The sequence below is a fragment of the Delphinus delphis genome, chromosome 20 (assembly GCF_949987515.2).
Source record: "Delphinus delphis chromosome 20, mDelDel1.2, whole genome shotgun sequence".
NCBI lineage: Eukaryota > Metazoa > Chordata > Mammalia > Artiodactyla > Delphinidae > Delphinus > Delphinus delphis.
The window spans coordinates 5,797,711-6,039,032 of NC_082702.1; the positions used below are offsets into that span (position 1 = coordinate 5,797,711).

At 45.3% G+C, this 241,322-nt stretch overlaps 9 protein-coding genes, 1 long non-coding RNA gene and 1 other non-coding gene across 21 annotated transcripts; 8 read left to right on the forward strand and 3 right to left on the reverse strand.

The window, feature by feature from the left end:
* Nucleotides 1-9,292: 9,292 nt before the first annotated feature.
* LOC132416395 (zinc finger protein 84-like) lies at nucleotides 9,293-12,768 on the forward strand. The gene is made up of 3 exons (XM_059999759.2): nucleotides 9,293-9,443; nucleotides 9,729-9,821; nucleotides 10,526-12,768. The coding sequence occupies exons 1-3, from the start codon at nucleotides 9,293-9,295 to the stop codon at nucleotides 12,169-12,171; spliced, it is 1,890 nt and encodes a 629-aa protein (XP_059855742.2). The 3' UTR covers nucleotides 12,172-12,768.
* Nucleotides 12,769-19,834: 7,066 nt separating this feature from the next.
* Nucleotides 19,835-84,216, forward strand: LOC132416449 (zinc finger protein 649-like). 5 transcript variants are annotated; one of them, XM_059999824.2, is made up of 6 exons: nucleotides 46,230-46,301; nucleotides 53,624-53,970; nucleotides 56,915-57,041; nucleotides 57,774-57,869; nucleotides 73,083-73,255; nucleotides 74,364-74,463. In XM_059999824.2, exons 2-5 carry the CDS (start codon nucleotides 53,956-53,958, stop codon nucleotides 73,238-73,240), a joined length of 396 nt encoding a protein of 131 aa, XP_059855807.1. In that variant the 5' UTR covers nucleotides 46,230-46,301; nucleotides 53,624-53,955; the 3' UTR covers nucleotides 73,241-73,255; nucleotides 74,364-74,463. The 5 variants fall into 5 exon arrangements, with proteins under 5 accessions (XP_059855721.1, XP_059855723.1, XP_059855808.1 ...); XM_059999738.1 differs by lacking the exons at nucleotides 46,230-46,301; nucleotides 53,624-53,970; nucleotides 56,915-57,041; ... (1 more) ...; nucleotides 73,083-73,255; nucleotides 74,364-74,463 and adding exons at nucleotides 19,835-19,925; nucleotides 28,568-28,766; nucleotides 30,991-31,141; nucleotides 31,418-31,513; nucleotides 36,266-40,471; XM_059999825.1 differs by lacking the exons at nucleotides 46,230-46,301; nucleotides 73,083-73,255; nucleotides 74,364-74,463 and adding exons at nucleotides 44,923-45,027; nucleotides 83,127-84,216.
* Nucleotides 44,991-106,797, forward strand: LOC132416378 (zinc finger protein 268-like). Of its 3 annotated transcripts, XM_059999731.1 has the most exons (6): nucleotides 44,991-45,027; nucleotides 46,212-46,301; nucleotides 100,075-100,247; nucleotides 101,888-102,014; nucleotides 102,307-102,408; nucleotides 103,350-106,797. In XM_059999731.1, exons 3-6 carry the CDS (start codon nucleotides 100,233-100,235, stop codon nucleotides 105,098-105,100), a joined length of 1,995 nt encoding a protein of 664 aa, XP_059855714.1. In that variant the 5' UTR covers nucleotides 44,991-45,027; nucleotides 46,212-46,301; nucleotides 100,075-100,232; the 3' UTR covers nucleotides 105,101-106,797. The 3 variants fall into 3 exon arrangements, with proteins under 3 accessions (XP_059855714.1, XP_059855715.1, XP_059855716.1); XM_059999732.1 differs by lacking the exons at nucleotides 44,991-45,027; nucleotides 46,212-46,301 and adding an exon at nucleotides 92,648-92,769; XM_059999733.1 differs by lacking the exons at nucleotides 44,991-45,027; nucleotides 46,212-46,301; nucleotides 100,075-100,247 and having other exon boundaries at nucleotides 101,928-102,014; nucleotides 102,263-102,408.
* On the forward strand, nucleotides 74,423-75,994 carry LOC132416877 (zinc finger protein 84-like). The gene is made up of 2 exons (XM_069540250.1): nucleotides 74,423-75,263; nucleotides 75,519-75,994. The coding sequence occupies exons 1-2, from the start codon at nucleotides 74,423-74,425 to the stop codon at nucleotides 75,992-75,994; spliced, it is 1,317 nt and encodes a 438-aa protein (XP_069396351.1).
* Nucleotides 106,798-126,784: 19,987 nt separating the features above from the next.
* HAS1 (hyaluronan synthase 1) lies at nucleotides 126,785-132,837 on the forward strand. The gene is made up of 4 exons (XM_059999773.1): nucleotides 126,785-127,411; nucleotides 128,803-129,028; nucleotides 129,636-129,768; nucleotides 131,944-132,837. Exons 1-4 carry the CDS (start codon nucleotides 126,800-126,802, stop codon nucleotides 132,617-132,619), a joined length of 1,647 nt encoding a protein of 548 aa, XP_059855756.1. The 5' UTR covers nucleotides 126,785-126,799; the 3' UTR covers nucleotides 132,620-132,837.
* A 3,777-nt stretch (nucleotides 132,838-136,614) lies between these two features.
* Nucleotides 136,615-146,558, reverse strand: SPACA6 (sperm acrosome associated 6). Its single transcript, XM_060000613.2, has 9 exons — nucleotides 146,345-146,558; nucleotides 145,508-145,585; nucleotides 139,282-139,350; nucleotides 138,540-138,563; nucleotides 138,095-138,172; nucleotides 137,855-137,964; nucleotides 137,270-137,426; nucleotides 136,974-137,184; nucleotides 136,615-136,675 (listed from the first exon to the last, which is right to left on the reverse strand). Exons 1-9 carry the CDS (start codon nucleotides 146,556-146,558, stop codon nucleotides 136,642-136,644), a joined length of 975 nt encoding a protein of 324 aa, XP_059856596.2. The 3' UTR covers nucleotides 136,615-136,641.
* A 23,001-nt stretch (nucleotides 146,559-169,559) lies between these two features.
* Nucleotides 169,560-169,632, forward strand: TRNAW-CCA (transfer RNA tryptophan (anticodon CCA)). The gene has a single exon. It is a non-coding gene; the product is annotated as a tRNA-Trp (tRNA).
* A 4,405-nt stretch (nucleotides 169,633-174,037) lies between these two features.
* LOC132416389 (sialic acid-binding Ig-like lectin 5) lies at nucleotides 174,038-189,027 on the forward strand. Of its 2 annotated transcripts, XM_059999747.1 has the most exons (9): nucleotides 174,038-174,115; nucleotides 174,193-174,573; nucleotides 174,797-175,075; nucleotides 175,350-175,397; nucleotides 176,106-176,360; nucleotides 176,443-176,727; nucleotides 176,952-177,051; nucleotides 177,895-177,976; nucleotides 188,520-189,027. In XM_059999747.1, exons 1-9 carry the CDS (start codon nucleotides 174,079-174,081, stop codon nucleotides 188,709-188,711), a joined length of 1,659 nt encoding a protein of 552 aa, XP_059855730.1. In that variant the 5' UTR covers nucleotides 174,038-174,078; the 3' UTR covers nucleotides 188,712-189,027. The 2 variants fall into 2 exon arrangements, with proteins under 2 accessions (XP_059855730.1, XP_059855731.1); XM_059999748.1 differs by lacking the exon at nucleotides 176,443-176,727.
* Nucleotides 189,028-194,319: 5,292 nt separating this feature from the next.
* CTU1 (cytosolic thiouridylase subunit 1) lies at nucleotides 194,320-198,815 on the reverse strand. 2 transcript variants are annotated; one of them, XM_059999775.1, is made up of 3 exons: nucleotides 198,780-198,815; nucleotides 196,841-197,384; nucleotides 194,320-195,406 (listed from the first exon to the last, which is right to left on the reverse strand). In XM_059999775.1, exons 2-3 carry the CDS (start codon nucleotides 197,346-197,348, stop codon nucleotides 194,871-194,873), a joined length of 1,044 nt encoding a protein of 347 aa, XP_059855758.1. In that variant the 5' UTR covers nucleotides 197,349-197,384; nucleotides 198,780-198,815; the 3' UTR covers nucleotides 194,320-194,870. The 2 variants fall into 2 exon arrangements, with proteins under 2 accessions (XP_059855758.1, XP_059855757.1); XM_059999774.1 differs by lacking the exon at nucleotides 198,780-198,815 and adding an exon at nucleotides 198,400-198,469.
* Nucleotides 195,350-198,833, forward strand: LOC132416462 (uncharacterized). The gene is made up of 3 exons (XR_009517599.1): nucleotides 195,350-195,427; nucleotides 197,986-198,074; nucleotides 198,731-198,833. It is a non-coding gene; the product is annotated as an uncharacterized lncRNA (long non-coding RNA).
* A 16,695-nt stretch (nucleotides 198,834-215,528) lies between these two features.
* ZNF175 (zinc finger protein 175) lies at nucleotides 215,529-227,414 on the reverse strand. Of its 3 annotated transcripts, none has more exons than XM_059999721.1 (5): nucleotides 227,273-227,414; nucleotides 224,862-225,123; nucleotides 221,866-221,992; nucleotides 221,507-221,602; nucleotides 215,529-217,918 (listed from the first exon to the last, which is right to left on the reverse strand). In XM_059999721.1, the coding sequence occupies exons 2-5, from the start codon at nucleotides 225,009-225,011 to the stop codon at nucleotides 216,090-216,092; spliced, it is 2,202 nt and encodes a 733-aa protein (XP_059855704.1). In that variant the 5' UTR covers nucleotides 225,012-225,123; nucleotides 227,273-227,414; the 3' UTR covers nucleotides 215,529-216,089. The 3 variants fall into 3 exon arrangements, with proteins under 3 accessions (XP_059855704.1, XP_059855703.1, XP_059855705.1); XM_059999720.1 differs by having other exon boundaries at nucleotides 224,862-225,457; XM_059999722.1 differs by having other exon boundaries at nucleotides 227,215-227,291.
* Nucleotides 227,415-241,322: the final 13,908 nt, after the last annotated feature.

A 241,322-nucleotide genomic window follows, 5' to 3' on the forward strand; every position in this document is an offset into this window, starting at 1 on the left:
AACTCCAGGGAGAAAAAAAAGTTGTACAAGAAAGGAAAAGTAATCATAGTATACTAGTGGCTGAACTCTATGTAGTATTTACATAGTCATCATAATGTAAACACTAAATCTGATCCAACCATAACTAAGATATAACTCTATTGGAAGAATGGGAAAAAGGAAATGCTTGTGTGAAAAGGGTTGTTTCTGTTTGCAGGGAGAGGTGTTTGAAGCATCCTGCAGGACACCACGGACGGTACCCCCAAATGAAAACTCCATTAGCATCACGTGAAAATTAATAAACGGAAACCTCATTTAAAATGGAGTTGGTAGGATGAACTCCACCAAACTTTTGTTGTGAGAAGTACCCTAGGGTAGAAGAAACAGTTTTCCTTTAGTTGGTATTCCTTTTGTGCAGCTACTTTGGAAAACAGTCTTACAGTTCCCCAAACAGTAAACATATTTACCATATGATCCAGCAATTTCACTCCAGGTTTATATCCAAGAGAAATAAAAGCACATGTCCACACAGAAACTTGTACACAAATGTTTACAGCAGCATTATTTATAATAGCCAAAAGTGGAAACAACTCAAATATCCATCAACCGATGAAGGGAAAAATAAAACATGCTGCATCCATACAACAGAATATTATTCAGATATAAAAAGGAATGAAGTACAGAAACATGCTACAACATGGATGAACATTGAAAGCATTATGCTAAGTGAAAGAAGCCAGTTACAGAGACTAAATATTATATGGCTGAACTTATGTCCAGAATAGGTAAATCTATAGAGACAGAAAGTAAATTAGTGGTTGCTTAGACATGGGGAGAATGGACGTTGAATTGATAGTTATAAATATCCACAATATGATTAAGAAAAAGATAACCAACCTAAAACAGAAAAAATAATACCAGTAAATAAACAATTAATAAAATAAAATAATATTTTTAGTCGTCCTTAGGTTGGGTAAAATTAAAAGGTTGATGAGGTGGTTAGAAAATAGGCACTCTGATAGAATTAGCCCTTTTCCCCATATATAAAATGAGGGTAATATTTATGTCCACCATCAATGGCTTTCAGAATGTTAAGCAAGATAATGCAATTATTATGCATGAATATGTCCCCTATTCAAAAAAAATGTGTATACACTTAATAAAAACTAGCTATTACTTTTCAGTTGGAGTTCTTGGAAGAAGCTGGATAGCAGCCAGTAAAGTGTATTCACTAACAAAACATGTTTGGACAACAATCTGGAAAAATCTATCCAATTAAAAATTGTCCTTCTCTTTGACTCAACAATTCCAATTCTATTAATTTCTTCATGAGAAAAATTATATGAAAACATTTGAATTGACAGAAAGCCTGCACAGAAATTTCTACCAACAATTTCTGGTCTTCCACCAGAAATTTCACCACCTTCCACCTCAGTCAGAAACATAACCCCTCCCTCACTATTAGCTCCACCCTCTCTACAGCCCTCTCACCTTTCACTCTGGAGGTGTCACCAAACTTCCACCACCAATTTTGGCTGAAGAAGATCTTTTCCTTCAACTAAATTTGTTTACTCTGTGCCCACAGTGAGGCATGCTACCTTCCTCTACCACCTTGGCTTCTCCAGACCCTAAACCTTTCTTCAGAAGCATTCCTGCAAGTCGCTCAACCTGCTCCCAACTCCCTAAAGGAAGACTCCTTTTCCCTTACGGATTTGAGCACCTTTTTCAGCATGGCTGCGCCCGCTCTGATGTTATGTAGCTTCGTAAGGTACCAGTTGCAAAGCGGAGGCAGACATCTTTGGGCTTGGGGCACCTTACCGGGAAGAGACCTGAATCCGGTGGAGATGGGCTAGAGCATGCGTATTACCCTTTGCGACTCTAGCGATTGACATAACGCAGGCAAGTTTTGTGGGGCAGGAAAAGTGGTTGTACGGCTGGTTTTCCAAGATGGCGGGTCCCACATAAATCAGCTAACAGGGCGCCGCCATACTCTGTCATAGTGTCTTTGTCTAAAAGAGGCGAAAGTTAAACGGCCTCTTGGCCGGTGGAAGGACGCCCCGGAGTGATGGTTGGCAGCCTGCAGATCCGGGTGCTACAGAGGATAAACTTGACCTGCGAGGTGGAACAGCCGGGTTTGTGAATCTGAAGAAAGTAATGGACTGTCCCTATTTGTACCCACCCAGCTGGCGCGCGAAGGATCTCTTAAGGGGTCTCAGTTTCGCGTTCTGGGAGCAGAATCAGGTTGAGCTTTGCGGAGGTAGGGGAGGGATACGGGGAGTCTGTGGGAGGAGCAAGACCTTGTAGGGCAGGGGATGCATTCCGTTATTGAGGGAGTAGGATGGTAGGAAATGGGGCAGCCCTGGGGATGCTCAGGGTATTGGAGTAGCATGCAGAAAGATTGGGATGGCTTGGGGTTAGCATGTATAGGAGAGGTCAGTGACTGGGCGGTCTTGGAGGCAAATCAGTGTTTGGCATGATTTAGGGTGTGGGCTAGTGATTAGGATGCATTTAGGGGACAAGTCTGTGATCGGGACATCTTTCGGGGAAAGGTTGATTGGGGGTGAATGACTGGTCAGTGATCGGGTATCCCTTGAAGGAAGTCAGGATTGGGGTGTCTTTGAGGGTGTGTCAGAGCCTGAAAAGGTCTTCTGGGGGAAGATCAGTTCTTAGGACAGCCTTAGAGGGATGTCAGCGATTGGAGCATCCCAGGAGGGTCAGTGACTGGGGAATCCTTGGTACATAAGTCAGTGATTGGGACGTCTTTGGGAAGGTTCACTAATGGGAGTGTCCATGAAGGGAAGTCAGTGATTGAGACATACTTGGTTGGCAGTTCAACGTGTTTGATGTCCTTTGCTTAGTGAGTGTTGTGATGTACTTAGGGGAGGGGGTCGGTGATTGGGGTATCCTTCCCCAAATCACCCCAAGGCCAGTGAATGGGGTGGCCTTTTGGGGAGGTTAGTGCTTGGGGCAGCTTTGTTTCTTGTCTTTGAGGGTCTCCAGTGGTCACTGAGAGTCATGGGGATCTGGGTGTTTGGGTCTGGATAGGCTAATGATAATCTGTTAGAAGTCATGAACTGTGAAGTAGCCATGTGGCCCATATTTTGGGTATGATGTAGTTAGGCATTGTTACCTGAGAGATTTATGGGAGCTGGAGCTTGAGCAGTCTCTGCATTTTAGACGGCTTTGGGGGTTTTAAAGCCCATTGACTTCTCATAGACTACATTAGTGCCTTCTTCAAAACCTGCTTTCCAACATCCTCTGTCCCCTAAATCAAGCGTCTCTAACCCCCGGGGCCGCACAGCAGGAGATGAGCAGCGGGCAAGCAAGCGAAGCTTCATCGGCCGCTCCCCATCGCTCACATTACCGCCTGAACCACACCCCCCTTCCGTGGAAAAATTGTCTTCCAGGAAACCGGTCCCTCGTGCCAAAAAGGTTGGGGACCGCTGCTCTAAATCACCTCCTCCTCTCACTGTCTCCACGGTGCTTTGTAATGACCAAGATCTAAATAAAATCTAAGGTAAAATGCTTTTACGAAAGATGTGGTATCTGGCCCTCTAGTTTTCAAATTTACCGCATATGTCTCTGGGATCCTCCCTTTTTGGACCTTCTGATGCATGAGAGGACATTCCCACATCCAAAATCTTGATAGCCAGAAATACACGTTGTTAAAATTTTGATATGTTTCCTTTTCCAAACTTTTCTGTTACTCATTTTATTACAAAGATGAGATAACACTGCATAAATGGCTTATAACTTGTCTTTTTAAAGAAACTTAACCTTCAAAAAAGAAAGTTAACCTTAAACGATAAAATTGTTCCAGATTACTGACTTTTGGTACAAAGTCTTATTGATAGCTGCACAGCATTCTATAATGTGGATCTCGTTGCAATACTGACTGAAGTTATATTAAATCTTTGCAATAATTTGGATAGACATGACTTTAAAATATTCATATAGATCTGGACATTGCTCGTTAAGTTTATTCCTAGATCTTATCTATATTTGCTGCCGTTACAAATAGCTTCTCTTTCCCTTTAACTTTTTTTTTTTTAATATTTATTTATTTACTTGGCTGTGCCAGGTCTTAGCTGCGGCGTGCGGGATCTTCATTTTGGCATGCGGGATCTTTTTAAGTTGCGGCATGCAGGCTCTTAGTTGCAACATGCAGGATCTAGTTCCCTCACCAGAGATTGAACCCGGTCCCCCTGCATTGGGAGCGCGGAGTCTTAACCGCTGGATCACCAGGTTCCTTGAACTTTGAATTACTTTTATTTTATAGGTATAAAAGTAGATGATTAAAAAAATTTTTTTTCATTTCCTTACTGAACTCTTATTATTACTAATGTGTTTAAAGTGATTCTTGTAGGTTTTCCAGGTAAGCAGTCAGCTGCAGTTCAGTTTAACTCCGAGAAAAGAATAGGGACTTTGGATTTCGGCAGACCTAGGTTTTTCTCCATATTCTGCTACTTACTATGTGAACTTGGGCATTTCTCAACCTGTGATTCTTTTCCCATTTGTTTAAAAAAAATCTCAGTACTAACTACTCATATAGTTAGAGTACCTAGCACATAGTAAGTACCCAAGACACGTTTTTAGCAAGCAGTATTCCAGTATATACATACCATTTCTCTGGATTTTAGGCTTTTAAATTTTTCTTCTTTTTTCAAATTTCTTTATATAATGGTCCTTCTCTAAATGTAGATCTAGTTTTGAATAATTTTAGCACAATTACATAATTTAATGAAGATAGCTTTGTTGTTGATGTTTCTTTATTATAAAATAGTTGTTTGTTGTAAAATAAACCATCAAGTAATACATGGTACTTTTTTTCTTTATCACATTAACCAACCACCTGAAGAAAACATAATTAAATTTTAGATTTTTATATGTGTGTATATCTAAAATACATACACACATACAAACAAGGACGCACACAACTCAGAAAAATATTATGCTCCCAGTTATAGTTTATTACAGCAGTGAATTTCTGTAATCCCCCAGGTCTTGGCTTCCTGGGATGAAGTAGTTCCAATGAAGGAAGGAACTGAAGGTACCAAGATCAACATTACATCCTTTGCCAGAGACTCTGTACTGGAGCTTCAGGGAAGAAACCAAAATCAACAATAGAGCAGGTATTAGAGTTGCTGGTTGTTCCTAAGGGCTCCAGAAAATGTCCAAGTCCCAGGTGAGTTGGGTTTTTTGGTATATTTATTTTCCATTTGGCTTTCTAGTGGATTTTAGGAGGTTAAATACATATATTTAAAATACATGTTTATTGAATATTTACGAAGACTACACTATACCAGATCAGCATGAAAAGATAAGTGTCAGAATTCAGGAAAAAGGACTGAGACAAAAGATCAACTTCACAGTAAGGACACAATGAGAATATGTAAGTCGTATGTTTATACAAATTGTTTAAAGTTAACACATAGATTATAGCCTGTGAGCTCTAAATATTTAATAAAATTAAGCACAAACTTGTCTCTAGCATCCCCTGTTCCAGTTATCTATTGCTGCCTAACAAGCCACCCCAAAGTCTAGTGGTAAACGTTTATTTTGATCATCCTCATGGATTCAGTGGGTCAGAAAGTGAGACAGGACCCTATGGTGATGGCTTTATGTTTTTGGGTTACAAAGACCATCCTCAGGTTCAGTGATTTACAAGAAGAACTCAACAGTACTCAGCAATGCAGTTATAATCACAGTTATGGATTATTACAACAAAAGGATACAGATTAAAATCAGCAAAAGAGGAAGATGCACAAGGCCAGGTCCAGGAGACACCAGGCAGAAGCTTCCAGTTGTTCCCTCTCAGATGGAGTCATGTGGACATTGTTTTATTTTCCCAGCAATGATTTGTAACAACACATATTGGGTATTGCTAATTAGTGTCTAGGCTTTTTATATGAGGTTGATTACATAGGCAATGGCTGACCTTAGTGTCCAGCCCTTTCAGAAGTCAAGTTGCTACAGTGTGGCCCAAGACCTCCACCATAAATCACATTGATAACAATAGACTATTTGGTGTGGCCCAATGCTCCTGTGTAAACAAAGATATTTCAAGGGCTTAGAGGTTACTTCCCATAAACTGGCAAGAGCCAGACCTTTCTTTGGCATGTGCAGGATATGGACAATACAGACTTTCTGTGCTAATCCTTTACTGTACAGCTTGTCTTACACACCATGGTGTCTGGAACTTCAGCTGGGAAGACTCAAATAGTTGGAGACTGGAATCATCTGGAGGCTTCTTCATTCCCATGTCTGTTTTTCAGGATCACTTGACTCAAAAGCTAGGCTTAGCTGAGGTTTTTGACCAGAGCACTTATGCATGGCCTCTCCATGTAGCTTGGACTTCTCACAGTATGATGCTGTATCCTGCGAGAAACAGACTGAAGCTACACTGCCTTTTCTGCCTTACCCTTGGAAGTTAGCATTTTCATTTTGTTACACTCTATTGGTTAAGAGCAAGTCACTAAGACCAGCTAGATTCAAGGGGAAGGGAATAGGGTCCACCTCTTGATGGGGAGTGGAAGAAGGTTTGCAGAAGGTTTTTTGGAATGGGAGATAAACTATTGTGGTCTTCTTTGGGAAATATAATTTACCACATGGTCATAATGAAAAAATTGTTGGTGATTTTTTTGCCTTAAGGAGAAATCTCTTCTAGGAAAGTGAAATAGTTCATGTCCCTTAAGTAGGAAGAAATTTCTTTGATGGGTTATTATTTTGATAATATGGTGCTCAGTGCCTTCAGTGCAAGCCACTGATAAAGTGGTAAGTTTCGTTTGGTTATTTCTCAGCAGTCCTCAGATAAGCCAGTGGTGTCCTGCCAAAGCCAAAATCAGAGTGATCAGAGTGCTTCAGGGTTTCAAAACAGAGTAGCCCAAATCCATGGCCTCCTGGTGGCCTGGGGTGAAACCTAGATTATCAAGAAGAATGGATGGATTCTGTGACTATCAAATGGTGTTCCACTAACAGTCCTCAAAATTCAGTTTTTTATTTAAATCAGTGGTTCCCATCTGGGGATAATTTTGTCCCCCCAGGGCACATTTGAGAATATCTGGAGACATTTTTGATTGTCATGACTGCGGAGGGATATTAATGGGATCTAGTAGATAGAGGCCAGGGACACTGCTAAACATCCTACAATGCACAAAGCCTCCAAAAAAAAAAAAAAGTCTCCATAACAGAGAATTATCCAACCCCTAAATGTCAATACTGCCAAGGTTAAGAAATCCCAGTCTATATTAATTAACAAACAGTTCCAAGTTACCTTTACTAGCAAAGTCTTAGAATATTCCCATCATGATCTCTTCACACCCAAAAATGTAGTGTAAACTCTCAGTTCATAGTTAATACTTAACCTCTTTCTTTTAAAAATATCCAATATTAGTGAAGCTTAAAATATTCTCAGTGTCAAAGTTTCAAATAGTCTAGAAGTTTGTAGAGCTAAACCCTTATGTCTTCCATCAGTCCTTTTTCTCTACCACCAAGATAAATAATCCAAAAAAGTTTATGTGTATTATTCTGACTTCCCATGTCACTAGTTACATATGTAAATGTGAATTCATATGAATTTGAGTTGAGGTCCCTGGCTCACCCTCAAGCTCAATGATTCTCTAGAAGAACTCACTGGACTCAAGAAAGCAGTTATACTCACAGTTATGGATTATTAAAGTGAAAAGATGCAAATTAAAATCAGCAAAGGCAAAAGATACACAGAGGCAGGAGCTTCCAGGTTTGGAATTTTTAAAAAACGATACAAATGAACTTACTTACAAAACAGAAAGACTCACAGACATAGAAAACAAATTTAGTGTTACCAAAGGGGAAAAGGCGGGGGGCAGGGATAAATTAGGAGTTTGGGGTTAAAATATACACACTACTATATAGAAAATAGATAACCAACAAGGACCTACTGTATACCACAGAGAACTATATTCAATATCTTGTAATAACCTATAATGGAAAAGAATCTAAAAAAGAATATATATATATATATATGTACACACATACATATATATTTTTTTTGTTTTGTTTTATTTTGTTTTGTTTTTTGCTGTACACGGGCCTCTCACTGTTGTGGCCTCTCCCGTTGTGGAGCACAGGCTCTGGACGTGCAGGCTCAGCAGCCATGGCTTACGGGCCCAGCTGCTCCGCGGCATGTGGGATCTTCCCGGACCGGGGCACGAACCCATATCCCCTGCATCGGCAGGCGGACTCTCAACCACTGCGCCACCAGGGAAGCCCTACATATATATTTTTAACTGACTTACTTTGCTGTACACCTGAAACTGACACAACACTGTAAATCAACTATATATCAAAACACAAAAAACAAAGAACACTGATATAGTGTAGCCCAAGACCTCAGGAATATAAAAACATTCATCAGGCTGGATATTTCAGGGGTTCAAAGTTATCTCCCAGGAGCAAATCAAGGACAGGCCTTTCTTTGGAATGTACAGGGTTTGGGCAACCCAGGTCTGCTTTACTACAGAGTACCTAAATATACACATTGTCATAATTAATGTTAGAGTTTATATACTTTCTTTTAACATATATACACTTAACCACTTATTTGGAAGTCTCTCCATTATCAGTGTATAACTAACAAATAATAATAAGTGAAAATGTTTTGAGTACACCACCTGCTCTAAATTCAGTCATTTAATTTCACAACTGAGGAGGAAACGTATTTTCAGTGTTTTGAATGCTCATGGTTACACTGTGCTATCATTCATATTACTTCTTTCTGGAATGCCATGCCACCTCTTCCCTCTGCAATTCACCATAAAACATAGACTTGATCTCATAAGAATTAGTTCCAGATTCACCTCTGTGAAGTTTACCCTTTACAATTTTTCTCCTCCCCATTGATGCCCACAGGGTATATATTTATGTATACTTACTTGACATGTATAAATCTATTGTTCTCTTGTGCACTTACATCTCTCTCTTTGCAAGCTAGTGTGTTCCTTCAGGGTAGAAGTGAGGCTTATTTACAAAGGAATGCTTGATATATTGTCTGACATATAGGTGCATACACACAGGTTGTGTGGGTTCCTAGATTAAAGGACTTAAGCATGTTCTCTATTCTACTCCTTTTTTTGTGAATGGATGAACATGTGAGTCAGTGAATGATTGGATGGAAGCACAAAGATAGGATATTTTAAGTAAAAAAAATTGGTTTTCCTACAAAGTATAATGCAAAACTAGTTACATAGAAAGAAGTCAAATAGCTTACCATGGGAAAAGTAATAAGAATTTCCTATTTATCTTCCTAGTATGAACCAATGATGATCCCTTTAGGATGAATAGGAGTGTTCTATTACAGGGCTCACTATCATTCAAGGATGTGGCTGTGGTTTTCACCTGGGAGGAGTGGCAGCTACTGGACCATGTTCAGAAGAACCTGTATCAAGATGTGATGTTGGAAAATTATATCAACTTGGTATCAGTGGGTAAGAAGAGCGTTCCCTGGGTAATATAGGCAACGGATTGCCTTTTCTTTCTCAGGGATGAAAGGGGTGGAGGCTTACAACTGCCTTACTTTTTTAGAATTGAGTTTCATACATCATAGATTTCAGTACCCTGTGGCCTCTAACAGTATTTTTCTCTCACTTCCAAAGCAAAAGTCCTTTACTTGGCTGAGGTGCAATTTGTTCAGCCCCTTAAATGTAACCTTTTCTAGTTTACAGAGGGCTTGTATTTGGGTCCATGGGCCCTCTGTAATTCCCCTTGAGTAGGGTATCAAGTTACCAAAACAGATGCATTCTACCGATTGGAACAAGAAACACCATGGATAATAGAGGAAGAAAGCCAGAGTCAGATTCACCCAGGTGAGTGAAAAAATAGCTCTGTGGGATAAAAGGAAGTTAAAATCCTAGTTGGCCAGAAAGAGGGATGTACCTCTGAAATGTCTGGAGAAATATTGAAATTTTTAAGCTTTGAATGTGACTCAGAACAGCTGGCGTGAGCTCCCATATACATTAATATTGACTCCACTTTTTTTTTTTTTTTTGGCTGCACTGTGCAGCTTACGGGATCTTGGTTCCCTGACCAGAGATCAAACCCAGGCCCTCGGCAGTGAAAACGCCATGACTCCATTTTCTAATCTCTCTGTATTAGGTCTCTTTTGCCTGGTTTTAAAAAGCACATTTCCTTATTTTAGATATTTTGATCAGATCCTTCTCTAGTCCATCTTGGAACTTGCTCTCCTAAATAATCTTTCTCCTTGTTATCCTCAGTTTACCTGCCTTCTCCTTGTCTCTACCTCCCTAATCCATGGTTATAGCTCTCTTTTCTTATACACTCAAGCATTCATAAATTCTCCCTTCTTCCCATTCTGTGTATCTCTCATGCCTCTTGTAGTTTATTCCTTCTTTTTTTTTCCTTTTTCATTTTCTTTATCTCCTTTCACTTATAAATGTCACAGACTTTAGGTATATACCCACAGTCTCCTTTCCTCTTCTCTCTTTGGCCTTTGCTGAGATTCTACTCCTTCTATTACATGGTCATTATGGATTCATTGGTCTGTTTCTAGAAGACACATGGCAAGTTGATAATCATAGAGACTGGCACAAAGGAAGCCATGGCAACCTGGAAACTATGGAGAGTTACCACAAAGATAATGCATTTGGAAAAATATCTTCTCTGAGCTTAAACCTTGATATCTCCTTAGCACAAAGATCTCATACACTTGACATGCTTGGGAAACATCTGAAACCTAATCTAGAGTGTATTACTCAGAATAAAAGCTATGCAAGAAATGAAGTTGAATTTATTCAATATGACAAATTATTTCTTTACACTAAGCATGAGAAAATTCATACTGGACAAAAATACAATGAATATAATCAACATATGAAAGTTTTCAGCCATAAGTCACAGCTTATTAAATACTGGAAAACTCAAACAGCAAAGAAACACTATAACTGCAGTGACTGTGGGAAAGCCTTTTCTCAGAAGTCGGACCTCATTAAGCATCAAAGAACACACACAGGAGAGAAATCCTTTGGATGCAGTAGATGTCAGAAAGCCTTCAGGCGGAAGTCCCATCTCATTTTACACCAGAGAACCCATACAGGAGAGAAACCCTATGAGTGCAACAAATGCGGGAAAGCCTTTACTGTTAAGTCATGCCTTAATAAACATCAGAGAACTCACACAAGAGAGAAATGGTTTGAGTGTCATGTATGTCAGAAAGGCTTCAGCGATAAGTCACAACTCACTTTACATCAAAGAACTCACATAGAAGAGAAACCCTACAGATGTGAAGAATGTCAGAAAAGCTTCAGCAATAAGTCACAGCTCATTATTCATCAGCGATCTCACACAGGAGAGAAACCTTATGGTTGCAGTGAGTGTGGGAAAACATTTCCCCTTAAGTTTAGCCTCATTTTACATCAAAAAACACATACAGGGGAAAAACCTTATGGATGCAGTGAATGTGGGAAAGCCTTCATCCAGAGATCTGAGCTCATTAGACATCAGAGAACTCACACAGGAGAGAAACCATATAATTGCAGTGACTGTGGAAAAGGCTTTAGTGTAAAGTCACTCCTCAATACTCACTTGAGAACTCACACAGGAGAGAAGCCCTACGGATGCAGTGAATGTGGAAAAACATTCTCCATCAAATTTAGTCTCATCCTACACCAAAGAACTCATACAGGTGAGAAACCCTATGAATGCAGTCAGTGTCAGAAAGCTTTCACCCAAAAGTCACATCTCACTATTCATCAGAGGTCTCACACCGGAGAGAAACCTTATGAGTGCAGTGAATGCCACAAAGCTTTCAGCCGGAAGTCATATCTCCTTATTCATCAGAGAATTCACTCAGGAGAGAAACCTTATGAATGCCATGAATGTGGGAAAGCTTTCTGTCACAAGTTTAGCCTCATCATTCATAAGAGAATCCATACAGGAGAGAAACCCTATGGATGCAGTGAATGTGGGAAAACTTTCCCTATCAAGTTTAGCCTCGTTTTACATCAGAAAACACATACAGGAGAAAAACTTCACGAATGCAGCGAATGTCAGAAATCTTTTGCCCAGAGGTCACATCTTATTATACATCAAAGAACTCACACGGGTGAGAAACCTTATGGATGCAGTGAGTGTTGGAAAACTTTCTCCCACAAGTTCAGCCTCATTTTACATCAGAAAACTCATAGAGAGAAATTGTGAAGAAATATCCAAACGATATCCAGAAGTTGTCATTGAAAGGAAATAGCTCCTTACACTCCAGAGTTTACATAGGAGTGAAACCTTAAGACTGCAGCAGATGTGGACCTGTTTTCTTTTCAGAATCACAACTTATTACTTATCAGAGAGCGGTACTGCATAGAATGCCAGACAGGAGGAAATACCTTTCCCGATGAATGTCAATTGAATGTAGCCCAGAGAGAATAAATAGGAACTTCTGCATATGTTTTAATCGTGGGGATGTTGTTGCTATGAAATTCAGCTACACTGGTATCAGAGAATTGACATTCAGGGGGAAAGTCTATGCTTTAAAGAATCTTGGAATCATGCTTTCATGGGTATCATTTTATGAGGGAATTAATTTTCTGTAACTGTGACATAATAAACAGCACTATAGAAAGTATTAAATATGTAAATAAATACAGTAGTCAGAAAACAAAGCAAAAGTTATATCAGAACCATGTGAGAATATGTGTTTTGTACCTATTTTTATTATAAAATGATTGTTTGTATTTGGGAATTGCGTGTGTTAGCCTAACAGTTGTGACTTCCTAGTCCATGTGCTTAAATGTCATAAAACTTTACCATAGAATATCTGCACTGAGTCTTTGTATCATTACAATGCTACATAAATTGTAACTGAACTACATGGTTCATTATTTTAGTAAAAACTCTTAAGGGCTTCCCTGGTGGTGCAGTGGTTAAGAATCCACCTGCCAATGCAAGGGACATGGGTTCAAGCCCTGGGCCGGGAAGATCCCACATGCCGTGGAGCAACTAAGCCTGTGCGCCACAACTCCTGAGCCTGAGCTCTAGAGCCCACAAGCCAGAACTACTGAGCCCATGTGCCACAACTACTGAAGCCTGCGCACCTAGAGCCCGTGCTCCGCAACAAGAGAACCACTGTAATGAGAAGCCTGCGCACCTCAACGGCCCCTGCTCGCCCCAACTAGAGAAAGCCTGCATGCAGCAACAAAACCCCAACTCAGCCAAAAAAAAAAAAAAATCTTAACACTGAATATCTCATCTCCTCTACCATGCCCCACTGTATGCTGGTATTAGTAAGTGGGCCTGGAAATTTTTGAGTCTCTCTTGAGTGAAACTTTCTTTCATCGATTCTAAGATGCAAAATTTTTCCCACATATTCATAACTCTGAAGTTAAAATACAGCATACAGTTGATGGCTTGACGTATTTATTTATTGGAAGTTAACAACATTTTTAATTTTACTGCTGCTTTTTCTATTATAAACTACATCAAGGTGTGAATGGGGCTGAGGCCGCAACATTAATTTTTTTTTTTTTTTACAATTACATTATTTTATTTAGGTTTCTTTAAGGAATTTTTGTATATTTTACACATCTTAAATTTTATAGCATATATATAGGAACATATTTATAGAAATATATAGAAATAGAAAATACTTAACCTGGAGGGACAATTCTGAAACACCAGATCCTAAATGATACAAGGCCATTTGTGGACAAAAGTCTCACCTGCTATTTTTCTGGTTACCAATTCTGATGTGTTGCAGAGTGGGAGGAGGTTTCCCTATGCCACTAAGAAATTCTTAGACCCTGGCTGTCCTACGATTCAAATCAATTCTGACCTATCTACCCAGAGATAGCATAAGATTCCATAGGTTAAGGGTTCAGTCTTATATGGCTGTCTTCCTCTCCACTTCAGAGGATAGCAAGTCCAGATTGTCCCCTGTGCTCCTCACCAACAGGCTACAAATTGGAGGTTCCGATGACTCCCTCCACAGATTCAATAATTTGCTAGAGAGGCTCACAGAACCCACAGAAACATTTTACTTACTGGATTACTGGTCTATTATAAAAGGGTATAACTCAGGAACAGCCAGATACAAGAGAGGCATAGGACAAAGTATGGGGAAAGGGTGCAGAGCTTCCATGCTCTGCCTAAAATGTGACTCTTCCTGAACCTCCACATGATCACCAAACCAGAAGCTCTCCAAATCCCATTCATTTGGAGGCTTTGTTACATAGGCATGATTGATTAAATCATTGGCCATTGGCTATTTTTTTTACAGTGTGATATCAACATGTTTATCTGAAAAATAAATAAGTGTACATATAATATATAAATTCATACAATCTGAGTAACTACTGCAGAATATTTTTGTCATTGTAGTTGAACCATCAGAAGATACTGCTATGAAAAACTTTAACTCCAAACCATATTTTTGACAGTGTAATTATCCACAGTTTTGTACATTTTAGAGTTCACTATGTTTAATGGCAACTAAGCTGAAAAAATATGCTAATTTTTCCTTCTTATCACCATCATGTGCAAATTACACATATTCTTGATGAACGCAAGTGTTACTAAATTCTGCATGTAAATGATATTTAAGTTTTGATGGTTTCACTGATTCTTTTGCCAGTATACCTCCACAAATTACATACCGCATACCCAGAACCCACAAAATTCAAAATTTCTAGAATCCAATAAAGATTACCAAGCCTACAAAAAACAGGAAACTATGATCTAAACTGAGGAGAAAAATCTATCAGAGTTGACACAAATGTTAGCATTAGTAGACAAGGACATTAAAAGAGTTATAACTGTAATCCATAAATTTTAAAAGTTAAGTAGAAACATAGAAGATATTTTTAAAAACCCAAACTGAATTTCTTTTTTTTCTCCACAACTCACACACACACACACACTGTATTTTATTTTTACAAGAGATAAATAAACTGACGCCAAGCATTGTAAATGGATGACCACAACAAAAGCAACAATGATTGCAATTATCAAACACGAAACACACTCATACTATGTCATAATATTGACATTCAGTCCAGTAATCCTCCACTGTAACAGCCCCTCTACTTTGCAGTGAAAATTGATTTGTATATTTTTTCCCTCTGAGTCTTTGTGGGATTTTTTTTTTATTCAAACAGTAAGTCACGAAAATTATAATCACCTTCATCAGTTCACTCAGTCCCATGTAATTAATTATTTTTCATCTTGATCTTTTGTTAGCATTTTTATGAATTCATCAGTTTTCCATTAGAGTTCTGAAAATGCTTATTCATTCAGTTCAGCAGTATAGTCAGTTACCAGAAACCTGTACTTGTCAGAGTGTTTTCCATGAATTCCTTGAAGATGAAACCCCTTTATAGGAACATTTTTGTGAAAGCATCAGAGTACACCCAGAACTGTTTGTAAATGACAAAAGACTTAAAAATGACCATGGTTAAAGATTTGATGAAGGACTTCCCTGGTGGCGCAGTGGTTAAGAGTCCACCTGACGATGCAGGGGATGCGGGTTCGTGCCCCAGTCCAGGAAGATCCCACATGCCGCGGAGTGGCTGGGCCCGTGAGCCATGGCCACTGAGCCTGCGCGTCCTCCACAATGGGAGAGGCCACAACAGTGAGAGGCCCGCGTACCACAAAAAAAAAAAAAAAAAAAGATTTGATGAAAGTTCATGATCATGCAACTGACAAGGAAATTTAGTTATTTCTGAGATATACATTTTAAAGTAATAACTAGAATTGTGACTTATAACATTATACCAGAACATATAAGATTTTTAGAAATTTCATGTAATGTCTGAAACATTTATATTAACATATTTCCACACAAATAACCCAAAGAAAGTTTAGTGTTAGTTGCTTTTCTTTTTTGTTTGTTTGTTATTTTATACTGCAGATTCTTATTAGTCATCAATTTTATACACATCAGTACATACATGGGCTTGACATATTTAAATGGAGAACTTGAACTTGGTACATAAAATAGTAGTGTATCATACAACCGAAGTTATCTTAGATTGGATGAAATACAGCAGAAGTCAACATCTTTATAATTTTCTTTCTTCTAAACCAGCCACATATTTAGGGTTTGAAGATGATGACTGTTCACAGGTTTTATACCCCATTTGAGTTCTAAACAGTTTGAGCGAAAGTCCCCGGTATCAGAAGATAAAATTAAATATTAGCTTGAGTCCTGGTATTGCTTGATTGGATAATGTGTTTTGTTCCTATGGTCAAATAAAATGGTCTCCTATTTCCCCCATATTGCACAAGATGTACTTCCTTTTGAAAGAGCATAAGCCAAACTTTAGATATGTTTTTATTAATCCCTTTCTAGAATGTAACTGCAAAGTCTCAAATTCTTTTCTGAGATGGGGATTAAACTCAAGTTACAATGAGCTTGACTTTAACTTTACAAGATTTGGTTTCCTTTTCAAGCATAACATTTTACTTTAAAATAAAACACAGACATCAACAACAGTAAGAGCAAGCTGCAGACTGGAAGCATATATCGCAACACTTAACTGAAAAAGACGAAAACTTAGACTGTAAAAAGAGCTCTTATGAATCTGGGGATGCAGAAGAATTAGGATCACTAAGACAAAGTCTCAACATCCAGTTTGACAAGGGTTAAGTTGTAATCCACTGCAGTTGCTGATCAACAGTGCACTCTGAGAGGAATTTAAATAGAAAACAGAATGAGGCACTCTGGGCTTAGAATGTACATGAATAGGCAAGCCCCATAGGTAATTAGATGAATATCTCAGGAAGAATTTTAATGACACTGGATTCTCACATCTTCTCATACAGAGATAAGCCCTAAAAAGATTAACTTGAGACATGTTTTTCTTTATGATTAGCAATAAATCTTTTACCAAGATGTATGCCTGACTGCATGTAGTTCCTAGCCAAAACTCATATATAGAAGGGCTTCTCCCCTACCTCTTCAGAGCGATTTCCTCAGAGCTAATGTCACCACAAAACTGGGTTCATCTCTTGGTGACTGCCGAGCCAACAGGCACAACCAAGCCAAAGATGGGGAGAAGGAAGGATTTATTACTTGTAGTAAGAAGAACACCATGGATATTTTCCAAAGCAGTGTCTCCCCGGAACAGCAAAACTGGGGAAGTTCTAAGCTAAGGGTACATGCATATTCAAGAAGGGGCTTGAGCAGAGGAGAATTCAGCATAAAACTGGGGCAAAAGTTGACAGTGTCCAAACTTTAGTTGACTGAAGTCAGAAGAGTCAAGATCATCATTCTCTCCTCTACCTAAGTGAGGGCCTTAGTTCCTGTGCAACTCAAAGATACATTATTATGTATATCCCTTGAGGAGGAACTAGAACTCTGCTTTATCACTGCACTATTGTTTGACTGCCTTTCCTCTGTTCCAGCATTCCTTTGTTCCCTTAAGATCATTGATTATTGAGACCTGTTCAAGGGCAAGAATTATGGCTAGGCTTAGATGACAAAATGGCTTAGGCCAAAATGGGTCCTCTCATGTCAAGAAAGCCATTCCTGGTTCTCTGTCTCCAAGGACCCCCTAACCTATACGCTATACGAACTGAGTGGCTGCCTCCCAGGCTATGATCCTCAGTAAGAACCTGAATAAAACTTACAACTCACAACTCTTACGTTGTGTGTCTTTAAGTCAACAAATCAATAAGAAAATGACAACAGAGTAAAAATCAATAGGCAAATATCCATGGAAGAGGTGATTCTGAATAGCCAATTAACAGGAAAAGACACTAAACTTCACTTTTAACTGGAAGCAGGCCAATTTGTGGAGGGTCAGTTCTCAGATTTTATTTCTTTCAACTTAAAAAAAAATTATAGCAAGTCTTACCTGATAGGATAGTTTTAATAGCTTTGGGGGACATATCTGTAAAGTTACCGTTGACCGACTTATATGTCTTAAAAGTTTGTAAGGAATACTTGATTTGTCTCTGCCTTAGTGAAACAGGAAGGAAGGGGGCAGGGCACAGCCATTGAAAGACTGACATAGCCATTGACGATATGATATAAACTGGTTAGAACTTGCTAGGCCCAAGATTTGACTTCCCATAGACCTTGAACCTCATTATACACTCACTGTAATACATTAACATGCTAAATGACACACCCACCAGTGCCATGACAGTTCCAAGCCTGAACAAGAAGGACCAAAAAGTGGGTGGTGGCCCAATTCCTGAAAATTCCTGCCCTTTCCCCCAAACAGCTGCAATAATCCTCCCACTTGTTAGCCTATGAAGTTACTCGGGCAGCTCTCACCTTCTGCCTATGGAATGTGTACTTCTCCGTATAAGCTAGCTTTCACTTTATTATTGCTCGCTCTTGAATTCTTTCCTGCAAGAAGCCAAGGAGTCTCTTGAGACCTGGGATGTGACCATTCTCTTGCTCCCCCCTTCTCCGGCAACAATAGCTCACTGCTGCTATAGCTGGAAGGAGCTTGGACTAAGATGCAGAGATAGCGTAAGGGGTGAACAGAGAGAAGGGGCTGGACATAAAAAAGTGACAAAGCAGAACACAGATGCTCCAGAATCGTCTCCCAATAATCTCAGATACAAGCAGAGGTGCTAAGACCTTGATGACATAGTCCCAGAAAGAATGGTTGTGTGTAATTTTGAAACCTAGCAGAACTCTGTGGGTCCTCCCGGGTATAAAAGCCTTTCTGTGTCCCCCCTTTCTTGTTCGTAGGAAAAAGTCTTCAGCCTCCTAGACATTCCATGAGTTCCAAAGGGCACATTCAAATAGCTTCTAATTAGGGAAGTAAGGAACGCAGTAACAAAGGAAAAACAGTCAAGAAACAATAGTGCCGCGGTAAAGCAGGGTTCTGGTTCCTCCTCAAGGGATACACATAACAATATACCTTTGAGTTCTGTAGCAACTAAGGCCCCCACCCAAGCAGAGGATGGTAACTTCAGGCTGAGCAAGATTCCTGGACACCGCCCTATTACCTCACCACCAATCAGAAGAAAGTCACATATCCTGCAGCCCTCACCCCAAATTTTACCTTTAAAAACTCTTCCCCCCAAACCATCAGGGAGCTCGGGTTTTTTAAGCACGAGCCACGTATTCTCCGTTCTTGGCCCTGCAATAAACCTCTCTCTGCTCCAAAGTCCAACATTTGGGTTTGCTTAGCACACGAATTTGTGTTCAACAGCAATTTCTTCAAAAAATATTGGCACTGCATTGCTGATGCTCTGACAGCATCACAGTAACTTTTGTATCCACTTAATTCATAGACCACAATTTCAAATTTCAACACTTGGTGTTTTCCGAACTGGCCTGAAACAAAAGACAACCTCGACAATGAATTCACACTTTGACCCGCACTCACCTGCTAAGTCTAACCTCACAAGCTGAGATGCAGGGACTTGTCATGGGCCCTTCTATTACCCAAGCTTGGCGGGCCATCCTCCTGTTCACTTTGGGGGGAGAGGGGGAGTGTTCTCCGCTGTACGGACACCTGAAATTCCTCTGACATGGCCGCGCTCATTGGGCGTTTCTTTCTTGACCGCTGAAGTGGGCGGCGCCCGCGCCATGTTTGCCTTGTATAAGCTCGAGCCTTTGAAACTATGTAGCTTGTGCAGTGTTGTTCGCAACTCTTCCAGCCTCGCCACACAGGGGGTGAAGTATCAGGTGAGGGAACAGTTCAGGGGCCTTTTACTGGTCTCGAGCCATACGGATTAGTGGCGCAGAAACAGCTATCTCTGTTCTGAATGATAAATACTCAAAGATGGCTGCCCCCAGGGAGGCGAGGCGCAGAGGGCGCAGACACATTACCCTCTAAGAAGCAGCCGGAAGTCCAATTGTCCGTGCTGCGTAGGAAAGTTTCAGTCCCTCATCGGCCGCCGTAGTCCGGTGCCGAAGCTGGCTTTAGAGAACCCGAAATGAGAGGATTCACAAGTGTAGCCGCTAGGAGATCGGAGTGGGATCAAGAGGAAATCAGGTCAGTGTGTGACTCTCTCCGTGGGATAGGTTAAGGGGTGAGAGAGGATCTGTGGGCGTCCGTGTAGGTAGGAGCCGCAGAGTCCGCGGGGAGAGCTGGTGGTCTGGCACCATCGGTCTGAAGTTGGGATGCCTTTGCTGTCGGGCATGGGGGAGCTCTCGTGGTCGTGCATTAAAGGTCCATAGAAATCAAGGACTCAGAGTCCTGAGGTCAGAGTTTGGGGTCTTTGCAGTTCACTTTGTTAGTAGGGCTCAGTCATTGGGAACGGGAGGGGGGTTGGTATTTGTCAATGTAAGTGGTGTTTGAATTAATTTGGCGCTCAGTGACGGAGTAGCCAGGGGTGAGATAGACCAGATGAACGCTACAATTCCCTTCAGTCCTTGAAGCCCACTTTCCTCTCCAAGGACTGCTTTGGAAGTCTCCTTAGGGTGCTACATCACCTTCTCCTTTCGTCCCCACGGATACGAAATTTAGGGAGATCAAGCATTAAGCAAATCTAAAGTGGTAAACTTTCTAAGATGAGGTTTCTTTCCTCCTTACTGAGAGTTTACTTGAATATTTCTTTTCAGATTCTTTTTTTTTTTTTTTTTTTTTTTTGCGGTACGCGGGCCCATCACTGCTGTGACCTCTCCCGTTGCGGAGCACAGGCCCAGTGGCCATGGCTGGGCATGTGGGATCTTCCCGGACCGGCTGGGCATGTGGGATCTTCCCGGACCGGGGCACGAACCCGTGTCCCCTGCATCGGCAGGTGGACCCTCAACCACTGCGCCACCAGGGAAGCCCTTCAGATTCTTTTTGACACCAGTAAAATAACCCTTCTGGTCCGTCAAATTCTGTTTCCCAACTTTTATTCAAATGTTAGTATATTTCAATTTTTGTCTTGTTATTTTCTCTTAATTTTCATAATTCAGATAAACTATGGAAACAGGTGTAATTTGCCTCTTTTTAAAAAGTTAATTTCATATTTTAAACATTTCCATAATACAAATTCTCTTAGTTATTACTTTTAGGATTACATTAGGATTTGGTATTTACCCGAGGGTTTGTTTCCCTGACCCACATCTCCTTCTTGGTTTTTTGCCTTTGTTGCAATTGAAATTAGGGTCTTTTTTTTTTCTTCTAATTTTTATCTCCTTTCAATTTCTTTAACATAGTAAAACAATTTAAAAATATATTATTAAATACTTTCTTTTTTGGTTACTACACTGAAATTTTATGATTACTAATAGCTTTTTCCAACTCAACAGTTCATTATGAAATTAAGAACTTAACATTTTATTATGAAAAATTCCAAACATAGCAAAGTTGAATGAATTTTACAGTGCACATGTACTATACCCACCACTTAGATTGTACCATTAACATTTTACTATATTTGCTCTGTCAGTTATCTATCCATCCCTCCATTCATTAATTCATCTTGTTTTTCTTTTTTTTTTTTTTGATTACTTTTATTTATTTATTTTTCTGGCCTCGCCGGGCGGCATGCGGGATCTTAGTTCCCGGACCAGGGATGGAACCTGTGCCCCCTTCAGTGGAAGCTCGAAGTCTTCCCCACTGGACCACCAGGGAAGTCCCTCTTTCTTTTTTAAAAAAAATTTTGGTGCATTTCAAAGTAAACTGCAGACATCAGTATACTTTCCCCTAAATACTTAAGCATTTCTATCAACTACAGTTCTTCCAATAGCTTAATTAATTCCTTTATATTTTCCAAGTGAATGATGATCTGAGCATTTCCAAATAATATTATCCCAGTGACAAATGTATGGATTTGCGAATGAAATGAATCTGGCTTTTAAAAATCTGGATTCTTGCTCTTACTGATGACTTGGGTGAATAACTGTGATAGTGTGATTTTCAATAAGAAATATTTCGTCTTGGTCCCGTTTCTGGCACAGAGCTCCTAAAACCTTTGGACTTTTCAAAGTTTTGAGAGTGATTTTGGTGTCTCTTGTTATGTTAATGGAGTGACTTTTGGAATGCACCTAAGGATGGGGCTAGTTGTCTGTACTGCCAACCATGTGATTAGAGGGTCGGAACTTTCAGTCCCACTCCCTGACTTCTTGGGAGGAGAAACGGCTGGAGATTGAATCAACCACCAATGGCCAGCCAGTTACTCAATCATGCCTATATAATGAAGCCTCTTTAAAAACCTAAAAGGAAGGGATTCAGAGAGCTTCCGGTTGGTGAACTCGTGGGGGTACTGGGAGAGTGGCTTTCCTGGAGAGGGCATGGAAACTCCATACCCTTTCCTCATGCCTTCCCCACTGCATCTCTTCCATCCTGTTGTTCCTGAGTTATATTCTTTTATAATAAACCAGTAATCTAGTATGTAAAGTATTTGAGTTCTTGAGCCACTCTAGAAAATTAATTGAACCTGAGGAGAAGATCTTGGGAACCTGTGATTTATAGCCAGTTGGTCAGAAGTACAGGTAATAATCTGGACTTGAGAATGGCATCTTATGTGATGGTGGGTGGGTGAAGGGGGGGTGGGAGGGCAGTCTTGTGTGACTGAACCCTTAACCTGTGGGATCTGATGCTGTCTCTGGGCAGATAGTGTCAGAACTGAACTGAAGTAGGATGCCCAGCTGGTGTCAGGAGAATTGCTTCGTTGTATGGGGGGGCCCCCCTTCCCTCCACCACAATTTGGAATCAGGTCCAGAACACTTATTTAGTTACTGAACCTGAGTCTTGTTCTTCATTTGTGCAAATAAAAGTTTAGTCCCTCTCTCAAGTTTGCTGAGAATTAAGGGAATTAAAATATATAAAATTGTGACGGTTAGTGACACATACATGGTAGAAATAAACAGCTGCTATTTTTCTGTGTTTGTACTTTCATACTTTGTAAAATTTATCACTCATGTCATTTACTCATTTTTTTGTAATGAAAACTTAAAAGACGATAAACTTACAGTAATAATTAGGCAACAATAATTTTATATTCTATTACACATATTTTACATACTTGTGAAAAGATAATTAAGAAAATAAAATGACCTATCTAATAATATCTAGGTATAATCACATTAACTTTTTGGTATCGGTATTTTTTGGTATGTCTGTATAAATATATGCACACAAAAATGTCACCTGCCATTCCAGTAAACAAGGAATGTTGCCCGCCATCAGCCACTGCATCAGCACGCCCCCACCCCAACCATGGTGCACCCAGAAGGGAATTCAGGATGGGGAAAAACAGGATACTGGCCCTAGATTGTTAAGATGCATATCTAAGGAATAATTTCAACGAGCCCAGACTCTTGCATCTTCCCATACATAGAAAACCACTAAAATCATTAACTTGAGATACGGTTTTTTTGTGATTAGCAGTTATCTTTTCACATTCAGCTACATATTTCTTTTTCAGCAAAAACTTATGTATATGTCCTGGGTCCTCCTTACCTTACCTCAGCAGTTCCTCAGCTACTGAGAGGTTGCCTCCCAGGCTGTAGTCCCTGTAAGGTCTTTGAATAACACATAACTCTCAACTTTTAGGTTGTGCGTTTTTCTTCAGACATGTTTTACACATTTTGTATTATGGCAGAAAAACATTTATGCTACATATAACTTTGAGTTACATATTTTTTCACTACATATAGAATGTTTTAAATAGCTGCACAGTATTCCATTGAAAGTTTATACTAATCAGTTAATCCTCTATCACTGCATCTATATAATACTTTATGTATACATAAAGTATTTATGTATAAATATATAAATATAAATATATTATGTATACATTTATGTATATATATACACACATTTATAGGAATATGTATCTTTGCATGCTTATGCCATTATTTCCTTTGCAGAAATTTCTAGAAGTAAAAGTTTTCATTACCAATGATAACTATTTTGAAATTTTCAGTATACAGTGTTAAAATATTCCACTAAAATGTTCCGCCATGTAACAGACATCAATTTTCTTTTATATAATTCTATCAATTTCTTTTTGTGGTAAAACACACTTAAGATTTATCATTTTAACCATTTTAAAGTGTATAGTTCAGTGACATTAAGTACAGTCACAACATTGTACAAACATCATCACTATCTAGTTGTAGAACTGTTTTATCATCCCAGATGGAAACTATGCATCCATTAAGTACTCACTTCCCATTCCTGTCTCCCCCGCCAGTTCCTGGCAAGCACTAAATGCCTTTTTGTCTCTATAGATTTGCCTATTCTGGACATTTCATATTAATGGAATCATATAATATGTCGCCTGTTACTTCTGACTTCTTTCATGTAACATACTGTTTTCAAGGTTCATGTTGTAGCTCCTTTGAGTACTTTATTCCTTTTTATGGCTAATATTTTACTTTATGGATTTTGTTTATTCATTCATCTGTTGATAGACACCCCATTTTGTTTATTCATTCATCTGTTGATAGACATTTGGGTTGTTTCCACCTTTTGGCTATCATGAGTAGAGCAGCTCCGAAATTTGAGTACAAGTTTTAATACCTGTTTTCAGTTCTACTGGGCATATACCTAACAGCAGAATTGCTAAGTCAATAGTAATTCTGTATTTAACTTTTTGGGTAACTGCCAAACCGTACTCCACAGAGGCTGCACCACTTTACATTGCCTCCAGCAATGTATGAGGAATCTAATTCTCCATATCCTTGCTAACACTTATTATTTTATTTATTTTTATGGCCATGCTTTTGGTTATGAAGTGGTAAAGTGGTATCTCATTGTGGTTTTGATTTCTATTTCCCTAATGGCAAATGATGTGCCATCTTTATACGTTCTTTGGAGAAATGTCTATTCAAGTCTCTTTGTCCACTGTTTAAATTGTCTTTTTGTTATTGAATTGTAATTGTTCTTTATATATTCTGCTCACTAGACCCTTAATCAGTTATATTATTTGCAAATATTTTCTCCCATTCTGTGGGTTTCCTTTTCACTCTCTTGGTAGCATCTTATACAGACTACTTTTAAATTTTGATGAAGTCTAGGCGCTTCCCTGGTGGTGCAGTGGTTAAGAATCCGCCTGCCAATGCAGGGGACATGGGTTTCAGCCCTGGTCCGGGAAGATCCCATATGCCGCGGAGCGGCTGGGCCCGTGTGCCACAACTACTGAGCCTGCGCTCTAAGGCTGCGAGCCACAACTACTGAAGCCTGCGCACCTAGAGCCCGTGCTCCCCAACAAGAGAAGCCAGCGCAGTGAGAAGCCTGTGCACCAAAACAGAGTATCCCCCACTCGCCACAACTAGAGAAAGCCCACATGCAGCAACGAAGACCCAATGCAGCCAAAAATAAATAAATAAAATAAATTTAAAAAGATTTTTTTGACGAAGTCTTATTTTGTCTTGTTCTTTGTATTTTTTGGTGTCATATCTAAGGCTCTGTTGCCCAAATTTGAGGTCAGGTCGATTTATGCCTAGGTTTTCATCTAAGAGTTTAATAGTTTTACCTCCTACGTTTTTCTTTTGGCACTTTGACTTAAGAAGGCGCTGCCTTTTTTTTTCTTTCTTTTCTTTTTATCAATTTATTTATTTATTTTTGGCTTTCTTTAGTTGGGGCGAGAGGAGGCTACTCTTCATTGCAGTGTGTGGGCTTCTCATTGCAGTGGCTTCTCTTGTTGTGGAACACAGGCTCTAGGTGCGTGGGCTTCAGTAGTTGTGGCATGCAGGCTCAGTAGTTGTGGCATGTGGGCTCTAGACGGCAGGCTCAGTAGTTGTGGTGCGTGGGCTTAGTTGCTCTGTGGCATGTGGAATCTTCCCGGACCAGGGCTCAAACCTGTGTCCCCTGCATTGACAAGTGGATTCTTAACCACTGCACCACCAGGGAAGTCCCAGGAACGCACTGCCTTCTGATCTCTGTGGTTTCTGATAGAAATCAGCTGTTCATCTTATTTCATATCCATTGCACATGACAGTTGGTTCTTGCTGCTTTGAAGATTCTCTATCTTTGGCTTTTGATAGTTTGAACTTTATGTGTCTCACTGTAGAACTCTTTGAGTTTAAAAAAGAAAAGAAAGTGATTTTAAGTTCTTTGCATATTGGCTCCGTTTGGGGCAATCCTTCAAACTTAGCCAGGCCATTTATAACAGTGGCTTAGGCTTCTTTTCCTGCTTCTGCTGAGCCTGAGTACCAGACAGAGGTGAAAGCTCATGTTCTTCTCTGTGTGTCTGTTGTATGCAGGCCTCTTGTGTCAGTCCTTTAGGGAACCCACAAATAGGTCAAAACAAACAATTCCTTGGGGACAAGATTTACTTTGCTCCCTACAGGTCCAGGTATCCATCCACACCACAAATACAGGCTGCCGCTCTGCCACAATGGCTGTGGGGGCAAGGCTAATTTAGAATGCCATAAAAAGTCTCCTGTTTTAGAGACCTTTCTCCTGGTCACGTGTTCACTTTGTTTCTGTAAACCATTGACTGTCTTCCAGAGTTCCAGTAAGGTTGATTCTGACAGTTTTTGTCAGTTTTTTTAGTGCTCCTGAGGAATCCCCTGGAGGTATCTACTCCACCATTTTTGCTAATGTCACTCTACGAAGTTGTCAATTTTTACATATAGATTGTATAACTGGTCAGTTAACTTAATACTCTTATTTTTGGTGTTCACTAAAGTTGACCTCCATCTTTTGTTAGTAACTTTTTTTTTTAATGTTAGTAATTCTTACTTGATTCTTTTATCAGACTGCATTGGGAGTGTTTCCAGAACAGTGGCGAAAAATAATGGTATTGTTGCACTAGCACGTGCGTGCATGCGCAAACACACGCACACACACACACACAAACCCACCCGTCTTTTTAATGAGTGCTTTTATCTCTGGCTTTCAGCTGGACATATGTGGGATTTATTCAGTTTTGTTTTTTTATTATGGTTCTTTTTCTTTTTGAAAGATATACAGATACAACTTAAGTCATATCATTTTCTATTTCTCCCCTTCTCTTCCCATGGATAACTGCTATCTTGTTATATATTATGCATATTTTCATACTTTTACTAGATGTGTATGTATCCACAAACAACACATACTCTTGTTTTGTGTTTTAGAAACAGATGGAGATGGTAGTATATATTTAAAAAAAAAACTTATAGGTCGTGTTTTGTTTTTTCATGCTAAGGCAGTAATGAATTCCTGACATACCCAGGGCTCATATTTGAAATAGATGTTGGATTTTTTTTTTTTTTTTTTTTTTTGCTGTACATGGGCCTCTCACTCTTGTGGCCTCTCCCGTTGTGCAGCACAGGCTCCGGACGCACAGGCTCAGCGGCCATGGCTCACGGACCTAGCCGCTCCATGGCATGTGGGATCCTCCCAGACTGGGGCATGAACCCATGTCCCCTGCATTGGCAGGTGGACTCTCAAGCACTGCACCACCAGGGAAGCCCTAGATGTTGGATTTTTATGAAATATTTTTCTCAGCATCGATTTTGGCAATCATGTGACTTTTCTAATCTATTAATATATTGTAGCAGACACCCTCGGTTCCTTGCTGTGCAGAATTGACGTAGCTGACCTGAGACTGTTCTCCTTGGAAAGGCCTGCTGACAAGATGCCTTCCGCTGGCATCTGGGAACTTAGATTTTGGGAGGGTTCCCACTCTTCCCTATCGAGAGTGGCTCACTGTGCCAAGACTCTTCTTTCAAACAATATGGTTTGTCTTGAACACGTGTTTTCCTCTGGGATTCTGGAATTTTGGTATGTACTAGGATATGTACTAGGAATAGCCCCCCCATAAAAGCCATGGACACTGAGTCTCTAATAGGCTAACACATTTCACATGAGTTATTACAACTTGTTGCTGGGGAAGTGAGCATATCCTCTGTGACTTCATGGAGACAGGACTCTTGGAAACTTGTGCCTCGTTTTCCCCCAGACTTTGCCACACCTTTTCCCTTTGCTGATTTTGCCTTGTATACTTTCATGGTAATAAATCAGTTATGTGCTAAATCTTGGGAGTCCTAAGGAATCACTGAATCTGGGCGTCATCTTAGGGACCTCCAGCACACCTGCGAAACGTCCATTCACTTCCTTCTCCTTTTCTGCCAGATTCTCCAGACATTCCTTGGCTTGTGGCAGCATAACTGATGTCTGCCTCTGTCTTCACATGGTCTCATCTTCCCTGTGTGTTTCTTCTCAGTGTGTCTGGTATAAGGACACTCATTGGATTTTAGGGCCTACCTGGATAATCCTGGATGTTCTCATCTTGAGATCCCTATAATTACATCTGCAAAGACCCTTTTACCAAATCAGATCACATTCACATGTTCATGGGGTTACAATGTGAACATATCTTTGGGGGGGGGTGGCACCATTCAACCCACTACAAAGGAGTATGTGGACACGTGATTTTAAGGGGAAAAAATGTCCAGAGCCTCACTTCTATATGTCTTCTTTCCCAAAACTGATCTGTGTGGGAAGTCTTCTGCCATTCTTCTGCCAGGCTTTGTGCTGTGCTGGTTTTCCTTTTCCATATTCCCTTTCTCATTCATGCTACTTATACTTCACAGAAGGCATACCGCTCTCCATTTAGATTGTTATGTTTTACTGCCTCAGGGGCATCAAATAAAGGGACAGTTAGAAGCACTGGCCTTGACTTAAGGTGGGTGAACAACAGCAGTGACAGCATCTGGGCCCAGAGGGAATATATCACCCAAATGAACTTACTCTTCACTCCACAGGTCCTGGCTTCGAGGAGCAAGAGAAATCAAGTAAAGGATGAGGAGGAGGTTCCTGGAGTTGCATATGGTCATTTCGTGGGACATCCGTTACCTGAGACTGAGATTTTGGAACAGAAACTTAGGGCAGATCCAGAAGAGACTAAAAACAACATCCTAGTTACTTGGCATTTCCCAAAACAAGAAAATGATGAAGGCTCAGGTGACTTTTGGTTTGTTTTATTCTTGATTCCCTCATGGATTTCCAGAAGGCTGGAAAAAAAAAGCAGTCCAATTAAATGAAAAGTATTAATTGGGAAAAAATGGGCTCTGGGGAGAAATAAACTACCTTCAAAATCATGATGAAGTAGAATCAGGTATATATTGATCGTAGATTTCGTACTACATGACCAATGTTGGTATATAATGTATGACTCTGCAGGTCCCTCCTGGTTACATAAACCATCAACTTGCATGTAATCTGTCAGCCACTGCAACCAGAGAATCATGATAAGTTATTTGATATGCATTGAATCTGAGGAGAAGGCAGATAATTTCCTCAGGAGATGTCACTATTTCATGGTACTTAAGTCTTGGGAAATTTCTTTGATGGTTTCTTTCTAGAGGTGATAACATTCATTGTGTTCATAGCATTCTTCTAATATTGATAGATATACAAGCAGGTTGTGTATGGCTGTTTCTTATATGATTATTCTGAGTCCTCTGCTGGACTAGACCAAGTAGAATTCAGTGCACACAGTTTTTCAAAAGACCACAGCTTGGTGACTTATATACCCACACTTGTTTTGGGCTGGTTTTATCCTTGAATAAAACCTAAAGTGCCCAGGAAAATGTAAGGTTTGCACAGTTATCAAAGGACATCTGTGAACAGGTTGTAGAATGGGTGTTTCAGTACAGATTTGGCCACAGGGAGTTATAAATTCTTGTTTGGTAATGGCTTGGGTTTTTGAGATCCACAGTTTGCTTTAGAACTTTACCTTATCTCAGAAAATACAGAGCCCTTCCATGTGTTCAAAATCTAGTTATTACTGTACTTTTCATGCCCAAAAAAGTTAAATATTTTGTGTAGATAGGAAAGAGCTAGATGTTGTTATATTTAATTGGAATAAAATTAGTGAACTATATTGAAAAGAAGAACTCATCTAAATATTGAAACTAGCAAAATAATAATCATCAAATTGATGTTTGGTCAGTTTAAAGCAATTACATCTAATCGTGGTACTGCTACTGTGCCATTCAACGAAGTACCAGTATTTTTGTGTGTGATGACGGTTATTATGTATTGACACTAAATTTAAATTCCCAAGTTGATAGAGCTATTAAAAATGAAATAATTGATCAAGTAATAAGGAAAATTTAACCAGAAAAAGTTCAATTGCTTATAAAATTTTGATAAATGAAAGAGAATACGCCCCCAAGAATCTAGTTGTTACCTCCCACCTCCTTATTGCCTTTATTTTATTTATTTATTTAATTGCCTTTATTTTAATTAAACAAATGACTCGTTGTGGTATAATTTTATATATATAGTCTTTGTCTCTGGTTCCTGCCACAGAGTTCCTAAAACCTTTGGAATTTCCTCAGAGATAGGAGTGTCTTTTTTTATCCATAACAAGCCCCTTTGAGCCATATGTGTGCTAATTAGGTGACTCAGGATGGGCCCCTAGAGAGCTTCAGGGTGGGAGCTAATCCCCAGAAAGACCAAGCCTTGATTGGAACTTCTGGCTCTACCCTCTGATCTCAGTAGACAGGAGAGGGGCTGGAGATTGAGCTCTATCACTTGTAGGCAGTGGTTTAATCAGTCATGCCTATGTAATGGAACGTCCATAAAAATCCCAATGGGGTTCAGAGAGCTTCCAAGTAGGCAAACAGTCCACTTTCTGGGATGGTGACTTACCCCAACTCAACAGGGACAGAGGCCCTTGCACTCAGGACCATTTTAGATTTGGCTCTATGAGCCTCTTCATGTGACCATTCATTTGTGTCCTTCATAATAAACTATAAGAGTAAGCATAATAATTTCCTGAGTTCTGTGAGTGGTTCTAACAAATTATCAAACCTTAGCAGGGAATTTATGAGAACCCCCGAATTTGTAGCTAAGTTGGACACAAGTGCAGGGAACCTGGAATCTGGGACTTTGGACTGGTGGCTGAAGTGAAGGCAGTCTTGTGGGACTGAGCTCTTTAGCCTGTGGGGCCTGATGGTAACTCTGAGTTGTTAGTGTCAGATTAGGATTGAATTCAAAGACCAAATGTTAGGACAAAAGATGCTCCTAGTGCTTTTATCACCTAGGAGACTACAAGGGTTTTAGGAGTGTTAAGCCGGCAACCAGGGACATAGAACATTATATATATTTTCTATTATTTCACACCTTCCATTTCAATAATGAGAGAAACACTCTTATCACATGGACTGTGTTGTTACAGGGCACATGGACTGTGTTGTTACAGGGATCGCTGACACTGAAGGATGTGGCCGTGGACTTCACATGGGAGGAGTGGCAGCTCCTGGACCCTGATCAGAAGGACCTGTACAGGGACGTGATGCTGGAGAACTATAGCAACCTGGTGTCCGTAGGTGAGGACGGCTCCCCTGTGTCCCTTGGACGGTGACTTTTCTTTCTTCACCTTCTGAAAGAGTTGTTGTGTCTGTGGTGCTCTGAAGTGGAAGATTTTCAGTCTCTTCCCCCCCCGGCCCCAGATGAGAAGGTATAATCTCTCCGCGTTTTAGAGACAAGCCTTTAATTTCCAAACATGCAGATCGTGCAGTCCCTAAAGTGTACCATTCTCATAGCATCACAGATCCCTAGTGCCACTTGATGAGCCTAAGTCTTCTGTTATTTCCCACGAACAGGGTATCAAATTAACAAACCTGATATACTCTCCAAGTTGGAACAAGGAGAACCACCATGGACCTTAGAAGATGAAGTTCACAGTCACCCCCATCCAGGTAAGTGAGACAGAACCAGCAAGAGGGGGAAGGCTGTGGAAATCACTTTCTAGTCCTTTAGAGAAGGCATCCCAGTGGTGAGGGTGTCTGAGGATACAGAAACAGCCTCCATGTATCCCTTTCCTCATATGAGAGCTCTTTGTCTGTGCAAGAACTTAGAGGAAAGTATACCACTTTATCTCATCTTGGAATGAATCCCTGTTTATTTCTTCTTAGATGTCAACTTTCCCCCTCCTAGGATTATTCTTGCTTGGTTTTTCAAATCCTCCCATTCTTCACTTGTTAGAGTATGATTTTATGTTCCTTTCACATCTCTTGGTATGAAATTCCTCCTTCCGTGTCTCTCTTCTCAGACAAAACTTTGAATTCATCATTGTCTTCTGACTCATACACCTTTCTGCTCCATTGTGAAATATTTATTTCCCTTTACGACATCCAACTGCACCTCAGGTGCCTTACTCTTGTAGTAATGTGGTCTCTTAATGTGTATTCATCTGCTTGCTTGACTTTTCTTTTTACCCCCTCTGAGATTCTTCAAAGGTTCTGTTGTCATCCCTCTGCTCTGTCTCATAGGCTATAAAACCTTACTTTATTCAAATGTGTTAAGCTTTTTGTGGAGACTTGCAATTGACATGTCCCTTAACACTGTCTAATATACCTGCTGGTACCATATATTTTAACCTGTCTCCATGGCAATTCCCAATGAGTTCACTCTTTTTGTGTGAGAAACTAGAACCATCTTCCCTCCCAGAAAATCCCTTTCCAACATCCTTTTTAAAATTGAGATTCTCTTGTACTTCTGTACATCTTAAATCCTGGCATTACCTTGAATCTTCTCTACCCTCTGGGCTCCTGTATTTAATGCCTCTGCTGTTCCTGTTCTTTGTGTAATTAGGAAAGACGTTTCTAAAATTTCTCATTCTCATTTCCTAGCCTAAACGAAATCATAAAACCTCATGCCCACCTTACTGTAGTTCCTTTTTATATTTGTTAATTAATCATTCTCTTAGTTAAACTTTAGATGTTGCTGGATTCTTTTCCCTAAAGCTATCTTTTTCCTCCTCATAGTCTGATGGCATTAAGTCCCAGTTGACCATATTACTATGACATAGAAATTTCTCTTCTATCAAACACCTAAGTCCCCACTCTCAAAGAGGAGGCAGAAATTTAACAAAAAGAGAGTTTCAGTTTTATAAGATGAAAAGATTTAATGGAGAGAGATAGTGGTGATGGTTATACACCATTGTGAATGCATTTTAATACACTGAACTGTACACTCAGAAATGATTAAGATGGTAAATTTTGTGTTATGTGTAATTTATCACAATAAAAATAAATGGGAAAAAATTCACAGATACTATGTCTGGTGGTGAAAACGACTGTAAACACCAAACCATCAGCATGGAAAATGACTAGAGATGAGGTCAATGGGGTCATAACTGGGGGTTTGCAATAGGTCATTTGGTCACATAGGGCCTTGTCATCCATTTCAAACACTTGATTTTCCTCCTAATGAGAAAACCTTTAGAAGGATTAGGGTACAGCAGTGATGGGATATAATTTATGTTTTAGAGGTATCACCTTGGCTATCAGTAGAAAATAGACTGGAATAGGCAGGTGTTGAAGCAGAAAACCAGATGTGAGACCTGGTTGTTGGTGACTTCAACCCAGCTTGAGGATGGTATGAGAAGATTCTGGAACAATAAAGACTGAATTTGCCACTTAAGTAGGTATGGGGTATGTTTGTTTCCTAGGTAACAAATTACCACAAACTGTGTGACTTGAAACAACAGAAATGTATTCTCACGGTTTTAGATGCTAGAATTTGAAAATCAAGGTATTGGTAGAGCCATGCTCCCTTTCAAAGATCTAGGAATGAATCCTTTCTTGTCTATTCCTCGCTTCTGGTAGTGGCCAGAAATCTTTGATGTTCCTTAGATTGTAGACACATCATTCCAGTCTTTGCCTCTGTTATTACATGACCTTCTCCCTGTATGTCTCTGTGTCTGTAGCCAAATCTCTGTCTCCTTAGAAGGACCCCAGTCATTGGATTAGGGTTCACTCCAATCCATTTTGACCTGGTCTTAACTTGATCACATATGCAAAGATGCTGATTCCAAATAGGGTCACATTCATAGCTACTAGGGGTTAGGGTTTAAACATGTCTTTGGGGGACATATTCAACCCACAATATGGAGTGTGAGAGGGGAAAAAAACAGACGGAAGATGATGCTAAGTATCTTTGATAGAAGAGACTAAATTTAGTGGGAAACAAAGAAATGTCTTTCAGAGCAAAGATTTTATGAGCAAAGCTAAAACAAATCTTCATGTAATATTTACAAATTAAGCTTTTTAACATGTGAAATGTTTCTGCTATCATTGAAGGCTGTACAAAATTCAAGTAAATGGTAAATATAGAGACTATTTCAGAAATTTAGAAGAAAAGTAGCCTAAAGTGGTATAGAGAGAATGAAGAGTGATAGTATCATAAAGTATCTTAGGTGAGAGAAATAGCTCAGTTTTGAATTAAGATGACAAGGAAACATGGCAAGAAACTGGAAATGTGCAAGGCCATGTGGGGACTGTCAAAAGATTGGCCTGAAACCAGCCATGTGGAGACCAATGTTTGAAAGTATTTGTTGGGGAGCTAGTGGAGTGGAAACTTAGATAAACTGGGTACATCATGGTAATGTAAACTTTTATCACCAGGCTTACTGTTGTGACTTTTATGTGTTAATAATAAAGGAGGCATGGTGGAGGTTAGGTTTTGTCTATTCTAACTCTAGATAGTCTTATTTTTAACCTCAGTGGCAGCATTATAGAAATAATAAGGTATAGCCAGATGTTCTAAGAAAAACTAAAGATAAAATTGTCACATCTTGATTCAGGAGGAAGGTGGTCCTATAAGACCCTTTAATTAATGCCAGCAGAGACATTACTGTATGATTAAGGAAGAAGACGCTATTGTTGGCAAGTTGAGAGATTAGTATATCAGGGACAATGAAATGGGAAAAATTCCACCATGACATCCATACAGGTACAGAATAGTGAAGAAGGTGAGCATTCCCATGTCTGGTGCAGCAGATCTGCTTCTAAAAAAGACTGTGCCCCATTAACCTGTTGTGAAAGTCCATCAGGATCATCATGTCCCTTTCTGTGGGAACGTATGAGAATGTGTCACAGCTCCATGCAAGGTTAGAATGTGAGATTGGTGCTTTGGGAAAGTGAATTTGATGATGGTCCACCTAATGAAGAAGAATGGCAAGTTTTATCAACAGGATGAGCACCCAAGAGTCTGTTAGAATTTTCTTGAAATCATGACCTCTATGTCCAACATTCTGAGTTGCCTCTTTGATGTATATGTTCTAACACCCACGTCTTCTTTCTCTACCAGCATGGTTATGTTAGGGTCTCTTCACAGGGCTCTAGGAATCCCAAAACTCTATGTTGACTGACTAAAGCTTTCGTCTGTGCCTTCATCTTTTTTCAGTCTTCATGTTTCTCAGAAAGTGATCTCATACAATACTCTGACCTTAAATAATATATATTTCTTTGTTTTGGTTTTTTTTTTGTTTTTTTTTTTTTTTGGCTGCGCCGTGCAGCTTGCAGGATCTTAATTCCCCAACCAGGATTGAACCTGGGCCCATGGCAGTGAAAGTGCCGAGTCCTAATCACTGGACTGCCAGGGAAGTCCCCTTAAATAATATTTACATACTGATGTTTCCACATTGCTATTTTCAGTCAAGACCTTACTCAAGTCTTATCATCTGACTGGCTTTTCCGTGTCTGTGCTTGGATATTATCTCAAAAATGATATGTTTCAAAATGTACTTGGTTTCCCTCACATTCTGAACTTGGTTTCCCTCACATTCTGAAGTTCGGCGATATTCCTCATCTTGTTAAAAGGCACTACCCAACTACCCAATGGGTCAAGCCAAATACTCAGGCGTGCACTTTGATTCCCTCTTTTGTTACCTCTCCTCACATCAAATCCATTAGTGAGTCTTGTTTATCCTTCCTTCCAAATAAATCCTGATATCTTCCACTTCTTATTTCCTTTGCTTCTTCAAACCACTGTCACACTTGGAACTGCCTACTTTATTCCTTATCTTATTTGTTTATTGTTTCCCTTTCCACCCATAGAATATGGCTTCAGTGAAAGTAAAGAATTTTTACCCTGACGGCTGTTACCTTTTGGGTTGTTTGGTGTTTTATATTACTGTGTTTTTAACAATTTCCAAGAGACAGGAGTTAGTGTTTAATGGATACAGAGTTTTTCAGTTGGGGAAGATGAAAAAGAACTAGAGATGAATGGTCGTGATGGTTGTACAACAATGTGATGGTACTTAATGCCACATAAATATACACTTAAAAATGGTAAAATTTATCTTATATATATTTAACAACAATTGTGAAAAGTTTTTTTTTTAAAAAAAGATAAGGTACTTTTATACTTGGGATTTCTTTTATATTTGATATCATAGGTTTTCCATTAAAGAGCCAACTCACTCCAAGGTATTTTTTTTAAGTGTTTATTGAATTTGTTGCAATATTGCTTCTGTTTTATGTTTTGGTTTTATGGCCATGAGGCATGCGGGATCCCAGCTCCCCAAAAAGGCACCGAACCTGCACCCTCTGCATTGGAAGGTGAAGTCTTAACCACTGGACCACCAGGGAAGTCCCCCAAGGTATTTTTGAAGCAGTTTTATTCCATGTGATACTCATGGAAGGGTTAATTGTTCTCTTTCCTAGAAATTGATAAAGTGGATGATCATATGCAGCCACACTGGCAAAACCAAAGTATACTGAAGATGTTGGAACAGTGTTATGAACAGAATGCATTTGAGAATATTATTTATCAGAGCAAAAGTTGTTTTCCTTTGAGGCCAAATCATGATGTATTTGATTTACATGGGAAAACTATGAAATCATATTTAGATTTAATCAACCTGAGTACAAGCTGCAAAAAAATAGAGTCTGCTGAGTTTAATGGAGATGGGAGATCCTTTCTCCATGTTGATCATGAGCAAACTCATACTGAAATTAAACATCGGGACATACACAAAATAGAGAACACCCACGAATGTACTGAATGTGGGAAAGCCTTCCTCAAGAAGTCTTGGCTCAATGAACATAAGAGAATTCATACAGGAAAGAAACCCCACAGATGTAGTGTCTGTGGGAAAACCTTCTCCAAGAAGTTCAAGCTCACTGAACATCAGCGAACTCACAAAGGAGAGAAACCCCATGAGTGCCGTGAATGTGGAAAAGCCTTCCTCAGGAAATTTCAGCTTACTGAACATCAGAAGACTCATACAGGAAATAAACCCCATGTATGCAGTGTATGTGCGAAAGCATTCTACAGAAAGTTCAAGCTAACTGAACACCAGAGAACTCATACAGGAGAGAAACCCTATGAATGTCCTGAATGTGGCAAAGCCTTCTTTAGGAAGGCAGAGCTCGTTATACATCAGAGAAACAAAAGAGGAGAAAAACCCCATGTATGCAATGAGTGTGGGAAAGGTTTCTCCAGAAAATCACAGCTCATTCTGCACCAGAAAATTCATACAGGAGAGAAATCTTATATATGCAATGAATGTGGAAAAGGTTTCATACAGAAGGGCAATCTTATTATACATCAACGAACTCACACTGGAGAGAAACCCTATGGATGCACTGAATGTGGTAAGGCCTTCAGCCAGAAGGCATGCCTCATAGCACATCAGCGATTTCATACAGGAAAGACTCCCTTTGTATGTACTGACTGTGGAAAATCTTGTTCACAGAAATCAGGACTCATTAAACATCAGAGAATTCACACAGGAGAGAAACCCTATGCATGCAGTGACTGTGGGAAAGCCTTCACTACAAAGACAATGCTCATTGTCCATCAAAGAACTCACACGGGAGAGAGGCCCTATGGATGCAATGAGTGTGGGAAAGCTTTCTCCCACATGTCATGCTTGGTTAAACATAAGAGGACACACACAAGAGAGAAACAAGTAGATTCAGTGAAGGTGGAATATCCTTCCACAAAGGGTCACAGCTTATTAGATACTAGTGAACTCATGCAGGGGGAAAACACTGTTAATATGGTGACTGTGCAGATGCCTTCTGCAACCCCTCAGACATCATTAAACATCAGTGGGCTCCTAGCAGATAGGAATGTAGTCCTTATGGAACAGCCAGAGGCCAGAGGTGCACCCTCAGGAGATAACAGAGAGTTTGTGCAGGAGAGAAACTTCATGAATGCAATGAATGTGGTTATGCCTTCAGTGGTCAATTATATCTTATTTTATGTCACAAAAAACACATAGGAAAAAACTGGTACATTCTATTTGGAAAAGCCTTGAGCAATAATGTATAGCTGATTATATGGTTATGTATAAAAAGCAAACCTATGAAGGCAGAGGTTAGGAAAGCTGTGTTTTGGAAGACAGATCCTATTATCAGTGATTACCAAGGTCATCAGTGAGCTTATAGTGTGTAAAAATATGAGAGTGGTAAAGTCCTTCCCTCAATAGGTGTCATTACATACTGGAGAGAAATTTGGAAGGCAGTGAATGTGGCAGGGTTTTCTGCCCCATCCATTAGCTGATGAAATCATATACAAATAAAACACTGTGAACACACTAATTGTTGAATATCTTACTAAAGTTCTTGTGAAGCAAAGCCTGTGAAAATGAGAAACATTCGAGAGCTTTATGTACCAATTCCCACTTCATAATACATTACACAATATACCTGATGTATATTTTTGGACAGGAAACCTTGAACAATATTCCTAGTTACTATGCTTATGATTCCATAATTTTAAGGAGAAAGACAGTCTACCCCACATCACTGGTTAAGGTTATCATGTTATACTCATTTCTCCTAATTGTGGATTCTTTTTCTTTTTTTAAAAAAAAAATACCTTCAACGCCCACCCAATATATGATTAGCTGCTGCATTTCTTAGGCTCTAAATTTATTTAAATATTATTTCAGACAACTGAATTCCCTCACAACAGAAATGAATGTTAAATTCATAAATATAACTTAATGTCCTTGAATGAGCTTAAGTTCAATTTATAAATAAGACTAAGCATTATACCATAAAGGTCACTATAAATGTGATTTTTAAAATTTTCTGGACTTGAAAAGGTAGTGAAATCAGGTTTGCAAAATGAACTGAAAGCCCAAGGACAATTAGTAATTTAAACCTATAAATTAACTAACAAAATACATTCCAACATAACTCTTGGTAGTTTTCCTGAAAACATGAAAATAAAATGGGCAATTTGAACACAAATTAAGATGACTCTTCTTGCTTCCATCCTAGCTCTCTTCTCTGACTATCCAAATTATTCTCAGAATCCTGGGAATATGAAAATCTAAACTGGATAACTATTCAGCTGCATTCTTCCCTCTGGAGATAGCTCCCTGCCCAACCCTTCCCTTTGCCTCATTGATGGAATGGATATAGATGTCAGGAAGAATGTTGGGGTGGTTCCATTTCCTCTCAACTAAGGGACTCTCGAGTCTTACATGTTTGAGTGTCACATGAGGAAGAGAAAAGTAGATCATAATAGAATCAACTGTGACCTGGTATCATACTTCACAGAGCTGGATCGACTGAATCAGATTGGGAATAGGTCAAGGAGCTCTGGAAGTGTGGGCTCAATCTGGTTCTAGACTGGAATACTATAAGCCTTTAACCAATCTGGCAAATACTTTCAGAATCTCTATAATTACTGAGCTGTAGCCAGGAGTAATGTCAGTAGGGACTGGCATAAAACTGATGTAGCATTAAGGTTCAGACCAAGTCTACTGCTGGAAAACTGGGATTTGAGGAAGAGCATGAGGTCAGGTCCCTTAGGGAGAAGCTAGGAGTGGAGGCATGTAAGTAGATGAGGTATCTTAATGGCATTGTAAATGATTTTTAAAAAACACATGATGTAAAAACTTAGAATTACTTGAAGAGAACATCTCAATTGTTTTCTTAAGGATTTTAATGTGGAATATATGAGGATCTTAGATCATGTATAAACATTGCTATATCAGTTTCAATACAAAGCAGAAATATAACAAATATCAAATATCATCTTCCTGAGTTTGTGCTCAAATATAAGGTCTTGAATGTAAGTTATAGTCTGTAAAATTTAGACTGTAAGCTTCATGAAGAAGTAACAAGTACTTCTACTGTTTAGGGACCTTCTGTTAACCCCTATATTACCAGATGTCTAGAATGTCTGACAGAGTAGGCACTCATTGTTAATTGGCTGAGTCTCATCCAATAAGCAATCTGGTCTTGCTCAACTGAGATCTAAAGTAGGATCAGAAAGGACCAAACTGTTTCCAAGTACCTTTAATGTATCTCAAAACAAACCTCAAGAATATTTATAGGAGTGCAAACATATTAATTAACAATGTTTGTCATCCAACCAAAAATTACCAAGCATGCACAAAAGCCAGAAAGTGTGACCAATATTGAGAAAAACCAATCAGAAGTGACCGGAAACTGACGATGCTAGATTGAGCAAACAAGGACAGTATGATAACTGTATAAAAATTTATAACTGTATTCCATTGGATCAAAAAGTCAGAGAAGTGATTAACATGTTAATTATAACAATGTGTAATGGGGTTTAAAAACATTTTATATGTTACATGTTCATATTTTATAAGCCCTCCCATAATATTGTTTCTTCATTCACTATCTTGAGAAGAGAGTGGAGGGCAGTTTGAGAGATTTCCACCTGGTGTTCCTCACAATGATACCTCTTACCCCATTGACTGAGAACTCAAGGCTTTTCTCTTTTTAATAAAAGCTTTTATTAGCTTTTGTTCTCTTTGTACGTGAGTTTCTTTTGCCTTGTCATCAACTTCACTGGTCTTTTCTTTTGCATACCCTAATAGGTTAAAAAACTGCTCATGCTTTTTAAGACCCCCCCAGCACAGCCCCTTGTATCATTTTGGATAGTTTCTATTGCTGTGTCTTCAAGTTAACTAATCTTTTCTTATGCCATGTCTAATTGCCATTAATTCCATCAGTGTACGTTTTCTTTCAAATTGTAGTTTTTAATCTCTAGAAATTTGACTTGGGACTTTCTTTTTATATCTTTCACATCTCTATTTAACATGGTTTACTTTTAACCTATTCGTCACTTAATATTTAAAGTGGTTTTCTAGAAGGTAACATATAGTTAGGCCTTGCTTTTTTATCGAGTTGACAATATGTCTTTTTATTGGGGTGTTTAAATCATTTATGTTTAATGTGAGAATGTAGTTAGGTTGAGACTAAAAATGTACAATTTGCTATTCATCCCACCTATTTTTTTTTTAATTTATATTTTTGGCTTGTGCTGGGTCTTCGTTGCTGTGTGTGGGCTTCCTCTAGTTGCAGCAAGCGGGGGCTACTCTTTGTTGTGGTGCACAGGCTTCTCATTATGGTGGCCTCTCCTGTTGCAGAGCACAGGCTCCTGGCACACAGGCCTCAGTAGTTGTGAAACGCAGGCTCAGTAGCTGTGGTGCACGGGCTTAGTTGCTCCGCAGCATGTGGGATCTTCCTGGGCCAGGGCTCAAACCCGTGTACCCTGCATTGGCAGGCAGATTCTTAACCACTGTGCTACCAGGGAAGCCCCCATCTATTCTTTGCTCCCCTTTTCCTACCATCTTTTGGAGTAACTGAGTATGTCTTATGATTATTTATCTTCTTTGTTGGCTTATTTTATTTATTTATTTATTTATCTATTTATTTATTTATTTATGGCTGCACCATGCACGGCTTGTGGGATCTTAGTTTCCCGACCAGAGATTGAACCCTGGGCCCCCAGCAGTGGAAGCACGGAGTCTAACTGCTAGACCACCAGGGAATTCCCCATAATTTTGTTATTTAAGTGGTTCCTTTAGTTTACAGCATGTATCATTAACTTGTCAGTATGAGTATTATTATATATACCTCTTCGTGTATAGTGACAGAATCTTATAATAGTATACTTCCATTTTCTGTAGCCAGATTAGCTTCATTGAAGAGACTGTCTTCTGGATGCTTCTGGGTTATGTATTTAGGGGATGGGTAAGCTGGTTTTACATGATAAATCTACATTAGCATTCCTAACTCCATATACTTTTGGATACTTTACAGAATATGGAACAAGGAATTTCTGGCATTTAAACTTTAATGTAGTTCACCTTTAAGTCAAGTTTCAGTCAACCAACCAAGCAAACTGTTAGAGCCATTCTCACTGAGCTCACACATAAAAGCCAGAATCAATTCATAGTAAGCCCATATTAAATTTGCTTGATCCAAAATCATATTCCTTCCACCATGACCCCACAAATGTTTCCCAGGTTTCTACTGAACACATTAAGCAACATTTTAAAAAGATAAATACTTCATGACTACATTGGGTTTATCCAAAGAATGCAAAGTCGGTTAAAAGTTGTCTAATTTTATAAACAATGTAATTCACCACTGTATTAGACTGCTCTTGTTGTCATAACAAAATACCAGAGTAGGTGGCTTAAACAACAGAAATTAATTTTCTCATAGTTCCAGAGGCTAGAAGTCCAAGATCTAGGTTCCAGCAGATATAGTTTCTGGTGAGACACTGCTTTCTGGTTTCTCTTCTTATAAATAAGGACACTAAACTTCCTGGAGCCCCACACTTACAACCTCATTTAACCTTAATTACTTACCTTAGGAGCCACATCTCTGATTAAAGCCACACTGGGTCTTAGGGCTTCAATATGTGAATCTGAGGAGACACAAACATTCAGTCCATAATATTCCTCCACTGGTCCTGTCCCCTCCATTTCATGTCCCTCTTGCATGCAAAATACATACATTCCATCCCAACAGCCCCAAAAGTCTTAACTCATTCCAACGTTAACTCTAAAATCTATATCCAGGCCTTCTCTGGTGGCGCAGTGGTCGAAATCTGCCTGCCAGTGCAGGGGACATGGGTTCGATCCCTGGGATGGGAAGATCCCACATGCCGTGGAGCAACTAAGCCCATCAGCGCAACTACTGAAGCCGTGCGCCTAGAGCCCATGCTCTGCAACAAAAGAAACCACAGCAATGAGAAACCCATGCACTGCAACAAAGAGTAGCCCCCAGTCGCCACAACTAGAGAAAGCCCACACAGCAACGAAAACCCAATGCAGCCAAAATAAAATAAAATACAATGTTAAAAAAAAAAAAAGTCTATATCCGAAGTCTCATCTAAGTCAGATATGTGTAAGACTTGAGGTACAATTCACCGTGAGGCAAAACTCCTCTCCAGCTTTGGACCCCTGAAAACAGGTAAGTTATGTGCTTCCAAAATACAATGGTGGGACAGAGGTGGGATAGATATTCCCATTCTAAGAGAGATAAATAGTAAGGAAAAAAGGGGTGACATGTCCCACGCAAATCCAAAACCTAGAGAAAAAAATTCCATTAGATCTTAAGGCTTCAGACTAAAGTCTTTTGTTCAATGCTCTACCCTCCAGGAATTTTAGGTCACAGTTGTAGGTGGGAATCATAACACTCGCTACAATGAGGAAATAAAACCAAGTAACTTTACTTTTCCATTCTGCACACCAGTAGTGAGACAGGCTGGAATCTGGGACACTTTGCTGCAGTGCTTGCACCTGGACAAAAGTCTCCTCCCGCAACAGAATACAATGAAACTACAATAGAAGGGACTAAAAATAACTGCTGTGCATACACAGTTGGGGCCAATTATGAACAAGATACAAGACCAAAATCCAACTGCCACTTCTGAGGTACTGAGAGCAAAAGCCAGGGTCCTGTGCTTAATCCCTGCACACAGCCCTACAGGGGATGGGCAGACTACCTAAACCACCCTCCTGCCCCACCCCTAGACCTGCGCCCTACCCTCATCCCATTTAAGGGACCAACTCCCCACCCCCCTACCCCCAGCAAGAAAGGGAACCTGTTACTTGTTTTCTCTCTCTCCTGCTGCAGCACCAGTCACAATAAAGCCTTGCCTGAGTTTCTTATCTGGCCTGTTACCAATTTCTATTGATTAAAGAGTCCAAGAACCCTGGTCTGTAACAGTACAATGTACAGCTCCACGAAAAAAAAAGTGTTATTTTTGTCTGCTTTTATACCTTTCATATTTCCAGCACCCAGACCTCTGTTTGCCACACAGTACGCATTTTATAAACATCTGCTGGGTCAATAAATGAATGATTAACCTCTTTACTTCGAAGGTTCTCTGAGCCAGGTTGTACAATTATAGGGAGTGGGGGTTAATCAGTTGGGCTGCAATACTTAACAGAATCACTTCCCTTTGTCAGAGCTTTTTTTAAAAAAAATAAATTTATTTATTTAATTTTATTTTTGGCTGCATTGTATCTTCGTTGCTGCGCGCAGGTTTTTTCTAATTGCGGCGGGGGGGGGTACTATTCGTTGCGGTGCGGGGGCTTCTCTTGCTGCAAAGCACGGGCTCTAGGTGCCCAGGCTTCAGTAGTTGTGCCACACGGGCTCAGCAGTTGTGGCTGCCGGGCGCAGGCTCAGTAGTTGTGGCACACTGGCTTAGCTGCTCTGCGGCATGTGGGTTCTTCCTGGACCAGGGCTCGAACCGGTGTCCCCTGCATTGGCAGGTGGATTCTTAACCACTGCGCCATCAGGGAAGTCCCTTTCTCAGAACTTTTGCTTTAAAGTATTTCCCATCTTTGTGGAAGCCATGGCTCTTCCCACCGTGGTTGGGGGAACCACGCTTCTTCGCAGCCTCAGCCCCTTTTGCCAGCCCCTGATGCCGTGTTCCCCATTTCCCTCCACACCAGTCAGAACAAGAGCTGTATAATCCTGCGCTTTACCCACTCTCAGACCAATGCCCTCCTCAGCGGTTCTCTAAACCCTACAATGGCCTTAAATGCAGCTTCCTCCAACACCCCCTCCACCCAGCATTCCACTAGCCGGTTCTCCTTCAATTGTTGCTAGGCTTGGCTTGAGTCCCTCCCCCCGCCCCTAAATTTCTTTGAGATGGTTGTGCTTGTTAGCTTCTCTTTATCCTTTAAATAAAAGTGCCTTCATGTCCGCGACCATCTCTGCGCTCCCTGCAGAGATCCGGGCAGGCTTGACTTTCTGAGAAGCTAAGCTTTTGTGCAGCGCCCCTGGCGAATGCTGCAAAGTCGGGGCCCAACGGATCAAGTGACCTGGAAAGGGGGTGAAATAGGTCGTTTTCAACTGCTTCTCACCGTTTTTGACCTTCCCGCGGAATGCAGGAAAAGGAAGACCTCCCCCGTCGTTCGGCAGTGCGTGGGAAGATGGCGGCTCCCGGTAAAGACCCTCGAAACCGGCGCGGAAATATTGCGTCATAGAAGGACCAGGAGGAGCCAGATTCCGGGGGGGTCTCTGGAACTGCGGTTTTTGGACCTCGTCGGCCACCATCCTTTCAGCTTCAGAGGGTCGTGTCCGCCGCGTGGGTTGGTCGCCGGGCTGCAGACATTGAGGCAAAGTGTTTAGAACAGCGGTAGCGTGATTTGCCTCCAACGGTGAAGACGGGGTTCATCCATCAGGTCAGTGTCCGGTTCTGGGCGTGTCTCGGGGCCAGGGAGAGCGCGTTGGGGTGTTTTGCTGTTTTTGTTCCAAACGACGTAGAGGTCGGTCTCGGGGGGAAGCGAGTGGTGATCCTCGCTGGGGTGTTGTGTGTTAGCGGATCAGTCGGGGAATCCGTGTTGAGAGTTCCCCATGGAAAGGGAGGTCACGGGGTTCCGTGTTGCGACGAGAACTTAGGAGGTTCTTTGGAGAGTAGCGTTTGGGGTGGCTGAGCTTGGGGGGATTGGGAGTCGTATCTGTGTTGGGGACAGCGTTTGGGGAGCTTATCGCATATTTAATTTAGAAATGGGGTTTCTGGTCTTCTTGCGTCCATGTTTACTGTATATTCCTATTGAAAATAGGTTTTCGGGTTCATCCCGACCCAAGTAATGACATTCTCATCCTCCTAAATACGCCTCCAGAAAACAACTCTTGTTTAAATTTAGTATATCTCATTTTTAGCGTTGGGATCAGCTGTGTAGGTATTGGTATAATTTTATATATTTTTATCTAACTTCCTGTCATAACCATTTCCATATTACAAACTCTTTGGACGTTTTCTTCTTTCTTTTCTTTTGAAAAAACTGTTCCAGGGCTTCCCTGGTGGCGCAGTGGTTGAGAGTCCGCCTGCCGATTCAGGGGACACGGGTTCGTGCCCCGGTCCGGGAGGATCCCACGTGCTCACGAGCGGCTGGGCTCTTGAGCCATGGCCGCTGAGCCTGCGCGTCCGGAGCTTGTGCTCCGCAACGGGAGAGGCCACAACAGTGAGAGGCCCACGTACCGCAAAAACAAAAACAAAAACTGTTCCAGTTATGTTCCATCACCTGGGTGTTTTGGTTGAGGTAGAACTGATGTAGATCTAGGTACTACCCTTTCAGGAACACGTGATGGATTTCCTCTAACTCAAGTTTTTTTGTTTTTTCTTTGACCAGCTGTGATTTTTTTTGTATGTGTCTTGGACATGTTTTATTATGTTTATTTGTAAGTAGTTTACACTTTTGTTGTAACTGTAAATGGTGTCATTTTTTCCCCGTATGACCCCGCTCCCTCTTTTTTGTTTCTTTTATGTAATCTACAAAAAATTAAAAAGATATGCTGATTTTGTCACCTGATTCCACTCATGTTGTTACTGAGAGCTTCAAATTGATTACTTCATCTTTTCTAGTTGAGCATTTTTGTCATCTGCAAATAATGTTGGCCAGGTAGAAAGTGATGGGACTGGAGTAAGAAGAACCTGCTTCTGCCTCTGACCTGGGTAGGTTAATCACTGAGTTAAGCTTCATCTGTTGTGAAGAAAGTTGTCATGGTTCCCACTTCATAGCTGTTAGAAAGATTAAATGAGCAAAAGTTCTTTAAGTACAAAGTGTAGTGCCTGGCACATGGTATAGTCTGGATACATAAATGGTACCTGCACTTTATCAAGTTATTATTCTTTCTCCAGGGCTTCCCCACCCCCAGCTTTATTGAGATGTAATTGACATAAAACATTCTATAAGTTTAAAGGTGTACAACGTGTTGATTTGATACACTTATATATTGCAAAACAAACCACCATAAGTTAGCTAACATCTGCATCATGTCACATAATTAGCATTTCTTTTTCGTGGTGAGAACATTAAGGATCTACTTTTTTTAAAAACAACTTTCAAGTATATAATACAGTATTATTAACTGTAATCACTATGCTGTATATTAGATTCTCCTCAAAGGCTTTTTAATTTTATTTTCATTCATAATTTCTTTCTCTTTAAAATTTTCTTTGATTTATGTTGCTAGATTTCCCAATATCTTATATTCCTAGAAGAAACCGTACTTGTTCATAATGATTTGTTTTTTTAACATGGGGCTGGATTCTATTTGTTAATATTTTATTTAATATTTTTGCATCTAGAAATAAAAAGATGTTTTGGATTTGCTTCAAAAATAATGTGTGTGGTGGGAAATAATCCAGTGGTTGTGGGGAAGTGAGTGGTGGTGTAGATAAAAAGAATTAGATTTGAGTTGATAATTATTGAAGTCACATGATGGATGCGTGGAGTTTGATTATACTGTTCTTTGTTTGGTTTCTTTTTTTGTATATGACGTTTAATTATACTGTTCCATCTTTTGCTTGAAATTTAAAAAAAATTTTGTGAAAATTTATAGGTGAAACTGATCTGTACTTTCCTTTAAAAGTTTTTTTCAAGTATAATGAGAAAAATTAAAGAATAGAATATTACAGCACCTTAGAAGCCCCCACCTCATCCTTATCTCCTCCCTCCTCTCCAGAGGCAATTATTATCCTAAAAACATCATATTAAATAGCCTGATTGTTAACTTTATATGAGTAGAATCATACAGTACATGTTCTTTTGTGTCTGGCTTCCTTTGTTCAGTATTTTGTTGTGAAATTCATCTAAGTTATTGCATATAGCAGTAGATTGTTTCTTTCTATTGCTGTATAGTATTCCGTTCTATGACTATACCCCAGTTTATTTATCCACTCTGCTATTCATAGACATTTGGCTTGTTACTGGCTCGTGGCTATTATGAATAATGCTTATGTGAACATTTTTGTACATGTATTTTGGTGCTGTTGGATATGTACTTAGTAGAATTCCTGAAGTATAAGGTATGCTAGATACAAGGAGAAATGACAAATGCTCAGTCGTAACAGGTACATATTAATATACCTGTCTCAGTAACAGAGACCAAGGAGACAAAAATCCAGAAGGCTATAGATTAATGGGCCAGCAAACTTTCTCTGTAAGACAGTAAATATTTTAAGCTCTACAAGCCCAGTGATCTCTGTCTGTACCTATGCAACTCCGCCACCATAACATGAAAGGAGCTTTTGAGAATACATAAAAAAATGGGTGTGCCTGTGTTCTAAGAAAACATTATTTACAAAAACAGGTCACCAGCCCACCAGTGCTGACCCCTAAAAGATTAGAATAACGTGATTAAAAAACTGACCAATATAAAACTCTCCACTCAACAGTTTTTCTCAAACGCACATAGAACATTTCTAAAAAGTTACTGTATGGTGGGCCATAAAGCAAGTCTAAACAAATTTCAAAGGATTGAAATCATACAGAATATTTTCTTTAACTGCAGTGGAATTAAGCTCTAAAGCAATACCAAAACAACACCTAGAATTTCCCCATTTGTTTGGCAAGTATGCCATAACCCATCTAAATCATCCACGAATCAAAAATAATTACAGTGGAAATGTCTGAAATTGCATTTTTAAAATTGAGATATAGTTGAGTGAATTGCATTTTAATAATAATTCTACATGTCAGTTCTTGTTGAATTCAACTAAAGGAGTCAGTGGAGGGAATTTATAGCCTCAAATACATATGTTAGAAAAGAAGGAAGGATGAAAATCAATGAATAAACATCTATCTCTATAGGTCTCTTTCTTCTAATCTATCAATTAGTATTTTGAAATGCCTGCTTCATACAATTAGTTGAGAAACTTTTCATCGTTTTCTGTGATGTGTGAGAGTTTACATAATATTGGCATCATGTGTACTGTACAGATTAGGTAGAACTCATAAAGCCCTAATGACTTTTTTCTTCTTTTTTTCATGGAAACTCACAGTAGAGAGAATAGTATAATATGTACCCATCACTCGGCTTCAGCGTGGCCAATCATGCTCATCTGTGCTGCCACCACTTTTGTTTTTCCTTTGGAGCGTTTCCTAGCAAATCCAAGGTTTCATGTCCTTAAACTTGTAAATCTTCCAGTATGCATCTCTAACTTGTAAGGTCATTAAAAAATTTTATAACCAGAGGTTGTTTTTAAATGTATCAAAGTTAATAACAATTCTTTTATTTCATCAAATATCCAGTCCATATTCAGTGTTTTTATGATCATCTCAAAGTTGTCATTTAACATTGGATTATTTGCATCATGATCCAAGTAATGTACGTGTGTTACGTTTGCTTCTTATATCTCTTAGGTCCCTTTTATTTTATCTTATTTTATTTTAAACTTACTTTATTGAAGTATAGTTGATTTACAACGTTGTGTTAATTTCTGCTGTCTAGCAAAGTGATTCAGTTATATGTATATATATTCTTTTTCATGTTCCTTTCCATTATGTTTTATTACAGGATATTGAATACAGTTCCCTGTGCTATACAGTAGGAGCTTGTTGTTTATCCATTAGATCCCTTTTATTCTATAACAGTCCCTCTTCCATTTTTTATTTTGTCCTCATGTCTCAATATGTTGTGCTAAGAAGCATACAGCATCATTAATGAAGGATTCTTGCCTAAAAAGTTAAATATAGAAATAATCAAACCTCTAATTTAACTACCCAGTTTATAGGAAAAATTGAGAGTAGGGGAGGTGAGGAAGGATAAGGAAGCAATCAGCCAAATCCAAAGGGTAGTATATCCTATGGGACAAATGACTTGTTCCCTTCTGCCTTCCCTCCATTCCTTCCAAAGCATATATGGTTATTGATTTATAATGACTTGGCAACATCTTTACTTTTATTTCAAGTGGGGATGTTTTTAATTTAAAATTTTTAAATTTAAATTTTTTATTTCAATTTAAAATATTTTGTGCTCATTGAAAAAGATGTAAAATTCACATCCTAATCTATTGGACCAACCATAATAATTTTTTATATAATTTTTAAAATTTTATTTATTTATTTTTGACTGCGTTGGGTCTTTGTTGCTGCGCGCGGGCTTTCTCTAGTTGTGGCGAACGGGAGCTACTCTTCATTGCGGTGCGCAGGCTTCTCGTTTGATGGCTTCTCTTGTTGTGGAGCATGGGCTCTAGGCTTGTGGGCTTCAGAAGTTGTGGTGCACGGGCTCAGTAGTCGTAGCATGCGGGCTCTAGAGCACAGGCTCAGTAGTTGTGGCACACGGGCTTAGTTGCTCCGTGGCATGTGGGATCTTCCCGGACCAGGGATCAAACCCATGTCCCCTGCATTGGCAGGCGGATTCTTAACCACTGAGCCACCAGGGCAGCCCCTACCATAATAATTTTAACATTATTATATTTCCTTTTGTGAAATACAGAATCATATGATACATAATGGGTAGAAATGTGCTTTGTTCACTGAGTTGTATATTATGGACATTTTTAATTTCGGGAAGTATGTTAAAATTTTAAATTATTACAGAGTTTTCCATTAGTTGGATTGTAACTATTCATTCAATTAATCGTCTCTCAGTGGACCTTACATATGTTTTGCGAACCTTACATATATGTTTGCTCACTTTGCCACTGTTTTCTTTGCATAAATTCCCCAAAACTGAATGTTGGATCAGAAGCGATTTTATTTTGAAAATGTTCAGTATATAATGTGGGAATATCCCCCAGTAATATTCTATCATATAATACTTACAGTATTTATCTAAAGGAGTGTTATCATTTTTCATGTCAGTTTCAAGCACTAACTAAACTCTTATTTTTTATTACTGTCCATTTCAATTACTTGGGTTTTCTGGGTCTATAGTAATATTGTGCAGAAGGTTATGTAACTCTTGTTTTCTACTATTAACAATTGCTATTTGATTCTTTTTTCTAATTGCATTTGGAAGCATGGTCGGACCAGTGATGAATGAAAACAGTGATTCTTGCACCCCCTCTGAGGAATGCTTACAAAGTGTCACTGGCTCTCAGTTGAGCATATAAAGTGTTTAATGTTTGCTTTGTTTTTGTTTTGCTTTAAATCTTTTTCCTTTTTTCTTCTTTAAGTTTGGAAAGAAATAAAGCGTTACATGTACGATTAAAATGTCAACTACAGGTCCCAACTCCATTCCTTTCTCTTCCTCCCTAGATGTAACCACTAACTTGGAATTTTACATTATGATTATTTTTGGACTTTTAAGTGTGTGTGTATATACAAACAATATATAATATTTTTGTGTGTTTTACAAGTTTACATAAGTTATGTTATACTTTATATATCCTTTTACCAGAGATTTTGTTCATTATTGTTTTTTTTTATCAGTGAGTTGGTTTTTTTTTTTCACAGTGTTACTGACACCAAATGTGCCTGACTTTTCCCCCACACCGGCCAGTTCTCCAACTCCCTGGATGTCCTACTGGGTGTCCTACAGTTCACCTCAGTTCTGGCACTACCAGGATTCAGCAGAGACCTCCTCCGCCACAGGTTAAGGGTTCAGTCCCACACGACCGCCCCCACTTCAGATGTCAGTTGCAAGTCCCAGGGTGCCACCAGTAATTCTGGCCAGCTGGCTATAAGTTGGAGGTTTCCATGCCTCCCGCTCCAGTTCAGTAATTTACCAGAACAGCTCACAGAACTCAGGAAGACACTTTACTATTACCAGTTAAGGATATTACCAGATAAAGGATACAGAAGAACAGCCAGATGAAGAGGTACACAGGGCAAGGTCCAGATGAGTCCTGATCATAGGAGCTTCTGGCTCCATGGACTTGGGTTGACCACCCTCCAGGCACCTCAGAATGTTCAGCACTGCAGAAGCTCTCCAAACCCTGTGGTTTAAGAATTTTAATGGAGGTTCCATTACATAGGCGTGCTTGATTAAATCATTGGTCATTGACTGTTAGGCTCGATCTCCAGTCCCTCTCCCTTCCCCAGAGGGCCAGTGATGGGGCTCAATATTTCAACCCTTTAATCATGCCTTGGTCATTCTGGGCGCCAGCCACTATAATCTCATTAGCATACAAAAGATATTCTTGTAACTGCAGAGATTCCAAGGGTTTTAGGACCTGTGTGCCAGGAACCCAGGACAAAGGCCGGCTATATTTCCCCAGGCTATCTATTGGACCCCAGCGAGTCTAAGGAAAGTAGCCACTCCATTCCAAGCCTATTATGGGTTTGTAGCAAAAGCAGTACCAAATTTAATGAACTGTTTTTTTCAATACCATTTAGACTTCTTCCCCCTAACGTATTATTTATTGGCTACTCTTGGCTGCCAACCTGACATCCCTGCCCTCTTTGTTAAGAAAATGCCTATTTTATTTCAGTAACCATCCACCTGGGAACTTGACCTTAACCTCAGTTTGGTAGGAAATGCAGATTAGTCTTACCAATGGGGGTAGTTCCATTGCTATTCTCAGTTTCACTGATGTGTTCCAGGCATGAGCATTTGGTGCAGCTCTGATCTGCTGGGTGTGAGGGAAAGTCAGGCAAGGAGCTTCTGGGAATCGTTGGGTCCTTCATCCTCCCACAGTAGAGATCTCAGTTCCAACCCATTCCAGCCTAACCACCTCTTCCTACCTCTCTCCTATCCATAAGGAGTTCTGCACTTGAGATGTGTACCATCTCTTTTTGGGCTGCACTGCAGGGACGCTAGACTGAAGGGCTGGGGCTGGGACAGAGTGGTCTCAGGATTGGAGATGGGGGTGGTGTGCATGTTCACCAGTATGTTTACCAGTAATTGGTCAGAGAATGGGCAGAGACGTGCTCTCTGGATGTGGAGGATTCAGGAGAGCTCAAGAGAGTCTTTAAGAATAATTTGCTGCCTCATGGGATGGAAGCAAAATTCAAATTGACCTTATGGTGTTCGTGTCCTCAGAGTGTGAGTTTCTTTTGTTTTCTTTCTTTTTTTTTTTTTCCTGCATGTGGGACTTAGTTCCCCAACCAAGGATTGAACCAGAGGCACGGATGGGGCTTCCTTTGCATTCCTTGTGTGGAGGGAGCTGTCTGGATGTGCACAGGGAATATGACAAGAGCTGATTCCAAAGGCCCTGTTTTTGCAACTGTGACTGTATGGCCCCCTCACAGTATGATACACCAGGGAAGTTTAGTTCTTAAAGTGCCTGAGAAAGAGAACAAGTTTGTATTGTGAGGCTGTTGGAAGAGGGAAGTGTCATAATGGAGAGGCGCAGATATGAACGCAGATTCCCACATTGCTCCTGAGGAAGGGTGTTAACTTGGGCAACACGCTTCACCTGACCAAGCTTCAACTTACTGGTGTTTAAAATTGGAGATAATAATGAAGACCTTACAGAACAGTGTTGAGGATTACATAAGATACGGCTTGTGATCTGTTAAGTACATTGATCTTTAAACTGGGATAATTGCCTCAGTACAGTAAACAGAAAATTTAGATGTATGTGGGCTCAGGTGGTTTTAAGTCAGTTTCCAGAGCCACCTTTTTTTAAAATTTTTTTTTGAAGTATAGTTGTTTTACAATATTGTGTTAATTTCAGCTGTACAGCAAAGTGATCCAGCCATACATATATATACATTCCATTTTTTTGTATTCTTTTCCAGTATGGTTTATCATAGGATATTGAATATATTTCCCTGTGCTATACAGTAGGACCTTGTTGTTTATAGAGCCACCATTTTTGTACTTTATCTTTTCTGAAATGGACCTATATGACAAGACCATGAGCTGGTTTTTGTTTCCCATCTCCTCTTCCACATTCACTCTCTTCCAACTTTACAAAAATAAAAGGCATTCCTCTCGCCCATTCCATATCTTCCTGTGAGGCACAGCCCCATGATGTAAAAGCTTTCAGAAGGTTAAAGAGACATGAAATATTGGGGCCTTCTCTTAGTGTGAGTCCACATAGCAAGGGAGAGAGAGCTGTGGTCCCAGGCTCAATCATTGAATTTGCTCTTGAGTTCACAGGTTCTAGTAATAGAAGAAGAAGAAGGAATATTTCACTAATAGAAGAAGAAGAAGGTTCCAGGCTTGGGAGATCATCATTTCTGGCAGCAGCCTGACCTGAGATCTCTGACCACAACTTCCAGGCAGGCCCACAGAGACAGAAGACAGAACACCAGAACACACCCTAGAGTTACATGCCTTTTTTTTTTTTTTTGGCCGAGCCGCTCGGCTTGTGGGATCTTAGTTCCCCGACAAGGGATTGAACTCACACCCTCGGCAGTGAAAACGCAAGAGTCCTAACCCCTGGACTGCCGGGGAATTCCCGACACACCCTTTCTTAAGAACTGGAGAAGATGATCAATGTCCAGGTGAGGTTTGTTTTATTGATTTTTATCCTTTGTTTCCCGGTGGACTTGTAGATGCCTCTAAAAAAGTCTGGTGAAATGAGAACAGTATATGTTGATAAAAATCAGGATCTGTTGGAAAATAAATTTAGCCTGTAATCTTAAAATCAAGGCAAGTTCAGAAGCAAGATATGAGGGCTCTAGGTTTGTACAAAGTCCTTAATGTTGGAGCATAGGTAGGTGACTGTGTAAGACCCTCGGGTTGCCTTAGTTTTGAACTTGAGTCTACTTTTCTTGGCAGCCATTATAACAGGAAAAATGTGAAACGTTACATGATTTGCATTGTCTGTGAGGAGAAGGCACACCAGTTCTTTAGGGGAAGTACACATTTCACCACTCTTCAATCTTTTTTTTTTTAATAAATAAATTTATTTATTTATTTATTTTTGGCTGCATTGGGTCTTTGTTGCTACGCACAGGCTTTCTCCAGTTGCAGCGAGCGGGGTCTACTCTTCATTGTGGTGCGTGGGCTTCTCATTGTGGTGGCTTCTCGTTGCAGAGCACGGGCTCTAGGTGTGTGGGTTTCAGTAGTTGTGGCATGTGGGCTCAGTAGTTGTGGCTCATGTGCTATAGAGCGCAGGCTCAGTAGTTGTGATGCACAGGCTTATTTGCTCCATGGCATGTGGGATCTTCCCAGACCAGGGATCAAACCTGTGTCCCCTGCATTGACAGACGGATTCTTAACCACTGCACCACCAGCGAAGTCCGCTCTTCAATCTTAAGAAATTTCTTTTGCTAGCTCTTCAGAGACGTTTTGTGATAGACAGAATTCTCATTATCAGTTTTGTAATAAAGGCCTAAGATGTTTCCTCTGGCTTTTTCTTAATCGTGCTCCTCGGACTAGGCATGCCAGAGCAGAATTGAATTGGACAAAATTCTTCTAAAGCAATGTGCCTTGACAATAGAGCCTTCTAATAGTCTGGCTTTACCCAGGAATAAAGCCTGGATTATCCAATAGAATTAATGGGCTGCTTGGCCTTTGAGTTGTCCTCCATGAAGAAGAATTCTCTCAACCAGATTTTTGTTATTGATTTGGCAGGAGACAGCTGACAGTTCCATTCTTTGCGAGCAGCTTGGTGTAACAGATATTGACAAAAATTCTCCCTTTATTTCTTCTTAACCCTAGGTTCAAAAAATGAAGTCAGAGTCAATTATTCTTGGTTTGGTCTTTGTATTTTAATTATTCAAATGATACATGGCTACATTTGCATGCAAGAGATTCAAGCACACAGAGGTACCTGCACCAAAAGAGAATATCCCGTTTTACCTTTTCTTGCCAAACTCCCAACCCAAAGGTTAACAAATATTAATAGTTTGGGTCTCCCACCAGTGTCTTTCTATAATTGATGTGTGGTAAAATATATCTATATTTACATTTACATTAATAGAAGAAGAAGAAGGAACATTTCAGTAATAGAAGAAGGTTCCAGGCTTGGGAGATCATCATTTCTGGCAGCAGCCTGAAATGTGTCTTTATACATATATAGCTGAATATATTATTAAGATTTTTCACATGTCTGGGATCATACTGTATATACTATTTGGGGACTTGATTTTTTTCATTGAAGGTCATTGATACCAGTATATTTAAAACTACCTCATTGAGGACTTACCTGGTGGCACAGTGGTTAAGAATCCACCTGCCAGTGGAGGGGAGACGGGTTTGATCCCTGGTCCGGGAAGATCCCACATGCTGCAGAGCAGCTAAGCCCGTGTGCCACAACTACTGAGCCCACGTGCCACAACTACTGAAGCCTGCATGCCTACAGCCCGTGCTCCACAACAAGAGAAGCAACTGCAATGTGAAGCACGTGCACCACAGCGAAGAGTAGCCCCCACTCACCACAACTAGAGAAAGCCTGCGTGCAGCAATGAAGGCACAACAAGCCAAAAATGAATAAATTGAATAAATAAATTAAAAAATAAAAATGAAAAATAAGTCTACCTCATTGATTTTCATGTTTGCATAGTATTTCATAGCATGGAGGTATAGCGTACCCTGTCTGCCTCTGATGGATATCTAAATTATTGATAGATTTTTCATACTTATAAACAAAGACATTCTTACTGCACAGTGTTTTTTATTTCTATGAAAATATTATTTTAGTACTTTTTTAGGCTGGAAAGGACTAACTTGTAGAATTCCATGGGGCAGTGGTTTGAATGTTTGTGTTCCCCCCAAAATCATATGTTGAAATCTTAAACCCCCAAAGATGATGGTATTAGGAGGTGGCACCTTTGGGAGGTGTGTAGGTTATGAGGGTGAGGCCTTCACGAATGGGATTAGTGTCCTTATAAGAGAATGCACAGAGATCCCTCGCCCTTCCATGTGAGAACACAGTGAGAAGGTGCCCACTACAAACCAGGAAGCAGGCCCTCACCAGAATGCAGCCATGCATTCACCTTGATCTAGAACTTCCCAGCCTCCATCACTGTGAGAAATACATATTTTTTAATATTTATTTATTATTTATTTGGCTGAGCTGGGTCTTAGTTGCAGCATGTGGGATCCTCGTTGCCATGTGCAGGATCTTCAGTGCGGCCTGCGGGAGCTGTAGTTGCAGCATGCGGGATCTTTAGGTGTGGCATGTGGGCTCTTAGTTGAGGCATGCAGGATCTAGTTCCCTGACCATGAATCAAACCCAGGCCCCCTGCATTGGGAGCGTGGAGTCTCAACCACTGGACTACCAGGGAAGTCCCAATAAATTTGTTTTTATAAGCTACCCAGTCTGTGGTATTTTGTTATAGCAGCTCAGGCGGACTAAGACACATGGTCTATGGTATGTGAAATAGTCACAGTCACAATGCACATAATTTATCATGGGGAAGATGAGCAGAACGTGTTCCTGTCCCTATTTTCCACATCATATTATTCCACCTCGGATTGCACTGGAATTTGTTATTACAGGCATCTTTGTCATTTGAGGACGTGGCTGTGCATTTCACCTGGGAAGAGTGGCAGTTACTGGACCCATCTCAGAAGGACCTGTACAGAAATGTCATGTGGGAGAACTACTGCAACCTAGTGTCAGTAGGTAAGGGCAGTGTATGGTCAGGCCGCCCAAGATGGCTGTTCTCTTGCTCTCTGTCCATCCCCTGCTTGACCAGTGCCTGCTTCTCCTGAACTCACGTGACTGACCTTCATGCATCCTTGCTCCAGGCCCCAGCTGCTGATCTCTCTAGCTTTAGATCAGAACATCTCTACTCTGATAGGCTATCATAGGGGTGGTGAGGAACCTGCCCTTCTGCTGGTTTCCCTGGTAACCAATGAGCCAAACTGACGTCAATTTCCCCTATAACTGGTAACACTCCCCCACTCCCCACCCCCAGCGAAGACTGCCGCCACGTCCTGCCCGCCATCTACCGCACACGGTGGGGTGTCACTCCAGGACCTTGCTTCAGACACATAAGCTCCCCCATCCATGAAACCATTGATGTCTCTGTCGGTGACTCCAGGCTCTTTCTTCAGTTTTGAAGCTGGGCAAGTACGGTCTTGTAGGCCTGCAGGGTGCAGCCCAACAGGCAGCATCATAGTCAGTTGCCTTTTCTTTCTCATTTAGTGAAATCTGTAGGGTTCCTGGAATATTTCATGGTTTGGACTAAAGCATCATATGTTCTAGAGTGTATTCTTTCCCTTTCCAAGTTAAAGGTTTTTACTTTACCAAAGTATGAAGGGTGCGGTCCTTGAAATAGAACTGTCTCCAGTTTTCTAGTTTCCCCAGGCTCAAATGCTTGGTGCCAAGCGTTCCGTGATTTCCTATTTACAGGATATCAGACTCCCAAACCAGATTCACTCTTCCAGTTGGAACAAGGAGAACCCCCATGGACGGTAGAGGGAGCAGGCCAGAGTCAAACTTGTCCAGGTGAGTGAGTGGCAACCAAGAAGATGGGGAGAAACGACATGGAAATTCCAGTTGGTCAGTGAAGGGTTGATACTTCTGAAGTGCTGTCTAGAGAACTTTCCTTACACCAGTTGGTGGCCCATAAGCCTAACACCTTTCTGCATGTTCTTTTTTTATTTGGCCATGCTGCACAGCATGTGGGATCTTAGTTCCCCTCCCAGGGTTCTAGCCCGTGCCCCCTGCAGTGGAAGCTTGGAGTCTCAACCACTGGAACGCCAGGGAAGTCCTGCATGTTCTTTGTCAGGGCTGTTCTTCTTTGCCTGCCACTAAAGGATGATGTCTTCTTTTTTTTCAGCTTTCTGGATCTGACTGCAGTTTGTCTCATCCAGGACCTTGAGGTCTTAACCTGATTCCATTCCTCCCAGCATGCCCCCTCATGCCGCCTCCTTTTCTTTGTCTGCAGGGGCCTCACTTCCTGTTCTTCACCTTGCCTGCTATGAGATACATCTCACTACCTGTTCACATTGCTTTGCACTTAGCGCTGCTCCCTACCTCTGCAATATCCCCATCCCTTTTGAAAAGGCTGATTAATATCCTTCCGTGACAATCCACCTCAGCTTCATTCATCTGAAAACCACACACCCCTCGTATCCCAGGGCACCTCTGTCTACTAATTCACCCTCTGCTTCCCAAGTTTTCAGATTCTGTTTTTTTTAGTTTTTTTTTAATCTTCTGTTAAAAGTTTAATTCATTCTTAAGGCCTAAGATTTCTGTTCTCTGCTGGAGAGTCCCACATTGACTCCTGCTAATATATGACCTGCACTCTAATCATCTGTGTGTTGCCAGGCACCAGGGCCTCTGCCCTATGATGTTCTACTTCCTGTATGTGAAACCAGAACCCTCCTTTCTCCCAGATAATGTCTTCATCATCAGAGTGTGTATTCGTATATACGGAAGATTTAACCTCTCTGCACTCTAACAGGTATTCCCACCTCTCTTTCTATAGTCTGATCTGCCCTCTCATTCTATATTTTGCCTGCACCCAAGATATCCGTCCTGTGAAATCCTTTTTCCTTCACCTTCAGGAATGAGATCATTTTTCCTCCTGGTGAATCCTTTTCCTCCATGTGCATTTTATTTAGGTTCTCCCGTACTGCTCTACACGCTGGTGCCCGGTCACCTTTGAGTTGCCTTGAGTCTTTCCTATTTACTCTGCTCTATGTTTCTGAAGGTCTCTGCTGTTCCTATTGAATTTTGTTTTCAAAATGCATTTTGGAAATTCCACCCTCTCAGGTCCCCTGATGGCCATGATGATATAGACTTGCTTTGTTCCAATTCCTACATATATAGGTTGATTTCAGTTTTTCTTTTAGCTCCCTTTGAGGTTCTGGTTGTATTTCTCTGTGGATAGGGGGCATGAAAGCAGTGGGACTTGATGAGAAAACATGAAGAGTGAGAGTTGGTTGAGAAAACAAGAGGTCCACATTTATTTTTTAAAGTTGAGAAGACAAGAACCCAGCCAAATAAAAAGAAAAGCATTGGGCTGTGGTAGAAACAGGGTCAGAAGATGTCCTGGAAACAAGTGACAAAATTACTCCAAAGAGGAGGAAGTGATCTATTTTACTGAATGCCACAGATTATGTCAAATAACCCGAAGACTGGCATCTACGCATTTGATTATATTGCATTTTTACATCCAGATGCCGCCTTCTTTCACTCTGAGTTCTCTTTTTCTGTCCGTGAAGTTCAAGTGCACACTCAAAACTCCCTCTTTCCTGACTTCTTATATGTTTTCATATCTACACCGCACTAACTCAGTCCTGATCGTATATTTTATTGTATTGTTTTACTGGTTGGTATGAGGCTTTTTCCATATAGAGGAAAGGGTCTGTATCTTATTCTTCCTTACTTAGCGTAACCACAGAATAATTCACTGACAGTATCACTTGCATCCATTTATCACATCTTTCATGAAAGCAGGTTTGGTGGTCCCCCACCCTGCCCCTGGGTGCATGGCTTGCCAGATCTTAGGTCCCCAACCAAGGGTTGAACCTGCACCCTGGGCAGTGAAAGCGTGGAGTCCTAACCACTGGACCACCAGGGAATCCCCAAAACAGGTTTGGTTTTGTTGCATTTTGGTTTTAATTTTGCTTTTCATCAGGGATGTGTGTGAACTATGTGGGAGCCTTTTCCAACTACAGGCTCTGTCTCTTGAGATTCGGCTTCTGGTTTGCTAGGTGTGGGGAGTGACCAGAGCCTATGAGGTATTTGAAAGGCTTGCCAGACAATTCTGCTTTGATCCCTGTCATTGAAGAACCACAATTCTAATGTGCTCTGAGGGAGATGCAGATGAAATAAAAAACAAGTGTAAAAATCTGTTGGAAAGGGTTGATGTAGGTGCATAAAATTCTAAAATTTTTAGCATTTTATTATGAGGTATAGACAAGGATTGATTTACAAAATCAGAGAAAACTGAGCTTTGATAAAGTGTTGTTGAGAGGATAAAGTGTGCTTCTTTTTGAAAGCATAATAAAATAATTTCTGCAAGAAAGAGAGCTGGGTTTTAAGTAAAAATGTTGACAGAAGGCCTTGTCGGTCAGTAATAATGTAAAAAGAAGACTTTGGAGATGGAAATGAGGAAAGCAGTGTGGGAGATTCTTAATAGATTGGCCTATAGGAGACTGTCTGCAAAGAAATGGCTGATTACTCTGGGTTTTATGTTAATATTTGGCTTAGAAAGTGTGATTTTGGTTTTGTCTTGTCTTTTTTGGCTAGTTCTAGAGAGTCTTTCTTGATAGCTGGGTGGTAAAATTGTAACAATGGGAAAATATAGCTTGGAGTTCTAGGATGAGTGGAAGGTAAGGACGATGAATATTTTCTTCATCCTGGATGGGAATGATTCTTCAGAATCTCTTCATTGGCGGGTGTCAGAGATGATGTAGGAACAGAGATCAAGGAAGAATCTGGCATTAGTGGAAAGTAGAAAATTTGGAGATGAGTATATTAAACATATTATAATGGCAAATATAGGATATGATGGTCTATACCTGTGCTGTCCAGTGTGTTGGGCACTGGCCACATGTGGGCTACTTAAATTTAACATTTAATTAAATTTAATTAACATTCAGTAAAATTACAAATTTATTTCTGTAGTCAACTCTAGCCACATTCAAGTGCTCAACAGCCATACATGGCTAGTGGCTACCATATTGGAAAACACAGATACAGAATATTTCCATCACTGCAGAAATTTTTATGGAGCAGCTCTATATACAGTTACATTATGATTGAAGAAGGTGGTATTTCCACCAGTCAGTACATGGGATGTGGGTAGATGGCCCAAGGACTTATTTTTAAATTTCAGATGGTTATATGTGTGTCTGGATATATTAGATCATGTGAGGTGGTATCATACCTAATAGAAAATTGGAGTATTATCTACAATATTCCTATTAAATAAGTGATTGGTATCTTAGAAAAGTTTCATTTTGGTGTGCAGTCAGAATGAGAGGGGAACGATTTAGTAACAAGGCGATTATTGAATATTTTACCTCAGTACTCTTGGAATCACACTCTGTAGGTCCTACTTTCTGATTTTCCAGTTGTAACCCTTTGTTACTAAAACCCATGTTGCTTATTTGTTTGATCAGCATAGATACGGTTTGATGTCTCTGGATGGACTTTTCATGTTCTCTGCGTATTCCTCTCCCCAAACTCTAAAACTAGGAATGCCCTTGTCCTGGGCCCTCCCCTTTCTCTACTCGTTCTTCTTAAATTATCTCATTTAGTTTCGTGCAGTCCAGATATTTAAATAATATTTGTATACTCATGACTTAAAATTCTTATCTTAAGTCTAAAACTTTCTACACACTCATAGATCCAGCCAAGTACATCATATTTTCTCTTGAGTGTGTATTAGTCATCTCAAACCTGATGTGTACCTCAAAATGGAGCACTTGATATCCCACAGATGCCTAACCTATGTCTTTATTCTTCCTCGTCTTATTAAATGACACCAGCTCCTAAACAGATGCTTCAGCCGCATCTTGAGGCCCTGTCCTTGATTCTTCCCTTTTCTACCTCCAGAGTTCATTGTGATGGTGAGTCTTAGCTTTCCTTCCTCTATACTTATCTTTTCCTCTTCCATCATGCATAATTTGTTTTTGTACATTTTTTCATCTCCTTGATAGTCATCCATGCTGAGGCTACTGTTATCTCTTGCTGGAACTCTACCATAGCCTCCTGTGTGTTTTCTCAACAATTTTATTTCTCCAATTCATTCTTCCTATGAGTCATGTGACCTTTTGGAAATATCAATTCAAAACCTGTTGTACTTCTGTCAAAAATTTTTTGGTTGCTTCCTGCTATTGTTCTTAGCATAAATCCAATTTTTAACAGTTTACAAGATCTATACACTCTCAATTCTACAGACCTTTCCAAACTTATCTATTTCTACTTCCCTCAAGCTCAGGATAGTCCAAGTATGCCAGCCTCCCTTATGTTTCTCTATCATGCCTAAGTTTTTTTTTTTGCCTTTGGGTTTTTGCATTGCCTGTTTCCTCTTGGAATAGTCTTCATGTAGTTATTTGCATAACATTGCTCATTCTAGTCCTGTGATGTCAGCTTAACTTTTTTTTCTCTCGAGGATGACTACTTTGTCTAAGATTGACCTTCCACTACTCTATCACCTCCTTCATACCATTTTTCATGTTCTATAATTTTCTTACTACTTTGATTACCTCATGATTCTTGCTCTCTTTCTCTTTTGTTACTAGAATGACAGCTCCATGGAGACAGAATATATTAGTCAAACTGTAGTAACATACTAATTCTAATATTCTAATATATTATTCTAATATTCTAGTATATTCCCAAACACCAACCCATTCAGTGTTTGTTGGATGGATGGATCCATCCCTTCCATCTTCTTTTTTTGTATTCCAGTCACAGTGTGGTTCTATTTCTACTTCTGTCCCCATTTTGCGAGGTTCTATTTGGAAAGCAGCCCACATTATATTTATTCATTGTAGACTGCCCAACTTTGTTTCTAAAATAGCTGTTTTTCCTTTTACTGTTTTATAATATTGTCTCTTTTTTAAAAATATTTATTTATGGGCTTCCCTGGTGGTGCAGTGGTTGAGAGTCCGCCTGCCGATGCAGGGGACACAGGTTCATGCTCTGGTCCAGGAAGATCCCACATGCCGTGGAGCGGCTGGGCCCGTGAGCCATGGCCGCTGAGCCTGTGTGTCCAGAGCCTGTGTTCCACAACGGGAGAGCCCACAACAGTGAGAGGCCCGCAGACCACACACACACACACACACACACAATATATATATATGTGTGTGTATATATATATATATATATATATGTTTATTTAGTTAGTTAGTTAGTTAGTTATGCCAGATCTTAGATGCAACAGGCGGGTTCCTTAGTTGCAGCTCACCAGCTCCTTAGTTGCAGCATGCAATATTGTCATTTTTCACAGAGCATAGGATACATTTCCATAGTGGACATTTCTCTTAGACTGGGATCTTATCAGAGCTAGCCCAAACCATGGCATTTTTGTACCTTTTTTTACCCCCTAAAATTATCATGGATGTTTTCATTGTTCTTTTTCCTAGAAGAAGTATGGGAGATTCACCCTATACAATGGCACACAGAAAACCAAAACGGGATTAAAACTTTGGAAAGATGTCAGCAAAGTTATGCACTTGGAAATAATTTCGATTTATGCAAAAGTCTTGTTCCTTTAACACAAAGTTACAATAATTTTGGCCCACATTGTAAAAGTTTGAAATCACCTTTAGGTTTTGTTATTGAGAATAGAAGATATGCAGGAAAGGATTCTGATGAGTTCAGTGGATATGGGAAATCATCTCTCTACCTCCAGCATAATAGAACTCTTACCAGAATTAAATACCATGGCTGTGTGAAACCCAGTAGCACTAAGTCACAGCTCGATGACCATCAAAAAATTTATCCAGGAAAGAAACCACATATATGCAGTGAGTGCGGGAAAGCCTTCTCCAGGAAGGCAGAGCTCGTTAGACATCAGAGAACTGAAAGAGGAGAGAAACCCCATGGATGCAATGAATGTGGGAAAAAATTCTTGAGGAAGATTCAGCTCACTGAACATCAGAGAACTCATACAGGAGAGAAACCCCATGAATGTAATGAATGTGAGAAAGCCTTTTCCAGGAAGTCACAGCTCATGGTCCATCAGCGAACTCATACAGGAGAGAAACCCTACGGATGCAGTGAATGTGGAAAAGCCTTCAGCCGGAAGTGCCGTCTCAACAGACATCAGCGCTCTCATACTGGAGAGAAATTATACGGTTGCAATGTGTGTGGGAAAGCCTTTTCCCAGAAGTCATACGCCGTTGCACATCAGAGACTTCACACAGGAGAGAAGCCTTACGAATGCAGGGAATGTGGAAAAACGTTCTTTTTTAAGTCAGACCTTACCAAGCATCAGAGAATTCATACAGGAGAGAAACCATATGAATGCAGTGATTGTGGAAAAGCCTTCAGAAGCAAGTCAGAGCTCATTCAGCACCAGCGGACTCACACCGGAGAGAGACCATATGCCTGCAGTGAATGTGGCAAAGCCTTTGCCCACATGTCAGTCCTCACCAAACATAAGAAAACTCATAAAAGAAAGAAAGCTGTGGATTCCCCAAAGCTGGAGAAATCTTCCTCAGTGAGTCATAGCTCTTTATTCATAAGTGAACTCATACAGGAGCAAAACCCTATGAATGCAGTGCCTGTGGAAATGTCTTTTACGGGAACCCAGCCCTTATTAAACATCAGCGAGTTCCTAGGGGACAGAAATGTAGTGATTGTGGACCAGCCTTTTTCAAGAAGTCAAGCCTCAGTAGAAAATCGGGAATTTACACAGGGATTAAGCCTTGCAAATACAGTGAATGTGACAACCCCTTCAGTAATAAATTATGTCTTATATGTTACAGATATTGTGTAGGAAAAAAAAAATCCTCAGATACCTGAGATGGGAAAAAGTCTTGAGCAAGAATCCTCCCACATTCATTATGTGTCAGAGCTTGCTTAGGACAGAAATGCTGTGGATGGGGTGGTTGTGGAGAACACCTCTGTGAGAAGTTAGGCTTAGTAAATATCAGTGAGATCACATTGGGCAGAAATGCAGCTCTTGTGGGGAAGTCTTTTCCTAGAGGTGATATTGCAGTTGATATCAAAGAATTCCCACAGGACCAAAACCTTAGAGTGTGATGGTTTTTTATGATAAATTGTACCTTATCACTTGTCAGAGGAGCATAGAAAGAAAACTCTAGAGGCACTGAAAGTGGAAGACATGTTTAGTAAAATGTGGGAGCACTCATAGAGAAGAAAAATCCCCCAAAGGCAATAAAAAATGGAAATTCTGTCACCAAACTAAGTCATGTATCACAGTTTTACCTCGGAAAGTGGGAAAGACTTTTGTAAATAAAGGAAATCTTCTTGAACACCAGGAATTGCATTGTGCGGTGAAAACCTAAGAATATAATGAATGTAGAAGGACAGCTATATTAGTTTCTTATGGCTGCTGTAACCAGTTGTCACAAACTCAGCGTCTCATAACAGCACAATTTATTATCCTGGAGCTCTGAAGTCCAGAATGCATCTCTGGGCCAAAAGCAAGGTTGTTCACAGGGTTGTATTTCTTCTTGGAGGCTCTAGAGGAGAATCTGTTTCTTTGCTTTTCCAGCTTCTAGAAGCTGCCCAAATTCCATGGCTTGCGGCCCCTTTCCTTCCTCAGAGCCAGCAATGGCTGGTCAACTCTTTCATCCCTCCAACACTCATTCTTCTGTCTCCTCCTTCCACGTTTAAGGATGCTTGTGATTACATTGGGCCCACCCAGATAATCCAGGATAATCTCCTATCTTAAAGTCAGCTAATTAGCAGCTTTAACTCCATCTACTACCTTGTGTCCCCTTTGCCTTATAATATAACATGTTCACAGGTCCTAGACATAAGGATGTAGACATCTTTGGGAGGCCATCATTCTACCTACCAGAGGCCACCCTTTGGTGCCCAGTGATTCGTGTTTATCCTGCATGCAAATGGATTCATCCTATCCCAGCATCTCCAGATGTCTCAGCCCATTACAGGACCAACCCAGAATCCAAAACCTAACCTAAAACTGATCAGCTCAGGAGTGCCAAATTTCATCTTCTAAATCTAGTGTTGATAGGCTCTGGGTACAATCCATTCTGAGGTTTCTCTATGTGAACCTTTAAAACTCTAGAAACAATTTATATGGTCCTAAAATAACTTAATTCCATCTTCTACCTTAATTCCCCTTTACCATGCAATGTAACATATTTACAGTTTCTAGGAATTAGGACATGAACACCTGTGGGATTTACCATTATTTTGCCTACCACAAAAACATTAGGTTTCAGAGAATTTACACTTTGATAAATTCCTACCTAGCCCTTAAGTAAATTTGGAAAAACATGTTTCCAGAGAAATAATTATCTAAAGTAATTATGATCTAAGTACATTAACATTTTTTCTTTAATCATAGAATCTTACACTGATTGTTAGATGTGAACACCGTGGAATATTCTTGAAATGTATAAATCAAATTCTCAGCACTGGAAAAGAACTCTTAAATGTCCTAAAGGAATATGAGATTTATGCTGCTAGAAATACTACCAAACATACGTTTGTATCTATTCTGAAATTGCACAAATTAATATATCCACATATATCATAGTGAACCTAAATCCTGACCAGTATTTTTCACAGCCAACTCCAACAACACCTTTTTCTTCAACAGTATGATGTATATATCGTCCCACCTTAAATAACAAGAAAAGACAAAATACGTGAATGGACTTCTTCAGATGTTGGATAATAGGGAGCTCAGAACAGCTATCTCTGAGAGAAAGAAAACAAATGAAGTAAGCCTTATGATTGCCCCCCAGCCTACTGCCTGGAGAGAGTTTCCATTCTACAGCATAGGGAGGAGGAGCCCCAAAAGATCTGTCTCCTTGAATTGAGACAGAGTTTAGAGTTAGTGGAATTCAGTGTGGCTGAAATCAATCCATGGGGCAGATGACAGGAGAGGAGAGAGCTGTGCCCAGAGAGTGAGAGAGTTCCAGAGTTCTAGCAGTCCTACAAGAGATACTGTGAAAGCTATAATAATTATATATGCTAAAGGCACTTGGTAATTATGAATTTAGTCATAGTCTAATGAGTCAAAATCATTTGTTTTAAACTAAATACCATATTCAGTTCATTCTAGTCCTTTTTTTTTTTTTTTTTTTTTTTGTGGTACACGGGCCTCTCACTGTTGTGGACTCTCCCGTTGTGGACCACAGGCTCCGGACGCGCAGGCTCAGCAGCTATGGCTCACGGGCCCAGCCGCTCCATGGCATGTGGGATCTTCCCAGACTGGGGCACAAGCCCATGTCCCCTGCATCGGCAGGCGGACTCTCAACCACTGCACCATCAGGGAAGCCCTCGTTCTAGTCCTTTTTGTGTTCGTTCATAGGCCAGGCTAATTGCCAATAATGAGATTAGAAGCACGGCTATGGTGAGTATTGTTTTTAGGTTATTTGTTTGAGTAGCTCAGGGGAGGGGCAGTAGGAGGGCAATTTCTCGGTCAGAATTCTAGAGTTCCTCCACAAGTTTTTAAGTTGTAATCGGCACATATATGTGAAGAAACTCCCTAGGCTGGAGAAAGAACCACTGGAAATGAACAGGCCGAACCATCCTTGGAGCTTGCACAAAGTTGGGAATAATTTGTGTTTCCACCAACTGGAATGGAAACACCTCCTTTTAACATTTGGAGACTCACAGTGGAACTTCAGAAGAGCATTGTCTCAGTGGGTGGCTCAAATTGGATCTAGAGTAAAGGCTCCTCTGAACTCTCTTACCAAAGCATAATGCAAACCACTAAAAAAATAAACTGTTTCTAAGTAATTTACTGCTTCTCAGGACAAAGCCCAATAGTATTCAAAAGGAATAGGAAGCAGTCCATCAACCAGTAATGTAAAATTCACAAAGTCTGAAATCTAATTAGAACCTACTCTGGTATGCCAAGAAGCAGGAAAATAGCACCCACAAACCTGAAGGAAAGTTGATAGAAAGAGACCCAGAAAAAAAAAGGAAAAAAATTTAAAGAAAAAAACCAAAAAATTTAAAATCAATAAAAAATGAAAAAATAAAAAAAATTTTAAAAGAGGAATAAAGTATAAATAAGAAACAAATGAGACCCAGAAATGACACGGGTGATAGAATTAGCAGAAAATGATGTTAAAACAGCTATTATAAATATTACATATGCTCAAGAAGGTTGCATCAAGTGGATTATAGAAATTATAATTCACTGGGATTCTGCAGGTCTTTTGGTAGTGAATTCTCTCAGATTTTGTTTATTTTAAAATGTCTTTATTTCACAATCATTTTTAGATAATATTTTCCCTGGAGATAGAATTCTAAATTGACAATGCTTCTCTATCATTTAAAAAGTGTGAATCTAGTACCTTCTGGCCTCCCAGAATTGTTTCTGGTTAGAAGTCAACAATCATTCATATTACTCTTTCCTTGTATCTAATGTGTCTTTTTTTTCTCTAGCTGTTTTCAAGATTTACTTTTTGTCTTTGGTTTTCAGCAATTTCACTATGATGTGTGTAAATATGATTTGTCATTAAAAAATAGAAACCAAGTTGTCCTTGTAATGCCTTTAGGAATTGTAGTGTTGATTAGTTTTTCACCACTTTGTTTTAATTTGTCTTCTCTCTTTTTTCTTAATCAGTCTTGCTATGGATGTACCAAATTTAGTAACCTTATATAGCAGTTTAAGTTTTTTTATTCTACTTAAGGTTCAAGCTGTTTTTTTTCCCCCAGCCTTGTAAAGTGAGAATTAGATTATTGATTTTACACCTTTCCCTTTTTTCTAATACGAGCAATTAAAGTGATAAACTTTGCCTACAGCCAGTGGTAGGCTACATTTATGTTACATAAGATCTTACCAGTATAACTGACAAGCACACACAGAATGATGTTTTTAAAGTGGACCATGGTTGCAAGAATTGGTAAAGATCTGTCTTGCCCGCTAATAACCCAATATTGTCAATATTTCCCTGCCTAGTTAGTGTTTTTTGCATCTTGTTTATGAAATCTTTGCATATCTCATGATAGTCATGTAAATTTTCCCCTAGAAATTTAAATATTTTACTATTTATATTTAGATCTGTGATCCATTTTGAATTTATTTTTCCCTGTGTGTGAGGCATGGGATGAAAGTTCCTTCTTTTTCTCTCCATATTGTTATCCAGTTGAACTAGTACAGTTTATTGAAAAGACTGTTCTTTATTCCCACTGAATTACATTGGCATTGTGTCATAAACTAGATGGTAGTGTATACTGAATCTTTTTCCAGGATCTTTGTATTTTGTTCCATTCTTGTATTTACTATCCTTGTACTAATAATACAACACTGTCTAATTACAGTAGGTTTTTACTGAAATAAGTCCCTGAAATCTGGTAGTGTTATGGCCTCCAGTTTTTTTCTTCTTCAAGGTTGCCCTGGCTATTCAAGTCTTTTGTACATCCATTTAAATTTTAGAACTCACCTCCATTATTTCTCACCCTCTCTTTCATATACTTTATCTCTTTGCATTCTTTATTCGAGTATACTAATTCTTCAGCCGTATCTATATGGCTATTAGTTTGTCAATTGGTCTCTAATTTTAGTTACCGTATCCAGTTGATTCTTGTTATTCACTGTACTTACATTCTATAAAATCACTGTGAACACTGAATTAGCAAATATTGAACATTGCTCCTAGGGGGATTATGGACTAGGTTTCTGCAAGCCGCTGGTTACATTTGTGTCAGTCAATCAATGGATAACCTTGTTTTATGTGTGTTTCTGCTTAAAGACACCTTATTTAATATGTATCATTCATTTATTAACATTAAACTCACTATAACTCTTGCCTGAACAAAGCTTATCTAACATATTTGCTCAATAAGGTACATCACTGCCTTCTTGCACTTAAAAACACTAGACAGTACTTGAGAACTGTGCTTGGGGGCCATTTTAAACAACAAAATTACCAAAAAAAAACGTTTAAAAATGTGAAAAACGTGACACTAAGTAGACAACGAAAAGGACACTTGTTTACAATAGCAGAGCTGAAATAAGAAGGCAGAACATCATCTTGTTCAGACTTAAATGGGAACATACACATTGGACAACTCAAATTATTCATTGCTCAAACTATTCTATGCATGTCTGCAAATGTTCATGAAAGTGCCATGATTATTGATTTTGAGTCAGAAAGAAATTTTAGCAGGTAGGTGAATTCACAATAAATCCACGAATAATGAGGATCAACTATTTTATTTTTAAATTTTTCTGCTGGTTTATATATATCTAAATGGTCATTTTAATAATATCTTATTCCTTCCCCATATTTTAGATATCTTATTTCTCAATATATTAAAGCTTTATATTAAACATTCATGGGCTTCCCTGGTGGCGCAGTGGTTGAGAGTCTGCCTGCTGATGCAGGGGACACGGGTTTGTGCCCCAGTCTGGGAGGATCCCACGTGCCGCGGAATGGCTGGGCCCGTGAGCCATGGCCGCTGAGCCTGTGCGTCCGGAGCCTGTGCTCCGCAGCAGGAGAGGCCACAACAGTGAGAGGCCCGTGTACCACTAAATAAATAAATAAATATTCATAATATTCTGAGCTGATAATTCCTGCATGTGTAGTCATTTCATACCTGATTCTATTGTTCTATCTGTTGAAAAGTGTTCAGGATAAAAGCTCCTTGAGGACAGATTTTTGCTGTGTTTATATGAGCACTTAGTTCTTCTCCACCTTTTAAATATATGTTAAAAATATTTTACAGAGATTACTGTTTTAGGGATATTTTACCTGCAGGATATAGTGAATATGCCTTTCAAAAACTGATTTACTGGATTAGTTGATAATTAAGTGTTCAATTGCAAGATAGATAAAATGGCATTTTACTTCTTTCCATAATGACTGGTGAGAACTATGACACAGAGATATAGCCTTTGTAACTTACGGTGAAAACAGCCAGAACATATACCTGTAGGTCTTTTTCTCATCAGTAATTGTCACCACACATTGGAAGAAGAATGTGTAATAACTACAGGAATTAATATCATTTGAGTATATTTCTGTGGACTTTACCTGGGAGGAGTGATAGCTACTAGGTTCTGCTCAGAAGAACCTGTACCAGGATGTGTTGTTGGAGAATTCTAGTAACCTGTGACACTAGTTAAAGATGATTGCCCTATCATTTGGAGCACACAGCCAATAATAGCCCTTCCTTTTTCAGTTGCCCTAGATTTCAAAGGGCCTCAAGATACTGAATTTGAGTTTATAGACAATAGATGCTCAGACCCTCTTCTGTTCCCAGTTGGAAATTAACGTGTTTTCACCTTCATTAGATTTTTAATATGCCAAGGTCAAAGTGCGTCCATTCCTGAAACATTCTGTACTCTTCCTAGACGTCCCCCACCAAGTCCAATTGTAAGTGTCCAAGTCTTTGTCATTGCCCATGAACAGGCTATCAGGCTACCAAAGCACATATAATCCTTAATTTCAAACCTGGAAAAGAGCCATGGAGAGTAGAAGATGAAATGCAGTGTCAGTACTTTTCAAGTGAGTGAGCAACTGAGAGAGCAGCAAGATGGGAGACCTTGAAAGTAAAGTGCTTAGACATGAAGTGTTGACCCTTCCATATGTGTTTAACAAGGCTAAAACTCTGAAGGTCATTACAAATACCTAAATCATTGGCAAGGCTCTCTTGCTTGCTGTTTCAAGGAAGATGTGCCTCTTTTTCTCTCTTTTGGTTTGTTTCAGTGTTCAGTAGAACATTATTTTCTTTGCAGCATCCAGACTTCCTCCTTTTCTTCTGCTTCCTCTTTGGCAATGTCAGTTCCTGTTTTCTCCACATCTCTTGTTTTCACTTCTTTTACCTGGTCAAATGTAACAATTCTTCCAGTTAATACAGCAACACCTTTTATCCTGGGGTAAGGAGATTTGGTCCACTGTGCAGGTGGCTTTCTGTGGGCCATGTGAGAATGTATCAGAGCAAGCTAGAAGGTGGGAATGTTGACCACAGTGGTGGTCTCTAAGTATGATATTGAATCTTTGGGAAGGTTCATTGGCTATTGCTTTCAGAATTAATTAGAGAAGAAAGAATCAGTAGGATAGGATAACTACACTTGAGGTGAGAAGCTGAGGGTCCTTTATTTTAACCTGCTTCCCCCAGATATTTTTTCAAGACTTTAGTTGGCATCTTTCCTTTGTAGTCATTGGTTGTGTCTGATGGATGGACTTTCTCCATGCTCTGGGCATCTTCTAAAGTCTTCAGAGTTGGAAAGCATAAAGCCTCATCTTTGTCTATTTCTATTATTTGTTAGCAGTGTAATTTCATTAAATTTCATGGCCTAACAATACTATTTATATGCTGATGACCCCCAAATTTCTGTCTACAGGCCAAACCTTCCCTTATCCTCATATAGTCACCTGGATACTTCCTTTCTGCACTTGGAGACCTAATATCTATCTCAAATTCATGTCACTTTTTGTTCCTCTTTTCACTCACACCACAAATTTAATCCATTACCAAGTCTGACCTTCCTGTCTCCTTATTATATCCTGAGGGCCTCCACTCTTTCCTGTAACTATTGTTTTCACTCAAGCCTCAATATCCAGTATTTTTTGCCAAAATTTTTATAGTTTACTTGAAGATACTCTCACTTCTTTAATCTTATTTCTCTCTATTCTCCACGTAATAACCAGATGATTTTTTAAATTTTACTATTTTTATTTATTTATAAATAGTAAGTAAGGAAAGTCAGTGTTTCGGGCTACTCTCCCCCAAAGGTCATGAACATAAACTTCAGAAACATCTGGATTTTTAAAGACATAAGGTTTTGACAGTTACTTGGAAAGAAAAAAAGGGGTATGGGAAGATAAACCATCATACAGAAAGAACAGTCTTCAAATGGAAGGGTAGAGAGAAATATCTAACGTATAATCTAAGAAAAATGCTATATGACATAGCAGATCATTACCAATTTTCACAACCACAGTCCACAAACCTAAAAAAGTATTTATGTCACAAGATTTAAAACCTTGTGATACAGATACGCAAAGGATGACTTTTTTTTTTTTTTTTGCGGTACACGGGCCTCTCACTGTTGTGGCCTCTCCCGTTAAGGAGCACAGGCTCCGGACGCGCAGGCTCAGCGGCCATGGCTCACGGGTCCAGCCACTCCGCGGCATGTGGGATCTTCCCGAACTGGGGCACGAACCCGTGTCCCCTGCATCAGCAGGTGGACTCTCAACCACTGCACCACCATGGAAGCCCAAGGATGACATTTTTTTTAAAAGGTGAATTTTAATTTTATTTATTTATTTATTTTGGCTGCATTGGTTCTTTGTTGCTGTGCACAGGCTTTCTCTAGTTACGGTGAGCGAGGCCTATGGGCTTCTCATTGTTGTGGCTTCTCTTGTTGTGGAGAACAGGCTCTAGGTGTGCAGGCTTCAGTAGTTGTGGCTCACAGGCTTAGTTGCTCGCCACATGTGGGATCTTCCTGGATCAGTGATCGAACCCGTGTCCCCTGCATTGGCAGGTAGATTCTTAACCACTGCACCACCAAGGAAGTCCAGGATGGATGACATTTTTAAAGTGAAAACTAGTACATCTGTCTCCTACTATTACCTTGAATGGCATCCTGTTACTATTAGTATAATATCCAAATTCCTTCCAGGGTCCTCCTATACGTGAGCATTTCCTGACTACTGACTATATTTTTGTTTACTTCTTTGTATAAAAATATTTGAAGTATAACATAGTTAATTTTTACAATCAGCACACTGTATAATGAGCATTTAGATCAAGAATACCAGAGTACTGTGCCGGATGCCATTGTGTGAATATAAAATAATTTATTCATTCTGCATTCAGGCCTTTATGAGTAACCCTTCTATATAGTTTTATGTAAATGTCTTCCTTTATTTTTTTTTGAAAATATTTATTTCTAAATGGTTTAGACTTAATGTGAAATCCCAAGATTATACACAAATTTTATGCACATTGTTTTTGCAGATATCCTTAAGTGGTAATTTAACCACATTTGCTTTATCATAGTCTATCTATCTGTCATTACACACACACACACACACACACACACACACACAGAGGTACATATTGTTTTCCTGAACTCTTTACCCCTAAATACCTAAGTGTGTATTTCCTAGAAACAAGGTCATTTTAAAAACATAAACAATACAGTTATCAAAATCAGAATATTAATATTGTTACAGAACTATTATCCAATCTACAGAGTTTATTCAGATTCTACTGATTGTCTCACTAATATTTTTTATAGTAAATGATAAAAAAAAACCTTCTTTTGCTGTCTTGCTCATTCTTCCGTGGGTACTCTGGCTTTAATCTAGATGTCAGAGCTTGCTAATTATGACTCAACTTCTTTAGGCAAGAAACTATATGGATGCAACAAAAGTGCAGTGAATACTTGTAAACCACTCATGACCATGCCTTGGAGAACTCATGCAGGAAAGAAACCCCATGAACGCTGTGATTGTAAGAGAGCCTTTCCCAGTAAGTTAAAGCTAATCACTCATCAGGAAACTCACACAGGAGAGAAAACATATGGATGCAATCAACGTCAGAAAGTCTTCATTACAAAGTCAGTGCTCACCTATCATCAGAAGACCCATCACAGAGAAGGGAAATCCTATGGATGCAGCAAATGTGGGAAAACTTTCCCTTGGAAGTCAAAACAACTCACTTTACATCAGAGGACTCATTCAGGAGAGAGACCTTTCAGATGCAGAGTATGTGATAAAGCCTTCATGGTTAGGACACATCTCACTGTACATCAGAGAACTCACACAGGAGAGAAACAATATGAATGCTCAGATTGTGAGAAAGACTTCTCAAAAAAGGCTCAGCTCCTGATTCATCAGCGAATTCACACAGGAGAGAGACCATTTGGATGTAGTCAATGTCAGAAATCTTTCATTACAAAGTCAGCACTAATCTATCATCAGAAAACCCGTCACAGAGAAGGGAAATCCTATGGATGCAACAAATGTGGGAAAGCTTTTCCTTGGAGGTCAAAACTCATTTTACATCAGAGGACTCATTCAGGAGAGAGACCTTTCAGATGCAGAGTATGTGATAAAGCCTTCATGGTTAGGACACATCTCACTGTACATCAGAGAACTCACACAGGAGAGAAACCATATGAATGCTCAGATTGTGAGAAAGCCTTCTCAAAAAAGGCTCAGCTCCTGATTCATCAGCGAATTCACACAGGAGAGAGACCATATGGATGCAGTGAATGTCCACAAGCCTTCATCCAGAAGTCAGATCTCAGTAATCATAAGAAAACTCATCATGCAGTAGGGAAATCCCATGAATGCAGTGAATGTGGGAAGGTTTTGTCCTCTAAGTCAACTCTCATTATACATCGGAGAAGCCATACAGGTGAGAAACCCTTCAAATGCAGTGCATGTGATAAAGCCTTCACATCAAAGGCACACCTCATTGTACATGAGAGAATTCATACAGGAGAGAGACCGTATGAATGCGTAAATTGTGAGAAAGCCTTCTCCACTAAGGCACATCTCATGATTCATCAGCGAATTCACACAGGAGAGAGGCCTTATGGATGTAATGAATGTCAACAAGCTTTCATCCAGAAGTCAGGTCTCACTAACCATCTACAAAATTGTCATTCTGGGGTAAAGTCGTATGGATGCAGTGAATGTGGGAAGGTTCTGTCCTGTAAGTCAACTCTCATTATACATCGGAGAACCCATACAGGTGAGAAACCATTCAAATGTAGTGTATGTGACAAAGCTTTCGCAGCTAAATCCTATCTTACTGTACATCAGAGAATTCATACAGGAGAGAGACCATATGAATGCTGCAATTGTAAGAAAACGTTTGCTACTTTGTCAACTCTCATTGGTCACCGGAGAACTCACACAGGAGAGAGACCCTATAGGTGCAATGAATGTCAGAAAGCCTTCTTTCGGAAATCAGCCCTGGCTAATCATCAGCAAACTCAGCATAGAGGAAAATCCTCTATGCAATGACTGTGGGAATGTGAGAAATCTCTTTTGATTAATCTTATCTACTCAGAGAACTCATACAGAATAGAAATGCCTATGAACGCTCTGATTATATAGACCCTTTTGGAACTCCTGTAGGAAAGAAACCTTATATATGGAATGAAAGTTGTACATCTTCCACCTGAAGACATCTCCTCATTATACCATAGGGAATCTCACCAAAAAAGAAACATTATAAAGGCAGCAATTGTCAAAAGACTTTATTTGAAAGCCACAGCCTATGCATTTAGGAGGTAAAAACCTATGGATGCAGGGAAAGTGGGAAATTATTCTTTTTCAAGTCATATTTGTTAGACATTATGGTATTCATTCAGGAGAGGGACCCTACAGTTGCAGTGAATGCAGCCAAGCTAAGAAAAATTACATCTCATTGTACATAAAAATAGAAATTTCAGGAATGTTGTGATAATGACAGTATTCCCTAGAAACGCAAAACTCTTTGAACATCTTGTACAGGAGAGAGATCCTGTAGGTGCAGTGAATGTGGTAGTCTTAATGCATATCTTCCGATAATGCATGTCTTCCTTACATCAACAAACCCAGATAGGAGGAAAGCCTTGTTAATGTAGTACATCCTTCATATAGATGTCAAAGCTCGCTAATCATCCACAGATTCATATAAGAGATAAATCTTTTTGAAACAAGGAATGTGGAAAGCTTTTGAAAGTGACATATTAAACACCAGTTACTTAATTCAGGAGAGAGTCCAGTGGATATAGTTAAAGTCTGCCTTTCGCCACAAAAGGGTGCGAATTGCAGTGATTGTCAAAATGCTTTGTTTACAATTCAGAGCTCCTTAATTGCCCACTAACTCATATAGCAGAAAGACTCCATTCTCAGGGGGATAATTTCTAGATTCAATGAAGTTATAAAATCCTTAAGGAATGATATTTCTATACTACTCCAGTAAACTTCTACTTCAGTAAACTCATACATTACAGAAAAACTGTGATTATAGTCACTGAAAATGCTTCCTATGGAGGATTGGCTATCATTAAGCACCATGAGCTCTTGAAAACAGAAACAATTTGCTCCACACAGAGACTTTATGAATGTGGCAAAAGCATCAGTGATAAATTATATTTTATTTTTGCATTTCATGGTTTTATTTCTTCACATCTGACTGTATCTTAAACTGTGATGCATGTTATAGTTGATGGAATGTCATCATTTCATTGTTAGGGCTTTTCTACATTTGGTGGCATTCTAGATTTGAGTAATTAAGTAAAATCTGGAAACTATAGAATGAAATAATTTTCTAAGGGTTTAATATAATTGTTTTAGAAAGGATTCCAGAGAATATTCTACTACAAATATTAGGTATTTTCACTGCAAATACAATGCTGTTTGAATATAAAAAAAAAAAAACAGAACATAAGGATCAGTTGGATTTCCACCAAGGTTTGTAAGAGTTATGTTGTAGACTATATACTACATAAAATGGGCTTTATGTATCTAATTTTATTTTTATTTTTGGAATTACATGAAGAATGTAATTTTTAGAGTTTAATAAATTTCCAGCATAGGCATAGAATGTTGAGTAATATAATCTAATATAAATAGAAATGTTCTATTTCCTTATAAATCAAAATTTAATATGTAATTTGACTCATTAATAAGTCTAAAGAATTACATCCCATAAGTTTGTTGTCCTTATTTTTACTGTCTTTTTTAGTATTTCTGCCAACTGTGATGATACATCACTTCTTAAAGCCTACATTTTTCTAGAGCCTTATTTTTGAAATATCCAAAGATGATAAAAGATGTACATAAAATACTAAAAAACAAGCAGCACATGAGACTGAAGGAGGGAAGAAGACAGGGTTATGTGTGGTGAGTTCAAGTGCATTGTATTTCCACTGCTGTGTCAAACAGGAACTTTGGAATCATTATTATAACATGTCCTTGGGCACTACAAACATTTCCTTTCCTCTTAGCATTTCCTAAAATGCCTGGTATTATTCTAATATTAAGAATAATTGCAGAAATTGGAACTCTTGCACATTGCTGGCATATAAAATGGTTCCATTGCTATGGAAAAAAAAGTTGGTGGTCTCTCTAAAAAGTTAAATATAGAATTACTATATGACCCAGGAATTCCACTCTTGGGTATATACCCAATGAAATTGAAAACAGGTACTTAAATACTTGCATAACGTTATTCATAGCAGCACTATTCACAATAGCCAGAAGGTGGAAACAACTCAGATGCCCAGCAGTGGGTTATTGGAAAAACAAAATGTGGTATGTGTATATACATGTACCTATACATACACATATATGTATAATGGAATATTAATCACCTATACAAGTGAAGTATCGATATACATTATAACATGAATAAGCCTCAAAAACAGTACACTGAGTGAAAGAAGCCAGACACAAGAGATCACATATTGTATTTCTATTTATATGAAATGTGCAGAATAGGTAAATCTATAGAGACATAAAGCAAATTGGTGGTTACCAGGACCTGGGGGGAAGGAAAAATTGAGACTGAATGATTAATGGATATGTAGTTTTCTTTTAGAATAATGAAAATGTTTTGAAACTAGATAGAGGTGGTGGTTGCATAACATTGTCAATAGAGTAAGTGGTCACAGAATTGTATACTTTGAAATGGTTAATTTTATATTTTGTGAATTTTTACATCAATAAAAGTATATTTGAAAAGAGTAACATTGCAAGAAACTTTGCACTCAAAATGCAGATAAAAATCAAGTTGCTTACAAAAAAAAAACCTGCTCAGCAAAACCGGTGTAAATATATCTTTTTTTTTTTTGCGGTACGCGGACCTCTCACTGCTGTGGCCTCTCCCATTGCGGAGCACAGGCTCCAGACGCGCAGGCTCAGCGGCCATGCCTCAAGGGTACAGCCGCTCCGCGGCATGTGGGATCTTCCCTGACCGGGGCACGAACCCGTGTCCCCTGCATTGGCAGGCAGACTCTCAACCACTGCGCCACCAGGGAAGCCCAAATATATCTTCTTTAACTTAATAGATATTAGCTACCAGAACTTTGTAGCTAACATCATATTTAATGATGAAAGTTTGAAGACGTTCCCTAGTTGTTCACCATTGAGGTACAAGTCTGCTGCCTCTATTCCTGCTTAACACTCTGCTGGAGGTCTTAACCAGCACAGCATGACAGTAATAACAACTAAAGCGTTTAAAATAGGAAACAAACTTGTCATTATTTGCAGATGATGTGATTGCCTATGTGGAAAGAGGAGAACCCACAGACAACCATGTAAAATAATGAGAGTCCACCGTATAGCACAGGGAACTATATTCAATATCCTGTCATAAACCATAATGGAAAAGAACATAAAAAAAGAATGTGTATATATATGTATGTATGTAGATATATATATGTGTATATATATATATATATATATATAAAACTGAATCAATTTGCTGTACAGCAGAAATTAAGTCAACATTGTAAATCAACTATACTTCAAGAAAAAAAAATAAAAGGAATCTAGTAGAATTCTCTAGATGCTTGCTTGCAACTTCAGGCACTAGCGATAATCAGAACACTTTTGAAAAGTTCTCTATTCACAATAAAAATTATGAGAGAATTTGAAAGATTTATATCACTTTATTGAAAGACCTTTAAGATGACCAAAATAAAGGAAGTAGATTGTCTATTAAATGAGAAGGCTCAGTATAACAAAGATAATGGTTCGCCTCCAATAAATAAGTCTTTTAAGTACCAAGATGCAAATAAACATTGTTGAACATCCAAGAACATGCATGAACTTTTTTTTTTTTTTTTTTTTTTTTTTGCGGTATGCAGGCCTCTCACTGTTGTGGCCTCCCCTGTTGCGGAGCACAGGCTCCGGACGCGTAGGCCCAGCGGCCATGGCTCGGGCCCAGCCACTCCACGGCATGTTGGATCTTCCCGGACCGGGGCACGAACCCGTGTCCCCTGCATCGGCAGGCGGACTCTCAACCACTGCGCCACCAGGGAACCCCTCTTTTTTTTTTTTTTAACAAAAGGTTCAGAGCCAGCATGACTAAGCACAGGCAACAGAGCACAAAAGTTAAAGTAAAAAACAGATGTAATATGGAGTCAGTTATTCTTCCCTATTATAACACTGAAGCTCAGAGTCCAGTATGAACATGACAGATCTCATCCCCATGACCCTGGGGGTGGGTTTGGGGCAGGAATTGGAGATGAGGATCCACTTTGCTGTCTCAGCACAGCGCTGAGTGCCCTGTCTATCCCACGCTCCCTCACACACACACAGTTCACAGCAGTGGACTCAGGAAAGTTTCCCCCTCAGCTGCACCTGCTCTTAATTAATTCTGTCTTAATCCCCAGGACCTGCAGATGCTGGCTTGGGACTAACGTTTACCGCTTCTTTGCAGATACACCACAATCCCTTTGCAGATAATGTCGGTGCCTCACAGGTGACAGGGTAATTGCAGAGATTTGGGGGGAGATGGACTCGTGATCTCAAGACACATAACCGCTTTGGCTTACATGGCACGTATTTACTGACGGCCACAGTCCTGCTGCCCGTTTCCAAAGCAGAGATAAACCCTGGTGAGTGTTTGCTTATGGCTCGGACTTGAACAAGGTTTGGGAGACAGTGCCTAAGAGGAGAGAGCAGCTGAGGAACTGGACAGGACAGAGGTTTCCCCTTGGGTCTCAGGACAGTTTTGTCTCAGCTGGACTCTTTCCTGGACTGAGAGAGGGATGGGGAAGGTGTAACACCGGAGACCACACAGCAGCAGTAGATGGTTGTGGGTACTCCGCTGGAAGGGGAATGGACATTGCTGAGGCTGAGTCCAGCCTGAGGATAAGGGTTGCTTTTCTTCCTACTGCTCTTTCCCTTTAAGATTGGAGACTAGGTTTTCCATCAACTCAAACCACTGAGAACTAGACTCAGAGTTGAGAAATTTTGATGTCTAGAGTTCAGGGTTAATGTTCAGACTGTTCAGCTGTGGTCCCTGTTCTCTGCACACACATTTGCACTCAGACTCACACTGCTCCACTATTGCCCTCACAGACAGATTCCAGAATCTGGACGGACCTGGAGAAACGCATGGGCATGGGACGTAGAGGGGTTACAATATTGTATGCTTTTCTTTGTCACTGAAAGGCACAGTTTAAAAGCAATCCTGCATAAGAGTCCAGCCTCTGGAGGCCAGAGCGGCTTATCTTCAATTCCTGGCTCTGCCTCCTACAGTCTGGGGGATTGGGAGCTCCTGAGTCTCAGCTTCCCAACCTGTGAGCCAGGAATAGGAACAGTGTCACTCTGAATACTGAATAGAGTGAATGAACATTAAAGAGGGTGATATGCCGGCCCACAGCAAGTCTCTAGCAAATGGTAGTCATGACGGTCTCTCCCGCATGATTCTAGAGCCAGTATTTTGCAGCCAGACACACAGCTGGTCACACTGTCATCAAACTTCACCCTATCTCTCTGTAATTCTATATTGATTCCCCAATTCCATCTTGTGTTGTTTGGACATTTTGTGGGAAGAATCTGAATGACTCTTCTCTCTGTGTGTTTGTGTGTGTGTGTGTGTGAGAGAGAGACAGAGAGAGAGACTGTATCTAGACCACACCCACATTTACCAGTATACCAGTGAATTAATCCCAAGAAAACTTATGAATAATGAGACATTACATCCAAACATTATCTCTTATTCAGCAAAGAAGGCTATCGAAGATGTACTTAGGAATTTCTTCTCAGCAAAGATTTCCATAGCAGAGGATAACCCCTTTAAATAGATCCGTGTTTTTCTTTTTTTGCTTTGGCTTTGTGATGCAGTGCCCCTTAAACCTTAAAAGGGGGAAAAATCTGCTTTCTCTCTTTTTTTAATTTTATTCAACATAGTTTTGGAAGTTTTAGCCACAGCAATCAGAGAAGAAAAAGAAATAAAAGGAATCCAAATCGGAAAAGAAGAAGTAAAGCTGCCACTGTTTGCAGATGACATGATACTATACATAGAGAATCCTAAAGATGCTACTAGAAAACTACCAGCGCTAATCAATGGATTTGGTAAAGTAGCAGGATACAAAATTAATGCACAGAAATCTCTTGCATTCCTATTTATTGTAGGTGATTTACAATGTTGTGTTAATTTCTGCTGTACAGCAAAGTTATTCAGTTATACATATACATATATATACACATATGTGTGTGTGTATATATATACATATATGTATACATTCTTTTTCATATTCTTTTCCATTATGGTTTATCACAGGATATTGAACATAGTTCCCTGTGCTATACAGTAGGATTTTGTTGTTTATCAAAAATCTGCTTTCTTAAAATTGGCTAGTAGGATTTGAATTATCCACTGACTGACTTTGAATTAGAAACTTCCATACTGAGTCACCTTTAATCTAGTAACAAAAGAGAAACCAGTCTGATTTAAATTTATTTTAAAACTAATACTCAGACAGTATTTACATACCTTGGGTCAGATCAGACCTAGCCTGCCATTTACTGGAATTTAGTGACCTTGAGAAAGTTAAAAAAAATCTCTCTGCCTCATTTTCCATCCATGTAATATAGAACAAGAATATTCTTTTACACTGAGCATTCAGTATTAACTTATATGAAGGGCCTGTTCGTAGCCCTACATGCGAAAGCTCATCAATAAATTGTATCTCCTGGTATTTTCTCTGAACAGACTGTGAGCCGCTTACTGGAAAATGGATTAGAAATACAGAAATGGGTAGCTCTGTTCTAATTTCACCCCTTTATCTGTGTTTCTATCTTCCTAATCACTTCCACTTGTCATATCTGTCTTTATACTTCCCCCTTATGTGAATAAGTCTCTTCCAAATCCAACCTGCCTTTTCTTTTATTGTCTTCAAGTCAGTCTCCTTGAAGATACAGGGTTTGTTTCCAGCACTCTGGCAGCCGGGAACTCTCTCAAACATCACTGCCCCCAGCTCCAAGTAGCAAGTCTGACTGTGCCTGACTCACCAGTTCTTGATCTGTTCTTTACAATTCCATTTTCATTTTCATATTTATTTCTGCCTGATGCTTGCCTCTACGGCACTTGCAGTACTCAAGGTTTTCCCACTTGTCCCTGCTGTCAATTTTTTTTTTTTTCCATAAAGAGAAACCCATGAAGCACCAAGCACCAGGTGGAAAAAGCAAACTCAGCAGACATCTTGAGTCCTATTGCAGAAACTTTTCATCTATAGCAAACTAAGCCCATGCACCACAACTACTGAGCCTGCACTCTAGAGCCCAGGAGCCACAACTACTGAGCCCGTACGCCTAGAGCAACAAGAGAAGCCACCGCAATGAGAAGCCCGCGCACCACAATGAAGAGTAGCTCCCGCCAGCCGCAACTAAAGAAAGCCTGTGCACGGCAACGAAGACCCAATGCAACCTCAATAAATAAATAAAATTTAAAAACTGTGAGAGCAGTGCCTGGCGCAGGGTCAATACTCAGTACATTGTCACTCTTTGTATGCTTATTTTTCTGGTCTCACAAAACGTGGATTACAGTGCACATTTCATCGTGAGCCTAGAGCAGGGCTGGGATATGGTAGGATATGATGTATCAGGCCCACGTGTCATTTTAAGAGTTAATTTGGAAGGAAACACTAATTCACCCAGGCCTGATTTGATCCATAACAAGGCTGTCATTCTCTATCATGTTTTAGAGCCTTTGACCCTGGCAGGACCCCTCATTACTGGAGTAAACGAGGGTGGTCATGTTGACTAAGGTCAGTGGGGAGGGAACTGTGGAGGAGCTCAGCAGTACTGTCTTTAGGTCTCTTTTGGAGCCAACATTGTTACTTTATATGTAGAAAAGTCTCCTCAGGACAGACATGCAAGTGGGTCCTGTTACAATTTGTGCTGAAGGAGAAACATTAGAAAAAAGACATAAATAGATCACAAAAGGCAGAGATATGGTGGCAATCAAACTGATTTGTACGTAGATCTAATATAATAGTCCCAGACTCTAACCCAGATCTTCAACCTTTGTTCTTCAGGCCCAGCTGCTTTTGGGGACACACTTTCTCCTTAGTATGTGGAGTCCCTCATGATATTCAAACAAAACTATCATTTTTTATTGTTGTAAGAGCTTAGTCTTATATATAACTTTCTTTGTTCCCTGGTATACCGTATTGACATTAAAATGGAAAAAGCAGAATCCTGGAGAAATTTGCTGCTTATTAACTATTTTTGAAAACCATTCTTGTTTGTTGGTAAAGATGGTATTAAATTCATCTATTGGGTTATTTTAAATCCTTTGTGTGTGTGTGTGTGTGTATTTTAACTAGGAAAAAAATGTCAAAAAGTCAGTCATATACCTTGCCTCCTATGGGGCCATGAGTAACTGTGATGCCTCCAGAAATGTGATGGACGGCCACATGGGAGAGTGGTTGAGCATGGTTCCGATGAAATTCAATTATTACTATCGTTTCACAAAAATTTGCTGACCATGTCCTGCGGGCCACATAGTCCGCTGAGTGCTGGCTGGGTAGAGGTACCAGGACAAACATGCCTCCTGCTGATACTAAATTTAAGCTCAAGGGGTGAAATGCAAATTAAGTACAAAATCTTAGGTAAATAGCAGAAAGAGACCTGGATGAAAGCTAAAGAATTTTTGCTCTAAGAGAAAATAACTGGTGGTACCTAATTTAGAATGAAGGATTAGAGGTGGCCTCTCAGATAGAGTGATGTTCGCTGAGACCAAAATAATGACTATGCCGGTATATACAGTAGATTGTGGGAAATGCTGCAGGCAGAAAGAAGAGAATGTCAGATGTCTCTGATGTAGGAATGAGCCTGAAAACTCAAGTCATCAAAAAGACACCTGTGTAACTGAAGTGTCCTGGGTGAGGAGAGGAACAGTGGAAGATAAAGCTGGGACAGGATGAAGGATTTTGTCTTTTATCCTAAATAGACTGGGAAGTCTGTCAAAGCTTATCGAGGGGAGTGATGTGATACAAACCAGGTTTGAAATGTACCAGTCTGCCTGCTTTGGAGAATGCATGGGAGGGAAGCAAGGGTGCAGTCAGGTTTAAATGGGAGAAAAGATTCAACATCGTCACTAGTTGCTGATAACAGCCTTGCCGGACAGTCCGAGAGAATCAATGGAAAGAATATGAATAGCAATGGGATTGTTCTGTTAGAGGGATAAGAGATGATAATCAATAACTTTCTTGTACACAAGCAAGAAAAATTAGAAAATAAGAAGCAAATCAGGGCTTCCCTGGTGGCGCAGTGGTTGAAAGTCCGCTTGCCGATGCAGAGGACACGGGTTCGTGCCCCGGTCCGGGAAGATCCCACATGCTGCGGAGAGGCTAGGCCCGTGAGCCATGGCCGCTGAGCCTGCGCGTCCGGAGCCTGTACTCCGCAATGGGAGAGGCCACAGCAGTGAGAGGCCCGCATACCGCAAAAAAGAAAAAGAAGCAAATCAATATGCAGCCTCCCCCCCAAAAAAACAGGTTAAGAAGAAAAGTGCAAGCTGAAAATAAGTAAAAATCATTGCCTTAAAAGCAGTAAAGAAGGGGAAATAATTAAGAAATATATCTCACAATATTATATGGATGTTAGTTGCTCTGTCTTTATCTGTGAATCTAGAGAAATTTCAACCAAAACTTAAACTGATCCTATAATTCATTTAGAGGAGAAAATCACAAATAATTTGAAAAGAAAACAATACTTAAAAGAGACCTGCCAGGTATGCCTGTCCTAGGTCAGTTATGGTAGTAATTAAAAGTGCCATTTTAAGTTCTTTCTGCTTCTTTTTTTTTGAGGGGAATATTTGTTTTACTACATAAATGTTTGGTATTTTCTGTTCAGGTTTGTTTTGTTTTTAATTTTATTTATTTATTTTTGGCTGTGTTGGGTCTTTGTTGCTGTGCGTGGGCTTTCTGTAGTTGCGGCGAGCAGGGGCTACTCTTAGTTGCAGTACGTGGGCTTCTCATTGTGGTGGTTTCTCTTATTGTGGAGCACAGGCTCTAGGCGCATGGGCTTCAGTAGTTGTGGCATGCAGGTTCAGTAGTTGTGGCTCGTGGGCTCTAGAGCACAGGCTCAGCAGTTGTGGCACTCGGGCTTAGTTGCTGCACAGCATGTGGAATCTTTCCGCACAAGGGCTCGAACCCGTGTCTCCTGCATTAGCAGGCGGATTCTTAACTACTGAGCCACCAGAGAAGTCCCCTCTTCAGTTTTAATTTTCTTCTTATATCAACATTTAGGATATAAATTTACCTCTAAGAGTAGCTCTAATAGAAATTCTAAGACTTAGAATATTTTCTGTATCATTTAACTTTAAGCACTTTTTAAAATCCTTTTTATTTAGAAGTTGCAGAGAAGTTCCCCAGGCCTTCTGGGATCGCCCCCGCCTCTGTGCAGTTTTGGTGTCAGGGGTTTGGGAAGAATTCATATTTAGATTTGAGTGTTTATTCCTTCTTCAATTCTCTCACTTCCAGGATTTCCCCTATAAATTTCCAGGTTTTTAAAAAAATCCCTGGGAATTCCTGGTAGTCCAGTGGTTAGGACTCTGCACTTTCACTGCTGGGGGTGAGAGTTCAATCCCTGGTGGGGAAACTAAGACCCTCAAGCTGCTGGGTGCGGCCAAAAAAAAAAAAAGAAAAAAGTCCCTAAGTTCTGTTCTCTGGCACTTTGAGATGGTAAGGCCTGCTATTTTCCATTGCCATTGACGTAGGTTCCACTGTCATCAATATAGGTTCTGCTACCCTAGCTTCAGACCATAAATCCTTGTGGTTGCACTTTATCAAGTACATGTAAACTGTCCTTCAACTTCTGTATGTTGGGGGATGCTTTCTGGTTCCTCTAAATAGTTGTTTTTGAATATTTTATCCGTTTTTTATAATTCTTTATCTGTGGGAAAATCCATTTATTTGTTTTATACTTTAAAAATATTTTCTCACAGGTACTTTCCACTCTATTTTCCTCCCCATCGTTCTTCTCTCTTTCAAGTGGTTCATTTCTATTGATCTCTTTCCAAGTCCAATGACTCTTCTGTCATATTCAGTGATTTTTAAATTTTGGATGTTTGGAATTTTCATTTGGTTCCTTATATAGTTACTATTTTTCTTTATTCCCTCGATCATAGTTATAAAATCTGCTTTAAAATCATTGTTTGCCAATTCCAACATCTGAGGTATCTTGGGTTTAGTCTCCATTGATGATTTTTTGTCTTGAGTTTGGGTTACATTTTCTTGTTTCTTTGTATGTTTAGTAATTTTGGATTGTATACTGATACATCGTAGAGGTTGAATTTTGGTTGTGTTTCCCCAAAGAGTATAGATTGTTTTTTCTTCAACAGACAATTTGCCTAAACTTAAACTCCATATTCTGAAATCTCAGTTATTTTAGGCTATGGGGGACTGCTTGGTATCTACCCCATGCATGCACATTCAGGGTCAGCCAGAGTCTTAAGATAGATGTTGTATCTAAAATTTGTGGTACTGCCTTTGTGGCTCTCTTTTTTTTCAGATTTCCTTTGCAGCCTCTGTGGTTATCCTGAACTTTGTCCTTTGGTTCTTTAGACCAATAGGGCTATGGGGTGCTGTTGTTCACTCTTTAATGAACTAACTCTGTAGGTGGTCATTAAAAAAAATGGCCACTGAACTTCCCTGGTGGTGCAGTAGTTAAGAATCCACCTGTCAATGCAGGGGACACAGGTTCAATCCCTGGTCTGGGAAGATCCCACATGCTGCGGAGCAACTAAACCCGTGCATCACAACTACTGAGCCTGCGCTCTAGAGCCTGCGAGCCACAAATACTGAAGCCCGCTCACTCTAGGGCCTGCATGCTGCAACTACTGAAGCCCCCGTGCCTAGAGCCCGTGCTCTGCAACAAGAGAAGCCACCGCAATGAGAAGCCTGCTCGCCACAACTAGAGAAAGCCCGTGCGCAGCAACAAAGACCCAAAGCAGCCAAAAAAAAAAAAAAAAAAAAATGGCTGCACCATGCAGCATACAGAATATTAATTTCCCAACCAGGGATCAAACCCTTGCCCCCTGCAGTGGAAGTATGGAGTCTTAACCACTGAACCGCCAGGGAAGTCCCCCCAAAAAATGTATATGTATATATTTTTGTGTGTATATATATGTATATACACATTCACACAAGGATATATGGATGTCCAGCACGTGACAGACATACACCCAAGATACTGATGATGGAAAGATTTGGACGACACTGACTAAGCCATGTGGAGGCTTCCAGCTTCACTCAGAAGGCAGACAAACAATCAAATAAATACAATAGTGCATAAGTGTTAGTGTTATCTTGATGCTTTGTGATTGTTTTTCCTTTGAAGTCATTGATGGAAGGACGGAAGTGAAGTTGGACAGAAATCATTTTGGGATATATCATAAGTTTAATGGTCTATTAGGGCAATTATTAAATCGGATGCAATATTGTATATTGATAAGCAGTGCTGGCTTTGTGTGCCAACAATAATTATAACTCACGGGAAGCAGCTTATTATAAGATTTAGGGTATTTACCTATAAAATTAATAAATTGTATCTTATTAGATTATTGTGCAAAACTAAATGGTGAGGAGGCAGGACTTCCAAAATAGCAGAGGACCTGTGTAAACCCACTGTTTCATGAAAGCAACATAAATACTGGAAAAATGCAGCTCTATGTACAGTAGCCAAGACACGGAAGTAACCTAAGTGTCCATCGACAGATGAATAGATAAAGAAGATGTGGCACATATATACAATGGAATATTACTCAGCCATAAAAAGAAACGAAATTGAGTTATTTGTAGTGAGGTGGATGGACCTAGATTCTGTCATACAGAGTGAAGTAAGTCAGAAAGACAAAAACAAATACCGTCTGCTAATGCTAACGCATATATATGAAATCTAAAAAATACGGTTCTGATGAACCTAGTGGCAGGGCAGGAATAAAGACACAGACATAGAGAACGGACTCGCGGACACAGAGGGGGAAGGGGAAGCTGGGACGAAGTGAGAGGGTATCATGGACGTATATACGCTACCAAACGTAAAATGGATGGCTACTGGGAAGCAGCTGCATAGCACAGGGAGATCAGCTCGGTGCTTTGTGACCACCTAGAGGGGTGGGAGGGAGACGCAAGAGGGAGGAGATATGGGGACATATGTATATGTATAGCTGATTCACTTTGTTGCACAGCAGAAACTAACACAACACTGTAAAGCAATTATACTCCAATAAAGATATTTTTAAAAATTAAAAAATTCTGGAAAAATGATTAAAGTCAACTTTATTACGACTCTAGAAATTAACCAAAGGCGTACAAACAACCTGAAGAGCATTTTTAGTCAAGAAAAAATTTTGAACCTCAGTAAAAACAGTGGGGTTTGTGGAGTTCTAACCTTGTTTACTCCCATCCCCCCTCCGCAGTTCTGTACTAGCTTTAGAAAAACAGCAACCTCACAGCTACAGTAGCCATGAAAACCATTTGGCAAAAAACAGTCTCAATTGTTTAACACTGTGGTAGCTTAAGGCCGCAAAACCAGTTGGGGAAAACATTAGCTTGGCCAAAAATTTTAAAAGGAATGTCAAGAATGAGATACTCACAAGGAGCTGTTAAGCACTATGACACATTCCTGAGGATCTAAAAGGCTACACACCTACACAGGGATATGTACATGCCCAGAAAAGACCTGAAGGTCACTGATAATTCACCTCTGGCTGACCTTGAAATCCTGCAGCAGGAAGAGAAGGCTAGGGCAGACTTGTAAACTGCCTAAGCATCGAAGTAGTAGTAGAGGGAGGGGTTGGGGAATACATTAGGAGTATGGGACTAACAGATATACATGACCATATAGAAAGTAGATAAACACAAGGATTTACTGTAGAGCACAGGGAACTATATTCCATCTCTTGTAATAACATAATGGAAAAGAATCTGAAGCTGTACACCTGACACTAACACAATATTGTAAATCAACAATAGTTAAAATTTTAAAAATAATAAAAAAGGGCTTCCCTGGTGGCACAGTGGTTGGGAGTCCGCCTGCTGATGCAGGGGACACGGGTTCGTGCCTCGGTCCGGGAAGATCCCACATGCCGCGGAGCGGCTGGGCCCGTGAGCCGTGGCCTCTGAGCCTGCGCGTCCAGAGCCTGTGCTCCGCAACGGGAGAGGCCACAGCAGTGAGAGGCCAGCGTACCGCAAAAAAAAAAAAAATAATAATAATAATATAATAAAAAATAAAGTAGTGGAGCATTAAGGCACAAACTACCCTTGGCAAAAGGTGAAGAACTCACTGACTCAGGACAACTAAGGACGCTAACCAGGCAGAGACTTCAGTGACTGCACCCTGCAAGGGAAACAGACCAGGAATGTCACTGAACTAACTGCAACAACAGTAGCAGCAATAGCAACGAATTCTGAGGAGAAGGGGCATCTGATACCGAAAGTAACAACACTGTATTTTCTAAAACGTCTAGCTTCGGCAAAAAAGTGATACACAAAGAACAGGAAAGTACGGCCTTTACACAGGAGAAAAAGCAATCCATAGACACTATCTGAGGGGTCTCATATGTCATTACTACACGAAGACATTAAATCAGCTATTATAAATATGTTTGAGGACCTAAAAGAAACCATCTCTGAAGAACTGAAGGGAAGTATGACACTTCCAACTTCTGTGGAAGTTGACAAGTTGAGGTAAAATTTTATGGGAAAATATAAAGGGCCAAGAAAACAAGGACACTCTTGTAGAAAAAGAATACAGTAGGCGGCCTTGCTTTATCAGACCTAAGACTTAGAAATGATCCCGTAGCTAAATCAGAGTAGTATTGGCCCAGGAATAAACGAGAGAGCAATGGAACAGAACAACGTCCTAAATCAGGGCCATACAGATATGGACGCTTGATTTATGATGGAGACGAAACTGCCGAACAGTGCAGAAGAGCCTCACTTTAAATAAAGCTGCTGGGACAATTATCTATACAGAGGAAAAAAGAAAGCTGATCCCTGTATCACAGTATTCACAAAAACAAATGACTGGGCGGGTTGTGACTATTCAAGATACACAGAATCCTTCTTGAATGTATTTGTTACTGAGTGCAAGTGCATGTGCCCCATGCACAGTGAGGCGAAACAATACCAAAACGTCGGAGTTTGGAGCAGAGAAAGGTTTATCGCAGGGCCGTGCAAAGAGACCGGTGGTTCATGCCATAAAAACCCTGAACTCCCAGAAAGCTTTCAGCAAAGCCCCTTTACAGGAAAGGTGAGGGAGGGGTGTGGTTAGTTTTTGCACACTTCTTGCTGTCAGATCCCTTGTTCTTGAGGTCAGGTCACGACGTTCCTGGAAACCTCCACCAAAACAAATGTTATTCTCTGTTCTGACAAGAAAGGGCAAGGTCCCGAGGCTCAGCTTTCAGAAGTCCAGGCCCCGGCTAAGAGGAGGGTTTCCCTGCGCAGGCCGGTTGCCCTGCCCAGGAGCGTTGGTCCAGCACCCAGACTAGACGCTCCCGCCAGTGCCCAGGCCTGGCTGAAGACGTGGATCTCAGCTGGCGGTGCCCTCAGGGCCAGGTCTCCAGACCCTGCCCAGCTGTCATCACTGAGGGAGCCGGGTGTCCAGGCCCCAGTCAGGCTCCTCTGGCAGCGCAAACAGGGGCAGGGTCCTGCAGACTTCGACCCATGGAGACCACTGCCGCCATTAGGTCCCAGAGGCAGGGATGGGGGAGAGGTTCCCGTCTGTTTCAAGGCCCGGGCCCAGCCAGTGGGCGGCAGTGGCGAGGGCTCTCCAGCTCTGCAGCACACAGTCCTCAGACTGTCCCCAGGACCCCCACCTCACCCGCCAGGCCCAAGGCCAGGGGTCCTCGAGGGTCCCTCGAAAGAGGTCCCCATCTGCCTCTCACCGCACTCTCTTCCGGGTGGTCCACTGCGAGAGAGCGGGACCTCTAACCCTGGAGCTAAGTGCTGCGCGCCCGCTCCGCCTCTATTACAGAGTCACCTTGTACCGTGAGACAGAAGTGATACTCTTTTGGCGGGGATTGTGGTCGCCAGTGTCTACTCCACAAAACATATCTGCCCCGGTCCTCACCCCCTCACGGTCTCGCCTCACGAAGTACATCCACGAGTGCTCTCCTCGTAACACCTCTGCTCCTTCAGCTACAGCTACAGCCTCCTAATCCCCATTCTCTCCAACGTTTAACCGGCATCCTGTCTGCAAACGCTCCCCATTTCTCTGTCCCGAAGCCCCAACTTTCCCAACACGGCCACGTCTTTCCTGCGGCATAAAAAGGGATCCGAAAGAGAGTGGGCGCGGCCATTCTGCTTAGGCCTGGCCTGTGACTGGTTTACCTCCCGGGTCAGGTCGGAAGACTGTAGGCGAGAGTGCTGAAACGCTACTGAAGATGTAGCTGAGCAGCTGCAAAGATGGAACAGCCCAGGATGAAAAATCTTGGAGACACCGGTTGAATTTCCGCCTCTCCGTACTGGTCGGCAGGACGGTCCAAAATGGCGGCGCACTATCCAATATGGCCGCTCCCAACATAATGTAACGCCATGGGCGCGGCCATATTGCACGGCACTAATTCCTCCAGGCATCAGAACCCATCGCTCACTTCCAAAGTGGCCTTGAATGTGAGTGTTTAACAGGGGCCCGCCACTCACGTCAGCGGAAACGGAAGTGGCGTCCAAAGCTTGGCTTCCCCCAGCGTACTGTCAGAGAATTGGCATTTGAGGCAACGTGAGATTTCTGCGAGCGGATTTAAGAATCCCCCCTGGTGGGAATTCTGACTTGAGATGTGGTTTGTGGTGCGTACTCGTGGAGGATTGTTGTTGAAGGCGGCCTCGGAGTTTTGGGGGCGTTGTGGGTAGTTTGGGCCAGCATCAGTGTTGAGGAGTGGGTTGAGGAAGTAACGAGAGACCATTGCCGTTGACAATGACAGGTCGGCGCCGGATCGCTGCCCCCCGCCCCCGCCCCAGGCGGTGGAAAGAGGAGGTGGAAGAACCAGTGATCAAAGGGGTCCATCTGGATAGGTTGGTGAGGATAGGGCTTGGGGGTTAGTCACCTGCGATTCCTGTGGTTGGAGTTTGAGCTTCGGAGGGGCCAGTGGGTGAAAAATAGATGTCTGGGGAGCTGTGAATGGGTGCGACAGCGAAGTGCAGGTTGGGGAGCTGTGTGGGTATCCTTAGGAGAGGTTGAGGGGGGTTGGGACATTAAAAGGCCTCAGGTGGACAGACATTTGGGTGTGTGCTGAGCATTGGGGTATTATATTTCCCAACGTTTTATACTGGAGAATTTCAAGCATACAGAAAAGTCGAAAGAATAGCCAAATGTTCTGCTGTATTCCTGCCATCTAGATCCATGAACTGTTAAAATCGTGCCCATGAATACTTAAGAGTTTACGTGTGCTTGTACGCACTTGAAATCAAGTTAATCCTAGCTTTTTATGTCAGTTCTGCCACTTGTTTCTGTGATTCTGGATAAAGTACCAAGTTCTATAAGTCTCAGTTTTCCCATTCAAACAAATTGATTTCTACCTCACCAGTTCTCATGAAGGCCCTTGTCTTCATGACCTCATCTAACGCTAATTACCTCCCAAAGACCCCATTTACAAATACCATCACATTGAAGCTTCAGCGTATGAATTTGAGGGACACAAATATTAAGTCCCTATAACAAGTAGGTATTTGACAGAAGGTAGCTATTATTATTCAAATGTATACCTTTCTAATGGGATTTTTTTCTACTCAAAACAATACTTTCAACTTATTTTTATTAAGTTAGAATAATAAAAAAATCATCTTCCTATGTGACTTTATATATGATATTAAATGGAGATCTCTAAGTTTTTAAAATCAGAATATCATTGTATGTTTATTATCAGTAAAAAGCAGGAAATAAAAATCACCCTCGGAGAATTCCCTGGCCCCGGGTTTGATCTCTGGTCAGGGAAATAAGATCCCACAAGCCCCAGAGAGTGGTAAAAAAAAAAAAAATTAACCCCCGATTTACTATCTGTAAACTACCTGTAATGTTTTGAAATGTATTTTTAACTGAATTATATATTACGGATATTTTTCTGTTTTTAATTTATAAAAGTAGGTCAAATTAAATGCATATTTCAGAGGCTTCTGATTTAGTTTTACCAAACTTCCCCAATAGCTTTCTATTCTATAATGCTTCTACACACAGTGTGCCAGATTTTTCTACATCTTTAGCAACAATGGGCATGTCATCCTTCTATTCTTTTCTAATATGATAGCCCAATTTAGAAATTTGATTACCTTGGCTTTTCTTTATAATTTTGTTTAATGAATGTCATGTTTGATCATTGGAAAATGGGAAAGTCCTCCATCCTTGTTCCATCTTCTGAGTCCCACCTAACCATCCCAAGCTTTGGAACCACTATTCACAAATTAGAATGCATTATTCCCTTGACTTTTATAGTTTTATCATATGTATATGGATACCTTAAAAGTGCACTCTAGTTTTTCTTGGTTGTAAGTTTTATAATAAGGATATTATTATGTGGTCTTCTGAAGCTTGCTTTTCTTTTCTTTTCTTTTTTTTAAATTAATTTATTTATTTTGGGCTGTGTTGGGTCTTCGTTGCTGCATGCAGGCTTGCTTTAGTTGCGGGGAGCGGGGGCTACTGTTCGTTTTGGTGCACGGGCTTCTCATCGCGGTGGTTTCTCTTGTTGCTCTAGGCACGCGGGATCCAGTAATTGTGGCACGCGGGCTCAGTAGTTGTGGTTCGCAGGCTCTAGAGCGCAGGCTCAGTAGTTGCGGCGCATGGGCTTAGTTGCTCCGTGGCATGTGGGATCTTCCCGGACCAGGGCTTGAACCCGTGTCCCCTGCATTGGCAGGCGGATTCCTAACCACTGCGCCACCAGGGAAGTCCTGAAGCTTGCTAGTCTTGACTTACTACGTATGTGTGATTTATCCATGTTGGAGGTAGGTTTGTTTCATTAATATGCATTCCATTGCATAAATACAACATAACTCATACATCCATTCCCCCTTTGTTGGACATTTGTATTGTTTCTGGGTTTCAGCTACTGCAAGTAGTGAAGTTCCGAACATTCTTATGTCTCCCAGTTGATGTGAGAATTTGTCTAATCTAGGGTGTATACCTAGAAATGAAATTTCTAATACAAAGTAGATGAATTTTTACCTAGAAGGGAAAGTCAAATTGCTTTTGTACCACCTTACTCTCTCATCAGCAATGTATAAAAGTGCCTTTTGATCCATAGGCTTTCCAATACTTAGTATTTTCATTCTTGCTTTTTGACCATCTTTTGAGTATAAGAGACATCTATCTCATTGTGGTCTCCATATGCACTGTTCTTGTCACTAACATGGTTGGTCATCTTTTTTATATGTTCACTGGCCAATTTTAAACCTGAGAGGTTTGTCTCTTCCTAACTCATATTTAGAAACTCATATTTAGTCCCATATATAGAATGCTAGTCTTTTGCTGGTTATTTTGTAATAAACAATTGGCAGTCCTTTGTCTCCTGTTCCTGGGAGGTAGCCTCTAGTTTGTTGGAATATCCTGAATGATAGAGATGACTGCATTATTCGTGGTGGGTCCTGATAGTTTGTGCTAATGAGGCAACTCATGGTGAGTCTGTAGTTTATGCTGGTGAGATGATTCAGGTTGGAACTGTTTATGCCAGAAAGACCAACCAGGTGATATCAGCCCAACCTCCAGGAGGGTAGAGGTGCTGGAGGTTGAGTTCCATGGCCAATGATTAGATCCATCATGCGTATTTCATGAAACTCTAATACAAACTGTAAACACTGAAGCTCAGGTGAGTTTCTGTGGTTGGCGATACCCTGCATGTTGTCACACATAGATATGCTGGATGAGCAACGTGTCCTGACTCCAAGAGGAAAGGACAGTGGAAGCTTCTGGTTTGGGACCCTCCTAGACCTCACCCTATTGTGTCTCTCCATTTGACTGGTTATAATTTGTATTCTTTTGGTGTAATAAAACTTTATTCTTGTACATTTCCCCCTCAGGTACCTTATACGTTTTGTTGGTATTGTGAATAGTGTTTTTTCCTTATAAATCTTACTGTTGTTTGAATTGAAATTGCAGTTAATGTTTATGTTGATCTTAAAGCATTTGCATAGCGACAGTCTTGCTTCTTCTTTTCCATTCCTTCATTCCTTCCATTTATTTTCCCCAGTTTACATTTAGCCAAAATGTGATACATTTTTGGCTAAATGTTCTGAGAATGGCTATCCTTGTCATGTCCCTGAGTTTAAAGAAATGCCGTGGATTTTTTTTTTTTTTTTGTAGATACTCTTTATCAAGTTAACAGATTTCTTGTCTCTTTCTAGTTTAATAACATTTTTAAAAATTGTGAGTAGCTATGGTATCTCATTACATGTCTTTTCTTTATCTATTGAGATAACGAAATAGTTCTTACTACACTATTGCATTCCTGGAATAAAGTTATCTGTGCATTGTATAATTCTTCCTATGTTCAGTTTTCTTAGTATTCTTCCTCTCTATCAGTGAACATGGTTTCCTCATCTTTTAAATATTTAGGATTTTTATACTAAGTTCATAAATGAGATTGGCCTCATTTCTTTGGCCACAAATTTCTTTCACATATTGTCCTTGAAATCTAGACCTGTTTTCTTCAGTTCTCTGTCCGCCTAAGACACAGTGTTGCATTGTCCTTCGGAGTTCTCAGCAATGTGATACTGAGAGTAAGTTGCATTAATATATTTCTAGGGTGTCCTGGCACCTCTAAGTTATTCTCAGTGTTAGAATTAATTTTTCATCACCAGAGTTAATTCTTTAACAGTCAGCACTGATTAGAGTTGCCAAGAGATCCAGCCGGGGTTTTGAGTGAAGATGAAGTCTCAAAAAGAAACATGAATTTGAGATTTCAGTTGAGACTCCATTGCAGACTTTAAGGTCATGGATTTTGTCTTCAGATGCAGACAGCCTGTATTTGTTTTGCTTTCTGTAGGCAAGAGGTTAGTTTAACTGAGGTATAATTTATATACAATATAGAGATTATCATACTAAGTGAAGGAAGCCAGACAGAAAAAAGACAAATATCATATGATATTGCTTATATGTGGAAGCTAAAAAAAAAAAAAAAAAGATACAAATGAACTTATATACAAAACAGAAATAGACCCATAGACGTAGAAAACAAACTTATGGTTACCAAAGGGGAACAGGGAATAAACTAGGAGTTTGGGATTAACATATACATACTACTATATATAAAATAGTTAACCAACAAAGACCTACTGTATAGCACAGGAAACTATACTCAATATTTTGTAATAACCTATAAGGGAAAATAACCCATAAGTTATATATATAACTGAATCACTTTGCTGTACACCTGAAACTTACACAACATTGTAAATCAACTACACTTTAATTTTAAAAACTTACATACAGTACATACATTCGCCAGTTCTTCAGGTATAATTTGATGAGTTTCACAAAGGTATACCGTCCTTTAACCATCACTCGAATCAATGTATAGAACTTTCCCATCACCCCCAAAAGTCCCTTTGTGCCTCTTTTCATTGAGACCATACCCCCATCCCCTGTTCCCTCACAATCGCATGCTTTCCATAGTTATATATGTTCTAATACTTCATACAAATTGAATGATCCAGTAAGAGGTTATTGATGTCTGACTTCTTTCACTTAAAATAATGCTTTTGAGAGTCATCCATGATGTTGCATGTATCATTAGTTCATTCCTTTCTGTCACTGAGTAATATTCAGTGGTACAAATACGCCACAATATTATCTGTTCCCCACTTGATGGATGTTTTGGATTTGGGGGAGTAGGTTTTGGATGTTTTGAATGAAGCTGTAATGTACATTGATGTACAAGTCAAAGTGGTTGTACCATTTTGTCATTTTATATTTTTACCAGCAATGCAAGACAGGTTTTTCTTTACATCCTTGTCAGTACTTGGTATATTCAGTCTTTTAAATTATAGCAATTCTACCAGGTTTATAGGAATATTTTATCTAGGTTTTAATTTGCTTTTATTGTGCAATTTAAAGCAACTTTTTTTTTTTCCGATATGTGCGTCTGTCACTGTTGTGGCCTCTCCCGTTGCGGAGCACAGGCTCCGGACGCACAGGCTCAGCGGCCATGGCTCACGGGCCCAGCCGCTCCGCGGCATGTGGGATCTTCCTGGACCAGGGCACGAACCCGTGTCCCCTGCAATGGCAGGCGGACTCTCAACCACTGCGCCACCAGGGAAGCCCAAAGCAACTTTTCATATGCTTATTTGCCATCTCTTTTTTTTTTTTTGATGAAGTGTCTGTTTGAAACTTCTGTTCCTTTTTATTGGATTGTCTCTTCTTTTATTAAGTTGGAAAAGTTCTTCATATTTTTTAAACAGAAGTCTTTTAGTCAGGTACATACTTTGTTAATATTTTCCTCTAGCCTGTGGCTTGATCCTTCTTCATTTTTTAGCAGTGTCTTTTGAATATCACAAATTTTTAGTATTGAAGAAGTCCAATTTATCAACTTTTTCTTTTATCATGCATTTTGTGCCCTGATTAAGAAATCTTTGGGGCTTCCCTGGTGGCGCAGTGGTTGAGGGTCCGCCTGCCGATGCAGGGGACACGGGTTCGTGCCCCGGTCCGGGAAGATCCCACATGCCGTGGAGCGGCTGGGCCCGTAAGCCATGGCTGGGCCTGCGCGTCCGGAGCCTGTGCTCCGCAACGGGAGAGGCCACAATGGTGAGAGGCCCGCGTACCGCAACAAAAAAAAAAAAAAAGAAAAAAGAAATCTTTGCCTCACTTAAAATTTTTCTATGCTTTCTTCCAGAAGTTTTATAGTTTTAACCCTTACATTTATAATCCATTTTGAGTTAATTTTGGTTTGAGGCAAACATGAATATCCTATTTGTTTCAACGGCACTTGTTAAATAATTTATTATTATTTTTCTCATCATGCTCATGCTTTTCTCTTGTGGAATATATACATATTCCATATTATACATGTATATATGTGTGTGTTTGTGTGTGTGTGTGTATAATTTTAAAGAAATGTACTAGTCTGCCCATTCGATCCCTTTTGTCACTTTGGCCTGTCTCTCTAGCTTGAATTTTCCCCTGGCTTTGGGTCATATTTTTTTGCTTCTTTGCATGTCTGGTAATTTTCGATGGGATGTCAGATATTGTCAGTTTGATATTGTTGTTTACAGGATTTTCTTTTATTCCTTTAACTACTTTTGAGGTTTGCTCTGGCATGTAGTCAAGTTGCTTTGAAAAGGTTTGTTTCTTCGGAGGCTTTCTTTTCAACTTTTGTAGGTGGGGCCGAAACAGTCTTTTGTCTGTGATTACTCTGTACCTATTACTGGGGCAGTACCCTTCTGAGGCCTCTGTTTGAAGTCCTGGTGGAAGGTCTTTCTACCCTGGCTAGTGGGAATGCTAAGTATTCCTGATCTTGTGTGAGCTCCAGGAATTGTTCCACCTCCTCCTTTCCAGGGGCCTTGGTAATTTCCAATCCTTAGCCAGGGACTCAGAGGAACCCTCTGCATATCTACAGAGTGACTTTTCTCTTTTTTTTCTGAGGTACTGCCTGGCAAACTCTAGCCACCTTTGCTTCTCAGACTTGAAATTCTGTATCATTAGCTCAGCAAGACTGCTGGACGGTTTTGGGGTTCCTTCTCCCTGTGCTCTGGATTGGAAAGTCTCTCCAGGCAGTGAGCTGCAGCACAGAATTCTTACCTTGTTTATTTTCCTTTTCTCTGACTTCTGGGTCTTAAAATAGTTGTTCTTGATATTCTTCCTACTTTTTGTGTTGTTTGGCTAAGATGAAAGGATAATTCTGGTAGTTCTCCTTAGACTCAGGGGATTTATTGATTCTGGGGGTTTGTGTTTTAGTCCTTTCTCCGCCAGTTACTAGCTGTTGGGTTTTAGCTAGGTGCTTAACCTTTCCTCTGCTAGTTTTCTCTAAAATGGAATAATTATCATCTGTACATTATAGGGTTGTTGTGAGGGTTAAGTGAGAAAAGAACATACTTGAAACAGTTCCTTGCACGTATTGGAACTTGCTTTTATCATTACTTCCATACTAAACAAATCTTTTCTCGAATCCATAGATGCCGGCTTCCTAGAATAAGGCCACTCCTGTAAAGGAAAAAAGTAAGTCTCAAGCCCAGAAATTCATCCTTGCTAAGGATACCCTTGATGAGACACCATTACCAGGATTTCAGGACAGATCCTAAATGTGGTGGCCACTTCCTAAAAGCTGTTAAAAATGACCAAGTCCCAGGTGAGCTGTTTGGTTTTTTTCCCAGTTCGTTTTGCATTTTTGATTTTTGGAGTTTTATTAAAATGTATCCAATCAAAGAGAACAATATATATAGATACATTGTGGCTAGGAGGGACGTGCTTAGATTGGGAGATAGAATAACTGATCCAGAATAGCTAATCAGGAAGGGAAACTCATCTGCATGTCATAGGGTCCTGCAAGGTGCTGATAATTAGAACATTGTCACATAAGCAGCAGGATCCAGAAGCGGGTTGCCTACATTTCTCTGTTAATACTGGAAACCATCACAAAAGATAAAAATGTGTTGCAAGATTTCCTTTGTATTTAAGAAGGAAGCACATGAATTCAGTAAAGATTTCCTGGACATTTAAGTGTGAAGATGAGTCTTCCTGTTACTTTGTTTTCTCATCCAGACAGTGGACCCAGTGAAAAGTTATCTTCCTAAGGAAATGTGGGAGGTATAACAGGCACAGATAGAAAACTTCAAAAATCCCTTACCTATTAAAAAAAGATAATAGTAGTGCTTACATAAAGGTTACTGTGCAGATCATCGTGTTACTGTGTGTAAGGTGCTTAGAACGATACATAGCACGCAGTGAAAGCTTTGTGTTTGCTTTCTTTTGAGTATTGTGATTTACTACGTAGTCCAATCTCTAATAGGCAGTTCTGAGCGTAGCATACTTTTGTATATGAAAAACACTGCAGTGGCTACCAGGTGTCGGCAGGACATGTGCATTCTTGCTCCAAGACGTGTTCCTGCCTGTCACCTGGGCATCTGTCCCTTTCAGGCTCTTCTTCTGTCCCTTTGAACTATATGCAGTTCTTTGAACTCAAATAGATCAGAAGGCATTTGATGGCAGGACCATGCTCTATTTCCTTTTTTTTTTTTGAGGTACGTGGGCCTCTCACTGTTGTGGCCTCTCCCGCTGCGGAGCACAGGATCTGGACGCGCAGGCCCAGCGGCCATGGCTCACGGGCCCAGCCGCTCCGCGGCACGTGGGATCCTCCCAGACCGGGGCACGAACCCGTGTCCCCTGCATCGGCAGGCGGACCCACAACCACTGCGCCACCAGGGAAGCCCTCTATTTCCTTTTTTAATCTAAAATGTATATATAGTAAGTAACATTAAATGCTTGTAAGGTGGGTTGCAGATTGTCTTTAGGTAGTTTAAAGTTTCAGTGACATTTTACACTGGGTAAGTGAGTGAGTGAAGAAGTGAATGAAGAATGCACAAAGAAAGGAGAGCTTTAATGAATTTAGCCCACAGAATGTCAATCAAAACTAGGTAGAGGGCTTCCCTGGTAGCGCAATGGTTGAGGGTCCACCTGCCGGTGCAGGGGACACGGGTTCGTGCCCTGGTCCGGGAAGATCCCACATGCTGCGGAGCGGCTGGGCCCGTGAGCCATGGCCGCTGAGCCTGTGCGTCCGGAGCCTGTGCTCCACAACGGGAGAGGCCACAACAGTGAGAGGCCCGCGTACCGCAAAAAAAAAAAAAAAAAAAAAAAAAAAAAAAAAAATCTAGGTACAGAATGATATATGTTTATAAATTTTCATAGTAAAAATAGAATAATATCCTATAGATCATTACTATTTTATTCCATTATATTAACTCCAGATTTAAAAGGATTATGTTACAACAGGGCTTATTGTCATTCAATGATGTGGCTGTGGATTTCACCTGGGAAGAGTGGCAGCTGCTAGACATTGTTCAGAAGAACCTCTACCGGGATGTGATGTTGGAAAATTATAGCAACCTAATGTCATTGGGTAAAGACAACTTTCCTAAATATCTCAGCGTAAGCCCATTTATTGCCTGTCTTTTTTCCATTGCTACAATTTATGCATACTCTGATATCGTCAATGATTTTGGACTTGGACTAGTATAGGTAGGTAACAGAGCTTATTTTATTTAATATCATACAGTGACTGTACTTAATTTCATTTTCCAAGTAAAAAGTTTCAATTTTGCTGAGATTTAAACTATACATTCCCTGAAACAGAACTTTTCCTCACAGGACCCAATACTGCTCAGATTCTCTGTGATTACCCCCCTGGTCAGGTTATCAAGTTACGAAGCCAGAACCAGTGATGCACTTGGAGAAAGAAGAAGAAAAAGAAAAAGCAGTAGTAGAGAGGGAATTCCCAAGTCAGTGTGGCCCAGGTGAGTGAAACCAATGCAGTGGGAGTTCGTGGAAGCAAAGTAACAGTTGGTCATTGTTGGCTTGGGAACTTTGTTATTTTAATATATTTTTTTAATTGAAGTATATTTAATTTACAATGTTATGTTAGTTTCAGATGTACAGCAGAGTGATTCGGTTATATGCATATATATACTTTTTCAGATTCTTTTCCATTATAGGTTTTTACAAGATATTGAATATAGATCCCTGTGCTATACAGTAGGTCCTTGTTGTTTGTGTATTTTATATATAGTAGTATGTATCTGTTAATCCCAAACTCCTAATTTATCCCTCCCCCCATTTTAATATTTTTTTCTTATAGTCTCTGAACCTTTAGAAGTGACTCTGAATGAAAAGAAGTCTTCAGTATGAATGTTGCCTGCTTCTCTTACTACCCTTCCATATATGACTCTCTTTTGCTAGCCACCTAGGAGGAGACTTACCTCCTTGTATCTACCCTGGGTCAGATCTTTGCCTAGTTCATTTGGTCTTTCCTTTTTTGTTTAGTTGTTCTTTTACTGTAGCTCATTAGACACAACCAACCTCTTTTACCTTTTATCCATATTCATATACCTCTTCTATTTTGCTTTCAAATATTCATAGATTTGTTCCAATGTTTGATGACACCCATGTCCTTCAGTTCATTACTTATTACTGTTTCTTTTATTGGGTGCCTCAGACTTAACGTTGTGCACCTGCTGTATCACTTTCTCCATCTCTTTGGATATTGACTTGAGATTTCATCCCTCTCCATTTCATGATAATGGTAGTATTCATTGATTTTTTTTCCCAGAAGTAATGTGGCAAGTTTATGATTGGCATTGGGAAGATAACGGGAAGGGTGGACCTGTGGAGAGAGATCATGAAAACAATGCATTGGGAAAAATATTTCCTTTGAGCAAAAACTTTGTTTCATTTACAGAAAGACCCCATAAATGTGTCTCAAGAGGAATCAGTTTGAAACAAAATTCAGACCCAAGTTTTCAGAGTAAAAGCTATGCAGAAATGAACTCTGATGAGTTAAATGGTTATGGGAAGTCATTTTTCTGTACTCTACATGAAACCTCCCACCCTCGAGCCCAGTACTATGAACATAATTTATGTGTGAGGTCTTTCAGTACAGTAACAAATCTTAAAAGACATCACAGAATTCACACAGAAGGGAAACCTTACGAATGCAGTGAATGTCCCAGATCCTTCAGGTATAAGTCAAAGCTCATAATACACCAGAGAACCCATACGGGAGAGAAGCCATACAGATGCAGTGAATGTCAGAAAGGTTTCAGTACAAAATGTCATCTCACTCTGCACCAGAGAACTCATACAGGAGAGAAACCGTATGAATGTATCGAGTGTCAGAAATCCTTTAGAACAAAATATCATCTCATTCTACACCATAGGACTCATACAGGAGAGAAACCCTGTGAATGCAAAGAATGTGGAAAAGCTTACAGGGAAAAGACGAAGCTCAGATTACATTACAGAACACATACAGGAGAGAAACCTTTTGAGTGTAGTGATTGTGGGAAAGGTTTTATGCAAAAGTCAAACCTGATTATCCATCAAAGAATCCATACAGGAGAGAAACCCTATGGATGTAAAGAATGTGGAAAGACCTTCTGTAGTAAGTCTCAGCTTGTTGTTCACCAGCGAAATCATACAGGAGAAAAATCCTATGAATGCAGGGAATGTGGAAAAGCCTTCGATAAAAACTTGCACCTCATAACACATCAGAAAATTCATATCAGAGAGAAACAATATGAATGCAGTGAATGTGGAAAAGCTTTTGTACACACATCACAGCTCATTCTACATCAGAGAACTCATATAGCAAGAACACCTTATGAATGCGAGGGATGCGGGAAAGCCTTTAATAAAAAGTCACACTTCATAACCCATCAGAGAATTCATACGGGAGAGAAACCTTATGAATGCAGTGAATGTGGGAAGGCTTTTATAGACAAGTCACAGCTTATTGTTCATAGAAGAACTCATACGGGAGAGAAACCTTATGAATGCAAGGAATGCGGGAAAGCCTTTAATAAAAAGTCATCTCTCATAACACATCAGAGAATTCATACGGGAGAGAAACCTTATGAATGCAGTGAATGTGGAAAAGCTTTTATAGACAAGTCCCATCTCATTGTCCATCAGAGAACTCATACAGGAGAGAGACCCTATGAATGCAGTGAATGTGGAAAAGCTTTCATACGAAAGGCAATGCTCATTGTCCATCAGAGGACACATACAGGAGAGAAACCCTTTGTATGCCTTGAATGCCAGAAAGCCTTTAGCAGTATGGCAATGCTCAGTAGACATCAGTTGATTCATACAGGAGAGAAACCCCATGGATGCAGTGAATGTGGGAAGGCTTTCCGCCAAAAAAGCCATCTTATTATCCATCAACGATGCCATACTGGAGAGAAACCCTATGGATGCATTCCATGCGGTCAAATCTTCAACCAGAAGTCGCAGCTCATTAGACATCAGAGACATCACACAGGAGAGAAACCATATCAGTGCACTCAATGTGGGAAAGACTTTTTTGAGAAATCATACCTCAGTGTCCATCAGAGAAGTCATGCAGGGCAGAAACCTTATCAATGTGGTGAGTGTGGGAAAACTTACTCTGTCAAGTTCTTTCTCACTTCACATGAGGAAATTCATACATGAAAACAATCCCAGAAACACAGCACTGGGAAGACTTTAGTGAGATGCCAGATCTCCCTGAATATAAGAAAATTCACACGAGAGTCACCCTATGAATGCAGGGAAAGTTAAGGTACTTTTCCATTAATTTTGGCCTTTGTAAGTTTCAAAACTTACCCAGAAGAGAAATCTTTTAAATGCAGTGAATATAGGAAAATTATCTACTACCAATGTAGCCTCATATTTCATGAGAAAAAAGGCAGTATGAATGAAAAGTTGAAATCTCTTCTTGACAAGAGATCCCATTATACATCACACAAAATGAAACCGTTGGGTACAACAAATATTTTTGATAGGCTATCATAGAGTAGTTAGTTTTCACTGTGGAAAAAAATCTCACAAATATTGTGAATTCTTGAATAGCTTCCAAACAAATGAGTTTTCATACCAAGGAATACAGATGGCTGAAGACTTGTGATAAGGGATGCCTCTGGCATGAAGTCCAAACTTATCATGCATCAGATAATATTTTTTAAGGAGAATTAGTAGAGTGTAATGGTGGGAAAGTTTATTTACATATAAACAACTTTATAATAAAAATTTTGATCATCGCAATACCATGTATTTATAGAAAATGTAACACAAAGTAGTCAGTTAGGAAGAGCAGATAACTTTAGCATGCCAAAGGACACTTTGTTTCATGTTTGAATATATTGTATAGTCAAAGAAGTAAATTAAGAAAGGTCCCAGATGTATGTATTTGCTTTGTGTCTGAGTATTTTTGTAGAACATGTATATGATGATTTTCAAATTTCATAAGGTAATGAAAGTTGTGTACCACGAAATTCTTGTTCCAGTTTGTATGTCTAATATCTACCAAAAATGCCAACATAGTGAAATATATAAATCACAAGGGAAATAATTCAGCTTAACACTAAACAATACTATAACACCATTTACACCTTTTTGGGTTTTGTTTCACTGTTACTGGTATTGTAAATGAATCTGGTACTTTTCAGCCCTTAGGAATGATACATTTTTTTAAAACAAATTATCTTCTGGTTGTCACTCAAAAAACAAAACCCAAAAAGAGCCCCATTACAAATATTGAGGTTTAAGAGTGGTAAGTAATCACAACTCTTCTGTCCCCAAATGAGTTCTGAAAAACTGGAAGCAGCTGCTATTTTCAAATAAATGAAGATTAAAATGTCACTTGTCTTGGTGGTTGTGCTGAAATGGGGAATGAATGTGGCTTAGACTTATAGCCAGACGTGCTTGCCACGGCTTTCCTCCACGAAAACCTAGTTTGTTTGTTCCTAGAGCTGCTGTAACAAAGTATACTATTAACTGAATGGGTTAAAACAGCAGAAATTTACTACTGTCTCAGTTCTGGAGGCCAGAAGTCCAAAGTCAGGGTGTCATCAGGGCCATGCTCCCTCTGAAACCTGTTGAAGATTCCTTCCTTGCCTCTTCCTAGCTCCTGGTGATTTATGGGCAACTATTGGCTTTCCTTAGTCTGCAGCTGTATAACTCCAACCTCTGTCTTTGTCATCACATGGCATGCTCCCTGTGTGCCTCTGTGTCTCCACGTGGCCAACTTCTAAGAACACCAGTTATTGGATTTGGAGCCCACCCTACTCCAGGAGGAGCTCATCTCAACTAAACTCCATCTATAACAACTCAATTTTCTGAGGTACTGGAAGTTAGGACTTCAACATACTTCTTTTCGGTTGGGGGGAGTGGATACACGATTCATCCAAAACTCCTAGTACAATTGACCCTTGATCATTGCAGGGGTTAGGGGCGCTGCCTATGCAGTTGGGAATCGTTATATAACTTTTCACTCCCCCAAAACTTAACTACTAATAGCTTTCTATTGATTGGAAGCCTTACCAATAACAAACAGTCGATTAACACATATTTTATATGTTATATGTACTATATACTGTATTCTTACAATGAAGCTAGAGAAAAGAAAATGTAATTGAGAAAGTCATATAAGGGGGAATTCTCTGGCGGTCCAGTGGTTAGGACTCGGTGCTTTCATTGCCGTGGGCCCAGGTTCAGTCCCTGGTCAGGGAACTAAGATCCTGCAAGCCACACAGCACGGCCAAAAAGAAAAGGCATAAGGAAGAGAACATACGTTTAAAGTACTGCACTGTATTTATCAATACCATAAGTTTACATCATCTGTTTACAAGCTGAATCATCTGTCAGTATCTACATCAATATTATATGATACAAAACACTGTAGATGTTATATGTATTACTAACACTAAGCATCAAAAATGAAAAAGTAATGTGAAAAAAATCATTTATTTACAAGTATAACAACCCATACATTGATAATGACGAAGCAGCAATAATACTTTATCGTCTTGGGCACACTCTGTTGTTCAACTGTGTTTTTCCCTCACCTGTTATTTATCCTAGTGTTCATAGGCACACTTTTTTTTTTTTTTTTTTTTTTGGTGGGGCATATATCTAGGAGTGGATTTGTTGGGCCATAGAGTGATTTTTAAGACTTTAAAGTGGAAAATGTAAAAATATGCAAGAGTAGAAAGCTTCAAAAATTTTAAACCTTTTGTTGATTTCACTGATTGCCTTTCCTCCCCCTCCCCAGGAATATTTTTAATCAAATGTCATATAGTATAATTTCCTCCTTAAATACTTTAATATGTATCTGTAACAGATAAGGATTTTAAAAAGACTATAGTCACCATTATACTCAACAAAATAGACAGTATTTCTTGAATATATTCGGGTTCTCCAGTAGTGTGTGTGTGTGTGTGTGATTTATTATAAGGTATTGGCTCACATGATTATGGAAGCTGAGAGTTTGGAGGTGGAAAGGGTGAGGAAGACTTCTTTCTGAGAGATTAGTAATTCTGTTAACTGTTCCTGAGAAACTCACCTCATCAAAAGAACAAAATATTGACAGCTTAACTTGCCCACATCTGCCAATTCAAGACCAGAGTAGCCCCAGAGGGCCTTGAACAAGATATTGGGGACAACAGCCTTTCTGTCAAAGTTTATTTTGCTTGAAGAAGACCATTTGTTCTTGGGTGTGGGCTATAAAGATGTTTCTGTGTTTGCGAGATCTACCATTAATTCTTATTCTATTGTAAAGAGAACATTTATTCAACTGCTAATAATCGGAGGAATCTTGTTGCATATTACAATTACCAGGGAGTTTTGTGAATATGTCCAGGTTCCTGGGACTTCCTTGGTGGCGCAGTGGTTAAGAATCCGCCTGCCAATGCAGGGGACACGGGTTCGAGCCCTGGTCTGGGAAGATCCCACATGCCACGGAGCAACTAAGCCCGTGAGCCACAACTACTGAGCCTGTGCTCTAGAGCCTGCGAGCCACAACTACTGAGCCCGTGTGCCACAACTACTGAAGCCCGGGCGCCAAGAGCTCGTGCTCCGCAACAAGAGAAGCCACCGCAATGAGAAGCCCGTGCACCACAGCGAAGAGTAGCCCCCGCTCGCCACAACTAGCGAAAGCCCACCTACAGCAATGAAGATCCAACATAGCCAAAAATAAAATAAATTTAAAAGAAAAATACAGGACTTCCCTGGTGGCGCAGTGGTTAAAAATCCTGCCAATGCAGGGGACACAGGTTCAAGACCTGGTCTGGGAAGATCCCACTTGCCGCGGAGCAACTAAGCCTGTGTGCCACAACTACTGGGCCTGCACTCTAAAGCCCGCGAGCCACAGCTATTGAAGCCTGTGCACCTAGAGCCCGTGCTCCGCAACAAGAGAAGCCACCGCAATAAGCCCGCTCACCGCAGCGAAGAGTAGCCCCCCCCCCCCCCCGCTCGCCTCAACTAGAGAAAAAGCCCTCGCGCAGCAACGAAGACCCAACGCAGCCAAAAATAAATAAATTTATTTAAAAAAAACCAAACAGGTTCCTGCATTAAGCACCAGACTTTATTAATCAGATGCCTTGATGCTGCAGTGACCTAACCCATATTTTATTTTATTTTTAATTGTTTAATTTAATTTCTTTTATTGGAGGATAGTTGATTTACAATATTATGGTCTAACCCATATTTTTAAAAAAATACCTCCCCAAGCGATTCTGTTGGAACAGTATCAGTTGTAGATGCAACATTTGGGAAACAGTTATCTAGATGGTATTTGGAGCTGGGAGGGGCATGAGATGGGAATGTGAGGGGAAAAACACAGTTGAGCAATCCGCAGCGTCCCAAGATTATGAAACATTTACACAGATTTTCTTTTATCTTGTAGCAGTGGTAACTCTTAGGGTGGGATGAAATACAGGAGAGATCTCCAGTCTCTGAAATGTACGTTGTGGAATGAAGGGGACTTCCTGGATTAAAAACAAAACAAAAAGTTTCCTTGGATAAAAACAGCAAGGTCCTACTGGGACACACAGGGAACTGTATTCAATATTCTGTGATTAAACCATAAAGGAAAAGAAAAAAAAGTTCCTCATTCAGATGGTCTTAGAAATTCGCTCTAGAAGCTCCCAGGGAAAATAATCTAACTCTCCCAAAAGTCCTCTCCCAATGAGGGTCAGAGAGCTGAGGAGGAGGCGACTCCCATTTCCTTGCTTTCTGTTTTAGGCAGCCGCGAGGTGGAGCTCGCTTTCATTAGTTTTTCATTAGCAGTTGGGACAAACTGAACGATACCAAAGCCAGTCATGCCAGGATTGTTTACTGCTGCTGCTTTTTGACCCCTCAGCTCTGTCCTAATTATGTACTGATGCGATACAACCAGTTGCCTCTCATTGCTTAGAATTTACTCGCATCTAGCTGGAAGGATGGCTGCCAAAAGCATTGTTTTAGGCGGATGAATTTCCACTCACTTCTGGCCATGAAGGAGAGGGGTGAATATCGAGTAGGAAGCAGGCAGTTTCTACCACATCCTACTCATTTGTCTACACAACATCCCTGTATACTCTTCTCCCCAAACAGAACTAGCCCTATCCTTCCCAAGGGAGACAGCTCCAAAGTTTTATTTTGGAGTTTAGACTCAATCAGGTCTAGAAATATTTGTGGCGAGCAGTCCATAAACTTTAAAAGACTCCTCAGCGACCCAATATACAATAGTGCAATGAGAATGGGCATCCACAATGAAAACTTCCAGTGAAGAACAGAAAACTGGGGAGGTTATAGCAGACACTATTCTATTGCAACCAAGGCCAATGGGCAGGAATAGTAAGAGTTCTCTGTCCAGGCAGTCAATTTGTAAGCACTCGTTCTCCTATCTAGAGGATGTACACCATCCTTCATGACTCCTGGCTTTGCCCTCTTGTCTTTATTAGTTGTTCCTTATTTTCTATGGTCACATTTTAGTTGGGCATTGAAGACTATTCATTTCTTGGGAATTAAAAAGCATTTCTAGGAGTCAAGAATGCAAATGAGATGGGTAAACTTCTTTGCATTAAAAATGCAAAAACCTTAGGGGTGACATGAGGGGAAGGGAGAAAAAAGGATGACTGAGTAAAAACAGTGGAGTGGGTAAAGGATAACAAGACTAGCTAATATTCATTTTGAGTTCTGTCTTTCGCCAACTCATCAGGAGTGTGTTATATGATGACGGGCAATTTGTGAGTGATTATTTGCAGAAAGCAAGGGAAAGGCTGAGTGCTATTGTAAACTGATTTATTTCAAAACAAAGTCATCAGGCAACAAGGGTACTTTACCTGAAGCCGAGATTTAAAACCAGAAGTGTTCATAAAAAGGTAAAGCACGTGGAAATTTGTATTTTGCTTCTTTAAAACTTTTTATTTTATTATATTTTTATTTTTGGCCGCACCACGCAGCATGTGAGATCTTAGTTCCTGGACCAGGGATCAGACCCACACCCCCTGCAATGCAAGTGCAGAGTCTTAACCACTGGACTGCCAGGGAGGTCCCTGGGAATTTGTAAAAATTGGTTGCCAAGGGGAGGGGTTTGGGGCGGGGGAGGGAAAGATTGGGAGCTTGGGGTTAGCAGATGCAAACTAGTATATATGGAATGGATAAACCACAAGGTCCTACTGTATAGCACAGGGAACTATATTCAATATCCTGTGATAAACCAGAATGGAAAAGAATATGAAAAAGAATATATGTATGTATAACTGAGTCACTTTCGTGTACAGCAGAAATTAACACAACATTGTAAATCAACTATACTTTAATAAAAAAGTAAAATAAAATAAATGTGGTTTTGATGATATATTATTCAGACATTATTTAGACTAACCTAGTACTAACCTAACCCAACTCCAGAATGCTTGTAAAGTAAACCATAAATGCTGTCTTGGTTTAAGCCATTGTTAGGTGTAATTGTAAATTGCAAATTACTGATAATTGAAAGCACCCTAATTGATCCAAGACCTTGGGAATAATGTTTTTAGGAGGACTGTCCTTACCTCTGTCTCTATTTTCCCATATTCCCCCATATCACCGTGATACCCTTGGATGATACTTTCTTAAAATTTCAGAAAGACTGCCATGTCTTTAGTCTAGAAGCCTACTAATGAGCTTCCACAGGAGCAGGGGATTATGGCATTAATCTTGGTAGTGGTGAGTGCATGGGGACTTTTCTGTCTTGTCCCACTGTCAGCTTCTCCGCCTCCCACCTGTGAGAGCACTCTGTGTTTCTGGTTCTTGTCTCTCTCATCTTCATCTCTGCCTTTCATTATTATCTCTGATTCTTCTCACCTCAGTCCTTGCCTCTCTCTTTATCCCAATTCCTTGAGAGAGAAGGGACCTGGCTACCCAGATTCTTTGACTCTTGATGTTGAGAGGGTTGAATTCTGCATCCCACGGAGGATGGAGCTTGAGAAAAAGAGTCAGGTGTTTGAGTCTCTAAAAGGACCCAGTCTACTCCCCAAATGCTCTTAAAACAAGTACCGTATTGGTGTATTCTCGGGCCCATTGAGAAGCAGAAAGAGCCCTAGTTTTCTCTTACCCAGCTGGTTTCAGTTCCCTTTCCCTGTTCCTTTGGTGTATCATTTTTTTTGGAGGGTGGGGGTTCACCACGCATGGCTTGCAGGATCTTTCCCAACCAGGGATTTATCGAACCTGGGGCCCCTGCTGTGAAAGCGCTGAGTCCTAACCATTGGACCAACAGGGAATTCCCTGGTGTATCTTGTATGAAGACTTTTAGAACCAGAGTCACACTCCTCAGGAGACCAGGGCTTAGAACTTTCCAGAGCAAGGACCACAGTTGGTGCGAAGTCCAGGTGAAAAAACATATCCCTGGGGGCTGTGGAGCTAGACAAGGGCACGCTCAGTAGAATGGTGGGGACAAAAGACTCTTTGGAGAGAGTCATAGACAACTATGAGGTGAAGAAATGAATACTGCAAACATACACAACTCTTTTGGGATGTTTGGCTGTGGAGAAGGAGAGCCAAGGAACTGGTTGGAAACTAAGGAAGAATGTGGAGTGGAAGGGTAAACTTAAAAAGAAAAAAAAAAGAGGTTCTAGACCTTATTGGGTGCTGTTGGGAATGATGGAAGGGAAGGGAAAGATTTGATGCTGCAGGAGAGAGAGCAGATAAGTGAGGGAGGGAAGTTCTTGAGAAAATGAGATGAGTGGGATTCAGAGGACAAGTAGGACAGGTCTTGGGCAGGGATACTTGTTTTCTGATCGCGGAGGTGAAGACAGAGAACAGTGGTGCAGTGGTGCAGGTGCATCTTGTTTCTCCATTCATCCACTGATGGACCTTTGGTTGTTTCCACCTTCTGGCTATTGTGAGGAGTGATACTATGAACATCTGTGCACACGTTTTCGTTGGAGTGCCTGTTTTTTCTATGCACCGTTTGCCCAGTATGTCCTCTTGGAGGACAAGAAATTTATCTTCTTCAGCTAAGTAACCTGCCTGGGAGGTGTCTTGCCTATTAGCAATTGTGGGAGCTTCTGTGATACTGTAATGACAGTAAGGAATATATATTTGGTCCTCATCCCTGTTCCTGGCACAGAGCTCCCCAAGCCCTTGGAATTCCCCGTGAGGAGAGCCATAAAGGTGCCTTTTGTTATGTTAATGAGGAGGCTTCTGAAGATCACCTAAGGATGGGGGGATGGTCACCAGAGGAACCAACCGTATGAGTAGAGGGTTGGAACTTTCAGCCCCACCCCTGGACCTATGAGTGGCTGGAGAATGAGTTCCATCAGTCCCCATCAATGGCCAATGATTTAATCAATCTTGCCTACGTAATAAAGCCTCCATAAAAACTCAAAAGGACAGGGTTTGGAGAGCTTCCAGGTTGGGGAAAAGCCAGAAGGCTTCCACGTGCCACCATGGCGAGCCCTAAACTCCACGGGTACTGTTAAAAAGGAGACACTTGGGGCTTCCCTGGTGGCACAGTGGTTAAGAATCCGCTTGCCAGTGCAGGGGACACGGGTTCGAGCCCTGGTCGGGGAAGATCCCACATGCCACGGAGCAACTAAGCCCGTTGCCACAACTACTGAGCCCGCGTGCCACAACTACTGAAGCCCGTGAGCCTAGAGCCTGTGCTCCACAACAAGAGAAGCCACCGCACCCCAACGAAGAGTAGCCCCTGCTCGCCGCAAGTAAAGAAAGCCCGCGCACAGCAACGAAGACCCAACACAGCCAAAATAAATAAATTAAATAAATAAATTTAGTAAAGAAAAAGAAAGGAGACAGCTGGCCCCAAATGGAGTCACTTGTGCCAGCAAACCAAGACTTAATACCTAACCTAACTGCAGTTTCAACCCTCCCCCCACCCCCTCCCCTCCCCACCCCCTTCCCCCACCCCCTCCCCCTCCACCCCCTCCCCTCCCCCACCCCCTCCCCCCCTTCCCACAGAAATGTGACCTTTAACCAGCCAACCTGGAATTTCCTGCCTAGTACCAGGAGGTAATCCACTTTCTTTCCCCTTACGGGAGGTGACCTTGCCTGAAACAATGCATTCGCTGTTAATAATCCCCCCCTTCCACCCCTACCTCTACCTTTACAAACCTTTCCTTTTCTTCAGCTCAATGAAGTTCCTTCCCATTTGTTCGATGGGATGCTGCCTGGTTCATGAATTGTTCAATAAAGCCAATTTGATCTTTAAATTACTCAGTTGAATTTTTGTTGTTTAACAGTACGGAAGATCCTTTGTTCAGGACCTCGCCCTATGTGTCTCTCGCTGTTGATTCATAGCCTTTAATATCCTTTGTAATAACCCAGTAATGCAGTGAGTAAATGGGTTTCCTGAGTTCTGTGAGCCACTCTAGCAAATTAATCACACCCGAAAAGGGGATGTCACAGGAACCTCTGATTTATAGTTGGTCAGTCAGAAGCCCAGATGACAACCTGGACTTGTGATTGGCACCTGAGTTGGAGGAGAGAGCAGTCTTGTGGGACTGAGCCCTTAACCTGTGGGATCTGATGTGATCTCTGGGTAGAGTGTCAGAATTGAATTGCAGTGATTGCCCAAAACTTGGCCTCTGTGCACGGGTGCCGAATTGAATCTTGGAGACAAAGTTTTGGGTGAAGTAGAAAAGGATAGCTTGGGACTTCCTTGGTGGTGCAGTGGTTAAGACTCTGCACTTCCAGTGCAGGGGGCACAGGTCTGATCCCTGGTCGGGGAAGTTCTGCATGCCACAGGGTGTGGCCAAAAAAAAAAAAAACTATTTTAAAAGAAAAAGAACAGCTTTATTGCTTTGCCAGGCAAAGGGGGACACAGTGGGCTTGTGCCCTGAAAAACTATGGGACCCAACCTGGGGGGATTTGGGGAGGAGTTTTATAGCAATGGTTCAAGGGCGGGGTTGCTGATAAAAATCAGACTCCACTCATTTAATCTGGACTCAGGAACTCAGGGAAGGTCACGGAGGAGGCTGGAGTCTATTCCCTACAAACAAGAAACGGGGTACACAGAAAGGCGTCCATGTCCAGGAGCCCCACAGGGTCCTGCTCGGTTTCACTAGGACACCCAGCTGGTGTTGGAGAATTGCTTGATTTGGGAAGAAATCCATATATTGGAATTAGGATCAGAATCAGACCATCACACCTCCCAAAAGCCCCTTCCCACTTTCTTCCTCGTTGACAAAACTCTTTTTCACGGCAGCCATGCATCCCTCCCAGAGTCTAAATCTCCAGTGGAGGAACTAGATTATACATTTAATTTAATTTTAATCCATTTACATCTAATAGCTGCATGTAGCTAGTGGCCACGGGCTTGGCCAGTGTGACTGACGGCTGCCCGCTCTCCTCTCCCATCACATCTGAGCTGATTAAGGCTGTTCTGGGTCCAGTTTGCCTGTGTGTTCCGGCCAGAGAGCTGGCTCACAGGCCCCAGGGAACATGAAGGAATAAGCATCCTCACACTCTCCTGTTTGTCTTCGTATTCCCAGTTTTCTCTCTGCTTTCGACAACTGTGTTTGTGGTATAGCCATTAACATTTCATGATCACCTTTAAAACCTCCAAGAGGGACATCCTGGTGGTCCAGTGATTAGGACTCCTAGCTTCCACTGCACGGGGTGCAGGTTTGACCCCTGGTCGGGGAACTAAGGTCCTACATTGTGTGTGGTGTGACCAAAAAAAAAAAAAAAAAAAAAATCAGGGGTCAGCAATTTTTAAAAAAACAAACAAAAACCTCCAAGAGACCTGTATGTCCTCAGCCCAGAAGTGCAGAGGGTCACAGGGCATCAGGAACATGGAGGTAAGTGAATTGGATGTTTAAATTCCGAGGAGGTTCCAGCGCACCCCCAAAAGGCATTAACACAGGCATTGTGGCAGCATATCCTTAGCTGTTTGGAAACCAGGAGTGATCCCTCCCAGATCCTGTTACTCAGGCAGCCCCAGATCTACCTCCCCTTCTGGTCCCTCAGCTCTGCTCCTTCGGAAGTCGCTAAAGCTTGGGAAACTTTGCCCAGGTCAGAAAATAATCCATGAGGGGTAAAGAACTGAGAACTTCAGCTCTCAGGTGACTAAGAGGGAGTCCAGGGGACACAGACTCCCAGCACTGAGGGCTTCCTCTCTTTGAGCCTCTGTCTTCTCACTTGTAAATTGGGTCTATTAACAATCCTTCCTGTGCAAGATTGTCCACACAACACAACGAAAAGAGACATTGTGTATTCGCGCCACAAAATGCTCTTCTATGGGAATGAGAAGGAACAAATCATAACATGCACAACTGTGGCTGAATCTCATGGACATAACATAGAGGGAAAGAAGCCAGGCACAAAAGAGGACGCACTGTCTGATTCCATTTACGTGACATGGAGTGAGGACGCTGTTTATCCCCAAGTGTGTGTGTAGGATGTCTGGAAGGGGGCAGTGGGGACATTCTGCTTCTTGATCTGGGTGCTTGTTATTCAGGTGTCTTAACATTGTGAATAATGATTGGTGGGACATTTATGATATGTGCAATGGTTTGGGTGTATATTACATTCCAGTGAAAATTTTACTGAGAGAGAAAAAGGAGGGAGGGAGAGTGAGAGGTGAGCGATGGAGAGACAAGAGAAGGAGGGAGGGAGAGGAGATGGAGGGAAGGAGAAAGGAAGAGAGAGAAAAAAAGGGAGGAGAGATCAGAGGGATGGAGAAACAAGGAAGGCAGGAAGGAACACTTTCCTGGAACAGCGAAGGTAAAGAAAGGGTGCGTCCTAGAATCTTCTGCAGCTGAACGGATGACGTGGGGTGAGCTGATACAGGGTTCAGTAGTGTCAGTGGAAATCATTTCTTATCCTTCCGCCCCCCAGCCCCGTCCCCACCTCTGGAGGCTGGGAGAAACAGCAGCACCACAGACAGAAATAGCCTGGTTCCAAGCACAGTCGTCAGTGACCTGAAGCAGCTGGACAGCGCCTGAGCCAGAGAGGCCACCATTGACAAGTGCCCTCTGTGGTCAATACTGTTTCCGTGGGCTGGAGCTGGCCTCGGTCTCCCAAGCCTCAGAGTAGCCAGGGCCCATGATTCCTGGGACCCTGACATGATGGAAGCCCCACGCCTGTCCCACCCAACCCCAACCCGTGTATCAGAGGGTGTTGAGACGGCTCGTGCTAGCTCACAGAAATCTGTTAACATTTCAGGATTTTTTTTTTTGTTTATTGAAGGATAGTTGATTATAATACTTGCCTCAAATGGTTTTCAAGGGAGTTAATTAAGAGTAGGCATGAAATAGGAGCCTGGTGGGGGGGGGAATGTCACTTCAGGACCATTGGGAGATTTTTGTTTTTTTGGCCGTGCCACATGGGGCTTGTGGGATCTCAGTTCCCTGACCAGGGATTGAACCCAGGCCAAGGCAGTGAAAGTTGGAATCCTAACCATTAGGCCACCAGGGAACTCCGGGGGGCATATGTTTAAGTCATTTGCGGGGTCCTGAGCTCACTGAGTCAGAATATATGGGAGTGGGACCCAGAAATCTCTATTTTTAGCAAATGCACACAGCTGATTCAGATGCACTGGTGCCCCCAGACCCTTTCGCAGGAGGCTTGGATAGGTGATAAGAGCAGATGGTGGAGGAGGTCTCTGGCTGTGTGCCCTTGGGCACCTTCCCTCAATGGGTCTGGTCCCCAGGTCAGAGCTGAGGTCGCCGGGGAAGGTCAAGGATCCCCCCGTTGCCGCCTGAGTCAGTCATACAGACCCTCAGCTGCTGCTGGTTCAGGAACAGCTAAAACTCACCTCAAATTCCAGTGTGCTGGACAGACCCTCTCACTTAACCTGAAGGACTACCCTGTGAGGGCCAATTTGAGATGTTCCCATTTTACAGATGAGGAAACAGAGGCTCAGGGGAATCAATAACACGCAAGTAACCGGCTCCTACCTGGGGGCCCCAGCCCATCCCTCCGGCCCCCCATCATCCTCTCCTCCATCTTCTGACTCAGACTGTTGCGTTTCTCCCACGAGAGGCTATTCAGGCCCTGGTCTGTTGTGGAGGCGGACCCAGGACTCAACGTGGACAACGGGAACTTTGGGAAGGGAGACGGGGGTAGGGGTACAGAGCCAAAGCCATATATGCAAGAGTAACATGGGCCTCGAAAATTTTTCTGTCAGAGCTCTGAAGGTGATGGACCCAAGGGTCCAGGGCCCAGGCATCTTCTACAACACCCAGGGGTACAGGTGCCCAGCCCCTCCCCCCTCAGACCCAGGGGTCCAGCCCCCAGCCCCTCCCCCTTCAGACCCAGGGGTCCAGCCCCCAGCCTCCTCTTTCCCCAGTGACCTACTTACCTGGCTCTGCTGACTCCATGCTGTATCACTCTGGCCAGGAAACAGCTCTTCCCAGGCCTCAGTTTCCCTCTTTGGAAAACGAGACTCCTCTCTTGCTTCCCTGGCAGAAGATAGAGCTGCTGGAAGGAAGTCCTTCTCTGGCCCTTTCTGTCTCTGTTCCCCTCTGGGGAGAAGGGTAGGAGCAGAGAGGAAGCAGGGTGGCGGTGTTTTCAGCTGGAGGGATGGGGTTACAGCCAGACAGGGCTGTCCCTCTCCTCCTGGCCTTGAAGGTCCCCCAGCTTCTTCCCAGAGGCAGGTGGATGTACAGTCACCACCTCCCTCCCTCCCACCCAGAATTTCGGCAGAAGTTGGAGACCTAGGTGTTTCCCAGAACATGGGTGTTTGGGAGGAATGGCCCTGTGTAACCAGCTGCAGCCTGTCCAGGGCTTTGCCAAGAATGCTGGGACACAAGCCCTGGAATTCCTGGAAGTCCAGAGGCAATCTGCTTCCAGATTTGGGATCTTTACTCTTCCTGGGAAGCCTTACCTAGGGTCCCACGTCCCTGGGAACTCCCCATCCTATCCCTCTCAGCTGCTGGGTAGTCGGCGGGGGAGGGGGGTAGAATCCCAGCTCTGGTCTTTCTCCCTCCCCCCGCCCCCCCCCCCCCCCCCCCCGCTTCCCATCCTCCCCTCTCTCTCCTTCCCCCTTCCTCCTTCCCTCCCCTCCCCCCTTTTCCTCCTCTTCTTCCTCTTTCCTGTCTCCATCGACCGTTCTGACTCTCCATCCCAATCTCACTCATTCATTCACCACGTATCTATTGAGCACCTACTGTGTACCAGGCACGGGTCCAGACCCCAAGGAAACAGAGTCACCAACAGCACAGGCAAAGGCTGCTGCCTGTGTGGTGCTTGCATTCTAACAAGGGAGACACATATTATACAACGAGAATCAACAGGCAAGTTATACTTTATGTAGGAAGGTGACCAATGCTGTGGGGAAAAAACAATTAGAGGGTAGAGAGGGTCAGGAGTCCCAGGGTGGGGCCGGTTTCCATATTAAGCACGGTGGTCAGGTAAGCCAGCCTCCCTCTTTCCTCCCCCCCTCCCTCCCATCTTCCCTCCTCCCTCCCCCCCTCCCCCCCTCCCTTCTCCCCACCTCCTCCCCCTCTTCTTTTCTCCTCTGACTCTCAGTGTCTAGATTCTCCCAAAGCACTTCCCTCCCCCTCAGGACACCTTGCAGAGAAATCATACCCCTGGACTCAGGCATTTAACAGAACACAGACTTCTTCAAGTTGCTTCCCTAGAATCCTCACCCTCCCTAGCTCCAAAAGGAGGCAAAGGCAGTCAGAAGTAGCTCAGACGAAAGGCTCAGTGGGTCTGCCCCCCACATCTGCTGCCCACCTCCCTGTCTCCTCCATCCTCAGGGTTTCCTCTCCGGCCTTTGTTCTCCCTCACTCTGCGGGTCCCTGAGCACTCCGCCGGTCCCACCGCTGTTGCCTGCACCCAAGCTCACACTCTGCTCTCTTTCTCCCAGAGAAGACCCTGGTATGAACCCGACACCCACACACCCGGGCCAAAAGCTCCTAGCCTCTCCACTCTGTGTGTCCCTCACAGGCACCCAGAGCTGACCCTGTCTCTCCCCTGCTCCCAGACCTCCCATGGCTCCCCAGCACCCAGGACAAAGTCCCAGCCGCTGAATCTGGCATTCAAAACCCTGCGTGGGGTGGACCCTGCAATGCACCCACCCCTGTGCGTCACCCTTTCAGCCTCCACAACATCAACTCCCAGGTACTTTCCGGACTGTCTAGGACATTCCTTGTCTTGGATGCCCTTCATGTTCTACCTTTCAACCCCCAGCCCCACCGCCGCCGTCCTTACCCTGACTAACTTCTCAACATTCAGGGCTCTCCTCCTCCAGGATATCACCTTCTCCAGGAAGCCCTCCCTGACTCTCCTGCTGGGTTCTTGCGTCCTTGTCCTCGAACTGGTCTGTGATCCTCTGTTTACACAGCTGTCTCCTCCACCAGACTGGCATCTCCTCAAGGGCAGGGCCCGGGTCTGAGTCATTTCTGTGTGCCCAGCATCGCCCAGCTGAGAGCTTGGCCCACGAGGGGCACAGGAGATGTCCCTATAGGGAACAAATGTTCCTTCCCTTGCCTTTTCTCCATTTCGGCCTTATTATCTCCCCACTTTCGCTCTTTGGTCCTGTGTTCTGTAAACCACAGCCTGAGGTTTTGCGATGTTGATGGAAGTCTTGGGACGGCCACTGTGGACCCAGGGTAGGGATCTGAGATCAGCCACCATTGGAGTGGAGGATTCTGGGAGAGATGGCTGTTAGTGAGGGGAGCAGGGGGTGGCCCCGCCGCTACCAGTCCCTGCCTCCTGTGGGAGTGCCCACTTGGTCTGTCCTTGTCTTTCAGCTCTTGTCGTGGCTGCTCCCAGCCTTGGTCATCTCTCCCTGCAAGGAATTCTGGGAGAATGGACTTCTGGGTCTGAGGGAGGAGAGGTTAGGTTTTTGAACTCCTGGTCTGAGGGGGGAGGGGCTGGGGGCCTGGACTCCTGGATCTGAGTGGGGAGGGGCCGGGGGTCTGGACTCCTGGGTCTGAGGGGGGAGGGGCTGGGGGCCTGGATCCTGGGTCTGAGGGGGGAGGGGCTGGGGGCCTGGATCCTGGGTCTGAGGGAGGAGGGGCCGGGTTCTGGATCCTGGGTCTGAAGGGGGAGGGGCTGGGGGCCTGGGTCTTGGGTCTGAGGGAGGAGGGGCTGGGGGCCTGGACCCCTGCGTCTGAGGGAGGAAAGGCTGGGGGCTTGGACTCCTGGATCCTGGTGGAAGAAACTATTGGGGTTTAAAGTCCTGGTTCCTCCTCCCTCATCCACACTCCGGTTTTGGAAACATTTGGTTTTATACAGCTGCTCCACCCAGGCAGGGTGGGGTGGAGGGCTGGGCAGCCAACTGCCCGGCTTCTGAGTGGAGCTCGGGCTGCCACCCCCCCCATCCTGGGGTAGAGGAATCACCTTCCCCTCCTACTCTGGGCTGGGCTCCCACTGGAGGACCCATCATCCTGACATAGCCAGACACCAGGCGGTGGCCTAGGCTCCCGGCAACGGCGTCAGAGACTCAGAAATGGCCGGCCCTGCCCTGGCGAGGTGGGCGGGGTGCCCCTGACTGGGGCCCTGAACTAGCCTTCTTCTCCCTGACAGCCAGGTTCAGGCAGAGACCCAACCTGGTGTGGGCGCAGCACACCCTGCCTGTCCTGGGAAACCCAGGGAGTGAGGACTTGGCATCTTGCAGGGGAAAAGCTCCAGAACAGGCTGGAAGAGATAAAGCAGCAGGGAGACATGAGGACTTAGAGACAGAAAAACAGAGAGAAACAGTATGAGAGGGAGAGAGAGAGAGTCAGAGAGAGAGAAACACACACAGAGATAGAGCATCAGAGATACACTTGAGATGCAGAGAGACCGAGGTAGGAGAGAGATTGAGAGAGACAGACAGACAGATGCAGAGAAAGGAGAATCAGGCGGCCACTGAGAGATCAGGGAGAAACAGAGAAACAGAACCTGGGAGACAGGGAAAAATAAAAAGCTAAGGATACAGATAGAAACAGAAAGAAGGAGATAGAAGTATACAAAGAGAGACACAGGCAGAGAAACACAGAGGAAGGAAGAGAGAAAAGAGAGAAAAAGGATGAAAAAGTCAGAGAGAGAAAGAAAGAGGGACACAGAACAAGAAAGTCAGGAGATGGAGAGTCAGAAATTTAGAGACAGACACAAACCCGGAAGGAAGCAGTTAGAAATGGAAGCCAAGGAGAGAGACTGGAACACAGAGAGAAAGAACCAGACAGGGAGATGGACAGAGAAACGAAGCCAGGGAGACAGAGACAAAATGATAGACTCAGAGAAAGACAGAGACAAAGAGAGAGGAGATGGTCAGGTACAGAAATACATAATCAGAGTCACAGACACAGGGAGAGAGACAGACGTTATCAGTTCATACTAAGAGGAGCAGAGAGAAAGAACTAGATACAGAGATTTTTTTTTTTCTTTAAATCCTGAAAAGAAGGGCATGGAAACAATGACATTTATCACTGAGTCTTCTAGCCCTGAGGAGCTGGGGACTCAGACACCCCAGCACCCCTGTCTCTTTGGTCTCTGAGCGAGTCCACTTCTTTTGCTCTGACTCAGTTTCCCAGGCTCCCTGGGGGCAGCTGACCAACAACTCTGAGTTTACCCTGGAGGCTCTGAGGAGACAAATCCCAATGTCCCAGACCCTGGCACCTATGCACGCGCTCGTGCCACGGGCGCGCGCACACACACACACACACACACACAAGCACACGCACGTGGACCCGAATCAATTAGGCACTGAACGTTCAGACGTTCACTCACAGCTCCAGTTCCAGACAGAAGGCCTCCCAGGCCAGCGCACATGCAGTCACACCCGCAAGCACTCACGTGTGTGCATCTGATTGCATCTGCCAGTGGCCGCCACCAGTCCCCGGGGAACCCAATCCCAGACGGATTCTGAGGATCCGACGGGAGGGGCAGTGTGTGCGGAGATTGAGGTGGAGGAGAAGGGGGGAGGCGAGGAGGTCTGGGAGAGGGGGAAAGAGAGAGCCACGCGGGAGAGAGGAGGAAAGAGAGGTCGTGAGAGTAAGAGGGAGGTGGGGAGAAAGAAAGTGATGGAGAGAAATCCAGAAGTGGAGGGAGGGACGAGAGCAGAGAGAGAGGAGAAGAAATCGAGGGGAGAGACGGGGAAAGGAGGGGGTGCGATGGGGGGGCTCAGCGGGAGAGAGAAGGGCGGCGAGGATGGGGGCGCTGGGAAGGGAGGCCTGGCGCGGCGCGGGTGGTAGCGGGAAGCGGGTGGGGCTGCCTGACTCTCCGCCGTGACCTCAGGGCCCCTGGCCCAGCTCAGCCCTGACGTCAGCCCCTCCTCCCGCCCCCGCCCGCGCTTCTCTTCAAATCACCCCCCAGCTCTCGGGCAGCAGAGAGACTCGGGGAGCAGCCATCAGGAGAGGAGAGAGGCCCGCCGGACCCACAGCGATGAGACAGGTGTGTGTGTGAGTGCGTGTGTGTGTGTGTGTGACTGCGGCTGTGCGGGGGGGACCACCAGCACGTGTGTGACCACGTGTGTGCGAGGAACCGCCAGTGCTGGGGAGCTCGCGTGTGCTCCTGTGCCGGACAGCGACCCTGTGAGTGTGTACCATCCCGCCTGCACGCGTGTCAGATGTGGCCTGGCGGTGTCGACCTGGCTATGAATCCGTGTACGTCTGTGTGCCCAGGAAAGGGAGAGGAGAGCTGTCTTTGCTTGACACGGGGCTCTGGGTTTTACTTTCAGGTGTTCAGTAAATATGAAGTTGAACCAAATGAAATCGCCAATCTCCGGTCTCCTTTGACTGGTGAAAATAGCAATTTCATATGGTTCAGTCTCAACGGTTACTATTTTTTTCTGAAACTTGCATCTGCCCCATTGCTCCAGACCCACGGGTGGGTGTCTGTGTGTTGGTCGCCGCCTGGGCATCTCTTCCTGGTGTTTTTCCTTCCTGCTGAAGGGCATGTGTCCTGGAGTTCACCTGTGTGGCTGTCAGTGGTGGTGGAGGGGGGCTGATGTCCGTTAGTTTCAGGATCACTAAATTCTAAGGGCAGGTGTCTGGAGTCATCTTTCAGAACATGAGTGTTTTCCTATGGGGGCACGCTCTGTGTGTCTCTCATCGTGTGTGAGTATACGTGTGGAGTTGTGCGTCCATAGCCGACGCGTGTTATCATGACTGTTGTTGGGTTTAGAACGCTCCAGATACCCAGCCATCTCGCTGATCCCCAGCATGAATTGGGCCACCCCCAGAAACTCAGGCAGAGACAGAGAAGGAGGATTCCAGAAGAAATAATACTTGCTAATACTGGCCGGTTACTAGAACCAGGCTCAAAGCTGTACCTTAGCTCTGCCCTAGAGAGAAACATAATATAAGCCACATACATAATTTAAAATTTTCTAGTAACCACACTAAAAAGGGAAAAAGAAACAGGTGTAATTAATTTTAATAATAACATTTTCTTTAACCCAAGCTATCAGGAGTCGGCAAACTTTTTCAGTACCAGGCCAGACAGTCAATATTTGGGGTTTTGAGGGCCATACCATTGAGTATTGTAACTACTCCACTTTGGCGTAGTGAGAAATCAAGCTTGTACAATATGTAATCAGATGAGCGTCGTGTGCCAATAATAGGACGTAAGGACGCTGACATTTGAATTTCATATAATTCTCTTTATTTCTTTGTTTTTATGGAAGTATAGTTGATTGACAATGTCCTCTTAGTTTCAGGTGTACAGCAATGTAATTCAGTTATATATTTATTCAGATTCTTTTCCCACATAGGTTATTACAAAATATTGAGTACATACTTCCCTGTGCTATACAGGAGGTCCTTGTTGTTTATTTTACACGTAATAGTGTGTATATTCATAAAATCTTCATGTGCCACAAAGTATTTTTCTTCTTTTCACTTTTTTCAACCTTCTAAAACCATAAAAACTAATCTTAGCTTGCGGGGCCGTAGTGAAAAAGGAGGCCGTAGTACGCCGACCCTCACTATATATCAAAAATATTATCATTTCCGTATGTAATCAATGCAAAAACATGAATGGGATACTTTACTTTCTTTTTTTCCCCACATTCAGGCTTCACAGTCCAGATGTGTGGCACACGTCATGCAGATGCTATATTTTCCCCACATTCAGGCTTCATAGTCCAGATGTGTGGCACACCCCATGCAGATGCTATATTTTCTCCACATTCAGGCTTCACAGTCCAGATGTGTGGCACACGTCATGCAGATGCTATATTTTCCCCACATTCAGGCTTCACAGTCCAGATGTGTGGCACACCTCATGCAGATGCTATATTTTCTCCACATTCAGGCTTCATAGTCCAGATGTGTGGCACACGTCATGCAGATGCTATATTTTCACTGGAGATGCCTGATCTGTATTTTTAGATTTCGTAAAATTTAGTTGAAAGAGAAGCTTCACAGCCCCTCCTTGTTCCAAACAGGCATAAAAGCTTTCCAGTAACTGAATTAAGGACCATTACCTAAATTTAAACACGTAAATCGAATACAATTAAAAATTCAGTTCCTCAGTGGCGCTGGTTACATTTCAAGTGTCCTGTAGCCACGTGTGGCTGGTGGGTCCCTTATGAGACAGTGCAGCTCTACAGCTTAGTGATTCATTTAACTCATCATAAGCCCAAGAGATGGGAACCGGTGACAGAGGAGGCGGTTTAACGTAGAGGACGGTGGAGCCTAGCGACCTTGGACGAGAGAATACACCTCCTGGTGCCTCAGTTTCCTTACTTGTAACAGGAGGGGGTAACAGTACCTACCTCCCATGGGGCAGTGTTTGGCACAGGGAAGGGGCTAAACCCCCATTTTACAGATGAGAAAACAGAGGCACCTCTTCCCCTTTGATTCTGAGCTGTTCCAGCCACATGTACTGGACACCTGGCCCTGCCAGCCACTCCTCCTGGCTAATCAATCCTCAGTTTTGCCATCTGTATAGTGGCAGCAGGAAACACTCTCTGTGCCCCGGGGCGCTCCTGAGGAGTAAAGCCAGTATATAAGGTTGTGGTTTAGTGATTGGATTCTTAGGGTTCAAATCTTGGCTTCTCTGACAGACTTGTGGTTGCCAAGGGGGAGGAGGGAAGGATTGGGAGTTTGGGATTAGCAGATGCAAACTATTCTATATAGAATGGATAAACAACAAGGTCCTCCTGTATAGCACAGGGAACTATATTCAATATCCTGTGGTAAATTATAATGGAAAAGCATATGAAAAAGAATATAGACGTTTAACTGAATCACTGCTGTACAGCAGAAATTAACACAACACTGTAAGTCAACTATACGGCAATAACAATTTTTTTAAATGCAACAAACAAAAAACTTGGCTTCTCTGCTTTCCAGGCAGACCTTGGGCAGGTTGCTGCATCTCTGTGTGACTCAGTTGCCTCATCTGTAAAATGGGGATGGTAATAATTGTACCTACCTTACAGGGCTGTTGCGAGGATTCAGATAAGTTAGTTCCTATAAAAGGTTTAGAGCACTGCCTGGCGCATAGCACATTGCATTCTCTTCTTTTAGATGTATATTAGTATTACTAGCATTAACACTAAGAAACCTTTATAAGATGAACCATTATTTTCTGTGCCACTAAGAAGGAGGCGGGAAACCTTTGTTAATTAAACTGTGACACTCCACTGAGTGTAATCTTCGTGGATTTAAAAGCTGTTAAAAATGTGAAAAAAATGTATTAGAATCAACAGAAGCAGGCATTCAGCCTCGATAACTGTTTGCCACATTTATTTTCGTTAATGAAAATAACTTTGCAGTACCCAGGGGATTTTCTTTACGAAAAGGGTATGTTATCACTGGCCTGGAAACAAAACCCAGGGAGGGGGTTCTTTCCCCTTGGAGGCATTTCAGGACCCTCTTCCCCTTCCTATCCCCTCTCTCCGCCCCCTGGCAGGACGTGCCCAAGCCCAGCCCTGCAGCCCGCCACTGCTCCGGCCTGGCCCGGAGGGTGCTGACCATCGCCTTCGCGCTGCTCATCCTGGGCCTCATGACCTGGGCTTACGCCGCCAGCGTGCCGCTGGCCTCGGATCGCTACGGCCTCCTGGCCTTCGGCCTCTACGGGGCCTTCCTCTCGGTGCACCTGGTAGCGCAGAGCCTCTTCGCGTACCTGGAGCACCGGCGGGTGGCGGCGGCGGCGCGGCGGGCGGCGGCGCGGGGCCCTCCGGACGCTGCCACGGCGCGCAGCGTGGCGCTGACCATCTCCGCATACCAGGAGGACCCCGCGTACCTGCGCCAGTGCCTGGTGTCCGCGCGCGCCCTCGTGTACCCGCGTGCGCGGCTGCACATCCTCATGGTGGTGGACGGCAACCGCGCCGAGGACCTCTACATGGTCGACATGTTCCGCGAGGTCTTCGCCGACGAGGACCCCGCCACCTACGTGTGGGACAGCAACTACCACCAGCCGTGGGAACCTGCGGCGGCGGGCGCGGCGGGCGAGGGCGCCTACCGGGAGGTGGAGGCCGAGGATCCCGGGCGGCTGGCGGTGGAGGCGCTGGTGAGGACGCGCAGGTGCGTGTGCGTGGCGCAGCGCTGGGGCGGCAAGCGCGAGGTCATGTACACCGCCTTCAAGGCGCTCGGCGACTCGGTGGACTACGTGCAGGTGAGTGGAAGGCACCCGCACCGCATCGTGGCCCTAACACCCCGAATCCCACTTCCCTCGGACCCTTCATTCAATTTAGAGATTAGAATGAACCTCTTCTTTCCTTCCTTTATTCATTCACCCATTCAGTGGAGAGATTCTTTCCTTCGCTCAATCATTCATACGACCATTTATCCACCTATCCAATAGGGAGGTCACTCATTCATTTTATTCATTCATGTATCCATTCAACGAAGAGATTTCTTCCTTCTTTCTCTCGTGTCTTCATTCATTCATCCGTTTGATGCAGAGACTTTCCTTAACTCACTCATTCACTCATCCATCCATTTATCCATCCATTCAACATAAAGATTCATTCATCCATTCTATATAGAATGTCTCCCTCCCTCTTTCCCTTCCTTCTTTCATTGTAGTCCTTTTTTTCTTCACTCATTCATTCATCTAATCAGCCAATATAGAGGTCATTCATTCCTTTATTTATTCACTCATTCAATGCAGAGATTCCATTTTTTCTTCATCTAATGTAGAAATTCTTTCTTTTACTCATTGATTCATGCATCCATCTGTCCATCCAATATGGCGATCATTTATTCATTCACTTATCCATTAAATGTAGAGATTGGTTCATTCTGTTTCTTCCCTTCTTCATTCATTCAGTGTTGAGATTCTCTTGTTCATTTACCCATCCATTTACCTATCTATTCAATATAGAGATTTATTTGTTCATTTTGTCGTTCATTCATCCATTCAATGTAGTGGTTCATTCATTAATGCACTGCCTTATTTTTTTTTAATTGCCGCATAACAAATTTCCACACATGTGGCAGCTTGAAACAAAACACATTTATTATCTCAGAGTTTCCATGGGTTAGGGGTCTGGGCAAAGCTTAACTGGATCCTCTGTCCATGGTATCATCAGGCTGCAGTCATGACGTCAGCTGGAGCTGGGTTTTATCTAGTGCTCAGGGACCTCTTCCAAGCTCATGTGTTTGTTGGCAGAATTTGTTTCTTTGCCATCATAGAACTCATGGCAGCTTGCCTCATCAAGACCAGGAAGAGAAGGACTTCCCTGGTGGCGCAGTGGTTGGGAGTCCGCCTGCCGAGGCAGGGGACGCGGGTTCGTGCCCCGGTCCGGGAAGATCCCACATGCCGCGGAGCGCTGGGCCCGTGAGCCATGGCCGCCGAGCCTGCGCGTCCGGAGCCTGTGCTCCGCAACGGGAGAGGCCACAACAGTGAGAGGCCCGACTACCGCAAAAAAAAAAAAAAAGAAAGAAAGTGACTAAAACATTCAAAGTTGTGTTCAGAGTGGCTGCAGAGGTCCCAGCTGCTCCCCTTCCCTTGGTGCTCTCCCCTCAATTACCAACCTGACCCTGGTCCCTCCCACCTGACAGGTCTGTGACTCAGACACCAGGCTGGACCCTGTGGCACTGCTGGAGCTGGTGCAGGTGCTGGACGAGGACCCCTGGGTAGGGGCCGTTGGGGGCGACGTGCGGATCCTTAACCCTCTGGACTCCTGGGTCAGCTTCCTAAGCAGCCTGCGGTACTGGGTGGCCTTCAACGTGGAGCGCGCTTGTCAGAGCTACTTCCACTGCGTGTCCTGCATCAGTGGTCCCCTAGGTGAGCAGGGGTAGGGCTTGGGAGGGCCATGGATGGGGCAGAGAGGGAAGGGAGAAGGGGAGCCAGAATGGATTGAAGACGTGATTGAGACTGGGGACAAAGATGGGGCTGGGGCAGGAACTGGGGATAAGGATAAGATTGGAAGTTGGAGGTGGGGATGGTTTTTGGTGTCGGGAATGGGCTGGAGAAAGGGTATGGTTGGGGATTGGGATTGGGGCAGGGGGAGGGTTTGGGGAAGGGGAAGAGATGGGTTTGGAGTCAAGGACAGTGTTGGTGCTAGGTTTAGGGTTGGAGATGGGTTTTTGGATGAGGACGGGTAGCGGATGGGGCTGAGAATGGATGTGAGATTGAGGATGGGTTTGCAGTCAAAGTGGGTGTGGGTCAGCAACAGGACTGGGGCAAGTTTGGGATGGGTGTGGGGGTGAGGAAGGATTTGAGGTTGAGAACAGGACTGGGGCTGGAGTTGTCACTGGAGACAGGTTGAGAATAGCATTAAGATGGTTACGGATGGGGTTGGGATTGGAGACGAGTTGGTTTGGAGCTAGGGCTGGGGATGGTGTTGGCAACAGCAGAGGCCGATGCTCCTGTACTCCCCTTCCCCACCTAGGCCTATATAGGAACAACCTCCTGCAGCAGTTCCTTGAGGCCTGGTACAACCAGAAGTTCCTGGGCACCCACTGCACCTTTGGGGATGACCGTCACCTCACCAACCGCATGCTCAGCATGGGCTATGCCACCAAGTAAGCTGAGGGGACAGGGTGTTTGAGTGTGTGCAGAGGCCAGTGAGTATCCACACGTGTGTGTGCGTGTGCGTGTGCTGGAAACTCTCCAAACCTAAAGTGCATTTCAAGTGAGCTTTTAGGGGAGAGGAAAAGAAGCCCTATGGAGCACAAGTGGCATTTGTGTTGAATCAGGGAGCAACACCCAGTGAGACATTAGGGGAGAGTGGAAGATACCATAGGGGCATTTGCATTGAACCATGTGACCCAGCGGACTCTTCTAAGCAGGGCAAGGTGAGGGTAGGGATTCCGCCTAGAAGGTACAACCTCAGATGTGGCAAGATGGCTCTACCGCAGAGAGCACAGATTACCCCAATCTGTGGGGAGAGAAAGAGATCAACGGAGTGGGATCTCACTAGTGAGAGAGTGAGAAGATTCAAGTGGGAGAGGAGGGGAGTGCCTCAGCTCTAGTAAGTGCTTCAGGAAGAAGAGATGTGATTCAATGAGGCTCATGGGGTGCATGGGCTAGACCAGTGAAGTTCAGGGGAAAGGGATTTCTATGAAGTTCGACTCAGTGACAGCACCAGAGACAACTCGGGGTATACCGAGGGAACCCGGGCATTCATTCGCTTGACAAATATTCTTTAAGTGCTGCCAATGTTTTCAGCTCTGGGGATGCAGCAGCAAACAAAAGAGATGCAAATTCATGCTTACGTTGATTGGGGAGACAGACAATAAATAAAATATGTAAGTAGAACATATAGTGTATTAGATAACGATCATGCGAAGGTGACACATAAAGCCAGGAAGTTTCCAGATAGGGAGTGAAATGTTAAATTAGGGTAAGATAAGGATGGGCGGGAAATAGTGCAGCAAGGGAGAGAGTGTCAGGAGAGGACAGAGAGTCCACGCGGGTGGGGTTGGAGGTGTCCGCGCATGAAAGGCTTGTGCGCCACAGTAAGAACTGTGAACTAAGATGAGGGAGCCACGAGGAGGGGGTTTGAGCAGAGGGGCGGCATGTTGTTCTAACAGGATCCCTCCAGCTGTACAGACTGCAGGGAGGAAGAGGATTAGCAGGGAGGCCGCTGAGGATGCCAAGTGACACAGGGGAAGGAGACTGGACACTGTCAAACAGTGCCCGCGGGGATAGACTAGTGCCCGCGGGGATAGACCCTCCTAACAAACTGACTGCTGGAGGCCACCTAAGGTGATGCTCCGTACAAGCGATTCTAGCTTTGCGTGGGCTGGGCTGGAAACCGGGGAGGGATTGATTAGTAATGTCTGGCAGAGCCACTGGAAGGGAGCTTAATGGTTCCATTGAGAAGCTCTAACGCATGGGTTACCCTGGGTAGGAACCATGCCCGGCTTGTTCCTCACCATGGTGCCTGCCAAGAATAGTATTCGTAACAGATTAGTGATAGCATTAGTAATACCGCAGTGATATTAGTAATGCCAGTGGTTACATTAGTCGTAATAAAAATAGTAGTAGTCGTTATCATCTATTGAGCAAGTACTATGTACTGGTCCTAAGCACTTAGCGTTTAATCCTCATCTATTAGGTAGGAACCGTTATTGACCCCATTTTACATAGGAGAATGAGACAGGCTGGGACCTGGGACCTGGGGCCCTTTACTGCAGCGCTTGCGCCTAAACAAACCTCTCCTCCAGCAACAAAATACAAAGAAACTATAAGAGACTAAAAATAACTGCACACATATGCAGTTGGGGCAAATTATGAACAAGAAGATACAAAAAGGCCCAAACTCAACCGCCACTTCTGAGGTGTGGGGAGCAAAAGCAGGGTCCTGCGCATGCGCACGATCCCCGTCCAGGGCACCACCAAGGGGGTGGGCGGACCACCTAAGCTACACCCTCCAGCCCACCCACAGATCCGCCCCGACCTTCACCCCATGGAAGGGACCAGCTCGTCCCCGTGTCCCCTCCCCCTTCCCCCAGCGAGCCAGGGAACCTGTTACTTGCAGCAGGAGTCCCAGTAAAGCCTTACTGGAATTTCTCCTTTGGCCTTTTATCAATTTCTATTGATTAAAGAGTCCAAGGACGTAGGTGGGCATCAAGAACCCCGAGGCCCACAGAGGTCGAGAAAACTTGCCCCCTGGCCATCTCTGGCTCCCGCTCTCCGTCCGGGGGCCCCAAGGAGGGCCGCGCTGACGGCCCTGCCTCCTCCCACCCGTCCAGGTACACCTCGCGGTCCCGCTGCTACTCGGAGACGCCCTCATCCTTCCTGCGCTGGCTGAGCCAGCAGACGCGCTGGTCCAAGTCGTACTTCCGCGAGTGGCTGTACAACGCGCTCTGGTGGCACCGGCACCACGCGTGGATGACCTACGAGGCGGTGGTCTCGGGCCTCTTCCCCTTCTTCGTGGCGGCCACGGTGCTCCGGCTCTTCTACGCGGGCCGCCCGTGGGCGCTGCTCTGGGTGCTGCTGTGCGTGCAGGGCGTGGCGCTGGCCAAGGCGGCCTTCGCGGCCTGGCTGCGCGGCTGCCTGCGGATGCTCCTGCTCTCGCTCTACGCGCCCCTCTACATGGGCGGCCTCCTGCCCGCCAAGTTCCTGGCGCTGGCGACCATGAACCAGAGCGGCTGGGGCACGTCCGGCCGCCGCCAGCTGGCCGCCAACTACGTCCCGGTGCTGCCGCTGGCCCTCTGGGCGCTGCTGCTGCTCGGGGGGCTGGTCCGCAGCGTGGTGCGCGAGGCCCGGGCCGACTGGAGCGGGCCCTCCCGCGCGGCCGAGGCCCGCCACCTGGCCGCGGGGGCCGGCGCCTACGTGGGCTACTGGGCCATCATGCTGACCTTCTACTGGGTGTGGGTGCGGAGGCTCTGCCGGAGGCGAGCGGGGGGCTACCGCGTCCAGGTGTGAGTCCAGGTGCGCGGGGCGCCCGCTCAGGGGGGTCCGGGGGCGGCCAGAGGAGACCTACCAGGGTCCCCGGAACCACGAACTTGCCGGGTGACCCTCTGGGCCTCAGTTGCCCTCCTCTGTAAAGTGAGGGGCTCGACCCAAGACTCTTCAGCCTGGACTCTTTGGGGGCTGGTAATTCTGAGTCTCTTGGGAGGGGTATTTATTGAACAGGGTGTGGGTTTTTAGGGGCGGGGGGGAAAGGGGCCCCCACATGCTGTCCTGGGGCCCCCGATTTCTCCCTGTTCTTATTTAACCCCCATTTGTACTGTGTGATTAGGATATAATAATTTTATTTATTTTCTTCCGAGCCTACCTCCTCCGTTCGTCTTCTTTTTCTTTATTTTTTTTGAGAATTAAGGGGGCTGAATGGTTGAGAACTGGGAACTCGTGGCTCCATCTGGGGTGCCAGCTGTTTGACACTAGACAGGATACCCTCCTTCCTCGGAGCCTGGACTCCCTCTTTGGAACATAGTGATAGGAGTCCCATGGATCAGGGTTGTTTTGAGGGTGGAATTTCTCAACTCTTCATTCAGATACTTACAGAGGACCTACTATGTTGTACCCGACACTATCATCTCATTTCATTCATTCTTTGATTCAATCGGCCACAAAAACATTTATCAATCTCCTATTGAATTCCACACACTTTGCCAGGTTTGCAAATACAGAAGCAATTAAGAGGCAGAATTTGCCTTCCAGGAGCTCCTAGTCAATTAAGCAAAGAGACTGTGATCCCTAGTTAAGGATACCCAGACACATGCCTCTATGACTTCTGTTGTCACAGAGGTGGGACGATTTAAATTATGAAAACTATTAAAGATTAGAAATTCAGTTCCTCAGTTGCACTGGCCACAATTCTGGTGCTTCACGGCCACATGTGGCTGGTGGCTGCCATACTGGACAGGGCAGGTCTAGAACGTTTCCATCAGGGCAGAGAGTTCTACTAGACATTGCTGCTGTCCTGACCATTGATCCTGACCCTCGTCTTTTCTTTCATATCCGACACGCTGATCCGTCAGCAGATCCCACTGGTTCTACCTACATGACAGATCTAGGACCACCGCTCCTCACCTTCACTGTCACTGCTTTGTCCCCGAGCTGCATCTCTTCCCTGGATTAAAGTTGCTACCTCATGCCTGGCCTACCACCTAACAGTGACCTCTGCTTCCACCCTTGCCCCCTGCGGTCTGTTAGCCATGCAGGAGCTATGTAAGTCAAATCAAATCATGACATTCCTGGGCTCAAAAACCACCATGATCTCATATGGAGGAAAATCAAGAGCTTAGGGTGGCCAAGGTCCTGCATGAACTGGCCCCCCCGTGTTCTCTCTGACCTCACTGCATGCTCATTTCCTAAAGCCCTGCTCCCAGTGGATTGAACTCCTGGCTGTCCTTGCACACACCAGGCACACCCCTGCCCCAGGGCCTTCGCTCCTGCTGTTTCTTTTACCTGGAGCGCTCTTAACACATATATTCACATGGCTCATACCTCATCCCCTTCAAGCCTTTATTTTAGGGGCACCTTCTTGGGTGGGGCCTTCTCCAAAGATCCTATTGCTACCCTCCTCCCCCTAACATCCCCGTTTCCCTGCTTTATTTTCTCCATCACGTATATTATCATATGCCTTGGTGCACATTTCTACATAATTTTCTTGTTTATTTTTTGACCATCGATGAGAATCTAAACTCCATGAGGGTGCAGATTTTTTTTAAATTAAAGTACAGCTGATGTACAATATTATATAATTTTCAGGCATACAACAGATTCAATAATTTATAGATTATACTCCATTTAAAGTTATTATAAAATATTGGCTATATTCCTTGTGCCGTACATTATATCATTGTAGCGTATTTATTTTATACATAATAGTTTATATCTCTTAATCCCCTCCGCCTATCTTGAGGGTGCAGGTTTTTGTCTGTTCTGATTTCTTCATTGCTGTGTCTACAGTGCCTTGGAAATGCCTGGCACATAGTAAACGCTCAGTAAATATTTGCTGATTGAATGAATCATTGAAGGGGAACACATCGGTGAATAAGAATATAAAGGAGCTTACCTTTTAAGTGGGGAAGACACAAAACCAAATTAAAAAATAAATTTACATTAGGTCTGAACACGTATAATACACAAGCTAAAATAGGGGGATGTTGGGAACTCCCTGGAGATCCAGTGGTTAGGGCTCAGTGCTTTCATTGTTGAGGGCCCGGGTTCGATCCCTGGTCAGGAACCAAGACCCACCAAACCTCATGGCACAGCCAAAAAAAATAAAAAAAATAAAAAATAAAATAAAATAGGGGGATGTCATGTGGGAGGAGGGGAGTCGTCAGAGGTGACATTTGAGCTGGGACCTGTGCAATGAGAGGGAGGTGGCTTTGTGAGGTTCAGAGTAAAGTCATTTCAAGTAGGAAGAACAGCATGTGCAAAGGCCCAGGGACAGAACTGAACTTTGCGTGTTCAAGGGACAAAAAAAAAAAAGGCCAGTGGGGCTAGAGAGTAAAGAGGGGGAGGAGAGGGAGGTGGAGTCAGGCACATAAACACAGTGTCCGCCCACACAGCCTTGTCCTGGAGATTAAATGGGTCAATGCATGTAAAGGCCATTCAGGGGAAATCATAACTGAGTTAACTGGACAAAAAAGGGAACATTATTCTAGGCAGAAACTAGTATGGACCCGGGTCCTGGAGAGAATGAGAAGAATCGTGATGAATACAACGCATGAGCAAAGGCCAGAGGAACTGCAAGATAGAAAGATCAAGGGGGAAGAGTGGGGTGGGACAAAGTTAACCAGAACCTTGGGGGCCTTTGGAGGCCTTCGCAAGGAACTGGATTTTGTTCCAACAGCAATGGGGAGCCACTGAAGGGTTCTGAGCAGAGGAGTGACCTGATCTGACAAACTTCAAAATACACTCTAGAGATTGGGATCACATACACACACTACTATATATAAAATAGGTAACTAATAAGGAGCTACTGTACAGCACAGGGAGCTCTACTCAACGCTCTGTAATGACCTGTATGGGAAAAGAATCTAAAAAGGAGTAGATATATGTATAACTGATTCACTTTGCTGTACAGTAGGAACACAGTATTGTAAATCAACTACAGTCTAATAAAAATTAAAAAAAATAAAACCTTAGGGCTTCCCTGGTGGCGCAGTGGTTGAGAGTCCGCCTGTCGATGCAGGGGACGCGGGTTCGTGTCCCGGTCCGGGAAGATCCCACATGCCGCGGAGTGGCTGGGCCCGTGAGCCATGGCCGCTGAGCCTGTGCGTCCGGAGCATGTGCTCCGCAACGGGAGAGGCCACAACAGTGAGAGGCCCGCGTACCGCAAAAATAAATAAATAAATAAATAAATAAATAAATAAATAAAACCTTAGCCAAAGTAGCAAAAAAAAAAAAAAAAAAATCACTGGCTGCTTTGTGGAGAATGCACTGCACTGGCACAGGCTGAGCAGAGCCAGGGAGGCCGGTGGGGACTGGCTGCTGGAGTGATCCACACAAGAGACGGTGGCAGACCACAGAGAGGGAGCATCTCCATGAGATATTTAGGAATTGAAAAGGCTGAGATTTGGAACTAGATTGGAAGTGGAGGAGGAATTAAACGCAACTTCGGTTTCTGGTTGAGCAGCTGGGTGGATGATGGTGCCCTTTATGAGAGCAAGAAAGTCTGGGGGGAGGAACAGGCTTTCAGGGCGATGTCAAGGACTCTTTAAGGGTGACTGCTGCAGGCGGAAATGTCCAGGATGCTGCCAGAAATCCGGGGAGGGGTCTGGGCTTGCACCTAACGCCTCATTACAGGACCCTGCACTGCGACAGCTGCGCCTATTACCGTCGTTATGGGGGCATGGGCACCTGGACATCTTTGGGGTGTGCCGCTCTTCCTCCTAAGTTAGTAGTGACCACCTTCGAAGATGAAAGAATCTAGAGAGCTGAAATAGATTCTTTATTTTAGGGATGGAAATAGGATAAAAAAGATACCTTTGTTAGTCGCCGCTGCAGTACCATCGAAAAAACATCCTGGGGAAAAAAGGAGATGTTCGTGTGTGTGTGTGTGGGAGAGGCTGGGGACCAGAAATCTGGGTCCTGGAGCCTAGGTCCCAAAGGTGGTGATAGGGCTTGGACTCTTAGATCTGAGAAAATAGGGGTTGGGGGTTATGACTCCTGGTCTGAGGAAGGACGGGGTGGGGGCCTGGACTCCTAAGAGGGTCTGGCGACTCAGACTTCTGGATCTGAGGGAGGAGGGGCTGGGGACCCAGACTCTTGGGTCTGGGAACGGAGAGCCAGATGCTGGGATTCTGGGGTCCCAGGGACTCACCACGCCAGCACGGTCGCACTGGCTGAGGCTAAGGCCACAGCGGCCGCGAGCAGGCACTGATTGCCCGGCGTTAGAGCCTCGGGCCTGGCCAGCAGCTCGCCCAGGCTGGGCGTCCAGGGTTCGATCATCTCCCCCTCCCGTGGCGTCCAGCGCAACACTTCCCGAAAAGAGACCTGGAGCTCAGTCTCCCCGCGCGGTGGCGGACCTGTCACTGCGGGGACGCGCACGTCAGCTGGGCACGAGCCCCACCCCTCACGTAGCCCCGCCCCTGCCGCGCAGCTCCGCCCCGCCCGCACCGTTCAGAAAGAAGTAAAGCCGCGCCAGGGGCCGCTGGTCGTGTGTGATCACGCAAGAGAAGGTGCCGCGGTGCGTGGGCTGCACCGGCCGGATCCGAGCCAGGTATCCTCGGGCCCTTGGTATCTCTCGGAAGTAGGACAGGTCCTGAGTCCGGAGCTGCGGGACGCTTGGGCTGGAGCGGCGAGAGGAGGAGGGCCCCCAGCCCCGAGCCCAGAAGAGATTCTCTCCGCCCCGACTCGCCAAACCACAACGTAAAGCCCCGCCCCCGAGCTAGACCACGACTTTCTGAGCCCTGGCCCCACCCTCAGCTCTTATTCGCCGATCTTTCACGCATAGTCCCGCCTCCTAAGTCTTGACTCCGCCTCTTGGGCCTAGTATTTGCTCTCCCGCCGAAAACTACGGATAACCCACCCCTGAGCTCTGGTTCTGCATTGTGAGCTTGCCCCTTACCCTTAAATGCCGAGACCCTCCCCTTGCACGAAGTCTGAATCTAGACCGAGTCCCACCCTCTGCATCCTGACTCCCCATCCTCTAGTAAAGCATAACCCGCCTCCTGTCTTCATGCTGGACCCTCCCCGACTCACACCTCCTCCTGCGAACTTCCAGGAATAGGTGATCTCTTCCTTAGGCAGCTGGAAGTTCACAGTGCAAAAGAACATAGCCTGATGACCCCGAGTCACCGTCAAGTCCTGAACTGAAGACAAGTCCTCATCACCGCCTCGGCCCGCCCACGTCCGGCCCCGCCCCCAGACCACGCCTCCTCCGCACTCAGCTCCCTCTTCCAGTTTTTCAGGTTTCTTGCCCTTCAACGCCACGCCCCTCACCTGGGCAGTCTAACGGGAGGTCGCAGACCGTAGAGTAGCATCCTCGGCAGCGGAAACGCCGGGCGACCTCCTGGAGTCCTATGGGACGGGAACGCTGGATCTGGACTCCACCTGCCTCCCCTAGTCCGGATCCCTTCGGCCACCTTAAGGTCTATTTAACCTCCTTGGATTCTACCTGCCAGACAGAATCTGGGCCCCGCCTTCCCTGTGCTCATTGGCCAGCTCTCACCACGCTCCAGCCTCTAGGATCCCTATTGGTTTGCTTTGGTTTTCGGACCCGCCTTTTATGAGGTTTGTGAACAATACCTGGTTTACTTACTTTTCCCCGGGGCTCGTATTGGCCCCCTTCGGATCAGAGGCCCACCCGTCCTCTCCCATTTGTCCCAGGTTTCGACCCCTACCACCCCGCTTCCCCGCAATTCTGAGCTCTGAATGATGTGCTTACCGCAGGGACGGATGCAGGCCTGGACTGCGGAGAGAAAGCAAGTGTTACTACCCTGGAAGTCGCGGCAGGTGCCCACCTGAAGTTCCCCTAGAGGAAACGTTTCTGGGCCGGATGCATTCCTCCAAGAGGACAGAGCCAGGCCTGACGCGGTCCACCTAGGGGGCGGGGCCAAGCCTGCAGCATTCCACCTGTAGGCGGGGCCAGGCCTGCAGCATTCCACTAAGAGGTCAGGCACAGGCCTGCTGCTAGCGTCTAAGACGGGGTGGGGGGAAAAGGGCGGCAGGCCTGCTGCTCTCACCAAGGAAGCAGGGCCAGTTCCGGTGTATTCCGTCAAACGGGGCAGGCTTAGATCCTGGGCGATGCTCAGAGGGGACAAAGTCTAACTAGGGGGCCCAGTTAGAGGTGTGGTCGGGCTGGAAGTAGCCCCTAAGGCGGCCCGGTTGGAAAGGAAACCTTTCAGAGTGCACAGGGCCAGACACAGAGATCCAGGAAGAGGCCCGGGCTAATCTGGGACAGGACCGTCCTAAGAAGCGTTCCAGCTAGAGATAACCTTCCGTCGGAGGGGCGGGGCCGGACCCAGAGTGGTCCAAGCAGAGGAAGAGGCTGTGTCCCGAGTGACCCACCAAGGGAAGCTCGGCTCAGAGATCGGGCCAGGGGTTTGCGCTGAAGGGAGCAGATGGGGGTCTCGGGAGTGGGGTTTTCTAATTGTCTGTGCCTGGGGGAAGGAGATGGTCTGTTTTACCTTCTTTAAGCTGTAATATAATCTTCTGCATTTTCTCCGCGGCATGAGGAAAGGCAACCTGAAAGGACCCTGGAGGGTAGAGGGAGTCCTTGTAGTAAAGACCCTTCCCCAAGGCTGGCCGAGCTTGACAGAACTCGCCGTCATCGTGCCTGTGCCCCTCCCCCAACCCCTCTCCACCCCCATGTCTCTGGTATATGCCACATCCTCCTACCCTGTCTACCCCAAAGGCTGACAGATCCCCAAACCTCCTTCCTTCTGCTGACTCTGGACTAACCTCTCTGATGGGACCCCTCAGCATCATCTGTGTTATCTTGTTGAGGGGAAAGGGGAGGATAAAGGTCACATGTCTTCCAAGGCCTCCGAGGCTCTATGGTCTGGCTTACTCTCCCTCTCTATTCCATCCCTAATACCCACCTTTCGTTTCCCCTAATATGAAAAGAACCATATTCTCTGGCACTTCAGGGCCTTTGCACGTGCCGCCTTCAGTTTCCAGCACATCTCTGCCCCTACTCCTACTCATCCCTCATGTCACACCTGTGCCACCTCCTTAGAGGCTTTCCCTGACAAGTATAATCTAACCCAGTCCCCTATTTTTGTCTCTAATAGTGCTGCATTCATTCCATTATAGCTCTCACCAGTTTGCAAATACATTTTTTTTTTTTCCCCGGTACGCGGGCCTCTCACTGCTGTGGCCTCTCCCGTTGCGGAGCACAGGCTCCGGACGCGCAGGCTCAGCGGCCACGGCTCACGGGCCCAGCCGCTCTGCGGCATGTGGGATCTTCCCGGACCGGGGCACGAACCCGCGTCCCCTGCATCGGCAGGCGGACTCTCAACCGCTGCGCCACCAGGGAAGCCCACAAATACATATTTTATATATACATAGTGGTCATTTAAGTCTGTCTCTTAGTGCTATGTCCTCAGAACCCAGGAGAGGGCCCTGAGTCTTAGAAATAAGTATGTGTAGAATGAATTCCAGGATCCAACTGGAATGGAGACCACAGCTGGAGGCAGTGACCCCGATCCATCCTTTGGATGTGTTATATTTGGCCTGGAAAGTGTTTTTTAAAATGAACCAGTTGCCATCATATAAAATTTGGGAAAAGTCACATAAAATGTTTGGCATCCCTTTAAGAAACTTGGAAGAGCTGTAAGAGAGACCGTATTTCCATGAGGCAGCAGTTAGCCGGAGCGTAGCAGCAGCCTCCCCCTTCAGACAGGGCACACACCCACTTTTACAGAGCTCCCAGCCTCTTCATTTCTATCCCTCTTTCACTCCTTTTTTTCCCCTTCCTTTTCTTTCTCTTCTTTATTTTATTTTATTTTTTTTTTGGCCATGCTACATGGCACCATGTGGGATCTTAGTTCCCCGGCCAGGTATCGAACCTGTGCCCCCTGCAGTGGAAGCGTGGAGTCCTAACCACCAGGGAAGTCCCTCACTCTTTTTATGTTCTCTGTCCTTATGGATGTTTGAGTTTTGACCACTGAAATGGCCTCCAAGCTATAATGTTTTGGGGCTTTGTCAAAGTGGACGGGTGGAATGATTTACAGGTGGAGGCGGTTTTGGAAATCAAGAAACACGGCAGGGTCCTATGGGCTGAATTGTCTCCCTCCCAAATTCATATGTTGAAGTCCTAACCCCCAGTCCTTCAGAATGTAACTGTACTTGGAGATAGAGTCTTAAGGAGGTAATTAGGTTAAAATGAGGTCTTTAGGGTGGGCCTTAATCCAATATGACTGATGTCCTTAGAAGAATAGGAAATTTGGACACAGACACAGAGGGAAGCCAGTCATCTACAAGCCAAGGGGAGAGGCCTCAGAAGAAACCAACCCTGCTGACACTGACTCCTTGATTTTGGACTTCTAGCCTCCAAAATTGTGAACAAATAAATTTCTGTTATTTAAGCCACCCGGTCTGTGGTATTTTGTTACAGCAGCCCTAGCAAACAAATACACAGGGATTGCCAGTTGCCTCAAAATATCTATTTTCTCTTTAGTAACATAATACTGCATTTTAGCTGAGAAAGCACCCTTCCCAGCTTCAGCTAAAAGACTGCATTTCCCAACCTCCCTTGCAGCTAGTTGTGGTCATGTGACTTAGCTGTGATCATATGACCAACTTCTGCTCCCTGAGATTAAGTGCAAATGTCATGTGTGAGTTACAGAAAGCAGGCTTAAGAGAGAAATGGTGACATATTATTGACCCCTTCCCCTTCCTCCATCCTGTTGCCTGAAACTTAGATTTGATGGCTGGCGCTCTAGCAGTTATAAAGGACCATGAGGATAAGGGGGTATACCCTAAGATGGTAAGGCAGAAAGCTGGAAGGGGCTTGGGTTCCCAGGAAAATGGAGCTGCCATACTAGCCTTAAGTGCCTAACTCAAGACTTATTTTTTATGGGAGAAATAAACTTCTAGCTTACTTAAGCCAGTGCAGGTTTCTCTGCAATTTAAAACCATACAAAACAGAGGAGGGAATTGAGAATATTGGCAAGAGACTGGCTGAAGTGATGATCATTGGGTAGAAGCTGGAGGGGGCGCTGAAGCCAGGAAGCAGGTTCAAAATGAGGGGTCAAGGACTTAGTGGTCTCTCCTTGGCCACAAGGCAGGCATGTGGTCTGGAGATGACAGGATGGTCGGGAGGATGTGGTCCGAGTCGTGTGCTCAAATGAGAGGCCAGGATGTTGGAGGAGGCATCTAAGGAATATCTGTGGACCAAACCAAATGACTCACGGGGAAGGGATACACCAAGTCAGCCATGGGGCAGGGGAGAAGCATGGGAGGAAAGTAGGGATGGAGTGAAATAACCAGAGAGGCCAAGGGGCAGGGGCTATATCAACTGAACCACAAGGGGGCGCGGGTGGATGTTATAAAGTCTCCCCCAAAAGAGGTGCTTCATTAGGAACTTCAACTGTTTCTGATCATCTGGGTTTGAGTCCTGTCTCTTCCGATGATAAGCACACCTGTCGCACACCTGAGCTAGCCATCACACATCCTCTTCCCTATGTGACCTCGGCCAAGTATTTAACCTTCCTGATCCTCAGTTTCCTCGTTCATAAAACGGGGACAATATTGGCGTCTACCTCACAGGGTTGGCAGGGAGGATTTAATGTCATACAACATAAAAGCATTCCCCTTCCAAACTATGTGCCAGGTACCATTTAATGACCATGTGGGATAATGTCTCTAAGTGCTTGGGATGGTGCCTGGCACACCGTGTCATAGAAGGGTCAACTACTGGTATTACCATCCCCAAGTTTGAGATGGGGAAACCAAGGCACAGAGAGGTTAGGAAGGCAGCCCAAGGTCACACAGCTAGATTTGAACCCAGGTGGTCCAACTCCAGAGCCTCCACATGCGACCACTACCTGTGGTACATACACTGCCCTCCTTGACACCATATTATCCATTCCATGGTTCACACACACTAACAGTGTCACCTGCCACCACCGGGAGCCACTCTGAGTCAGCACGTCCATCTCTCAGGTCCTCCATTTGGGAGAGACCCGGGAGTCATCCTCGATTCTCCCCATACCCCTCACCCCATATATGTCTGGTCCAGACATCTCCTGGGTCCATCCTCCCTGTCTAGCTGAGCCCCAACTTGCCCATCTGGAAAATGGGGCTATAAAACTCCACCTCCTAGGGCTGATACAAGGATATCCTTTAGGAAGATAATTAACAAGTAACTCTGCCAGGACTTCACTGGTGGTCCAGTGGTTTAGACTCTGAGCTTCCACTGCAGGGGGCACGGGTTCGATCCCTGTTCAGGGAACTAAGATCCCGCATGCCACACCGCGTGGCCAGCAAAAAAATATATAAACAAAACACAGCATCTTCCATATAAGGGGCAGGTTGGTCTGGGCCCACCTGAACCACTGCGTCTGGTCCGAGCCACCACTGACCTCACTGGTCTCTCTGCTTCTGCCCTTGACCCACGTGGCCTTAATCAGACCCTCTCCTTCCTTAAAATCTTCCAATGGCTTCCCCATATCAAGAGCAAAAGCCGAAGAGACTGGCTAAAGTGATGGTCATTGAGTATAAGCTGGAAAGAGGAGCCACCTTGGCTAAGGTCAGACCAAGGGCCCACCATAGTGGTTCTCAAAGTGTGTCCCTGGAACAGCAGCAGCAGCTCCCGGGAACTTGTTAGCAATGTCCATTTCTGGGCCCCACCTCAGACCTACTGCTGAGAAACAGAGGGAGGGGCCCAGGAGTCTGCATTTTAATAAGCTCCCAGGAGAGTCTGACATACACTGTGGGGCTAGAGAACAACTGGCCCCAGGGCCTTTGCACCGGCTCTCCCCTCTGCCTGGAAGCTCTCTCCCCAGGTTATCTGCGTGGCTCTCACTGTCCCCTCGTTCCAGTCTTTGCTCAATTGGACCTTCTCATTTGCAACTCTCCTGATCACCCCAATGGCCACCCCATTCTGTTCCCCTTCTGTTTTCCTCCACAGCACAGATCACCAACTGACATCAATGGCATTTCACTTGTTATGTTTAATAATCAACATAAGCAACCTGAGGGCAGGTGGCTTGCAGTTTTGGTCACAGCTGTGTCCCTGGTGGTGCTCCTGGCACATTCAATAAATATCTGTGGAGTACCAGCTTCTCCCAGCCTCCCATCTCCCTCCAGTCCGTCCTCCATGTGGCCCCAGAGGATCTTCCTACACGCAGAGCTGACCCTGCCCTTCCCCGGCTCACAGCCCTGCTCCTTCAGGACAGAGTGTCAAGTCTCCCTGACTCCCAGCTGAACCCTGGATGTCCCCCAGGCCCCTCGCAGTCATTACATCCTCGCCCAGCTGGCCATCTGCCCCCACCCCTGCTCTTCCTCCCAGGCTCCCGGTCTCAGGGATGACCCACTGCCCCCTCAGGCATGGAGGCAGACCCTGGACACGGCCCCTAATCCTCCTCTTCCCCTTTTCCTGAACAGCTCATCAGATCCAAGCCCCATCCCTCCTGCCCTTGACTCTCTCTACCCGATTCCCTCTTCTCCACCTTCACAATCCCCACCCCAGCTCTGGCCTCCTTCACAGCAGCCTCCACCCAGGCCTCCCAGCCTCCACTCTCTCCCCTGCTCCAGTCGGTCCCACACACAGCCCTCGCCAGGGTCTTCTACACTCAGAGCTGGACTTGTTTCTGCTCTTTTCAAAACCTTGTGTGACAAGTTGGCCTAAACCGGGGAGAACAGGCATCTCCTGGAATCTTCCTCCCTCCTCCCCAGTCAGCTCTGAGTTCCTCAGCTCTCCCTTTGGGGGTGGGGGATCCGCAGCTGAAGTCTTCTCCATGCTGGACCCCCCGGGAGCCCCCTGGATAGATGGGAACCGCCTCACGTTTAGGGATCTTTGTCAAAGAAGCTCCGTGGCAAGAGCAGGAAGCGAAAGAAGTAACAGCTAAGATGCAGAAATAAGTGCAGAGCCCCCAGACCACTGACGTGGCCAGTTTATGCTGCAAAGCAGCGAGCGCTCCCACCCCCAGTCTCCAGCACACTGCGGGCATGGGGGTGGGGGTGGGGGATCCTGTGTCACGTGACCACGGTGGCCTGCTGCAATCACTGCTCATGCTGCCCTTCGGCCGCAAGGGTCGCCCCAGCCCTGAGGTCCCTCCCCACCGGCACATGCATGTGTTTCTCTAGAGTGTGTGTCTCACCCACCCCAAGGCTGTCACGTGTGCCTGTCTCCCTTCACAGCTGTCACCTGAATCATCCTCTCTCTCCCTGTTCCTACCTGTCTTCCGGCCCCCTAATAGCCTCACATGTCAAAAATGTGGAATTACTTTGTTAACTGTAGGGAATATGTGTGTTTTATCCTAGAGGAAGATCTCTTCCCTGAAGTCTGTCTCACTGGGGGAGCCCTGCCTCTCACTGAGCTCTGAGGCCACCCTGGGAGGCAAGGAGATTGTCCCATCTCTCAGATGGGTAAGTTGAGGCCCGGGGGGGCGGGGGAGCCATGATGCATCCAGAATCTCATAGCCAGGAAGAGGGCAAGCCACACAGTGAGGTCAGAACGCACATCTCCCTGATCCCAGCTGGCTTGAGACTCTAAGTTACTTCTGCACTGTCTCCACCAGCCCCTGCCCATCTCCTCTCCCCGACAAGGCTGCCCAGCTCCCTCAGCTTCCAAGCGTCACCTCCTGCGAGATCGCTGTCAAGTTCTGGGCTTTCCCCGCACAAACATCCATCTCCTGGGGGCTCCAAGCCCGCATCTCCCGCCGCTGCCGGCCCCGCCCCACTCACCCTGGGCGGCGGCCACCTCCTGCAGGGAGTGGGTCATCTGGGTGAAGGCGTCGTGCAGATGGCTCCTTTCCTCGTAGTCTGGAGGTCGGAGGCAGGAGCTGGGGTGAAGCGGTTCCCCAACACCACATCCCCAAAGTGGACCTTCCTCTGCCTCTCTCTGAGCCTCTGGCCTCCGCAAAGCCTCTGTCCTCCCGTCTCTGAGCCTCTGGCCCCCGCAAAGCCTCTGTCCTCCCGTCTCTGAGCCTCTGGCCCCCGCAAAGCCTCTGTCCTCCCGTCTCTGAGCCTCTGGCCCCCGCAAAGCCTCTGTCCTCCCGTCTCTGAGCCTCTGGCCCCCGCAAAGCCTCTGTCCTCCCGTCTCTGAGCCTCTGGCCCCCGCAAAGCCTCTGTCCTCCCGTCTCTGAGTCTCTGGCCCCCGCAAAGCCTCTGTCCTCCCATCTCTGGCCCCCGCAAAGCCTCTGTCCTCCCGTCTCTGAGCCTCTGGCCCCCGCAAAGCCTCTGTCCTCCCGTCTCTGAGCCTCTGGCCCCCGCAAAGCCTCTGTCCTCCCGTCTCTGAGCCTCTGGCCCCCGCAAAGCCTCTGTCCTCCCGCCTCTGAGCCTCTGGCCCCCGCAAAGCCTCTGTCCTCCCGTCTCTGAGCCTCTGGCCCCCGCAAAGCCTCTGTCCTCCCGTCTCTGGCCCCTGCAAAGCCTCTGTCCTCCCGTCTCTGAGTCTCTGGCCCCCGCAAAGTCTCCATCCTCCCGTCTCTGAACCTTTGTTCCCCTCAGTCTCTCCAGGCCTCTCTGGTCCCTCCCTCCACATGCCCCCCTCGGGGCCCTGGAGGATGTGGGGTGTCTCCTCACTGATTTCAGTGTCCTGGAGGCCCTTAAAGGCATCTGTTAAGGCCTCCTCACACTTCTCGAGGTCGGGGCTCTCCAGGCCGACGAAGATCTGGCAGATTTGGAGGCGCTCCTTGTAAGACGTGAAGCAGAGGAGACAGGCCCAGGCGGAGGCCCGGAAGACCGTGAGGGCCACCAGGGCGGACGGCACAGCGCTCCCTGCGGCCAGAAGGGCCATAGCGGAGGGTCTCAGCCTGTGGAGAAGCTGGAGACTTTTGTGAGGTCACAGTGGTGTGGGGGAGGGGCTCAAGATACAGGGTCAGAGGTCAGGTTGCAGTCTCCAGTCCAATGTCAGGTTCCAGGGTTTTCAGGGAGGAAGGGTGTGTCGGGTCAGGGGTCAGGGGTCGGACCCCAGGCTGATGGCTGGGCCGGATGCCAGGCTCCCAAGAACCTCACCTGTGACCCTGGACGTCCTCACAGGTTAAAGGGTCTCAGGGACCCAGAGGCCGGCAGTACGGTGTGCGGGGGCCCGCCAAGCCCTGGGGTGTGGTAGTGGGGTGCAGCAGAAATGGACATGGCACAGAGACACCGTGAGGGCCCGAAAGACAGAAACCAAGCCATGGAGAGACATGGGGAGCGTCAGAGACCCAGAAAGCACCATAAGAGACAGATGGAGACAGGGTCTCAGAGGTCACTGTGCAGAGACCCAGCGGAGATGGAGAGACAGAGAGGAAGCAAAACAGAGATATCTTGATGGGAGAGAAACTCTTTGAGGGAAGGGGCAGGAAGGAATGTAGGGACGAGGACACAAGGAACAGCCCAGCCTCTCCTCCCACGATCCCTGCGGCAGCCCCTCTCCCCAGCCTGGCGGGGTGGGGCAGGGGACCGGGGTCAGGGGTCCCCGCCGGGCCGTCCCGTGCAGGGCGCAGCCTGGGGAAAGCTAGGAGGCCGTATAGTGATCTCCGTGGGTGTCCTCCTCAACTATACAACCTCCTACCTCAGCCCGGGGGGCGCGGCAGGTGGACAGACAGACGGATGGACTGGACGGACAGACGGGGGCCAGGGAGGGCGGGGAGGGCCGGGGAGGCCCCAGCCGCGATGGTGAGCCCCCGACACGGACCCACAGACACGAGCTTGTGTGCGGCGAAGGCCCCGCAAGGTCGGTTCTACGGGTGGGTGCCAGGACCCAGGAATGCGGGCCCCCGGCCCCCTCCTCCCCAAGGAACCCAGGAGTCAGCCCCTCGGCCCCTTCCTCACCAGGGACCCAAGAGTTCAGGCCCCAGGCCCCTTCCTCCCCACAGGTCCCCGCAATCCAGGCCCCCTAGCCTCCTCTCCTCCCCCAGATTCAGAAGTCCAAGTCCACAGCCCCCTTCTCCACTGGGGACCCAGGAAGCCAGGCCCCCCAGCCCCCTCCCTCAGACCTGGGAGTCCGGCCAGGCCTGCCTCCTTGGAGAAGACACAGCCTGGCTTCCTGGATCCCGGGTCAGAGGGAACCTCACCTGTTTTGGAGTTTGGTCCCTTGGACAAGACAGTTCCCTACCTACCTGTCTGATTCAGAAATCCAGGACCGGTGTGGAGACCGTCCACGGGATACAAAGCCGTCATGCCTTTCTGGGTAATTTTTCCCCTCTCTCCTCCCTTCCTTTGGCCTCTCATCACGCACAACACTGACAGCTAGGATCCCTGAGCGCTGATACCGCCCCAGGCCTCTGTCATGTGGCAGGCAGGGGCTCAAGGTGCCATCAGCACCCCCATTTTGCAGGTGGGAAGGCTGAGCCCCAGTCAGCTGGTGAGTGGGAGGGGCCAGGCCCGCAAGGTGGCGGGACCAGCACCCACGCTTCCCCACCCCTGGGCTGAGTCTGTGCACCCGAGAGCCTCCGCCTCTGTCCAGCGCTCGTCTGTCTTGCTCTCACTGTCTCCGGCTCCATCTCCATCTTTCTGGTTCTCTCTCCCCATCCTGCCGTGTTGCCGCTGGCTCAGTCTCCGTCTTACCTGGTCTCCATTTCCTCCAGCCTCTGCACGCTTCTCCCCGCTCTGCGTTGCCCACCCTCCCCCTCAGCTCGGCCTTCTCCTTGCTCAGTCCTCTCTCTCTCCTCTCCCCGCCTCCTGGTTCTCTCTCCTTTCTCTTTTCTCTTTCTTTTCCTTTCCCTTCTGTCTTTCACCCTCCTCTTCTCCCTGCCACCCCGTCTTTGTCCCCCTCCTTCTCTCTCTCCCTCAATTTCCCTGTCTCACTCTCCTCTCCCCCTTTTTCCTGTTTGCCTCCCTCTCGCTGCCCGCCTTCTCTCCATCCCTCTGTCTCCTTCGCTCCCCTCTGTCTCTGTCTCTCTCCTTTTCTCTCTCCCTTTCTCCCTCCCTCCCTCCCTCCTAGGTCTCTCTCCTTCCTTCCCTCCCTCCCCTTCTCTCTCTCTCTCTCTCCCTTTCTCCTTCCCTCTCTCCCTCCCCCTCGCAGCAGCTCGGAGCCAGGTCTGGAGCTGGGGTGGCTGGAGAAGGGGCCCAGGGCCGGGGTAGCGACCTACTGAGGAGGGGGAGGAGAGGCGGGAAGGGGGCGGAGGCGGCAAGGGGGGAGGAAGGGGCCAGAGACGGGTCTACGGTCCCAGCTCTCATTCCCCTTCCCTCCTTCCCAACCTCCCAGACCCTCAGGCGGGGGCGAGAGTCAGGCCAAGGTGGGGAGGAAGGGGAAGGGAGGAGGCTGCCCCCGCCGCCCCCCCACCCAACAACCTGGCCCAGAGCCCAGGCCTGGGTTCCCAGCATGCCCCGGGGCTGCCTGGGGCCTGAGGAGGGGGGTGAGAGCAGAGGGGAAGCTGAGAATCTTAAAGATTTGCAGGACCTGAGCATCTCCCCACTCCTCCCACACATTTCTCCTCGGGAAAACTGAGGCCCAGAGAGAAGGGTCAGGACTTGTTCAAGGTCACTGGACAAGGCCTTGGTGGAGGCCCGAACTCCCTGGGCCCATAGGCCGGATTTGGGGAAAAGGTTGGCGCTGGACTTCCCCCAGGTCTGGGTCCCCCTCCCCCTCTCTGCAGACCCTGGGGAGCCCCCAAGGGTCAGAGAGCAGACCCAAACAGTCTGGCACCATGGCAACCAGTTGGCCCCGCCCCCTTAACCCCCAGAGGGCTGGACTCCAGCTGGGGCTAAAGAGGAGGTGGGGACTCCTGGGTTCTGGGCAGGAAGGGGCTGGGGGCCCGAACACCGGGCTTTCGTGGAGAGCGGGGGATGGAACGTGGAGCCCCAGGTCTGAGGGGAGGAGAGGTTGGAGGCCCAGACTCCTGGATCTTGGGGTAAAGGGGGCTAGGGGTTCGCACTCTGGAATTCTGAGGGAGGGGGCTGGGTCGCGGACTCCCAGGTCTAAGGGAGGAGGGGGCTGGGGCCTGGAATCCCGGGTCCCCAGGGGAGCCTGGATGCTGGGCCTCTCCTCCGCCAGACATCCCCTGCCCCCGCCGCTGACCCTGGCCTGTCTGGCAGCCCAGACAGCCTCCCCCACTCCTCTGCAGCCCCCTCCCACTTGCACGGCTCACCCTTGACCCCTCAAAGCCCCGCAGCCCCTTCCCTGCCCCTCCCCCTCCCCTCCAGCCAGACGTTAACCCTTCCGTTGCCACAGGCACCTCCAAAGCCAGACTCTCTCCCTCCACCTCCCTTGAGGGCGCGGGAGGGCATCTCGCCCTAGTCGGCTCCAGCTCCGAACCCAGCTACCCCAGCCCCATCTCTCTCCTCCCAATGGAAACCAGGAGGTGTTCCCCGCCCGCTCCTCCTCCTGGATCCCGGAATCCAGGCCCCCAGTCCCCTCCTCCAAGGATTCAGGAGTCTGGGTTCCCAGCCCCCTCCTCCTCCAAGAACCCAGAAATCCAGGCCCCCGGCTGCCTCCTCCCCCTAGGGACCCTGGAGTTCGGGTCCCGGGCCCCATCCCCCTCCCTCTCCGCAGACTCACGGCTCCGCAGCTCCAGCGTTGGGGGGAAGGGGTCTCGGTGGGCAGCGCCCGGGCCGGGCTGAGCCGGGCCCCGCCGCCGCCGACAGCTCTCCATCCTCTCCCCGCCTCCGCCGCCCGACGGCCTCTCCTCTTCCTCCCGGCGTCCCCGCCATCCTCCTTCCCTCCTCCCCGATTCCCTCCGGCCTGCGCCTCCTCCCGGCTCTGCGGGCCCGGCTCCCCCGCCCGGGACCCCGCCGGACCAGCCCCCTCCCCAGGGGGCCCCCGCCCCGGCCCCTCCCCATCGCCAGGCCCAGTCCGGCTTGGCTTCCCCCCCCCGCCACCCCCCCGCCCCGGAGCTGGCCCCGGTCCAGGGGAAAAAATTCCATCCAGCCCCGGGGAGGAGGAGCGGGGCGGGGGAGGGAGCAGGGAGGAGAGGCCGGGCCGGGGAGCGTGACGCAGGGAGGAGGGAAGGGACAAAAGGGGCCGGGAGGCTGCAGAGCCGGCAGCGCTCGCACTCCTCCCTCCTCCCTCCTCCCTCGGCCGGGGCCGGTTCTCTCCTCTCTCTCCGCTTTCTCTCGTCCCCTCCACCTCTCCTCCCTTTCCTTCTCTTTGCCCGCCTGCCTCCTCCTGGCCCTGTGCGTTCCCCTCTGTCTCGTCTCCGCGTCTCTCTCTTTCTCCTTACATCAACCCCCCCCCCCAATCAGGGTCTGCTCCTCTCCCCCCTCTTCTCTCTCCCCCTTCCTGCTCTCCCAGCCTCCTTCCCCTCCCTCGGCTTCGGGCTCTCCACCCACCCACCCACCCACTGGGGAGAGAAGGGTGAATCAGACCCAGATCTGCCCTTGCAGACGGAGCTCACAGTCTTACGGAGGAGACAGACCCAGACGCAGACAGTTCCAATTCAGGGCGGTCGGGGTTTGACAGAGGGAGGACCCAGCGTCTGTGGGAGGAAAGGACCTCCAGGGAAGGCCGTGGTTGTGACCTCCAAGACCTGGGAGAAGTTAGATCTGAATTGTTGAGAGAGAGAGGGAGAGAGAGACAGCAGTTAAGGGCGTTCCAGGCAGAGGACACAGCTCAAGCGGAGACCCAAAGGCAGGAAACCAGGGGCCATTCTGGGGGAAGGGCAGGCAGTCAGGTCTGACGGGAGCCCAGGAGCCTGGAAGAGGAGGCCGAGGTGGTGGGCGGGGCCAGGTTCCTCTTTGCTCGGAAGGCCGGGCTGGGAACTTTCCCGTGAGGGTGACCCGTATCCTTGGAGGGCTGTGAGCAAGGGGAGGGACAGGGTCAGAGCTGGGTGTCAGAAAGACCCCTCTGAGGGCCGTGGGGGATGAGATGGGGGGGAGAGACTACTGGAGGCTGGGAGGCTGGGGAGGAGGACGCTTGATCAGGGGCTGGGACCCTGGGACCCAGAGGAGGTGGTGGGGCAGAGAACGTGAGGGGCGTGATGGAAGAGGTGAAGAAGATACAACAGCCGGAAGTCTGGCCCTGAAACTGAGGGGACAGGAGTTGTTCCAGATGGGGAACCAAGAGGAAGAAGGGAGGACAGGAGAGGGAAGATGCTGTGTGCAGCTTGGGACCTTGTCGACATTAAAGGCCAGAGGACATTTAGGGAAGACATGTGGTGGGTATAGCGTTCTGGAGCTCAGACAGTGAAAAATGCAGTTTCCTCCCGCCCTGTCCCTGGCCACCCACTTCTCTCTGGGGACAGCTCATGCTTACCAGTTTCTTGTGTATCTTTCCAGAGAAAGTCTATACATTTACACACATATATTATACCACCCCGCCTTTTTTGTCCCCAGGTGGGATCATATTATTCTATACTTTGCTTTTTTTTAAACACTATATCCTGAAGATCCTCCTATATCTACACAGCTTATAGAGGTACCTCGTTCATGTTAGCAGCTATATAGTATTCCATTGTATAAATTTATTCAGCCCTACTTATTCAATCAATTAGGAGGGTTTTTTTTTACATAAAGAAACTAATGCTTATGAATATTCAAATTACTGGGCTTTTTAAAGAACTGATTTCTTACAATGCTCTTAAGCTGCTAAACCCAGATATTTGATAAATACTTCTAGGGCCTTTAAATTTTGTCATTAATTACTAATGATAGGAATAATAATGATGCAACCATACCTTTTATTGAATGTCTACTTAGGGACAAGCCCCGGGCTGGGTATTTGTTATACATTATGTCATTTCAGTTAACACAGCAGTCTTATTTTTAGGAACTGTTTTATCTTCATGTAAGGATGAGGGAACTGAGTTCTGAAGAGTGAGTTACCCAAGCTCACAAAGTGAACGGCAGAGCTAGGATTCGAACCCACGCCTCTCTGGCTCCAAGTTCTATGCCCTTTCTTTGGAGATGGGCTGCCTCTGGGAAAATGTGCTGCTCACCTGGGATTGCTCTCCAGCAGAGGTTGGACTTGTCATGCACACAAATTCACGTTTGATAAAAGAACCTTTTGTCACACCCTGTACCTTGATTTGGTATCCAGAATTACTGTTAGTCTACACTCACCCCAGATACCCTGCAGTCAGGTCAGGATAGTAACCGCGTCACCCTGCTGTCTCCTGGTACTGGCCCTGATCCCATTGTATTTTTTTTTTTCTCTCTCTCTCTCTCTCTCTTTTTTTTTTTTCTGGCTGCGCCACGTGGCATGTGGGATCTTAGTTCCCCTGCCAGGAATCGAACTCCCGCCCCCTGCAATGGAAGTGCAGTGTCTTCACCACTGGACTGCCAGGGAAGTGGTCCCCCCACCCCGCCCTCCGCCATTGTGCTGTAATTCTCGATGTCTGGGTCTGTCTCTGAGAATTCAATGAGGGCAACATTGAGGTCTGAGTCATCTCTGTTGTCAGTATCACTCAGCATAGGGTGTGGCTCAGAGCAGAGACTCAGGAAAATGTTTGCTAAATGAATGAATGGAGGGTTCGATGAAAAGCAAATGGTTTATGGATTAGGCTGGGACTTGCTTAAGCCTCTGGGATGAAAGAACATAATTCCCATTAGTTCCTGAAACATAAGGCCTCCATCACCATTGGTTAGTGACTCACAGGAACCACTGTTTCCATCATTCTTTGATACACAGGGTTCACAAATCCCTTGGCACCTAAGACTTAGCTACTGCAATTCCCACAAATCCCTGAGACTCAGGATCCATCTTTCCCATCAGCCCCTGAGACTCAGGATCCATCTTTCCCATCAGCCCCTGAGACTCAGGATCACTACTCCCATAAACCCCTGGGACTCAGGATTCACCATTCATTCCCATTAGCCCCTGAGCCTCGGGATCCACCACTCCCATCTGACATTTGCACACAAGTACTACAGTTCTTGTCAGACCTTGGTACCCAACATCCATAATTCCCATCCCCTTAAGATACAGGTAGACCACCATTCCCATCAACTCCTGAGACACAAGTGCCACCTTTCCTATTATCCTTCAGAACAGCAAGCCAATGGAAAATAGAAACACCCCACCCTTCATAAGGCCATCCCCAAATTCCTGGAACAGGAACTGTTAGCCAGAAAGACATTTCAACCTGCCCTGAAGTAGGTCTGGATCAAGGACTCCTTTGTTAATGCTGTAGAAAAGGGGGCACCAGGTTATGAAGAACTTCCAAGTAGCAGAGTAGCCTTCCACGGGAGGAATCAACCCCCAACCGGACATAATCCTACAGCACCGTCAGAGAGTGCTGCCGTGTGAGGGTTAAACTCCAAAGTCAAGACAATCCCCTGCAGCACCACTTAATCCCCGCAGGTGCGATGATCCCCAGACTGGCAGAGCGCGAAAATACCAGAGGATCCAAATGCAACAGATACTCCCATCGTGCCGTTAAATAATCCCAAGTGGCAGTTCGCCCTGGTGGACTTGCAGGAACTGGGGACAGGGCCACCTTTCCTTGGTGTGTGTGGTGGTGGTGGGTGGGACGAAGATGACAAAGCTTACTCCCGCTATTAACCCTTTCCTGGATTGGGGGGTTGGTGTGATTTTTGAGGGAGGGTTTCTGCACAGCCTAACTCTTTCCCCTTAGGGCCATGCCTTCTAGTCATCTGGTGAAAGCCTTCAGCTGCTCCGCTCTACACATCTCAGCAAAACGGAGGGAAGGTGGTTCTGAGGTTCAAGGAGACTGGAGTGGGAGTGGGTACCGTTTTTTCAAGCCATCCACTTCCCCTTCCTCTGGTAATAGAGCCTGTCTTTCCTGTGAGACACCCACTCCAGGTGACTCTAACAAGAATATTCTAGCAAAACGCCCTTCCTCCCTCCCCCAAAACACATAGCTTGGGCATGTGACCCAATACGGGCCGAACAGAACATTCATTCATGTGTGATCCCCCAACAGAGCTGATTAGAATCTAAGATTTTATTTTTCATCTTTTGAAAAAGTTTTATTTTCATTTTTATTGTATTTTATTTTTAAAATTTGTTTAAATTTACTTTATTTTATTTCATTGTTTTGACTGCGCCATGCGGCATGTGGGGTCTTAGTTCCCTGACCAGGGATTTGAACCTGTGTCCCCTGCACTGGGAATGCGGAGTCTTAAGCACTGGACCGCCAGGGAAGTCCCTATTTTTTAAAATTATTATTATATATTTTTCTGCGGTACGCGGGCCTCTTACCGTTGTGGCCTGTCCCATTGCGGAGCACAGGCTCCGGACGTGCAGGCTCAGCGGCCATGGCTCCTCGGCATGGGGGATCCTCCCGGACCGGGAAAAGAACCTGTGTCCCCTGCATCGGCAGGCGGACTCTCAACCACTGCGCCACCAGGGAAGCCCCTATTTTTATTTTTTAAATCTTATTGAAGTATAGTCAATTTACAATGTCGTGTTAGTTTCAGGTGTACAGCACAGTGATTCAATTATATCTTTTCCGTCATAGGTTATTACAAAATATTGAATTCAGTTCCCCGTGCTATACAGTAGGTCCTTGTTGTTTATCAAGTTTATATATAGGGGTGTGTATGTGTTAATCCCACCCCCCTAATTTATCCCTCCCCTTTCGCCTTTGGTAACTATGAGTTTGTTTTCTATGTCTATGGGCCTCTTTCCGTTTTGTAAATAAATTCATTTGTATCACTTTTTTAGATTCCACATGTAAGCGATATCACATGATACTTGTCTTTCTCTGTCTGACTCACTTCACTTAGTATAATAATCTCTAGGTCCATCCATGTTGCTGCAAATGGCATTATTTCATTCTTTTTTATGCCTGAGTAGTATTCCATTGTGTGTGTGTGTGTGTGTGTGTGTGTGTGTGTGTGTGTATACCACATCTTTATCCATTTATCTGTCGATGGACACTTATGTTGCTTCCACGTGTTGGCTATTGTAAATAGTGCTACTATGAACACTGGGGCAGAGTCTCTCTATTAACACAATATAATTGCTCCTGAAGTACCAGGGAAGGAAGCTAGACAGGAAATTGAAACAAGCAGTGTAAAAGTGAGAAATGAAAATACAAGATTGTCATCTTTTACAGATGACAGGATCCCCTACCTAGAAAACCCAAGAGAATTTACAGAAAAACACAACTCATTATCAAGTTCTTTGACTTGGCAAGATATAAGCTATATACACTAATCAAGATCTGATGAAGCAACAACAAGTAAAATTAGATCCCTATCTCACACCATACACAATGTCACTCCAGATAGAACAAAAAGAATTTTCCATTGGTCCTTTTTTAATGGATGAAAGTTATTGACTTTTATAAATTAATTAATCGGATGCAAATGGGAGTGATTTTGTTCCCCCTCCAGGGGACATTTGTCTAAGTCTGGAGACATTTTTGCTTGTCCTTACTGAGTCGGGGAGAGGGATGCTACTGGCATCTAGTGAGTGGAAGACAGAGATCTGCAAGATATCCTACAGGACATTTTCCCTCTCCCCCCCCCACCCCAGAACAAGGGATTGTCCAGTTTCAAATATCAATAGTGTTAAAGTTGAAAAACTGTGGTATAACTTGACACCTTAATGCGTCATCATATGCTTCTAATAGATTTCCAGTTACTTTTTGAATGTTCTAGGTATATAATCACACTAATTGCAAATAATAAGGATACATCCTTCCCAGTATTTAAACCTCTTATTTGCTTCTGTTTTTTGTGTTTTTTTTTGTTTTTGTTTTTTTTTTTTGTTTTGCTTCTGTTTTATAATTGCATTTAGCTAGCACTCTCAGAACAACGAGGGTGTGCAAATAGAGTTTGCACTGAGGAGCTGAACTATATTTCTCTGTTTGGGAACTCCATCGTTGGGGGAGGTTCTACTTCCCAGCACCAAGGACTTGAAGGCTAGCTACTTGCTTTCCCTGAAACCTAGTGGCTAGTGTGCACGTGTCTGAATGAACTGAGAGTTTATAAAGACATCATGAAGGGTCCTGTGCTCCCTCTGATGGCCTTGGCACTGAACGAGGCTGTCCCTCGGCAAACTTGGCGATGATTCTCCTTCCATTGTTTCCTTGGGTTTTGACCCATTTTCTAAACTTGGAACTAAAGCTTTCTCATCCTATCTGTCAGCTGCCCAATGTCCTATGAATGAATTCCCTTTTTGCTTAAGTTAACCCAAATTGGTTTCCTTCACAACCAAGAACCCCACGGTTAGAATGTTAAATAATAATTGTGACAGTCAGTGGGAGCTTATTGTCTCGTTCCTGACTTAGTTGGAAATAGTCTCTCGTCTGCACACATTCATTGATCTATTCATAAAACACATATTGAAATTCATGAGTTCACTCCTTTACCTCTAGTTCCTACCCAATACCACTTGGGTCATTCTGGTTTTCTGCCTTCCCATATGTGTAAATCCCTTCTCTGAGAAAGGGAAATCTGTTCCCCTTAGCCATAATGTGTTTACTTATTTGATTAGTTCCTCTTTTTTTCTTTTTCTTTTTCTTTTTTTGGCTGCCGCATGGCATGTGGGATCTTAGTTCCCCGACCAGGGGTTGAACCTGTGCTCCCTGCAGTGGAAGCTTGGAGTCCTAACCACTGGACCACCAGGGAATTCCTTTGATTAGTTCCTCTGAGTGTAACTAGTTCCCCGTCTCAGCCACTATTCCTTCCCAGTGCGGTGGTCCTTATCCTGCTTGGCTTCCCTTCCCCTACTGGGATGTCCCCACCCAACCCTGACGCTCTCAACACGCAAATGCCCTCCTCGCCTAGGTGAGGTTCTGACATTTCTCTCTGATATTCTTGGGTAGACACTCTCCTCACTCTGTTTGAGACACTGCATTTCAGGTCACCTCTCTGCACAGGTATCTATCTTGCTCTGCCACACCTGAGCTCTACTGATCAGAAGAGGAAGAGAAGTGGGGGGAGAATCAAGATGGCAGAGTAGTAGGATGTAGAGCTCACCTCCCCCCACAAATACATCAGAAATACATCTACAGGGACTTCCCTGGCGGTCCAGTGGTTAAGAATCGGCCTGCCAAAGGGCTTCCCTGGTGGCGCAGTGGTTGAGAGTCCGCCTGCCAATGCAGGGGACACGGGTTCGTGCCCCGGTCCGGGAAGATCCCACATGCCGCGGAGCGGCTGGGCCCGTGAACCATGGCCGCTGAACCTGCGCGTCCGGAGCCTGAGCTCCACAACGAGAGAGGCCACAACAGTGAGAGGCCCGTATACCGCAAAAAAAGAATCCGCCTGCCAATCCAGGGGACACGGGTTCGAGCCCTGGTCTGGGAAGATCCCACATGCCGTGGAGCAACTAATCCTGTGAGCCGCAACTACTGAGCCTGCGCTCTAGAGCCTGCGAACCACAACTACTGAAGCCCATGTGCCTAGAGCCTGTGCTCTGCAACAAAGAGAAGCCATCGCAATGAGAGGTCCGTGCACCACATAGCCCCCACTCGCTACAGCTAGAGAAAGCCCGCATGTAGCAATGAAGACCCAACATAGCCAAAAAAAAAAAAAATTATGAGTCTGGAGTTCTGCAAAGAGGGCTAGGATGAAGATATACATAGATATACATTTGGGAGTTGTCAATATTTGATAGTATTTAAAGCCTTCGGACTAGATGAGGTTGCTTCGGAAATGAGTAAAGACTGAAAAGAGAAATCCCAGGGTAGGCCAATACAGTGTTTTACATAGAAGCATTTCGCTTGTTTTTGGTTTTATGTGACTTGATAGGTAGGTAGGTAAATAGAATTCTAGATTAAGAAAATAATTCTATATAAGGGGATTTTTGTTGCAGATGATACCTGAATTTTAATAGCTCCCTTTCAGCATGTAACACAGTGATATGCATAGCCTCCTTTGATCTATTTAAATGAAAATTTATTTAAATAGATATTCGAATATTCAATCATGTCAGTATTCCTAGGTAATATCCATTTGGCCATGATATATATATATGTGTGTGTGTGTGTGTGTGTGTGTGTGTGTGTGTGTGTGTGTGTGTGATCCCACAGCTTGCGGGATTTCAGTTCCCTGACCAGGCACTGAACCTGGGCCTCTGCAGTGAAAGCCTGGAATTCTAACCACTAGGCCACCAGGGAACTCCCCATGGTATATATTTTTAATTTACTGGAGTTTTCTATTGCTAGTTATCTATTTTGGAATTTCCCCATCAATGTTCAAAAGGGAGATTCATCTGTAGTTAACGCTTTTCATGTTACCATATTAGGTTTTTATATTTCATGATGCTGGCTCTATACAGATCATTGGGAAACCTTTCTTTCTTTTCTTTCTTTCTTGTTTCTTTCTTTTTTCTTTCTTTCTTTCTTCCTCCCTCCCTCCCTCCCTCCCTCGCTCTTGCTCTCTCTCTTTCTTTCTCTCTTTTTTCTTTCTTTCTTCCTTCCTTCCTCCCTCCCTCCCTCCCTCCCTCTCTCCCTCTCTCTCACTCTCTCTCTGTCTCTTTCTCTCTTTCTCTCTTTCTTTCATTCTTTCTTTCTTTCTTTTCTTGGCTGTGCCTTGCGGCATGTGGGAGCTTAGTTCCCCGACCAGGGCTGGAATTGGCGCCCTCTGCAGTGGAAGCACAGGTTCTTAAGCACTGGACCGCCAGGGAAGTCCCCAACTTTTCATGTTTATCTTTAGTTTACATTGAATCAGCATTGTCTGTTTGTAGATAGTTTGAAATAATTTAATGATTCTGTCAGTTCATCTTATAGTTACTAATTTATTTAATATGTTCATCTCTTCTTGAGAATGTTTGAAATTTACATGTTCCTGAAAAATCATCCATTTATCCCCAATTTTCTAGTTATTAACAATGAACTGAACAAAGAATTCTCCGGGTAATTATGTTCCTCCAGAGCTATCCCCTTTCTTCTCATCATTTTCACGCTTGGCTCGTTCCCCCGCATCCTGTGTGATTGTCCCAACCCTGGAGTCTACGCCACTGGTTTTTATTTTCTGCGTGCCAAATATTGTATTTTATTCTCCTAAGTCCATTTCAATTTTTAATTGTCATTGTTTTTCCTTAATTATTTCCCCTAGGTTTTCTAGTTCTGTTTTGATTTTGGTGTCTTATCATTGCTTATATCTAAAAAGAAAATTTTCTTTAATTTCCAATAAGTGGGAACCTGCTACAGCCTACCATTTTTTGTTTGATACAGTTAATCAATTAAAATACTCTAATTTTTTCATGCTATATTCCTTTTATATTTTATTATTTGTAAAAAGTGGAGAGAGGGTGGGGGAAAGATGAATCGGGAGTTTGGGAGTAGCAGATGCAAACTATTATGTACAGAATGGATAACCAACAAGGTCCTACTGGATAGCACAGGGAACTATATTCAGTATCCTGTGATAAACCGTAATGGAAAAGAATAGGAAACAGAATGTATATATATGTATAACTGAATATATATGAATATATATATGTATAACTGAATCACTTTACAGTAGAAATTAACACAACACTGTAAATCAACTATATCTCAATAAAATAAACTTCTAAAGAATTTTGTCAAAAGTGTTTTGGAAGAAATTGGAGATCTTGGTCTCTCCTTGAATTTACCAGTCAAGCTTGCTGAGTGAGCCTTGTCCAGCAGGGGGCGGTCTTAGACTTTGATTGTTTTCCTACCTCAGCTTGAGCAAATCCACTCTTGAGGAATGAAGTTAGAGAGTAAGCCTCTGGCTGGAGGAAGTTTTGTTTGATGGGTCAGTGCATCTATTTTCCCAGGAGATACAAAATTAAGTCCCCACAGTAGAAAAGCAGGTATAAAAGTGAGTGCAGGGACTTCCTTGGCGGTCCAGTGGTAAAGAATCCACCTTCCAGTGCTGGGGATGCTGGTTCGATCCCTGGTCAGGGAACTAAGATCCCACATGCCACGGGGCAACTAAGCCCGCGCACCGCATCTACTGAGCTCACACGCCTTCAACGAGAGAGTCCGCAAGCCCGCGTGCCTGCGTGCCGCAAAAACTGCAGAGCCCATGAGCTCTGGAGCCCGGGCACCACAACTAGAGAGAGAAAACCCAAAAGCCACAACTAGAGAGAAGCCCGCGGGCCGCAACGAAGACCAGACGCAGTGGGAAAAAAATAAAGAAAATAAATAAATTAAAAAATATATATTAAAAAAGTGAGTGCAGGAGGCCTGGGGTTAGAAAAACAACAGGACAAGTATACTGACAAATGGTACCTGAACTTTGGCCTCCGTGCAGGGGAGACCACAGCAGGGGAGAATGCGGCAAAATAAAACTGGGCAGCTCCCACTCAGCCCCAGCTGATTTCTGTCGCTTGGGAATGCCAGATATTTCAATTTTTCAAGAGACGTTAGCCATTCAGACTGTTGCGAGATATCTCCAAGTGTTAAACTGTGACTGATGAATTAAAACAGTTTTTAAAACGTGTATGTAAAGTAAATACAAACTACGATCTAGAATTTTTTTTGGTGAGTAGCCCTGGATTCACTGTACTTATGTAACATGGGCTTTCAGTTATATTAAATAGTGAAATACTGAACACTTTTACTCTAAGGTCAAGAAAAAGACAAGGATGTCTATTCCAACCACTTTTATTCAACATTGTAATGAAATTACTAGAGGGTGCAGTGAAACAGGAAAAGGAATAAAAGGCATAGCGATTGGAAAGAGAGAAGCAAGACATCATTGTTTCCAATGGCAAGACAGTGTACAGAGAAAACACAAAGTATGCAAGTGAGGGAACTCCCTGGCTGTCCAGTGGTTAGCACTCTGAGCTTTCACTGCCATGGGCCCAGGTTCAGTCCCTGGTCGGGGAACTAAGATCCCTCAAGCTGCGTGTCGTGGCCAAAAACCAAAACAAACAAACAAAATATACGAGCGAACTATTGGAATTAGTAGGTAATTTAGCAGAGTAGCTGTAACCAAAATCAATACACAGAAATAACTTCTATATCCATATTAGCAACAGCAGAAAATTAAATTAAAAATACAATATCTTTTGAAAAAGAATGAAAATCCACAACATACCTAAAAGTAAAACTAACAAATAGTTTCAAGGCTGTTACTCTGAAGACTGGAAAATGTTGCTGAGAGAAATTAAAGAAACCCTAAATAAGAGATATAGAGTGCTCATGAATTAGAATATTCAATATTTTTAAAAAGTCAATACTTCCCCAAGCCAGGACCCAAGGAGCTGAGAGATTTTCTCTCCTGCACCCACATCTCAGTGTTGCAGGGGACGCGTTAGTTTGCTGTCAGTCAGACAGACCAGGAATTCTTCATTTCTGTTAATGGTGTTTTTGATTCCTAGCATTTCATTTTGATTCTATCTTAGAGCTTCCATCTCTCTGCTGCCTTACCATCTGTTTTTCATGTTGTCTATTTTTTTTTCTTTTAGAACTTTTAACATAGTAATGATGGCTATTTTAAATCCCCTGTGTGATAATTTCAACATCTGGGTCATTTCAGAGTCTTGTTCTGTTGCTTGGTTTGTCTCTTTAGACTGTAGTAGTGGTGTTGTTATAATAGACAGTTTTTTAGAGCAGTTTTAGGTTCACAGCAAAGCTGAGCAGAAAGTGAAGAGAAAGATCTCAGTTGTAACTTTCTGGATTTTCCAGTCTCTCTAGATTTCAGGTGGTGGCTTGCTCTGTGATCTTAGTTCTCTGATGGGTCTGAGAAAAATCATTGATTCCCAGTTTGTTCACATTTTTCTCATTGTAAGAATGAGATTGACAACTTCCAAACAATTTTAATGTTAGGACTGAAACCAGAAGTCCTCTTGCTATGTCATTTTTGTTCTCTTTCTGTGTGTGTGTCATCTTTTTGTTGGAGGCTGGGCCTATCACATCTGCACGTTGGGAACATGGTTTCCCTAAACTTAACCTCTGAAATATGTTAAAAATGCTAAGTTCCTCAAGTCCAGCAGGGGGAGCCCTTGAACTTTGGTTTCTTCCCCTTTCTCAAGGAGTGCTTGACCTTGGCTAAATCCAGTTAGAGACACCTTACAGCTTGTGGGATTTTTGTTTGGTAGGTTCAGGGCCTCCCAGATCAAATCTCTACGTGGACAAGACAGCTATGGTAAATGAGTGAAGTAGACTAGTGTAAGGAAGACAACTGGGCACGTGTTCTGACAAATGGTACCTGGATTTGGCTTCAGTGGAGGGATGCAATAGTGCATGGTGGGGAGTATAGCAAAGTAAAGGAGATCATTTATTGTTCAGCCTCGGCTGATGGCTACTCTGTGAGAATATCAGACCTTCCGTTTTTTTCAAGAAGGCTTTCATGTTATGGTGAGATATTTCCCAATGTTTAAATATTCTACGTTTTTTAGTTAAAATGTTTCCAAACTGTTTCAGCCAAATGAAACATAAATACGAGATAGACCTTGCCTGTTCACCAGAAGCCAAATCAGAGGTAGGTCTTCACAGGTGCCCCGTTTTTTCCTCAGCCCTGGAGTCATTGCTGCTCGAGTGTGGATGCCATCTTTCCCACGGTTGACATCCTTGCTAAATGGAGCCCTGCATAATTTCCTCCCCACTCTTTAACTTCACTACATCATACCATGTCCTCAGACAGTGCTTATGCCTTTGTTCTTGGTTCTCCTTCTGTCCTCCTTCAATTATGTCCAAATTGTCGTATTACAGATCGATATCCTCAGGGATTTTAACATCATGCATGGTACGAAACGAGGTCCTCCAAATCTTGCAGCCCTCCAGGATTTTATTATTTATTTTTAATTTATTATTATTATTATTTTTTTTTGCGGTACGCGGGCCTCTCACTGTTGTGGCCTCTCCCGTTGCGGAGCACAGGCTCCGGACGTGCAGGCTCAGCGGCCATGGCTCACGGGCCCAGCCACTCCGCGGCATGTGGGATCTCCCCGGACCGGGGCACAAACCCGTGTGCCCTGCATCGGCAGGCGGACTCTCAACCACTGCGCCACCAGGGAAGCCCCCCTCCAGGATTTTAATATAGGGAGAATATAACTGAAGTTCCCATGCCAAAAAAGTACAGGAAATGCAAGACTGCCAGCCCTGCATCTTATTTGAGAGGATTTCTATGGATGACGTCATTCTCCTAATTTTCATCTGCAGCCATGTCCTTTCTCCCAATATGGGAACAAAAACTTCTTTCTTGCATCCTCCAGCACTATGAATCCAATGGGATTATGTGTAACATACTTAAAGTTTGGGGACTGCAGCAGGGAATGACCCCACAAAAAATGAAGCAACTTAAATGGGATATTAATCCCCACTGTCCATCTCCACGCCATGAAGCCCCATACCAGCTGTGAGTCTCCTGTCACCATGCTGCTGGGACCTCATCTCTCGTGAAAGAAGATGAGCTCCTGTCCCCACCATCCATTGCCACTGAGACCAACGCTGCCCAGCCTTTTTTCCCTAAGCCATAATCTTAGGCTTCACATAATTTAATTAGGCAGAGAAAATTTTTTTAATTTATTTATTTAGGGCTTCCCTGGTGGCGCAGTGGTTGAGAGTCCGCCTGCCGACGCAGGGGACACGGGTTTGTGCCCCGGTCCGGGAAGATCCCACGTGCCGCGGAGCGGCTGGGCCCGTGAGCCATGGCCGCTGAGCCTGCGCGTCTGGAGCCTGTGCTCCGCAACGGGAGAAGCCACAACAGTGAGAGGCCCGCGTACCGCAAAAAAAAAAAGAAAAAAATTATTTATTTATTTTTGGCTGTGTTGGGTCTTCATTGCTGCGTGCAGGCTTTTCTCTAGTTGCGGTGAGCAGGGGCTACTCTTCGTTGCAGTGCGTGGGCTTATTGTGGTGGCTTCTCTTGTCGTGGAGCACAGGCTCCAGGTGCACGGGCTTCAGTAGTTGTGGCACGCAGGCTCAGTAGTTGTGTCTTGCAGGCTCTAGAGTGCAGGCTCAATAGTTGTGGCGCACAGGCTTAGTTGCTCTGCGGCACATGGGATCTTCCCGGACCAGGGCTCGAACATGTGTCCCCTGCATTGGCAGGTGGGTTCTTCACCATTGCACCACCAGGGAAGCCCAGGCAGAGAAATTTTAGCCTGTTCTTTGGCTCAACCACCAGATTAGTCCTGCCTCTTCTGTTTAGACATTCAAGAAGGTAACTGATTTGTTTTGAAAACATAAGCGTGTAGGTCCTTGCCCTGAGATGATGTTGCAGCTCTTCTGGAATGTGGAGTTTGTTCTACAACACTGTGAGAGTCTGAATATACCAATGGATGACCTCAGACCATAGGTCAGAATAGAACCTTAACGCACCATGGGCAACACCAAGCCCAGGAAACCAACCCATCATCTACAGAAACCAGCCCATGAGGCCAGCCTGCTATCAACAAGTCAGACTTGTAGAAAGTCAGACCGTATCTCTGGCAACCTTTCAGAAGCTAAACAACAACCCCTGTATCAATCAGCCCCAGACGGACAGAACCTGATGGCAGCTTCCCTAGTTTTTGTCCCTGCTCCCAAGTTAGAAACAATCACAACAAGCCAGATATGTACCCCCAACCAATCACACAGCATGCGCCACTTCTACGCAGCCCCCCAGGTCCACAGCCCCAATCAGAGCACACCTGAAGCCTTCTCTTTTCTCCTCTATGAATCTTCCCCACTCCTCTGTCTGCCTTTGAGTGTCTGTCAGAACATACTTGCTGGTGGCCAACTCCCTTGTCACAGCAAGCTCTGGGTAAGTAGCCCCTGCTTGAAATGAGGCAGGACCCTATAGTTTGTGCCCGCCATGTCCTCCACCTGCCTTTTGTCTGTGGAAAAACTTTAGCCAAATAATAAGTTTATTCAGAGAAGTGAGAAAATGCAGAAACAAAGGAAGACAGTCGAAGGAGACCAAATAATAATAGTTTAGTCATTAAGCACAGTCAAGGACCTTTAGTTCCTCCTGAAGGGCTACAGGTAACATTCTGAGCCATATCCTGGGAGCTGTCTTATAGATACTGAAAGCCCCACCAGGTGGCAGAAGTGAACTACGTGATGACCAGACTGTAGCCATGACCTAAGCTGCCACAATTCCGAGAACTGGCCTCAAAGAAATGGAAACAAACCGACCCTGGAACTGAAGATTAACTTTACCTAAAACAATTAAGATGATGCTGGTCAGACCACCGATGACCAATTTCAAGATGACTGTCCGAGCTGACAGCGCTGTTTCTGCATGTAGCCCCCTCCCTCTGTATATAAAAGCTCTCACCCCCTGATTGTCAGAGGCAGGGAGTCAGCCTTTGGACAGGTGTCCTCCCCACCAGCATCAAAAATAAAGCAAAATAAATAAATAAATAAATAAAGCAAACTTTCCTTTCCACCAACCTCACCTCTTTATTGGCTTTTGAGGGGCGAGCAGCCGGACCCCACTTCCGGTTACAACAGCAAGCTCTAAGTAGCCCCTGCTTGTTCTCATTTGGTTGGTTGTTTTGGACTGAATGTTTGTTTCCCCACCCAAATCTGTATGTTGGAGCCCTAACCCACGAAGTGATGGTATTTGGAGGTAGGGCCTTTGGGAGGTAAACAGGATTAAGTGAGGCCATGAGGGTAGAGCCCCCAAGACGAAATTAGTGTCCTTATAATCAGAAGAATGAACAGTGCTTGCTCTCTCAATCTCTCTCTTCCTGCTGCAGGAGGACACAGTGAGAGGGTGGCCACCTGCAAGCCAGGAAATGGGTCTTCCTCACCAGGGAACCGAATCAGCCTGCCCCTTGATCTTGGACTTTCCAGCCTCCAGGACTGTGAGAAATAGCTTCCTTTTGTTTAAGCCCCCCAGTATTTCATTATGGCAGCCTGAACGAAGACGTTGGTCTTTGTTTATTTCTACGGCAGGTTTTGGTCATTGTTATTTTATATTAATGGGCATCAGAGAAGGAGTTGCTAAAAACTATGAACATAGGTCAGCGTGTTTCCCAGGAGTCCACAGAAGGGCTGTGAACGGGGAAATCGAAAGCAAGTCTCCTGGGGAGGTTTGGGGCAGCTTCAGGGGCTGAGACAGAGTAGGTAAGGGTGTGTGTGCCTGACAGTGAGGGGCCAGGTTGTGTTAGGCACACGCGAGATCTTTCCAGCCCAAGTTGGCCTGATGGAGAAAACAAAACAAATACAAGCATTGACTCGCTTCGCTTGAAAAGCTCTGAAGTGTACTGGCTTCAGGCACTGAGGGTTTCGGGACTTGGTCAGTGTCACCAAACTCCATTTTCAAAAAGAAATTGTTGGGACTTGCCTGGCAGTCCAGTGGTTAAGACTCCGTGCTTCCACTGAAGGGGGCATGGGTTTGATCCCTGGTTAGGGATCTAAGTTCCATGCGAGGGTGGGAGTGGGAGGGGGTGGGGGGAGAGGGGAAACTAAGATCCCGCATGCCAGGCAGCGCAGCCAAAAACAGAAAAAAGAAAAAAGAATCATTAACCCTGTAGCTTTGCTGGCCTTGTTCTCAGGCAGGCTCTCGCCAAGTATTGAGCTCTGAGGATGTCCAGTCCAGCCTCTTCCTTCCCCAGAGATGTTGCAACCGAGCAGGACCCTATGGGGCCTTCCTGGGAAAGACCCCTCCCCCATACCCTCTGCTGTAGCTCTTCTCTGAAGTCCGCTGACAATAGTATCTCATGTATATTTCCTGAGTTTTTCCGGATGCTAAAGACCACCACCAAATGGGAGAAGTTAACTACCTGATGATCAGGAGCTGTGTAGCCCCCAGACCTCCTGGTGCCTAAGTACTGATCACCATTAACCAATGAGAGAATTGTGCACGAGCTGATCACACACCCTGGGACACCCCTCACTCACCTGGTCTTTAAAAATGCTTTGTGGAGGGCTCCCCTGGTGGCGCAGTGGTTGAGAGTCCGCCTGCCGATGCAGGGGACGCGGGTTCGTGCCCCGGTCCGGGAAGATCCCACATGCCGCGGAGCGGCTGGGTCCGTGAGCCATGGCCGCTGAGCCTGCGCGTCCGGAGCCTGTGCTCCGCAATGGGAGAGGCCACAACGGTGAGAGGCCCGCGTACCGCAAAAAAAAAAAGAAAAAAACTTTGCTGAGACCCTTCGTGGAGTTCAGGTTTTTCTAAGCATGAGTCACCCATCGCCCTGTGTGGCCCTGGAATAAACCTTTCTCCAAACTCTGACTTTCGGGTTTGTTTGTCTTCACTGTGCATCGGGCACATGAACTTGCGTTTGGTAACAATGTTATGGGGTAACTTCCTTTTCTGTTCAATCAGCACCCTTCCGTCTAGTCCTTCCGTCCATGCGCTGCAGCTTCCTTCCCGCTCACTGATTGTGTCTGTGCTCCCATTCCTGATAGATGAATCAGAACATGGGGTAAGAGAATGAAGTAATACCAGGGTGTTGTAGACCCAGGTCCTTAGACCCTTTAATCAATAGAAATTGATGAGGGACTTCCCTGGTGGCTCAGTGGTTAAGAATCCGCCGGCCAAGCAGGGGACATGGATTTGATCCCTAATCCAGGAAGATTCCACATGTCGCGGAGCAACTAAGCCCGTGCGCCACAACTACTGAGCCTGCAGGCCACAACTACTGAGCCCACGTGCCACAACTACTGAAGCCCATGCGCCTAGAGCCCATGCTCCGCAACAAGAGAAGCCACTGCAATGAGAAGCCCGCGCATGGCAACAAAGAGTAGCCCCCGCTCGCCGCAACTAAAGAAAGCCCGCATGCAGCAACAAAGACCCAGTGCAGCCAAAATAAATAAATAAATAAATTTTAAAAAATCGTTAAAAAGAAAAAAGAGAAATTGATGAGAGGTCAGATGAGAAATTTAGGTAAGGCTGTACTGGGCTTTATTGTGCTGCAGATAGGTACCCTTGCTCACTCTCTAGGGGGGCAAGCTGGTCCCTTAAAGGGGGTGAGGGTAGGGGCAGATCGGCGGGTCGGGCCAGAGGTGTAGCTTAGGTGGTCCGCCCACCCCCTTGGTGGTGCTGGGTGCAGGGATCGTGCGCAGGACCCTGCTTTTGCTCCCCACACCTCAGAAGTGGCAGTTGGGTTTTGGTCTTTTTGTATCTTGTTGTTCATAATTTGCCCCACTTGCCCATGCATGCAGTTATTTTTAGTCCCTTATAGTTTCTTTGTATTTTATTGCTCAGTGAGACATTTCTTCAGGTGCAAGCACTTCAGTAAATGGTCCCAGGTTCCAGATGCCAGGTCACCAAGTGTCTCAAGGGCAGGGTCTTGACCTTCCAGCCTAGAGGTGCTTCTGCCCTCCCTACTAATGACTGGGTAACCCCGGGGATGGGGGGGGAGTGCGGAGTGCAGGCCCACCTGCAGGGCTGGCCCTGCTCTAGCTTCCGTCCGCCTAGACAGAGCCTGAGAGTGTGCAGAAGCTATGTGTGACCGCGAGTCCCACGTTTTTCCCTTCCCTGACGTCTAGTCTGACTTTGATCCTCAGGTCCGTGAAGCCCCAAATTCAAGTTTTTCATGTTCAGAATTCCCCCAGGGCATGTGTGACTTGGGTTCCCTCTCTGGATTTCCACCCTCTCCTAGATTTCGGACTGAAAATTCCTCTCTCCTGCCAGCGCTTCGAGGATTTGCAGAACAGTTACAATGATTATTTTTTTAAAATGAAATTGTAATTTTAGCTATTTTCAGCAGGAAGCTGGGTCTGATATACAGCTCATAGAGCCCCTGGAGATGGTCCCCATCTCTTTTCCTTTTTTTTTTTTTTTTTGTCGCGCAGTGTAGCTTGCGGGATCTCAGTTCCCCGAACCTGGGCCACAGCAGCGAAAGCCTGGAATCCTAACCACTACGCCATCAGGGAACTCCCTTATCTTTTCCAATTAAACTCGCTCCCTCTCTGATCTCTCTTAGGCCCATGACTTGAACTGCTGTCTGCATGGTGACAGGCCAAGTTTGTGTGTCCCGCTAGCACTTTTCCTTAAACTCCAGACTCATAGAATGAGTACCTTCTGTTGATTCTCCATTTGTGCGTCAAATATGCATTTCTCACTCCACACATTCCCAGTAGAGCGCCCAATCCTCTTTAAAAAGCCCTTGGGGACGTCCCTGGTGGTCCAGTGGTTAAGACTCCATGCTCCCAATGCAGGGGGCCCGGGTTCGATCCCTGGTCAGGGAACTAAGATCCCGCAGACCGCAACTAAGACCCGGAGCAGCCAAAATAAATAAATAAATATTTTTAAAAAATCCCTTGAAGTCTTTGCCTCTGTGGCAATGGTGGCTTCACGTCGGCAACTGTAACCAAGCCAAGTGCTCACTGCTCGATGCACCTAGAAGCCAATATGATGGTACCGGCTTTTGAGAAAAGAAGAAGCTTGACTGAGTGGTCGACCAGCAAGGAGACAGGAGGCAAAACTCAAATCTGTCTCCCCAAGTGGGGTTTGGTCAAAGTTTTATGAATTAGGGGAGGAGGTTGGTATGCAGAACCAGTGATAGGGGAGGTCTGGATTGGAGGTCATTTGTGGTAAGGTATATATAACGGGTGCTTCAGCTCCAGATCTTCCTGGACAACAGACCCTTTGCTTCTGAAAGGGTTCTGGCGTTCAGCTTCTGGTCTGCTTCTCACCAACTCCACCTGGTCTGACCTGGCCACCCCCATCTCACATCCCAGGCATTTGCAACAGCCCTGGCAGAGGAGTCTACGCTCCGTACAGCAAGTAGTAGAGTGATCAGGCGAAAGTAAATCAGAGCCTGCCCCTTTTCTGCTCAAGCCCTGAACTGCCTTCACACCTGTGATATCGTGATTTATAATAAGAAATATGTACGTTCGGTCTTCATCCCTGTTTCTGGCACAGAGCTCCTAAAAACCTGGGGATTTCCTAAGTAATGAGAGGGATAAAGGGGTCTTGTGTTATTTTAATGAAGCCGCTTTTGAGACGCACTTAAGATGGGGCTTGGTTGCCAGGGAAGCCCTAGAGGTGATTAGAGAGTTGGAACTTTCAGTCCCATGCCCTTGACCTCTAGGGAAGAGAGAGGACCCCAGAAGTTGAATCAATGACCAATGGCCACTGATTTCATCAATCATGACTATGTAGTGAAGTCGCCAAAACATCCGAAAGCATGGGGTTTGGAGAGATTCTAGGCCGGTGAACAGGTAGAGATTCAGGGAGAATGGTGTACCCAGGAGAGCGTGGAAATTCCATGCCCCTTCCCGCATAACTTGCCTTATGCATCTTTTCATCTGGTTGTTGATTTGTATCCTTTAATATCCTTTGTAATAATCTAGTAACCTAGATGACTGGTAAGATAGTAAGTAAACTGGTTTCTCTGGGTTCTGTGAGTTGCTCTAGCAAATCAATGGAACCCAAGGAGGAGATCATGGGAACCTCTGATCTATAGCCAGTGGATCAGAAGCACAGGTGACAACCTGGACTTGTAATTGGTGTCTGAAGTTGAGGCAGTTTTGTGGGACTGAGCCCTTAACCTGTGGGATCGGATGCTATCTTTAGGGAGGTGGCGTCAGAATTGAGTTAATTGCTTGGTGATGTGGAAGAAAACCACACACACACATCAGTATCGCTGTTGAAATCATAACAACTCACTCAGTGTGGTGACTCACTTTATGTGTCAACTTGGCTGGGCCACGAGGTGCCCAGACATTTGGTCAAACATTATTCTGGGTGTTTCTGTGAAGGTGTTTTTGGATGAGACCGATTTTTGTTTGTTTGCATTTTGTTTGTTTGTTTTGTTTACATTTTAATTTAATTTTATTTATTGAAAAAATTAAAAATTTTTAATACAGTTTTTAAAGGTTACTTTCCATTTACAGTTATTACAAAATATTGGCTATATTTTCCATAATGCACAATACATCCTTTTTTTTTTTTTTTTTTTTAGGCTGCGTTGAGTCTTTGTTGCCACACACCAGCTTTCTCTAGTTGCGGTGAGTGGGGGCTACTCTTTGTTGCCGTGCGCGGGCTTCTCATTGTGGTGGCTTCTCTTGTTGCGGAGCACGGGCTCTAGGCGTGCGGGCCTCAGTAGTTGTGGCACGCAGGCTCAGTAGTTGTGGCGCACGGGCTCAGTAGTTGTGGCGCACGGGCTTAGTTGCTCCGCAGCATGTGGGATCTTCCCAGACCAGGGCTCGAACCCGCTCCCCCACCTCTATATCCCCCCGCAATGGTAACCATTAGCTTGTTCTCTATGTCTGTGAGTCTGCTTCTTTTTTGCTATATTCACTAGTTTGTTTTCTTTTTTAGATTTCATATAAGTGATATACAGTATTTGTCTTTCTTTGTCTGACTTATTTCACTTAGCATAATGCCCTCCAAGTCCATGTTTGCCATGTTGCTACAAATGGCAAAATTTTGTTCTTTTTTATGGCCGAGTAGTATTCCATCGTGTATATATATATATATATATATATATATATATATACCCCCCATGGATGAGATTGATATTTAAATCAGTAGACTGAGTAAAGCAGATTGCTCTCCCGAATGTGGGTGGGCCTCATCCAATCAGTTGAAGGCTCGAATAGAAGAAAAGGGCTGACCCGCCCATGAGTAAGGGAACTCCTCCTGCCTGAATGCATTCCAGCTGGGATATCAGTTTTCTTCCTCCCTTCGAACTTGAAACAACAGCTCTTCCTAGGTCTCAAGCCTGCACACCTTCAAACTAGAACCACACCATCAGCACTCTTGGGTCTCCAGTTTGCTGACCACAGATCTTGGGACTTGTCAACCTCTGTAATCACACAAGCCAGTTCCTTATAATGAATCTCTTTATGTATGTATACACATGCTGTTGGTTCTGTTTCTAGAGAACCCTAATACACCCAGAGTAAAAGCCAAATTCTTACAATAGTCTCAAAATTTCTTCATAATCTGACCTATGATACCTCTCAGACCTACTCTCCTTATTCACCCCGTTAATCACTCTGCTACCCCGTCATCCAGCTGCGCTAAACACACCACACAGGCTCCCACCTTGGGACTTTTGAACGCGCTCTTCCTTCGGGGTGGATCACTTTTGCCTGGATACCCATAGGCGTCATTCTCTTACTTTCTTCATGTGTTTACTCAGACGTCACCCTCTCCATGAGGCCTGCCCCAGCCACGTTTTTAAAACTTTCAGCAGTTCTCAACTATTCCTCTTCTGCTTTCCTGTTTTTCTCAATATTTATTTATTTGGTTGCACAGGGTCTTAGTTGTGGCAGGGAGGCTCCTTAGTTGTGGCATGCGAACTCTTAGTTGTGGCATGCATGTGGGATCTAGTTCCCTGTGGGACTGAACCTGGGCCCCCTGCGTTGGGAGCACGGAGTCCTATCCACTGCGTCACCAGGCGAGTTCCTGCTTTCCTGATTTTAATTGTTTCCTTAGACTACATTATTCTCCAAGAGACTGTGTATCTTTTTTTTTTTTTTTTTTTTTTTGCGGTATGCGGGCCTCTCACTGTTGTGGCCTCTCCCGCTGCGGAGCACAGGCTCCGGACGTGCAGGCCCAGCGGCCACGGCTCACGGGCCCAGCCGCTCCACGGCATGTGGGATCTTCCCGGACCGGGGCACGAACTCACGTTCCCTGCATTGGCAGGCGGACTCTCAACCACTGCGCCATCAGGGAAGCCCTGAGACTGTGTATCTTAATCTTCTTATTAAATGTTAGTCTCCCCACTCAGATTTTTGACTCACCTTTTCCACCCTAGGAGCTTATCCTGTGTTCTATCTCCAGCCCCTACATAGCCCCTGCATGGGGGCATGGCACACAGCAGGTGTCCTCAAAGCCTTAGTTGAATGAGCGAGTATCAGTGCCAGGCTGTGCCCTAAGTGCTTGACACATATGAACTCATCTAATCCTCACACAGCATTTCTGCTAGTGTCTCTGTTTTTCCGATGAGCAAACTGAGGCACAGAGAGGCTAAGTAACTTTGGTAAAGTTGAACAGGTGGCAGGTGAGTTGGTAGGTAGGCAGGTGTCTGGGTTCCAACCCGGGCACTCCTTGCCTTCAACTCCCACATTCGAAACACCCTGTGCTCGGTCTGCTTTGGGCATCAGCACCAGGACCAGAGTCTGAGGCTGCCTGGGACGAGGACAGTGATGGGAACGGGGACCTAACTCATGGGGTCAGGAGGCTCCAGGGTCACTGGTGGCGACCACAGCTCTGTGACCACTGTGGACCGAGTCATGTCCAACTGACATGCTTGTTGCTGAGAACTTACCTTTCTCCTGACTTGGGGGCAGGCCTCCATCACCTGGACCCTCAGCCTGGGCTCCCTTCAACATGTGATAATGAATTTGCTCTTTGACCTCCCAGAGGCCCTGATCCCCAGGGAGCTGGACAGGTGATGCTCTCTTCCCCATGTAGACAACAGTGGAAGGGCTACAGCTGTGGGGCCTTGGGTGCCTAGACAAGCCTCACATTTCAGTAGCTCGCAGTCTGCAGCTGCAAATGGGAGAGACCTGCCCCCTCCTGTGGCCTGTGGCGTCCAAGTTCCCCTTCTGCTTGGCCAAGGCCGTCGCTGTCACCCACTGGCTTCCTGTTGGGGCTTCCTCGGTCGCTCCCCACATTCGCGGCGCTTCCTTCCCTGAGTGAGGCACTTGGACCCGGGCTCTGCGCTGGCGGACGCGGACATGGTGCCCCTGCTGCTGCTGCCCCTGCTTTGGGGGGGTGAGTGGGCCGAGGGAGGAGGGGCGGCAAGGGTGGGGGAGGGGCTGGAGCTTCAGCGGAGCCTCTGTGTCCCCCAGGGTCCCTGCAGGAGGACCAGGGGTACCGGCTCCTAGTGCAGGAATCAGTGACGGTGCAGGCGTGCCTGGGTGTCTACGTGCCCTGCTCTTTTTCCTACCCTTGGAGTCCGTGGTACTACTATGGAGAACCCTTCATCTATTGGTTCCGGGAAGGGGACGACATACACCGCAGTGATCCTGTGGCCACAAACAACCCAGGTAGACAAGTGAAGCCAGAGACCCAGGGCCGATTCCACCTCCTCCGGGACCGCAGGGAAGAGAACTGCTCCCTGAACATCAGAGATGCCAGGATGAGCGACACAGGAGTCTACTTCTTCCGAGTGGAGAGAGGTGATAGGAAATACAGCTACAGAGATAAGAAGCTGAATTTGCAGGTGACAGGTATGGCAGGGGCCCAGGAGAGGACCCTGGGACGTGGAGACTCCCGTATTAGAACAGGAACAGGACACAGGACCACTCCCTGCTCCAGGTCTTGGGGTTTAGGGGTTCAGAAGAGACACAGGACCTGGGGTGAGCTGTGGCTCTGAAGCACTGGTCCCTCTCAGGGTCACATTCTGGGCCCCCACCCCCCTGGGGCCCAGGCATCTCCCTCTCTTCTCGTCAGCCCCAACAGAGAAACCTGACATCCATTTTCTGGAGGCTCTGGAGTCCGGCCGCCCCACAAACCTGATTTGCCACCTGTCACTAGTCTGTGATGGGGGAAGAGTTTTCTCATTCTCCTGGGCGGGGGATGCCCTTGATGCCATGGACCCAGAGACCCTCCACTCCTCGGTGCTCACCTTCACCCCGAGGCCCCAGGACCACGGCACCAACCTCACCTGTCGAGTGGAACTCCAAGGAGATCAAGTGACCATGGAGAGAACCATCCGACTCAACGTGTCATGTGAGTTTGGAGGGGGGCTGGGTCCCTGAGGGCAGTCGGCTGTGTGTGTGTGCGTGTGCGTGTGCGTGTGTGTGTGTGTGTGTGTGTGTGTGTGTAGAGGGCAGGGATAGAATGAGGGCCAGCTCACTCTTTTATGGATCTGCGCCTTGGGAGCCGAGGTGGGGAGAGGCCATGAGGACAGCCATGTCCCCTTCCTGGTTTCCTTCCTTGGGTGCTGGGTCAGTTTCCATCCCACTGCTCAGCTCTGAAGCAAGGCCACATCTTTCCATCCTAGATGCTCCGTGGAACCTCAGTATCAACCTCTGCTTCAGAAATGTCACAGGTAGGAAAGGACCTCTCTTCTCCGGGGCTGGGTCCAGCTCCTGGGACCACCTCCAAGCAGAGAGGGTGGGATTAGGGCTTGAATGCGTCACATATGGGAAGAGCAAGGATAAAGATCACCACCCTCTCTCCCCCGCCTCCCAGGCGCTAGTCCACACACAGATTCAATACACATATACACATACATACACATACATATATACATGCACGTACACACGTACCCACAGCCACATCTCCACACAGACGCATACGGAAATGCACACACGCACATGCACCCACACACGCATGGACACACACATACAGGCCACACCCACACACGCACCACACACATACACACTCACACACTCTGTTCAAAGCCCATTTCGCTTCACCATGGTTGTGCTCTGTGGTTTTCCTGCACAGAACCGCCTGCGTCCCATTTCCTGGTGCCTTCACTGAATCAGTTTCCCAAGGCTTGAGGCTCTCTGTGCTCTTTCCACCAAACAGCCCAGGCACGGCACGTCCCATTGAGACACTGAGCGTCCCCTGAAGATACGAGGCCCAGACACGTTGTGTCAACCTCCTTAGGGTGTGAGGGTCCAGCCTTGGAACCCACACCGAAGCAAGCTAGCTGGCCAGGGGAGGAGGGGGAGAGGCCAACTAGATCCTGGGAAGGCAGGAGGGATGAGACCTCAGCCTCCCCCAGCTCTCGCTGCACTTTCCCCCAAAGCCCTCAAGGCTCTACAAAACAGCTCATCCCTTCTCATCTCGGAGAGCCAGGCTCTGCAGCTGCTCTGTGTGGCTGACAGCAACCCCCCTGCACAGCTGAGCTGGTTCCGGACGTCCCCAGCCCTGAACGCCACCCGCATCTCCAGCACCAAGATCCTGGAGCTGCCAGGCTTAGGCGCTGCAGAAAGAGAATTCACCTGCCGAGCTCAGAACCCTCTGGGCTCCCAGAATACGTCTCTGAGCCTCTCGGTGGTCTGTGAGTGCGGGGACCCCTGGGGGCAGGACACCTGGGCCCAGGTGAGGGGAGGGGCACCGCTGACTTTCCTCCCTCTGTACAGACCCCCCGCAGCTGCTGGGACCCTCCTGCTCCCAGGAGGAGGAGGGTCTGCACTGCAACTGTTCCTCCCGAGCCCAGCCGGCCCCCTCCCTGCGCTGGCGGCTGGGGGAGGGGCTGCTGGAGGGGAATTTCAGCAACGCCTCCTTCAAGGTCACCTCCAGCTCGGCTGGGCCCTGGGTCAACAGCTCCCTGAGCCTCCGCGAGGGGCTCAGCTCTGGCCTCAGACTCAGCTGCGAGGCCCAGAACGTCCACGGGGCCCAGAGCGCCACTGTCCTGCTGCTGCCAGGTCAGGGGGCCTGTTGAGGGCAGAGGCTTAGGGGGAAAGGAGTTAAGGTCCTAGAAGATGATGCTTGGAGGGAGAGGGGCTGGGGCCTGGACAGAAGGTGGTTGCTAGGACAGGGTGCCCCATCTCAGATCTGAAGGGGTTCTCCAGCAAGTTCTGCAAGGAGGTGGGAAGGCAAGAGACTGAATCTTAGGAGTGAGCTCATCTCACAGCCCTCTCCTCTGCAGGGAAACCGGCATCCCTGACCGGAGTGGTTCGTGGGGCCCTTGCAGGTGCCGGTGCCATGGCCCTGCTGTCACTGTGTTTGTGTGTTATCTTCTTTTGCATGTAAGCCTGTGTTCTTGGGGAGGTGTACAGGGGTGTGTGTGTGGTAGGCAGTCCAGAGAACGGTCATTTAACCCCAGAAAGGCAGAGCTGAGTAGACTAGATCCAGAGGGGGTCTTTTTTTTTTTTTTGCGGGGTTGGGGGGGAATAGGTAACAGCCTTCGTGAGATAGAATTCCCATACGTTTAAGGTGTACAATTTATTGGCTTTCAGTCTATTCAGAGTTGTGTGTCCATCACCATGATTTTGATAGAACTTTTTCATTAGCCCATGAAATGAAACCAAAAGGAAACGCACACCCCTTGTCGTCCCATCTGATCCGTGCCCTGCCCTAGACAACCACGAATCTGAGTCCCTCTAGAGTTGTCTATTCCGGACATTGTGGAATCATAAAATATGTGGTCCCTTGTGACTGACTCCTTTTGCTTAGCGCGATGATTTCAAGGTTCGTGCACGTTGTGGCATGTGTCCGTACTTTGTTCCTTTTTATTTCCAAATAATGTTCCCTGGTATGAATGGAGCACGTTTCTACCCATCCGCTCATCCACTGATGGACATTTGGGTTGTTTCCACTTTTTGGCTATCATTTGCCAATAATAATAACATTCACGTACAAGTTTTCATGCGTAAGCGGGGTCTTTAGGGATGGAAATTCAGTCTTGGCCAAGGTCCTGGTCATCCAGGGGGATGAAGCACTCACTTGCCCGTCAGGAAGGCCTCCGAGTCCAGTTCCAGGGTCCGGATGCCTGAGTTGTCTTACCAGGGAGTGGGGGCAGCCTGCTTGCCTTTGCCCGAGCCGGCCTTCTGCAGTTTCTTCTCTTCTCTTCCACTGGTTTCTTCTCCTAGAGTGAAAGACCGCAGAAAGCAGGCAGCCAGGAGACCAGAGGGTGTGGATGGTGAAGACCCCGTCATGGGTACCATCGCCTGGGTGAGTGATGTGGGCGTCTTCTCCTGCAGTGGGAGCCCTGGGCGTATCCACTCGCTGGGTCCAGACTGAGTTCCTCAGTATTTCCTGCTCCTCCCTGGCCCCCCGGGCGGACTCCTGGGCATTGACTCCCCTTCTGTTCTTCCCCTTCATCCCCCAGACGCAATGGCCCTCCGCTGACCACTGAGCCAACCTCACCTCTTTGCCAGATACAGCCTTCCAGAACCATCTCCCCCAAACCAGTACTTTCCAGCCCTTCTGGAGTTTCAAAGCTGTTGTTTGCTACCATTGCTTAGAGAATCGAGTCCTAATCCTTGGTCTGATATACGAAGTCCTTCCTGAGGTCTCCCCTGATGGCCGCTCCAGCCACTGGTCCTGCCCTGGGGTCCAGCTACACTGGCCTTCTCACTGTCTCCATAGCAATCTATCAGCTGATGACTCAGAGCCTTTGAATGTACAGTTCCTTCTACCTGCAATGCCCTTCCTTCCTCATTTCGACCAGACCACCTCGCCTCCTCCTTCTAGCTCCAATATCAACATCTCTTACTCTGGGAAACCTTTGTCCTCTCCCTCCCTGTCAAGGCCCATCCCTCCCTTCTCTATATCCCCAGAGCTCTGTGTCCACCCCTGTACTGAGGGTCACATCACACAACATCACTATATTTACCTGTCTCCACCCTCTCATCGTATTTGTAAAGTCCTTGAGAGGGCGGGGGTTGTAATTTTCTCTCACTGTCCCTGTCCAGCATGACCCCCCTTCTCTTTTTTAAAATTGGGTTCGCGTTGCCCTAAGTGGAGTTATCCAAAATGCTTTGCTCGTGACCGAGCTATTATCACTGGAACATGCAGTGTTCGCTTTGTTTTTCATAATATGATAAGCAAATGTAAACCTCCCGTCCAACCTAAGACTTCAAACATTGATGATGACTTTTATCTACCCATGTTGCTCCCTGATCCATCCTCAGTAACCACTGCTCTGAATCTCTTTTTTTTTAAATTTATTTATTTAATTTATTTATTATTTTTGGCTGCGTTGGGTCTTCGTTGATGCACGCGGGCTTTCTCTAGTTGTGGCGAGCGGGGGCTACTCTTCGTTGCGCTGCGCGGGCTTCTCATTGCAGTGGCTTCTCTTGTTGCTGAGAACGGGCTCTAGGTGCGCGGGCTTCAGTAGTTGTGGCACACGGGCTTAGTTGCTCCGCGGCATGTGGGATCTTCCCGGACCAGAGCTCGAACCCGTGTCCTCTGCATTGGCAGGCAGTTCTTAACCACTGCGCCACCAGGGTAGCCCTGCTCTGAATCTTTTGTTGCTGGTGTTATCACATATATGTTTACCCAAAATGTACACTGTTTAGTTTAATTGCTTCTGAACCTACAAAGGGCTTCACGTTCCGCATACTCTTCTTGGACTCGCTTTGTAGATGCAACATTAGGTCACAAAGAGTCATTCCTATTTTTACATAAAGTTGCAGTTCTCAATTGTATAATAATTCATTTTATTATTATGTCTATTATCTAAGCTTGTATTGATGGACATTTGAGTTGTTTCCAGGTGTTGCTCTTACGAACATTCTTATTCGTGTCTCACTGTGTTCACATGTGAGAGTTTTTCTTTAGCATTACTTAAGAATTTAATTACTAGGTCATAGTGCATGTAAAGTTCATATTTACAAGATCATGACAAATGGTTTTCCAAAGCAACTGCATTCATTTATACTCCCATCGGTGCTTATCAGATTCTGTTGATCTACAATCTCTCCAACACTTGGTTTTCTCAATTTTTTTTTTTTTGTCATCTCACCATCTCACTATGGTGTTGGTTTGCATTTCCTTGGTTACCAATGAAAACAAAAGTCTCTCTATGTCTTCAGTGGCATATGAACATGTTCTCTATAAAATGCCAGGTCCCATCTATGGCCCATTCCCCTACTGGATGTTGGACTTTTTCTTATTAAATTTGTTGGAGTTCTTTATACATTTTTATACTGTTTTTTTTTTCTTTCTGGTTATATACATGGTAAATATCTTCTCCCAGTGAGTAGCTTATCTTCACTTTTTTTAAAGGTGACCTCTGATTATGGTAAGTTCTGAATTGCAATATAACCATATTTACCAGTCTTCTCTTTTCTATTGAGTGCCTTTGGGGTCTCATTTAAGAAACTCTTCCCCATCTTAAGATTAGAAGGATATTCAAGTATAGTTTCTATGAAAAGTTTTGTTTTCCTGTTGACATTTAAAGACTTCATCTACCGGGAGTTGAGGTTTGTGTGTGGTGTGCAGTGTTGATCTATATATGTCCTTTCTTCATTTATAGAATAGTCCTTCGCTCCCTCCCCTACTGATCTGCCATACATCAAAAGTCCATACGTGGGCGGGCCTCTATCTGTGGCCTCTTCTATTCCAATCGTCAATTTTATAGTCCCTGAGTCAGAACTCTGTCTACAGTCAACAGCATCTATAAACTCAAACATAAGTCCTGGTATCTAACAGAGCAAAACCTTCTCCTGAATCTTTTTCAGAAGTTGTCTTGCCTATCCTTGGCCCTTTGTTGTTCTATTTAAATGTTAGAGTCAGTTTGTCAAGTTCCAAAAAAAGTACTCCTGTTGGAGTTTTGACTGGAATTACATTGAACCCATAGATCAATTCAGGAGGAGTGTACTTGTTTTTGAATTTAAGTCTTCTAACCCACGAAAAACGGATATCTCTATTCATTTAAGTCTTTTAAAAAATGTTTTCAAGAAAGAGAGACAATTCCTTCACACAGGTCTTGGTCATCTTTTTCTATTTTTCTTCCTAAATACTAGTTATTGTTACTATTGTAAATGCTATCTTTTTTATTTTATTTTATTATTTATTTATTTTTTTAAACATCTTTATTGGGGTATAATTGCTTTACAATGGTGTTAGTTTCTGCTTTATAACAAAGTGAATCAGTTATACATATACATATGTTCCCATATCTCTTCCCTCTTATTTTATTTTTTTATATTTGGCCGTGCTGGGTCTTCGGTTTCTCTGCGAGGGCTTTCTCTAGTTGCGGCACGCGGGGGCCACTCTTCATCACGGTGCGCGGGGCTCTCACTGTCGCGGCCTCTCCTGTTGCGGAGCACAGGCTCCAGACGCGCAGGCTCAGTAGTTGTGGCTCACGGGCCTAGTTGCTCCGTGGCATGTGGGATCCTCCCAGACCAGGGCTCGAACCCGTGTCCCCTGCATCGGCAGGCGGGTTCTCAACCACTGCGCCACCAGATAAAACCCCTGGCAGGAGTTCTTTAGACCCAACCAGGTTGTCAATTACTTGCCGCGCAGTCTTAATTTGGATGTTTGGTGGTCGTCTGCGTGGATCTTTTCAAGTCCGAAGAGATAGAGCAATAGGAGAATGAGAAAGACTGAGGGGGAAAAGCCTTGGCCTCAGTGCGCTTCTTCACGGCCAGAGAACTGGTCCCTGGCAGACCCTGCAGGCGACGTCAGCTGCCCCTTAACGGACTACTTGAATCTACGTGGCTCAGGGTAAGTCCCAGCCACCCTTCAGAGGGGAGCCATAGCCCAGTAGGCGGATCGAGATTATGGCCTTGGAGGCCCCGCATTGGGTGCCAGGAAAGATGTTGCAGGAAAGAGAGTGGGGTGCGAGAGGATGGTCACATCCCAAGTCATGTCTGCGTCCCTGGGATGGCCGCCCAGTGTGGGTTCTTGGCTTTGCGCAGGCAAGGATTCAAGAGCAAGACAAAGCGAAAGAAGGTTTATTCAGGGAGATACACACTCCATAGAGTGTGGGCCATCTTGGAAGGCAAGAGGCCGATGCTATCTTTTTTAAAGTGCATTTTCTGATTGCTCATTGCTGGTATGCAGAATGAAAAAAAAAAGTTTTTTCAAAACATATGAGGTTGTTTTTGTAATTAAAAAAAATCACAGGGGCTTCCCTGGTGGCGCAGTGGTTGAGAATCTGCCTGCCGATGCAGGGGACACGGGTTCGAGCCCTGGTCTGGGAAGATCCCACATGCCGCGGAGAAACTGGGCCCGTGAGCCACAACCACTGAGCCTGCGCGTCTGGAGCCTGTGCTCCGCGACAAGAGAGGCCGCGACAGTGAGAGGCCCGCGCACAGTGATGAAGAGTGGCCCCCGCTCGCCGCAACTAGAGAAAGCCCTCGCACAGAAACGAAGACCCAACATAGCCAAAAATAAATTAATTAATTAATTTAAAAAAATCACAAATTGGTCTTGGGTGCCATTTAGAATCGTGTTGCATTGGTAGCTGGAAAATTCTTAGATCTTATCCATAAGCCTGCTGAACCATTCCTTTTCAGAGATAAAGATACCATCTGAAAAATTTGTAATATTCTTGTTTTTAACGGTCGTGGCTTGCTGAATCAAAGCAACTGAGTTTGATGCACATGTAATGTCGTTTCCTTCAAGAATCAGCTGGTCCTTTCGGGCTTCAGGTACTGAAGAAGAAACGCCTAGCCTCCTGCAACCCCTGCAGGTGTATTTTTCTTCTGAGAGGTTTCAGATTTCAACAAATGACTCACTCCCCTGAATAAATGGTGGGGAAGTGAGCGCACCAAGACTGCCTCGTGTGGTAATGGAAGTCCGTGTGACACTTCAGATTGTGGGCAGGTTGTTTGTACAGTAGTCAATTTCTTTTCATTTCCCCACCATTTGTCCACACAGAGCTGCTCCTTTTACTTTTTTTTTTTTTTTTTTTTTTTTTTGCGGTACGCGGGCCTCTCACCGTTGTGGCCTCTCCCGTTGCGGAGCGCAGGCTCAGCGGCCATGGCTCACGGGCCCAGCCGCTCCGCGGCATGTGGGATCTTCCCGGACCGGGGCACGAACCCGTGTCCCCTGCATCGGCAGGCGGACTCTCAACCACTGCGCCACCAGGGAAGCCCTCTTTCACTATGTTTTTAAGCTGGATACTTAGCTTATTAATATATAGCACATTTCTTTCATTATAAAAGTATTTTTGGATAAATTTCTCTCAGAATATGACTTTAATTTCATTCCACACATTTTGAAATGTGTTAATATCATTCAGTTCTAAATATTGCTAAAACCCTATTGTGATTTCTTTTTGGAATCTTAAATTATTGGGGATTTAAAAAAAATCCCAAATGTATGGGGATTTTAAAACGTCTTTCCATCCTTAAATTCTAAATACATTGAGTTTTTTCTCAGAGTGCATGGTTTTTATGATACCTATTTTTTAAATTTGTTGAGACTTGATCTGTGGCCTGGTATGTGATGAATGTTCGTAAATATTTCCTATATGCTTCAGGAAAAAAAAAATTTCCTATTTCATAAATTCCAGGTAACATCAGTAGGCCAGTGTGTTAACTGTATTGTTCAAATACAAATCCATATCTTTCCTAATAGGTCTTCCTGACCTGTCAATATTTGAAATCTTATGTTATGATAGTTTACTTGTCAATTTTTCCCTGGAGTTCTAGCAAATGTATTTCTTATAATTGATGTATTTTTAAATTAAAACCGTATATTTTAGAAGTATTGTATCTTAGTGAATTGAACATTTTATCACATTTAATCACATGTAGTGATTGTCTTTGTGCCTACTGATACTTTTTGTTTTAAAGTCTATTTGGTTAGATCTTAAAACAGATACACCAATTTGTCATTGGTCAGTTAGAAAGGATAATATTTCTCCATCCTTTCCTCTCCCCACCCCCTTCCAACATTTTACTTATGCTTTGGCAGTGATTCTTTTAAATAGTATATAACCAGGTTTTAAAAACTCCAATTTCACATCCCCTGTTGAGTTCACTCTTTTTGGATTTATTGTGGTTATTGATACATGTGGATTTCTTTGTACCATTTTACCTTTCCCTTCTGTTTGGTTCCATTTTTTTTCAATATTTCATTTTCTCCTTTCTTATTTAAACATTTAATATCTCTGTCTTACACCTAACAGAAAGAACTCGAGTGCTTTCATATCTATTGGTTTCCTCTCTGTCCACCTTCTACTGTAATGTTGGTTCTTTTTCTAGATCTCCAGTTTTCATTCTGGGTAATTATGAACACACTTAACATTTTTCCGTTCTCTGGTCTTCTTAAAAAAATATATACAGGTACACATTTTACTGAGGTGTTTGAGCACCTTTGTATCCTATATTTCTTGCGTGTGGTTTCTTAGTTTTGTTATTTTTATTTGAATTCTTTTTATTTGAATTCTTCCTCCCAACATGTTCTCATTTGGGTTTTCCTGTATTAAGACTTGTGTCTGAAAATATTTTTATGCCCCTACAGTTGAATTTCATTTGGCAGGATATTGATTCCATGATCAAGGTGATTTCGCTTCAATGCTTTGAACACTTTATTCATTGTTTCTTGTACCCAGTATCGCTGTTAGAAATCTTAGGGCTCGCACATTGGTAGGTAATCCACTCATTCTCCCTGGAAAGGTTTATACGTTTCTCCTTGGTTTTGATATTTTTAAGAATACTCTATTTGGATGTGGGCTTTTCCTTTTTTTTTTCCTTGTGTCTGTGGGGTCCTTTGAGCTGAAGTGGTTCATTTTTTCTTTAATTCTGGCAATTTTATCTCCACTATTTTTGTCCAAATATTTCTTCTTCTTTTAATTTCCTTTTTATCTCATTTGGGGACTGTTGGGATTTCCCTGGCGGTCCAGTGGTTAAGACTCCATGCTTCCAATGCAGGGGTGGAGGGTTGGATCCCTGGTTGGGGAACTAAGATCCCACATGCCGTGTGGCGTGGCCAAAAAAAAAAAGCATATCATTTGGGGACTATTATAATCTGAGCTGAGATCTTCTATTTCTGTCCTCTATCTATTGTAACTTTTCTTTTCTTTTTTTAAAAAATATTTATTTATTTTGGCTGTGCCAGGCTCTAGTTGCAGCATGCATGCGGGATCTAGTTCCCCGAAGAGGGACTGAACCCTGGCCCCCTGAATTGGGAGTGCGGAGTCTTACCTACTGGACCACCAGGGAAGTCCCAACTATTCTTTTCGTATGTTGTGTGCTTCATCCTTCCCTACTTCCTTCTAGGGGAGACGTCAAAGGCCCTTCCAGCTCACTGACGTGTCTTCAATTCTATTCATTCTATTCTTCATTCCGCCATTGGGTTCTTCCTATTCTATTTTTCAGACATAATATTTCCACTTTTTACAGAACTGCATACACATTTCCTTTTCACATAATTTACGTGATTACATGACTTCTTGTTTTACATTTTATGTGCATAATTTCTGATGTATATAATTTCCTTTTTTTCCTCGCAGTTTGGAGATATATTTGACATACAGCACTGTATAAGTTTAAGGTGTACAGAATAATGATTTGACTTACATATATCATGAAATGATTAGCACAGTACGTTTAGCAAACATCCATCATCTCATATAGATAGAAAATTTTTTCCTTGTGATGAGAACTCAGGATTTACTCACTTAATAACTTTCGTATGTAACATAGAGCAGTGTCAATTATAATTATCCTGTTGTACATTTCTAGTACTTATGTATCTTATAACTGGAAGTTTGTACCTTTTGACCACCGTCATCTAATTCCCCCTCCCCCAGTCTCCCGCCTCTGATCACCACAAATCGGATCTCTTTTTCTATGAGTTTTCTTGTTTGCTCATTATTGAAGTATGATTGACCTACAACACTACGTTGGTTCCTGTTACACAACATAGTGATTCGCTATTTCTGTATGTTTCAAAATGATCACCATGATGTCTAGTTACGATATGTCACCATACAAAGATATTGCAGAGTTATTGACTGATGTACCTAATTTCTTATTCTCACTTTCACGATGGTAATATCATCACTCACTTCTCTTAGTGCATTTAGCGTGCTTAGTTTAAACCCTTGATCAAAGTGTTCTAATACTTGTGCTTTGGAGGTACAGGAAGTTCCCAGGTTCCGTGGGCTTGTTTTCCTTCCGGGATATTTACACTCCACGGGTGTCCAGTCCTGTGAGCTGGGAGGGCATATTCCCCTGGCGATGTTAGTTACTCAGTCTGGAGTATTGATTGGGTGAAGGTGAAAGGCAGATGATAGTCTGTGTCGGCTCAAAGGAGCAACGGGGACCAGCCCCAGGGTGGAGCTCCCCCAGGCACCAAAACCACTGCCCATCATTCCCACTTCCTGTCCCCCAAGAAAGCAGCTTAAGTCGCCCCTTTGCCTTCTGACCCTCAGAGAGAAGGAGCTTTGGGCAGGGACTCTTCGTGGATTTCGATCCACTGGACTCTGGAGTTTGGAAAGGAGAAAATGATGACAAGAATCCCAGAGGCCAGTGAGGCTCCATCTCGGCTCTCCTTCTCTTCACTCCAGGGAAGCTACGGTGCTGATGCAGCACTTACCTCTGGCCACCTGCATATCACCGTCCTGTCCAACGCTGTCTGAATTCTGCAGGCAATGATTGTCCCAAGGCAAGAGTAGAAGAGAGAAAGGAGCAGAATTCAAGCACATTTGAGGGGAAACATCCTCTTATCAACAAGGCAGATTCCCCAGCCGTGGGCTGCAGCACATCGCCTCCCCGACCCCATTTGTTCACATTAGCCTTTACTTCCCCCTAGGGACTTCAGTGTGATCAATTGATTATCAAGCAATCGACTAATTGATTTATAAAATTTTGTCATCCTGTAGTTCTATCTGTAGTTCTTCTTTGCTGGATCTTGGTGAATAGAGCCAGTGGCATGTGTGAATTCACTATCTTGACAGAACTGTGACAGAGAGCTTTGTTTTCCCCATTATTTTACTCTCAACCTTTCTGTAACTTTCATACTGTGGGCAGAATAGTAAAGCGATGAGCTTCATAGTCCCTGGAGTTCAACTTCCTGTGTTCAAGTCCTCGATCCAACCACTTCCAAGCTGTGTGACCTTGGACAAGTTAGTTAACCTCTCTGTTTCTTTATTTTCTCTTCTGGAAATAAGACTGTGGATATGGCGGTAACTGTTTCATTGGGTTGTTACAAGAAATGCTTAGAAATGTGCCTAGGTCATGGGGAAATTGCTTACAACTGTTACCTAATGTTACTATTCCCCCCTCTAATAAGGAACTGCATGAAGGCAGGTATTTTGGGCTGTTTCAGTTCCTCTTATGTCCTCATTTGCAAGAATGGCACCTAACTCATAGCCAGCACTCGGCAAAGAGGTATTGAATGAAAGAATGCACATATCACTTTCTCCTGTTTATTCATCTGAGCTGCATGTTGCCTTATGATGACCAATTTAATCCCTTCTTAATACATGGTAAGGCTATTATTAATGGACGCACATCCTTATTTCTCCCTCTTTGGCTGCAGTAGCGTCAATACACCTAGCTGCTTTGTCATTTCATTTTACCTTGCTCATGTCTAATATGGGCAGCTCTGTCTGGATATTCTGTTTTTTTGCTGAGGTCATAAAACCATTTGTTCCTAACCCGGAACTCGTTTTTTTTTTTCTTTCTGAGCTACTTTTGAAGGTTAATGTTGCTTTCAACACTCTCTTCTATAGCATGATGATGTAGGGGTGTGGGCAGACTTGAGAGAGAAAAGGGAATGGCTTCCCAGTGTCTGGGTACCATCTTTGCTGGGAGACTTGGGTCCTGCCTTATTTTCATTTCTGTTTTATGGAGCCCAGGCCCAGGATCCGGAATTGCCATCTCTTTTTAAAAATTATTTATTTATTTATTTATGGCTGTGTTGGGTCTTCGTTGCTGCGTGCAGGCTTTCTCTAGTTGTGGAGAGCAGGGGCTACTCTTCATTGCAGTGTGTGGGCTTCTCATTGCAGTGGCTTCTCTTGTTGCAGAGCACAGGCTCTAGGCATGCAGGCTTCAGTAGTTGTGGCACGTGGGCTCAGTAGTTACGGCACCCGGGCTCAGTAGTTGTGTTTCGCAGGCTCTAGAGCGCAGGCTCAGTACTTGTGGCACAGGGGCTTAGTTGCTCCATGGCATGTGGGATCTTCCTGGACCAGGGCTTGAACCCATGTCCCTTGTATTGGCAGGTGGATTCTTAACCACTGCACCACCAGGGAAACCAGAATTGCCATCTCTTTTCTGGTTTCTGCATAAGCTATCTCACGGTACACCACGAAGTTAGAAATTTGCTTTGTTTCCTTGTCTCTAATCCAGTGCTTCTAGCAGACTAAGCTGCCTGAGGTCAGGGTCCATGTCTGTTTTCTCACACAGTCCACCTGGCCTCTCGCCCAGGACTTGGCACGGGAGACACTGTCAGTAACACAGCAGACCTGGGTTTGAGTCCTGGCTCTGCCATTTACTATATGAGTGACCTTGGGCAAGTTACTTTACCTCTCCCCACCTCAGTTTTCCTACCTGTAAAATGGGGATAATGAGAGTATCATTCATACTGGGGCTTTCTGTGAAGGTTAAATATGATTCGTAAGCCCTTGATATGGCCTAATCAGTCTTAGTATTACAAAACTGTAAATGAATGAGTGAATATTTGAGTTCATAGGAAACACGTGTGGAATGAGAAGATGAACGAATAAATGTCCCTTCAGGCCGACTTTCCCTTGGAGGGGAAAGTGCCTGCCTTACTCCTTCTCTGACTCCCTTTTCTCCCCTTTACTCAGGGTTCCAGGCAAAAGCCCTGGCCAGACGGCCCCCCGGACCAGACGTCGTCCCCTGCAGAGGATGCCCCGCCTTCAGGGGAGCAGCAGGAGCTCCATTACGCCTCCCTCAGCTTTCGCGGGATGAAGTCTCGCGAGCCTTTGGACCAGGAGGCCACCAGCACCACCGAGTACTCAGAGATCAACACAAGCTAATGAGGACTCGCCCAGAGCTTGGTCCTGGCTGGAGCAATCACAGCCTCTGTGGGGAAAAGGAGAAGTCAGGGACTAGTTGGTGAAGCCTTTGTGGCAGTATTAGCATTAACTACTGTATGAGTGTCCCCAGGTAGAGCAGAAGGAAGACAGGTGATAGGATTAGAGACTTGGGCTCAATCAAATGCTGGTTCCAGCACTTCCTGAGGCATCGTTAGCAAGCAATTCACTTTATCTCTGTGTCTCAGTTTTCCGTCTGTAAATCAGAGATCATGTGTCTTACCTCAAAGCTGTGTGAGAATTAAAGAGAGAACACATAAAAATCAACCAACAGAGGTCCCGTCATGTGGCGTGCGCTTAGTGTCTGCTGGTTTCTCTTCCTTGAAGAGAAAGGTCCTCCTGGCAAGTTCTCCTGAGGCTGGGGGTGACTAGTGTTGACCTGCAAAAAATAGACGGCCAGACATTTCTCCAGCAAACATGGGTTTATCCGGCATTAGCTGAGCATGGCAACTTGCGGTCTGCAACCGTTATGAGCCATGTACAAGTTCTGACACAGCAAGGGAAGGAGACCGCTTTTATAGAGGGGCAAAGGAAGTTGGGGGCTAGAGCAAACAGAGTCCCTGGCTTTTCATTGGCAGAGTCCTTGCCAGGAAAGAAGAGCCGTCTTTCTTCTTCCTGTTGGGCTCTACTCATCACAGGCCGTGAGAGGTCTCCCTCTGGTCTCCTGACTCTATTAAACTGAGGCTTCGTTTTATTCATTTTTTACACCAGGCACAGAGGACAGGGTGGCAACTTGTTGATGTCATTCTCCTTCCCAGAACTCTTCAAAGCCTCCCCAGGGAAAGATCAGCCCCTCAGCCTGACATTCGGTTCATAATCTTTATCTCCTTGCCTCACTTTTTTTTTCTTTTCTTTTTGCGGTACGCGGGCCTCTCACTGTTGTGGCCTCTACCGTTGAGGAGCACAGGCTCCGGACACGCAGGCTCAGCAGCCATGACTCACAGGCCCAGCCGCTCCGCGGCATGTGGGATCTTCCCGGACCGGGGCACGAACCCGTGTCCCCTGCATCGGCAGGTGGACCACTGCGCCGCGAGGGAAGCCCCTTGCCTCACTTTTATCTGTCAATTCTTGCAGCACATTTCCATCTCCTGACCTCCAGTCCCTTCCCTATCTCATTTATGGACCCTAAAGGGATCTTCCCAACAGCCAGAGGGCTGACCCTTCCTCTCCTGCACAAACCTGTTTGTGGCTTCCTGGTCTTAGTACATTGCAAGCATCTGTCCCAGCATTTAAAGTCCTTCACGGGGACTTCCCTGGTAGCACAGTGGTTAAGAATCCACCCACCAATGCAGGGGACACAGGTTCGATCCCTGGTCTTGGAAGATCCCACATGCTGCGGAGCAACTAAGCCTGTGCACCACAACTACTTAGCCTGTGCTCTAGAGCCCAAGAGCCACAACTGCTGAGCCTGCGTGCCACAACTACTGAAGCCTGTGCGCCTAGAGCCTGTGCTCTGCAACAAGAGAAGCCACCACAATGAGAAGCCCGCTCACCACAACAAAGAGTAGACCCCGCTCGTCGCAACTAGAGAAAGCCCGCGTGCAGCAACGAAGACCCAACGCAGCCAAATAAATTAAATAAAATAAATAAATTTATATATAAAAAAGACCAATTACGTTCCAAAGAAGAGCAGTTTGACTGACTTATCAAGTAGCAACAAGGAGAGCAGAAGAAAGCAAATACTGTCTTGAAATATAATTTTATAACCTATACTCTGTAAAGATAATTCAAAAATGAGGAAGCAGTACAATTTAGAACAAATACATGAGAGGTTCTCTACCGGTAGAATAACCATAGAAGATAGTTTAAAAATTCCTGACAGTAGGGATTTCCCCAGAGGTCCAGTGGTTAAGACTCTGCCTGCCAATGCAGGGGGCATGGGTTCAATCCCTGGTCAGGGAACTAAGATCCCACATGCTGTGGGGTGCGACCAAAAACTTAAAAAGATTTCCTGACAATAACAACAGCTAAGTCCAAAGCTGGGGGTGGGGGGAGGTAAGTGTACTTTACATTTCCTAATATCTGCAGATTATCCAGGAGGAGATAGAGGTTTTCATTTACTTTAGTAGGTTAATTATGCATGCAGGAATTTTATGGTAATGACGACAAGAATAGAATCAGAATGTATGACTTACAAACTAGAAGTCTTTAAAAGTATCCTATAAAAACGTAGTAAATCAAAAGAAGACAAGAATGGAGAGATAAAATAATGTGAAATTGGTGGCACATATAGAAGATAAAATGTAACGTGGGGTACCTACATTGACTATACTGGATAAATGCTTCAGTTAAAAACAGAGAGTCAGCTTGGATTCTTATTCCAAGTATATGCTCTTTACAATATATGCATCTGAATTATAAGGATAGAGAAGGTCAAATGTAAAAGCAGACAAAATTAGATACTATGACAACATTAATTAAAAAAGAAAGCCTTCCGAAGCCCCTCCGACTTAGGTGCCCTGCTGGCCTGAGGCTCAGGACCTTGTGTCTGTGGACTGGGGTCCTTGACGGAGTTGGGGTTTTCCTGAACTCAGTGACCAGCTATGATCCAGAACCATGGACAGCGTCAACCGTTCAGCTAGGACCTCCCCGGGGTCTGGCAGGGTGGTTGGAGTGCCCCCTGGGGGCAGATCCCTGACCTGTCTCAATTGCAGAGGAAAGAGGGCTGGAGGAATGGGAGTCGTGACATTCTGTCCCTCAGGACAGAGGTGCTCATCAGGGGACAGCCAACTCCTCAGTCTCCCCTGAAAACCTCCTCATCCTAGGGAAGAGGGGACTTAGCTTCAGAGACACAATGCATTTCTCACAGTTCTTTGCCCCTCGGGGCTGACTCTACCCTCACCCCCTGCAGAAAATCTTCCCTGTGTCAGATTCCTCCCCTTTCTCCCCTCACTTTCCAGTAGGTTGCTAGTTTGTTCTTGTTTTCAATCCCTTTCTCATACTGTCATGGAAATCTGGATGACGGAGAACGTGGTTTATGATCATTTTCTAAGCCTGGTGCTCTGCCACGTCCTGATTCAGCTCAAATAAAGGAATCAGAAGTCTGGTTTAGCTGATGGGTCACAGAAATAAATTCTAAGTTTTCCTTATTCTCCATGAACGGTAAATTTTCAGATTGGGGAAAGGATCTTGTGGCCTCAGTGGAACACAGCATGGAGAGAGTTATCATGAAGTGCAGAGGAAGCCAGGCAAGGTCTGGAAAAAGTAGTAGTGTGGTAAGGAGAGGAAGCTTTGATAGATACCATAAAGAGGGCAGACTTTCTGAGGCTGGAGGGCTTGTACAGAAGTTAGAACTCATTCTGCAGGTGTGAGTGCAGGGCTCATGGGAAACCTGGGAATGGACTGAGAGCCACATGCAAATCCAGTGGCTTTCTGAACTGAAATTGACACCAGAAACCTGCAAACATCACGCCCAGTTCTGGGTCTGGACCCAGCACCCCAGTTCTGTTTCAGCCTCTGACCAGAAGGAGCCCCTTGCAGATGAGTTTGAGGACAGCCATCCCTTGTTGAAGCTTCTTGTGTGATCAGGCCTGGGCTAAGAGCCAGGATTGAGAAGATTCTGTTTCAGGTAGGTCCTGTGCCCCCCACACTCCCCTGCTCTGAGAGAATTTGAGGAGAGCAGCGAGAGACCACAGTCCATCCATTTTCTGAAGGGGATGGAGATGGACACTTGGGGGAGGCAACATGAGTGGAGAGTTGGATGGAAGGAACCACCTTGACAGGTTATCATCAGACCTGGGATGAGAAGAGCTCAGCCTTTACTTCCCTGGTCATCACTGGGGAGAAGGGGAGCTCCTGAAAGAGGGAGGAGTGGGGGCAGTCCAGTCCAGAAAGAGTCTCTGGATGACTGCTGCTTCTGAAGCTGCCCTTGATCTCCAGATAGAAGGAACTGATCTGGTGGTGTCAGTCATCCCAGACTTGCCCCATCCAAGTCCAAGCTGCTGCCACTTCCCTGGCTGTGAGTGTGCAGGGTAAGTGGTCTGCAACACGTGACTCTATGCAGGGTCCTTGGTCTCCACTTTGGGGTACAACTTGGAGAAGCACAAAGGGTAGGAGCTGCAGGTATAAGGATTGGGGACACTGTGTAGGACAAAGTGCTTCTTCATGCTCTGACCTTCTCTCACCCTGAAATTTCTAGGTTTACTCTAAAAGAGTCTACATCTTCTGATTTATGGAAGGGGCCAACATAGACCACGACCCTCCTATGCCCACAAACAGACCAGGTCAAAAGCTGCAAGGGACGATCAAGGACCTTGGGCCTTTTCCATCTCTTTGAGAACCTCCTCCTATGACTGCTCTGTGAGCAACAGAGATGCCAGGATGGGGGCAAGCAGGACACTGGGAGATGGCGTGAGGTTCATCCCAGTGTCATACTTTTCTGAGCTCCTGTTCTCTCTATCCCGCCCCAGTGTTGACCCAGACACCTGACATCTATATCCTGGGGACCCTGGAATCTGGGCACAAGAGAATCCTGACGGGGTAGGGCACCCAACAACTGGCAAGCGGTGTCTCTGAGTCACCCTCCCCCCAACACACATCTTATGGTTGTGAAGATGCAGAAGCTCTGCGTCCTTGCACCTTCCCCACCACAAAATGCTCAGGTGGACTCATCCACTTCATGGCTGCTGGTTCTGGGAAGGAGACATCCTCACCTAGATGGGAGGAATCAGGGAGGCTTCTGGGAGGCCCCTGGAGGATGTGAGCCAGAAGATGGGAAAGGAGGGCACTCCTGACAAGGGACCAGCCCAGCAAAGATCGGAGGTGGGACCGAGGACACCAAGTCTCCCCAGGGGTCAGGCAGGAAGTTTCTGAGCCTCACACCTATCTGGACTGGCAGGGAGGCAACCCTGCAACCCAGAGCCCCGTGGTGGCCAAACTTTAATACGAACAACCAAGTCGGACACCATTACCAAATACTCACAACAGTGCTTCCCTAGGAGGCTTTGATTCCATTTTCAGTGGAGGAAATGGAAGACCAGAGAGGTTAAGTCACTGACCCAGGCTCACCCAGCTTTGCCTCTAGAATCTGAGGTCTGGGGAGCTCACCCAGCGGCTCCCCACCCATCACACAGAGATTGGGGGTAAGGACTAAATCCACTGTCTTGAGGAGCCCTAGGCAGCCCTGGGTGTAAGCCCCTAGTTGGGGCTCCAGCGACGTGACCTCAGGCTAGTTGGCCTCAGGCTGTAACAGGGAAGAGTCAATCCTGACTACGTGTGGGATCTGTTTCTTTTACTTTAACCTTTGCTTTCCGCCCCTTTTGTTCACTGAAAGGATACTATCTATACATAATGGCTTGCCTCGGGGAACCCTGCCCCTCTGCCTGAATGTTAAACCAAAGTGCCTTTGTTCAGGGAAACATCCGGACCCTGTCCACCTGAGAATGGCTGCAAGAAAGAAGAAATTAACACATCCCCTCCCCGAGGCTGGCCATTCCAGGGGTTATTTGCAAAACGTATGGCCTTTTTACTTTACTTCCTCATCTTCTCGCCCTCTCTGTGCTGTAAAAGAAACTGGCAACCAAACCCCGAATAAAGTCGTATTCCTTGCCTCAACACTTCCTCTCCGATTTATTGGCCTGTGGTGCGGGGAGCAGAGCGAGTTTGGCCTCGGTAACAAGGCTACAGCCAATGAGATCGTGCTGGGGATGAAATGAGACGGCCTGCCCTGTACACAGCGCTCACACAGAAGCATCACGATTGCTGTAACTGACGTGCCCATCACGTTACATGGTTTTGCTTATCCCACTGCAGGCAAACATGAAACATGAGGCACACAGTAGGCGCTCAAGAAGGGTCAGGACTATCTGAGCACGCCCAGAGCCCCACAGAGGTACAGGCAAGCGGCCCCCTAATTCCCACTCGCTCAGGAATGCAAAGTTGTACAGCTCTCTGAGGCCCAGGGGTCCCCCAGACACCCAGGAGTCCTCCGCAGCCCCAGGAGCCCAGAGCCCCAGCTTCTGCAGGACCACAGGTAAGAGGTTCCGACCCCTTCCCAACCTCACACCGAAGCCCGGGCTAAGGTAACTCGGGTTCCTTCACAGTGTCATTTACAGGCGGCCCCGCACTCCCACGTCGTCGGATCCCAGCGGAGAACTGGAGTCTCTAGAAGCCGGGGATGGGCTCCGAAGTCGGGGGTCCGGACGGCTGTGGCTCCCGCGGCGACCCCTCCTCGTCCAGCCCCCGGCGGCCCTTGCCGATGGCCAGGCGGGGCCGGCCGCGGTTCAGGCCTTCCAGGAGGGCGCAGGCCTGGCAGAGCGCGCGGCTGGCCAGCGCCCCGCAGCGGGAGCAGGCGCCGGGGGGCGGGGGCCGCGCGGCCGGGGCCAGCGCCAGGCGCTCGGCCGAGTGCACGAGGTCCAGCACCGCCGACGGCCGCGCCGCCTCCAGCAGCTTGAGCAGGTCGCGCGCGTGGCCGCGGAAGGCCTCGGGCGCGTACACGCACTCCTCGGAGAAGTAGTCCAGGCGGCGGAAGTGCGCGTACAGCACCACCTCCTTCTGCGAGGCCAGCTGCAGCGGGCGGCAGCGCGGCAGGGCGCCCCCCTCGCCCGGAGAGCCCAGGCCCCCGCCGCGCGCCAGCCGGCCCGCGTCGCCCCGCAGGAAGTTCATGAGCACCGTCTCCGCCATGTCGTCGGCGTTGTGTCCTGGGGGAGAGACGCGAGCCGGTGAGGAGGGGGCGCGGGGGCCGGCGGGTCCGCGGGAGGAGACCCCGCGGTACCGTGGGGCGGCCGGGGGAGGCTGCGGGTGAACCCCGCGAGAAAGGAGAGGGGAACACACCAGGCTCCCGTGGAGCAACTTGGGATGCCCTCATTTGCCCCCCTCTTATTGCAAACCAGGCTCTGTGCTCGGTGCCCTTTCAGGTAGTGAGTAACACTGCTTTACGCTACAGATACAATTTCAGTCTAGTGAAGTGTACTTCAGACCGCACAGACGTCAAAATGGCATTTGATGGAGATGCTCAAGTGGGCTGTTGACACAAGTGCCTCTGGGAATGCAGATTATGGTATTTAGAAGGACCAGGGAGAAAGTAAGTGCATAGTTACACAACAGTCACCATAAATTTGAAGCTGAATCTCTGCTTATTCTGTAACTTGTCATCTTATACTTGGGTCTATAGTAAAACACCGGTCTTACGGCTTCTCAAGTCGGCCATACTTTCCCTCCTCAGGGCCTTTGCATAAGCTGTTTCCTCTTCTGAGAACCTCTCCCACCCCCGTTTTGTCCTTCACCTAGTTACCCACTCGGCTTCAGGTCTCCGCTCACTCAGGAAACACTTCCTTAATCCCCATGTTTCTCCCTTCACTAGGTCCTCCTGTGTCACTTTCCTTAGTGGCACAGGAAATAATTATAATCAGGTTATAATTACATATGTGAGAAACGGACAGGAGCAGAGACTGTGTTGTGCATCATAACGGCAAACATTTATATGTTTACCGTTTCTCAGTGTCTTGTCTAAGTGCGTCATACGTAATTCCCATAATTCATCCAATTCCCAGTAACTCTAGGTCCTAGATAGTATTAATATCCCCGTTATATAAAAGAGGAAACCAAGGTTAGGTAGTTTGTTCTAGGCTATATAGCTTGCATCTGGCACACAATAAATGGTCAACAATTGTTTAAGTAATGATTGGTACAGAGAAAGTGTTATCAAAGAGGAGAAGCGAATAGAGAAAAGGACACAGTTGCGTTCAGACTAGATGCTTCTGATGGGAGATGCCCCTTCATACCCCTCCTTTTGTGACAAGGGACACAATGTCATAAAAAAATAAGCGCAGAGAACCACAGCCCTAGCCCCTAGAGAGTACCCTACCACCCCTCTATTTGCCAGCGTGTGTGTACAAAGATGATGGCAGTGACTCAAAAGCTTACGATGCCCAACCTAAGGACACGCACACACTATGAACCTTCAGTGTGCATGCACAGCCACTCCTCCTTTTTTGGCGTCTCCAATTAGGATATACGCAGTCTCCTTTACGACCTCTGGGGCATGCGCCTCAGTGGGCTTACAACGTCCGCCCCTCGCCCGCGCATGCGCCCGTTCCTCCCACCGCGCCCCTCTGTGCCGCGCCTGCGCTCACCCGTCACGACGTGCGTGGCTCCCACGCGGCGCGCCCCTTCCTCTAGCGCCCGGCGTCGCAGCACCCCGCAGAAGGTGCAACAGGAGCGGCTGCGGCCGGAGCCGGCCGTGCTGCGGGCCACGGCGTCCATCGTCCAGCCCCCGAAGAGCTCTGCGTAGGCCACGACGGTGAGCGGGAGCTCCCAGCGTGCTGCTTGCTGCCGCACGGCCGCCAGCGCCGCGTCCCGGTAGCCGCCGATGCCCTCGTCCACGGCCACGAGGTGCAGCGAGATGCCCAGGCGCGGGGCCAGCTCGCGCAGCACGTGCGCCAGCACAGTGGAGTCCTTGCCGCCCGAGGCGCCCACGGCCACCACGGCGCCGGGCGGCAGCAGGCGGCCCGCGACCACCGTGTGCAGCACCTCGGCCTCGAAGGCGGCGCAGAAGCAGGTGGTGCACAGCGCCTGGCCCGAGCGCGGACGGCGGAGGGCGGCTCGCGCCTTGTGGCAGGAGGCGCACTGCGGGGCGGGCATCGCGGGGTCCTGGCGAGGCAGGAGGGTTGGCTTCTCCTGGATGGGTGGAGAGGGGAGGCGGGTTACACGTGGATTCCGGATTAAGGGGTCGTTGCCTCCCGGCAGGCTGCCTAAATAATGCCCAGAGTAAGCCCATTGTCTGGAACAGTCTTCCCCCAGCGCTGTGCAGGCCTGGCACCTTCAAGTCTCAGTTTAAGCTTTCATTCATTTGTTCAACAAATATCCACTCAGTGCCTCCAAAGTGCCCAACATTGGTTAGGCACTGGGGACACAGCAGGGAGTAAAACAGGAAGGGTTGCAGGCACTAAGTTCTAGTGGAGGAGCCGACCCAAAATAGTTTTCAGATATAAATAGGTTACTCTCTGAGCTGAGACCAGAAGGAAGAGAAGGAGTTAGGCATTAGATCAAGGTGGTAAGAATTTTCCGGATAGAGTTAATACCAAATGCAAAGGACCTGAAAGGGCAGGTCCTGTCTGTGTTCTTTTGGGTGGAAGGTGTGTTGGTGGTTCAAGACTGGAGAGGGTCGGGGGCTTGGAGATTGGCAGGGTGAGGAGCTTGGACTTTATTCTGAGTGAAACAGGAACCGTTGGATGGTTTTAAGCTGTATAGTCACAGGATCTAATTTCTATTTTAACAGGATCCCTTGGGCTGCGTGTGAATAGAGGGGTGGAGAGTGGCAAGGACAGACGTGGGCAGACCGGTGAGGAGGCTCCTTCAGTGACCCAGGTAAGCGGCGGTGGTAGCTCGGAGCAGAGTGGAGACAGTGGCATTGGAGAGAAGTGGTCAGATTTTGGATCGCTTCCGGAGACGGAGTAGATGGGACTCTGCCAAGTCTTGGGGGATGGCAGTGGATGAAACAGACGACTCATGACAACTCCAACTTTTGTTTTGACTTGAGCACTTGTAAGGGTAGTGGGACCATTTAATAAAGAGGTGGTGGGGGTTAGGGAAGACTGGGGAAATACTGTAAGAGGAGTAAGTTTATGGCAAAGAATCTGGAATTTTTTTTGGGCATGGCAAGATTTGAGGTCCTTTGCTCTGCAAGTCTTACCAGAACTCTGGCCTGGGTCTGGCGCCTCCTCTGGGCTTCCACGGCCGTCGGACCCTCACCGAAGGCCAGCCCTGACCACTCTAAAGTTGTAATCAGGACAGAAGAGGGTGCGCTCGTACCGCACGCAGCTTGGGCGGTGGGAACAAGGAGTCAGACCCGGCCGGCAGAGTCCAAAGCGGGTCAGCAGGGACACCAGAGGCTTAGGGCACTCCCGCGTGGAGGGCCGGCGGTAGACCGGCTTTGGGGGGATCACGGAGGGGAGTGCCATCTCCCGAGGGATGCCTACCGAATGCGTGGGAGAGAAATATGGAGACCATCAACTCCTCCACAGCAGCACGACCAAGGGCCGAGATCGACCCGCCGCGGGAGGAGGCACTCACCTGAGTAGAGCCCGCGCCGGACGGTCCAGGCTCAGAGAAAACGCGGAAGCAGGTAAGATAACTACGACTCCCAGAAAGCTTTGGGTCAACCCGCGAATGACTCCCAGGTGCCCGTGCGGCGGTTCGGCCTGGAGCGCTTATGGCTCTCGGACAAGCTGGGCCTACAACTCCCGGCGATCCTCGCGGTGGTGTCTTTCGTTCCCGCCTACGGTTCCCAGAGTGCTCCATGCCAGTGCGGTTCGATTTCCGAGTGCGCCTGCGCAGGAGCTGGTGAGGCGTGTGATTTGGGTGCTGACCTGCGCTGCGCGCTGTGGTTTATTCCACAGATTTTCTGCTCTTGTGGGAGCATGGTAGAGTTTGTGGTGGGGGTGGAGAGGCGTCAGGGCGGGGTACGAAGGGGATAGGGGTGCGAAAGGGAGAGGTAGCGAGGGCGGTGGACCGGTTCCAAGGATCGGGGATACAGTTTGGGTTCTTGCGCGCGCCCCCGCTGACGTGAGAGCGGGTGTGCGCCCCGGCCGAGGACCGCCGTCGTGCGGGCTGGGGGCGTTATGCTTGCGCGGAGCCGAAAAGTAGTGGTTTGCGGTTCTCCACGCGGGTTCGGGGCATAAAGGCGGTGAGCAGACATGCGCGCACCTGGGTCAGGAGCCAGTGCTCACGCCTCCTGCCTGGTGGAGTTGAAGGCAGAGCTCGGGATGGAGGGCAGGTGAGACCCGTAAGACGGAGGGTTCCCCGGGGAACAAGTCCCCCCAAACCAAAAAACGGAGCACCTTCCCAAGAGTCTACCGGCGCCCTGATCCCCAGGTCCAAGCCCTCAGCCCCCTAATTGCCGCCTCTCCTGCATGTTATATTCTGAGATCCTTTTGTCTCTACTCCTGTGAAGCTCTTGAGAGAGTAGTGATGGGGGACATTTGGGTGTCTGAACCTAATGGTTGAATCCTGGTCATCGGGTTCACTCATTGTTCATCATTTCCTGAGGCTTTCTGTGTGCCAGGTCCTATTCTCTGGGACACAGGTGTCCCAGGCCTGGTTGGGGAGATAAGGATGGCACAGTTTGATGTGGAGGTTCCAGATGTCAGGGGCTGCAGGAGCCCAGAGCTCACAGGTGCTGCTAACCAGGGCATGGGGGCTGGGGGCACTTAATAAGGAGTTAGCCCGTGCCAGACACCGGTGCTCTGCACTTCCCTTGCACCATCTCAAGTTCCTCGTCTGTAAAATGGGGGTGATAATCATAGTACCTGTCTCACAGAGTGTGTGTGAAAATAAATGAGTTAACAGCAAAGTGTTTATTGACCAAGCCATAAACTTTTATAATATTCGTCCATTAAAGTCTCATAACCAGGCATGGCTGCCTTTTCCGGGGGGGCTAGGCCTAAGTTTTCTTTTAAAGCAAGCCGTGAGTTGGGAATTTCAAAATCTCAGGCAACCTACAGATAAGCTAAGGCAGTTCTCAGTTGGGTGTGAGTTTATCCCCAAGAGAACATTTGGCAATGTCTGGAGACATTTTTGATTGTCACGACGAGGGTGCAAGGGGAAGGGTGTGACTGGTATCAGGCAGGCAGAGGCCAGGGATGCTGGTAAGCATACTCTGCACAGGATGGCCTCCCACAGCGAAGAATCACCCGGGCCCCCAATAGCAGTCGTGCCGAGGCTGAGGGGCCCTGGCTTAAGTGGCATTCTGCTGTGCCTGGTTTTCTATCCCCAAATTAGTATACATTCAGGTGTTGCCGTGTTGGTTTTAGTCCCTCGCTATGAAAGTTTCTTTATTTAAGTATTTAAGCGGATCTCCACACCACTCACATATTGAGTGAGAAGTTAGTTTAAAAAAAAAAAAAGGTTCGTCTTAAACTGGGCTTCAGTGAAAAAAAAGAGGATGTGAAAGCCAGCCTGCCTGCGTCACTCCGTGTGCCACTTGCTTAGTTGTGTGACCTTGAGTAGGTGTCTTAACTTTTCTGGGCTTCCTCTGTTCAGGGGATAATAAGAGCAGCTGTTGGAGGAACTAGATGATTTCATATATGTAAAGCATTCAAGACAGGGCTTGGTGTTTAGCAAGAGCTGTGAAAAGAGTGGAGGGCGGTGTTCTGGTTCCTTATGTCACTCCCCTGGGGCAGCAGTTGTAACATGTTAACTTAGTTTCTGAGGGGAGAGACTGAGTTGGTGTCGAGGGCTTCTGGAGAGGGTGGATGACTGTCTGCAACTGCTTGTCAATTAGAGGGTGAAGATTGAGTCCCTCAGCCTGGTGTTTGTGACCTGGCCCCTGATGACTTTGCAGCCTCATCTCTCACCCCTGCACCTCTGGCAGGTCCCCACCTTTGCTGGAGAAATAACTTTTTCTGCCAGGTGTTTGCACATGCTCCCTCCCCTTCCTGAAGACCTTCAACCCTCACTCCTCGTCCCCCGCCACACTGATTCCTGTTTCTCCTCCAGGTAGCCACTTGGAGGTACTTCCCCCAGGAAGTCCACAGGATCCCTTCTCCCCTGCCTTGGGTTAACAAGCCACCTCTGGGCTCCCACGCCCCTGGTCCCTTACTTTGCCAGAGGCCCTGTCACCTTGGGTTGTGGCTGCCTCTGTTTCAGCATCTCTTTGGGTTGGGTGCTTTTTCTTTGTTTTTTTTTTAAATTTATGAATTAATTTACTTTTGGCCACGTTGGGTCTCTGTTGCCGCGCGTGGGCTTTCTCTAGTTGCGATGAGCAGGGGCTACTCTTGGTTGCGGTGCATGGGCTTCTCATTGCAGTGGCTTCTCTTGCTGCGAAGCACAGGCTCTAGGCGCGTGGGCTTCAGTAGTTGTGGCTCGCGGTCTCTAGAGCGCAGGCTCAGTAGTTGTGGCGCACGGGCTTAGTTGCTCCGCGGCGTGTGGGATCTTCCCGGACCAGGACTCAAACACGTTTCCCCTGCGTTGGCAGGCGGATTCTTAACCACTGCGCCACCAGGGAAGTCCCGGGTTGGGTGCTTTTTGAGAAGGGTTTGGTTGGATTTGCATCTGGGTCCCTAGCATCACTGGGCAGAAAGCCTGGAACAGAGCAGGCCAGGTATTCAAGGCCCTTCCTGAGCTGCTCCTAGCCTACCTCTCCTTTCTTGTATCCTCCTGTTATCTGCGCCCCAGTGAACACTCAGCTCTGGCAGGAGACTGCTGCTGTCGGATGTGGTGGTTAAGGATGGAGGTTCAGATCCTCGGATGACCAATCTAGTTGTGTAAATGTGGACAAGTTACGTTTCCTCACCCGTAAGATAGAGATGAAATAGTGCAGCCCAGGAGTAGAGCAGTGGTTCTCAACCTGGATGATTTTTGTCCCCCAGGGGACATTTGGCAGACAGTTGTCACAACTGGGTTGAGGGGGACTGGCATCCAGTAGGTAGAGGCCAGCAATGTTAGTAGATCTCTAACACACAGGACAGCCTCCCCAGCAGAGAGCTAACCTGCCCAGAATGTCAGTAGTGCTGAGGTTGGGAAGAGGTACACGTTGAGTGCTTAGAACAGTGTTTGGGCCACAGGTATTGGGCCACGGGTATTAGGTGCCATTACCGTCACTACTTAAATACACCAAGCTCTCTGTTGCCTCCATCCCTCTGCCCAGAATACCCTTCGCCCACTTTGAATGGGGCTTGAATGCCTACTCATCCTTCAGGACCTAACCAGATATTACCTCTTTGGGGAAGCCTTCCATGAACTCTACCGCCCTTGTCCCCCTAAGATGCACCCTCAGTTAAGCGGGGACCCCTGGGAGTCACACACATGAGCCCGGACTCAGATTCATGCTCTTTTCTCGCACCTGAGTGACTTTGAGCCTCAGTATCCTTTTCTGTGAAATCAAAGGGTGGCTTTGAGGATGAAACGGACCAGCCCCAGGGAAGCGTTTGATTCATGTCAGGACTCCCACTGTGGAATGTATAGTCAATAAAACCTAAAAGCTTACCTTGCGTTGGTTTAGGTTGAGGGAAATCGTTGAGAAATATGTTTTTAAATATGTTTTGCTGTAGAAAAAAATAGGAACAAGCAGAATTTTCTCTAGCACCAAGAGAATTAAGAAGAAAAAAAGATGTTATATGCTATATACACGAGATCCGCATGTAATGACTAGGCTCAGAAAGTGAAAGTAAAAGGGTGGGAAAAGATATCCCAGACAAAGAACTCAGAGAAATCTTTTAGCCGCATTAACCACCAACCAAAAGAGATTTTGAGTCAGAAAGCACTATCGGTAATAAAATGTCATCACAGAGGAAAAAGGAACAACCAGGATGATGAAACAGTTCTAAACTGGGATGCACATAACAGCATAGTCCCAGAAGAAATGAAACTAAAGTTAACAGGACTACAGGAAGAAATTGACACATTCCAGAAGCACTGTGACATTTTATTACCTCTTTCTCTCGGCAATTAATCAAGTAGACGACAAACAATGAAGCTGTGGAAAATTTGAACAAGACCACTAACCAGCTTGAACTCATGGACAGAAATGGGACCGAACGATGTGAGCATACAGGTTTTTGCCAGGCGCACAAGAACTATGTACAGACGTCTGAGGGGTGGCTGTTCAGAATGGTACCCATTGGCCACATGTGGCTAATGAGTATTTGAACTGTGAATAGTCTGAATCGAGCTGTGCTGAAAATGTAAATACTTACCAGATGAGAAGACTTTATGTGCAAAAAAAAAAATGTGGAATACCTCACTAAAATATTTTATCTGGATTGCATGTTGAAATGGTAATATTTTTGATACAGTGGGTTAAGTGTCATATTAAAAAGGAATTGTACTTGTTTATTTTTACTCGACAAATGTGGCTAGTAGGAAATTTTAAATTACATCTGTGACCTGTTATTGTGTTGGATAGCCCTGTTCTGGACTACAAGTAAGTCTTAGCAAATAGCAAAGTCACTCTGCTCTACTCCCCAAGACAAGGGACCTTAACCAAGAAGCTTAATATGTGTACTTACGATGCAGTAAATGAATTTTCCCGTTAGCCTCTGTTTTACGATTTAGAAAATGGCTAAAACACTTTTTCATAAGTCTTGAAACTAGCTAAGATGTAAGAAGTCTGAATGAGTGTGTGTGTGTGGCGTATATCATAGTCATCTTAAAACACTTTTGCTTGGGAGACCCCAAAACCATTTTGAAAAGCCTTGTACCACCACCTAACTCATTTTCAGTTGATACCTGAAATTTTCCAACATTAACAAGTTTTTGTTATTGTTACAGGTAGAAACCACACGTTTTATAAGGTGACACGAGATGAGGGTAGGCTGTTCATGGAATAAATATTTCGTGACATGACTCAGATAGGTTTTAATTATCTTAGAGAATAGTGTGCACCAGTTCTAACCAGTTTACCTGGATATTGTATTCAGTGTAGCTTGAAAAATTTGTCCCTGAAAACATTCCAGTTAAATTTTTAAAAAAGTCAGCTTCACTAATTATAATGCTTTTGGTTGTTCTAAATACAGAACATCCCAACGTGAGCCAAGCTTCACCTTCATCAAAATGAGTAGACTTGAAGTACACGCCACCGCCTCAGGGAGTTCTGTGTATATACCCCACTCGGAAGGTCTCTGCTTTGTTAGATGAAACAGCTTCCGTATCCCCAAAGACATTTCTTACGTCCTTGGAGGTCAGGGAGTTTAGGGATAGCCTTAGGGCAAAAAGCACAATCTGATCTGGGGCGTGTATATCTGAACCTAACAGATGCAGGCAGAAAGAGATTTTCTTGACAAAAAAATGGCTTTCTTTCTTTTTTTTTTTTTTTGCGGTACGTGGGCCTCTCACTGCTGTGGCCTCTCCCGTTGCAGAGCACAGGCTCCGGACGCGCAGGCTCAGCGGCCATGGCCCACGGGGCCAGCTGCTCCACGGCATGTGGGATCTTCCCGGACCAGGGCACGAACCCGCGTCCCCTGCATCGGCAGGTGGACTCTCAACCACTGCACCACCAGGGAAGCCCTGGCTTTCATTCTTAAAGAAGACATGTTTCTAATGTGAGATTTTCTTTGGAAAGAGGGGCTTCTCAATGGTTTGCTTTCCACACCTTCCCTCTTGCCTACAAATGAAAGTATAAGATTATTATTAGACCAAACAGTACCGTGTCAGCTGGAAAATGTGGGTGTACACGCTACTAATTTGAATCATGTACCATGCACGAACACTGCTGCTAGTTTAAGACATCAGAATTTTTTCTTGAAATCTTACATAACTTTGAGAAACAAAACATAAAATTGATTTTATTATACCTGGTTTACCTTTCAACGGTAGTGAGATGGAATCTTTTCTGTTTTTTGAGGAAGTAATAAGAACACACCTTTGTGCTTCCACAGCTGTAGTCACATGATAATACTGCCAAATTCTTTTTTTTTTTTAATTTTTTAAATTGAAGTATAGTTGATGTACAGGGTTGTGTCAATCTCTGCTGCACAGCAAAGTGACTCAGTTATACACGTATAGACATTCTTTTTTTATATATTCTTTTCCATTATGGTTTATCACAGGATATTGAATATAGTTCCCTGTGCTATACAGTAGGACCTTGTTGTTTATGCATCCTATATATGATGGTTTATATCCGCTAATACCATATGATATCACTTCTATGTGGAATCTAAACTATGACACAAACCTATCTACAAAACAGAAGCGGACTCACAGACATACTGAGGACTAGAGTTTGGGATTAGCAAATTCTTTTTTTTTTTTAATGATTATTTATAATTAAACTTACATCATCAAGAGCCCCAAATCCAGTAGCACTGTGTCGCACTAAATCATAATCCCTATGGATACAATAGAGATTAATTATAAAAACCAGGAGTAAAAAACCAATCATTTGAAATCTGCATAACTCTCAGGCCTGGAAGTGCCTCTCACGTACCCTGTGGAATCTGAGGGGTCATTTTTACTGGGTTTTCCAAGAGACAAACCACACTTCCAATAGCAGTGGGCTTTCCCATCCCAGCGTGAGGAGGACATCTGGGAAGGCGAGTCTGGGTGTCTGAACTCTGGAACCAGCGTGATGTGTAACTAACACACTTGCTCTGTTGGTGGCTCCCCGGAAACCACGGATACATCCAACTCCTGCGTGAAGAATCAGGCTCCTGAGAGGACACGCCCCACCTGAGGCTCTTCACTCCAAGCTCACTGACCCCCTGCCTGGGAACGGGAGATACCGCCTTCGAGGCTTTGCCGGCACCCCCTGTTCACAGCGCAGCTGGCCACTGGCCCGTGTGGCGTGATTCAGGCGTGGGCCACACCCGCAGCATCCCCAGCTGGGACATGGGGATCGTCATGAGCCCTGCTCTTTTCATCCCAGCAAATGCGTCCATAAATGGCTGCTGGGCTGACTCTCCCAGGGTATTTCAAAGACTGGCCTTGGTCTCTGAAGGACAGCACCAAATCCGGCTGAAGTTCCTGAGATGTTTTTTTTGGTTTGTTTTTAAATTCATTTTATTTATTTATTTATTTGGCTGCATTGGGTCTTCGTTTCTGTGCGAGGGCTTTCTCTGGTTGCGGCGAGCAGGGACCACTCTTCATCGCGGTGCGCGGGCCTCTCACTGTCATGGCCTCTCCTGTTGCAGAGCACAGTCTCCAGATGCACAGGCTCAGTAGTTGTGGCTCATGGGCCCAGTGGCTCCGCGGCATGTGGGATCTTCCCAGACCAGGGCTCGAACCCGTGTCCCTTGCACTGGCAGGCAGATTCTCAACCACTGCACCACCAGGGAAGCCCCCCTGAGATGTTTTTGACTATTGATTACCTTGTGTGTGTGTGTGTGTGTGAGCAGGGTGCATTTCCACCATACACGTGGGGTCTAGTTCTCGTTTTGCCTAAAGGATGGGTGTCTAATTCTAGATGTGCCACTCAAAAGCCTGGATGGTATTCTCTGAAACAGCGCTCCTCTGAAAGCTGCCTTTCCAGCTGAAAGGCTGGGAGAAATTCTACCTGATGCCTGTCCCACAACAGAATCTGCTACCGAGATTGGATTCTTGTTTCCGTAATGCTCTTGTTTCCTTAAGTTGGAGGATTGTCTATCCCTGATCACATCCTGTCTGGCCCCACATTTGAGACTTGGTCCTGAGCCTGCTTCTGTAACGAGATCGTTTTGTAGTTCATCTAAAAGTATACGCGCCAGTTCAGTGACAAGGACGTCAGCCTGTATGTAGCTTCTCCGCGCCTTTCGATAAGCTCATTGATGCTTCTATTCATATTCTTCACCTTTGGCTTCAGAACGATCACGGGGACCAGCATGGACCAGTGCAAATCCTACCCACTTCTGTTCATGGGACCCATTTGCTTCCAGCCGACAGGTGTCCCCTGGGATGAACCTGGGGAGCAGAACTTCCCCTGATCCCGTTTCATTCTCTACCATCTTTCCGCAAGATCCCCACTTTCCACTTCTTTCCAAGTGTAAATTCAAAACAGGATTCGTCATCCATTAGCTGGGAGCCCTTGAAACACAGAAAGGAAAGGGGAAAAAAACCCCAGGATTTGTTCTTCATGCTACAGCCAGAGGGAAGCCTTCGGTCCATGAATCAGTCCTTGTCATCAGTGAGTCTTTGCGAGAGCAGGCAATGAGAACACTCCCCAGTCCTCCTTAGGGACCAGTGCTGACAGCGACCCAGGTCTCAAGGCCAAGAAGTTTCTTTGGGGAAAGAGAGAGAGGTGGGGGTGGGGGAGAGGGAAGAAGAAGGGGAGGGAGGGAGGGAGGGAGAAACAAAGAGACCAAGGCATTCTACCCCGCTGGGTCACCCTGCATTGCTGAAGAACATACCACATTGCCTGTAGAGCAGTTTAGCAACCTCAGTACTTGACATCCTTGGTTTTATGGGGTGTGGGTGTGGCCATCTTGTAAACCGTAAGATATTCAGGGGCATCCCTGGCCTCTGCTAGCCCACCAGATGCCAGCAGCATCCCCCTACCATTTGTGACAATCAAAAATGTCTCTAGACATTGCCAGATGTCCTCTGCGTGGGGACAGAAACTTCCCCAGTTGCGAACCCTCGCTCCAGAGCAATCTTTTATCTGTGTGACCCAGATCACACCGCTGTCCTGCTCCCCCCTCACCGTGACCTAGAAGAGCCTTTCTTTTTTTAAAATTATTAAATTAATTAATTTTTGGGGCTGCATTGGGTCTTCGTTGCCGTGCATGCGGGCTTTCTCTAGTTGTGGCAGGCAGGGGCTACTCTTCATTGCGGTGCACAGGCTTCTCATTGCGGTGGCTTCTCTTGTTGCGGAGCACGGGCTCTAGCCACGTGTGCTTCAGTAGTTGTGGCACACAGGCTCTAGGCACACGGGCTTCAGTAGTTGTGGCGTGTGGGCTCAGTAGTTGTGGCCTACGGGCTTAGTTGCTCCACAGCATGTGGGATCTTCCCGGACCAGGGCTGGAACCCGTGTCCCCTGCATTGGCAGGCAGATTCTTAAGCACTGCGCCACAGGGAAGACCACAGAAGAGACTTTCTGATCTAGCTTCAGTCCCCTGCCACTCTTTCCGGTATTCTCCCCCTTCCTGCCTCAGGGCCTTTACACTTGCTGTTCCCTCTGCCAGAGACACTCCCTGTGGCTGCCTCCGCCCCGTCTTCCAGGGCTCAGTTAAATGTTGCCTCGCCAGCCACCAGGGCTGAGGTCACCTCTCTGAATCTTGACTCTCTACTCCCCTTCCTCCTTTCTCTTTCATATATAGGCTTTTATTGCTCTCTGAAATTATCCATTTTCTTGCCCATCTCTTCTACCAGAGTGTAGGTTTCATGGGGGCGGAGGTGGGGGAGGGGTGGAGATTTTTGTTGACTGTCTTTCTGGCTGCTTCATTGGTTCCCGCTGTAACGCCTGGCACAGAGTGGGTGCTTAGCAAACTCGGCTGAATCAATAGGTGAACGCTCAGCTCATGTGCTGGGTGATGCTGGGACCCAGAGATGAGTCATGCCGAGCTTTGCCCTCCCAGAGCTCCCGGGTTGGTGAGGGAGAGAGAGTGGACTCGGATCTGTCTAGGTCTGCTGACCAGAGCTGTGACAGCAGAGATGCCTGGGACCAGGAGAGGCCAGACAGAGTGTAGACGAGAGCGAAGGACTTGGAGAAGAGTCCCTAGACAAGGAGCTCTTGAAGGAGGAGGAGGGGTTTAGCAGGTGGTGAATAGCGTCTTATCCGTCCACCCATTCATTCATTCATTCACTCATTCATCCATTTCCTGGGGCCTGCTGTGCCGGGAAATGCTGGGCACCTAGAACTGAGTTAGTCCTGAACCCTGCTCTCAGCAGGCCCCTCGTCTGATGAGGGAGGCTGATACCGACGCTCTCTTGCCCCTGCCCCTCCCCATTCCGACAGTCACGATCCAGGATGATTAGACGGTGGTAGAGGGAGATACAGGGGCTGTGGAAGCTGCAAGGGGCTACTTGGCGCTTGTGGTGGCAGAGGGGAGAGGGCACCCAGAAAGAGCAGGAGTGGGGTTATTCCCTTCCGTCACAGGATGCTGGAGATGTGAGAGAACCTGACCCACTCCGGGGAAAATGCTGAGTCCGTGTCACCCTCTGACTCCCGCCCATTGCGTGTCCTCGCACAGCGAGTCTGATCCAGCCATAAGCCCCTTTTCATAGACGAAGACCTCGAGTCTTAGAGAGATTGGGTCACTCACCCAGGGGAGCAGCCCAGCCAGCGTGCAGTGTGACCAGAGGTGGGAGGGATGAGGCTGGAGATGTGCGCATGGCAGGTGGCCCTGAGTGGCTTTAGCAAGTCTCTCCCTCTGGCCTCCCCTCTGTGCCGTGTGCAGAGCCAGTTGGGGAAGGATGGGCGCAGGAGATGGGGACCGAGCCACCCGGGGCCAGAGTGAGGGGTTTGCAAGATGGGAGGAAACATCTGTTCCAGCAGAAACCTTCTGTTTCCTTTCCCAGAAAGGTGCAGCGGTGGGGCTCCTCTTATTTCTGGGGGTACAGCTGCTGCCGGCAGGGGCATTCCTCTACTGGAACCACCACCACCACGGCTGCGCCTCCTTCCTGCGCTTCCTCATACAAGACAAGCCTGAGGAAGGGGAAGGGCTACTTTTTCTGGTTCAGGTCTCCTTGCGGAAATCCCTCACCAGGACGGGTACTCCAACCTCAGCCAGGTCCACCCTGTGGACATCGGTGAGGAGGGTCTGCCCAGCTGCCCCATCATCTCTCCCTACATCAGTAAGCTTGCAGGGGCCTCCTACACCCCCAGCCACACCTCGGGCTTTGGGGAGCTGGCAGGAATCCCTGAGGAGTAGGGCAGGACCAGGAAGCAGAAGGCAGTGGGCTTGGTGGCTGGGGACAACGGATTATGTATTATCTGTCGCTGCATCAAAACGAACCACCCCAAAACTTATCATCTTTAGACAATCATGAACTGTCAGAGTGTGGGGGCGGGGTCAGGAATTTGGGAGAGGGGCTCAGCTGGGCAGTTGTGGTCCACGTTTTCACGCAGTTGTGAGATGAGGCTGGAGCTAGAAGGAACCAGGAGCTGGCTGGGTGCCTCACTCTCTTCATGTGATCTTAGGGTCTCTCCACACAGGCTAGTTGGGCTTCCTCACAGCATGGTGGCCTCAGAGCTTCTATGGCAGCTGAAGGCTTCATGGAAACGAGGCAGAAGCCAAATGGACTTTTATGTGATCTAGTCTCAAAAGCCACATAACGTCTGTCACTTCTGCCATCCTCCATTCACTGGGACAGTCATAAAAGGCCACCCGGTTTTAAGGGGTGGGGACAGAGACTCACTTCTCAATAAGCAGGAAGAGTGTTAGAGCCACAGTGAGAAGGGCGTGTTGGCGACTTCCCTGGCGGTCCAGTGGCTGAGACTCCTTGCTTCCACTGCAGGGGGTGCGGGTTTGGTCCCTGGTCAGGGAACTAAGACCCCACATGCCGTGTGGTGGCCCCCCCCCCGCCATAAAAAAAAGAAGGGCCTGTTGGATATGCGATACTGTTGTGGCCATCTTGGGCAAAAAATATGGTCCGCTGCCGAAAGAAGAGGTACGGCTGGGGGCGACTGAGTGGTCGGTGGAGCCCTCAGTGAGAGCGGGAACTGAGAAGGCTGGGTTGAGATGTAGGGAGAGTGGGTGGCCGGAGAACCACCCTGGAGGAGACATTTGGGAGGCAGGTTGGGGTTGGAGCTCAGGAGACAGATTGAGGACCATCAGGGCCCACAGGGAGAAAAGCAACAGGAGGTGATGAGCTTGCTGGGGGAGGAACAAGAGAAGCATGGGAGCCAGGGGAGAGACGAGGGGAGGAACACAGAAGGAGGTGCGGGGAGGCGAAGGGACTGGGCCCAGCTCAGAGCCCTTCAGACTGGCGTGTTAGTGTGCCAGGGCTGGCATAACAAAGTACCACACGCTGGGTGGCTTAGAGCAGCAGAAATGTACTCCCTCACGGTTCTGGAGGCCAAAAGTCTGGAATCAAGGTGTGGTCAAGGGCTGGTTGCTTCTGGAAGTTCTGAGACACCATCCTGTGCCTCTGTCCTAGCTTCTGGTGGTTGCTGGCAGTCTTGGGCTTGGAGGAGCGTCACTTTAATTTCTGCCTCTGTGGCCACTTACCTTCTCTCTGGTTCTTTGCATGGCCTTCTTATAAGAACCCCAGGCATTGGATTTAGGGCCCACCGTCAACCAGTATGACCGCACTTGAACCAATTATATCCGCAAAGCCCTTATTTCCAAATGAGGTCACATACTGGACTTCTGGGTGGACGTGAATTTGTGGGGGGCGTGATTTAACCCAATACAGCTGGGTGGTGGGGTTTCTGGGGTGGGTCCCTGACCGTCCCTGGCCTCTGCCTCTCTCAGGTGGGCCCTTGAAGATGGTGATCCCAGAGAACCTGACGATGGAGCAGGTGGTGGAAAAGAACGCCCTGGTGGAGCTGGGAGGCCAATACTGGCCACCTGACTGCTGGACACAGCACCACATGGTGGTAGTGGTGCCCTACCGCGGGCAAGCCCAGCACCTGCAGCACCTGCTCCTCCACCTGCGCCCCTTCCTGCAGCCCCAGCCACTGCACTACGCCATCTATGTAGTGAACCAGGTGCGGCAGGAATGGGGAGGGGCAGGGGCAAGAGAGCAGAGGGGTCTGCACCTGGCCTTGGAGAGTCAGGGCTGGAGTTGCCAGTCTCTGAGCTGAGAGCGTCTGGGCCAGAGAGTATCCAGGGGGTAGGATTGATGAGTCAAGAAGAACTTGCACTGGGGGAAACCAGAACCAAAGGCTGTAGGTTTGGTCTAGACTGGCTGGGTCTGGAATCAGCTTGAATAGCTAGCTAAGGGAAGGGCTCAATCCCAGTGACTCTGGGTCTCTCTGAGACCAGGGCTGTTCAGATTGGGCAGTTAACCTAAGGGGTAAATTAAAGCACTGGGTTTGGGGTCTGTTAGGTGCCTGTTTGAGTCTTGGCCTTGTCCATTTTTACCTGTGTGATCTGAGGTTGGGACCGATCGTCCGTCTATCCATCCATCGATCCATTTATCCAGCCATTCATTCAGCACACTGTTACTTAGTATAACTGTGTATAAACTTGGGGCATTTATGCTCTGTGCCACTGTTCTCTCATTCATGAGACAAAGATTCATTGAGTTCATGAGTATAAAGCGGTGAAGCCAATGCCTGGCACACAGTAGGTGCTCAGTAAGTGACAGCGATCATGATGGTGGTGATCATGACGGTGGTGTTGATGGTGGTGATTGTGGTAATGATGGTGATCGCTAAGGTGCTGCTGCTGCTGATGACAGTGATGATGGTGGTGATGGTCACAGTGGTGATGGTCGTGATGATGTTGGTAATAGCGATGATGGAGGTTAGGTGACTGTGTTGGTGATGGTGAAGATGATGAAGATAGTGATAGTGATGATGGTGGTGATGCTGATGATGAACATCATGGTAATCATAAGGGATGATTAGTCTTTCTCTAGTAGGAGTAGAAACAGAGACACAGGTGGTCCCCTATCACTCCTGACCTCTGCCTTCCTCCGATGGCCTCTGGAAGGTGATGATCCTTGAGAACCTTGAAGATGGCCGAGGAGGGAGAGCTGAGAGGCTAAGGATACTGACTCTGACCAGGATGGGGGTGGGGATCCAAGAAAAGTTTCTCAGGGGAGGTCACCTTTGAACTGCACCTTCCTGGACAAGTCTGGGTTTTCCATCTCCACAGTGGGAATAAGAAGGGGTTCCAGGCAGGAGAATGGCACTCGACAAGGGGAGAGAGGACAGGCCTGGCAGGTGGCAGGGCCACCACGGCCTGTGGTGAGGGCAGCGCCAAGCATCTCCGTCCACCGCAGGTGAACGACACCGCCTTCCACCGGGGCAAGCTTCACAACGTGGGGTTCTGGGAGGCCGCGCAGGAGGAGGACTGGGACTGTGACAACGTGGGGTTCTGGGAGGCCGTGCAGGAGGAGGACTGGGACTGTGTCTTCCTCCACGATGTGAACCTACTCCCCAAGGACGACCGCAACCTCTATATTTATGACGTCTTCCCTGCCATTGACAGGTTCAAGTACAAGTAGGTCGAGGGAGGGGACCTCCTGTGGGAGACGCTGGGCCAGGCCCCCAATTCCTTGGGCCTTGCCCCCGCCTATCTGTGTAGTCCAGGCCCTGGTCCCTGGTGCTGATGGTGCATAGGATGATGCGGCCTGAGGAGAGGCCTTGTAGACGGTGAAGAACCTTCCTCCTGGGTGTGGGTGTCAGATGGGAGTGGGATTGGCTATCAGTGGGGGAATCAGGATGCACTTAATAAGGCAGTAGGCAGAGAGGTTGTACCAGAGGTCAGAGAAGGAGAACTTAGAAAAGGAGGGGCCCTTAATGGGGTCACAAGAATGGCCTGTCAGATGATTCAGGGAGGGGATCTCCCAGGGTCACGTGAGGGGCCATCTCAAGGGTCAGGGGAAGGACTGCCCCAGAATCCGGCATGGAGACATCCTAGGGGTCAGGGGAGAGGTTCCCATGGGGGTGAGTGGAGAAGGGCTAACCCAGAAGTCAACCTTGTGATCCTGGCCAGGAAAGGGCCAGGGACCGTTCCCTGAAATTCCCTGGGCTTCCAACTCTCCTTGCCTCTGCAGGCTGCCCTACCGGGGCTACCCTAGAGGGGTGTTTGCCCTGCGCCCCATTCACTAAGTCAGGATCAATGGCTTCCCCAACACATACTGGGGCTGGAATCGGGAGGATGATGACATCACTTCCAGGTAGGGGGCCCTGCTCTAGGGAGCCTAGCACAGGGGGGCAGCAGGTCCCTCCATGGTGTGGCGGACACAGGCTGCCCTAGACTGAGAGGGGACACAAGCTATGTCGGATTGCGGGAGACGCAAGCCACTCTGGCCTGAGGGACTCTATCAGAGGAGACAGGTGTCTGGCCTCCCTGCCCTCTCCCCTGGAAGGCTGAAAGTCAGTGGCATGCTCCTCTCACGGCCCCATCTGCTCTTTGGCTGCTACCATAAGCTGGAGGGGCAGGACTGCAGCCAAAAGCAGAGCCCCCAGAGGTGGGTCAGGGTTGGGGGCGGGGGTAGCCAGTCCTGGGCCTGTTCCCGAGCCCTCGAGCCCTCGGCCCACACAGCTGCCCCTCCTGCCCCTCCTCCTAGTCCTGGCCTTCTGGCCCAGATCCGTCGCACGACGGCATGAACTCGCTGGGATACAGGCTGCTCTCCCAAGGAGCTGCAGCCCCTCTACACCAGCCTCACTGTGGACATCAGCCTCTCATCCCCAGGAGCCCCAGTGCCAGGCTGAGGGGTATCTGGAGGCAGGAACAGAATCCCTGAGACCAGGGCTGCAGGGCAGCCTTCCCACCCATCGCACCTGGTTTCATATTAAAGGAGGCTTTATTTTACTTGCTTCTGCACTCTGCCATCCCTAACCCTCATCCTTTCATTTCCATTCATTTGGTCACACAGGGCCCTACTCAAATTCACCAAGGTCTGGTTCTCTCCACACAGTTAAAGTTAAGGCTTATTCACCCATTTATTTCTCATGAGGACTCGTGGGGTAGCACTGTTGTCATCTTGCTTTTGAAAACCAGGACAGATGAGTTAAATATCTTGCCTGATTGATGTAGAAGCAAGTACAGAAACCTGACTCCTGGGCCTGTCCATTTACAGATAATGCTGTTCTGCTTTCTTGTAGCAAAAAAGGTGGGGGAAAGAATGAATAATAAAAAATGTGAGGGTGGTTGAATAAATTACAGCATGTCCACATACTGATAGAATACTGATGTAGTCACTGAACAGCTGTATTGTAGCGTGAAAAGAACAAGTGCACATGTGTATATGATATGGTCTGATATTTATAAAACAAAGGGAAGAGTACCTATATAGGTGTATGCTTATGAGCAGAGTAATGAGTGTGTGTGGATAACAAGTGTTGGCAGACTTCTTCTGTAAGGGCCGGAGAGTAACTACTTTCAGCTTGCAGGCCATACGGCCTTTGCCATGACTACTCAGCTCTGCCACTGGCACAAAAGCAGCCACAGACAATACATAAACAAATGAACATGGCTGTGTTACAATAAAACTTTATTTAAAAAACACAGGTGGCCAACCAGATTTGGCTGATGGCCAGTTTGCTGACTCTTGGCCTAAATGGTTTAGTAGCGTGTATAAAAATATGATAGGGGCTTCCCTGGTGGCGCAGTGGTTCAGAGTCCGCCTGCCGATGCAGGGGACGCGGGTTCGTGCCCCGGTCCGGGAAGATCCCACATGCCGCGGAGCGGCTAGGCCCGTGAGCCATGGCCGCTGAGCCTGCGCGTCTGGAGCCTGTGCTCCGCAGCGGGAGAGGCCACAGCAGTGAGAGGCCCGCGTATCGCCAAAAAAAAAAAAAAATAGAGTCCATAGAGTAAAAGTTTCACCATAGATGGTGGAGGTGGAAAGAGGAGGGTAGAGCTGAACTAATCATGAAAGAAGAGAAAAATGACACTGTGAAGACTAGAATCACATTTATACACTTACCAAAAAATGTACATTCATCTGTGTATATATTAGGTTCTTTTAAAAAATATATAATCTATTGACACCTCCTGTTCTGCAGTGAATTCTATAGCAGACACTACAGAATTGAGGGTATGTGTATGTGTGTATATAAATAAATATGCTGACCTAAAGATTCTGTCTTATACCATACTCTACAGAAACTTCTCAATGCATAAGTCAGGGTTTCTTCCCCAAGTGAATTTTATAACTTTTAATGAGGCTAGTACAAATATGGACATTTCCACTCATTCTTAAAAGTTCTTTCCTGAGTAATTTCCTTCACATAAAATGTGTAACTTGGTGACATGCAGTGCATCCCTAGAGTTTTTCTGAAGCATGAATTCTATAATATATGACTAAATCTGACTCATAAGATTTTTTTCTTCAAGAAATTCAGAGTTTATTTCATTTATGTATATGCATATTAGGAACTGAAGATTTGTCTCTGGTATGAGTTGTTTGGTGTTTATTAAAATTTGATCTGTTGTTGAAGCTCTTCCCACACTTGGAACACATGTAAGGTCTCTCTCCCGTGTGGATTCGTTGATGCACTTTGAGTTGTGGTTTCCTACTGAAGGACTTCCCACAGTCACAGCATTCGTAAGGTTTCTCTCCTATATGAGTTCTCTGATGTGTAATCAGCTCTGATTTCTGGGTGAAGGTGTGTCCACACTTGTAACAGGCAAAAGTTCTCTCTCTACTGTGAGTCATCTGATGTTTATGGAAATTTGACCTACCATTGAAAGCCTTCCCACATGCAGTGCATACATAGGGTTTCTCTCCAGTGTGGATCCGCTGATGCTCTCTGAATTGTGACTTGGAAGTAAAGGCTTTCCCACAGTCACTGCATTTGTAAGGCTTCTCTCCAGTGTGAATTCGCTGATGCATGCTGAGTATTGACTTCTGGTTGAAGGCCTTCCCACATTCACTGCACACGTGGTGTCTTTCTCCAGTGTGAATTTTCTGGTGTATGTTGAGGTGTGACTTTTGGGTGAAGGTTTTCCCACAGTCACTACATTCATAAGGTTTCTCCCCAGTATGGATTCGATGATGTATATCAAGTTGTGACTTGGAAATGAATGATTTTCCACAGTTGTGGCACTGATAAGGTTTCTCTCCCGTGTGACTTCTCTGATGTACAATCAGGTGTGCCTTCTGGATAAAGGCCTGGCCACATTCAATACACACATAAGACTTATCCCCTGAATGGATCCTCTGGTGCAAGCTGAGTGTTGACTTCTGGGTGAAGGCCTTCCCACATTCACTGCATACGTACTGTCGCTCGCCGGTATGAATTTTCTGATGTATACTGAGGGTTGAATTCTGGGAGAAGCCCTTCCCACATTCACTGCATTCATAGAGTTTTTCTCTAGTATGAGTTTTCTGATGTCTGAAGAGAGATAACATCTGGAAAAAGGCTTTTCCACATTCATGGCATTTATGGGGCTTCTTTCTAGTGTGAGTTTTCTGGTGTGTAACCAGTTCTGGCCTCTGAACAAAGACTTTTCCACATTCCTTACATATATACGGTATGTTACCTGTATGATCTGTCACATATACACCGAGTTTTGGTTGTGGGGTGAAGGCTCTCCCACATTTACCACATTCCTGGAGGTTTTCTACACTATGGAATCTCTGTTGTTCAAGGAGGTGTGACTTCTGGGTAAAGTCCCTCCCACACTCAGTGCACTTATCTGGTTTTTCCTGAGTGTGAACTTGATGTTGTGTGAATGACTGTTTATGGCTGAAGCCTTTTGTACATGAATTACCTTCACAGAAGTTCTCTCCTGTATGAGTATTTTTGCAGCTGGCACTGGAAGAGCTATGGGTGAATAGCTGACCAGATTCAACCATCTCATCAAGGTGTTCTGTGGTGTTGCTTTGATTTTGATGATTTACTTCTAGGTTAGGTTTCAAACTTTTTGCACGAGAGCAACGTTTACGAGGTCTCTTTTGTGAAGAAACAAGGTGGGGCCTCGCACGGATGATTTTTCCAGGGTCCTTATAGTTACGGTCCCTCTCTGTGTTCAATTTTTTCTTGTTGAGGAAAGCCCCCTGATGTGAAGGTTTACTTTGATTTTTCTGATCTCTCTTTGTTTGGTCAGCTTCTTCCCACAGCTTTTCTAAAATGGAACACCATGTGCCATCTCTTGTGACTTCATCCAACATCTCATTGTGAAATGAAGCCGTTTCAGAAATTTCCCATTGTAGGGTTTCAAGCCCAGACTCCCCTTCTAGAAGGAGAAAAAGATGAAATAGATACAGTGAACAGTTAGCAAAGGATAGAGGAAAAGTCACATGGAGCTGATTGAGATTGTGCACAGGGAAACTGCTGAGTCAGATACCAGTGGTGGTGCTGATGGTGATTATGAGAGAAAACAGTTGCACAGCCCTTATTATATGTCAAGCACTTATCTGTATAGCACTTAGCATTCGCCAGGCAGTGTCCTTCGTGATACACACATAAGCTCATTTAATCCTCACAACAACCCCAGGAGCTAACTACTTATTATCCTGGTTTTCCACATGAAGAAAAGGAAACACACAATGGTTAAGTAATTAGCGAAAAACACTTTGCTCAGCCTTGGGGAGAGTTAGATTTGAACAAGGGCAAACTGGCTCCACTCATGTAGGCAGTCTTGATACCCAGACCTAGTAGGATGACTACAGGATAAAAGAGGCAAGTGTGTCATAGGGCAGCATCTGTGGATAGCCCCAAGGTTGAAGGAGGGGGCTCAGAGTACAGAGCCTCTTCGACTTACAGTGGGGTTGTGTCCTGATAAACACATCAGAAGTTGAAAATATCATAATTTGAAAATGCATTGAATACACCTAACCTCCTGAACATCGTAGCTTAGCCCAGCCTACTTTAAATGTGGTCAGAACACTTAAACGTTAGTCTACAGTTGGGCAGAACCATCTAACACAAGGCCTGTTTTATAATAAAGCGTTGAATATCTCATGCAATTTCTTGAATACTATACTGAAAGTTAAAAACAGAGTGGTTATCTGGGTACAGAAAGGTTGCAAGTGTACTGGTTGTTTCCCCTCGTGATCACATGGCTGACTGGGTACTGCACATCACTGTCCTGGGAAAAGATCAAAATTCACAAAGTATGGTTTCTACTGAACATGTATGGCTTTTGCAACATTATTGAGAAATTCATAAGTCAATCCATCATAAGTCAGGGACCATCTGTATAGGTCTTCATTAGCTTTCAGATCTAAATTGTAACTAATCTCCCAGCTTCCTCCCACTCGTAAGAAACAATACAAAATCCATCAGCCCTAGATATTCCTCTGAAATCCTATTAAAGTATCAATCCTAACATAGCCAAGCACTGAAAGAATACCTATACCCAAACTTGCAACTCTCCATGAAACTGAAGTTTGTTTTCTTGAACTTAGGAATATGCATATCCTAAGAAGGGTACACCGGAAGACTGGACAAGCAAGCTGTCCCCTAGAATCTGTTTCACCCTTCTTCCACAGAGGTTAACTGTGGCCAGGTACAGGGCAGCCAAGCCATGTAACAGCTCACAATTTCTCTTGCAATGAGGTGTGACAGACACTGTTTTTGCTGATGGAATGTGCATACAACATTATGCACCACTTCTGGCCAGGGTAATATATCACAGCTTCTCAATACCCTCCACCCCTTTTCTGCCTAGTAGAACCTGGCTTTGGGTGCAGTGCATTCAGTCCCACAGAGTGACATCATAAAAGATGGTACTGCAATGACAAGAGAAAAACTTCAACACCCGAATGAATACAAAACGTAAAGCTTCCTGCTGACCTGCCTTTTAGAAGTGTTTTATAGGAGGGAAATTATTCTGGAAATTATACTGGTCCTTGGTCTCTTTGTTATCACTTTCAGCTTTATGCTACTTAACATGCCATTTTCTCCTAAGAATGGGAGTCACTGATCATCCTATTTGTTAGTAAGAACACAACAACAGATTCTTTAAAAAAAAAAAAAAAAAGTGGCTAAATTTTACTATTACTTTATCCTACCAGAGATAAATGCTGAGTATGATAAGACCATCACGTCTTGTTTCTTTTCTCTTTCCATCACTTGGATAAACTGTATCCCAGACCCTTGTCCTGTCCCCAAGCCTCAGTCATCTATCACTATTTTTAAAAAATGAGAATGCTCTTTATAATCACTTTTAGTGTGTATATGTATATATATATATATATTTCTTTTTATTAAAATCTGAGAAAAAAGAAACAAAATACCAATCTTTGGGGTAATAAAATCTGTCAATGGCATCTTGACCGAACTCATGATGACTGGGAATCCACAAATCCCATTAGGAACAAAATAACCCAAGCATGAGAAAATAGGGAGCTGGTTTATGGTGATACCCGTGGAATTAACACAAAGGGTCAATTAAATTGTACTTTCAGAAAGAAAAAAATGGGGCTTCCCTGGTGGTGCAGTGGTTAAGAATCCACCTGTCAATGCAGGGGACATGGGTTCGAGCCCTGGTCCAGGAAGATCCCACATGCCGCGGAACAACTAAGCCCATGCGCCACAACTACTGAGCCTGCACTTCAGAGCCCACAAGCCACAACTCCTGAAGCTCGGGTGCCTAGAGCCCATGCTCTACAACAGGAGAAGCCACCGCAATGAAGAGTAGCCCCTGCTCACCGCAACTAGATAAAGCCCGCACACAGCAACAAAGACCCACTGCAGCCAAAAATAAATAAATAAAATAAACAAAATTTTAAAAATACCTTTAAAAAAAAAAAGAAAAAATGGGGGAAATTCCCTGGCGGTCCAGCGGTTAGGACTCTGCACTTTCACTGCCGAGGGTGTGGGTTCGATCCCTGGTCAGGCAACTAAGATCCCATAAGCCGAGTGGCGTGGCGAGAAAAAAGTGATAGAATTTCTAAAATAAGAAAATGAGAAGACTGAGATGGAAGAGCCAAGAAACAGAAGAATCTGAAAAAAATGTATAAGGCGAGAAGAATTTCTGATTTGTGTAATGATTCCAGTTTCTGAGCCTCCCAAAATAAGGAAGTGAGTCATCCCATGGGAACTCTCCACCATGTAGCTAAATAAGAGAACACAAGTTTAGGCACGGGGCCTGGAGGGGTTGATAAAGGGATCATCAGAAAAAAATTTGTAGGCCTAAGTGTTGAGAATAGAAGGGCCCTTTAAAGGGATTTAAGGAATTTAAAGGAATTCCTCTATGATGACCAGAGGGAAGTACAGAGGCCCAAGCTGGACGCATCACAGTTAGGGGTAACGAAGAAAGATCCAGCACAGGAAAAAAATTGATGAATTCAGGGGGCAAATGAAAAGGAAAAAAAAGGCTTTCAGGAAACTCCACAAAGGGATAAAACAAGATGACAAAAAAAGCAACATACAGATGGAATATCCTGTCAGGTAACATAATGATGAGACGCTCTGTTATTAGAAAAATGAAATTAAAACATGAAACAGCTCTATCATAACATAGGCCATAAATGAGAAATTTGGTAAATATTAAATGCTGGCAAGCAAGATGTACAAATGCAAATTCTTATGCATTCCCATGTGACAGTGTGGATGGTGAAGCCCCCCTGAAGAGCCCCATGGTTACTTAGCTAAATTCAGTGTAGGCATATCCAGTGATCAGGCAATCCCACTCCTGACCATTCATCTCAGAAATGCTTATGTTGGCCCCTACGGGACATTTACAAAATAATGCTTGGCAGCATTAGCCTTAGAAACTAGGAGTAGGAGGTAACCTGTGTCCACCACTGGGGGAATGGGTAAGTGTGGTGGGTTGAATAACGGCCCCTCAGATCTTCACGACCTGATAGTCACTCACCGTGATACCTCTGACGTGGGAGTTCAGCCTCCCTCATCCATTGCTCCTTTCTCTTTTCCATCCTGAAAATGATCTCTGGGTTGGGAATGCGATACCCTGTGAATAAGAAAGGATATTGCATTCGGACGTGGTCTTGGGCTTCAGAGGCCATTCAGTGAAGCTCTATTGGCACATCAGAAAACTCAACACCCTTCACTAGGAGCAAAGGAACACTCAAAGATGCCCAAAAGGAATGAACAGTTTAGGACAAGCCAAGGGCAAACTGACTACGTTCTTCAGATGTCCCATTGCACGCCACAAGAAGGAAAGACATCTCCTCAAGGAGGCCCGTCCAAGAGTCCCAGGTCAGATGTGCTCACCCACGGAGAAGAGGTGGCTGTAGATCTCCAGCATCACATCCTGGTACAGGCGTCTCTGGGCAGGGTCCAGTTGCTGCCACTCCTCCCTGCTGAAGTCTATGGTCACGTCCTCAAATGATACGGAGCCCTGTAACAACATACCCAAGCTCAATGAGAATTAGTCATCATTGGTGAACAGGCACTTACATACAAGGGTGTGTTGTTTTTGCGGTACGCGGGCCTCTCACCGTTGTGGCCTCTCCCGTTGCGGAGCACAGGCTCCGGACGTGCAGGCCCAGCGGCCATGGCTCACGGGCCCAGCCGCTCCACGGCATGTGGGATCTTCCCAGACCGGGGCACGAACCCGTGTCCCCTGCATCGGCAGGCGGACTCTCAACCACTGTGCCACCAGGGAAGCCCCAAGGGTGTGTTTTTAATGATTTTTTTCGCCATGATATATATGGCTTTCCAGTGATGTGACTTCTTTTATGATTCCTACTCCTCTGTGTGAAATTCATAGGACTTAAGCTATGTTAAGTAGTGCAAAATGGAGTCACAGTGGCCAATGCGAACTTCCGCATTAGTTGTTGTGAAATGTCTGGTATAGGGCTGGGAGCGTCTCAGAGTGATAAACTAAGGGTAGATAAGGAACGACTTTACTGGAACAGAAGGAGCAGCTGAGCGAGACAAGATCCCCTGGGGTGTAACCATTACATCCTACTGACAGACTCCTTATAATGAGAGCACTGGGCCAAGTGACTCCTTACTCCCCACCCCTTTTCTCCCTATTTTGACTAACCTGTGTTGTGTGCTAATTGTGTGCAGTAAACCGAGTGACTTATTAATTGAATACTGGCCACACCGCACACATCTCTAATCCCGTGATTCTTACCTGGCCTCACTGCTGGGCCGCGTGACAAACTGGCTTCTTTGTTCCAGACCTCGTCCTATATATCTCTTTACCTGGCTGTTGATTTGTGTCCTTTAGTTATCCTTTGTAACAAACTGGTAATCTAGCGAGTAAACTGGTTTCCTGAGTTGTGTGAGCCGCCCTAGTAAATTAACTGAACCCAAGGAGGGAGTTGTGAGAACCTCTGACTTATAGCCGATAGGTCAGAAGCACAGGTGGACGTGCCATTGGCATTTGAAAGGGGGTGGGGGGAGTCTTGAAGAACTGAGCCCTTAACAACGTATGGGATCTGACACTGTCTCCAGGTCGACAGTATCAGAATTGAACTGAATTATAGGACACCCAGCTGGTGTCACAGAGAATTGCTTGGGGTGGGAAAAATCCCTGCACATTTGGTGACCATAAGTGTCAGAAGTGGTGTTCTGTGTAGAGAGAGACACACAGGAGAAGTAAATTGATTTCAGGGAATACTGAGCTAATCAAAATTTAACCCACCTCTTGGAAAAGCAAGCATGAAAAGCATGCATGTGAGTGCTGCAGGTGCGAGTACATGACAGAGGGCCAAACGTAAGCCTGGGAATCGGAGCCGGAGCTATATTAGGGTGTCACTAAAGGAGTAGGAAGTAAGTACCAAAACGTTTAGTTAAAAAGGTAAAAACTGATTGCCTCTAAGGAGGTGGATTTCAGAAGAAAAGACAGCGGTGACAAGCTGTTTTATTCACAAGCCCAGCAAAACCATGTGCACGTAAAACCAAAAACGACTTCCAAGGGAAACAGTGGTAAGAGAAATGCACACAGATATGCAAAGAAAAGTGGGCTATTAATATATACGACATCTTTGAAAGTCCAGAGGCTAAGACAAACTAAAATGTAAATTGTCAAAGGACAAGAAAAGTAAATCACAAAAGAAAAATCATTGACCAAAATAAAACTTCGGGAAAAAAAATTATCCTGCTTGTAAAAAAAAATACAAATTAAAGCAACAATGACATATCTCTTTGGATTAAATTAGCAGTTATTTAAAAACAAAAACAAAAAAAGAACCAAAAAAAACCCCAACAACACAGTATTGGCCAGAGTAGAGGGAAGGCTGCAAAGCCAAGATGATGTGAATGTTGTTGGAGAACATTCTAGCGTGAACGGAGAAACTGCTCGAAAACCTCAGTGAGCAAAAGCAGAATCAAGGCAAGCAAACAAAAATTTTCAACGTTAAAAAAGGAACAAGGCTAATAAGTATCATGTATCTTAACACGTAACTGAACGTGCTTTTGAAAATGCTCTTAACAATTCAGCCAACTTTAGTACGAAATGAAAGACATTTTTCTACAACAGTGTCACTGCTGTGGACTGAATTGTGTGTCCCCACCCGAAATTCATATGCTTAAGTCCTCACCCCCAGGACCTCAGAATTGTGCCTGTATTTGGAGAAACAAGGTATTTAAAGAGGTAACAAAGTTAAAATGAGGTCTTCGGAGTGGGTCATTACTGTTTTAAAAACATGCAAATAAAGTGTCATGAAATACACAGAATAACTTGGAATTTCAGGAAACCTTGAGTATACTGAAGAACCCTGCTTTCTCATTCCAAAATATCAAATATTAATATCTGTGGGCAATTTGGAAACATTATTCTCTGGCACTTTTATTCATCTAATAAAGTAGGAAAAACAACATGGTCCTTAAAAGCCAGTTCTTGCTCTAGTATCCAATGACTATAAACTATGAGGACAAAGGGGAAACCAGCCAGTCTCTGGTGAGGAGTCAGGTGGGGACCAGCTGAGACAGTGAAGACCCAGCAGTGGATGGCAGATGCAGGATCTTTGCCTGTGCTGAGAAGGAAGGAATCAGCATTTCCCGCCTGTGGCTGGATGTACTTTTTCTTCTTCCTTTGCCCCAGGGACAGCCCTCTTCTACTACACGTCCTCCTTCATCAGCCAGTTCAGTTTCCTCTGTGACACACAGTGCCCGTGGATGAGGAAACATCGGCCACGTGCGCTCTGCTCTACACAGGAGAATCCAGATTGTCTCAGACACAGGGAGTCCAATATGCTGCTTCCTGTGTCTGCCCTCAGGTTCTGGAGAACTGTCCCCGTGGGGCTCCTGCTTACCTCACATGATCCGTCCCGCTCTTCTGAACCCAAGACCTGGGGCCTCTGCGGTAAATTCACATCAGCAAGCATGTCCTTTCCGGGCTTCAATTCTTGGTCTCTTTTGCTGACAGCTCCACTCTTTCCAGGAGCCTGGAGCTGGGTGGGCATCAAAGGCTCCAATCAAAGCTGCTGGGAAGAGTCAGGCTGGAGCTGTGAAGGGAGATCCTGCAGCCTCAGTGATGTGGCCTGACCCAGGGGCTCTGCGGGGACACCAGAAATCCTGGAAAGGCAACGACCACATAGTTCTCATCTAATATTCACTCCACATGAATTTCTGAAGGCCATTAGGTGAAAGTCACTGTGTTCAAGATGAGGGTAGACAAAACTCAGAAAAGTCTAGCTATTGGGGTAAAAAATGAGAAGAGATGAAGAGGTTTGGGCTAAACGTAAGGAAGCTTTCATTGCAGCTCTGACACCTTTTAACCGTGAGAAGACGAAGATAGTACTTTAGTTGCAGTTTCCAAAATGAGAAGGAAGGTGTTTATCATAGGCATCGGGGAGCTTCCGTGAGATGAGGCTTGTCCCCTCAGCACCTGCCTGGCATATGGGAAACACTGAAAAAAAAAAATCAGCAAGTTGCAGAGTCAGGTATCAGGTACCTTGTTTAATTTTCCTGCAACCCTGTCAGCTAAATATTATGATCATTATTATACCCATTTTGTGGATAAGGAAACAGTGCTGTTACATCATTTGCCTTAAGGTCACCCAGTGTGCAAAGGAAAGTGTAAGGCCAACTGGCCCGAGGCAGGGGAACACAATCAGATTCACAGGTTGCCTCAGACCGAAATTCTCCGGACCACCCAGTTCCAGGAACTGACCAGGGGACTTTGAACCCAGCCCAGCCTTCCCGCCTTTCGAGGGGCGGGACTAACGGTCCCCCCAGGATACCCGAAAAGACCACCAAATAAGGAATACCCTGCGCCCTCCCAGATTCACCACACCCCTTTCCCTTCTTCCCCTATAAAATCTTGCCCAACCCTCGCCCGGGAGCGCTCCCTGATAAAGCTCACTTGAAGCTTTCCTCTGTTTCGCGGTGCTGTTTGTTAAGATCCGACCTTACAGAAGGAACAGGGAATGAGTCCCAGGTCCGCCTCACTTTAAAGTGCACACAGTCGCCACTATCCCATGTGGTCCTCTACGTGGTCAATTTCCAGAAATTCCATTTACATTTTCCTGAGGCTTCAAGCTGTCTATACCTGGAGTGCCTAATCCGACACTCTGGCCTTTTCAGTGCCCATCCATAATATAGACAGCTCAGCATTTTCTGACCAAAAAAACCCTCAAATTCAATATATGGAACTCCACCTTCACCTGGAAAACCTGCAGACATGCACCAGGACTCCCAATCACTTACCATTTCTTACCTCTCCATTTCTCCCTCCCCGCCCCAACCAAAATATAGTCGTTGACCACACTGACCTCTAGAAATCCCCAATGAGTGGACCAAAGAAGGTCATGAAATGCCTCCCAGTCACCCCACGGCCAGGCTTCTGAAATCATTACTGCCCTGACTGCCAATAAGTGTTTCCAAAGGGAGTGTGACTTCCACAGGACCCCCCAAATAACCGCCAACCTAGGGTTCCAAATAACGCACCCCAGTAGGAAACTATCATTGATCTGCTCAACAGCCAATCACTGACCCTTACCATGTCCACAGGGACCCGAGGAGACCAACACGGACCTACTCAACCATTCACAAAGGACCCCAACACCCACTGCCCAAAAAGCAATGCAGGCACCCTTGCAAACCTCCATCACTGGCCCCCTAGGTCTCCCATCCACTGGTTCCCATATGCCACCCTTAGCACCCCACTTTACTATTTCATAGGTCCTCCCTCAATCACTGTCCCCCTTGCGTGTGTTACAAGGTGAGCCTCAAAGCCCTCCGATCCCTGAAGCCCCTGCTCCCAATCAACCACTGCCTCCTACAGCCCCCCCAAGCTGTGGATCACTTCCCCAAATGGCTCCCGGTACCATACCAAGACCCTCTTGAGACGCACGTTCACTGTCCTCCTATGAGAAAGATTCCCAGCCCAACAATATAAAATCTGCATTAAAGAACACTTGGAAAAAAAAAAAACTTGGAATTCAAGTTACAAAAGTACTTACATACATACAGAAATTAGGCAAAGAAAGAGTGAAAATCAGCGAGCCAAGAATTCAACTTAGAAAACCCCACTTACCCCATAGCCTCCACCACTAAGAACCCCATCGCTCACCCCATGGATTCCCCACCACTCACTCCTCACACCCGGCATCACTCATCCCACGGGCCCCCAGCGCTCGGCCCCCAAACGCCCACGTCACTCACGCCAAGCCGATCTCCCCATTGACCCCACAGATTACGCATCGCTGATACTCCACATCACCTCAGCATCCCGCAGGCGGTTCACGGCAGAAGCGAAATGGCCGCTCTGGGCCGCTTGCGGTTTAAGATTCCGGTCAGGACTTGAACTGTGCGCATGTTCACTAGAACCTTTGAAGCCGCTGCCTGCTAATAGTTATCATGGCGTGTCACGTCGTCTCTCTACTCCGCGGTTCGTTTTCTTTCGGGGACTGTGTCAGGAGGACGACATGGCCGCGCCCATAAGGATTATGATAAGGAGGCCGCCATTTTCAAAGAACTTCCATTCCGTACAGGCAGGGAAAACAGGCAACCTTCCTAAAAAGTCTTGGAGTTGTCCCGCGTTGGAAAGGAACCAATTAAATACTTGTGTATATATAGGTCTAGGAGAAAACAGCATAGCATATTGTGAAAAATACCCTTTCTCTATACTGATTTAAAGCCTCACTCTCAGAATCCAGGTATCCAGCCCCTTCGTTCCTCGCACAACTTCGCCCAGAGGAGACATCTTGGGAGCCCAGAAGTGTTGAGCTTGACAGAGAACTAAAAACTTCGAAATTTCCTTAGTGTTGAGAGCCATTAAAGTGTCCTTTGTTATGGTAATGTGGTTTTTGGAGAGCACTTGAGGATGTATTCTCTCCTTATATACAGGCATTCCTCGTTTTATTGTGCGTCCGCTTTATTGTGCTTCACTGATACTGCACCTTTTTTTTTAAAAAAAAAAAAACACATCGAAGGTTTGTGGCAGCCCTGCGATGAGCAAGTTTATCAGCACCATTTTTCCAACAACATTTGCTCAATTCATGTCTCGGTGTCACATTTTGGTATTTCTCGCAGTATTTCAAACTTTTTCATTTTAGTTTTTACGGTGATCTGTGATAGTGGTCTTTGATGTTACTATCGCAAAAAGATTACAACTCTCTGAAGGCTCAAGTGATGGTTTGCATGTTTTAGCAGTGAAGTCTTTTTGAATTAAGGTATGTATATTGGGTTGTTTTTCCTTTTTTCTTTATTTTAGACATAATGCTATTGCACACTTACCAGATTATATAGTGTAAACATAACTTTTATATATGCACTGGGAAACCAAAAAAGAAAAAAATTGTGTGACTCACTTTATTTTGCTTTATTGTGGTGGTCTGGAACTGAACCTGAACTATCTCCAAGGTATGCCTGTCTGCTAAAATGTCTGCATGAATTTGAATTCCTCAGAGGGCACATGCATTACTAGTGTTGATCGATATGGCCAAATGGCTCTCCAGGAAATTGTGCCAATTTGCATCACTGTCTCCTGCAATGTGATGAGAGTCTCTGCTTCACTGCAACCTCAACAGCAGGTTGCATTAGCACTGATTTTGATCTCTCCATACTTAACAATGAAAAATGTACCCCATCATAGTTTTAACTAGAATTTCTCTTTTTAGGCATGAAGGTGAGCATTTTTAAATAGATTTCATGATGATTAATATTTTCCATTCTAATCTGTTCAGCCATTCAATGAAGTGACTATTCATATCTGTTTCCATCATTATTAGCCTCTATTTCTTTTCTTAAGGATTTGGACAAGTTCTTTTTTTTTAAATTAATTAATTAATTTATTTATTTTTGGCTGTGTTGGGTCTTCGTTTCCGTGCCAGGGCTTTCTCTAGTTGCGGCGAGCGGGGGCCACTCTTCATCACGGTGCGCCGGCCTCTCACTCTCGCGGCCTCTCTTGTTGCGGAGCACAGCCTCCAAACGCGCAGGCTCAGTAGTTGTGGCTCACAGGCCTAGTTCCTCCGCGGCATGTGGGATCTTCCCAGACCAGGGCTCGAATCCGTGTCCCCTGCGTTGGCAGGCAGATTCTCAACCACTGCGCCACCAGGGAAGCCCCTGGACAAGTTCTTTTTATATTAGAAAATACAATCATTAGTCTATAACATGACCATGAATATATCCTCCTCGTTTGTCATTGTCTTTTGGTTTCATTTAGCTTGGATTTGCTATCCAAATCTCATTTTATATAGTTGAATTTACGTCTTTAAGCTTTAAAGCTTATGAGTTTATAACCCTTTGCTTATCACTCTGGCATTCCCAACTCTGAGATTATATACGATGTTGTGAAATGTGAAATTAAATGGAGTCATTTATGTCAAGGGTTTTTAAAATGGATCCAGGAGGCCATTAAGGGGGTGGACCTTACGCACGTCCCCACCAGGTGGAACCATGAACTTTTGAACTGGATCAAACCACAGATATTTCAAGAACACTGCAAGAACACCTGCCACTTGTCACTGCAACGAACTTTTTCCACCCTCTAGTTATAGCCTTAGCACTCAACCATGTTCATCTAAGACTAGATTCTGCCTCCAACTCCAGTGAAAATTCTTTTTTTAAAAATAATTAATTAATTATTTTTGGCTGCGTTGGGTCTTCATTGCTGTGCATGGGCTTTCTCCAGTTGCGGCGAGTGGGGGCCACTCTTCATGGCAGTGCGCGGACCTCATTGCGGTGGCCCCTCCTTGTTGCGGAGCACGGGCTCCAGGCACGTGGGCTTCGGTAGTTGTGGCGCAGGAGCTCAGCCGCCCCGCGGCACGTGGGATCCTCCCAGACCAGGGCTCGAAGCCGTGTCCCCTGCGTTGGCAGGCGGATTCTTAACCACTGCACCACCAGGGAAGTCCCTCCAATAAAAATTCTTTGTAGTGCAAATCTCCCTTTTTTGCCTTTAAAAACCCCTGACTTTTACTCCCACGTGGGGCGCTGTTTGGGTTGCTACCTGAATCTGTGTGCCCTGAATTGCAAATCTTTGATCCCAAATAAATGCTTTCTGCTTGATCATTGCTTCCTACATTTATTTAGGTTGACAATGTACGTATCATCATGTATACACGTGTGCACACGAACACAATTATATTTATGTTTATATTTAATTTGGATTTATATTTACCTATAATCTTGCCAAGGTTTCCTCTCTTCGCCTCTGCCCTCCACACTTCCATACACACTCCTTTCCTCTTGCCTTTTAGGCTTATTTTCCATACCTTGAAAATCCAAGGCCCTTTATCTCCACAGTTCTCTTTCTTCAACTTCATTCTCTCTTCTCGCTCAGATGACTCTTAAGTCTGTAGAGAAAGGTGTTTTGTAGCCTCTGGGTTTGACCCTGCTTCGGGGACCCTCATGGGGACCAGCTTCGTACTCACCTGTGGATTCACCTGGATCTAGGTGAGTGGCCCCTTCCTCAGATGATCTAACACGTGAGCCCCCAAATCCCAAGGGAGAGTGGCCTTGTCCGTCTCTGCAGCCCTAGCCCAGAACCTCCTCTTACAATTTCCCACAGAATTGGAGGGTCCTAGAGGAGCATGGCTGGGATTGTGGGTTGAACCGCTCTCTCTCCTCCGGACATGGTGAAAGGCAGGGCACAGAAGCTCAGAGGGACAGAGTCTCTGTCTCCCAGGCATCTCTCTCACCACAGCTTACCTCTGTGTATCAGGTCTACTTGCTGCCTTTTCTCAGCCAGAAATATTCTCTGTCCCGTTTCATGTCTGGTCTTCTGAACTGGACCTATGGGAGAGGATGAGTGGATGTACAGATCAGTCCTTGTCTAGTGTGCTCTCAGACCATTTCCCGGTCCCTCACCTACACTGCTCTGTACTAATGGGATTTACCCCTGCAGGCTACATTTTCCAGGTACCTTCATTAGCTGGCTTCCAACTAGGGTCGGTTACTGAGTCAAATGCTGGAGATTAAAATCAAGGAGGAAAATGTAAAATCCAAGGTATTTATTTCTTCCCCTCTCTTTGCATTGTGCAACCTCTCTGGCAGCGGCTGCATCCCCTCTGAGCCTCCAGCTCCCAAAGGGGAAGACCTGCCATGGTCCAGCTTCTTCTGGGTGTCCAGATCCCTGGGCTCTGTCACACTGCCCCTTCCCTTTGTCCTGGGTGGTCTGCTGTTGTTCATTTCAAGATTGCTTTATTGTCCTGTGTTGAATTTTTCATCTCTTCTACCAATTGTAACCAATTTTACTGATTAAATTTCTTTTGTCTTAAATACTTAGAGTGATTTCCATTTTCGTAATTGAACCTTACCTGGTAGAGATGAACAGAAGAATGGATGGATATATGGAAATACAGGTGTGACGGGAGGGATGGAAATACGGATAAGTGGATGGATGTATAGATGGGCGGATGAGTTGAATGAATGGAAGAATAGCTGGGTGAGAGTATGTTATTCAAGGAATCTGACCCTCTTACCAGTCTTAGGATTCGTCCCAGACTTTTCGTTCGTTTCATTTCCCAAGCATCGCCATTCTCCCTGAGTCTGAAATGTGTTTTCTTGTGCAATCATGAATTTGTAGACTTGAGCTCTTTCAGTGTTATGTTGTGTGATAGTCCCTTCTAATGGCTATCGTTCCCGTGACCATGAAATGCTTCCGTGTTACCATAAATGAGGAGGTTCATTTCAGATCCTCACTCCATTTCCTGAAATCTGACCCATTGTTTACTTTATGGCCACTACTGCCCACTTTTCTAGGGTATGCTTCTGATGATGGAAAAGCCTCCTGAAAATTCTGCCCACCTGGGCTTGCCGGCATTGTCCCGACTAATTGTATTTTCCTCTTAACTTGACTTTTCTTCTTTCTCCTCCCCCCCCCCCTTTTTTTTTTTTTTTTTTTTGCGGTACGCGGGCCTCTCACCGTTGTGGCCTCTCCCGCCACGGAGCACAGGTTCCGGACGCGCAGGCTCAGCGGCCACGGCTCACGGGCCCAGCCGCTCCGCGGCATGTGGGATCTTCCCGGACCGGGGCACGAACCCGTGTCCCCTGCATCGGCAGGCGGACTCCCAACCACTGCGCCACCAGGGAATCCCTCTTTCTTCTCCCTTTAAATGAAGTGTCCCAATGATAGGGACAGAGTAAAGGACAAATTAGGTAATTAATAGTTAATCTCACTAGGGTATTGTAAGTAAAGAAAAAAGTGTGGGAGACCCCTGTAAGTTAATGATCACTCAAGAAAGCAGGTTTACTTAACCACAAAACCAAGCAGGCTTGCCTAGCAACAAAACCGTGCGACAGAAGTTTGAGACGTGTCCCAAAACAATAAAGCAATGGTGGCGTGAGACCCACGTCCTGCCCAGTGAGCTCAGTAGGTTAATGACCCCCTAGGGCATGCTCTCTGCACACATAAAAAACAATAATTTATGGAAAGGTACTCATCGTACAGAGACCTAAAATAATTTTTACAGTCCTGCCTTGACCATGTAGGGACAAAAAACCTCCCCTGCCCAACCTGGAGGCGGAGCTGATGATGAAAGCAGGACGTCTACTCAAGAATGAGGAAGGGAGCTTCCCTGGTGGCGCAGTGGTTGAGAGTCCGCCTGCCGATGCAGGGTACACGGGTTCGAGCCCCGGTCCGGGAAGATCCCACATGCCGCGGAGCGGCTGGGTCCGTGAGCCGTGGCCTCTGAGCCTGTGCGTCCGGAGCCTGTGCTCCGCAACGGGAGAGGCCACAACAGTGAGAGGCCCGCGTACCGCAAAAAAAAAAAAAAAAAAAAGAATGCGGAAGGAGGTGGCCTTCTCCCGCTCCCCACTTTTCCTTTGATTAGAAAACTGTAGCCCCCTAAGGTCTCGGGGAGGCACCCTCTCGCCCACCCACTTGTAAGCCTCACAAACATCCTCTTCTTTTTTTTTTTTCACTTTTTGTCATTGAAATTTTTCTCTAGCAACCATAGCTTGCTTTCCCACTAGAATTTGTGTTTTTCAAACTCTCTGGACAGGGATGGATTAAACACCTGGAAGAAATGTACAGTTACAAAATGTGGATAATAAAACCACATACTTGATATTAAATACCAGATTATACATGTGAACACATGCCAAGTTCTTAGACTTATACAACAAGGGATGAACAGAGAGCCCCATCCATAAAATAATTTTCATTCTCTTCCCAGAAGAATTGCTCAGGCGACAAATACCCAGACAGGAAACTTGCTGTCTCATAGTGAGAACATCAGCCTCGTGCTTAATTTAATTTATGGCTTCACAGCAGCTCGCCAGAATTTGAGATAATGTCTTCACATTCCTTATTAGTTTACTGAAACATCGCCAAAGGCACAGTTGAGCCCTGAGCAGATGGCAAGCTTCAATCCCTGAAATGGGATTATAGTTCTTTCTTTGCCGGCAGTTGACAGATGTGTACCATCACATGCCTCAGGGCAAAGACTGGAAAAGCATCCTAGTCTAATAATCTGGATAGGCAGTGAAATGTCCGGAACTCAGAGTAGGCACACCAGACGTGGCCACTCCAAAACCTAAGCTCTCTGAAGGCAACAGGAAACGGAGATGGTGTTTCTGGAATTGGAGCATGTAGGGAACCAGATGGGATAGTGGCAATTGTGTGCGATTTAGAATGAGGCGGACGTTGGACCGATTCCCTATACCTCCCTTTGGACCTTAAGGCAAATTATGTAACAGCACTCAGCCTCAGTTTCCTCATCCACAGAATGGGTGTAATAATGAACATAATATTCAGCTGACAGGATTGTGTGAAAATTAAACACGGTACCTGATACCTGACTCTGCAACTTGCTGATTTTTATTTTATTCACTGTTTACCATGTGCCAGGAAGGTGCCAAGGGCTCGACAAGGTTCATCTCCTATAAGGTTCCAAACTCAGGTCCCTTCTCATATGCATGTTTCACTGTCCTCAAATGAGCAAATCTAATGAACCAATGATATAAAACCCAACAGTAAAATTATACTTGGAGTTTAACGGTTACAAAAGTACTTATATACATACATACAGAAAAACAAAAGAAGAGGGTTAAACTTCATGAACCATACATCCAACTTAAATTAGAGAAACTTGCCCCCAACACTCAGAACTTCATCACTCACCCGACAGACTCCCTGTCACGCAGTTAAAAGATCCTCCCATCACTCACCTTATGCAGTCCCCACCAGTCATTCTCCCCACCAATGCCCTGGAAGAGATCACTCTCCTCAAAGACCCCCCCCCTCACCCACTGTAAATCTCCCCAATCACTCACCCTGGAAACACCCCTGATACTCAACCCCACAGATTCCCCATCATTCTCCCCAGCAAATCTATTCCAACAAACACATTCTGGGGCCTTCCCTGGCGGTCCAGTGGTTAAGAATTCGCCTTCCAATGCAGGGGATGCAGGTTCGATCCCTAGTCAGGGAAGTTAAGATCCCACATGCCGCGGCGCAGCTAAGCCCACGAGACGCGACTGGAGAGAAGCCTGCATACCGCAACTTAAGACCCGACGCAGCCAAATTAATTACCTCAAAACAAAACAAAAACAAACACATACTTCTTCATCAGCCAGACCGTGGTTTCCTCCATAACACAGAAGGCCTGTGGACAAGGAAGCATCTGCCCACTGTGGTCTGCTCTCAGCAGGAGGGTCCAGATTGTCCCAGGAACAGGCAGTCCAGGATACGCTGCTCCCTGTGTCTGCCCCCAGGCTCCTGAGAACTATTCCTGGGGCTGGGGGACATTAGGGGAAGTGATTCACCGCTTGGGGGGCTGTAGGAGGCAGTGGTTGATTGGGAGCAGGGGCTTCAAGGATTGGAGGGCTTTGAGGCTCACCTTGTAACACACGCAAGGGGGACAGTAACGGATGGAGGACATATGAAATCAGTAATGGCGGTGCTAAGCACAGCATGTGGGAACCAGTGGATGGGAGACCTAGGGGGTCCGTGATGGAGGTTTGCGAGGGTGACCGCATTGCTTCCTAGACAGTGAGTGTTGGGGTCCTTTGGGGATGAATGAGTGGGTCGACGTTGGCCTCTCCTTGGGTCCCTGTGGACATGGTGAGGGTCACTGATGGGGCGGATTGCTGGTGGTTTCCTATTGGAATGGGTTATTTGAAGCCCCACATGGGGGATTATTTAGGCTGCCGTGTTTGCCAAGTGCCAGGTAGGTGCTCAGGGCTTCACAGGCCTCGTCGAATGCCACTTTCAAACCTGTGATTAATCCCTTCCCACACATCTTGGAAACTACAGCTAAAGTCACAGCTTCGTATTCTCGCAGTTAAAAGGCGGCAGAGCTGTGATGAAGTTGCATTAAGTGTCGTCCAAATCTCTCTTTTTTTTGTTTTAATGCTGTTCGACTTTTCTGAGCTCTGTCTACTGTCAGTGGCTAGCACATGACCTTCCCCAAGGGCCCCCAGAAACTGATGCAGAGCGAATGGTGGATGAGGGACCATGTGGTCGCTGCCTTTCGAGGGCTGCTTCATGTCTCTGCAGAGCCCCTGGGTCAGGCCGCATCATTGAGGGTACAGAATCCTCTTTCACTTCCCAGCCCCACTCGCTCCTGTGGCCCTGGTTGGAGCCTTCAGATGCCCACCTATCTGGGCTCCTGGGAAAAGTGGAGCTGTCAGCAAGAAAGACCCAGAGGGGGCATGCCTGCTGATGTGAGTTTGCCCCAGAGGCCCCAGGTCTTGGGTCCAGAGGAGCAGAATGGATCACGTGAGGTGAGCAGGAGCTCCGGAGTCAGTTCTCCAGCACGTGAGGGCAGACACAGGAAGCAGCAGATTCTGGACTCCCTGTCCCAGAGATACTACTCAGCAATAAAATGGAAGGAACCACTGAGGCAGGAACCGACAGCATGCAGGAATCCGAAGACGCCAGACATAAAAGAGGACACAGTTATGATTCCGTTTTTATGAAGGTCTAATATGGCCAAAACTAAGCTATGGCGATAGAAATCAGTAAAGGCTGCCTCAGGGAGGCATAGTATAAGGAAAATTTGAGTAGTGATGGAAATATTCTCCATCTTGATTGGGGTGGAGGAATGCATTTATTAAAACCTGTGTACTAAGCAAAGGAAACCATAAACAAAACGAAAAGACAACCCTCAGGATGGGAGAAAATATTTGCAAATGAAGCAACTGACAAGGGATTAATCTCCAAAATATTCAAAGAGCTCATGCAGCTCAATATCAAAAAAACAAACAACACAATCAAAAAATGGGCAGAAGACCTAAATAGACATTTCTCCAAAGAAGACATACAGATGGCCAACAGACACATGAAAGGATGCTCAACATCACTAATCATTAGAGAAATGCAAATCAAAACTACAATGAGGTATCACCTCACACCAGTCAGAATGGCCATCATCAAAAAATCTACGAACGATAAATGCTGGAGAGGGTGTGGAGAGAAGGGAACCCTCTTGCACTGTTGGTGGGAATGTAAATTGGTGCAGTCACTATGGAGAACAGTATGGATGTTCCTTAAAAAACTAAAAATAGAGCTACCATATGACCCAGCAATCCCACTCCTGGGCATATACCCAGAGAAAACCGTAATTCAAAAGAACGCATGGACTCCAATGTTCATTGCAGCACTATTTACAATAGCCAGGACATGGAAGCAACCTAAATGTCCATCGACAGAGGAAAGGATAAAGAAGATGTGGTACATATATACAATGGAATATTACTCAGCCCTAAAAAGGAATGAAATAGTGCCATTTGCAGAGACGTGGATCGACCTAGAGAGTGCCGTACACAGTGAAATAAGTCGGAAAGAGAAAAACAAATATTGTATAATATTGCTTATGTGTGGAATCTAGAAAAATGATACAGATGAACTTATGTGCAAAGCAGAAATAGAGTCACAGATGTAGAGAACAAACTTATGGTTACCAAGGTGGGGGGAGGTGGGATGAACTGGGAGATTGGAATTGACATACATACACTACTATATATAAAATAGATAACTAATGAGAACCTACTGTATCACACAGGGAACTCTACTCAGTGCTCTTTGGTGACCTAACTGGGAAGGAAATCTAAAAATGACTGAATGTGTGTATACATACAACTATTTCACTTTGCTGCACAGCAGAAACTAACACAACATTGTAAAGCAACTATACTCCAATAAAGATTAATTTAAAAAAAGAAAAAGTTTAAAAAAACAACAAAAATCCTGTGGACTAGACATAAATACATTAAATAAAAATTATTTACATATATATTTATATGCCATACATAAGTGTATATCACGCATATATGATAAAATATGTATGTCAGATACTATAATGGGGGATACATGACATTACGCTTTTGTCAAAACCCATAGCATTGTGTAACACAAAGAGAGAACTTCACTGTGAACTATGGACTTTGGTTGATGATGATGTGTCAATATTGGTTCATTATTTGTAACAAATATACTACACCAATGCAAGATGTTAGTAATAGGGAAGAATATGAGGGGGCTAGGGTGCCTATGGGAACTCTCTGTACTGTCTGCTCAATTTTTCTGTAAACCTAAAACTGTTCTAAAACAATAAAGTCTATTGATTACTTTAAAAATTTACTTGTGTATACACCTATTATTTATAAATGTACCTAAACATATATTCATTATATGTAAATTATATCACAATAAAAAAAAATGAAGCAAGACACAGGCAATGACATATAATATGATTGCACTTATAAAAAGTTCAAAAATAGGTTTATCTGAACTATACTTTTTTAATAAATTTATTTATTTATTTTTGGCTGCGTTGGTTCTTCTTTGCTGCGGGTGGGCTTTCTCTAGCTGCGGCGAGTGGGGGCTACTCTTCGTTGTGTTGTGTAGGCTTCTCATCTCGGTGGCTTTTCTTGTTGCGGAGCATGGGCTCTAGGTGCGCAGGCCTCAGTAGTTGTGGCACGTGGGCTCAGTAGTTGTGGCTCGTGAGCTCTAGATCCCAGGCTCAGTAGTTGTGGTGCACGAGCTTAGTTGCTCCGCGGCATGTGGGATCTTCCCAGACCAGGGCTCGAATCCGTGTCCCCTGCGTTGGCAGGTGGATTCTTAACCACTGCGCCACCAGGGAAGCCCCTGAACTATAATTTTTAGGGATACATTGGTGATAAAACTATAAAGAAAGCATGGAGGGCTTCCCTGGTGGCGCAGTGGTTGAGAGTCCGCCTACTGATGCAGGAGACATGGGTTCGTGCCCCGGTCCGGGAAGATCCCACATGCTGCGGAGCGGCTGGGCTGGTGAGCCATGGCCGCTGGGCCTGCGTGTCCGGAGCCTGTGCTCCGCAACGGGAGAGGCCACAACAGTGAGAGGCCCACGTACCGCAAAAAAAAAAAAAAAGAAAGCATGGAAATGGTTAATGTAAAAGCCAGGATCATGGATACTTTTAGGAGGGATACACAGTGTTGTGACCAGAGACACATAGATTTGATTGCATCAAAATGAAGGTTCACATCAAACAGAGGACAACTGAGATCAGTTCAATTGAGAAATGACAGAATGGGAGGAATTATTTCCTTCATTTAAGCCCACAAGAGCTTTTTGACTAGAATGTACCAAAACTTTCACAAATCAACAAGAAGAAAAACAAGCCATCATAAAAATAGCAAATGACATGAATATTTATTTCAGAAATGTGGAAATATGAATGGAAAACAAGTCCATATTGAGATGCTGAAACACACTGGTAGTTGAAGAAAAATCAAACCGAAACGAGATACTGCCCTACACACATCAGGTTGGAAAACCAAGAAGGCAGATAACAGCAAGGGTAGCAAAGATGTGAGGAAGTAGGAACCTCATGCTGTGATGGTGGGTGTGTGGACTCTTGAGCTATTTTGGGAGCTGGCGATACTCGATATCTCAAACTGGCGATATTTCGTGAACTGAGTGCGTTTGCTTTGTGATAAGTCACTGTACTACACACTTACCCATTTGTATCTTCTGAACATTATACACTTCACCAGAAAAAAATTTTTTTTTAGCTGATACCAAGTGGAAGTAGCCAGGGAAAAAATGTGTACTGTATGATGCCATTCACATAAAGGTCAAAAGTAATAAAACTTTGAAATCTAGGGATGCATATTTTGTTGGTAAAAATATATTATTCTCTAAGGTTAATAATAGGGATGAGATCAGAATCTTTAGAGAAGTTGGGCTTCCCTGGTGGCGCAGTGGTTGAGAGTCCGCCTGCCAATGCAGGGGACGCGGTTTCGTGCCCCGGTCCGGGAAGATCCCACATGCCTCCAATGGAATTGGAGGAATCATCTCCACATACTGTATCAATTAGAAATGCATTTCAGGGCTTCCCTGGTGGCGCAAGTGGTTGGGAGTCCGCCTGCCGATGCAGGGGACTTGGGTTCGTGCCCCGGTCCGGGAAGATCCCACATGCCGCGGAGTGGCTGGGCCCGTGAGCCATGGCTGCTGGGCCTGCGCGTCCGGAACCTGTGCTCCACAACGGGAGAGGCCACAGCAGTGAGACGCCTGAGTACCGCAAAAAAAAAAAAAAAAAAAAAAAGAAATGCATTTCATTCTAAGTTACAAAAAAAGCTGACTTTCAGGAACCTTAACAAATAGGGCGGGACTTCCCGGGTGGCGACACGGGTTCGATCCCTGGTCTGGGAAGATCCCACATGCCGCGGAGCAGCTAAGCCCGTGCATCACAACTACTGAGCCTGTGCTCTAGAGCCCGTGAGCTACAACTACTGAGCCCATGTGCCGCAACTACTGAAGCCCGCACGCCTAGAGCGTATGCTCGGCAACAAGAGAAGCCACCGCAATGAGAAGCCCACGCGCTGCAAAGAAGAGTAGCCCCACGCACCGCAACTAGAGAGAGCCCGCGCTCAGCAACGAAGACCCAACACAGCCAAAAATAAATGAAACAAAAAACCCAAAACCAAACAGGGCTTTATTTTTCTCATGAAACAAGAAGGGGTGGGGGGAGGGGAGAGCTGCTGCTGGCTTTGATTAAGTGGCTTGGCGGAATCTACAAGACTTTCCAGAGAGTAAAGAAGGAAGAAGGAGAGGCAAAGGATTGGCCCCAGGCCAGAGGGTCGGCCCCTCCCTGATCTTCTCCTTCCTAGGCAGGCCCAGTCCTTCTGCCTCAGATGGGTTTCTGGCCTGAGGTCCAGATCTGGTTCGTGTCTAGTCAGACCCTTCTGTACAATCCAGTTATTCCTAAACTCAAGATCCAATACTGCTTCAGCACCACGGACAGCGACAACCCCCTGCTTCCTGGGGACGAGATGGTGTCTTGGCTGGAAAGAGCGATCCCGCCGTGGGTAGGTTCTGATGGGAAGGCGAAGTGGGAGAGGCTTGGGGACTTGATATGAACAGGATAAAGGCCTCCCTATCTACGTCTGTCTAGACTCCAAGAAACCTATCTGGGGAAAATAGACCCCCAAACCCCCCATGTGTCTTAAGGGGAGTGGGGGTTGGTCTTCAGGAAGAGAGAGTCAGCGTTTCAGGGTTCAGGAAGAGTCCACCCAGCTGTGGTCCCAGGAGAGAAGAGCTCAGCTTTCACTTCCCCCCGGCAGTGGCCCGAGGGAGAGATGGGTGTTTCTGTTGAAGGGAGAAGTTTGACATAGAAGCCATACACTTCAACCCAGGAAACATCCCCAGCTCTCTTAGCACCCCATGGCCGCCCCCATCTCCAAGCTGGGAAAGGCTATTCAGATGGCGTCAGGCGAATCTAGATTATCCTCTGCAGCCCAGAAATGCTGCTGCCACTGTGGCCACAACCGTGAGGGCAACAGATGTGAGGAAGAGGTTTCCTGGCAGGGCTGCAGACAGAGACTCTGTTTCCTGCAGTGGTCCCTGGAGATTGGCGCAGGTGCGATCTGTAACCTTTACTCAGTGACGGTGAAGGAGGACCTATGCATCCCATCCCATTCTCCATTTCAACCCATGGATTTTCTGGACTGACTTTAGCCCATTCGACATCCACCTTCAGATCCTGGAGGTGGGCAGCAGACATTGTAATCCCCTTCTGGCCACAGACCCCATCAAAACCTGGAAGAAACAATCTGGGGCCAATCCAACCTTCTGTGGGATCCAGGGACCCACAGTTGCTCTCTAAGCATCAGATTCTCCAAGATGCGGGGAAGTGGGAATACTTTAAGGTAGAGAAATACTATGTGAAAAAGGACTCCCAATAGATCTGAATGTGACAAGTAGCCAGGGATCCCCAGGAGAGAACCCCAGAGACAGGAACACATGTACTCCTTATCTGGAGGGTGGAGGACTTGTTGAGGACCCCAGGGGAAGCCGAGGTGGAGTCTCAGGGTCTCCCCTCTGGGGTCTGAATCGTTTTCTCCT

Bases quoted from the DNA above. Each gene is read 5' to 3' on its own strand.
- LOC132416395 (XM_059999759.2), top strand. From the start codon at position 9,293: ATGAATAGGAGTGTTCTATTACAGGGCTCACTATCATTCAAGGATGTG. The intron at 9,444-9,728 runs GTAAGAAGAGCG...CCCCTTGAGTAG, and splicing joins TATCAACTTGGTATCAGTGG to GGTATCAAGTTACCAAAACA. The intron at 9,822-10,525 runs GTGAGTGAAAAA...GTCTGTTTCTAG, and splicing joins CCAGAGTCAGATTCACCCAG to AAGACACATGGCAAGTTGAT.
- LOC132416449 (XM_059999738.1), top strand. The intron at 31,142-31,417 runs GTGAGGACGGCT...TCCCACGAACAG, and splicing joins TAGCAACCTGGTGTCCGTAG to GGTATCAAATTAACAAACCT. The intron at 31,514-36,265 runs GTAAGTGAGACA...TCTCTTTCCTAG, and splicing joins TCACAGTCACCCCCATCCAG to AAATTGATAAAGTGGATGAT.
- LOC132416877 (XM_069540250.1), top strand. From the start codon at position 74,423: ATGCCTTGGAGAACTCATGCAGGAAAGAAACCCCATGAACGCTGTGAT. The intron at 75,264-75,518 runs ATCTCAGTAATC...CCACTAAGGCAC, and splicing joins AGCCTTCATCCAGAAGTCAG to ATCTCATGATTCATCAGCGA.
- LOC132416378 (XM_059999731.1), top strand. The intron at 102,015-102,306 runs GTAAAGACAACT...CCCCCTGGTCAG, and splicing joins TAGCAACCTAATGTCATTGG to GTTATCAAGTTACGAAGCCA. The intron at 102,409-103,349 runs GTGAGTGAAACC...TTTCATTTACAG, and splicing joins CCCAAGTCAGTGTGGCCCAG to AAAGACCCCATAAATGTGTC.
- HAS1 (XM_059999773.1), top strand. From the start codon at position 126,800: ATGACCTGGGCTTACGCCGCCAGCGTGCCGCTGGCCTCGGATCGCTAC. The intron at 127,412-128,802 runs GTGAGTGGAAGG...CCCACCTGACAG, and splicing joins ACTCGGTGGACTACGTGCAG to GTCTGTGACTCAGACACCAG. The intron at 129,029-129,635 runs GTGAGCAGGGGT...TTCCCCACCTAG, and splicing joins CTGCATCAGTGGTCCCCTAG to GCCTATATAGGAACAACCTC.
- SPACA6 (XM_060000613.2), bottom strand. From the start codon at position 146,558: ATGGCCCTTCTGGCCGCAGGGAGCGCTGTGCCGTCCGCCCTGGTGGCC. The intron at 137,427-137,854 runs GTGAGTCGGGGA...AGCGTCCCGCAG, and splicing joins GGAAGTTCGCAGGAGGAGGT to CTCCGGACTCAGGACCTGTC. The intron at 137,185-137,269 runs GTGCGGGCGGGG...GCGTCCCCGCAG, and splicing joins GCTTTACTTCTTTCTGAACG to TGACAGGTCCGCCACCGCGC.
- LOC132416389 (XM_059999747.1), top strand. From the start codon at position 174,079: ATGGTGCCCCTGCTGCTGCTGCCCCTGCTTTGGGGGG. The intron at 174,116-174,192 runs GTGAGTGGGCCG...TGTGTCCCCCAG, and splicing joins GCTGCCCCTGCTTTGGGGGG to GGTCCCTGCAGGAGGACCAG. The intron at 177,977-188,519 runs GTGAGTGATGTG...CCCTTTACTCAG, and splicing joins TCATGGGTACCATCGCCTGG to GGTTCCAGGCAAAAGCCCTG.
- CTU1 (XM_059999775.1), bottom strand. From the start codon at position 197,348: ATGCCCGCCCCGCAGTGCGCCTCCTGCCACAAGGCGCGAGCCGCCCTC. The intron at 195,407-196,840 runs GTGAGCGCAGGC...TCTCTCCCCCAG, and splicing joins AGCCACGCACGTCGTGACGG to GACACAACGCCGACGACATG.
- ZNF175 (XM_059999721.1), bottom strand. From the start codon at position 225,011: ATGCCCACCCAGCTCCAGGCTCCTGGAAAGAGTGGAGCTGTCAGCAAA. The intron at 221,993-224,861 runs GTAAGCAGGAGC...ATGTTGTTACAG, and splicing joins AGCGGGACGGATCATGTGAG to GGCTCCGTATCATTTGAGGA. The intron at 217,919-221,506 runs GTGAGTGACTAT...TTCTCCTTCTAG, and splicing joins CCCACGTCAGAGGTATCACG to AAGGGGAGTCTGGGCTTGAA.